Raw genomic sequence first — 288358 nt, 5'->3', positions numbered from 1 at the left:
CAGCAAGTTTGAGGATGAATGATCTTAGATTATATTCAATATAATCCCTTTTTACATAATTGTTTCTGTTATGACAATGAATAAAGCATCTGCTTGTTTAATTCTCAACCACATTTAGATTCCTTGAGGGAGAGGAACAATGTGTTATATATGCTTCTCTTGTATCTGCTGCAGAGTTCAGCATCCTTCTTGATTTATCATAGGCAATGAACACTTGGGGAGCTAATTAAGTCAAATATAAGTAGATGACTTTGACAGTTCAGTAACAATTCTTGGAAACCTGAGGCATACATGCATTTCTTAATATTCCTTAGAAAATGCTCATTAAGTGAAAGACGACCAGAAATGTACCTGCTAACTTCCAACTCTTCAACACGTCACATTGTGATGTCAGTGAGGGCTTAAAGGGAATATGGTGGTTGGCTGATTTCACATCCTCCTGTTACCTTCCTCTTCCATTGGCTCATAATAAGTTGGTGATTGTCCAGCAATTGCATAATACAGCATGACACGTGTGTCTGTCAGTGAAGAGGAAATGGTATGGAGTAGCAACTTTAGTGTCGTTATTCTGAAGGGCAACATTAGTTAAGGCAAAGAGCAGCAATGTATACTTTTGGAAGTCTATGCTTTGCAAAAGCCATTTTGGACATGATATAGCAGGTAGGAATATTTTCTGTCCTTGCATATGACTCTGCAGGGGTTCCAGCTCCATCCTTCAGGAAGTAGAAAGTTCTTTGGAAATGAGTTCCTTCACCAAATGTTTCACCAAAAAACTTAGGCGCATTTCTGAAAGCTTCCTTGAAGCACCTCTGGATTTATGAAGGAGGCACTGTTTGCTAAGACCACACATGTTTTATTGCTTTCAGCACAAGTAAAATGAAAAATGTTGGAAAATTTGTATACATGCTTACCAATATGTGGTGCTTTAGAAATTACAAATAATATTTCTTGTATTGGCAAGATAGAAACTATGTATCTTTTAATATAATACTATTTTTGGCTTCTGGAGTTAAGTCATTTGAATTTCCTGTGGGAAATCATAGAGTCAGGTTTACCATGACAGTTTAAAATCTGCTACACACTAATGGAAATAACTTGGTAACTCACGGCAAGTACAAACAGATATGAAGCAGCTGCTATATGCCAGGCACTGTGGCCCTGGGAAACAAAGATAAGCAAGACACAAATCCTGCCCTTAAAACTCAGTCTAGACAATGTCAGTGTTTAATTCTGTTGGGAAAGGCCAAGTCGTCACCTTCTTTCTTCTTTTTCTTTCTTTCTTCCTTCCTCTTTCCTTCCTCCTACCTTCCTCCCCCTTTTCTTCTCCTCCTCCTTCTTCTTCTTTTCCTTTCTCCTCCTCCTCCTCTTCCGCCTCTTCTTCTTCCTTCTTCGCCATGTCTGTTACAGCAACTGGCATTTCCATTCCTACTGCAGCTACCTAAGACTTAGTTCCTAATAATGTTATGCCTGGATTGTTGTGATCCTTCCCTAATGAATTCTTTTTTACTTACCGTCTTTTCCTGGGCTTTCTTTTAATCTAGCCAGCTGGTCTATCCTGCACTTTGTCACCATATTAATCTTCTTAAAATGTAATTTTAGTTCTTTCACTTCCTACTCAAAAGCCATCAACAACAAACCCTGCTTTTTATTTCCACTAAATCTCTGTCCACTTTTCCCACCTTGCCTCTGCTACTCTTCATGAACCCTACATTCTAGCCAGACTGGTCTTATTCATCAACACCTGAGTATGTCTCTTGCATTCCCACTTCTGCTCTTGTGTTGTCAGTTGTCCTCCTACCCACCTTTGTCTTGCCCATCTAAATCCTGTGTCCCACATGGATAAGTGCAGGTCTTTATGAGGCTTTCTTTGATATCCAAAGCCCACAATTACATATTCCCTACTTAATGCCTTTGGAATCCATTATCTATACCAATTATTTGATTTGGGCATTTGCTACTTTATATTTCAACATAGGTCATAAACTCTTTAAAGATCAGGGCATCTTAAACCTCTTTATTCCCCCTACATTACCTAACACAGCACATTGTACTTTAGTACCGCCTTACATCATACTAAAACTGGAAGACAATAATTAGAAATAATTTAATCCACCTCTTTGATCTGATAACATCCATATTATTTATTGGCTGTAGCACTATCTCCCTGACACAGACCTAGGCCGGGGTATTGTTATCCTGGAGTTAGTATTTCATTTTCTCTTTCTTTTCTCAATTCAGCAAATAATTATTCTGTAGGTATTGTTTGTACAGCGTGATGCTGGGAATTCACCATCCCTTCTCTTAATGTTGATCCTGGATACAGGGGCATAGGAGGAAAAACTGGAAAGTGAGGAAGTTCATCTTGAGAGAAGACCCTGCCTACCTGCACTACTATGACCCTGCTGGGGTAAGGTCTTGTGGTTCATAAATCCATTCAAATAAATAAATCCACTGCATTTATAATCTGGGCTTCCTATTCCCCTCTCTACTCTGTTGATATCCCCTTTTTCTCTTGACTGGCCCACTTTTTTTTCTCCCATTCTCCTCTACCTTTTTCTATCCCCTTTCAATGCAAAGATCTGAGATCTTGGGCCTCTGAGGTCAGTATAAGCTTAGGGATGGAACAAAATATCACTATATTATAATTTATTTGGTCAACTCAACATATTTTTTCCCCAATCTGATATTTTCAGGGGAATTAAATCAGTCCATGGTTTAATATGCATAAAGGTGATAATTCCTCATCCAGGTCAACTTGGATGAGGATATTGTTTAAGTCTGGCAATTTGGGCTGTTGATTGTCAAAGAGGACTTTTTCCACCATAAAATGAACCACTTTTAAAGCATGAAGACAACTCTGGGTAGGGTGCTCACCCTCTGCTTGCAGCACTGGGCTATTTGACTTCCCCTGGGTGGTTATATTGCTGCATCAGGTGCATGGGACCAAAGATCTCTGGAAACATGTAGCTCTTTTTTAGTGGGATACAGTGACCTCAGTGTCTCCACCTCTCCTGTCACTTTTCTCCAGATTGAAGTCCAGATCGTCTTGCATTTTCTCATTGAGGCTCCTGGCCCCACTGAAGCAGGGTGTGGAGGATCTGGAAGGACCCTAGATCTGTCAGCAGTTTTTCTTTAATCTCCTTCTGCTCTTACTTATTTTGGGGGGCCCTGATCTATATTAGAGTGAGTCTGGCTTTTTCACCAAGAGGATGAGGTCTATCTATACTCTGTATTTTGGAAACATAATGAACAACTCCTTTCTTCTTTAGGCAGAAGATCCCCTGGGAGCAATTCACTTGAGAGGCTGTGTGGTGACTTCAGTGGAGAGCAACTCAAATGGTAAGATGAATTTCTGTGTGAGAGAGGTGTGTCTGCTCAGACTCCCCTCCCACACCTGGACATCCTGGGCCAACATTAATCAATCAATCAATTAATCAGGATAAGCAGGAATGGGCCAGGCATGGTGGCTCACACCTGTAATCCCGGCACTTTGGGAGGCCGAGGAGGGCAGATCACTTGTGATCAGGAATTCGAGACCAGCCTGGCTAACGTGGTGAAACCCCATCTCTACTAAAAATACAAAAATTAGCTGGGCGTGGTGGCACATGCCTGTGAATCATTTGAGCTTAGCAAGTTGCAGTGAGCTGAGATTGTGCTACTGCACTCCAGCCTGGGTGACAGAGAAATACTCCGTCTCAAAAAAAAAAAAAAAAAAAAAAAAAAAAGCAGGAATGAATTTACTGTCTGAAAACCTTGGAGAAACCAGAGTTATTTTTTGTCTCCCAACTGCTGTCCAGGCTCTCCAGGCCTTGGGGAGTTGGATGGCTTTGTGGATGCCTCAAGCAAGTCCCTGAGCAATGCTGGGAAAACTCCATCACTTCACAATGGCTTAGAAGAAGAGCAGTGAGGGGGTTGCACTAGAGGACCCCAGACCACAAGGCTATGATTTGGTGCATGGAATAACCACGTGGGTGTAGTTTGACTTCTCAGGTGCTGAGGACAAATTGTATCTCTGGGGTGATGTGGTTTTGACATCCCAAACCCTGGTTTTGTCCTGACATTTTGGTTTGTAGTATGATAAAGGCTGACAGGAAAACATCATAACTGCAAATGCCTAGAGTTTTACTGTGCCTGAATTTGCCCACCTCCACTCCCACCACCTAGAATTATACTTTGGTTTTAGGGCAGGGAGCATGCTGGTTCTTTATTTGATTTGTGATGTTTTAAGTCTTGTCACAGTATTGGCCAGGTTATTGCCTTTTAGTCTTCAGCAGAACTCTGACTTAGCGCTTGATGAAAAACAGTTCAGGCTATAACTTGTGGTACTGTTGGTAGGTCTGGCTTTGTGTATGTATATAAACATATATATATATACACACACACACATCTATATTATAAATATAAATATATAAATATATATTATAAATACAAATCTATATTAACAGAAAGACAGATAGGTAGATATCAGGAGCAACCCTTGATTTATATTATGAGCAGAGGGAAGGTACCCATTAGAAACTATTAGAGGTTACTCATTAAACGCTGTTGCTATACAAAGGTGAGAAAATTAGTTTGCCTGTAAACTATGAAAGAAAATGTTTCTCCTTAAGTGTTTTACCTATTTCTTAAAAATATATATACACACACAGTCATACTATGTATCTACTCTATCAATACTATGTGTGTAACTGTGCAATGAATTTTTCTATAATCATACCTTGTTTGTATGTTTGAAAGCCACATAGTCAATTTCCTTAGAACACGAAGAAAACAGAGATTTCATGGCTTGCAGAGGAGGGTGGACCAAGTGGTCTTTCTGATGCCTGTGCATGCTGCCATTTGCCTTCTCTTTCCCCAGGCAGGAAGAGTGAGGAAGAGAACCTTTTTGAGATCATCACAGCAGATGAAGTGCACTATTTCTTGCAAGCAGCCACCCCCAAGGAGCGCACAGAGTGGATCAAAGCCATCCAGATGGCCTCCCGAACTGGGAAGTAAAGACACTCCTGCATTCCTCCTCCCCTCCTGAGGGAAGCCCATGGACAAGCTCAGTCCAGGACCTGTCCACTTCTGTGACAAATCAACGGGAAACAGCCCAGGGGTGGGAAGTTTTCATTTGCAGGGGGGTCTGAATGTAACTCACCATGTGGTGTGCAAGGTTCCCCTGCATTGTATTGCTCACTGCAGCCCGGCTGCCCCTATCCATGACCCCCAAGCAGATATAACAAGCTGTGCAGCCTCAGTAGGCTGCTTGCCCTCTCCAGGCCTCAGGGCCTCTTCTGGAAAATGAAGAAATTCAACTAGTAGATTCCTGAGGTCCCCCCAGCTTAAAAAAAAAAATCTGCCCCGTGATTCTAACACTCGCAGTAGTGATAGTGTATCTAGTTGTTCTGCTGGTGTCCTTCCTTGGCTAAGTCTTGGCCTTCATTTATCTTCAAATGTACCAAAACCTGAGCCAACGCCTCCCTGTGAAACTGTTGCTGATCTGTAGTACAGTACCAGGAAGAAACCTCTTTTGTTCTCTTTAGCCATCCTCTACTTGCTCTTGGCCTTGAGATCGTGTAACAAAATGAAGGAGGGCTCTCTTCTTTCTTCCTCATCCTACTCAAAAACTTCCCGAGAGCAGTGGTGGTTTTGAGGGTTTTGACTTCTATTACTTTTCGCAGCCTGGAAAGTTGTGTCTTCTGGGAAAGAGACCCGGGGAGGCCAGGAGTAGCTGAGGGTCCTTTCTGTGCCCTTAAACCCCTCAGAGGAGCCCTATTCCACTCTGGTTTGAGGCTGATCTGAGAGGGTCTCCCTTTGTTCCTTTCTGGAGCATTTCTCTAACGTTTATTACAATTAGGAGGGGGACCCCACATCTGTGAGATTCTGTTTCATTTGAGGTTTACAGAAAAAAAAAAAAGTGGCCAGATGGGTTCCCCCCATGGGTGAGAGGCCTGGGCAACTGCCTGGTGAATGTGTCTGCCGGCAGCTGCAGCAAGTGGAGGAGCTGAACTACTGGCCAGCTCATTGGATGATAGGTTAATACAACAACTGCACTGTAAGGACTCAGAGCCACACAGAACTTCTGAGAGGGGCTGTTAGCATTGCGCAGCATCTTCAGTTCTCCAGTAAATGATATTGTGTTCGTGCCTCAGCTTTAAGCACAAGTAGCAGCAGCTCCTGCTTGAGTTCTGAGGGCATCATGGCCCTATGATTAACCAGAGTGATCTAACCTAGACTAAAATTGGGAACTTATTTGCAATTTTTGACCCTGACCACTAACTAGAGATTCTTCTCCAAAATTGAGAAAGACAGCACCCATTGAAGCAGATATGTGTGTGAAAGTATATTTTTCAATTCCAGATTTTTAATTTTAAGGCCCCAGGAAAGAAAGGAGAGTAGAACATTTTTCTTCATTTTATCAAATCCTCTCTTGCCCTCCCTCAATTCCCCTGTAACATTCCTGAGGCTGTTCCCACTCCCAGATGGTTTTATCAATAGCCTAGAGGTAAAGAACTGTCTTTTTCTCTGATTCTTTAATAAATTATCTATAGAATATGCACAAGTTTTTCTACACTCAGTGTTAAAGTATTTATTAATGGGAAGTCAACTTAATGTTCTGAAATAAATATATGACTCTGTTTAATGAATTTTTGGTGTGATGACTCTGTTTTTCCTCCTATTGATAACTCTCCCCTCTGGCCAGGCACGGTGGCTCATGCCTGTAATCCCAATATTTGAGAGGCCAAGGCGGGTGGATCACTTGAGGTCAGGAGTTCGAGATCAGCCTGGCCAACATGGTGAAACACTGTCTCTACTAAAAAAAAACAAAACAAACAAACAAACAAATAACTCCCCTTTCTTACAACTCAGTTTTATTTACTAAGGGTAACACTATCTTTTATTTTTCATCATCTCAATAGCTTTATTATTTTTTAAAATTATTATACATTAAGTTCTGGGGTACATGTGCACAACATGCAGGTTTGTTACATAGGTACACATGTGACTTGTTGGTTTGCTGTACCCATCAACTTGTCATTTACATTAGGTATTTCTCCTGATGCTATCCCTCCCCCAGTCTGCCACCCCCTAACAGGCCCCAGTGTGTGATTTTCTCCTCCCCGTGTCCATGTGTTCTCATTGTTTAACTCCCACTTATGAGTGAGAACATGAGGCGTTTGGTTTTCTCTTCTTGTGTTAGTTTGCTGAGAATGATGGTTTGCAGCGAATGATGGTTTGCAGCTCAATCCATGTTCCTGCAAAGGACATGAACTCATCCTTTTTTATGGCTGCGTAGTATTCTATGGTGTATATGTGCCACATTTTCTTTATCCAGTCTATCATTGATGGGGATTTGGGTTGGTTCCAACACTTTGCTATTGTGAAGAGTGCTGCAATAAACATATGTGTGCATGTGTCTTTATAGTAGAATTATTTATAATTCATTGGGTATATACCCAGTCATAAGATTGCTTTGTCAAATGGTATTTCTAGTTCTAGATCCATGAGGAATCACCACACTGTCTTCCACAGTGGGTGAACTAATTTACACTCCCACCAACAGTGTAAAAGCATTCCTATTTCTCCACATCCTCTCCAGCATCTGTTGTTTCCTGACTTTTTAATGATCAACATTCTAACTGGGGTGAGATGGTATCACATTGTGGTTTTGATTTGTGTTTCTCTAATGACCAGTGATGATGAGCATTTTTTCATAAGTTTGTTGGCTGCATAAATGTCTTCTTTTGAAAAGTGTCTGTTCATATCCTTCACCCATTTTTTGATGGGGTTGTTGGTTTTTTTTCTTGTAAATTTGTTTACGTTCTTTGTAGATTTTGGATATTAGCCCTTTGTCAGATAGATAGATTGCAAAAATTTTCTCCCAATCTGTAGGTTGCCTGTTCACTCTGATGAGAGTTTCTTTTGCTGTGCAGAAGCTCCTTAGTTTAATTAGATCCCATTTGTCTATTTTGGCTTCTGTTGCCATTGCTTTTGGTGTTTTAGTCATGAAGTCTTAGCCCATGCCTATGTCCTGAATGGTATTGCCTAGGTTTTCTTCTAGGGTTTTTATGGTTTTATGTCTTACGTTTAAGTGTTTAATCCATCTTGAGTTAATTTTTGTATAAGATGTAAGGAAGGGATCCAGTTTCAGCTTTTTGCCTATGGCTAGTCAGTTTGCCCAGCACCATTTATAAAATAGGGAATCGTTTTCCCATTGCTTGTTTTTGTCAGGTTTGTCAAAGATCAGATGGTTGTAGATGTGTGGCATTATTTCTGAGGCCTCTATTCTGTTCCATTGGTCTATATATCTGCTTTAGTAACAGTATCATGCTCTTTTGGTTACTGTAGCCTTTTAGCATAGTTTGAAGTCAGGTAGTGTGATGCCTCCAGCTTTGTTCTTTTTGCTTAGGATTGTCTTGGCTATGCAGGCTCTTTTTTGGTTCCATATGAAATTTAAAGTAGTTTTTCCAATTCTGTGAAGAAAGTTGGTGGTAGCTTGATGGGGATAGCACTGAATCTATAAATTACTTTGGGCAGTATGGCCATTTTCATGATATCGATTCCTCCTATCCATGAGCATGGAATGTTCTTCCATTTGTTTGTGTCCTCTGTTATTTCCTCGAGCAGTGGTTTGTAGTTCTCCTTGAAGAGGTCCTTTACATCCCTTGTAAGGTGTATTCCTAGGTGTTTCATTCACTTTGTAGACTTTGTGAATGGGAGTTCACTCATGATTTGACTCTCCATTTGTCTGTTATTGGTGTATAGGAATGCTTGTGACTTTTGCACATTGATTTTGTATCCTGAGACTTTGCTGAAGTTGCTTATCAGCTTAAGGAGATTTTGGGCTGAGACTATGGGGTTTTCTAAATATACAATCATGTCATCTGCTAACAGAGACAATTTGACTTCCTCTCTTCCTATTTGAATACCCTTTATTTCTTTCTCTTGCCCGATTGCCCTGGCCAGATCTTCCAACACTATGTTGAATCGGAGTGGTGAGAGAGGGCATCCTTGTCTTTGCTGGTTTTCAAAGGGAAATCTTCCAGCTTTTGTCCATTCAGTAAGATACTGGCTGTGGGTTTGTCATAAATAGCTCTTGTTATTTCGAGATGTGTTCCTTCAATACCTAGTTTATTGAGGGTTTTTAGCATGAAGGCTGTTGAATTTTATCAAAAGCCTTTTCTGCATCTATTGAGATAATTATGTGGTTTTTGTCATTGGTTCTGTTTATGTGATGGATTATGTTAATTGATTTGCGTATATTGAACCAGCCTTGCATCTCAGGGACAAAGCCAACCTGATCGTGGTGGATGAGCTTTTTGATGTGCTGCTGGATTCAGTTTGCCAGTATTTTTTTTTGAGGATTTTCGAATTGATGTTCATCAGGAACATTGGCCTAAAATTTTTGTTTTTTGTTGTGTCTCTGCCAGGTTTTGGTATCAGGATGATGCTGGCCTCATGAAATGAGTTAGGGAGGATTCCCTCTTTTTCTATTGATTGGAATAGTTTCAGAAGGAATGGTACCAGCTCCTCTTTGTACATCTGGTAGAATTTGGCTGTGAATCCATCTGGTCCTAGACTTTTTTTGGTTGGTAGGCTATTAATTATTGCCTCAATTACACAACCTGTTATTGGTCTATTCAGAGATTTGACTTCTTCCTGGTTTAGTCTTGGGAGGGTGTATTGGTCCAGGAATTTATCCATTTCTTCTAGATTTTCTAGTTTATTTGCATAGAGGTGTGTATAGTATTCTCTGATTGTAGTCTGTATTTCTGTGGGATCAGTGGTGATATCCCCTTTATCATGTTTATTGCATCTATTTGATTCTTCTCTCTTTTCTTCTTTATTAGTCTGGCTAGTGGTCTATCTATTTTGTTGATCTTTTCAAAAAATCAGGTCCTGGATTCACTGATGTTTTGAAGGGTTCTTTGTGTCTCTATCTCCTTCAGTTCTGCTCTGATCTTAGTTATTTCTTGCCTTCTGCTAGCTTTTAAATTTGTTTGTTGTTGCTTCTCTAGTTCTTTTAATTGTGATGTTAGGGTGTCAATTTTAGATCTTTCCTGATTACTCTTGTGGGCATTTAGTGCTATCAATTTTCCTCTAAACACTGCTTTAGCTGTGTCCCAGAGATGTTGATACATTGTGACTTTGTTCTCATTGGTTTCAAATAACTTATTTATTTCTGCCTTCATTTTATTTTTTACCCAGTAGTCATGCAGGAGCAGATTGCTCAGTTTCCATGTAGTTGTGTGGTTTTGAGTGAGTTTCTTAATCCTGAGTTCTAATTTGATTGCACTATGGTCTGAGCAACTGTTTGTTATCATTTCCATTCTTTTGCATTTGCTGAGGAGTGTTTTCCTTCCAATTATGTGGTCAATTTTAGAATAAGTGTGATGTGGTGCTGAGAAGAACGTATATTCTGCTAATTTGGGGTAGAGAGTTCTGTAGATGTCTATTAGGTCTGCTTGGTCCAAAGCTGAGTTCAAGTCCTGGATATCCTTAGTAATTTTCTGTCTCATTGATCTGTCTAATACTGACAATGGGATGTTAAGATCTCCCACTATTATTGTGTGGGAGTCTAAGTCTCTTTGTAGGTCTCTAAGAACTTGCTTTATGAATCTGGGTGCTCCTGTATTGGGTGCATATATATTTAGGATAGTTAGCTCTTCTTGTTGCATTGATCCCTTTACCATTATATAATGCCCTTCTTTTTCTCTTTTGATCTTTGTTGGTTTAAAGTCTGTTTTATCAGGGACTGGGATTGCAGCCTCTGCTTTTTTTTTTTTTCTTTCCATTTGCTTGGTAAATCTTCCTGCATCTCTTTCTTTTGAGCGTATGTGTGTCTTTGCAGGTGAGATGGGTCTCCTGAATACAGCACATTGATGGGTCTTGACTCTTTATCCAATTTGCCAGTCTGTGTCTTTTAATTGGGGGCATTTAGCCCATTTACATTTAAGGTTAATATTGTTATGTGTGAATTTGATCCTGTCATTATGATCTTAGCTGATTATTTTGCCTGTTAGTTGATGCAGTTTCTTCATAGCATTGATGGCCTTTATAATTTGGCATGTTTTTGCAGTGGCTGGTACCAGTTGTTCCTTTCCATGTTTAGTCCTTCCTTCAGGAGCTCTTGTAAGGCAAACCTGGTGGTGACAAAATCTCTCCGCATTTGCTTGTCTGTAAAGGCTTTTATTTCTCCTTCACTTATGAAGCTTAGTTTGGATGGACGTGAAATTCTGGGTTGAAAATTCTTTTCTTTAAGAATGTTGAATATTGGCCCCCACTCTCTTCTGGCTTGCAGGGTTTCTGCAGAGAGATCAGCTGTTAGTCTGATGGGCCTCCTCTTGTGGGTAACCCGACCTTTCTCTCTGGCTGCCCTTAACATTTTTTCCTTCATTTCAACTTTTGTGAATCTGATGATTAGGTTCCTTGGGGTTGCTCTTCTCAAGGAATATCTTTGTGGTGTTCTCTGTATTTCCGGAATTTGAATGTTGGCCTGCCTTGCTAGGTTAGGGAAGTTCTCCTGAATAATATCCTGAAGAATGTTTTTCCAACTTGGTTCTATTTACCCCATCAGTTTCAGGTACACAAATCAAACGTTGATTTGGTCTTTTCACATAGTCCCATATTTCTTGGAGGCTTTGTTCATTCTTTTTCACTCTTTCTTCTCTAATTTTGTCTTCTCACTTTATTTCATTAAGCTGGTTTTCAATCACTGATATCCTTTCTTCCTCTTGATCGATTCAGCTATTGATACTTGTGTATGCTTCACAAAGTTCTTGTGCTGTGTTTTTCAGCCTTATCAGTTCATTTATGTTCTTCTCTAAACTGGTTATTCTAGTTAGCAATTTGTCTAACCTTTTTTCAAGGTTCTTAGCTTCCTTGCATTGGGTTAGAACATGCTCCTGTAGCTCAGATGAGTTTGTTATTATCCACCTTGTGAAGCCCACTTCTGTCAATTCGTCAAACTCATTATGCATCCTATTTTTTTCCCTTGCTGGCGAGGATTTGTGATCCTTTGGAGGAGAAGAGACATTCTGGTTTTTGGAATTTTCACCTTTCTGTGCTTGTTTCTCCCCATCTTTGTGGTTTTATCTACCTTTGGTTTTTGATGGTGACCTATGGATAGTGTGGATGTCCTTTTTGTTGATGTTGATGTTATTCCTTTCTGTTTGTTAGTTTTCCTTCTAACAGTCAGGCCTCTCAGCTGCAGGTCTGTTGGAGTTTGCTGGAGGTCCACTCCTGACCTTTTTTGCCTGAGTACCACCAGCGGAGGCTGCAGAACTGCAAATATTGCTGTCTGATCCTTCCTCTGGAAGTTTGTCCCAGAGGGGCACCCACCAGATGCCAGCCAGAGCTCTCCTGTATGAGGTGTCTGTTGGCCCCTGTGGAAGGTGTCTTCCAGTCAGGCTACATGAGTGTCAGGGATCCACTTGAAGAGGCAGTCTGCCCATTATCAGAGCTCAAATGCTGTGCTGGGAGAACCACTGCTCTCTTCAGAGCTGTCAGGCAGGGATATTTAGGTCTGCTGAAGCAGTGCCCACAGCTGCCCCTTCCCTCAGCTGCTCTGTCCCAGGGAGATGGGGGTTTTATCTGTAAGTCCTTGACTGGGGCCTTTGGCTTTTGCTGAGAGATGTGCTGCCCACAGAGGTGGAACCTAGAGAGGCAGTCAGCCTTGCTGAGCTGTGGTGAACTCCACCCAGTTCAAACTTCCCAGCAGCTTTGTTTACATTGTGAGCATAAAACCGCCTACTCAAGCCTCAGCAATGGCCGACACCCCTCTCCCTGCCAAGCTCCAGCTTCCTAGGTTGGTCTCAGACTGCTGCGCTAGCAGCGAGAATTTCAAGCCAATGGATCTTAGCTTGCTGGCTCCATGGGCATGGGACCCACAGAGCCAGGCACTGGAGGGAATCTCCTGTTCAATTTTCAGTTGTGAAGACCTTGGGAAAAGTGCAATATCTGGGCAGGAGTGTACCATTCCTCCCAGTACAATCTCTCATGGCTTCCCTTGGCTAGGAAAGAGAAATCTCCCAACTCCTTGCATTTCCTGGGTGAGGCGATGCCCCACCCAGCTTCAGCTCACCCTCCATGGGCTGCACCCACTGTCCAACCAGTCCCAATGAGATGAACAAGTTACCTCAGTTGGAAATACAGGAATCACTAGTCTTCTGTGTCGATCTCGCTGGGAGCTGCAGACCGGAGCTGTTCCTATTCAGCCATCTTGCCAGAAATCCCTGCTTTTTAAAACAAAATCTATTCTAAGGGATAATAAAAATATAGGAAAAGCATACCTTTACTTTCTTAAGAAAGTAGGCTTAAGAAATAGGAAGATTTATGGACAGTCTGCATCACTGATTTTTAATTTACAAGATCTTGATTACAATGGTTAGGCAAAAAAAAATCCAATAAAGATATAAAAACTACTTACATTAGGGGAAAAGAAGTTTCCTACTGAACGGCTGCCATGTATGGTTGAGCAGAATGTACACCACTGTGTAAGTCCAGAGGGCACTATTCACATTGTAACCTAGGTAACTGTTGTCCCTTGGGGCTTGCATTACACAATTTGCATATCAGTACACAGTAGCCTGATGACTAATCAAAGAATCATTAAGGCTTCCTAACATGGGCAATTGATTCTTCCTGATAGAATGAAAGAACCTTGAAAAAAGGTTAGATGAATTGCTAGCTAGAATAACCAGTTTAGAGAAGAACATAAATGACATGATGGAGCTGAAAAACACAGCACAAGAACTTTGTGAAGCATACACAAGTATCAATAGCCAAATTGATCAAGCAGAAGAAAGGATAGCAGAGATTAAAGATAAAATTAATGAAATAAAGTGTGAAGACAAGATTAGGGAGAAAAGAATGGAAAGGAATGAATAAATCCTCCAAGAAATATGGGACTATGTGAAAAGACCAAACCTATGTTTGATTGGTGTACCTGGAAGTGACAGGGAGAATGGAACCATATTGGAAAACACTCTTCAGGATATTATCCAGGACAACTTCCCCAACCTAGCAAGACAGGCCAACATTCAAATTCAGGAAATACAGAGACCTCCACAAAGATACTCCTTGAGAAGAGCAACCCCAAGACATACAATCGTCAGATTGACCAAGGTTGAAATGAAGGAAAAAATGTTAAGGGCAGCCAGAGAGGAAGGTCAGGTTACCCACAAACGGAAGCCCATCAAACTAACAGCTGATCTCTCTGCAGAAACCCTGCAAGCCAGAAGAGAGTGGGGGCCAATATTCGGCATTCTTAAAGAAAAGAATTTTCAACCCAGAATTTCATGTCCAGCCAAACTAAGTTTCATAAGAGAAGAAGAAATAAAATCCTTTACAGGCAAGCAAATGCTTAGAGATCTTGTCACCACCAGGCCTGCCTTACAAGAGCTCCTGAAGGAAGCACTATGTAAACATGGAAAGGAACAACTGGTACCAGCCACTGCAAAAACATGCCAAATTGTAAAGGTCATCAATGCTATGAAGAAACTGCATAAATAACAGGCAAAATAATCAGCTAGCATCATAATGACAGGATCAAATTCACACATAACAATATTAACCTTAAATGTAAATGGGCTAAATGCTCCCAATTAAAAGACACAGACTGGCAAATTGGATAAAGAGTCAAGACCCATCAATGTGCTGTATTCAGGAGACCCATCTCACCTGCAAAGACACACATACGCTCAAAAGAAAGAGATGCAGGAAGATTTACCAAGCAAATGGAAAGAAAAAAAAAAAAGCAGAGGCTGCAATCCCAGTCCCTGATAAAACAGACTTTAAACCAACAAAGATCAAAAGAGAAAAAGAAGGGCATTATATAATGGTAAAGGGATCAATGCAACAAGAAGAGCTAACTATCCTAAATATATATGCACCCAATACAGGAGCACCCAGACTCATAGAGCAAGTTCTTAGAGACCTACAAAGAGACTTAGACTCCCACACAATAATAGTGGGAGATCTTAACATCCCATTGTCAGTATTAGACAGATCAATGAGACAGAAAATTACTAAGGATATCCAGGACTTGAACTCAGCTTTGGACCAAGCAGACCTAATAGACATCTACAGAACTCTCTACCCCAAATTAGCAGAATATACGTTCTTCTCAGCACCACATCACACTTATTCTAAAATTGACCACATAATTGGAAGGAAAACACTCCTCAGCAAATGCAAAAGAATGGAAATGATAACAAACAGTTGCTCAGACCACAGTGCAATCAAATTAGAACTCAGGATTAAGAAACTCACTCAAAACCACACAACTACATGGAAACTGAGCAATCTGCTCCTGCATGACTACTGGGTAATAACAAAATGAAGGCAGAAATAAGTTATTTGAAACCAATGAGAACAAAGTCACAATGTATCAACATCTCTGGGACACAGCTAAAGCAGTGTTTAGAGGAAAATTGATAGCACTAAATGCCCACAAGAGTAATCAGGAAAGATCTAAAATTGACACCCTAACATCACAATTAAAAGAACTAGAGAAGCAACAGCAAACAAATTTAAAAGCTAGCAGAAGGCAAGAAATAACTAAGATCAGAGCAGAACTGAAGGAGATAGAGACAGTGAATCCAGGACCTGATTTTTTGAAAAGATCAACAAAATAGATAGACCACTAGCCAGACTAATAAAGAAGAAAAGAGGGAAGAATCAAATAGACGCAATAAAAAATGGTAAAGGGGATATCACCACTGATCCCACAGAAATACAAACTACAATCGGAGAATACTGTGTACACCTCTATGCAAATAAACTAGAAAATCTAGAAGAAATGGATAAATTCCTGGACCAATACACCCTCCCAAGACTAAACCAGGAAGAAGTCAAATCTCTGAATAGACCAATAACAGGTTGTGTAATTGAGGCAACAATTAATAGCCTACCAACCAAAAAAAGTCTAGGACCAGATGGATTCACAGCCGAATTCTACCAGATGTACAAAGAGGAGCTGGTACCATTCCTTCTGAAACTATTCCAATCAATAGAAAAAGAGGGAATCCTCCCTAACTCATTTCATGAGGCCAGCATCATCCTGATACCAAAACCTGGCAGAGACACAACAAAAAACAAAAATTTTAGGCCAGTATCCCTGATGAACATCAATTCAAAAATCCTCAAAAAAAAAAAAAACAAAACTGGCAAACTGAATCCAGCAGCACATCAAAAATCTTATCCACCATGATCAAGTTGGCTTTATCCCTGGGATGCAAGGCTGGTTCAACATATGCAAATAAATAAATGTAATCCATCACATAAACAGAACCAATGACAAAAACCACATAATTATCTCAATAGATGCATAAAAGGCCTTTGATAAAATTCAACAGCCCTTCATGCTAAAAACCCTCAACAAACTAGGTATTGAAGGAACATATCTCAAAATAGTAAGAGCCATTTATGACAAACCCACAGCCCATATCATACTAAATGAGCAAAAGATAAAAGCATTGCCTTTGAAAACCAGCACAAGACAAGGATGCCCTCTCTCACCACTCCGATTCAACATAGTACTGGAAGATCTGGCCAGAGAAATCAGGCCAGAGAAAGAAATAAAGGGTATTCAAATAGGAAGAGAGGAAGTCAAATTGTCTCTGTTAGCAGATGACATGATTGTATATTTAGAAAACCCCATAGTCTCAGCCCAAAATCTCCTTAAGCTGATAAGCGACTTCAGCAAAGTCTCAGGATACAAAATTAGTGTGCAAAAATCACAAGCATTCCTATATACCAATAGTAGACAGAGAGTCAAATCTTGAGTGAACTCCCATTCACAATGTCTACAAAGAGAATAAAATACCTAGGAATACAACTTACAAGGGATGGGAAGGACCTCTTCAAAGAGAACTACAAACCACTGCTAAAGAAAATAACAGAGGACACAAACAAATGGAAAAACATTCCATGCTCAAGGATAGGAAGAATCAATATTGTGAAAAATGACCATACTGCCCAAAGTAATTTATAGATTCAATGCTATGCCCATCAAGCTAATATCGACTTTCTTCACAGAATTAGAAACACCTACTTTAAATTTCATATGGAACCAAAAAAGAGCCTGTATAGCCAAGAAAATCCTAAGCAAAAAGAACAAAGCTGGAGGCATCATGCTACCTGACTTCATACTATACTACAAGGCTACAGTAACCAAAACACCATGGTACTGGTACTAAACAGATATATATATATACCAATGCAACAGAATAGAGGCCTCAGAAATAACACCACACATCTACAGCCATCTGATCTTTGACAAACCTGATTAAAACAAGCAATGGGGAAATGATTCCCTATTTAATAAATGGTATTGGGAAAACTGACTAGCCATATGCAGAAAGCTGAAACTGGATCCCTTCCTTACAACTTATACAAAAATTAACTCAAGATGGTTATACAAAAATTAACTCAAGATGGATTAAAGACTTAAACGTAAGACATAAAACCATAAAATCCCTAGAAGAAAGCCTAGGCAATATCATTCAGGACATAGGAAAAGACCTCATGACTAAAACACCAAAAGCAATGGCAACAAAAGCCAAAATAGACAAATGGGATCTAGTTAAACTAAAGAACTTCTACACAGCAAAAGAAACTATCAACGGAGTGAACAGGAAACCTACAGAATGGGAGAAAATTTTTGCAATCTATCAATCTGACAAAGGGCTAATATCCAGAATCTACAAAGCACTTATACAAATTTGGAAGAAAAAACCCAACAACTTTATCGAAAGTGGGTGAAAGATATGAAAAGACACTTCTCATAAGAAGACATTTATGTGGCCAACAAACATGAAAAAAAGCTCATCATCACTGGTCATTAGAGAAACACAAATCAAAACCACAATGTGATACCATCTCACACCAGTTAGAGTGGCAATCATTAAAAAGTCAGGAAACAACAGATGCTGGAGAGGATGTGGAGAAATAGGAATGCTTTTACACTGTTAGTGGAAGTATAAATTAGTTCAACCATTGTGGAAGACAGTGTGGCAATTCCTCAAGGATCTAGAACTAGAAATACCATTTGACCCAGCAATCTTATTACTGTGCATATACTCAAAGGATTATAAATCATTCTACTATAAAGACACATGCTAATGTATGTTTATTGCAGCACTATTCACAATAGCAAAGACTTGGAACCAACCCAAATCCCCATCAATGATAGACTGGATAAAGAAAATGTGGCACATATGCATCATGGAATACTATGCAACCTTTAAAAAAGGATAAGTTCATGTCCTTTGCAGGGACATGGATGAAGCTGGAAACCATCATTCTCAGCAAACACAGGAAGAGAAAACCAAACACATGTTCTCACTCATAAGTGGGAGTTGAACAATGAGAACACATGGACACAGGGAGGGGAACATCACACACCACAGCCTGTTGGGGGGTTGGGGGCTAGGGGAGGGACAGCATTAGGAGAAATACCTAATGTAGTTGACGGGCTGATGGGTGCAGCAAACCACCGTGGCACTTGTATCACTTGTATACCTATGTAACAAACCTGCACGTTCTGCACATGTATCCCAGAACTTTAAGTATAATAATAAAAAAAAGAAAATACATTACTGATTTAAGGAGAGATATTAAGCTTCTATTGTAGATACACACAGAAATATACACACATACAGTGGCTAAAATTCTACCTGTAGAGAACGGTTTCCAAAAGCAGAATGAGGAACTTCCTTGGGTTAAAATAGCAACAGTGAGCCAGGCAAGGTGGTATATGCTTGTCAGCTACTTGAGAGACTGAGATAGGAGGATCCCTTGAGACCAGAAGTTCAAGGCTGTAGTATGCAATCATCATGCCTATGAATAGTTACTGCACTCCAGCCTGTGGAACATGGTGAGACCCCATCTCTAAAAAACAAACAGACAAACAAAACCCCAGTCTCTTCGTGTTTGTTTGTAGCAAGCTAAACAGAGGGTCATCATCATTTCTTTTGGATGCTGTGTGAAGCCTGATATAGACAATCCTCATCAGCCTTAGGGTAAAAAGAAAATCACTAAAGTAATTACTTAATATTTTGGATTCCATTGTGGGTTCTGCTTTAAATAAGGAATTTCAGAACTGCAAGGTGTATTGGGAGATGTCATAGAGGAAAGCGTAGAAGGAAGAGAAAGAAAGTTATGAGGAAGTTAATTTAGCTTCTTTAAAAAAAATAAACAGTGTGAAATTATAGCCCTCAGTGGTTTTGGCTTAGTTTCAGGGTAAAGGGAAGGTAAAATTTAGCTGTCACTGAGGGAGAAAAAAGAGGATGGGAGGAGAGTTTTTCTAACACCACATTTGCTATTTAATTTGAGCTGCAGTAAGTTTCAAGGGGAAGATGCACAGGGCTGTTAATGGGAGGTCAAGAGATAGAGTGGGAAAGGCAGTGGTCTTGGAGCCTGGAGCCTCAGTTTGAATTCCTGGTTTTACTGCATTTGTGACATATCTTGAGTATCAGTTTCTTTGTCTCTAAAATGAAAATAGTATTCTTCTCATAGGCTTGTTGTTAGGACTAAATGAAATAACACCTGTAAGTCACCTGAAATGGGTGGCACTCCACAAGTTGTAGTTTCCTTTCCTCTGACCCCTCTGCTGTAGAAGGTACTCATGGCAATCTACACTCTGTAGTACTGGCTTTCAACTTTTGGTCTATGTCAGAATTGCCTGTGGAATTTTTTTCATGGAACTTATGCCTGAGGCCCAACTTTAGGAATTCTGATTTCCTAAGCGTGCGGTAGGGTCTATATACTTGCACTGCTGCTTTTTAAAAAAATGATCGGTAATTTCTACCAAAATTAAAGTTAAAAACTACTGATAAATTGCTTGACTCTCCACTGCTCACAGTTCAGACACTGATGCAATAGCCTAGCATTTAAGGGCCTTCACAAACTGGCCCTGACTTCCCTTTCCAGAAGGATTTCCCCTCTGCTCTCCTTTCACTCCAGACATACTGGCCTCTTGTTGGTTCTTGGAGGATTGTCAGCTTTTGCAACCTTGTCTTGCCTATATAACCCCATGGCCTAGAACATTCTCTGCTCCAGCTCTCTGTTTCTCTTCTTCTTCTTTTTTCTTGAAGGCTTAGCCCTCCCTGTTATTCATTGTACTTTTCCCCACTTCCAGGATAGACCCTCTGCCACAGAATATCTCTACTATCTATTTGCACCAGGCATTTACAGATAGTCACATACTGTGTTGGATGTTTTAGGGTTGGTGTTTTTTGGGGTCAGAAAAGTATTCATGCTTCATAATTTTTTCAATCCTTTCTAATGCTTAACATGGTGCTTGTGCATAGTGGGTACATTATCAATAGCTGATGGAATGAAGTAATTACTGTTATCATGAGGAGGCTCCTTATACACGAATACCTTGTTTTACTGCATGTTGCTTTATTGTGCTCCTCAGATATTGCTTTTTTGTTTTTTTTTTTGTTTTGTTTTTTGTTTTTTTGTTTGTTTTTTTTTTTTTTTTACAAATTATAGGTTTCTGGCAACCCTGCATGGAGTAAGTCTATTGGCACCATTTTTCCAACAGGATGCACTCACTTTGTGTCTCTGTGGCACATTTTGGTAATTCCTGCAATATTTCAAACTTTTTCATGCTTATTATATCTGTTATGGTGATCTGTGATCAGTAATCTTTGAGGTTACTATTGTCATTGTTTTGGGACACTATGAACCATGCCCATCTAAGTCCACAAACTTAGTAAATATCTGTTGACTGTTCCACTGATTGGCTGTTTCCCCATCTCTCTCCCTTTCCTTAGGCCTCACTATTCTCTGAAACACAACAATATTGAAATTAGGCCAATTAATAACTCTACAATGGCCTCGAAGTGTTCAAGTGAAAGGAAGAGTCGCACATCTGTCACTTAAAGTCAAAAGCTAGAGATGATTACTCTTAGTGAGGAAGGCGTGCTGACAGCTGAGACAGGCTGAAAGCTAGGACTTGTGTGCCAGACAGTTAGCCAAGTTGTGAATTCAGAGGAGAAGTTTCTGGAGGAAATTAAAAGTGTAACTTTAGTGAGCACATTAATGGTAAGAAAGTGAAGCAGCCTTATTGCTGCTATGGAGAAAGTTTTAGTGGCCTGGATAGAAAATCAGGCCCTGCATGGTGGCTCGCACCTGTAATCCCAGCATTTTGGGAGGCCAAGGTGGGCAGATCGCCTGAGCTCAGGAGTTTGAGACCAGTCTGGGCAACATGGTGAAACCCAAATAAAAAAAATACAAAAAATTAGCCGGCTGTGGTGGCATGAGCCTGTGGTCCTAGCTGCTTGGAAGGCTGAGGTGGGAGGATCTCTTCAGCCTGGGAGGTCAAAGCTGCAGTGAGCCAAGCTTGTGCCACTGCACTCCAGCCTGGGTGACAGAGGGAGACCCTGTCTCAAAAAAGAAAATCAAACCAGTCATGATATTCCCTTAAGCTAAAGCCTAATCCAGAGCAAGGCCCTCAACATTGGGGCAAGACTCTCCACCAGCAAAAAGATTGTGACTCACTGAAGGCTCAGATGATTGTTAGTATTTTTTAGCAATAAAGCACTTTTAAATGAAGGTTCGTACATTGTTTTCCTAGACATAATGCTATTGCATACTTCATAGACTACAGTGTAGTGTAAACATAACTTTTATATGCACTGGGAAACCAAAAAAATTGTGTGACTCCCTTTACTGTGATATTTCAGTGGTTGGAACTGAATCTGTGATATCTCCAGGGTATCCTGTGTATTGATGTGAGTTTAGGAAGATCACTGCAGCTGTAATAGCAAATCTGTCCTGTCTGCTACCACCAGCCTACATACTTTATGTTAACTGAGTTAACTTTCATAACAACCTCAGGTTTTACCATATTGTTCCCATTTTACAGATGAGGATATTGTGGCACAGAGAGGTGAGGTGACTTGTCCAAGGTCACACAGCTAGGAATTGACAGAGTCAGTGTTCTAGCCCATTCTGGCTGATCCCAGAGTTCACGCTTTTAATTCTCATTTTAAAATTCCCCTTCATGATATCAGCAAGAGTTTAGTTAGTGCTCACTGTGAGTGCCAGGGCCTTGCTCTATGGCATAGAAATTTCTCACTTAATTTGCACAACAATCACGTGAGGCAGCTTCATTCACGTTTTACACGTGAAGAAAATGAGGTTCATCAGCTTGCTCAAAAGCCCTAGGCCAGTAGTGGAAAGAGATTCAAATCCAGGTCCACCTGGCTTCTGAATCCATGCACTTAAGCACTTGGCTCTGTTGTGGGTCTATTTAGTTCCTACCACCTTTTGGCTAGCTATCTTGTTGCCATGGGAACCCCTGGCTTATTGTGCCCACCACTCATGTCCTATCAGCTGCAGCAACATTTCCCGTTAGGCCACAGCCAGCCATGACATTGTGTCCTAGGCTTTTCTTTGTTTAAAGGAAAACCTCTATGGTCAGATACAGCCATGCAAGTAGCTCTGCCCTGCTGATACTGGTTTTGAGGCTTCTGGGGATTTTATTCTCTAACATCATGTCACAAAACATTTTCCTGATAGCATGCATGTGTCTATTTATATATACATACTTGTGCATGTGTGAATGTACTTAAAACTTTTTAAGCCTAAGTCTGTGATGATAAGCACTGGGTTTATGCCCTTTGAAGAATAGCTTGATAGTTTCTTGAAAAGCTAAACACACACCATTCACTCCACTCATAGATATACATCCAAGAGAAAAAACTGCTGTGTGATCAAAAGCCATGTTTTGTCAATAATATGAAAACAAAGAACATAATAAAAAAGAGGGGTGCTTTACCAAATATATATGAATGGCAAATAAATATGTGAACAGATGTTCATTGTCATTAGTCTTTAGGGAAATGCAGATTAAACCTATAATGAGATACTACTGCATATTTATTAGAATGTCCAAAATTATAAGGACTGACAACTCCAAGTGTTGATAAGAGTGTGGAGGAATTGAAACTCTCATACACTGCTGGTGGAAAAGTAAAATGGTACAACCACTTTGGAGAACAGCTTGACAGTTTCTTAAAAAGCTAAAGACACAGCATTTACTCCACTTCTAGATATATATCCAAGAGAAATGAATGCCTATGTCCACACAAAACTTGTACATTAATGTTCATTGCAGCTTTCTTTGTGATTGTCAAAACAGGAAACAACCTAAATATCAAACAAAAGGTTAACAGAGAAACAAATTATGTATATTCATACAATGGTATACTTCTCAGCAATAAAAATAAATGAACTATTGCTATGTGCAACATGGACGAATCTCAAAATAAGTATGTTAAGTGAAAAAGGCCAGATAAAAATGAGTACATTCTGTGTATCTTTGATAAAAGTTTCTAGAAAATGCAAATAGTCTATAATAACAGAAAACAGATCAGTGGTTGCCTGGGTGTTACAGGATTCCTTTGGTGCTGCTTTGCCAGCCAGAAATCTCTGTGGCTGCTTTTGCCTCTGCCCAGGCCTTGCTTGGGCCCACTGGGCTCGCTCTGCCTGCTTAGCCCGGCAGGCTGGGCTCAGCTCATGCCCTGGCTGGGATCCTGCACCCACTGTGACTCCGCGATCAGCCTGCGGCTGAATAGGGTGTGCCACAAGCGACTTCCACCTTGGACACTAGAATCTAGACAAGGGGAACGTGGTGGTGCCCGAAAACTTGGAGATGGCAGCAATCGTGGAGCCCCAAACGGTGTTACAGCTCTTGCTCGGGGAGTCCCAAGGTCTGAACCCCTAAGAGATGTTGCAGCTCTTCACTCCCCTAGCTTGGCAAGTGGGAGCATGTCACAGCTCTCTTTCTCCTACAGTCTGGCGAGCAGGTGTGTGTGTTACAAACCCTTTTATTCCCACTGCCTGCAGCTCAGTGGGCAGAAGGGCGGGTTACAGCTCATTCATTCCTGTCACCTGCAGCTAGGTGAACAGGAGGGTTAGAGCCCATTTGTTCCCACTACCTGCAGCTTGAGGAATGGGAGGGTGCAGCACCAGCAGCTTTTTTCACTCCTGCCATTCAGCAGGTTCTGGGTTCTTGTCGCACAACCAAGAAGAATGAGGTACATGGACACTGGAGAGTGAGTAAGGCGGAGAAGAATTTTATCGAGTGACAGAAGGAAAGCTCTCAGTTGCGAGGAGATCCTGAGTGGGTAGCTGTCTGTGTGGCTGAGTCTGGGGTTTTTATGGCCTTAGAATGGGAGAATGCAAGCTGATTGGTCCATGGGTGGTCTTCGGAAAAAGCACCATTTGATTGGTTAAAAAGCATCATCCAGAAGGAACCAATCAAGAGAGATAGGGTAAGATGGGGATAGGAGGTCTCACTCCTCACTCCGGTCATGGACTCTATCTGGAACAGGCAGCTCGGTTTTTCAGACTTTAGGCCGTCTTTGGCTTGATGGTTGGGTTTCACTGGGGACCTGTCCCTGTTTGCCTAGGAATTTGTCTGTCTCCTATTGCTATCATGAAGATGAGGGGAGGGCAAAGAGGAATAATTGGTGGAAGGAATTACAAAGGGAAAATAAAATTTTTGAGAGGAATGGATTTGTCCATATATCTTGATTGCGGTAATGGTTTTTACAGGTAGATACATATATCAAAACTTGCCAAATTGTATACTTTAAATATACGCAGTTTACTGTATGTCAGTTATATCCCAGTAAGGCCATGCTTTGCACATAGAAGGCTGTGAATCCAGAGTTTGGCAGACACAGCACCCTGAAGTGTGAATAGCTGCCCAGGACTTTCTTTGCTGAGTTCCCCTGATCTCAGCACTCTTCAGGGGCTGGCCCAGGAGAAGTCAACAGGATTTAAAGCACCGTCCCTCATTTCTGGTGAGGGGAGCAGCATCTGAGGGCAGCAAGATCCTCTGTCAGCAGAGGGAATCTCAGGCAGCTTCACTCCAGTTCTTATGATGGCAGGAGGCTGGCCTTACAGCTTTAGAAAGGTTGTCAAGCTAAAGACTTAATATTAGGAGGGTGCCTGATTAATACTCAAAGAGTGAGAACTCTCAGCCTGAACTTCGCATCCCCAAAGCGTTGTGGTGTATCCAAATTTCACTCGTGCAGGGAAGGAGGAGGAAATGGGGGAATGTGGAAGGGAGTGAGGTGTGTCTGAGCAGAGTCAAGACATCACCAGGAAGTTGTTTTCCTAAACACCCCCAACCCCAAATCTCTCACATTGACCTGCTTTGTTGTAACTTGCCTCTTTTCTTTTAAAAATGAAACATAGATGAAAATTCCTATTATTTTGGAGTTCTGATCAGTGGGGTTTTTCTTGGTTAAAAGTTTCTTGTAATTGGAGAAGTTCTCTCTGAATGACAGCTCAGAGGAAATAGAGTTTCTGAAGTGTGCAAACCCATAAAGCCAAGCAGCTTCCCAAACAAGACCAGAGTGACACAGAGGTGGTGAGCCTAGAAGTGGAGCACTCACACTGAGACAGAAGAACTGTTTGCTTTGTGTTCAGACAAGGAGCATGTAGAAGACACTAACAGAGGATCATCTGCTGGAGATGAATAATTTTAAATGATTCTGAATTTTTCTACCACTTCTACAGAAGGGTATAATATCTCATAATCTGTAGACAGGTTAAATACCAGACCTGCTTCATTAGTTCCTAACTAACCTCTCTGAGCCTCGTATATGCATGTGTGATATGAGCATATTGATACTTAGCTTGCACTGTTGATGTGAGGATTAAATAAGATAATGTAAATAAAATGACACTAATGTGGATGTTCAATATATCGTAGTTTAACAAGATGTTAAAATGAGATTCTTTTTGTCTCTATTCAGCTGAAGCTCTCAAAAGAACCAGAACCAAATAGTAGGTGGTAAGTACTCCCACATCAAAGCAATGTGGGACTTGCAAAGGGATGGCCAAAAGCCAGTTCTGCAACTCTTAGCTCTTCTCCCATCTGGAAGATCTAAAAAGGCTGAAGAACCTGGAGAGGCTAGCTGGAAATTAGAGAAATAGTTCCTTTGGGGAAAACAGCTGCAGTGCAATGGAATTTTTCTTTCCCCTCCATGGGGGTGGGGGGAGGGTGTTTCCCTTTACCCCAAGCAGACTGTGAGGTGCTTCAAGAAGGCTCTGACCTTGACCTGTGTCAGTTGGAATCTGTGTAGCCCAGAGGCTGGTGGCAGATCATGCCTGGAAACAGCCTAAAGGCCAGAGGCTGTGGCTGACTGGTGCCCTGGTGGCAGAGGAAATGGCTGCACTGGAATCAGCCTGTGCTCCTGTATTGCCAGGGTAAAGGATGCCTGAGTGAAGGCTTCCCATTGCAGACAAGCAGGATAAGGCCCTGTGGGTCTGGTGAGAATCCTGCCAAAGAGGACCTCCAGAACAGCAGGGGTATGATCTCAACAAAGGGGATGACCACCCGATTCTCAGAGGCTGAAAGAGAAAATGTAGGCAGCCAGCCACAGGAACACAGGTGGCCTGCCTCATGGGAAGTGCATCAGAATGCTGCTGGGGTGAGGGTGGGGGTGAGGGGTAGAAGAAATGTTTCTAAGTCCTCCTCCAAAAGGCAGGTTTGAACATCTACAAGCTGACAGGAGACCAATACTAGATTAGATTGGAACCAAGAAAGGATGACCTTTCCTGCCCCTGGCTCCCATTTGCCCCCACCCTACCTTATTTCTAGAAGAGCTGAAGGAAGCAGGGACAGGCACAGGACAGGGAAATAGAGAAGACCTCGCCACATCAGCCACCCTGCCCACTACAGGCTCCTCCAGCCTCGCAGTCCCGACTTGAAAAAGGCAGACTCCTCAACCCTAAATGAGATTCAGAGTATTGGATGGAATGTTATATTTTAATTACTGAGTCGAGATGGTTTTGTGACTCAAAGTGGCTGGAAGTCTTTTTATTCTCTAAGAGAGATGGGGAATATGATAGAACCTGCCTGAGAGTCCATGCTGGGGTGGGGAAAGAACTGATTTAAATGGGTTATGGAAGGAAAAAAATTAAAGGCTTATTGTGATGGCCTCCTAGGAGCCTGGCTTATTCAACATAATTGTTACAGTAGCTATTGTTATAGGGAGATATTATTCACAAAGAAAAACGTGGCAGTCTTGAAGTTTTGCTCACTGTATAATCCCAGCTCTCTGTCTTCCAGGGACATGGTAGGGCTGTACTTCCCAGCCCCTGGGTTTGGGAAGTACAGTCAGTTCATTGTTGAGCATTTCATTGTGGTGTAAGATCTTCTGGAGCTCTCTTTTCTCTGTCGATGTACAGACCCACCCTACAGCCACTGTGTGGCCACATGTAGCCACTGAGCACTTGTAAGTGGCTAGTCCAAATTGAGATGTGCTATAAGTGAAAAGGACATACCGGATTTCGAAGACTTAGTACAAAAAAATGCATGTAAAATATCTCATCAATAATTTTTGTGTTTTATAACTTGTTGACAAGATGCTATTTTGAATATAGTGGGTTAAATTAAAAATATTATTGAAATTAATTTTATGTGCTTCTTTTTACAGTTTAAAATATGGCTATTAGAAAATTTAGAGTCACACAGGTGGCTCACATTTGTGGCTTGCATTACGTTTTTATTGGATGATATGGTTCCTGACAGTTGTTCCCTTTTCAGTCTGCATGGTTCCTAAAGTAAGGCTGTCAAAAACATGGGTAGATACCACAGACAACCGACGATGGATGCATAATGGAGCAAGAATAAGTGTTTGCTGTTTTAAAGCACTGGGGCTTGAGGTTGCTTGTTATTGCATCATGCATACCCTAGCTATCTCAGCTGATTTAGCAGGGAGGAGAAAGGAAGCAGAAGTGAACTCACTCACCATCCTATCCTCTGGAATCTCCACAAATATCTATTTTTCTTCTTTAGACCCCTCATCTCCATGCCCAACAACTGGAAACATCAGAATCTTTTTAGAATTTTCCTCATCCTCTGTACTGGACTCTGGTTGAGTAGTAATTCAGGAGAATGGCAAATCTAATATCACCATGTGGGTTTTCCTTTGTCATCAATGTCTGGACACACAAGGGAGATAACTTTCTGCTTGTCTTGTTTTTGGGTACCAATGAGGCCATTGTAAGGCCAGAAGACTCACTGCCTTAGTTTGGCCATGTGTTTCCTGTTACAGTGAGTGATGCAGTTGGATAAAGCAGACACACTCTTTCTGTTGTGCCTCCTTTCCCATTTCCTGCAAAGTTGTAAGCTCCTGGGATTGCCACAGCAGATGTAACTTCATTTGAGGAGATTTGAACTTGTTCATATTTTCTTGACAACATTCATAGGGAGTTTTCCTTTGATTCTTAAGCAAACAGTGTTTCAATAGGGGAATAATGCACATTTGAAGATACTAGGGATGGCAGCATCTAACCTCTATCTTGCTGCTTAAGGAATTTAGTATAAACAGTCACTTTTGTAGTCTTCTGACTCTGAAAAATCTTTGGTGAATGGTTATGGATAGAATTGGCTGGATTGGAGTCCTTGGTTGCATTTAAGACTTGGTGATTGGCAATCAGTAGAGTTTCCTACTGTTATTAACCAGTTGTGTGCTCTTGGGCAAGTCTTTTTCCCTTTGGGCCTCTCCATGGCATATTCACATTAGAGTTTTCTAAGCTCATTCTGACCACATTGTGGAGGCTGTTTGGAGCTAGGCATCACTGGGAGAATAATGGCAGTCACACCTGTTATCATAGAGGTGACTAGGTTTGAATCACAGCAGGGAAGGTAAGGCAGGTGGGAGTTAAGTTCAATTGGTAGCTCCACAAATATTTAGAGGTTCCACCCTATGTCGGAACTGCGCTAAGATGGGAGGTAACCGAGACTTACTCTCTTGCCCTCAAGAACCCCTCCTTCTTGGAGAGAGAAGAGCTCCTAAGTTAATGATTTCGGCATCCCCTGGTTGCTCAGTGCTATGATGGGCAGATAAGTAGGGACAAATGGACTGTTCAGAGAGGGGTTCCTAGAAATGATGGTAACAGAGCACAGCTTTAAAGGACAAACAGGATGAAAAAGCTAAGAGATTCGAAAGCCACCTAAGAGGAAGAACCAGCAAGACAGGAAAGATTCTAAGATGATTGCCAGTTTAGGCCTTAGTGACCTGGGTGATGGTCATTTCATTGATGAGTATAGCAAATACAAATGAACAACTTTGTTAGGGGAAAGAATGATGCATTTAGATAGGGAAATACAGAATTGAAAGTTCCAGTTAGGAATCCAGGAGTGAATGCCCAGTAGCAGTTAGAGATCTACAGGACTGGAGCAAAGGAGAAAGGTCACAATGGAGTTTTACACTAAGGAGTCATTTCTGTGGGTATGAAGTGGTAAGAATGGGTGAAAATGCCCAGGGAGAACAAGAGCCCATGCATTCATTCTCTCATGCGTTCAGTATATATTGAGAGTCCACTGTGTGGTGATTGAAGAAATGTGAGAGCAACCTGGTAGAGTGCATTCCTTAAAGACAAGCAGGAGTGTAGACTCTTCTTTCAAGAAACCTGATTGTGCAGGGAAAGAATCAAATAAAGTGATAATTAGTTGGAAAAGGAGACCAAGGGAGAACCGCACAGATGATCACTGTGATGGAATTATACCTTCACATCTAGAAAATACCCTAAAAAGTAAGAAACATTCTGGAGTTGAAAATTTCATTGAATTTTTAATCTACACTTGAGAAAAACTTTTCTGTCAATGAGAGAAAAAATAACTTAAACATTTTCAGTTGATCATACACATAACTGTTAATATTGTTAAAATTTGCAGTGATTTAATCATATTTATTTATTTATATATTTATTTTTTAAGACAGAGTCTTGCTTTGTCGCCAGGCTGGAGTGCAGTGGCACGATCTCGGCTCACTGCAAGCTCCGTCTCCCAGGTTCAAGTGATTCTCCTGCCTCAGCCTCCCGAGCAGCTGGGACTACAGGCACCTGCAACCATGCCCAGCTAATTTTTGTATTTTTAGAGAGATGGGGTTTCACCATGTTGGCCAGGATGGTCTTGATCTCTCGACCACATGATCTGCCCGCCTTGGCCTCCCAAAGCACTGGGATTACAGGCATGAGCCACTGTGCCCGGCCCATCATATTTATTATTGTAATTGTTCACTTCTATCTTTTATCTGATTCTTCTTCTCTGCAAATGGATTTAGAAGATTTATGTGTCAAAAGAAATTGATAGAACAAATGTTAATTGAACATCTCCTGAGCTGGATGTGTTACACAGGTGCAGAAAAGTGAAGACTCAATCCTGCCCTCTGGGGCTTAGCATCTGTTGAGAAAGATTAATGCCACTGAACCACATAGATGATCACTGTGATGGTATTATATCTTCACTTCTGGAAAATACCCTAAAAAGTAAGAAAGTGGAAATGTTGAGGAAAGTCCAGAAAACTGGCTTTAGGTACTATTTGTGTTGAATGAATAACTAAAGAACCTGAGTGTTGCCTTTTTTCCTTGTAGGCAATGGGGAGCCATTTATTAAAGGGGGCCTGGATGTAGCTAGCTTGGAGGAAGGTGTATTAGTTCGTTCTCATGCTGCTGTAAAGAACTTCCCAAGACTGGGTAATTTATAAAGAAAAGAAGTTTAAAAGTTCTGCAGGGCTAGATAGGCCTCAGGAAACTTACAATCATGGCAGTAGCGGGGGTGGGGGCAGGGGGGGAGGGAAACACATCCTTCTTCACCTGGTAGCAGGAAGGAGAAGAGTGAGAGCCAAGCAAAGGGGGAAGCCCCTTATAAAACCATTAGCTCTCATGAGAACTTACTATCATGAGAGCAGCATGGGGGAAACTGCCCCCATGATTCAATTACCTCTCACCAGATCCCTCCTATGACACGTGAGGATTATGGGAACTACAATTCAAGATGAGATTTGGGTGGGGACCCAGCCAAACCATATCAGAAGGTGACTCCAGAGATGGGGAAATTAATTAGTGGACGACTGTAGTATATCTCTATGGGAGGTGAGAAGAGTGTCGGTAGTAGAAAGAACGATGAACAGAACCATTTCAAAGGAAGAATCTACAGATTGCAATGAGTAAGATGGTGGGAGTTAAGAGGTGTTTTCCATTCTTTGGGAAGAGCAGTTCCCTAAGAGAAAAAGGAAAGTCATAGCATGAGGACGGATTTGGAACATGAGTTTGAAGGTAAGGGGACAGAGTCAGGATGCAGAGACTGACTTAGACTCATGAGCAAAGAAGTAACAGCTGAAGTCCTAGGAGATGCGTTCACCAAAAACGAATATGTAGAATTGAGAAATTGATATAGGACACCTGAGAAGACTCATGAGTGGAGATCAGGAGTAGAAAGATGAGCAAGCAAAAGGGTTGGTAAAGATTTGGTCTGCGGAAGAAGTGACTCAGAAGCCTAGGGAGAGGAGAGATTCTTCAAGAAAAGGGAAGTGGTCAACAATGTCAAATTCACAAAGGTTAAGGTGGCTGAGATCTTAAAAAAGATGGTTTGTTTTGGTCATTAAAGTGCCGTGGTGACCTTCAGGGCAGAAGTTTCAAAAGAATGGTGAAGGGAGAAGTTACACTACAGAGAAAATGGGGAACAACGGTGAAAAAAAGAAAGCAATGGTCATAGATTATTCATTTCAGAAGTTTGCTGCAGTGAATTACCTAGTGGAGAACTGGCTTGTAGCTACCAGGAGTAATAGGTTAACTCATTAATTTACTTGTTCAAGAGGCCTGTATTTATTAGATCCCACTAGGTGCTTGTTCACTGCTAGGTGAGTAAGGCAGGCAAGATCACCACTATTATGGAGTTTGCATTCTAGTGTGAGAGAGATAGTCTGTAAATGATGAAGACAATTGCAGATATTAAAAGTGCTATGATGAAAATGAAACATGGCACACAATGAGCACATTCCAGTCTATACAAAGAGAAAGTGCATAGATTGAGCACAGTATATCTGGTGCTTGATAAACTATGGGGAAAGTGGTAGAAGACATCAGAGAAGCAGAGAAGGAGTTTGTGTTTTACTCTAAGTGCAAGGGGATGCTATAAGTAGATTTTAAACAGAGAAGTAACATGATTAGATTTACAACTTCTAAACTCGCTTAGGCTGCTTTGTGAAGAATGGACTGTATAGGGCAAGAGTTGAAGTTGGAAATATGATGGGAAGATGCTGAATAATTCATTCAAGGAATAAATGTGGTTTAGATCCAGTTGGTACACCGCAAATAGCGACAAGGGGTCAGCTTTGGACTATATTGTGGTGGTAGAAACATCAACAGGATGTGCAAAATGATGTTGAAGGGGTAGGGTCTAAGAAGAAAGCCAAATGAAGGATGACTCCTAGGTTTTTGGTCTGAGTGAAAGCTAGGACCATTTCCTGAGTTGGGAAGATAGGGGGAGGTGCAGGGGTGTGGCGTGGCAGGGTGAGAAGAATCAGGGGCTTCATTTTGCTTGTGTGTGATGTGCCTGAGTCATCTAAGTAGTGGTGGGGCTCAGAGAAGTGGGAAGAACCAGGTGAAAGGTGTTTCTCTTAGTGGAGAACTGAACATTTGTAGGTTGAAGATAGAGGACAGGAATTTGCTAAAGATGGGAAGAGAAGAAGAAAATGAGGAAGGAGCATTTGGGAGGAGGTAGAGGAGGTGGAGGAGGTGGAGGAGGTGAAGAAGGATTGAGCCAATGGCCCAGACAGTGGATTGACTATGGAAAGCAGGGAGGACACACTGATGTGAACAAGGAAGTAGAGATGGATGTAGAAATAGAGTTCCATAGAGGTTGAGAGGAAGAAAGAGGACACAGCTTGTGTCAAATGGCCCCTGACATGGCTCTAAATTAAAATAAAAAATGAGGTCATATGTTGAGGGAGATTTGGGTGACAAGACTTGCTGGGAGCTTGAGAAGAGAGGAGATTTGGAACAGACATGTGGGGCCCCTCAGCTGAGAATTGAGAGCATTTATCTCTATGCAGTGCAGAGGTAGAAAAGCCCTTGACCATCAGAAGTCCTTAGTGATCTGAAGACAAGAATGAGGAAGTCAGTGGGAATGGCCTCGGTGCCAGGGGCCAGTGTGGAGTCTCTAGCAGCAGGTTAAGGGTGTGTCGGTAGATTAGGTTAAGGATATGTGTGGGATACCCTCCAGGGAGTGTGGGATACCCTCCAGGGAGTGTGGGATACCCTCCAGAGGCTGGAGGAGCCAGGGGGCTTTAGCATACTGAGTGGGGTTGAGGGGTTGGACTTCTGGCATAGGCAAAATGCTGGGTGTCTTTGCCGTAACACAGGGGTGTGAAAGTGCTGCTAAAAGCGTCACCCACAGACCACCAGCAGCAGCATCCCCTGGGAGTCTACTAGTAATGCAGGAGCTGAAACAAAGAGGGCATTTTAGCCAGATTCCTGGATGATGTCATATGTATATAGTTTAGGATATGCTGCTCTAAGGAATGAGGCTTTAAAAGGTTAAATGCTTTTTATTTCATCTGTTTTGAGGCAGTGTCTCACTTTGTCACCCAGGCTGGAGTGCAGTGGTGTGATCTTGGCTCACTGCAGCCTCCATGTCCCAGGCTCAACCAATCCTCCCACCTCAGCTTCCTGAGTAGCTGGGACTACAAGTGTGTACCATCACGCCCAGCTAATTTTTGTGTTTTTTTGCAGAGACAGGGATTTTGCCATGTTGGCCAGGCTGGTCTCAAATGTCTGAGTTCAAGCTATCCTCCTGCCTCAGTCTCCCAAAGTGCTGGGATTATAGGCATGAGCCACTGCACCCGGCCTTAAATGCTTTTTGAAGTAAAAAACTGACCAGAAGATCTTTCTTGTAGATTAATTTGATATATTTTACTTTTTAATATATCTTTATCTTTTTCTGATTTTAAAAAACCTTGCACACTTGTTTTAGAAGTAGAAACTAAGGACATGTATAAAAAAGAGACTAACGTTCAGTCCCATTCTTAGGGTCTGTTATGATACTAGAAGGAACAGAATAATGGCTGTGGGTGTCTCCCAGAGGTCTCATCTCTTCCAGGGAGTTATCACTGAGAGGCAGTTTAATAGCAGAGCAGCTCCTTCCTGGTTAGGTGACCTTCAGCCAGTTACTTAACACAGCCTCCATTTTTTTATCAGTAAAATGGGCATGTGAATAATAGTACATAGGGTTAATATAAGGATTACATTACATTCAATCCTTATGAAAATTTACATATTCAAAATCCTATGTGAAAATTTACATATTTCAATTATGTAAATACCTTAGGGCTGTTCCTGGTTCATAATGAAAGCTCAAAAAATGTTAAAATTGCATATTAGGACTGTACCAGGGTGAGAAATCACTAAATTAAGCAAACTTTTAACACAGTGGAAGGTTTGCTCCCGCTTGGAGGTCTTTGGGCCACTTCAGGTATAGACTATTGTCTTCAGGGTACTCACCATTCATGACGGTTCGGGAGGAGAACCCTGGAGGACTGAGGAAACAAGATGCACCCCTCATCTGAGGTTGCTCATCAGGAAAGAAAGCTGAGGCCTAGGCAAAGGGTGACAAGATGTGGAGACTGTGATTTGAGATGAGAAGCAACAGGGTTAAAGCCGGGGTACTGGAATGGAACGCAGGGTTCTCCGAGGGGCCTCTCATACATTTTACTTGGTGTTATACCTTTTCTCTTTGTTACATAAGTTCACAGCACCAATATGATTGCTGTTGCAATAACACAGCTGCAAATAAAAACCATAAAAACCCAGAAAAAACATCTGAGCTTCCCCTAACTGTCCTTGAATAGGGGTTAACCAATTTGGAAATCCCCGCTTCTGGTTGCAGCATATCCGCAAGTTTAAATAAACATTGATGAAACACTATGTTAAGAGTTCAGCATAACCATGAGTAAGGTTATATAAAATGTTCAATATGTCACGTGGCACCTGTAGGGTAGAAATTGTACATTATTTCTAATGCATTTAGTAACTAAGTCCTTTTTGAAAGTTCTTGTAACTGCAGGCTCTGCTTGAACAATAGCAATACTATATCTATGTGTGAGAGAATGATAACATTCCCTGGTCTGGTCTTGTTTCTTTAATATCATCTGCCTTCCCTGGCAGATGTTTCCTAGAATTTAATAAGATAACAACCGTTTACAGAATATGTAGTCTAGGTCAGGAACTTGGTTAAGTACTTTTCAAGAATTGTTTTATTTCACCCTCACCCTATCCCTTTGAGATAGTTCCTTTTGTTATCACCATTTTACAGATGATGACACTGAGGCTCAAAAAGGTGAAGTAAATTGGCCAGGGTGACACAACTAGGTAGGATAGCAGAGATGGGATTCAAACCCAGAGTTTGCATTTTTAATCAGTGCTGTTTTCTGTCCTTCCTACTCATACTCTTCCCAGGAGTATCATTCTAACCTATTGCTGCATTTAGCATGCACGGTACCAGGAATTCTCCAGCCTTCTGGGTTGCCCTTTGCTTTGGCATCCAAATAAAGTAACTCCAGTCTTGTACAACTTTCTGTGGGAAAGCTGATGACCTCACCAATTTTCCCCCAAATTCTCGAGAGTAGAGGAGAGAACTTATATTATTTTATCTGTTCTCATTCTAAATTCTTCCTCTTGTATTAGTTCTCATCACCTACCAGATGACATAAAGCAGTTACTGTAATTCTCTGCATACAGCTTCACCCTGCACTTGCACATAGCTCTTCTTCCGTTCTTCTAAACATCACTCCTCCAAAGGTATGAAGTGGTCAGCTGGTTTCTCTGGAAAGCAGCTGAGACAGAAGTAAGTGGAGGAGGTTTGATGAGAAGGGGAAGGAGTAATCCCATGAGAGATAAAAAAAGGAAGGAAGCAGAATTTGGGTAGGAAAATCCTTCGGACTGCAATGCAAATCTGACACCAGGGTTGGCCTTGAAAGCAAAGGGCAGTCTTTCCTACAGACAGAATTTGAGTGGGACACCTGGTGATAATATGTGTATGGACTCATACACAGTGATGAATGGCCTGTGCAGTTGTTCAGGGGCCTTTAAGGAAAAGACTGTAAGTTCAGAGACAGGAAGTCTAGTTAACTTTTAAAATGAACTCTATGCTAAATTCCAGAGATATCCAATCTTTCGGCTTCCCTGGGCCATAATGGAAGATCAAGAATTGTCCTGGACCACACATAAAATACAAGAACACTAACAATAGCTGATGAGCTAAAAAAAATCACAAAAACCTCTCAGTGTTCTAAGAAAGCTTATGAATTTGTGTTGGGTCACATTCAAAGCAATCCTGGGCCATATACAGCCCACAGGCCATGGGTTGGACAAGCTTGATATACTCCTCTAGCTTTGGCTCAACTAAATTCAAAATTCCTTTCTTCTTGCAATAAAACCTGGCACTTGATAAGAAAAACATTGGCTTTCGTAACTATTATCTCTAAAGTTGACATCAATTTTTTTGCGGCTGAGTTCTTCACTATTCTCTGAAGGGGCTAAGGGAGTAAGAAAGATTGCCAGGAATAAAAAGTACCTCTGACTTCTTTTAAATTACTATCTTGCAGGAATTAATTATATGATTTTAATTATGTGAAGTTTAAATTCAGGCAAAATTAATCAACGTTTATAAAAGTCAGAATAGAGATTACTTTTGGAGGCTGTGATATTGTGATACATGAAGAATATAAGAAACATGTATTAGGTCTCCATCCCCATTTCCTGGCACATAGCTCCTAAACACTTGTAAAATCCTGGATGATAAAGGCAAGAGGAATGTCTTTTGTTATTTATATTAATTATTGTATATTATTTCATCATATGTGAGTTTGTTTTCATGAAGTGACTCTTGGAGGCTGGTGGTTATCAGAGGAATCACATGGTTGATTACAGGGTTGGAACTTTCAGCACTCCCTCCCTCCCCCAACCTCTGGAGAGGGGAGAAGGGCTGGAGATTGAGCTCAGTCACCAGTGGCTCATGATTTAGTCCAGGGTTCCCCAACCCCCAGGCTGTGGACCAGTACCAGTCTATGGCCTGTTAGGAATGGGACTGCAAAGCAGGAGGTGAGCAGTGGGTGAGCAAGGATTCCCGCCTGAGCTCCACCTCCTGTCAGATCAGCAGCAGCATTAGATTCTTGTAGGAGTGTGAATCCTGTTGTGAACCGAGTATGCAAGGGATCTAGGTTGCGTCGTCCTTATGAGAATTGAATGATAAATGTAATGTGCTTGAATCGTCCTGAAACCACACCCCCCATCTGTGGAAAAATTGTCTTCCATGAAACTGGTCCCTGGTGCCAAAAAGGTTGGGGACCACTAATTAGTCAATCATGCCTACCGAATAGAAACTCCATAAAACCCCTGACTGACAGGACTTGGAGGACTTCAGGATTGGTGGAAACACGGACCTGCTGGGAGGGTGCAGCATGCGGAGCAGGACGGAACCTGTCAGCTCCACCCTCATACTTTGTCCTGTGTATCTCTTCATCTGGCTGGTCTTAAGTGGTATCCTTTAAAATAAACTGCTAATTGTAAGTAAAGCACTTTCTTGAGTCCTGTGAGCCATTCTAGCAAATTATCAAACCTAAAGAGAAGGTCATGGCAACCCCCAATGGATAGCTAGTTAGCCAGATGGACAGGTCACAATTTGGGACTACTGACTGGTGTCTAAATTTGGTTTCAGCCTTGCGAGGCTGAGTCCTCAACCTATGGGGTCTGCACTAACTCTGGGTAGTTAGTGTCATGAGTGAATTGTAGGACACCCACTTGGTATCTGGAGAGTTGGAGAATTGCTTAATGTGAGGTAAACTCCACACATTTGGTGTGAGAAGTATTTTGAATGTATGAATTTTTCTTTCCTTTTAGGGGTGCGGTGTACAAATTGGGTAGTTGCAGGAGGGAATCATAGGCTGCTGCTGGGATGTGCTATGACTTGATCTATGAATTAGCTACACTCAATTAATATGTGGAAGACAACTCTTCAAGCTGTACACTTAAGATGAGTGTACTTTTTGCATTTAATTGTATATTCTTTCTATAAAAATTATTGTATGAGTTTCCTATTGTTGTAACAAGTAACCACAAATTTAGAAGCTTAAAACAACACAAATTTATTATCTCACAGCTCTGGAGGTTATAAGTCTGAAATGGGTCTCGAGATGTTGGGAGGGCTGCATTCCTTGATGGAGGCTGTAATTTTCTAATTTTACTATTCACTTATCTTTCAACAGATGCTCAGTGATTGTCAGCCACTAAAAGCCTCTAATTACAACCTATCTGCACTTCTAATTCCACCCTATTCTCCCCATGCAGGTAGATGACTAGGTTAGGCTTTTATTTTCAAGAAGGCTAAAGAATAAGGTACATTCAGCTTGTTAAAGGCATATTCAACTTATTGATACTATCCTGTTGCCTATACATTTACAGACATTCATGTGACTATCATTATTATTAGAGAGAATGTTCTAATCATTCTCTCTCTATAAAGGTGTTTTCTCAGGGCCCACTGTATGGTTAGAAATTGGAAAAGACCTTCCAGTTTCCTTCACAGATGATTCTCCTCACATTCTCTCCATTTGCTTTTTTAATATATTTTTTGAGACAGGGTCTTACAATGTTACCCAGTCTGGAATTCAGTGGCATGATCAAGTCTCACTGCAGCCTCAACCTTCTGGGTTCAAGCAATTCTCTCACCTCAGCCTCCCAAATATCTGGAATTACAGGCCTCTCGATATATTGTCCAGGCTGGTCTTGAACTCCTGGGCTCAAGTGATTCTCCCATTTCGTCCTCCCAAAGTGTTGAGATTACAGGTGTGAGCCACTGTGCCTGGCCTTCATTCAAATTTGCCTGTGTATTTTTTTATTCTTGACAAATGAGTCAGCAAAGTTGCAAATGTCCCCTTATTTGACTTGGTTCAGTGTTTCAATGTCATTCCAAAACAAAGGTGCCAGGGATGCTGTTCCAAAGTCTGTGGTCTCTATGTGTATGGAAGCACTAGTGAGGGCATGCTATTTCTCTTTCTACTCAATCCACACACTGGGATGATGGCTACAAATGCTCACTGTGTTATGGGATCCTCGTGGTGTTGCTTCGCCTGCTGGAAACCTCTGTGGCCAGTGGTGCCTTTGCCCGAGTTTTGCTCTGGCCTGCTGGGCTTGTTCCACCCAGTTGGCCCAGCAGGCTGCACTCAGCTCATGCTACTGGCCTGGATCCCATGCCTGCCAAGGGCAAGCCAGGCGTGGAGTAATGAAGGGTGTGTGAGTAAGCGTGGGGTCTAGCCACCGCACATAGCTGGGCATGCCAGCTGCTGCTGTGGGGCGAGCAACTCCAGGTGCTGGTGTGGGCGCTGGCTCCCTGCAAGGCTGCATCTGGACTAGGTGCACCACAAGCAGCTTCCATAGCTGGCACTGACAAATGCTCTGGGGCCTGGAAGCTTGCAGACTCCAGAAGCTGCAGGGCTCCAAAGAGGGAGTCACAGCCCTGGCTCAGGGAACACCCAGGCCTGGGCTCCCCAAAGGGCCGCAGCTCTTCTCTCCCTCTTTTTGCCTGCAATGTGGCGAGCAGGAGCATGTTTCAGCCCTGTTTGTGTTATAGCTCTTTTAGCCCTGCCATTCAGTGGGTCCCGAGTTCTTGTCCTATGTCCAGGAAGAATGAGGTATGCAGGCAAGTGGAGGGTGAGCGAGATGAAGCGGAGTTTTATTAAGCAATAGAACAGCTCAGAGGAGAACCATAGTAGATAGCTCCTCTCTGTAGCCAGGGTGTCACAATGACTGTTCAGCTCTCGCAGAGAGGGTAGCTCCCCTCTGCAGTCAGGTAAATTCGAGGAGTGTTCAGCTCTCAGCAGAGAGGGTAGGTCTTCTCTGCAGGCAGGTCATCCTGTCACCTCTTCAGTTCTCAGCACAGAGGTAGCACCTCTCTGCAGGCAGGTCATCCTGTTGTCTCTGCAGCTGTCAGCAGAGAGGAGGCCCTGGAGTGGGTGAATCTTCTCTTCAGGCAGGTCATCTTGTCATCTCTTCAGCTCTCAGCACAGAGGTAGTGTCTCTCTGCAGGCAGGTTGTCCTGCCATCTCTGCAGCTCTCAGCAGAGAGGAGGCCCTGGAGTGGGTGAATCTTCTCTTCAGGCAGGTCATCTTGTCATCTCTTCAGCTCTCAGCACAGAGGTAGTGTCTCTCTGCAGGCAGGTTGTCCTGCCATCTCTGCAGCTCTCAGCAGAGAGGAGGCCCTGGAGTAGGTGGATCCTCTCTGTAGGCAGGTCATCCCTTCATCTGTCTGTCTTCTCCCCATCATCTCTCCATCCTCTCTTTGACTCTGGCTGAGTCTGGTGTTTTTATAGGTCTCAGAGAGGAGGAAGTGTGTGCTGATTGGTCCATGGGCAGCCATTGGCAGGCCCAAGGAAAAGCACCACAAGTTCTCCCTTGGGTCCTCAGGACTGGCGGCCCAGCCCCCAGGCTTCAGGCCCTCCCCGGCTTGAAAGTGGGGCTTCACCAGGTACCCACCCACTTCTACCCAGGAGCCTGTCTGCCTCCTGCCACTGTTCGTGGCGCTCAGGCTTTTCATGCCAAGGGGCACCTGCAGGCCAGCACTGGGCTTTCTTCAGCCCCCCACTCAGCCTCCCTCCTGTGTTTGTCAATGCCCTAAGTCCAGACGGGGCCGAGGCAGCAGGGGGCTGGCATGTCAGTGCTTCCCCGAGTGTGTGCACACCTGGCTGGACTGTGACAGCACCTGAGCTTGGCTCTGCCTTTGCTCCAAGATTGGAGCAGGTGCTGGCAGCAGGGAGAAGCCAGGCAGTGGAAGCAGGCATTTCCTGTCCTGCAGGGGAAGGGGGCATGCCTTCTCAGGCCTCTGAGAGTGCAGAGATGCTTGGATCTGCAGCCACAGCTTGGGCAGCTGCCGCTGTGCCTGGGATGGTGGGGCTCCTGCCTGCTTCTGGCTCCTGAGGGCACAGGGGTGCCCTGGTTGCTGCTGCAGCTTGGGTGGCTGCAGTTGCCTCTGGGGTGCTCTGCCCTGCCAACTCGGAAAGGGCGGGGCTCTTGCTTGTTCCCAGCTCCTGTGTGCTCCATGGAGTGCACAGTCCTGGCCACGCCTCCTTCCTACATTTTCCGTGTAGCAGCAGTGGATGAGGTGCAGGTGGGGCAGCGACCCCAGCCAACTCCTGCACAAATGAACCCAATGCTCCAGGGGCAGCCCTGTGAGTCCCAGCTGTGCCTGTGGCTGGGTGCTCATGGTTTCCTGGGATGCAGCAGGGAGCAAGGCTGAGGCCCTGGTGGAGACTACAGGCCTGGGACTGGGTCCTGCCCAGCTGTGCAAGAGTGGGGTTGGTACAGTTGGCCGTCTTGGGGACACAGGGCACAAGGGCCCACTGCTGCCACTGCTGCCACTGCTGCCCCTGTAGCCACTCCTGATGCCACCACTGGCATCTCCCCGCTGCAGGCAGCATGATGGCAGCAACCCCTCCAGAAGTCCCACCGCCACCATCAATTGGTTGACTGCCTTGCATACTTTCTCTTACAAAGCCAGGTTTTTAAAAGCTGAAATTTCTAAAATCAATAAAAGTGTTAGTTGAAAAGCGAAGTCTCAAAATTACATATACACATAGTTTATTAAATAGTTAATATAGGCAAATTAAGATTTAAAATGGAATAAAATTTAAAGTAATATGTAGGCATTAGTACTGTGTGATTCTTGTATTAATCTGTGTGCAAACAAATGCTTATATAGCATATACTTTTTAATTCATTCAAAATGAAGTTAAACACGTTAGAAAGAGTTGTTACTACAGGGTATTCAAAAATGGGAAAGTATCTACCCTAGAACTTTGTTTTTTTACTTTTTTTTTCAAGAGTAGAGACAGGGTTTCACCATGTTGCTCAGGCTGGTCTCAAACTCCTGGGCTCAAGCCATTCTCCCACGTCAGCCTCCCAAAGTGCTGGGATTACATGAGCCACCATGCCTGGCCTAACCTACAACTTTGAAAAGAATGCTCTTAGGTAGCCATTTACCTCCTGTTAGATAAAAGGGCTGGGGAGAGTGTTTGCAAGACGTTTGTTCTTCAGATTCTAAAAATATGTCCTTTAGTCAAGGTTGGGGTATTCACTCTTCTTGGAAGATTAATAATTACGCTGTATCTAGTTACCATACAAATATTCTGATCAGCTGTTTTTATTCATTGCATTCAATTAATTGATATGCATTCAAAATACTTATTGATTAATCACTACATGCCAGGCAATGTTTTAGTTGCTGACCTCCTTGAGCTGATATTCTTACCAAATAGCTTTATCTATTTATGATGTTTATCACATTATAAATATGTCATAATGATATTATGACATTAATATGTGAGATAATAGGAATAGAGTCAAGGGTCAGTGGCCAGTGGTGTTCTCTTGGCAAGGCTAGACAGGGAAGTCCTTGCTAATAAAATGGCACTGGAGCAGAAACCTAAAGGAAGAGAATGAGCCATGTTGACATCTGGGGAAAAAGCATGCTAGACAGAGGAAACTGCAAGTGCACGGCCCTGAGGCATGAGTATGCCTGAGGAGCATCAAGATCAGTATGGCAAAAGCACAGTGGGCATGGGAGATGGGGAGAAAAGGGGCCTGAGGGTGAGATGAAAGCAGCAGTGGAGTGGTGGAGTAGTGCGCCATCAGAGCCAATTGGCCTAATGATTCCATCCTTTGACCTATGAGCAGCACTTGACGTCATTAGTCCCTCCCTTCCTCCTTGCAGCATTTCACTTTACTTCCTAGTTTCCCTCTGTCTCACTTGTCAGTCCCTTTGCTGGCTTCATCTCTGGAGATAGAGTGACTCAGGGCTCAGTCCTTGGACCTATTTTTATCTACTTAATCCTGTGTTTCAAGAAGTCTCAAACTTTTTAATATAAACCAATGAAAATGATGATTCTCCTGCAATGATTGGTGTTATTGCTGGATATGTTATAAAATTTAAATTCAAAACCAAAATATTTTGTAAGAATATAATGCATCTGAGTGTTACAGTTACCAGGAATGATCTCTCCTTAAAATAAAACATGAAGAGCACTATGAATGTATCACTATAAACAAAATATGGCCCCATTGCTTAATCCCTACACAGTTCTATGCACTCCTTAATCAATTGGCTAAACAAGTCGTAGCAGCAGTTGACTTAGTCCTGCCAAATGTTGAAGAGATTTTTTGAAATGTCAATTTTAAAAACATCCAATGTTTTTAAAACCTCCCTTGGACAACCAGGAAGATTGGATGAAAGACTTGGTTTTTTGATTGACATTGTAACTCATCACATTTTGACCATACCCTTTCATGGGTATTCATAAGTGGTTATATAAACACGTTGTGTAATCCACTCATTCCTAGTGAAATTGTTTCTTGAGGGAAATCAACTGGCAAATAATTTGACCCATTTTGCTACACTGAAGTCAGTTTCCAAAAATAGAAATCATGGTATGAAGTACATTTGTGAGGCTGAGGAGTAAATTTCAAAAAATTATCTGATTTCAAACTTTATGAAAATGAGTTAAGACTATTCTTTTTACCATCTAACTTAATACTGACAGTGTGGAAAAATTGCTATAAGAAGTTACTAAACAGTTGTTAAAGGAGATCACAAAAAAGAAGCAAAGTTATTTTAGAAGAGAAGAATTTTATAAATATCTTAAGAGTGGTTAGCCTAGATATGAAAATCATTGTGCAAAGATTGTATCCATATTTGGAAGTACCTATACTTATTATCAGCTGTTTTCACTATGTATAAAAATAAATCTCTCTCCTACGTAAAGGATTGAAGGCTCAACTCTGTGTTGTAAACTGAATAAGAAACACAAGACCTGACAGTGATAGCTTGGTGAGGAAGAAAATGTGTGAGGTTTTAGCTTCAAATAGAAGAAATAACAAGTTTAAAAAAGACAATGTCATTTAACAGGGAAGCATTTCTGTGTCTTTCCAGGTACACGACAATCACCCTTAGCCTTGGGAGAGATTCGGATCTGTTACAGAAGCCACGTGAGAGTGAGAGGAAGATAATATTCCAACTCTGACATTCTTTAAGCTTGACAGCAAGGCTTACAATCCAGTCACTGGTGGGAGGGAAAGGGTTTCCTGTTTTCAGAACTGGAAATTCAGATGGTGGAGCTCATGTAAAGAAGATGCTCCAGCTGGGATGCCAGGTGATGAGGCCAGAAGGGGGTGGTGGTGACAGAAACCTGCCCCTCCTTGTTCTGGTGCTGTGGGAAAATCAGGGAGAGAGAATCAGGAGGGACAGAAAAAACCTTAGGCCAATCCAATAACAATGTGTCGTGCTCAAGCCTCTGAGCCATGGTGTGGAGAGTGGGAAGCTAGATAACTTGGAGACAGAGTGGCTTTCCCTGCTTACAGTTTGAGATTCTGGAGGAGACGAGGCTCCATGTCAATGTAGGGTGAACCAGCCCAGCCAAGACAGCTGCTGGGTGTGACCAGGAAGAGAGTAGCTCTGATTTAAACTCCAAGCCTCTTTGTTTCAGATTGAAAGGCAGAGGGTTTATCATTGCCCCTGCCATTGGGAGGAGTGGGTTGCCCCACAGCAGACATTGGAGGGAGACCGACTGGCTCTGTGGGACTACATGGACTTGGAAGAGATTTGGGTCAATAGCCAGGCAATAGCTAAGGGTAGGCCTGATTAGCATGAGATGCCAGTCCCTCCCACGCCCTGTCCCCCTCCCCCAACACTTACTGTTTTGTAGAGAAGAGGCCATGCGTGCATCACCTGAAAGGCAGGAGTAGATGCCAGCAGAAAGCCCAGGGACACCATCAGCCAATTATACTCCAGCAGACGTAACACCAGATACTGTGCTGCTTGGGATAGCAATGATGGAAGAATGGATGTTATATGACTTCTCCTGGCTCAAAGTCACTTGAGCATTTTCCTCAAAAATCTGATATTTAATCATTGTTATTGGATTGGCCTAAGGTTTGAAATGGATTGAATATTAAATATTTTTCCCTTGCTGAAACCCAAAGGTTGGGGTCTTGGGGGAAACACCTGCTCTCTTATATCAGTTTTAAAAAGAAACAACACTTTTCTGTATGTATATAGGTTGTGTAAAAAAAATAATCCTTGGCTGGGTGTGGTGGCTCACACCTGTAATCCCAGCACTTTGGGGGGCTGAGGTGGGCAGATCACCTGAGGTCAGAAGTTCGAGACCAGCCTGACCAACATGGTGAAATCCTGTCTCTACTAAAAAAAAAAAAAAAAAGAAGAAAAAAAAAAAACAAAATTAGCAGGGCATGGTGGTGCATAACTGTAATCCCAGCTACTTGGGAGGTTGTGGCAGGAGAATCAATCACTTGAACCCAGGAGATGGAGGTTGCAGTGAGCTGAGATCACGCCATTGCACTCCAGCCTGGGCAACAAGAGCAAAACTGCGTCAAAACAAACAAAACAAAAAAACCGCAACCTCTCGCAGCATTCAGGATAACTAAATATTTAATTTTTCAATCTGTGTTCCATTTCATTGGCAAAATAAAATTTGCTATGTTATATAAATATGTGTGAGATTATGTGCTCGTGCCATAGTTCCATAAAAATAAGGCAAGTCTGGTTATGCCTTTCGTCAGGTGATTTTTCTTTCATCGAGTCTGTTTTATTCCTGTTTGTCACTGCCTTGGCCTCTGGAGGCATTTGGGGTTTATGCATTTCTGCATTTAAGGAAATCAAATACCTCGTCAGGAACTCCTTGACGTTGTGAAGGGAATAAGAAGGGAGGAGAGCAAAGAAAATTCACACACAAAACTCACCCAACAAAATGATTTTTTAGTAATTTCAAAGAAAATGGACATGAATCCAGTAAAAAAAAAAAAAAAAGCATAGAAGTAGGCTTGTAAAGAATGGGTCTGCCACATTCTATGGCAGTTTGTAGGACAGAAAAACACCATATAGTTCCTCATAAAAGAAAGCCTGAGCTACATTAGGGGGGCTTCTTTATCTTTCCTTTCTCTTATTTTCCATCCTTGCTTCCGTCAATAAATGTGTGCTGGGTTCAGTGCTAGACACTGGGATTTCACAAGGAACGAGACAGGAGTGATGGCACCTCACAGTATTTAGTCACTAGGGAAGGAGAAACAGAGAAAAGCCAGTAAAGACATACATAAAGTAAAATAATTTCAAAGTGCACTAAGTCCTCCCTACAAGGGAAACAGGATGTTGAAATGAGACAACGGGAGCTTGGGAGGGCGGTCAGGGGAGGAGTCTGCTTTGGATATAGCAGGCAAGGAAAGTCTTGCTGAGGAACTGATACAGGAGCTGAGACTTGAACATAGGTGATCAACTTGTCCCAGTTTGATCAGGACTTTCTTGGTTTTAAAACGAAAAGTCCTGCATCCCCGGAGTCCCTTGAGTCCCAGGCAAACCGGGATGGTTGGTCACCCTACTTGAAAGATGAGAAAGAACCAACATTACACAGAGTAGGGGAGCAAGTACCCCAGAAAGAGGGACTCATATGTACGAAGGTTTAGGGGTGAGAGACAGCTTGGCATGGCCAAGGAACCAAAGGATTGGTGTAAGGGAGGAGGCCAAAGGAACGTGCTGAGGTGGAAGAGACAGGTGGGGACCATGCCACATGTGGAGGCTCCAGTAAATATCTCTGGTTTTATTTGAGACACATTGAGAAACCATTGACAGTTTTCATGTAGGGAGTGACATGATCACATTGGATGCTATTTGGAGAATAGATAGAAGGAATCAAGATTAGAAGCAATGTTGGGATGATATGGTAGTAGTCCAGGTGAGAAGTGAAATTGATGAGGTAGAATGCACAGAACTTGCGTGGATGTCTCATGGGTTTCTGGTTCAAGCAGTGGAATTCACAGTTTAAAGCAATGGAGAAAATTGGAGGAAGAAGAGGTAATTTCTGCCCAATCTCCACCCCTTCTATAGATGAGTTATACATCGGAGACCACAGGTTTTTAGAAGATGTAATTCTTTACAAAGAGACATTCATTCTAGTATTTCAAATTGCTGCCTGCATAAGTAGGAAGCTTCGGGCCCTGGGAAGGGGTTGTCATTCCTCAGTCTCTGACACAGCCCAGTTACTTATTTTTGGAGAAAAACACTGAATATGATGAATGATTTTCTAAGCAGTCAGAAAGATAAATGCAGAGATGGCTAGAAGGAAAAAAGTGTCCAATGTTCCATGTGTGTACATTCACCACAGCTGTGTTACTTCTAGATCATAAACTCTGCCCAGCGCTACAGCTTGAGAGTTAAAAAAAAAAAAGAATAAAATATTTTTAAAGGTACTCTGGGCAAAAGAGAACACATTTAAAAAGAAAAATGTGAACAAAAATTTAAAAGAATAAAAAAGGAACTATAAGTAAAAAGATTGAGGCAAGAATTATTCAGAAATTAAAGTAATAGATTTGGTTAAAAATAAAAAAGATCAAAAGAGCTATAACTAAAAAATTAAAGTAACAGATTAAGGTAGAAAATTATGGTAAAATTTAGAAAAAGATTAAAAGGATAAAATATACAGTGTAAAGTCAAGAATAGACCACGTGAAAAGTAAAAATGCTAGACCCATAAGATTTAGAAAGGTAAAATCACGACAAACCTAAAATAAGCTGAAGGATAAACAGAACAAAAATAGAGAGGTGACAGAAGACTAAAGGAGGAATTACATACAATCAAAATGTTAAAACTTGCTAAAATTTAACTCTAAATCCCCAAGCATTTATGGAATAAAGGTCTGGAAAAATAAGCTCCCATTACTTAAGAAGAAACAAAGCTGACAAGCCACATGACTTACTAAGAGCAGCCTCTGAGCCTACACAACCCTCATGGGTTGGGGGCTCCAGCTGGGTTTCTTGAGGGCAGTGCAGGGGGTCCTGAATTGCCAGGGTATGTGTATTAGTCTGTTCTCATGCTGCTGATAAAGACATACCCTAGACTGGGTAATTTATACAGGAAAATGCATGTAATGGACTTATAGTTCCACGTGGTTGGGGAGGCCTCACAGACCTGGTGGAAGGCAAGGAGGAGCAAGTCACATCTTATGTGGACGGCGGCAGGTAAAAAGAGAGCTTGTGCAGGGCAACTCCCATTTTTAAAACTATCAGCTCTCCTAAGGCCTATTCACTATTATGAGAACAGCATGGGGAAGACCTGCCCCCATAATTCAATCATCTGTCACTGTGTCCCTCCGACAACATGTGGGAATTATGGGAGCTACAAGATGAGATTTGGGTGGGGATACAGAGCCAAACCAGATCAGCGCATGACCTCTGAGGTATCTGTTTAATGCCAACAGCAAGCCTGCTGGTCAACAGCAAGCAGAGCTCATATCTGCTATGTCAACAGCAATTCCAAGGAAGGGAATTCCTCCAAAGGTTGTTGGCAGGATAGCTTCTGTATAGTAAGCACTCAACTATTATTGTTATCTATGGACATTAATCTTGAGTGTTGACTTTTGAATCAAAAATACATTGTACTTTGGGCGGGGTCAGGAAAGTAGAATCCAAAAGTAAGTCATATTGAGATAAAATTATACACCATACTTGGGTACATTTTACTTTCCATTTTGAGGTGTGGATACTCTGTGTGTGTGTGTGTGTGTGTGTGTGTGTGTGTGTGTGTACTAAAGCACATAATCCAGGAGATGAATTTCAAAATTTCCATGTGATAGGTTTATTTTTAAATGAAATGAAATTTTGGATGTGAATTTTGGTTACTTTGCTCAACTCCCCAAGGCCTCTGGCTCATTCTTTCTGCCTATGCGAGTTTTCAGAGGGAAAGAATAAAAACATAATCTTAGAAATGTTCTCATCCCCAGGTGAACTCCTTTTACAGTCTTTTTACACAAGAGACTAGAATTTATTCACAATGTTAATAAAAGGATGAGAAATGTCTTTACACTTAACCCAAACTCAGAGCTCATATCTGCTATGTCAACAGAATATACTCACACCTACAGCTTGGTTTCACAGAGCTACGGAGTCAGTGGAAATGCCAGGCTGAAGTTTTGGAGAACAAATCCGTATGAAATAATATCCCCGTGGCAAAATATAGACACAGAATAATGACTTGGGCCTTTGTGGATAAAATACACAAAAGCTGAATTTAAGTGTTCTTAATTGGATCTTTGAAGGTTAAGATAGAAACCTAGGGGGTGGCCTGCTGGCCAGGCCAGGTCTGAAGGGTGAAGTGGGAAGAGAAGTCTCTTCATTGGAGTATTATGTTCCCTAATATCTTATATTTCTAGCAGAAGAGGCTTTTTGTCATTTTGGGGCTATACTCTATGTTCTCTCTGGGGAAACACCCTACTCCATTTTCAGTCCAACCCTCCCACCTGGTTTGGGCAGGACTAGTTTCAGTTCTGTCATTTGCAACTAAAAGGGTACAGACAAATTCTGACTTTTGAGGTTTTGGAATCAGCCAACAGGGCTGCAATGGGGAACTAGCTGCTCCCACTCAAGCGCTTTGACTGGGCTTTAATAGAAATATTGCGCCCTCTGCTGGCAGAGAATTAGCATTGACCAGATCTCAAGGACGATGTGACAGAAAGCATTTTAGAGCCAGTCCTGGAGTCAAGGTCTTTCTCCTCCATATGCAAGCTGTTTTGCTTTGCTTAAGTAATGTTACTTCTATAAGTCTGCATTTTTGTATCTTAAAAATATTAATGTTAGAAACTACCTTTCAAGACTCTTTGATGAGCACATAAATGGCCATGTGAAAAGTACTTCATCGTTGAAAGATACTATTATAAGACAGTTTTGGCGAAGAAAGTCAGACTGTTTATCAAGTTTTTTCATGGTTCTAAAATATGATATTCAATGTTATTGGTTCTCTGGAGCCGAGAAAACATACATACATTGTATCAACTGAAGAAACTATTGTTATAGAATGTAGAGTACTAATATTAGTAAAGTTCTTAGAAATTTTCAGGTGAGAAATGTATAACAAATCAGGTATGCCAAAAAGTCCCTTTATAAAATTTAATATACATTTCCAGTAGAAGTATTAGATAAAATAGACATTAATGGGTTTTCCTTTAACATGATTTTATATATGTATGAGAGACAGAGACACAGGAGAGATGGAGGGAGAGAGAGAGAAAGAGAAAGAGAATATTATAATGGAGTAATACTAGAATACTAGAAACATTCCCACTAAGGTAAGAAACAAGGTAAAAATGTCTGCCATCTCCATTACTATTTAACATCATATTGGAGACATTAGTCAGTATACTAGTTAAAAAATTGGGGCATAAGATTTGGAAAAGTAGTTAAACTCTCTCCATTTGCAGTTGATATGACAGTATATCTGGAAAACCCAATAGAATAAATGATGACACTAAATGAACAAAAGACCTCAGTAAGTTAGCAGGCTACAAAATGAGTGTACAAAAATCACACGTGTGTGTGAGTGTAAATGTGTGTGTATGTAAATGATAGCTAGTTAGAAGATAAAAGAAGAAAAAATTCAATTTGCAATAATGACAAAAATATAAAATACTTGAAAGTAAACTTAAGAGGTAATGTGTAAAATCCATATGAGGAAAAGTTTAAAACATTCCTAAAAGACAAATGGAAATATTTCTTGGTCTTGGATAAGATAACTTGACATCATGATGAAATAAATTATCTCTAATTTAATACCACCCTAATAAAATTGCAATATGTAGTTTTCCTGGGACTACAGAAATTGATTCCAAAGTTCATATGGATAAACAAACATATATGCTTAAATACGAAAACCAGTAAAAAAGATCAGTGAAGAGAGAGAACCCTATTAAATATCAATGCACAATAAATATTTTGTATAATTAAAACAGTGTGGTATGAATGGATAGACAGATCTGGAACATAATGGAAAGTTCAGAAATAGAACCAACTAAAAAGAAAATTTTCATATAAATAAGGTGGCATCTCAAATTACAGACAGACTTATTAATAAATGGTGTTAGGACAACTGAACAGTCATTTGAAAACAGATAGCTTTGGATCCTTAACATACATTATACTCCAGGAAAAACTTATATAGAAAGAATGAGCCACATAAGTACTTGAAGAAAACATAAGTGAATTTGTTTGTAATCTTGTGGTGGGAAAAATTTTAAACCCTGTTCATCATCCAGATATAATAGAAAAAAAGCAATAATTTTGACATCAATAAAAAGGACTGGACAGGCGTGGTTCCAGTACGTTGGGAGGCTGAGACAGGAGGATCTCTTGAGCCCAGAAGTTTGAGACCAGTCTGGGCAACAAGGGGAGGCTGTCTACACACACACACACACACACACACACACACAATTATTTGGATATGGTGGTGCAGCGAGCTGGAAAGCTGAGGTGGGAGGATCACTTGAGCCTAGGAGGTCAAAGCTGCAGGGAGCCATGATTGTACCACTGCACTTCAGTCTGGGCAACAGAGCAAGACCCTAACTCTAAAAATATAAATAAAATAAAATGTAAAGAATCTTTGTTAAAAAAAAAAAAAAGCACCACAAGCAAAGTCAAAAGACAAGTGACAAACTGGGAGTAATATAATTGCAACATATGTCATAGATAAAGAACTAAACTCCTCAATTTACAAAACACTCAAAAATTGAGAAACACAAAGATTCATACACACCAAAACCCACCCGTGCCCTTAAACATATAAACCTCATGTTTATGGCAGAGAAATTCGAATTAAATTTACAATGAGGAAGTTCTCTCAACTTTAGTGTATGTTTGGAAAAGCTCATAATAAATTACTGAGAAAAAATTAATATATTTCTCATTTTCAGGTTGGCACACATTCAGAAGCTTGAAAACACATTTTTCTGTGATCAGCTGAGGGAAATTTCAATCTGAGCTGGGTATTAGATGATATGATTATTGGATGAAAGTTAAATTTCTTGGGTGTGATTATGGTTATGCAGGCATGTGTGCATTTCCTTAAGAAATACATGCTATGGCAGGGCGCGGTGGCTCATGCCTGTAATCACAGAATTTTGGGAGGCTGAGGTGGGCGGATTACGAAGTCAGGATATTGAGACCATCCTGGCCAATATGGTGAAACCCCGTCTCTACTAAAAATACAAAAATTAGCTGGGCGTGGTGGCATGTGCCTTAATCCCAGCTACTTGGGAGGCTGAGGCTGGAGAATCACTTTAACCGTGGAGTCGGAGGATCACGCCACTGCACTCCAGCCTGGTGACAGAGCGAGACTCCACCTCAAAAGAAAAAAAAAAAAGAAAGAAATACATGCTATGATATTCTGGGGCAAAATGTCATGAAGTATGCAAACCTACTTTCAAATACATTAGCTCAACAAAAGTGTGTGTGTGGTTTTTTATTTATCTCTCTTATTTCTTTTTTTTTTTACTGTGTCAATAAAAGTTTATTCACAGACATTGAAATTTGAATTTCACGATTTTCATGTCATGAAATATATTTTTAATTTGTTTTCAACGATTTTTAAAATGTAAAAAACATTCGCAGGCCATATATCAGGCAGTGGGCAGGATTCAGCCCACAGGCCAGTTTGCCAACCCTATCTTAAGTGAAGATACCGACAAGACCAACCTTAACTTCTCCTAAAACCAAAATTTTCAAAGCAGACTATTAACAAGAGCATGCCCCGCTCCAGATTTCCCAGCATTGTGAAGGAGGTGAGGCTGCTGGTACAGGAGGACAATGGTCTGGCATGGCCCCTCTGTTCTGAAACCCCTGGTCCCCAGCACAGGGGAGTGGTCCTCAGCTTTGCAGACAGCACTGTTTCCAGATCACTGTTAAAAGGAAAACAAAGGATTCTAAGTCCCCAGCGAAAACCCACACCAAAATCATCACCAGCGTGCACATCTGTTCCCTTGTTGAGATTTAATCACTGAAGAGCAGGTGGAAGCCGTCCTGAACGAATTACCCGATGTACCTAGAAGCCTCTTCCCAAATCAAGCAGTGAGCACCTCACTCATAAACAGTGCACGCACCCAAAGGTTTTGCTTGATGTATTTTGAGACTAGTTTCACGTGTTGCTGCTAAACGTTTCCTGGGAGTTGCAAAAGTTAATCCTTATGGATCGGTGATTGAAATACAGTGACATCCCTGCTGCTCTGCAGTGTGCGCAAAGGTCAAATCAAAATAACAAACACGCACGACGTCTTCGATCACCTTCCTGTAAAACCGGGTTTCTAGCCGGACCCATGTCCTCACAGTTCCTGAATCAAGTTCACCGTCTGTGCAAGCGCCACCTGACAGAGCTCCCTGCGACACTGAAACGCGTTTGGGCACTTCCCACGTGGGAACCACTCGCCAGGGGCAGCTCCTGAGTACAAGGTGCAGTGCTGGGGCTGGGTCAGGCTGAAGCGTTCGTTCTAAGTTTCTTTATTATTATTATTATTATTATTATTATACTTTAAGTTTTAGGGTACATGTGCACAATGTGCAGGTTAGTTACATATGTATACATGTGCGATGCTGGTGCACTGCACCCACTAACTCGTTATCTAGCATTAGGTATATCTCCTAATGCTATCCCTTCCCCCTCCCCCCACCCCACAACAGGCCCCAGAGTGTGATGTTCCCCTTCCTGTGTCCATGTGTTCCCATTGTTAAATTCCCACCTATGAGTGAGAATATGAGGTGTTTGGTTTTTTGTTCTTGTGATAGTTTACTGAGAATGATGATTTCCAGTTTCATCCATGTCCCTACAAAGGACATGAACTCATCATTTTTTATGGCTGCATAGTATTCCATGGTGTATATGTGCCACATTTTCTTAATCCAGTCTATCATTGTTGGACATTTGGGTTGGTTCCAAGTCTTTGCTATTGTGAATAATGCCACAATAAACATACGTGTGCATGTGTCTTTATAGCAGCATGATTTATAGTCTTTGGGTATATACCCAGTAATGGGATGGCTGGGTCAAATGGTATTTCTAGTTCTAGATCCCTGAGGAATCGCCACACTGACTTGCACAATGGTTGAACTAGTTTACAGTCCCATCAACAGTGTAAAAGTGTTCCTATTTCTCCACATCCTCTCCAGCACCTGTTGTTTCCTGACATTTTAATGATTGCCATTCTAACTGGTGTGAGATGGTATCTCATTGTGGTTTTGATTTGCATTTCTCTGACGGCCAGTGATGGTGAGCATTTTTTCATGTGTTTTTTGGCTGCATAAATGTCTTCTTTTGAGAAGTGTCTGTTCATGTCCTTTGCCCACTTTTTGATGGGGTTGTTTGTTTTTTTCTTGTAAATTTGTTTGAGTTCATTGTCGATTCTGGATATTAGCCCTTTGTCAGATGAGTAGGTTGAGAAAATTTTCTCCCATTTTGTAGGTTGCCTGTTCACTCTGATGGTAGTTTCTTTTGCTGTGCAGAAGCTCTTTAGTTTAATGAGATCCCATTTGTCAATTTTGGCTTTTGTTGCCATTGCTTTTGGTGTTTTTAGACATGAAGTCCTTGCCCATGCCTATGTCCTGAATGGTAAAGCCTAGGTTTTCTTCTAGGGTTTTTATGGTTTTAGGTCTAACGTTTAAGTCTTTAATCCATCTTGAATTGATTTTTGTATAAGGTGTAAGGAAGGGATCCAGTTTCAGCTTTCTACATATGGCTAGCCAGTTTTCCCAGCACCATTTATTAAATAGGGAATCCTTTTCCCATTGCTTGTTTTTCTCAGGTTTGTCAAAGATCAGATAGTTGTAGATATGCAAAAATATGGAACACTAAGTTTCAACAGCCTCGTATGGCGAGCAGCTACTGCGGGGCAGCACATCACCTGGACGGTGAGATGGTGGGAACAACAGGAAAGCGTCCCCAGCGTCGGCGATAGATCCTCCTAGAGGAAGCGCGCCAGGCTCCAGAATAGCAGAAAACTGACAGCTGCCACCACTGCAGGTTCACACGCTGCCTTCAACGTGAAGGTAAAGTGCTTCCACTCCACCCGTCTGGCTTCCCTTCAACCAGAAAGGAGCACAGGCACCAGGCAAGAGCCTGTGCCCAGCAACACAGAATGTTCTAGAGCCCAGGAGACAGTCCCGTTCTCTGAGCTGAGCTGGTCGCACCTGATGTCACCTTTTCCTTTTTTTTTGAGACGGAGTCTGGCTCTGTCACCCAGGCTGGAGTGCAGTGGCGCGATCTCGGCTCACTGCAAGCTCCGCCTCCCGGGTTCACGCCATTCTCCTGCCTCAGCCTCTTGAGCAGCTGGGACTACAGGCGCCCGCCACCACGCCCGGCTAATTTTTTGTATTTTTTTTAGTAGAGACGGGGTTTAACCGTGTTAGCCAGGATGGTCTCAATGTCCTGACCTCGTGATCTGCCCGCCTCGGCCTCCCAAAGTGCTGGGATTACAGGCATGAGCCAAAACGCCCGGCCACCTTTTCCTTTTTGAAGGGAGATGCCAGGATGCAGGGGGAACAAGTGAAAACTACTTTTCCTGTTTCGAGGGTGTGGGGCACCACCGACAGCCAAGATCGGCAACGCCAGGCTGACTCCCCCGGCCTTATCTTCTTGGCCTGCCCATTGGCCCAGGTGGGGGACTCAACTGCCCTGCTGCTTCTTCAGCTGCTGCTGCAGTCTCTCCTCTTTCTTCTTCAGGTAGAAGGTTATGTTGTCAAAGTTGGCCTTGTAGAGACTGCTAAAGCTGGGGTTCACGCAGGCAGAGCCTTCCAGCATGGCCCAGTTCCCACAAAGAACACTGGAGACTTTCTTTAACATGGCACTTTCAGGAACAGACTGCCACTGGCCACCCACAGGCCTGCAGAGCACCAGTGGAGGGGGGCTTCCAGGCAGTCCTGGAGCACCGACAGCCCCTCAAAAGCTACATCCCACACTCGATGCTGGAATGACAGCTGCTGCCTGTACACCAGCTTCTGTCTACCGGCGTGAAACTGGAAGATGTATCCCACAGCAATGCAGGTGCTCAGAAGCACCACCCGGTTCTCCTGGCACCAGAACACAATCCTGGACGCGGCAAACCTCTGGGGGGACCTGGAGGTCTGCGGACTCTTGGAGACTGTGGAGGTGACAGCAGTGCAGTTGGCGGCCGCTTCTGTACTCCCAGAGCCTCAGGGTGCAGTCCCCGGAGGAGGATGGAAGCAACTCAGGCTGAGTGGGCAACATGGAGATGTAGTTCACAAACTCTGTGTGCCCGAGGCAGGAGGACTCAATGCTGCGGGGCATGGCGGCCCTGCTGACCTGGATCTTCTCGTCCCGGTCCGCAGTGAGGACGAAGTGGTCATCAGGATGCACAGCCTCGTCTAATAGCATGGACAGAAAGGTGCCGCAGCTCCAGTCGGCAGCATCCGTGTGGCTCCAGCACCGAAGAGGAGACGTCTCCAGACTTGTCAGCCACCAAGACCTTCTCTTCGGAGGCTGTGAAGGTCAGGTCCGTACACCTCCTTGTCATGGTCCTGACACTCAGACATTGCCATGGTTTTGTACAGAAAAGAATCAGACACTTACTGTCATCGGTTAAAGCAAAACAGCTGCCAGACTTGGAGAAGGTGGACCGAGAATTGCACCGCTCCCCTGAACCAAGGTCGGCTCGTCCTCCCCTTTATTTTCTTGTGACTTGTTTTCAAGCACTGCAGTCATAGATGAAGAGGCTGTCATCGTCACTGCTTGCAGTGGAGGTGGTCTGGAACCGGCTGCTCCCCTGCACCACCAGCTTCTGCCCGCACAACGCCAGCCCCGCAGAGTCTGCCTTGTGCCTACCCGCCTCGCTGCCATGCATATTTCCCCACCCAGCACATTTTTAACTTATTTCAATAGTTTTGGGGGAACAGGTGGGTTTTGGTTACATGGATAAGTTCTTTAGTGGTAATTACTGAGATTTTGGAGCACCCAATCATCTGAGCAGTGTATGGTGAACCCAATGTGTAGCCTTTTATCTCTTGCCCACACTTTCCCATTCCCCTCGGGTCCCCAAAGTCCATTATATTATTCTTTGAGTCTTCATAGCTTAAGCTCCCCCTCATAAGACAGAACATACAATGTTTGGTTTTCCATTCTTGAGTTATTTCACCCAGAATAATGGTCTCCGACTCCATCCAGGATCCAGGATGCTCCAAATGCCATTATTTTGTTCCTTTGTATGGCTGAGTAGTATTCCATGGTGTGGATATATATATACCATGTAATATATATATACCATTTAATATATATACACCCCAGTTTTTTATATATTATATAGAATATATTCTATATATTCTATATAATATATATTTTATAATATATATTATTTATACATTTTTATATACGTATATTATTTATATATTTATATATAATTTATATAATTTATGTATAATTTATATATAATTTATATAAATTATATATATAATTTATATAATTTATATATATAATTCATGTATAATTTATATAATTTATATATAATTTATATTATATATATAACTTGTATATAATTTATATATATAGTTTATATATATAATTTGTATATAATTTATATAATTTATATATATAATTTATATTATATATAACTTGTATATAATTTATATATATAATTTATATATAATTTATATATATAATTTATATAATTTATATATATAATTTATATATATAATTTATATATAATTTATATATATAATTTATATAATTTATATATATAATTTATATATTTATAATTTATATATAATTTATATATAATTTATATATTTATAATTTATATATTTATATAATTTATATATAATTATTTATATATTTATATAATTTATATATTTATATAATTTATATATAATTATTTATATATTTATATAATTTATATATAATTATTTATATATTTATATATAATTATATATAATTATATATTTATATATAATTATATATAATTATATATAATTATATATTTATATATAATTATATATAATTGTATATTTATATATAATTTATATATTATTTATATATTTATATATAATTTATATATTTATATATTTATATATAATTTATATATATTTATATATAATTTATAAATAAAATATATAATATATATTATAATAGATAAAATATATACTATATATTATATATGTTTTATATTATATTTAATATTATATATATAATTTTTTATCATATATAATATACATTATATATATAATTTTATATCTATATATATAATATATATTATATATAATATATTATATATATAAAATATAATATATTATATATATAAAATATAATATATTATATATTATATAAAATATAATATATTATATATTATATAAAATATAATATATTATATATTATATAAAATATATATTATATATAAAATATATAAAATATATATTATATATAATATATAAAATATATAAAATATATATTATATATAATATATAAATATATATTATATATAATATGTATAAAATATATATTTATATATTATATATAAAATATATATTATATTATATATTATATATTGTATAATATATTATATATTATATATAATACATAATATATATTATATATAATATATAATATATATTATATAATATATATTATATAATATATAATATATATTATATAATATATAATATATAATATGTATAATATTATATAATATATAATATATAATATACAATATATATGTAATATATAATATATAATATAATATATATTATATATATTATATATTATATAATATATATAATATATATTATATTATATATTATATATTATATATTATATATTATATAATATATATAATATATATTATATATTATATATTATATAATATATATAATATATATTATATATATTATATATATTATATAATATATAATATATATTATATATTATATATATTATATATAATATATATTATATATTATATATTATATATATAAATATACATATTATAGATATATATTCTTTATCCACTCTTCTTGGTTGATGGACATTTAGATGTTTTTTTAAAATGTAGTATAAACCAGTAGTTCCTAACAGGAGGGATTTTCCCCCAGGAGACATTTGGCAATGTCTGGAGACATTTTTGGTTGCCAGCACTTGGGAAGTGGTGCTACTGCCATCTAATGAATAGAGGCCAGGGATGCTGCTAAACATTCTACAGTGTATACGACAGCACCCCTGCCCCTCCCCCAAACAAAGAATTATCCAGCCCAGAATGTTAATAGTGATAAAGTTTAGGGACCTGGTGTAGACAGAGATAAAGCAAACGTGGTTAAAGTTAACAATTGGTTAATCTAGTTGATGATGCCATATTCTAGACTTTGAAATTTTCTGTAAGAGTGAAAACTTTCAAAATAAAACATTTAGGGAGAAAGCACGTTTAAAAATATATAATCAAAGTCTGAGAGAGAAAAAAAAAAGTTGAACTGATGAAAAAAGTAGGCCATACACAGGAAAACAATGGTAAAAGCAGTCCTTTTTATTTTCTTCACTAACCAATGAGAATAAAGACAGGAAATCGTGCTCAATCTACTTGTTAGGCAACAAAAAACACAACCACCGCAATAAGTGGGGGAGATTCTCACGTGTGATTTTTAGAAAGCTTCTTTTATGGTTTTACATATTTTCTATCAGGCTTTCATTGTGTGACAAATGGACTGTATAATTTTGTCATATTAAAAGTAAATCAAAATGAGCAAACTGGGAAACCAGCAGCTGGGTTTTTTTCCCCTACAAGGCACAGAAGACCCATAGCAGAAAACTAGGCCTCAGAAAATGATTATTAAAAATTTCTTTTGGGCCAGAACAGTGGTTCATGCTTGTAATTCCAGCACTTTGGGAGGTTGAGGTGAGAGGATTGCTTGAGCTCAGGAGTTTGAGGCCAGCCTGGGCAACATAGTGAGACCCAGTCTCTAAAAATAAATAACTAAATTAATTAATTAAGAAAAATTTTTTTTCTTGACCAGTTAATGTTTATGATAATACAGTATGATTGGTGTGGTACTTGTAAAACTGCAGTTTTATCTTTTTTTATTTCCATCCGGCCCTGACTGGGTAAGGACAAGGAGGTATTGGAAAATGCAAACGGGTTCATGAAAAAAGTCAGTTTTACTTGTGGTAGAACTGAATATAAGGTTGTCAAGGTTTTATTAGAAACCCAACCTGCATGCCTTGTTTATTATCTTCTTCTGTCTCAGCTGTTCTTTATAGTTTTTACTCTTTCTTCCTTTTCCAGCATTATTTTATTGTGTAGAGTAATACTAGAATGGGTTGGTTTTTTTTGGTAATACATTCCGCTGTATTTTCCATGCCCAGTAATTCTTATTTCTCTGCAGCTCTCTGCCTGGAAAGACAGGCATCCAGTGCTTTGTGGGTCTGGTAGGTACAGCCGAGAATAAAGAAGTCAGAACTCAGCTTTGAATTTCAAAAGACTCTTTTCAAGCATAGAAGACTCAGAAGTCTTAACTGCTAGGCTTTCAACTGAGAAATGAAAATAAAATCCAAAGGTCCCCCCTGCAACTGACTAAAAGGACTCCCCTCTTGGCTAAGGAGATCCTAGAGAAATCTTAAAAGCTGAATTCCCAGCCATGATGGATTGGGAGGTCAGACATGTCCTGTTATACTCCCTCCCTTGCTACTTGCCATTATACTTCCATTCCTAAGTGTTAAACAGAAACAGGCCCTTTCTGAAGACTTGCCGGACTCTTCTTCCTTTTTGCAGTTTGACACAACAACTGACCATCATTCCTTCCTGATAAGAGGCCACTAACCATGGACTGGTTCTGGCCGGTTTACAGAAGCTGCACACAGGATGCTTCTGTGTCCTCTGTTTCAGCTTTTGACGTATAGAGCCTAATTTTAATACATTTAAATGTTAAGTTTCCACCCTAAAGTGAACATAGGATGTAGGTAACATACATGTTAGCTTACTATGCATGAGTGCACTCCCCTTTTGTGAATATTCATAGCTCCTCCTATAGCCTGTTAAATGTATATACTTAGCTGACCCTTTCAGCCTAAATTCCTGTCTTACCCTTCCCTCCCTAGAAGTACCTGCTTCTGGTTTCTGCCAGAAGCTACCCTTCCCAGGCTGTGGGATGGCCAGCCTGCAGGCTGCAACCCTTGATAAGAAACAAAGCTCTCCTTTCCACATTCATGAACCTCGTGATTCTTCAGTTGGCACAACAAAATGATAGAGGCACTTGAGGAGGAAAAAGGTCTTTTTAATTCCAAATTATTCCCTTTAGAGAATCTAGAACAGTATTTATTAAATGAACTACCAGATATAGGAAGGAAGAAAAAGATAGGATATGAATGAAGTGCAGTACAGCATTCCCACCCCAAAAGGGATTGAGAAGTTTGCCAGTTGGCGTGAAGAAGAGAATCCAAGAAGAGTAAAGGAGGGTTACATGAGGCATTTCCAAGAGGTCCTACCTCCACCTTCCTCCAGTGTTGAAAGCCACAAACACATTTGATGATTTCGTGACAGAACGGACTTCTGCTGTATGTTCCACCTGGAAACGGTGGGACAAATAGGACATGCTATTTGTTTTAGGTGTGTGTCAATCACAGTAGAGTGGAAATGGGGTATGCTGTAGAGTGTTTAGGCAGAGTGGGCCTGAGAGGAGATTGAGTTACCCTACAATATCACCACTTGGTCAACTCCTATTTCTTTTCCGTGAGCAGTGTGGAATTGGGAGGGGAATGAGACACACTATAAAATTTAATCTTGCCCATTAAAAGTACAGTCATCCCTTGGTATCTGCCAAAATTTGCAGATGCTCAAGTCCCTTATATAAAATTGTGCAATATTTGCACACAACCTGTGCACATCTTTCCATATACTTTAAATCATTTCTAAATTACTTATAATACTAATGCAATGTAAATGCTATGTAGTTATTATACTGTATTGCTTTTTATATTATTTTTTATTGTTGTATTTCCATTTGTTTTTATTTTTCCTGGTATTTTTGACCCGTGGTTGCATATGTGGATGCAGAACACATGGGTTCAGAGGGACAACCATACTCCAGTCATTTCCACATTAACTCAGGCTCAGCACGTTACTCAGTCTTTCAGGGTTAGAGCTGCCAGAGAAAATACAAGATGCTCAGTTAAATTTAAATTTCAGATAAAAATGAATTTGTTTTAGTATAAGTGTGTTCTTTGCAAACATTGGGGACATATACCAAAAAACAATTTGCTATTTATCTGAAACTCAAGTATTTTATTTGCTAAATCTGGCAACTCTACTTGGAGTTGCTCCCTCTTTTTTCCCTTCCTCCTTTTTCCTGACATCCATGCGGAAAGGCGGCTGAAGTAACAGCAAGGCATCGGGGCAAGGCCCTAGGCCTGCATGCTTCTTTCCATTCCTAACAACCTTCCACTTTCCACCAATCCTCTCCTCTCACTGCACTCTTGGTTACTGTAATTTGCAGTCAGTTTTCTTAGCACAATCAGGGATTGAGGTATAGGAGTCTTCCTTCAGCTGACTCTGGCCCACCTCAATTTGCACTGTGGCTACTGTTACTCTAAAGACTCTGCAGCAACCTCTATTTGGCTCCTGGTTTAAGCTCTCAATCCCATGGCTTCGGCTTTGAGGCTCCTTTGCTGTGTTCTCAGCTACTTCTACAGCTATCTCATGGGGTGGGGGGAACTCACGCAGATATCCCATGTCCCACTAAGCAGAGGGAAATTTAAGAGCTACCTTTCTCTCTCCGTCCCTTTTGGACATCCCATATGAACATATTGAAACTTCTTATGCTGTTTCAATCTCTAAATCCTTTTTTGTTTTTTTCTTTTTGTGCTTCAATGTTGGTATTGTTCTATTGTTCTATTTTCCAGTAGATAAATGCTTTTTCACTGTTATAATCTGCTATTAAGCCTATGCATAAATTTCTGTTGTTGTATTTTTCAATTCTATAATTTCCATTTAGTTCTCTAGTTTTCTGGTAAACATCTTCATATTAATCTGTTTTCTTCATCTTTTCATCCATCTGCCTGGATTTTAAAATCATAGCTATTTAAAAATTCTTGCCTGCAAACTCCAGTAACTAAATCCCTGTGACTTTGTTTCTATGTTCTTCCACCCCTCCCAACCCGTGACTTCCAATCATTTAGTTCTGTCTTTTAGGATGCTTGATAATGTTTTAAGTGCAGACATTGTATATGAAAAATGTAGAGGCTCCAGATGACGTCATCTTCCTATAGAGTGAATTCACCTTACCCTCCGTTAGGCAGCGGGGTTTGCTCACCTCAATCAAATAGGCGATTTACCTGAATTGAGGCTGGAGCCCATTGTACAGAGCCCACCAAAGATTTCAACTGAGAACCTGAGTTGTTTACCTTCCCTCTACTGGGTCCTCAACTGTAATCATTGTGTCCTCAGTAGTGTGAGACTGGGCAAAATCTCCTTTGCTTCTAAGAGGTTCTCTGCTTAGCTTCTTAGCTTACAGTCCCTCAGAGCTTCAGAATTCGGTAAATGTCTTGAGGAGAAAACTAGCCATATGTCCGATAATGTCTATAAAGCACTTAGCATAGAGTTGGCCATAGGGGAGTACTCTAGAAATGGGTTGTTGAAAAAAACAAACATTGGCTATATGAAAAAATGGGTCTTTTGGTGAAGAGACTTGGTGATTACCACCTCAACCAAATGATCAGACTTAACCATCTTGTATAGTAGAACAATCAGACATTATGTGCTTCTTATGTGATGTAATGAGAAGAATATTTCATCACTTGCAGTATAATTACTATGTAGTATAATTGCCAAATATGTTTTACTGAATCTTTTTTTTTTTTTTTTTTTTTTTTTTTGAGACAGGGTCTCACTCTGTCTTGCAGGCTAGAGTGCAGTGTTGCAATCACAGCTCACTACAGCCTTGGCCTCCTGGGCTCAAACAATCCTCCCACCTCAGCCTCCCAGGTAGCTGGTATTACAGGCGCCCACCACCATGCCCAGTCAATTTATTTTTAAAATTTTTTGTAGAAATGGCATCTTGCTACATTGCCTGGGCTGGTCTTAAACTCCTGGGCGCAAGTGATCCTCCCACCTCGGCCTCCCAAAGTATTGGGATTATAGGTGTAAGTCACCATGCCTGCCCTCTGAATCAAATTATGAAGACAGAATCAGATAAATCAACTACAGAATATTCTATAAGATAACCAGTCTCAAGCCTGTAATCCCAGAACTTTGGGAGGCCGAGGCGGGTGGATTGTGAGGTCAGGAGTTTGAGACCAGCCTGGCCAACATGGTGAAACCCTGTCTCTACTAAAAATACAAAAATTAGTCAGGCCTGGTGGCGCGTGCCTGTAGTCCCAGCTACTAGGAAGGCTAAGGCAGGAGAATTGCTTGAACCTGAGAGGCGGAGGTTGCAGTGAGCTGAGATTGCGCTACTGCACTCCAGCCTGGGTGACAGAACGAGACTCTGTCTCAAAAGAAAAAAAATTAGTCAATATCCTAAACAATAAAACCAAAGCCAGGGGACACTTCTGGTTAAAAGAGAGCAAAGTGACAAAAAACTCAGATGCATGTATAAATATTTTCTTGTAGCCTAAATTGAAAAAAAGAATCTATAAAAGATATTCTGGGGGCCACTGGGGAATTTAAATATGGATTGTAAATTACATGATATTATTGAATTAATATAAGAATTTTTAGATGTGATAATGATATTGCATGTAGGAGTGTATTTTTAGGAGATACATGCTGAAGTATTTAGGGGTGAAGTATCATCATGTCTGCAACTTCTTTTCAATGTTTCAGCAAAGATGAATAAATAAATAAAACAAACATAGAAACATGTTAACAACTTGTATTTCTAGGTGGATGGTGTACAAAATAGTGATTTGTCATATATTTTTACTTTTCTGTGGGTTTGAAATTTTTCCAGTGAAAAACTTGGAGGGACATTCTTGGCTCTTTCATCTAAGTTATTCATTCTAAGTTTCTGAAGTCATTTGATAAACATTTATTGAGTACCTACTATGTATGACACATTCTTGTAAGTGCTGGGAAGTGGTGATGAAATAGATGGAAAACATCATTCTCTTTCAGTTTCCTCATCCATAAAATGGATATAGAGTAAGCATACATCGTGTAAGCACAATGCTTGGTACAAGAAGGCATTCAATTAATGTCGGCTGTTATAATTAATCAGCTTCGTCCATTGTTGATCTGATTTCATCAATTTGATGTTTTTGGTCTTAAACTCTAAATAAAAATGTGTGATCTTCCATCTTATGTATTCTTCCCAACCCATTTCCTTAAGTTGCTACTCATCTTACTTTCATTAATATTACTAGGGCATTTGAAGTCTTGGAGAGAAGACATGATATAAAGTCAAAGCAAAGATGAAGTTAAAGTGGTCAGGGGTATGTTACATTTTTCTTTTCTTCTGACACAGGGCCTCACTCTGTCACCCAGGCTGGAGTGCAGTGGTGCGATCACAACTCACTGCAGCCTCAGTCTCCCAAGCTCAAGCAATTCTCATACCTTAGCCTCCTGAGTAGCTTGGACTACAGGTATGCACCACCACACCTGGCTGATTTTTAAAATTTTTAGTACAGACAAGGTCTCACTATGTTGCCCAGGCTGGTCTCGAACTCCTGAGCTAAAGCAATCTGTCGGCCTCAGCCTCCCAAAGTGTTAGGATTACAGGTGTGAGCCATCGCACCCAGCCATAGTTTTAAAATTAGGTTTGTACATATGCAAGTATCCTCAGGTCGAAAGTTTATATTCACAGAGATTTTATTGATGATTATGTTCTGGTCTAAGATTGGGTTATAAACCAGAAGAAGCTAAAAAAAAAAGGTTTCTAAATTTATTTTTCTAAATACTAGATCTTAAACTGATTTAAAACACTCAAAATTCCTTAATACTCTTCCCCAAGAATCTTGCTTCTTGTACACAGGGTGCACACTTAACATGTTATTTTATCTATGAGTAAGAACATTCCTTCCTTCCATGCTGCTCCACCCACTCATGTTTTCAGATGCTAATGGCTTGGCCTGATAAATGCATTGTTCATTCTAAGCCCATACCATAAATTTATCACTAAGTTCCAAAGGTTTCCTTTCAGTGTAGACCTTGATCATAGCACATAATTTGTTAAATAGTTATTTTAGTGCAATAGCACTAAAAAAATCGAAGTTAATGTTCATTCACATAATTTGCAAAGCTAATACTTAAAACTGATGGGAGTAATTCAATAATTCAAAATAATAAGTGATATTTTTGAGGTTAAGTTTATTTTCAAGAGTTCAAAAAAATAAAACAAAACATTTTTATTTTCCTATTTCCCTCTTACAGGTTTGGAGAAGACTGGAACAATTATTCATACATTTGTATTACTATCAAGCATCCCACATACCTTAAGGATTGTATACTGCATTTTGATACAATCTTCTTCACTAACAATATAGTAAATTATTTTTATACATTCTGTGTAGGATTAAAATAAATAACTATAGAAATAATTTAACAAATCTTTATAGAGCACCTAGTGTGTGCCAGGTTTTGAAGACACAAAAATAAATAAAAAATGGTCCCTGCCATTAAGAAGTTCACAGTGTAAAGGGGCAAACACACAAATAAAATAGACAATTTAATGTCATATGACAGTTTTGAGAGAGGTCTATACAAAGAACTACAAGAACATTTAAAAAGTCACTTAATCCAGAACAGTAGTAGTTATGGATTGTTTCCAGGCCAAGATGATAAGTTTTACAATAGATTTTTGCCAATAAAAGAATCAATGGTGGGGATTACTCCAGGTATATCAAACAGCCTGTGCAAAGGCAGAGAAGTGAGAAAATTTTTATGAAATAGTTTTGTAAGACTGAACGGAAAGATATAGGGTGGGACAGTGGTGAGAGAACAGGCTGGAGAGGTAGGCCAGACCACATCATTAAAGGCCCTATGGGCTTTAGTGGGGAATTTTGATTTCTACCTGTATGCAGTCAGGAGTTTAAGTTAGGGGTGACGTGCTAAATTTGGGGTTTAACAAAGACTACACTGCTAACAGTAAAAGGAAGGAACTGGAGGCAGCAACACCAGTAAGAGGTTATTTTAGAAATCCCAACGTCAAATAAGGACAAGAATTAAGTAATGAGGCAGAGATAAAGATGGGGAAGAGGTGAATTACTTAGATATTTGGATGATAAAATCAAGTAAGAATTGACTCGACTGGACTTGGAGAATGATGGAGAAAAGTAAAATATGGTGATTTTCTAACAGGACACGCCATTCACTGAGATAGGAACTGGAGGAAGAACTACTTTTATGAGATGGTAAGTTTTGATTCAGGTGCTTATATATAAACTATCTTTGGATATATCAAATATTATATATATATATACTTATACTATCTTTGGATAAAAATCCAAAAGATAATAGCATATGTATTTCTGGAGCATCTCATGGAGATCTGATGTTGGGACACGGACATGGACGGCATTAGCACCAACAATGGTAGCTGACACAGGAGTTGTAGATGGGATCACCAAGGATGTTAGAGTATAGAGATGAGATGACAACAGGTGGAACTTTCGGGGAACACTAACATGTAATGAGTAGGTGAAGGAAAGCGAGTCTTTGGAGGAAACTGAGAAGACGGGTTAGAGTAGGGAAAGAAAAGTCCAACAGACTATAGTTCCAACCCATGGAGGAGAGAGTTTTAAGAAGTACTTATGTGTGTCAGTGTGAGTGTGTATGTGTGTCAAATATATTAACAAGTAGAATGCATCCAATGGATTTAGAAATTAAGTCACTTGTAATTTGGATACCAACAGTTTCAACCATATGGAGTGATGGCCATATTATAGCAGATTAAGACTGACTGGTGAGGAAGTCAGAGTGAAATCTAAGATGTTAATGTAAGCCACAAATAATACATATTTGAAAAATGGGCAACGAAACCACATCAGGTGGGGGTCCCAGTATGATGGTGAAACTCAATTTGAATTAATTTAGGTAAGCAGATAAGGAATGGCTGGGACCAGGGTCTGGAATATAATCAGGCCTCTTTCCCTGCAATTGTTCTTTCCCCTGGTGGCTCCACATTCTGTTACTTAAGATCTGTTTTCTTTGTGTGGCAGGGAACAGTTTCATCAGCAAAGAGGAAAGGGCTTCTTTCTTCCAACTTATGAAAAGCGGGGATTGGGTCCTGTTTCCATCCTTGGACTAAACATGGAGGCTGGGAAAAACAGGATAATGTAAAAAAAAAAAAAAAAACCCAGCTGGGTGCGGTGGCTCATGACTATAATCCCAGCACTTTGGGAGGCTGAGGTGGGTAGATCACAAGGTCAGGAGGCCAAGATGGTGAAACCCCGTTTCTACTAAAAATACAAAAATTAGCTGGGCATGGTGGCGGGCGCCTATAATCCTGGCTGCTCGGGAGGCTGACACAGAGAGTTGCTTGAACCTGGGAGGTGGAGGTTGCAGTGGGCCAAGATCATGCCACTGCACTCCAGCCTGGGTGACAGAGCGAGACTTCATCTCAAAAAACAAAACAAAAAAACAAAAACAAAAAACTGCCCCCCACCCCGGCCAAAAAAACCACACACATGGTTGGAAGTGAGAAGGGTGAGTCTCCCTAATTAGGATAACTTCTATTAACAGATGATGATGATAGATTGTAAGGGGGCTGGACAAAAATAATAAACATCCATTACCAAAAAACAGCTAAAAATATATGTGTACATTTACTATTGTACACAGATGCTATTCAGCAAAATGCTTATAGCTTTAATTTTTCCCATACTTTGAAAATTTCCAAGTGCTTTCTTATCTTTTATGAAATAAAATTAGTAGAATACCTTTCTTTCTTCTTTTTTTTTTTTTTGAGACGAAGTTTCACTCTTGTTGCCCAGGCTGGAGCGCAGTGGCATGATCTCTGCTCACTGCAACCTCTGCCTCCCAGGTTCAAGCGATTCTCCTGCCTCAGCCTCCCAAGTAGCTGGGATTACAGGCACCTGCCACCACGCCCGGCTAATTTTTGTATATTTAGTAGAGACAGGGTTTCACCATGTTGACCAGGCTGGTCTTGAACTTCTGACCTGAGGTGATCCACCCACCTTGGCCTCCCAAAGTGCTGGGATTACAGGCGTGAGCCATGGCGCACAGCCCCTTTCTTTTGTTAAGAGTAAATGGGCAGAAGAGAATGTTGTTGGGTCTAGAAATTATACTCTATGATCATCAGTGGAATTGGAGAGAAGACATAAAAGAGACAGGCTATCAGTCTTCAAATATCTGGCAATCATAGACAGGAAGGACTGAATCAGCCTGGTTCTAGAGGGTGGAAGTGGGGCTAGAAGGCAAACGTTACAGAGAGGTGGTCTTCAGTTCAAGCCTAGACTACAACTGGACTGTTCTGTGACATAACAGAGATGCTATTAGTAGAAGTACAGGATTTCAGCTTGGGCTGGCTGACTGACAGTGTTCCTATTGAGAAAATTACTGAATAGTCCTGGACACTTGACTGCCTGATTTTCAAGGACTCTTCCAACTCTAAGAAGATAGTAGGAGACAATTAATTATCTACTGCTTGATTCAACATACAGAATTTGCATATAGTGGGGCATCTTTCTAATATTTGCCTATTTGTTAAATATTGGTTTCCTGGATTCTTATATTTAATGCTATAGAGAACAGTTTTTAAGAAGAAAACCCCACACTAACTAAAGCAGTTTGTAGACACTTTTTTACTATGGTGGTAACCACAGATTCAGAATAAACAATTTGTTATAGTGAGTAGCATATAATCTGTTTTTATGAAAAAAGAGAAACAAAAGTTTTTAAAAGTTAAAATAAAGGTTCCTAAAAAGTTATAAACTTTAACAAAGACAAGTGTTAAGGATTCTTTAGAATAATAGTTTTCTTTTTAATATGGAGAAAACAAAAAGGAGCTTAAAGTCCTTTGTCTTGCTATCTAAGAATAGCACACTAGATGGTGCTATAAGGCTGTCAGAAAGAGAGTTTTACCAGGCTAGTGGGGCATTCTGATGGTAGTGTTGTGGAAACTTTCCACTTACTTTCAGCTCCTGAGAGCCGTTCCAGGTTTATATAAAAGTAATGGGAATCTCAATTGGACAAACTTTAGCCCTGAGATGACATTAACTTAAAACTAAACCACAGGCTTAACACATTAAAAATAGTTTCACTATTTGACATTTCAATCTGATTCCACTGAAATAGAAATGTTAAAGTCATTAAAATGTCAATGTATTAATTTAAATGTATTGCTATTAATTTCACTTAGCTAGTCTTCCCATGAGCCTAGTTATAATCACCACTTAATGAATCTTTAAGTCAGTTTAAAGTGGCTTCCTGAAATTTTGAATTATCATTAAGCTGAACATACAAATCACTCTTTCATTTAGTATTGCAAATATATTAACACAAATACATGAAACATTGTATTTAGAAATCACTCTATCAGTATATTATTTCTTATAAAAATAACATTTCATGATTTTTTCACATTACAATAAAACCAGAAAAATTTTACTAAAGTGCAAAACAAAAATAAAGCTTTACTTTTATAATATTTCCTTTTCATTTTCTTTTAAAAAGGTGAACAACAAAATGAACGAATAAAGATATCGCTTTTGCAACCTAAGAGTCATTTAAGTTTTAAACTTTCAAAGACCTGAGATTTGTGATTTTTTTTTTCCCCCTTATCTTTCCAGTTCTGCTTCTAGAATTTCCCCCCATGTATCTGCATCCATTGGGTACATGATTTTTTCTGGTAGGCTAATGGGAGAACAAATGTTGCTGTATCTGCCACTTAGCCATTCGTGTTTCACTTTACTCTTCTGGTAATTCCTCAGCAGTATCACCTGAAAGAGGTAAATCACCGTTAAAAAAGACTGTAGTAGGTGGTTGGCTAGTGAATGTGTTTAAAGCAAGAGAAGCAGATTGACAGGGCTGAAAAAAAGAGTAAGTATTTACATTTATATATACGTACATTAATAAATGTATGTGTCTGTGTACGTGTGTGTATGTATATGTGTATTTATACGGAGTGGCATAAGGTGAAAAGAAGGAGCTAATTCCCTTCTGGTTAACGCAGGAAAATTCCCGAATTTAGAATTTAAAAAATGCAAAAGGATAAATGAAAGATAGTGTGGAAACAGTGTGGTTAGCAGGAAAAGACTAATAACTTTAACTCATTTCCAAGAGTCAACACACTGTCTTATTCTGCATATGTAATTCTGTCTCCTCCAAGCAGAAGTTAGAATTGGCGCAAACCTGCTATCATAACGCTGTCAACAACACTGCAGATCGCAAAGATTAAACTTACCCTCCAGGAATAACCACTTTCTAGATCATCATCTATTTCTCTTCGGCACACAGCTCTTACAGTCATGCAGTGAGGTTTCCATAAAGAGTCACTGTTTCTTATTGTGTCATTCCAGCTCCTGCATGTCAATGAAGCCCTGCACAGACTCCGAATGTCCAGCTGACTGAAAATTTTAAAAGTGATTTCTGCAGGCAGCAGTTCAAAAAAGTTGTTTTGACTCTCATTTTTTTCCTTCTCAGCATCCACAGAGTTCGCTTCTGTGTGAGAAACTCTTGAATTATTGTTTCTCTTGGAGTTTTTATGCATAGCTTAATGTTTTAAGTTATCCTCATATGTAACCTAAAAGGCAAAATTTAAACATGCTCAGTCTCCAAATAGGAGTATAAATCCTACTTTAAGTCAGATGCTTTTTGGGTATAATTTAAGAACTCTTTCTTGACTTTAGCTTCTCAATCTGTAAAATGCGCCAATGCTGCCGCTCTCCTGAAAGTTCTTGCAAGGATTAACAGTGACAGTGGGTAAAATATCTAGTCTTGCTACATCTGAATTGCACATGGGAGGCACCCAACATGTTAGTTTCACTCTCACCCAGGCTGGAGTGCAGCTGTGTCATAACAGCTCACTGCAGCCTCAAACTCCAGCCTCAAGCGATTCTCTTGACTCAGCGTACCCCGCCCCCCTTTAAGAAAAAAAAAGAAAAAAAAAAACCAGAAAACCAAAAACTGTTTTACGGAGAAATGGTTCTTGCTATGTTGTCCAGGCTGGTCTTGAACTCTTGTCCTCAAGCAATCCTTCTGCCTCAGCCTCCCAGAGTGCTGGGATGACAGGTATGAGCCACCATACCCGGTACTTTTGTACCTTTGAAAATGTGTATGAGTCAATCCTATGAAACTCCTGAATACTTGTTGTACGTGGGAACTGATGCCTCATCATTAATTTGCAATTTGTGACTTAATCATAAACTTGCTGGACTTCTAGTTGTTTATATAAGAATTTTATCTACTTGTATCCAATAGGTAGGTAGGTGCTTACATTTGACACAACTACTATCTGAAATGGACACGAAGATGAGATCTGGATTATGAAACAAAGTCTCAAATATTCAACTCAGTCATAAAAGTAGTGTTTCAGAAATGGCCCCTTGAAGCTATCCTACATGCATAATTACAAGCTAAGGATAATAGTCACTGAAGACATCAAGCAACAGTGAGTGACAACTGTAAACAATGTTTAGAACTCAGCTAGGTACAGTATGTGACTATTTGAAGCCCAGATTTAAAGCTCAATTTCAGCTAATTTACCTAAGGTGAATGGTGTAGGCTTCTCAAATCAGTTGAAAGCATGACTGGGTACATCACCATCCTTGAGTTACTTTTGTATATAAAGACAGCTTGTATTCACTTAAAATCAGTTTATTCCATTTTGCACTTCCTTTTATAATGGGGGTTGGTTGTGCAAGAGGAGAGGTTTGAGGTACAGCTAAATACTTCTTTTAACTCAGCTGAACACAAATCTCTTTTCTAGATGAGCTACTCAGCTATGTTTCCGGACTTGCCAAGACCACGGTGGCTCCCATTCATGATCCAGATTAGCTGTGGTGGCTGGAACTGCGGTCTGTGTTCAACAGAGGTCTTCTTCTTGAGGGTTTGGGGAAGTAAGAAAGCAAACGTAAAAACGGGTGAGTCAAGAGCAAGTTTTTGCCATGCACCTTGGCCCCTCCCACCACCAATACAAACCAAAGCCAAATCACAACGTTCTTGAAAAGAATCTCACATTAGGAAAACGTTACAGTGCATTTAAACGTTACAGTGTGTTTATCCACTTCTCCCAGGATCTTACTGGGAGAATAAAATGCCTCCCCTTGTGGAATTCCTGTAACGGGAATGAAGGCTTTTGAATTTCACAGCAGGGGATGCCTTGGCGAGTTTCTAAAATCCCACTAGGAATCTTTCTTCTACGTCCAGGTTCGCCTGGATGCCTGCAAACGACCCCTCTTCTGCCCTTTCTCCTTTATGAACTGAGCTTTCCTGAATTCTCTCTCAAGTGAAGTAAAAGCTCGTCCCCCTTTCAACTATCACTCGGAGGGATAGATCGGCGGCAGCGCAGTCGGAGGAGCGGGGAGCCCCACTCCGTCCAAATCTCGCAGGTCAGGGCTAATCACCCCACGTCCCGTCTGAGCCACCCTCCTTGTGTCCCGCGCGGGTTGCAGCTGCTGGAACCCAAGAACACAGGGCACTGACAAGTGACAACAACCGTCAGCGTTGACTGTCACTGCGGCTCCAGGCCGCGGAGGGAAGGCTGAGCTTGCGTCCGGGCCGCGTCCCCGGGAGCGCAGACACCTAAGCCAAAGGGAACGGAAAACCTTTCTACCTACTAGGCCGCGGTGGCTTCTCCTCCCGCGATTTAAATCCTCCGGAATTCCAATCCTTCCCCATAGCTCTTCGCATCCCGCCCACCTGAGTCCCGCCCTGCTCAGAACTCGCGCAGGCGCCGAGAGGGGCGCGCAGTGCCTTTGGGGATTGGTAGTTTTTTCCAGGGCGTCTCCGCTCGGGAAAGGAAGTGAAAAAAGGCACCAGGACTACAAGGCCCGGCGTCCTCCAAGATGGGAGGGAGGTGAAAAGGGTGTTGGGGAATAAGCCGGGGTTTTTAAACAGTAGTTTTGAGGCGGCGTGACTGGGGAATCCCCGGTTGCGTCATTAGTAGGCGTGGAGGGGCGGGACTCGTGAAGCTGCGCTGGGGCCGGGCTCTGGGAGGACCGGCGCAGCCGCGCGGAGCCTTTGAGGCCCTCCCTCGGTGTTTTTTCCCAGGGCGTGGGCTTGCCCCGCGCGTGTCTGTGGAGGGCGGAAACAGCGGAGGGGCCGGTCTCCTGGCGAAGGGGCCTAATCCTTGCCCGCCATGTCCGGGGGCTTCGAGCTGCAGCCGCGGGACGGCGGTCGCCGGGTGGCCCTGGCGCCTGGGGAGACGGTGATCGGCCGCGGGCCGCTGCTGGGAGTAAGTGTGGGCGGGGGCTTAGCGGACCCCGAGAGCCGTGGAGTTCCTCGCCGGCTCCTGAAGACCGGCCCTAGTCCTGGCCGGTTTCCCCACCGCGCTGGTCCGCCGGTCCGGATTTTAGAAGTTTGGGGCCGCAGGTTTTTCAGTTACCTTTAAGCCAATTCACAAACATTTCTTTATGTTGCTTTTAAAACACTGTATTACCATTATTATCTTATCCAGGGATTGGCAAACTAGTGCCTGGGGGCCAAATCCAGCCTATGTTTGTATGGCCCCATGAACTAAGAATGATTCTTAAATTCTAAAATGTAAAATGTAAACAAAAAACCTACTAATTTTTCAGGGGGAATAGTTGCTCCAAGGGTTGAGGGTATTGCGGCTTGTCTTGTAAAGCCTAAAATATTTACAGTAGTGTCTGGTCCTTTACAGAAAAGTTTGCCAAACTGTGATATTACGTCTTCTAGGCTAATTTCTTTTAAGCTTTGGTCTCCTTTGCAGAGCTGTGTGGACCTTATTTATTTATATTATTTATTATTTCCAGTAAAATGAGTAGCTAACCCTTCATAAGTAATGTGTATAGCGTTCGTGTCATTGGTCTAAGGAGACATTACCTATACCAACATCTTTAACTGTCTCAAGACCGTATCAGTTAGGTATTTTTATTATCCTCATTGTTCAGATGAGAAAATTGAGCCATACACACATTATTTAAAGTCCATACATAAGCTTTTGGACACATAATGCCACAAAGCTAAATATTCTCTACCTTCTTTGGGAGAGGTTTAGGAATAAGAACATTTGCATATTGCATTCTGGAATTCTATAGATCTCTTAAGTACATCTAGTTTTCTATTTTGTTCTTTAACATTCAACATTTCTTGTTTGGTGCTCACTGTGTAGAACATTTTGCAGATTCTAGCACTGTGGGGCATACAAAGATGAATGGAACATGGGTCCCTACCCTTTAGGAGTTTTCTCTTGGGACTGGGGAGACACCTGTGTCAGTGAGCTAACACCAAGGAGTAAGGAGTGTGTACTGTTGTCCTGGTTAACTTCCAGAGTCTAAATGGAACCATTGGTACTTGCCTTAGGTCCCTTCTGGGAGCAGGGAAAGGAGTGGTAGTTTCAGATTGTATTATGGAAGCTGGTCCTAAAGGGGTGTGTGTGTGTGTGTGTGTGTTGTGTGTTGTGTACATGCACATGTGCATGTGGTAAGGTTATTGAGGAAGTAGATATTCAATTGCTGTTCATTTTTTTACTGCACAAGTGATTATTTAAAAGTTTAACATTATTTCTATTTTTTTCGTCGTTTATTGGCCTATACAAACACTGGAAGGAACTGTCTGGAGGCTTTATTTTTCTTTTAAATTCGTAGGTTAGAAACTTAAGAGTATGTGCTTAATCTAGTAATCATATATCTGGTGACTAACGAGTTTTGACTTGCTTAAGAAATTGTCACCAGTATAGTACTGTGGGTCTGGTTAAAAGGTGGATGAATTTTAGGGCCGTGGTTTAGAAACATGGCAACAGATTGCAGACCCTTTCATTATTTGTAGCTTGTTCTTTGTGTTGTCGACTTGCTAATGTGAGATGAGCCTATTTGGTATCTGTTTTTAAAAATGGTAAGGAGTGAAAGCTGGGCAATTACCTGGTCAAGATTTTGCTTTTCCTTTTGAAATAACATTCAGGGATGAGATTCTCTTGCCAAGATTGGCGTGTATTGGAAGTGGTTATGAATGACATCCTAAGTGTGTTAAAGGAAAAATTTGGAGAACAAACAAATCGCCTTGTAGTTTTTTCGATTTTGGAGCTGACAGATGCAACTCGATTCTTCTCTGCAGTGGTTAAAACACAACATAAGGGCTCCTGTTTCCAACAACAGCAATTCCAGTGAGATTTATTTTTGTATTGTGAGAGAGCGAAGACTGAGTTCTAAGTGGAAAACTCAGTAAGTTCATTGTAAATTGGTATCGGAAACGATTAATATAAATAAGGATGATTTTGAACTTTCTTAATTGGGCATGTTTTTCTGAGACAAGCTTCACAAACCTTGATGGCCACACAAACATAAAAGTTCATAATCTCACTGTGTAAAATAGTCTTGGTAGTAAAACAGTTTGACAATGAGAATGGTTTTGTATTTTTATGGTGGTAGGAAAACACGACAGAGAAACCTGTCACAGAGAACAAAGGACAATGAAATTTAATCTTTCTTGTTCCCTTTGCTTTCATGTGAGTCATCAGAGAACCCCTGGTCTTTGTTTACTAGATTTTGATTCTGCTCCATGATTGGCATCAGTTAGAAGGTTTTACAGCAGGATTAATCTTCAGAGAACTTGAGTTAAAACAGCCAATCCAAAAGATTACATATTGTGTGATTCCATTTATATAACATCATTGAAATTGCGAAATTGCAAAATTTCAAAAATGGAGAACAGATTAGTGGTTGCCAAAGGTTAAAAAATTAGGCAGCAGGGCAGAAGGGAATGGATATGGCTATAAAATAGCAACATGAGGGATATTTGTGGTGATAGAAATGTGCTTTGTCTGGACTGTGTCAGTATCAATATCTTAGGTTGATATATTGTACTATAGTTTTGTAAGATGTTACCATTGGGGGAAACTGGATAAATGGTACAAGAGATATTTCTATATTATATCTTTCTACTACATGTGAATCTACCATTATCTTAACAAATTTAATTTAAAAGGGTTTTACAGTACGACATGTCAAGCACTGTTAGGCCAAAGTATTTGCTTTATGGGTTTTAATTAAAGCTGTTACACTCTTAAATGAAATCTACTATTTCTGATTTCAGATTTTTCTTATTTTGTTTTGACAGCAGGGATTATATGACACATTTCTTTATGATGTATTTTCCTCCTAGGAAACAAGATAGCAAAAGATATCTAGTGATACTTTCTCAATGTAGATGTAATTAAATTGACTGCTTTGATTAAAAGGAGAAGAGTCCTCAGTTGGGGGAACAGGGAAGGTCATAGGCTTCAGTTCAGGTGGCATCAGTTCACCACTTCTAAGAATGTTGTAAATGTTCTACAAAGTTTACACAAAGTAACCATCCCCTGACCTGGCAGCTCTATACTTTAACTGCTTGTTGCAGAATCCTGGCTGTCCTGGAATGCTGTTCCTACCTGCTCCAACATAGGTTTCTTCCCTTACGTTTCTTTTATTTCTAGATTTGCCCTTCCCTCATTTTATTATTTAGCCTACAACCAGTGCCTAGCACACAGTAGGCCTTTAACACATGATTTCTTCCTTCCATTTCGGTATCTCAGCCTCTCATTCACTCTACCCTCAAAAAGAGCCTAATTGTGACTTAGATATAAAAAAGGGTTATCATTGTGTTTTGAAGTGAATTTAAATATAGTAAAGATGCAGTCCTACCAACTGCTAAATCTTAAGGAGTAGCATTCATAATGAATTAAGTTTTAACATTTTTCCTGCTTTGTTGATTGATAATTCGCTAAATTCAGGAAATAGTTGATAAATATATACTATGGTTGGATGGGAGGGAGTATAGGAGAAATAAAGGTGAATGAGAAACAAGTCTTTGCTCTCAAGAAACTTATAGTTTTGTAGGTTTGAGAGACAAATAAACAAGTATTAGTAACTAAACAAGGCTACAACCTCACATGGGGACTGGAGCCAGGCTGACACTTGGAGTAAGCGAAGTGGGAGGGAAGAAGAAAAACAACACAGGGACAGTGATAAATGACAACAGTTCTGCCTCAGTGTTGGGAAGGCCACAAGGAGAGGGTCTCTATGCAATCCCTGCTACTTTCCCCTATTCCCACTTGGTAACGGTGTCATATTGTTTTTTTAAGAATAGTAAGAAATTTGAATTTTTAGATATAATCCCTGATTTTTAAAAGGTCACATTTTTATTAAAAGTTTTGGTTAAATACCATGAGTCTGTTGATGAAGAGTTAAATTCTATAAAATATTTCAAGAGATTTATTCTGAGCCAAATATGAGTGACCATGGCCCGTGACACAGCCCTCAGGAGGTCCTGAGAGCATGTTCCCAAGGTGGTCAGGGTACAGCTTGGTTTTTATATATTTAAGGGAGGCATGAGACATCAATCAAATACATTTAAGAAATACATTGGTTTGGTTCAGAAAGGCAGGACAACCCAAAGCAGGGGCTTCCAGGCTATAGGTAAATTTAAACATTTTCTGGTTGACAATTAGTTGAGTTTATCTCAAGACCTAAGATCAAAGGAAATGTTCAGGTTAAGATAAAGGATTGTGGAAACGAAGTTTTATTTTGCAGAGCTCTCAGATAGCCGACTTCAGAGATAGCAGGTTGTAAAATGTTTCTTATGAGACCTGAAAGAGTGTCTGGCTCTTAATTGATTATCTCCTGGATCTGGAAAGGAAGGAAGGAAAACAGGGGAAAGGGAATTCTCTATAGAATGTGGGTTTTTCCCACAAGAGACTTTGCAGGACAATTCCAAGGTATGGCAAAGAAATATATTTTAGGGTAAAACATTTTGATTTTCTTCCTTGTTATGCCTGAGTCAGACTGGAAAGTAAGTCATGTTATACAGGGTTAAATAAAACTCATCTCATGAGAATTTATGGTTTGTAGGGCATGACTCCCCAGACCCCTTAGAAAGGAATTTGGGCAAGATAAAAAAAAAAAAAAAATCAGAGCTTAGTCCTCAAGCTAGACAGAATGATGTCACAGGGAGGTATAAGAAGGAACCTGAAGTTAAGAGGTGGGATCAGGGAAAAAACTTCATGAACTTGGTGGCATGTTGAGTTTGACTGTGGTGTGTTGGGACAGTTAGAATTTTGGTAGGTAGAGTGGGTGGTGTAAGGAAGGGCTTGCGTGGTTTAAGGCTCTAAGATATGGTGTGTTGGATAATTGGGTAGGTGTTGACCAGGCTTGTGGGATGATCACATTATGTCAATGATCCCGTTTAACTTTTACAAACATTGTTTTTTAATATATTAGTTTTTAAAATAGACTTTATTTTATGGAGGAGTTTTAGGTTCACAGCAAAACTGAGTGGAAAGTACAGAGAGTTCCCATATACTCTCTGCCCTCTTACATGTACAGCTTCCCCGACTATTAACAGTCTACACAGTATGGTATGTTTGTTGCAATTGATGAATCCACATTGACATGTCATTATCACCCAAAGTTCATAGTTTACACTGGGGTTAACTCTTGGTATTGTACATCCTATGGGTTTTGACAAATGTATAATGACATTTATCTACCATTGCAGTATAACACAGAATTGTTCCACTGCCCTAAAATTTTCCATGCTCTGCCTATTCATCCCCCAGAGGCTCCCCGGGACCCCTGGCAACTACTGAACTCTTTTACTTTCTCCATGGTTTTGCCTTTTTCAGAATGTCATAGAGTTGGAGTCATACAGTACATAACCTTTTCAGGTTTCACTTAGTAATATGTATTTAAGGTTCCTCCAAGTCTTTTCATGGCTTGATAGCTCATTTCTTTTTAGTGATGAATAATATTCCATTGTCGGTTTATCCATTCACCTACTAAAGGTCATCTTGGTTGCTTTCAAGTTTTAGTGATCATGGATAATACAACTACAAACATTTGGGTGCAGATTTTTGTGTGAACATAGGTCTTCAACTCATTTAGGTAGATATTAAGGAGCACAGTTGCTGGATTGGATAGTAAAGTTGTATAGTAATAGTATGTTTAGTGTTGTAAGACACCGCCAAACTGTCTTCCAGAGTGGCTGTACTATTTGCATTCCCACCAGCAATGAATGACAGTTCTTGTCACTGGACATCCTTATCAACATTTGGTGTTATCAGTGTTTTAAATTTTGATCATTCTAATAGATGTGAGGTAAATCACTTTTCGTATGTATATTTTGAGTGGACAAAAATACAGCAGTCAACACAGAAGACTCCTGTGATTGAATATGTCGTTATTTCTCCCTACCAACAAGCAAGCGGTCACTTTTACAGCAGACATCAACTAGGTGTCCTCTAATTCAATTTAATTCTGACTCCATCTATCTGGAGATAGCATCAGCTCCCACATGTTGAGGGCTCAGTTCCCAAGATTTCCCCCCACTTCTGATGGCAATTGCAAGCCCCAAGTTGTTTTACCTGTGCTTCTGAACCACTGGATGTAAACCAGGGATCCCATGGCCCTTTCCTTGGGCTCTATTAATTTGCTAGAGCAGCTCCTAGAACTGGTTTGTTATAAGGGATATGACAAAGGATACAGATGAGGAGATGCATAGGGTAAGCTATGGGAAGGGATACTGAGCTTCCATGCTCTCATCAAGTGTGCCACCCTCCAGAAACCTCTACATGTTCACCTGTTTGGAAGCTTTCGTAACCCTGTCCCCTTTGGGTTTTTATGGAGTCATCGTTATTTAGTCATGATTGATTAAACCATTGGCCATTAGTGATCAGCTAACCTTTAGCCCCTCTCCTCTCCCTAGAGGAGGCTGGGGCTTGGGGCTGAAAGTCCCAATTCTCTAATTATACCTTGGTCTTTCCAGTGACTGGCTCCCACCCTGAAGCTATCTAGGGGCTGCTAGGTGTCACTTAACTCATTAGCATACAAAAAGACATCACTTGGGAGATTCTGAGGATTTTAGTGGTTATGCCAGGCAACAGGGACAAAGACTATATTTTACAATTATATATATCTTCCCCTGAATTAATGCCTTCGAATTTTCATCCTCCATTTAATACTTACCATGAGTATGCTACCTTCTCACATGTCTTCATACTTTTGTATGAGTTCCTTTCTTTGGTAATTTGGTTCTGTAGGTAGTGTCTGTATTTTTTTGAGATGGAGTTTTGTTCTTGTTGCCCAGGCTGGAGTTCAATGGTGCGATCTTGGCTCACCACAACCTCTGCCTTCTGGGTTCAAGAGATTCTCCTGCCTCAGCCTCCTGAGTAGCTGAAATTATAGGCGTGTGCCACCACAACCGGCTAATTTTGTATTTTTAGTAGAGACAGGGTTTCTCTATGTTGATCAGGCTGGTCTCGAACTCCTGACCTTAGGTGATCTGCCTGCCTCAGCCTCCCAAAGTGTTGAGATTACAGGCGTGAGCCTCCGCGCCTGGGTGGTATCTGTATTTTTTAAAAGCTCTGAAGATGATTGTATTGCAAAGCCAGAGTTAGAAACTACTTCTAGACACACTAAGTAGAGTACTTGGCACAGAATAGGTCTTTAAGAAATGTCTGCTGAACCGAACTGAATAAACAAAATAACTACTTAGACACATTAATTTTCCGAAGTCCCAAGTGGTGCTTTAAACCCATTTTTGTCTTCTTAAGCTTTCCTTATGTCTTTACTTACTATGTTGCCTCTGTCATCATATATTAATGATGAGGATGATGTTCTCACACTTGTGCAGCATTCACTATGTAAGCAGTATTGCAAGCCAAACAGGTTGGATGAGTTGAAATTTCAGTGACATCATGATAGTCAGCACAATTTCATCATATTGGCTAACAATTCACCAGCCTTGAATTAGAGCTCAAAAAGCATTGGATTTGCTTTTTAAAATCTAGAGTGATGCATATTAATCAGTATTGTGAATTAGGTGTTTGTGAGGTTGCCTGATAACCTACCATTTACACCATTATTCTTATGGGAAAGCATATTCACAAGTTCCAAAGAACATTTCACATCAAATATATTAACCTTTTAAAGAGAACTTGATTTCTGAATTGAAGTGTTCATGGAGATCTCTGGGCAAAATCAAGTCTATTTCTTCATAATTGCCCCTTCTTAACATCAGAAGTTGGACTTTGTACATTCCAAATACGATAATGTCAAACATCTTATATCAACTACTTTTGCTCTGTTGAAGAATAAGACCGACCTCTTATCAAATATTATGGCAGAGTCTCAGCATAGGTGACTGAGCTCTGGAATGCATGCTGGACTTGGCACTGGGAAGATATCTAGATAAGAAAATTTTATGATTTGTAGATTTCTTTATAGTAACCAGTCTGGATTAAGTTTAAGTCATATATATATATATATATATATATATATATTTTACTTACCCTCTGCTCCACAAAAGTAGAAGGAAATAATCTAATGAAATTATGTCTAAAATAGATCCCATGCTTTTTTTTTTTTTTAGGTTTATGCATTTCACCATAATACTGGCTCAAATCCTATACTAGATGACTTTCTGTTTTTCTCTACCATGAAAATTTGAATTTGTCTAGTTTTGTCTGTTGTTGATACAGCAAACTAGATAATCTTTTGGGAAAGCACTGTAAATTGTGAAGTATTGTGTAAAGTAATGTTTTTTGTATGTATTATGCTCTTTCCCAATTTTGCAAGATTATATACTCAATGTAGAAAATGTAGGACTTTCGCCTGTAATCCCAGCACTTTGGGAGGCTGAGGCGGGCAGATCACCTGAGGTCAGGAGTTTGAGACCAGCCAGATCAACATGGTGAAACCCTGTCTGTACCAAAAATACAAACATTAGCCGGCTGTGGTGGTACACACCTGTAATCCCAGCTACTTGGGAGATGGAGGCAGGAAAATCGTTTGAACCTGGGAGGCAGAGATTGCAATGAGCCGAGATTGTGCCATTGCACTCCAGCCTGGGCAACAGAGTGAGACTCAAAAAAAAAAAAAAAGAAAAGTAGGAATTTCACCAAAATCAAGTAAGCAGGAAGACAAAATAAGCACTTCGAAGTCAATTACCAAGAGATAAGTACTGTAAACATTCAATGTAGTTCTTTCATGTGTTTAATCTGTGTACATAGGTATATATATTTTATTCAGTGTATATATTGTGCAATAGTTACCACTGATTTTTAATTAATATTATACTATAAATTTTGTTATTAATATTCTGAATAGTATTTTCAGTGCAACCTTCCAGTGGCTTACTGTCACACTTAAAACCCAAAGTCCTAATGGGTATGAGGTTTCCTTTTGGAGTGATGAATACATCCTGGAAATAGAAGTGATGGTTGCACAATTTTGTGAATACAGTTAACCCTGAACAACATGGGTTTTGAACAGCATAGGTCCACTTCTATGCAGATTCAACAAGTATATTGGAAAAGTTTTTGGGAGATTTGTGACAATTTGAAAAACCTCACAAACTCTATATTTAAAAAACATTGAAAAATTAAAAAGATATGTCATGAATAAATGAAATATATGTAGGTAGTAGTCTATTTTATCATTTACTACCATAAAATATACTCAAATCTATTATAAAAAGGTAAAATTTATCAAAACATACACACACAAACACAGAGTGTACATAGTGCCATTTGCAGTTGAGAGATATGTAGACAAATGTAAAGCATAAAATTCACTGTAATACATACTGTACTTCTGTAATAATTTCTAGCCACTTCTTGTTGCTGTTTTGGTGAGCTTTACTGTTGCAGGTATCTGCTTATGACAAAGTGTGATGCCTCAGCATGAGCAGTTCAACTCTCCAGTAAATTGTATATCATAATAAAAACAGATCTCAGCTGGGTGTGGTGGCTCATGCCTGTAATCCTAGCACTTTGGGAGGCCGAGGTGGGAGGACTGCTTGAGCCTGGAGTTCAAGATCAGCCTGGACAACATAATGGGACTCCATCTCTACAAAAAGTAAATTAAAAAAAAAATTAGCTAGGCATGGTGGTACATGCCTGTAATCCCAGCTACTCAGAGGCGGAGGTGGGAACCTCACTTGAGCCTGGGAGATTGAGGCAGCAGTGAGCCATGACTGCACCATTATACTCCAGCCTGAGTGACAGAGTGAGACCCTGTCTTTATTAGTCTGTTCTCACACTGCTAATAAAGACATAACCAAAACTGGGTAATTTATGAAGGAAAGAAGCTTAATAGACTCACAGTTCCACATGGCTGGGGAGGCCTCATAATCATGGTGGAAGGCGAATGAGGCGCAAAGTCAAACGTCTTACATGGCATCAGGCAAGAGAGCTTGTGCAGGGGAACTCCCATTTATAAAACCATCAGATCTCGTGAGACTCATTTACTACCCTGAGAACAGTATGGGAGAAACCACCCCATGATTCAGTTATCTCTACCTAGTCCCACCCTTGACATGTGGGATTGTTACAATAGAAGGTGAGATTTGGGTGGGGACACAGCCAAACTATACTATATCACTCTTAAAAAAAAAAAAAAGGTGATCTCTCATGAGTCTTGTATTTTTTTATTGTGTTTAGTGCAATACCGTAAACCTTGATTAACACACCATGGGACCATGGGACCTATGTGAAATACCACTAGTGATGCTGGAAGTTCTCCCAAAAAGCAGAGAAAAATAATGGCAGGAAAAAAAAAAAAGAAAAATCACAAGAAAAAGTTGAATTCCTTGATATATACAGTAGATTAAGGTCTGCAGCTGTGTTGCCTGCCATTTCAAAATAAATGAATACAGCATATGGACGATTGTAAAAAAAGGAAAAGGAAATTCATGAAGCTTTCACTTCAGCTATGCCAGCAGGTGGGAAAACCTTGTGCTTTTTGTAAAACACCTTTTTATCTTGTATTGAAAATGCAATTTTTATGTGGATACAGGCTTGCTATAAGAAAAACATACCTATAGACTCTAATATGATTCAAGAAAAAGCAAAGCCATTATGTGACAACTTAAAGCAAAAGGAGGGTAAAAGATCTAAAGCTGGAGAATTTAATGCCAACAAAGAATGGTTTAATAATTTTAAAAAGATGTTTGGCTTTTAAAATGTCAGGGTAACAGAAAATGCAGTTTCTGCTGCCCAAGCAGCAGCAGATGAATTCCCAGATGTCATTAAGATAATCATCGAGGAGAAAGGATGTCTGTCTGAATAGGTTTTTTAATGTAGATCAAAGTGCCCTACTCTGGAAAAAAAAAATGCCACAAAGGACAGTTATTAGTAAGGAAGAGAAGTGAGCACTGGGATTTAAGGCAGGAAAGGATAGCCAGTTCTACTGTTTTGTGCAAATGCAGTTGGGTTTATGATTAGTACTGCCCTTATCTACAAAGGTGCTAACCCCTGAGCCTTGGAGGGAAAAGATAACCACCAGCTGCCATTCTTTTGGTTGTACAAAGAGAAGGTGTAGACATGAAAATCCTTTTTCTGAATTGGTTCTGTCAATGCTTTGTCCCTGAAGTCAGGAAGTACCTTGCCAGTAAGAGACTGCCTTTTAGAATTCTTTTGAACAATGCCTCTGGCCACCCAGAGCCCCATGAGTTGAGTAACGAAGGTGCTGAAGTGGTCTACTTTCTCCCAAACACAGCATCTCTAATTCAGCCACTAGATGAGGGAATCATAAGGACTTTTAAGGCTCATTGTACACACTACTCTATGGAAAAGATTGTCAGTGTTATGGAAGAGAACCTCCCTAGAGAGAACATCACGAGTCCCGAAGGATTACACCATTGAAGACACCATTGTTGTTACAGAAAAAGTCATGAAAGCCATCAAGCCTGAAGCAGTAAATGCCTGCTGAAGGAAACTGTCCAGATGATATGCATGACTTCACCGGGTTTACGACAAAGCCAATCAAATAAATTATGAAAGAGATTGTGGATATGGCCAAAAAGTCAGGGGTGAAGGATTTCAAGGTATAGATATTGGAGAAATTCAAGAGCTAATAAACACTAATTAACACAAGACAACTTGATGGAGATGAATGCTTCTGAACCAGTGCCAGCAATGAGGAAGACATGTAGAAGCAGCAGTGCCAGTTACCACACTGACACTAAACACTCTGGCAGAAGGGTTACGTTTATTCAAGACTGCTTTTCTTTTACAACATGGACCTTTCTATGATACAGACCCTGAAACTAAACAATTGGTGGAATAGGATTGGAACTGTATAAAAACTTTTTTTTTAAAGAAATGGAAAGCAAAAAAGTTAGGCAAGTTATCATGTATTTTCATAAAGTTACGCCAAGTATGTCTGCCTTTCTTGCCTTCCCTTCTACCTCCTTTACCTTTTACACCTTTGCCACCCTGAGATAGCATGAGCAGCTCCTCCTATTCCTCCTCCTCCTCCTCAGCCTACTCAAGGTGAAGACAATGAAGATGAAGACCTATATGATGATCCACTTCCATTTAATGAATAGTACATATATTTTCTCTTCCTTATGATTTTCTTAATAACATTCTCTTTTCTCTAGCTTATTTTATTATAAGAATGTACTGTAAAATACATATAACATGCAAAATATGTGTTAATCAATCGTTTATAATTGATTAAGGCTTCCAGTCAACAGTAGGCTATTGGTAGTTAAGTTTTGGGGGAGTCAAGTTTGGTTCCCCTAACCCCCATATTGTTAAAGTATCCTGTAAGTTTATTGAATTTGTTTATCAGTTTTAAGTGTTCTTTTGGTGGAGTCTTTAGGTTTTTCTAGATGTAAGATCATGTTATCTACAAGCAGGGATGATTCAACTTCCTCCTTTCCATTTAGATGCCCTTTCTTTTTTTTTCCTTTTATTTTTTTGAGACGGAGTTTCACTCTGCCACCCAGGCTGGAGTGCGGTGGCATGATCTCGGCTCACTGCAACCTCCGTCTCCCAGGTTCAAGCAATTCTCTGCCTCAGCCTCCCGAGTAGCTGGGATTACAGGCGCCCACCACCACGTGCAGCTAATTTTTGTATTTTTTGTGGAGATGAGGTTTCACCATCTTGGCCAGGCTGGTCTTGAACTCCTGACCTTGTGATCCACCCGCCTTGGCCTCCCAAAGTACTGGGATTACAGATGTGAGCTACCATGCCCGGCTGTTTTTTTTTTTCTTACCTAATTGCTCTGGCTAGGACTAATAGTACTATATTTAATAAGAGTGGTAATAGTGGGGCATCCTTAGCTTGTTCCAATTCTTAGAAGAAAAGGTTTCATCTTTTCCCCTTTCTGTATGATGTTAGCTGTGGGTTTGTCATATATGCCCTTTATTGTGTTGAGGTATGTTTCTTCTATATCTGATTTGTTGTGTGTTTATCATGAAGGGATGCTGAATTATATCAAATATTTTTTCTGAATCTCTTGAGATCATATGGTTTTTCTCCTTAATTCTGTTGATGTGATATATCACATTTATTGATTTGTGTATGTTTGAACCATTGTTGCATTGCTGGGATAAATTTCACTTGATCATGGTGTATAATCTTTTTAATGTGTTCTTGGATTCAGTTTGCTAGTATTTTTTTGAGGATTTTTGAATCTATATGTTCATCAGGGATGTTGACTTGTAATTTTCTTTTTGTTTGTGTGTCCTTGTCTGGTTTTGGTTTCAGGGTAATACTGGCTTCATGTAATGAACTTGTAATAGTTCCTTTCCCTTTAATTTTTTGGAATAGGTTGAGAAGAATTGGTATTAGTCTTTTTTAAAAGTTTGGTAGAATTCAGCAGTGAAGCCTTGTAGTAATTCCTTTAAGTATTTCTTGTAGGGCTTGTTGAGTGGTGATGGAATTCCCTTAGTTTTTGCTTGTTTGGGAAAACTTATTTCTAAAGGATAGCTTTACTGGGTATCATCTGGGCTGGCAGGTTTTTTTTGTTTTGTTTTGTTTTGTTTTTGTTTGTTTGTTTGTTTGTTTTTCCTTTCAGCACTAAACATATCATGCCATTTTCTCAGCCTGTAAGGTTTCTGCTGAGAAATCTGCTGTTAGTCTAATGGGCATTCCCTTTTATGTGACTTGATGATTTTTTCTTGTTGTTTGCAGAATTTTCTCATTGTCTTTGACTTTTGAAAATTTGACTACAAGTGCCTTGGAGAGGAACTTTTTGGGCTGAATTTATTTGAGAACTTCTGCGCTTCCTGCATCTGGATATCCTTCTGTCTCTCAAGGCTTGGGAGGTTTTCAGCTATTATTTCATTAAATAGGTTTTCTATGCATTTTCCATATTTTCTTTTCCTGGAATTCTCATAATGTGAATATTTGTTCGCTTAATGTTGTCCCATAAATTCAATCGGTTTTCTTCATTCTAGTATATACTTTTTTCTTTTCTTTGGGTTATTTCAGAAGACTTGTCTTTAAGTTCGGAAATTCTTCTGCTTGATATAGTCTGGTGAAGGCTTGATTTTATTTTTTATTTTATTCTCTGAATTCCTCAGCTGTAAGATTTCTGTTTGGTTATTTTTTTATGATGTTTCTCTCTGTTGAATTTCTCATTTAGATGATGAATTATTTTTCTGATTTTGGTAAATTGGGTTATCTGCATTCTCTTCTATCTTGTTGACTTTCTTAAAGTTATTTTGAATTCTTTTTCTGGCATTTTATAAATTTCTTTTTTTTTGTGGAGTCTGCTATTGGAGAATTAATGTGTTCCTTTGGGGGCGTTATGTTTTTTTCATGTTTCTTATGTCCCTATATTGATATCTGCTCATCTGGTGGAATAGTTGCCTCTTCTAATTTTATGTAGTAGCTTTCACAGGGAAAGACCTATTCCTTTAGATGGGTCTTATGGTGTCTGACAGGTAGAGTACATTGGCTTAGGTTCTGAGTGAGCACAGTGGTATGGTCTCTGTGCAGTTTCATCAGCTGTAACCCATATTAGTGATGTTTGCAAGTGCCTCAGTGGCCTGGGCTGTGGAAGTGTGTGGTGGTGGTGGTGGTGTGACTTTACCAGAGATGGGCTTGCCAGGCTGGTTGTTAGGCCAGGGGTATGCATGTACACATAGTGAGTCAGCTGGCTTGGAGACTGGGTCACTGAGGGCAGGGCTGCTAGGCTGCTTCTCAGGCTGAGGGTGCTGGTGTGCAGAGACCTCAGGGACTGGCTCTCTGGGCTGTTTATCAGACTTAGGGCGCAGACATGTTGTGGTTTGGCTGCTTAGGGTCTGGCTTACTGAGGAAAGAGCCACCAGGCTGTTTATCCAGCTAGGAGTGCAGGTGTGGGACAGTTTGGCTGGCTTGTGGAGTATGTCCGCCTAGGGTGGTTCCACCAGACTGTTTCCTCATTTGGGGGTATGGACACACAATGATTAGGCCAGTTTGGTGGCATGCCCACTGGGGGTGGTCTGCTGTTTCTCTGGCTGGGGTGTGAGCTCACAGTGGTTTGGCTAGCTTGGGGAAGTGCGTACCAGGGGTGGGCTGCTATGCTGTTTCTGCAGCTGGAGGTGCAGGCATGTGGTGTTTTGGCCAGCCTGGGGTTGACTTCCCCACTATGCAGTACCAGAGTCATGACTGTCCCTGGGCCCAGGCTCTCAGTAACTGGAGCCATTGCATTACAGTCCTTCATGTGGTCTTTATGGAATGATGGTAGAGCCTTAAAGCTAGAGAGACACAGTGGCTATTGGCCCCCCGAGCAGGACGCCCTCCAGCAGTGGCTCTGGTTTCAAGAAGATGCTATGCTGTAGCAGCTTAGGTCATGCAAGGGTGGGGAGTGCATAACACGAGCTCCTACTGTGGAGTAATGTAGCTTTGTAAATTCCAGGTAGCTCTCCAAACAGCTCAAGGCTTGTAAGGACTGTGGGATTCTCCTGTAGTAAGGACTGCAAGTTTCTGTGGTTGGGGCCCTGTGCTTACCATTACCCCATAAGAAGTCCCTCCTGGCTCTCAGCCAGTCTCCCTGGGGAGATGGGACAGCAGAGGCAGGGTGCCTTGCACCTCTTTTCATCCTGCTTTTGTGCTCCACAGGGATCTTGCCACTCTCTTGCTGCACTTCAGTGCTTTCCCTCAGACAATCCAGTTGAATTGTAGTTGTTGATTCTGTGTTTGGGTCCCTTTTTAGGGGGCAGGGGCACGCATTGGGCACCTCTAGTCAGCCATCTTTCTGATTTTATTCATACAAGATAATTTTTATAAAATTAAAGTAAAAAGTATTATATAATTATCTTAACCTTTCCTGTGTAATATAGTTTATACTGAAAAACGAATAATTTGTACTATAATATACATCCTGTGTACTATGTTTGTACTATAATAATATCCTGTGTAATACAGTTTATACTAAAAAACAATTTGTAGTATAGTTTATACTGAAAAACGAACTATTTTGTTCTTATATGTACAGGAACCAAGTTACATGAGAACATTGAATTAATGCGATATATTATACCTGTCTATGATGTTCAGAAACTTCTCTAGAAAAGCATTTTACAAAAAATTAACTTGTGTTGTCTATATTATATGTAGACAAAAAATGAAATGAAAGGTACCACCCTATTCTATTTCAAGATCCAGTAGCTTTTCTGCTTTTACTTTATTCAGGGTTGTTTCTTTCGTTTTTAGAATTTTGAGAATTGCAGTCAAACAGACAGATCACAGACTTTGATACAAAATATCTAAGTATTTCTGCTCGTCACATAAGAAAATCTCCATTTTGTTTGACTTCAATAAATACCGAAAATAAGTATTTGGTAGCAAACAGATCATAAACAGTGCTTTTATGTTTTCATGTGTTTATCTTTTCTTCTGGTATAATCTTCATATCTTAAAACTAGAGAAGGGACCTGTATGTATATTATAGTAGATGAAGTATTCTATTAATATTTAAAACCAGAAAGTCAAATATAAGGGATCCACATGGTATCACTACAAAAGTGGTATAAGAATAGAGAGACCTGTTCACATTCAAGAAACAATGTTAAGAATTCAGTTTAGGGCTGGGCACGGTGGCTCACACCTGTAAGCCCAGCACTTTGGGAGGCCGAGGTGGGTGGATCATTCAAGGTCAGGAATTTGAGACCAGCCTGACCAACATGTTGAAACCCTGTCTCTACTAAATGTAAAAAAAAAAATTAGCCGGGCATGGTGGCGCATGCCTGTAATCCCAGCTACTCGGGAGGCTGAGGCAGGAGAATAGCTTGAACCTGGGAGGCAGAGTTTACAGTGAGCCTAGATTGTGCTGTTACACTGCAGCCTGGGCAACAGAGCGAAGCTTAGTCTGAAAAAAAAAAAAAAAAGTTTAAGGCCAGGCACAGTGACTCATGCCTGTAATCCCAGCACCTTGGGAGGCCCAGGTGGGCAGATCACTTGGAGCCAGGAGTTTGAGACCAGCCTGGCCAAAATGGCAAAATCCGATCTTTAAAAAAATAAATAAATATAAAAATTGTTAGAGGAATGTGTATTAATCACAGTTGCTTTTGACTACAAGTCACAGAAATTTGACAAACAGCAATTTAATCAAATAAGGCATTGATTTTTCTTCTGTAATATGCCTGTGTGTGTGTGCGCACATTTTTTTCTTTCTCCTGAACACAGTTGAAAGTACATACATGCATTATGGCAGTTCATCACTAAATATGTCAACATGTGTCACCTAAGAACAAGGACATTTCTATATAGCTATATTCTGTTATTATATTCTAGAAATGTGTAACTGCCATAAATTTTAATATCCCATACTCAGTTTTGTACATTGTTTTCAATAATGTACTTTTTGCATTTTTTTAAAAAAATCAGGATCCAGTTAAATTTTTTTAAATTTAATCTAGAATGGTTTTCTTGCCTTTTGTCTTTAATGATATCAGTGCTTCTGTGAGTCCAGGCCAGTTATTCCTAGAGTGTCCCACAATTTTTGTTTTTCTGATTGTTTGCACATAATTTGATTCACATTAAACATTTTTGGTGAAAATATTAAGTAGGTGATGTTTATTCAGAGTACCACATTAGGAAGCACATCTATCAGTTTGTCCTGCTGTGGTGATGTGGTAAGTGTAATCACCTTGGTAAGGTGGTATCTGACAGATTTCGCAGTTAGTCTACCATTTCCTTTGTCAGTAATCTGTGGAGTGACACTGAGACTTCATGAGTATTTATTCCCAACAGACCTTTTTCTTGTTGGGAAATAAACATCCTTTTATCCGTTCCTAACTTAATTTTTACATTGATAGTTAGAAAATAGTGATTTTTCTGGTTCTACCATTTTTTCTGCTTTAGCTGGCATTCTTTTATAAAGAAATGCATCTCTCCCAGCCTTACCCTCTGATAATACTGGAATACAGCACACTGAATCACAAAATAATCCATGATTCATATGGAATCTTTTTTATTATCTCTTTTTTTTTTTTTTTTTTTTTTTGAGACAGGGTCTCACCCTGTCGCCCAGGCTGGAGTGCAGTGGCGCGATCATGGCTCACTGCAACCTTGACCTCCTGGGCTCAAGCAATCTTCCTACCTCAGCCTCCCAAGTATTAATATTTGGGACTATAGGCACATGCCACCCTGTCCAACTAATTTTTTACTTTATGTAGATTTGTATGGAATCATGGATTATTTTGGGATTCAATTTGCTGTATTCCAGTATTATCACTATTTTGATGCTCGAATTGTTCTAAATTTGGTCAATCGGAGTTTTTTTGCACTGGTTTCTCTGTCCTTCTGACATGCACCCATCAATTTTTGAGCATTTCTTTGTCCTCTGGCACAAGAAGATATCCTAGGTCCACATTATACTTTTTGTGCTTCAGACCTGGGATATGACATTTCTCAAAAGAGCTCTGGTTTCTTTTAGTGGGGAATGGTATTTTGAAGGCAAAATCTATACTATTGGATTTATTTTTTTCTTCCAAGTGTCCTCCTTCTCCCTGAGAAGTGGTGCCTTTTCTGAGCTTGCTGTACCTGGTTCCACATATTTTTATGCCTCTCTTTTGGATTCTCTATTAGCTTGGCCTCTGCAATGTTGGATCTGAAATGTGTTTTTAGTATTTCCCAGTAAAAGTGTGACTTAATTTTTTTTGGGAGTGATACCTATGCTTCAGCACCCCTAGATTCCCACTCCCTCTCTCCTCTTTTTCTGTCATTTGCCACCTGATTTTCTCTGCTTCAGCATGGGTTCTGGGGCTTGATCTTCTGAAACTAGCATTTCTCCTCTCTCTTACATGTAAGTTAAAGTTTTTAGTAATCTCCATCTCCTAGTTTTGCATTACATATGGGATGGGATATGGGTAGTTTTATTTGCTCTATTTGTTGATTTCTTTGAAGAATATGTGTTGTGATTAGAATTTAGGTGACTATAATTATTCTATAAAAATTGGAATTCTTCAGTTTAACTATTTTTATGGCTTTCTAAGATGTGAAATATCTGACTTTCAGTTGAAGTTTTAATTTAAACTTGGTGACTCTTGGTAATCAGTAAGTAAACTTGGGCAAGCCTTCAGTATATTTTGAAGTAATTTATGCCATTTGTCCTACCCTAAGTGGCCTCTAACCAGTGTATTCTTTTTGAGTCCTTGGGTTTCTTTGCTTTTTAGTAGCCTTTCTCTTTCCACTTGCAGACCAACATCAGTCATTTTCTCCTGTTGTCAGTGTGCTGTCTACTAAATCCTATCCACTTTACGAATAGAGAATTAAGAATTTGGATGACATATCTTGTTAGACTTAGGTATGCCATTAGATAAGCAGGACCAAATGAAAGCCTGAGGGCCTCTTGGAGCTTTATTTAGGATCTGAATCTCCTCTGAATGTCTATTTGGTTATTAAATAGCCATTTCTGCCTTATTTCCAGTTCTTTACTGTGTTCTAGTTTGACAGTTAAACTGGGTAAATCATCTTAAAAACTGAGGTTTTGCTTTAGGTTTCATGTAATGATATTGAGGGATGCAATACAACGTTAAGAGCATGAATGGTTCTGGAATCTGATTCCTTAGGTTCAGATCCTGGCCCTACTACTTATTGGTTGTGTAACTGAGTAGTTGCTTAAACTCTCTGTACTTCCATTTTCTCACCTATGAAGTGAAGTATAATAATAGTATCTTCACAGATTTTGTGAAGACTGAAAAAGATGATACATGACAAGTCTAGAATGGTGCTTTGGTGTTGATGATTGTTATTACAGTTGATATATTAATTAATAAATAATAAAAATGTGTTGGATATTCACTCTGTATAAGGAGCAGTGATAGGCTGTTAAATAAAGCAGATCATCAGATCTTTAGGATAATCTGTTTGTCACTTGCTCCCCACCCCTCTCCATATATCAATCCTGAAATTAAAATGTTTTAATGATAATTTATTAAACCTTTATGCTTCCCATTGAGAAAGTGCAAATGGTTATTTTATCGTGTATTCACTATTTAGGGGTTTACTTTAAAAGGAACACTATAAATGTCTGAGTGATGTTAATTTCAAAGATTGTTTATAGCATTCTTTTTGTATTCGATAAAGACACATAGCTTATAATGAAATTACACTGTTGTGGAGTTATGTGTCCACTAGAGGTCACATTATACTTTTATATTACTTAAAATGTCTTTTATCTTTGTAGTGTCAGTGAAGCTTACTTCAAAGAAAGACAGAGGTAGGAAAAGTTCATTTATTGCTTCCTGAAAAAATACAGTTTATAAAAGGAAAGAAAGAAATTTAGGATGGACTGTTAAAGGAACCAGCTTTATATGCCATAGTTTTATATTTGATAGCTTATTACTCTGTTGGTTAGAAAATTGGTTCGTAGTATGGAAGTAACAATGAGATTTTGGTACCCAAGTCAGAAATAGGAACTGCTTACTCTCAGCCACAGAATAATGTGCATTTTTTGAAATTACTTTTGAATGATTACATGTAGGTATAGTCATGTATAAATGTGTTCTACATTTATTATCTTTTTTTTTTTTTTTTTTTTTGAGGCAGGGTCTCACCGTGTCCCCCAGGCTGGCGTGCAGTGGCACGATCATGGCTCACTGCAACCTTGACCTCCTGGGTTCAAGCAACCTTCATACCTCAGCCTCCCAAGTATTAATATTTGGGACTATAGGCACATGCCACTCTGTCCAGCTAATTTTTTACTTTATGTAGAGATGGAGGTCTCACTGTGTTGCCCAGGCTAGTCTTGAATTCCTGGGCTCAAGCAGTCTTCCCACTTCAGCCTCCCAAAGTGCTGGGATTGCAGCCACCACACCCTGCCTATTACCTATTTTTATTAAAAGGAGTGTGGATTTGGAGTGCTGCCTACTTGGAGAGTGACCTACCCAAGTTACCTAAATTCTCTGGACTTTCAATTTCTATGTAAAGTGTTAATAATAGCTATGGCAATGTTATGTTGAATCACAACATTTAAGTGAAAGTTCTGTGCAAATGATGCAATGAGTCATCAGATAACTGCTGTTGTTTTTAGCCTACTAAGGTACAATCTGATATACCTAATGCTAAATGATGAGTTATTGGGTACAGCACACCAGCATGGCACATGTATACATATGTAACTAACCTGCACATTGTGCACATGTACCCTAAAACTTAAAGTATAATAAAAAAAAAAGGTACAATCTGGGAAAAAGAAAGGAATCTTTAAATTTTTAGCCTCTTTTTTCCTGAAACAATAGATTATTAGTTTGTACTTACTTCTTGGATAGCCATTGTGGCTAACAATAGATTGTGAAAAATTCATTCATGTGATAACTCATTCCGATGCTTGATATTACTGTCTATATGTTACAGCCTTAAGTGTGGAACAGCTATCTGGTTAAAAAAATGAATACTGACTCCTGGCAGTTTCACATTTTTTGTGGAACTAATAGGTTTAATTGAGTTTATGTGTTGGTATGGTCTATTTTTTACTGATAATTTTGGTCCCTATGCGGATAATGCCAACATTCAAGTGCTAAATATCAAGGTTACCAAGAGATGGGTCAAGTAGTTACGGTGTTATTGAAGTTGGTGCTTAACATGTTTTCATTATCTATCAATCAACCACAAATAAAAAAGGCAATCTTAACTATTGTATTTACAGTGAAAAGGGAAAGCTTTGATTGGCACTGTCAGCATTTAAAATGCAAACAATTTTTGAACTTTGGTATGTGGAAATGATTGTGAGCATAAGTAGAACACTGTTGGCTCAAAATAGGAAGCAAATAGATATTTTTAAAAAATGCCAATTTCTTTCTTACTGAAAATGTTTGGTTTTCACTATTCCCCTTCTTGCCTTCCTGAACTCTTAACTGCTGCTGATGGCCCCAGAGTTTGCACGCAGTTCTGCCTAATCTGGGTCTCTTTGACCCCAAAGCCTATAGTCAGACCCTTTTACACTTACCAGATCCTTGAGCATGGGATCTCTTCCTTTTAAAACCTTTATCATCATGACATACTATATGTTTCTTGTATTTGAAATGTTTTCTGGTAAGTACATATTATATACAGACTTTTCCTATTTTATGAATTTTCTTGGTAAGAATCCCCAGTAGATGTCTGTCATGAATGGAAACTATCATGCAAGGTTTTGGGATCCGTTAGATTCTAGGCTTGAGGCTCTGTTGTTGACTCTTCCATGACTTTGGGCAGGTTTTTTTAATCTCTGAGTTTCATTATTTGTTAAATGAGGACAATCATTTCAATATACAGTTGTCGAATGAATGATATATTTCATATCAAGTCTACTGATTTCAGAAACATCGCCAAGGGTTTTGTTTGCCTTTTTTGTTTTGTTGCTTTTTAAGGAGGTGGCTGTTCTTAATCTTTTAATTTTTTTACTGTATAGATAACAGACAAGAGAGTATCCAGAAGACATGCCATTCTTGAGGTGGCAGGTGGTCAGCTGCGAATCAAACCGGTAAATATGTTATTAATGATTCATTTTAACTTTCGTCTCTTACCCTTTCAGTTTCCAAGCAGAGGTGCCTATTTTCTAAGGTTATGGGAATAGGGAATTAATGTCAGAATATACCCTTCTCATTGCCAGAAAATAATTAGGAGATAAAGATCTGAACTGTGAGGAAAACTACATATTTTCTCATAGGACAATGCCACATTTACCTAAATAGAATTTCAATGAAAGATGACTGCCAGTTCATGTATATATTATGATTTGGTTTAAAATTGAATACTCCAAATAATATCTAATAAGAAAGCCCATAACTATTAATGGTTGGTTTTTTAAGCTGGGGTAGTGACCAAAGTAACTTAAATGTTATGGGGTTATACTTTAACATATTCTGTATCACTCTGTATAGAGTTGAATATTTCTAAAACTTAGACTTTGTTCAACTTCGAGGTTTGAAAAATGATTTTAATTTGAAAGTTTTTGTTGAGGGCTCGATTTTAATTGCTTGCTTTATAGTTTACTGCTGTGAAATCACTGATGATATGCAGGGACAGCCAGTTCCCAAGAATATACAATGTGATTATTCCTTTTCATTTGCAGAGTCTATTGTGTAAGAGAATGAAATACGTACATGAGGGTCCATTTATTTTAGACTAGATCGTATGGTGGTAAAATTTCATGGAATTCATTAATTTATAACTTTTTTAAACCAATTTGTATTTTCATATTTTATATACAACTGCCTGTTAAATCATTAGTTCTTTCTTTTACACAGATAGTACTTGCTTTTATTATCCTATGTTTAACTGTTTCCAAATTTGGAAAGCATCTTTTTAATTTTAGTACTTGGAAATTTTTTGAATAAGAATTATTCAATGTATTCACCTTATCTCAACCTTGAATAAATAATCTTTAAAAGAGTTTATGTCTCATCTTCATTCTGCATTATCTTAGTGTCTTGAAAAAGTGTTAATATCTGAAGTCAACACTCCTTTAGGAGCCACTGTATTTACCATTAGATATTCATCTCTGTATCCTCTCCAGCTATCTTATTCTTCTGAGATGACATACTGGATCATAAGGTCCTTGAGTATAGGAACTCTGACTAATCTTTGTATCCCTAGTGTTTAGCATAGTGCCTAAGACATAGTAGGTATTTAATTAATATTTGTTGAATGCATGAGTAAACGCTGTGGTGAGAACTATCTATGGCATATCTAGGAGTGGGAACATGGTAGATTTTTACAAAAGTATGTTATTCTCTAGTGCCCAATTTCTAATACCCTGCCAATGAACTACCATGGCCTAAAATAAGTTTTTTTGTTGTTACTAAAGCACATTAAAGGAAAGAATAGAGGGATCTTGAAATATAGAAATGATAATTTTTATTTATATAGATTTAGGGAGTGCAGTGCAGTTTTGTTACATGGTTATATTGTGAAATGGTGAAGTCTGAGCTTTTAGTGTAACTGTCACCTGAATAGTGTACATTGTACCCATTAGGTAATTTCTCAACCCTGTCCCACTTCTCACACTACCACCCTTCTGAGTCTCCAGTGTCTGCTCTGCCACTGTGTCCATGTCAGCACATTTATTTTGTGGACAAATTAACCAGTGGAATTGTGGACAACTCAATAGATATCAGATTTTCTCTTTACACTCTTTATTTACTCAATGATAAGAAGAAACCCTTCTTATAACAAAATTGACATGGCATTAAATTTTTTTATATCAAAAATAGATGATTAGAAAACTGTCATATTTACTAATGCATGAATATTTTAAACATTTACATTTTTTCTCAGTGTTAATCAAGGACATTTATATTTTAAAATGTTTTATAAATTGGCTTTAATAAAGGTGCTTAGTTGGAGTTGTGTCTATACTTGGCTGAAAATTATTCAGATATATTTTGTACTTTTGTGGCTATTCAAAAGAGTACTAATAAGGCCGGGCACGGTGGCTCACATCTGTAATCCCAGCACTTTGGGAGGCCGGGGCGGGTGGATCACGAGGTCAGGAGATCGAGACCATCCTGGCTAACACGGTGAAACCCCGTCTCTACTAAAAATACAAAAAATTAGCCGGGCGCGGTGGTGGGCGCCTGTAGTCCCAGCTACTCTGGAGGCTGAGGCAGGAGAATGGCGTGAACCTGGGAGGCGGAGCTTGCAGTGAGCCGAGATTGCGCCACTGCACTCCAGCCTGGGCGACAGAACGAGACTCCGCCTCAAAAAACAAAAAAACAAGAGTACTAATAATGTAAAATAAATATGCCCAAATTAAAGGTGATTTTATTAGTTGAAAATCTTACCTTGAGTTAAATTTTATCCAGTATGTACTGAGCCAAATTTCTATGTGGGATTTTAGCAGTGTTCAGTTATAAAAAGTCTCCTTTTTAAAATACTCTTCACTTTTACTGGGTCTTTAATTAGATGATACGCAGATCATAAAACCACTATGTATGACATTAACAGGTGTCTTTTGAGCACAAAACTGTAGTAGAAATAATACTAGAAGCTAGAGCAAAAATTCCTCATGACCACTAGATATAAAACTAAAATTTGGAATGATTTATTTAAGTTATACCTCTGTTTATGATCTTTTAAATATTATTTAGTGTAATTTTGTAAACTTTCCCATAAATGTGATGTTTAGACATGGGAGAAAGGTAGATCTTTTTTATCCTTTTTCGAGTACCTTTTTTTGACAACTTAGAATGTCATAGCCTTCTGGAGAACGTCTGATCTTAAATACTCAGCAAATTCTAGAATGGGAATGAGAGCCCAGGTTCTTTGAACTCTGTAGTATTTTGTTGTTGTTATGTTTCTGAAGTCAGGATTCTCTTGGCATTGGGTGTCTTGTCTTTAAAAAAATTTCTTCAAGTTACAACTAATTGATGATCTGTCTTAACAAGAAGTTTTAGTGCCTTCAGTTGAATAATATTTTAGAACTGAAAGCAACCTTAGATTTGGACTTATGTATGTGGAAATTTGATTGGGCCAGGGCTAGCATTGCGTATCAGTGGGGAAGAGGAGTTTTTATCAGTAAATGGTACTGGGACAGTTATCTGTTTGGAAAAAAAAATTAGATCCCTGCTGCAGACCCAAAAATCTACTCCAGGTAGATTAAATGTGAGAGTCAAACTATAAAACTTTTAGAATATAATACAGGGAAAAACCCTTATGACTTTAGAGTAGGGAAGGGTTTTTAAACAGGATATAAAAAGCATGAACCATAAAAACAGTTGGTAAAAGCCAATGAAATTAAAATAAGAAACTTCGTTTATCAAAAGACACTATAATGAAAATGATAACTACAACAGGGAGAAGATATTTGAAACACATGTAATTGGCACATGTAATTACATTCATGCATTGACATAAAGAAATACCTGAGACTGGGTAATTTATAAAGAAAAGAGATTTAGGCTGTGTGCCATGGCTCACACCTGTAATCCCAACAATTTGAGAGGTGAAGGCGGGCAGATCACTTAAGGTCAGAAGTTCAAGACCAGCCTGGCCAACATGGTGAAACCCTGTCTCTACTTAAAATACAAAAATTAGCCAGGCGTGGCCAGGCGCGGTGGCTCACGCCTGTAATCCCAGCACTTTGGGAGGCTGAGGCGGGTGGATCACGAGGTCAGGAGATCAAGACCATCCTGGCTAACATGGTGAAACCCCGTCTCTACTAAAAATACAAGAAATTAGCCAGGCGTGGTGGCGGGTGCCTGTAGTCCCAGCTACTCAGGAGGCTGAGACAGGAGAATGGCATGAACCCAGGAGGTGGAGCTTGCAGTGAGCTGAGACCACGCCACTGCGCTCTAGCCTGGGTGACAGAGTGAGACTCCGTCCCAAAAGAGAAAAAAAAAAAAATTAGCCAGGCGTGGTGGTGGGTGTCTGTAATCTCAGTTACTCGAGAGGCCGAGGCAGGAGAATTGCTTGAACCCCAGGGGGACAGAGATAGCAGTGAGCTGAGATCGCACCACCGTACTCCAGCCTAGGAGACAGAGTGAGACCCCGTCTCAAAAAAAAAAAAAAAAAAAAAGAAAAGAAAAGAAAAAAGATTTAATTGGCTCATGGGCAGGCTTTATAGGAAGCATGGTGCCATCATCTGCTAGGTTTTTGGTGAAGCCTTAGGGAACTTTCAATCATGGCAGAAGGCAAAGGGGAAATAGGCATGTCACATGTTGAAAGCAGGAGCAAGGGAGAGGGAGTGAGGGGAAGGTGCCACTTTTTTTTTTCTTCAACTTTTAAGTTCAGGGATACACGTACAGGGTGTGCAGGTTTATTACCTAGGTGAATGTGTGCCATGGTGGTTTACTGCACAGATTATTCCATTATCCAGCTATTAAGCCCAGCATCCATTAGCTATTCTTCCTGATGTTCTCCTTCCTCCCACCCTCCACTCTTTAGTAGGCCCCATTGTGTGTTGTTTCCCACTCTGTGTACATGTGTTCTCATCATTTATCACCTCCCACTTATAAATGAGAACATGCAGTGTTTGGTTTTCTGTTCCTGCATTAATTTGCTGAGGATAATGGCTTCCAACTCCATCCATGTCCCTTCAAAGGACGTGATCTTGTTCCTTTTTATGGCTGCAGAGTATTCCATGGTATATATATACCACATTTTCTTTTTCCAGTCTATCATTGATGGGCATTTAGGTTGACTCCATGTCTTTGCTAAGCCACACACTTTTAAATTACTAAGTCTCACGAGAACTCATGCACTATTTGGAAGATAGCACCAAGCCATGAGGTATCCCCACCCCCATGATTAAAACACTTCCCACCAGGCCCCACCTCCAGCATTTGTGGATTACAATTCAACATGAGTTTCAGGTGGGGACAAGTACCCAAGCTATATAATTCTTCCCCTGACCTGTCCCAAATCTGTCCTTTTCACATTGCAAGATACAATCATGCCTTCCCAATAATTCTCCAAAGTCTTAACTCATTCCAGCATTACCTGAGAAGTCCAAAGTCTCACCTGAGACAAGGCAAGTCTCTTCTATTTATGAGCCTGTAAAATCAAAAGTTATTTACTTCTAAGAAACAATGGGGGTATAGGCATTGGGTAGACATCCCTGTTTCAAAACAAAGGGTCTGTAGGCCCAACACAAGTTCAAAACCCATTAGGGCAGTCAGTAAGTCTCAAAGCTCCAAAGTAATCTTTGACTCTCTGTCCATATCCTGGGCACACTGATGCAAAGGGTGGGCTCCCAAGACCTTTGGCAGCTCCACCCCTCTGGCTTTGGAGGGTATATCCTCTGAGGCTGCTCTCACAGGCTGGAGTTGGTAGATCTACTATGTTTGGGTCTGGAGGATGGTGGCCCTCTTCTCACAGGTCTACTAGGCAGTGTCCCAAGTGGGGACTCTGTGTGGGACCTCCCACCCCACATTTATTCTCTGCACTGCCGTAGTAGAAGTTCTCTTGTAAGGGATTTGCCGCTGCAGCAGGCTTCTGCCTGGATACCCAGGCTTTTCCATGCATCCTCTGAAATCTAGGTGGAGGCTGCCAAGAATCCACCACTCTTGCACTCTGTGCACCCACAGGCTTAACACTGTGTGAGAGCTGACAAGGCTTATGGCTTGCATCCTCCAAAATGGCAGCTCAAGCTGTATGTGGGGTCCTTTGAGCCATGGCTGGAGCCAGAGCAGTGGGAATATGGATAGCACTGTCCCAATGCCATGCAGGGCAGCAGGGCCCTGGGACTAACCCATGAGATCATTCTTCTCTCTTAGGCCTCTGGGCCTGTGATAAGAGGGGCTGCCATGAAGGTCTCTGAAATGCATTTGAGGCCTTTTCTCCATTGTCTTGGATATTAGAACTTGTTTTTTTGTTTGTTTGTTTGTTTTTTGTTTTTTGAGTTGGAGTCTTGCTCTGTCACCCAAGCTGGAGTGTAGTGGCGTGATTTCAGCTCACTGCAACCTCCACCTCCTGGGTTCAAGCAGTTCTCCTGCCTCAGCCTCCCAAGTAGCTGGGACTACAGGCGTGTGTCACCACGCCCAGCTAATTTTTTTTGTATTTTTAGTGGAGATGGGGTTTTGCCATGTTAGCCAGCCTGGTCTTAAGCTCCTGACCTCAGGTGATTCACCCGCCTCAGCCTCCCAAAGTACTGGGATTTACAGGTATGAGCCACTGTGCCCAGCCTGACTTTTTTTTTAGTTGTGCACATATCTCTCTAGCAAGTGGTTGCTTCACAGCCTGCTTGAATCCTTCTCCTGAAAAAGCTTTTTATTTCTCTGCCCCATGGCTAGGGTACAAATTTATCTAGCTTTTGCACTCTGCTTCCTATTTGAATATGTGTTGCAACTTTAAGTCATTTCTTTGCTTATGCGTTTGAGTGCAGGTTGTTAGAAGCAGCCAGGCCACTTCTTGAACACTTTGCTGCTTAGAGGTTTCCTCTACCAGATTCCCTAAATCATCATTCTTTAGGTCAGACTTCCATAGATCCCTAGGGTGTGAACCAAATGCAGCCAAGCTCTCTGCTAAGACATAACATACTTGACCTTTGCTCTAGTTCCCAATAAGTTCCTCATTTCCATCTGAGACCTCCTTAGACTGGACTTCATTGTCCATATCACTATCAGCATTTTGGTCACAAATTTGCTGATCATTTGGTCATTTAACCAATCTCTAAGAAATTCCAAACTTTCTCTCATCTTCCTGTCTTCTTCTCAGCCTTCCAAACTTTTCTAACTGCTGCCTGTTAGGGAGTTCTGAAGTCACTTCCACACTTTTAGATATCTTCATAGCAATGTCCCAATTCCAGTACCAATTTTCTGTATTAGGCCATTCTTGTGTTGCTATAAAGAAATACCTGAGACTGGGTAATTTATAAAAAGAGGTTTAATTGGCTCACAGTTTTGCAGGCTTTACATGAAGCATGGTGCCTGCATCTGCTTGGTTTCTGGGGAGGCCTCAGGAAGCTTACAATCATGGAAAAAGGCAAAAGGGAAACCAGCACATCACATGTTGAAAGCAGAGCAAGTGAGAGAGAATGGGAGGGTGATATGGTTTGGATTTGTGTCCCTGCCCAAATCTCGTGTCGAACTGTAATCTCCAGTGTTGGAGGAGTGGCCTGGTGGGAGGTGATTGGATCATGGTGGTATTGGATTTCCCCCTTGCTGTTCTCATGATAGTGAGTTCTCACGATATCTGGTTGTTTAAAAGTTTGTAGCACCTCCCCCTTCTCTCTCTTTCTCCTGCTCCAGCAATATAGGATTTGCCTGCTTCCCCTTTGCCTTCCACCATGATTGAAAGTTTCCTGAGGCCTCCCTAGCCATGCTGTCTGTACAGGCTACAGAACTGTGGGTCAATTAAACCTTTTTTTTTTTTTTAATAAATTACCCAGTCTTAGGTGAAAACAGACTAATACAGTGTGGGAGGTGCCCACTCTGTATTAGTTAAATGACCAGAGCTCATGAGAACTCATTATCTTTAAGACGGCACCAAGCCATGAGGCATCTGCCCCTATAATCCAAGCACCTCCTGCCAGGCCCCACTTCCAGCATTGTGGATTGCAATTCACCATGAGATTTGGGCAGTGACAAATATCCAAACTATATCAGGAGTGCTGTCCAAAACATATGGCAGATGCCTTTAATCAATGAGAAAAAAATAAAAAATCCAGTAGAAAAATGGACTGAAGACTTGAGATGCACATTAGAAACCAGACTAGCTAATAACCATATTTATATTAATATAGTTTAATAAAATGCCCATTATCTTGAAATAGATTGATGTATTTATTCAGCAGCTTATTGTAGCTGCACTGTCTACAAGGTGCAATTTAAAGACATTTAGAGAATTTCTAACACTGATTTTAATTGTTAATGGAAGTTTAAAGATCTTGAAAATCAGAATGAGATGGACAAGTGACTTCTAGTTCATTCATTTTATCTTAATGTTTGTTAAATATCACTTATTCTCTGTTCCCTGATCAGTCACAAATTCTTTGATCTACTAAAGCAAGTTATCTATACAAGTGTAATAAAATGTCAAGAGGGAAATTTTAGTTAAAAATCTTTGTAAAATTACATAAATGAATATAGCAAATGTTTTGTTGTGATGACCCCTTCTGTATACTGCATGCCCCAAATTATATTTAAGTGATTAAATGTTTTTCTGCTTTTCTTTAACTTGGAAATCCAAACTTACCACCAAATAAAAAAATAGCTTTGACAAGGAGAGTTGAATGCTATTAGGGCAATTACTAATTTGTACTTTTAAATTGGATGACTTTCTGCCTTTTTTCCCTCTAATATTTCTCCTACAAAAAATGCTGTAGCTCTCCAGCAGTTCTAGGAAATAGTGCATGAGGAGATGATGCTAGCTCATGAGGAGATGATGTTAGCTTTTTTATATTTCATCTAAATTTAATCTACAGCCTAGTATCAGCAGGGAGAAAAGACATTACAAAGGCAAACTGATGATGATGATCTTTGTAAATGACTGTATTACCAGTGATTGGTTATGCCCTCAGGGTGAATCCATAGCTGTCAGTGCTTTTATTTCATTTTAATAAAATCTTACTCACTTGGGATCGTGGATGATTGAGGCAGTAGCTCTATAAGTTGCAGTTTTTCTTTTTTGCCTTTTATTATTTATTGACCCTCAAAATGTACGTCTTTGGGTGGTTGTGTTTTTTTATTGCACAAAGTTCCCGAATTGAGATTGCTTTTCTTCTCATGAAATTAAAATTGTACTTGTGAAATATCTGGAAAATCCTATAATAATAGCCTTTCCTCAACTTATTTTGTTAAAAAAAAAAGCTTTCCAAATTAAACAAACAAACAAAACACTGAAAATAAGGTGCTTTTTGGGGGTATACATCTATCATTCTTTAATATTTAATGATAACTCTAAGAGAAAGCTATAGGAAATTGATTTGTATTTTAGTTTCATTTTTTGCAGGGATAATGCATCGTTTGCACCACTTCTAAAGTTATAACATGATCTGTTGAAGTTTTAATTTATAATCTCATGAATTTGTTAAAAGGCATACACCAACAATGTCTCTCATGTAGGTAGTTATATCTTTTAATCATGGTGAGGTTGGGTTTGCCAATATTTTGTCTGCCCTTGTTTGCTTTTAGAATCAAAGTTAAACTTATCTCATTGAAGCAGTTGGGAATCCTTAACCCTTTTGTGATATCAAGAAAAGTTTGAATATTCAGAAAAATCTTTAAATCCACTGGGGTCTTGTTTTGGGAGGGATTGAAAAGATTTTTAATTATTGATTGTACTTTTGAAATATTACAGGTCCAATTCAATCTCCTTTCTCTAATAATTAAATACTCTCAAGCCAGGTGCAGTGGCTCACACTTGTAATCCCAGCACTTTGGGAGGCCAAGGCAGGTGGATCACTTGAGGCCAGGAGTTTGAGACCAGCCTGGCCAATGTGGTGAAACACCATCTCTACTAAAAACACAAAAATTAGCCAGTTGTGGTGGCGGGCGCCTGTAGTCCCAGCTACTCAGGGGGCTGTGGCACGAGAATTGCTTGAACCTGGAGGCAGAGGTTGTAGTGAGTAGAGATCATGCCACTGCACTCAAGCCTGGGTAACAGAGCAAGACTCTGTCTCAAAAAAAGAAAAAAATAATAAATACTTTCAAACAGGCTGCACATACATACACGTAAACATACTTTAAAAAAATCTGTTTGGTGTTATTAGGTAATTGTCTCTTTTGGCCATATTTACAAATGTATTCCTATAAAGTATTTACAGTATTCTGTTATTTTTCAAAGCTTTTATTTTTTATGTAATTATGCCATTGTTTTCATTCCTAATTTTTTGTGTGTAATCTTCCTTTTTGTTTATTAATATTGTTAGGTTTTTGTATACTTTGTAACTTTTTAAAAGCTACTTTTTGGACTTCATGTACGTGTAGCATTTTAGTTGGAGTATATGTAGTTTGACATTGATTTTTTAACTTATTCAGTGAGTAATATGAATTTAGGTTTACGTTAGAGGATCAAACATTAGACTTGAGTGTCATTTTTACTCTTCATTTTGGAATCTCCTGTATGAACAGTTTTAGGAAAAGGAAAAGATGATCATGGACCATACTCATGGGTTCACTTTCTTTGTGGCTGGATTTGCTGACTGCCAATATTTAACCAACTATAATTTAAATATTAAGTGCTTTCCGCTGAGGAAAACATACTCAAACAGAATATTGCGTTATCTTTGGGTTTGTGATGCTTTTGTAAAGAAATGTAGTTTCCTTAAGTATTTTACCTTTTCCACTCTTACAATGTTATGCCTTTGTATTTAACATCCTAGCCTTTGTAAGTTTGGGACCATGTCAGTATTTAACATTGTTTAGAGACTCATCTGAAGTTTTAACATGCTCATGAATGAAAAGAACATGGTCTTAGCCTATAATCAGAAGCAAGCCTCACTTAAAGAATATTCAGAGTTCAGACCAAAGCTATGTGGATTCCTGTTCTGACTCTTGCTTCTCCTGTTAGTTCAACATTCCTGACTCTGATGACCATGACATACTCAAGGAAAGGGAGCCTTCGCCCAAAAGGGTGAGGAATACAGGGCACGATTCCCAAGTTCAGCAGCGGACACAAGCTCAGAGCCTGTCAGTTTGTCATGTGCTTGTTGCACTCAAAAGCTCAACCTGCCAAGAGCCAGAGGACAGCTTTGAGAGAGAGAAATTAGGAGTGGCTGTTAGCATGGTGAAAGATTTCTAAACATTGTTTAAATTGTAACTTGAATTTAAAAATCAAACATTCACTACTCTTTTTAGGAATACAATATTGCATAAATCACACTGCATCTCCATTCTTATGCAATCTTGTATATAGTTTGACTAATAAAATAATGGCCGACCAAATTTGTGTCATCTCTGTTTTAAATTTCTACCTCTGCTCTTTATCTTCAAGTTTTATTTTACTGCTTTCTTGTAACACAGATTTAAAGGATAGAAATATGATGTATGGCCAGATTCTTATGAAATTGAATGGTCAGAACTAGGAGGATTATATTCATTATAGCTTCAAAGATGTGTCTTTTTTGTGGTTGTTATTGCTCAGCATATGTCCATTCCCAGGGTGGTAATTACTTTGCTGTGATGTCTCCGGAAAAAGTCTCATTTAAACTGATGAAATAGATAGAAGGAAGGGTAATAGAGATAGGTGCTCTCTATAAGATTGTACTTAAAAAAAAAAAAACCACCAAAGATCTGCATTATGTAGATTGCTTTGTCATATCCTAAAGCTTATTTGTTTTAAAAACCCAGTGATGTTATGACAAAATGCCTATTTGACTTATGGAAAGAGCCAATTTTAGCTTGAATCTAGTTAGAATTTTTAAGGCACCTCATAATAGGTCCTTTTTGTTTTTTGAAGCAACTCTTGTTATCTTTGCTAACATGGAAATAGTGGCAAACATAATATAAAACAGTGGATATTGTAATAGTTCTAACTTTGAGATCTGTTTACTACTTTGATTTGAATGTGGATGGTCTTGATAGTGGGAGTTTCATTTAAACAAATAAGACAATTCCTCTTTCAGGAGGTAGAAAGAAAGCTGTGTTGTTTGCTTGAGAGATTTGATTAGAATCTTCCTTCCTATATGTCTTATTCATTTTGTGCTGCAATAACAGAATACCTGAGGCTGGGTAATTTATAATGAACAGACATTTATTTGGCTCACCATTCTGGAAGCTGGGAAGTCTAAAATGCCAGGGCCGCATCTGGTGAGAGCCTTTTTGCTGCATCATAACGTGGTGGAAGGCATTACATGGAGAGAGACCATGCATGAGAGAGTGAGCAAGAGAGGGCCAAACTTGCATTTATTACAGACCCACTCGCGAGATAACAAAGTTGCTCCCGAGATAATGAATCCACTCTTGTGATAATGTCATTAATCCATTCATGAGGACATTTCCCTTATGACCTACATGTTAAAGGTCCTACTTGTCAACACTGTTGCCTTAGGGTTGGAGTTTCCAACACATGGACTTTGGGGGACACATTCAAACCATAGCATTGTAGTTTCTTATTTTTTAATTGTAATAAGAAATTAGTAGGAGAAAATAAATGGTAAAGAAACTAGCCATTGTCAGGAAATTAGTGCATTTCGGATATGGAAGTTGGGGGACTCAGTTTCTCCATACTAAGAATTATTTTTCATATTTCTTCTTGTGATGTCTAGTTGTCTCTATTAAGCAAAATAGAAGACTCTTTTAACCAGTTAGTTGATAACTTTGCTTTTTTCCTTTGAGTCCTGGAGAAATGGGAGGTATACCATAGCTTCTTTTCTCTTTTATATATAAATAATAATTATGGTACTTATAAGAGTTAGATTTATTAAACTTTTAAGTCTAAGTTTATGCTTAAATTTTTTGATACCAAAATTGTGAATTCATATTTAATTGTATTTTTGTTGTAATTTTGAGTTACAACATTATTGTATTATATTCTTTTTAAAATTTAATTATATTCTTTTTTAATTTGTTAGATACACACAAATCCATGTTTTTACCAGTCTTCAGAGAAGAGTCAGCTCTTACCATTGAAGCCAAATCTATGGTGCTATTTGAATCCTGGAGACAGCTTTTCTTTGTTAGTTGACAAATACATTTTCCGCGTTCTCTCTATACCCTCTGAAGTGGAAATGCAATGTACCTTAAGGTAAGTGCTTGATGAAATGAGAGTAAGAATGTTATTTTTAATCTAATTCCTCAGCCATCACAAATCCTTCGGTAGGAACCAGTAGAAACCATTAAACTGGAGATAGAGTAGGTGTGTAATGTGTGTGTATGCATGTGTGTGTGCATGCCTTTGCATGTGTGTGTGTTTTGTGCACATGCATGTGTGTATCTGTTTCTAGAAAACATTTGACTTTGGAAACTTACTATGCGTTGATAGCAGTTGCTCCCACAGGTGGTGTCTTTTACCATTGTATTCAGAATGTATTTTCTATCTAACAGTATTCAATATAGTTAATTTGAAATTGACTACCTTTTCCTCATTTTTTTAGCTTTTTGAATTTTATTAAGGTATTAACTTCTGACTTACACTTGTCTAACTCCTCTTTCTTATAAAAATAGCAGAAAATATAGAACAGAGAAACTGAGGAAATGAGGTATTAGAATAAATATACTGATGTCTGGCTTACAGTTAAAATTCATACACTAGTTTTTTTAGTCAGAAGATTATTTGGCTTCATTTCAGCTTTTAAATTATAGAATGGATAAACTAGACTTATAGAAGTAGATGGACAGAATTATGCAGAGTATGTTCTCTGATAGCAATAGTATTAAGTCAGAAATCATTAACAATAAAATAGCTACACAAATATACAAATATTTTGAAATTAAATAACACATTTCTAAATTACCCTTGGGTCAAAGAGAAGTCATAGGGAAATTGGAAAACATTTTGAACAGAGTGATACTGAAAACAGCATAAAAATTTGTGAGATGCAGCTAAATTAGCCCTTAGGGGGAAGTTTTTAGTCGAATGCCTGTATTAGAAGAGAAGAAATCTGTAAAACCAGTGATCTGTGCTTCTACTTTAGGAGGATAGACAAAAAGCAAATTAATCCCAAAGAAAATAGAAAAAAAGAAAGTAAGAACTAGAAGTCAGTGAAATAGAAAATGGCCAAAATAAAATCAGTAAAGCTATGGGCTGGTTTGGTGAAAAGATTAATAAAATTGGTGAAACTGTAGTAAGGCTTACTGAGAAAAAAGTGAGAAAACACAAATTATCAATATCAACAGTAGAAGAGGGGATATCATTACTGATACTACAGACCTTAGAAGAATAATGAGGAAATATTACGTAAAACTTTATGCCAATAAATTTGGCAGTTAAAATGAATGGGTACATTTCTTAAAAAAACAAAACTGATGCAGGAAAAATGGAAATCTGATGAATTCTATATTCATTTTAAAAATTGAATTCATAATTTAAGTATTTCCCATAAGGATCTTCACTAATGAATTCTATTAAACTTAGAAGGAAGAAATAATGCCAATATTATTCTTTTTTCTCAAAAAATAAAAGAGGATATACTTCCCAACTCATTTTATGAAGCTTCTGTAATTTAGAAACTAAAATCAGACAAGATTTTACAAAAAACCCTCAAAACTACAGACCAATATTCCTCATAATAAAGTATTTACAAATCAAATCCAGCAATATGTAAAAAGGATAATACTCTATTACCAAGTGGGGCTTGTCCAAGGGATACAAGGTTAGTTTATCGTATAAAAATCGAAGCAATTCACCATAACAGACTAAAGAACTATCATTTTAATAGATGCTCAAAAATAATTTTGACAAAATTCAACACCTCTTCATGATTTTTAAAAGTTTTGAGAAAACAAGAAAAAGAAGGAAACTTTTTTCCTACAAAAAACCTATTAGTGAAATGTTGAAAGTTCTTCCCCTAAGATTGGGAATACAACAAAGATAAAATATATCAGATTTGAAAGGAAGAAGTAAAACTGTGTTTATTTGCAGATGACATGATTTGTGTTTAGAAAATCCTTAGTAATCTACCAAAAAGAAAAGCAAGTCACAAAAGTGTCTGTTATATGATTACATTTATATTAAGTTCTGTAATAAGTAAACTAATCTGTTAAATAGAAATGTAATCAATGGTTGTTTCCAAGGGGATTGACTAGTAAGCTACAAAGGAGCTTTTTGTTTGGCTTTGTTTTAGCTTTAAACAAATATGGACATATTCTGTGTCTTGTTAAGGGTGCAGATTATGTGGGTGTACGCATTTGTCAAAACTAATCAAATTTCACACTTCAGATATGTGCATTTCATATATAAATTATATCTAAAAATGCTTAAATGTAAGTGGAAAAAAATGTCAGGAAGTTGCTTTTTCGTTAAATGAAATTCGTTAACCATTGCTTACTACTTTAAAGTACATGTCTTTTTCTCTTATCGTACATGTATGAAGCGTGCTATTTAAACTAGCTGTTGAAATGAGACATGTAAAGAACTGATTTTTTTTGTTACAATAAACTTTCATAATAGAATTACATACTTTTTTCAAAAATTAGGAAAATGTGCATCCTTATGAAACACAATATGGTCATTGCCTGATAACTTATTGAAGCTATTATATGTCTATTTAAATTTCATTTATATTGATTCAAATTAGCTTATTCCCTTAGTGTGAAAGACCAGTGTCTTTAGGGCTAGTGTCACACTTTAAATGTATCAGGTTATGGGATTAGTGAATTTTGAATTTTTTCGTATTGATGAAACTGAAAATAAACCCACTTTCACAGCACTGTACTTTTCTCAGGCTATTTAAACCTTGGGTTCTGTCATTTGCTAGAAGGGCTCACAGAACTCAGGAACAGTTTACTTACTAGATTACGGATTTATTACAAGTGCTATATTACAGGATACAAATTAACAGCCAGATGAGAAGATACATAGGGTGAGGTCTGGAAGGATCCCCAGCACAGGAGCTTCTGTTCCAGTAGAGTGTTGGGGTACACCACTCTCCCAGCACATGGACATGTTCTTGTTCACCAACCTGGAAGTCCTCTGAACTTTGTCTTTTTGGGTTTTTATGGAGGCTTCATTACAAAGGCGTGATTGAGTAAATCATTGGCCAGTGTGATTAAGTCAATCTCCAGCCCCTTTTCCCTCCCTGGTGGTGAGGCTGGGAGTTCCTACCCTCTAATCATGATTGGTTTTCCTAACAACCAGCCCTTCATCTTTAGAGGCTTTCCAAAAGTCACCTCGTTAACATACATTCAGGTGTGGTTGAAAGGGGCATATTGTGAATAACAAAAGACGCTCCTTTCACCTGTTTCAGAGCTCTAGCCAGGAACCAGAAGTGAAGACCAAAATATGTATTTCTTACTATATCACACCATCACAGGCACATTCTTGTGGTTTCTGCCATTAGCTAGGTCCTGTAGCTTCTTAGTGAATATTTAGTTTCCTGTTGAAGCAAGGACAGTACTTCTGTAGTCAGGTAATGATGAGTTAACCCTGGTTATTAGACTAGAAGCCATGAGGGGAGGTGGCGGCAGATCTTGAATTCCAGTATCATCATGAGAGATGTCTACCCGGGGGAGGCAGCTGCCTGATTTCCAGAGAGGGAGAGTCCACTGTCTGCTAGCAAGGGGAAGTGGGCTATGTATTAGATAGGAAGCATTGAAATACACTTCTAGACGTTTCTTGATATCGTTGGGGTTTTCCTGTTTTTGAACTAGCTCTGTTTTGCAGGGTCAACCACATAAAAACACTGCTTACTGTTGTACAAGCTTTACATGTATGAACTTTTTATTCTCCATAATAATCTCTATGAGGACTAGGTATTGTTAATATCCCTATATGACAGATGAAGAAATTGGGACACAGAAGGTTTAAGACTTGCCCAAGGTCACAGCTTAATACATGGCAGAGGTGGGATCCAAACTCAAGCCAGCTGTTTCCAGAGTTGATGCTCTTACTAACTACCCTCTGCTGTATGAGAATGTTTACTATAGCACTCATTTGAATTGTGAAAACACCTGCAGAAAGGCTAAATAAATTTGGTGTAGTCCTATAACTATATGAAAGAGAATGAACTAAGAGAGAGCTCAGGTTAAAACATGGATAAATCTCCCCACCATAATGTTGAGGGAAAAAACCCAAAAATGTTATAAACATATAAAACATACATAATTTCTATAAAATAATGGATGCATACATACAAATAATGAAAGTATAAAGACATGCATAGGAATAATAAACATCAAATTCAGGCTAATGTTTACTTTTGGAGAAGGAATGGGAGGGAAGGAGCAAGATTGAGGCTGGGCATGGAGAGGGCTTGAATTGTATTTGTAATTAATCTGGAGCAAATATGAGAAAATGTTTCTATCGGGGTGGTAGATACACAAGTATTTATATTCATAGATATGTAGATAGACTACATATATTCTCTATATATTTTTGCATGTTGAAATATTTAAGACATTAAAAAAAAATAGAAAAAAGCTTATAGGCTTTGTAGAAGTTGTTAGGACTCCTTTGCCATAATTCTTTTCTTCCAGCCAGTTTGAATTTAAGAAAGGGATCTGAACCACAAACCAACCATAGAAGAGCTTGTCATTTCTTTAGGTTTTCCTTTTACTCACATTAAAATGTGTTTTATATAGTATTTAGATTCTGTATAATTAGTCCTACTCATTACCTACTTTGAAGGAACATTTAAGTCTATAGATGTCAGTTCTAGTTTGTTCATTTTTCACTCTTTTCTCTACATATGTGTCTATGAAATTATTCTGCCAGGAGTACCAAAACTCATGCTTTTTTGAGAAGTCAAAGAGAAAACCAAATAAGAAGAAGAATACTTGGTTTTATATTTTAGTAAATTAAATTATAGCACATTTCACTTAGAAGCACTAATATTAATTCTTCCTCCCCAATAGTGGGTGCTTAATAAGTGTTGGTTTTTTGAATGCATTAATGAAATATCTGAGGATATTAAACTGAGTGATAATGTGATAAGTATAACATTTTGTTTTCATAGCTGAATTTCATTGCTGATGAGGAAGTATGACATTTTCACTCTAGGGAGATTATTTATTTTCAGACACGTATGAGGCAAGTAAAGTAAATCCTTTGTTATACTGAATTACTTTTTTTTCAAATTGTTGAAAATCTAAGTATGTAGATTCCATATAAATAACTACTAATTTTAATCATTGATATTGAAGAAACAATAAAATGGTGATGAAAATGTCATGATAGTATGATAATATGCAAGTTTCAAATTCATTTATAATTATTTAAAATGTAGTTTTAGATCCAGCTCATTCATAATAGTAGCATATTTTATATTAAAGATATGAAAATACATAACATATTTAAACAAAATTTGGAATATATTTGAAAGACTTAAGAATAACTTAATTGCCAAAACAATCTTAGAAAAAAAGAAAAGAGTTGGAGGGTTCACACTTCTTGATTTCAAAACCTACTATGAAGCTACAGTAATCGGGACAGTCCTGGTGTAAAGAAAGACATATAGATCAAGGAAATAGAATTGAGGGTCCAGAAGTAAACCCCTACATTTAGGGTCAGTTGGTTTTTGACAAAGGTGTCAAGACAATTAAGTGGGGGAAAGAATGGTCTTTTCAACAAATGATGCTGGGGCAATTGAATATCCACATGCAAAAGAATGAAGTTAGTCTCCTGCTGCACACCATATAAAAATTAACTTACAATGGATCAGAAGTCTAAATATAAGCACTAAAACTACAAAACTCTTAGAAAAAAACAGGTGTAAATCTTTGTGACCTTGCATTAGGCAATGTTTATAACACCAGAAACACAAGCAAACAAAGAAAAAGTAGATAAATGGGACTTCATTACACTTAAAAGTTCTGTGCTTCTAAGGACACAGTTAAGAAAGTGAAAAGATTTAGTGCCATCCCCATCAAGCTACCAATGACTTTCTTCACAGAACTGGAAAAAACTACTTTAAAGTTCATAAGGAAACAAAAAAGAGCCCACATTGCCAAGACAATCCTAAGCAAAAAGAACAAAGCTGGAGGCATCGTGCTACCTGACTTCAAACTATACTACAAGCCTACAGTAACAAAAACAGCGTGGTACTGGTACCAAAACAGAGGTATAGACCAATGGAACAGAACAGAGCCCTCAGAAATAACACCACACATCTACAACCATCTGATCTTTGACAAACCTGACAAAAACAAGAAATGGGGAAAGGATTCCCTATTTAATAAATGGTGCTGGGAAAACTGGCTAGCCATATGTAGAAAGCTGAAACTGGATCCTTTCCTTACACCTTATACAAAAATTAATTCAAGATGGATTAAAGACTTAAATGTTAGACCTAAAACTATAAAAACCCTAGAAGAAAACCTAGGCAATACCGTTCAGGACATAGGCATAAGCGAGGACTTCATGTCTAAAACACCAAAAGCAATGGTAACAAAAGCCAAAATTGACAAATGGGATTTCATTAAACTAAAGAGCTTCTGCACAGCAAAAGAAACTACCATCAGAGTGAGCAGGCAGCCTACAGAATGGGAGAAAATTTTTGCAATCTGCTCATCTGACAAAGGGCTAATATCCAGAATCTACAAAGAACTCAATCAAATTTATAAGAAAAAAACAACCCCATCAAAAAGTGGGTGAAAGATATGAACAGACACTTCTCAAAAGAAGATATTTATGCAGCCAATAGACACATGAAAAAATGCTCATCATCACTGGCCATCAGAGAAATGCAAATCAAAACCACAATGAGATACCATCTCACACCAGTTAGAATGGTGATCATTAAAAAGTCAGGAAACAACAGGTGCTAGAGAGGGTGTGGAGAAATAGGAACACTTTTACACTGTTGGTGGGACTGTAAACTAGTTCAACCACTGTGGAAGTCAATGTGGCAATTCCTCAGGGATCTAGAACTAGAAATACCATTTGACCCAGCCATCCCATTACTGGGTATATACCCAAAGGAATATAACTCATGCTGCTGTAAACACACATGCACACGTATGTTTATTGCAGCACTATTCACAATAGCAAAGACTTGGAACCAACCCAAATGTCCATCAATGATAGACTGGGTTAAGAAAATGTGGCACATATACACCATGGAATACTATGCAGCCATAAAAAAGGATGAGTTCATGTCCTTTGTAGGGACATGGATGAAGCTGGAAACCATCATTCTCAGCAAACTATCGCAAGGACAAAAAACCAAACACTGCATGTTCTCACTCAAAGGTGGGAATTGAACAATGAGAATACTTGGACACAGGAAGGGGAACATCACACACCGGGGCCTGTTGTGGAGTGGGGGGAGGGGGGAGGGATAGCATTAGGAGATACACCTAATGTAAATGACGAGTTAATGGGTGCAGCACACCAACATGGCACATGTATACATATGTAACAAACCTGCATGTTGCTCACACGTACCCTAGAACTTAAGGTATAATAAAAAAAATAAAAAAAATAAAATACAAAAAAAGAAAGTGAAAAGACAACCACAGAATGAGAAAATATTTGTAAATCACATATAACAGACTTATATTCAGAATATCTAAAGAATTCTCAACAATGCAAAGGCAAACAACCCAATTTTAAAATGCGTAACTGATTTGAATAGACATTTTTCCAAAGAAGGTGTACAGGTGGTCAGTAGAACATGAAAAAATGTTCAACATCACTAGTCACAGGGAAATGCAAATTAAAACCGCAATGAGATACCACTTTACATCTACTAGGAAAGCTATAATCAAAAATATAATAACAACTGTTGGTGAGGTTGTGAAGAAACTGAACTATTATTCATTGTGGTGGGATTATAAAATGGTATAGCCTCTTTGGAACATATTCTGGCAGTTCCTCAAAAGTTTAAACATGGAATTACTGTGTGGCTCAGCATTTCCACTCCTGTGTATATACCCAAAAGAATTGAAAACCTGTGTCCACATGAAAACTTGTACATAGATGTTCACAGCAGCATTATTCATAATAGCCAAAAAGTGGAAATAACTCAGCTGTCCAGCGACTGTTGAATAGATAAACAAGTATTGTATAGTCATACAGTAGAATATTATTTGGCCATAAAGAGGAATGAAATATTTACATATGCTACAACACAGGTGAATCTTGAAACATTATGCTAAGTAAAAAAGCTAGACACGAAAGACCACATACTGTATTTCATTTATATGAAATATGTAGAAAATGTGATCTATGGAGACAGAAGGTATATTAATGGTTGCCAGGAACAGGAGGAAGAGGCAATAGGAAGAGATTGCTAATGCATATGGAATTTCTTTTTGAGGTGTTGAATATGTTCTAAAATTAGATATTGGTGATAGTTGCACAACTCTGTTAACATACTAATAACCACTGGATAGTACACTTTAACAGGATGAATGTTATGACTATATGGATTATTTTTCAATAAAGCAGTTATAAAAAAGGATACCTTTTTTATTACCTTTACTAGATTACATTTAACTTTCCAAGTTTTAATTTTTTATTTAAAATATTCTGTAATGATGCTTTATAAATCCTGTGATAGTTGATTACTCATAGATGTATTTGAAGATAAAATAAAAATATATATCACAGTGACAGTGTTTTATATTTAAATAAATGTGTAGTAGAATAATTTGTACTTGTACTTTTTGAATAAAATGTTAAATAGAATTTTGTTCTGAGATTTTTTTTGTTACATTTATTGTGGGTAACTATTAATAAAAATTACATATGGACTATAGAGTGTATATGAATTCATCTCAGACTTATGCCACAATAGAAAATAAACTAGAAATGGAATTGATGATGTTACTTAATTCCTAATACTATAAATTGTGAAAAATCATCAAACTACTCTTGAATGTTTCTTAATATTTTTCATGTTAAATATTAAGAAAACTTGAAAAAAATTATAATTTGGAAGTACACCTGTAACCTATGAGTAAAACAGGTCTGGGTATTGTAGTGGAGTGAACTTTCATAGCTAGGACAATCAGACATTTCCAAGATATGTCTCCAGCACCTGGCACAGTGTTTGACACACAGTAGAAGTTTTAAAAATATTGATTGAATGAACAAAAAATGTGATGCTGCATAGTAATTTACTCTAAGTGAATTTTCTCTTTTGGCTGATTCTTGCCATTGACATTGAAGGCTGCCTTTGAAGGAGATTATTCCCTGTATAAGAAATACTAAAATGAACAAACAAAACAAGCGGTTAATTAGACTTTTCTCAGCTAGACACACTTCTAAAATCTTATATCTTTAGTTTTTAAAAATTCACGTTTAATGAGGACAATTTACACACAGTAGAGTTCATCCCTTTTAAATGTGCAATTCAATGCACTAAAAATGATAATATAGTCATTTAAAATACTACTAGAGTGAGATATAGAACATTTCCATTTCCCCAGATGTTCTCTCCTGGCTCTTTGTAGTCTGTCCCTTCACTCCATCCCCAATCCCTGGCAACCATTAATATGATTTCTGTCCCTGTAACTTTACCTTTCAGGATGCCATATAAATGGAGTAATACAATATACCTTTTGTGTTTGGCTTCTTTCACTTAGCAAAATGCCTTTGGGATTCATCTATATTCTTGCACACATCAGTAGTTCATTCCTTGTTATTTCTGAGTAGTATTTCATCTATAGTTTCAAATTTTCGAAAAGACAAATTCGTTGGATCATGTCTATGCATACATAAGTATTAATAACCCAACAACTTTGGATGACCTTACTGCATATTGCAGGAGTATGAGGTAATTGGTTCTGCTGGCATGTCCCACATGTGACCATGGATGTTCCTGTTCCAGAACATTTAGCTTGCAGCTATACTACAAGTTTGGGGATATTTCATAAGTAGCTCTTTAATACTTCCCTGAACTTCAGTAGCAGTTATGTGTCAACTTAAACTCAGGATTTTATTTATTTTTTCTCCAAACGTCTAACTAGCTTAGCTGATGCCCTTGCGGTTTACATTATCTCTCTAGAGGCTGGGTGGTGATCTTAATTTTTGTGGACCATCTGGACAAATATTAAATAAAGAGCTCTTAAGCCTTGACAGAAATGGCTGCCACACATCTCAAAAATAATTGTGGTTTCTAGGCCCATGATTGGGAAAGATTGATGTATTTTATGGCAATACAGCAGGTAGGAAATAAAGAACATATTCTAGTCTATATATTTTATTCTAGTATACTATAATCTGCTTTTTTTGTTTTTGCTAAGTCTGAGTAAAGGGACATAACTTAGATGTAGTTCTAAGGCAGCAGAAGTGTGTTAAATTTAAAATTAAAGACCAGTTTCTATTTTATCTTATAGAAACAGTCAAGTGCTTGATGAAGATAATATATTGAATGAAACACCAAAATCCCCCGTGATTAATTTACCTCAAGTGCTTGATGAAGATAATATATTGAATGAAACACCAAAATCCCCCGTGATTAATTTACCTCATGAGACTACTGGTGCCTCACAACTGGAAGGAAGCACAGAAATAGCCAAGACCCAGATGACTCCCACAAATAGTGTGGTGAGAAATTTGATATCTCATCCATTTATAACATGTTCTTCAAGTTATTATGAAGGCAGAAAAGACAACTGAAATTAGGTCTATTATGACAATATTGCCAGCATTTATCTACTTTTGCTGATTTTAAGTTAAGCTCTAGAGAATATGGCAGTAATCCAACAGTTAAACTAATAGAAATAATTTCTTTGTTCAAGAAATTTTATGAACTCAGTCTACAGTTGCATATGGGTATTTTAATGGTAGTATTCTGCAAAGCAAATATTTTGCAAATTCATTCAAGATGTGTGATTATTTTTGGTAATTTATAGGTGTCTTTTTAGTCTTTCCTAGGTGAAAATAGAGACTGCAGTAAGCAGCAGCCAATCCTTGCCGAGAGGAAAAGAATCCTTCCAGCTTGGATGTTAGCAGAACATTTAAGTGATCAAAACCTTTCAGTACCAGCAATCAGTGGAGGTAGGTTTTTTTTCTACTAATGCTGACTTTAAAGAAAACATTAAACAGAATTTGAAAGCTTTTCTGAAGAAAAACTATAAACTAGTTCTATAGAGATAGAGGTTGTGTAAGTGTATAGCTTAGCCTAGTTTTTTTAGTTGTGAACATGAAGTCTAAAACATAGGCTATTACTTTATGCCATTTATCAAATACCACCCTAATTTTTTTTCATTTAACAAGTGCTATTATATGCTAGAATTATATTAATAAAGACTTCCAAACAAACCTCTTGGTGCTATGTCTAGGATAAAAGGCCAGCACAATAAGAGTGTTTAATTTGATTTTTAAAAATGCCAGACGAATTGATATACTTTCAAGTTTACTGATTCTTTTTTCTGCCATCTCTAATTTGCTGTTAAGTCTATCTAGTGAATTATTCATTTTAGTTATTGTACTGTTCAGTTCTGGAATTCCTCTTTGGTTCTTTTTTGTAAGTTTATGTTTCTCCGATGAGATTCCCCATTTATTCAATCATTTGGTGTATTTTTCTATAAGTCTTTGATCATATTTATAATAGCTGCGTTAAAGTCTGCATCTACGTACAACTTTGCCATTTCAGACTTAGTTTTTATTGACTGCTTGTTTTCTTTTATGGGGTCACATTTTCCTGTGTATTCTGTGCCTAGTGATTTTCTATTGATATTGGATATCATGGATGATACATTGTAGAGGCTCTTGATTTTGTTATGTTCCTCTGAAGAAGTATTTTTGTTCTGATAGCAATTAATTTGGCTGGATTCAGAGCCTACCCTGTTTCCCCTGTTATGTATGGCAGCTGCAGTCTCTAGGTAGTTCTTTCACTTTCCAGCTGCTGCGTTTTTCTCTGGGTCCTTGGGCCCCATACAAATGTAGTTTAGGAGTCAGCCAAGAATTTGGGTCAAGTTTTTATGTAGGTTTTTGCTCTTGCCCCTTCTGTGGCTGCCTTCCCTCCAGGATTTTATCACTCACCTCTGCCTGTTCTCCTAGCCTCAAACTCTCTGCTCTGACCATTTAAACCAGTAAGGTTGCAGCTTTCTGCCACGTGTGACTTGGAGAAGGCCTTCAGGAAAAAAGTCACAAGTTCACAAACTTTATAGGTTATAGTTAATTTTCAGCCTTGACACTTCTCCAACTCTGCCTCTTTGGTCAATCTCCAGTGCCTACAGATAGTTTAAAAAATATTTTTTCCTGAATTTACAATGATTTTATTTGCAGTAATTACTTTAGTTATGCTATTTTGCCATTTTACCTTGAACATTGTTTTTTAAAAATTAACAGCACAAATGAATACACATTTTAGTTGGAAAATTACTACTCAGTGCTTTGTGTATTCTGCACAGTGGTCATAGAAGTCTTCTAAAGTTTTGGATCACATATATTATGTACAGAATATATCTTATTTAATGGTAGTTTGGATTATACTAGGATCAAAGTGTTCTCATGGGAAAAGTGCACTATATGTGTTAAGGGGCATGTGGTTTAATCTGGAGAATTTTCCAATCTAAGCCTAAGAATTTTACAGTAAGTTATTCTACAGTTGTTTTCAGTTCTTCCCACCCCCACAGTTACTTCATGTGTAATATATATATATATATATATATATATATATATATATATATATATATATATAGGCAATAACATCTGTGTATGTGTTGATCCTCAATTTGTAGGAAGGAAATGGGGAATCGTAGTGGGGAGGGGCAGTCACTTTCCCTCAGGAGAATAGTTTCTCTGATAAAAGAGAGACTTAACTTGACCAAAAATTGGACCAATGTGAGCTGGTCCCTGCAAACAACTCCTTTTCTTTCAGAATTGTTTTGTACTGCAACTGCTTCTGTGCTACTGCTTATAATAATAAATAGTTCAACATGTATTTCATTTCAAATACGTTTTCTTTCCCTTGGTAGATGTCCCACATAAAATATGAAACACGTTTTTGGGCATTTCTCTTTGAAAATACGAATGAGAGTAATTTGACATTGGTCTGGAATATCGCATGTGTACAATGTATTTAAAATGCTAAAGCTTCAAAATAAGATAGAAGAGTCTTTGGATTCAGGTAATTTTTTTATAAACTAAGACCGTGGGAGAAGTACTTTATAAGAACAAGATTAGGTTACTTAATTCCTTTAAAGACAGTTTAGTACTTTAAAACAGTTTAGTACCTGAATCCTGCTAATTAAAAGTTAAAACAATTAGACTTATTCTGTGGTGCTGTTATTTTTTTAAAAATTGTTTTGTTTGTTTAAGTAATAAATGATGGGGATCAATAGGCCAATATGAGAGATTTTTAAAAATTAATTCGCAGGATGAATTTTGGTTTATTCAGACGTGAGTAACTTTCCTATGTCTTTTGCAGCTTTAGCACCATAACTGTGGTTATTGGTCTTTATGTAGATTATCTGAAACTAACTTGATATTTTGGAACCTTTGGAATCCTTAGGAACAGGACAAATAACATTAATTCATGTTATTTGACTTATCCAAGATCATATAATAAATGCCAGAGCTGTAACTGAGACCTAGCTCTGACTAACTTTAAAGCCCATGTACTAAGGCATATCACTGTATAGCTGCCTAAATTTACTCTTTATGTGTTTGGTTTTTGTTTGCCTTTTTTGATCTGCCCTTGCGATCTCTCCTGGATCATCTCTCAGTTTAACTCTTTAATCCTTTATATGTAGGGGAATTTTTGCTGTTGTCAGGCTTTTTCATTTTTCAGCCAATACAGTTTATTATTATTATCATCATTATTATATATATATTTTTTATTTCAACAGGTTTTTGTGAAACAGGTGGTGTTTGGTTACATGGATAAGTTCTTTAGTGATGATTTCTGAGATTTTGGTGCACCCATTACCCGAGCAGTGTACACTGTAACCAGTGTGTAATCTTTTATCCCTCACTCCCCGACCCTTCCTCCCAAGCCCGCAAAGTCTGTGGCATCATTCTCATGCCTTTGCATCCTTATACCTTAGCTCCCACTTGTAAATGAGAACATACAATGTTTGGTTTTTCATTCCTGAGTTACTTTACTTAGAATAATGGTCTCCAGTTCCATCCAGGTTGCTGCAAGTGCCATTATTTCATTCCTTTTTATGGGTGAGTAGTATTCCATGGTGTATCTGTATATATATAGAGAGAACAAATCTGGAGGCATCACATTTTATATATATAATATATATAATTATATATAATGTTATATATAATATATATCATATATAAAATATATATAATATATAACATAATATATATTATATATAATATAATATATAATAATATAATATAATAATATAATTATATATAATAATATGTTAATATATAATATATAATAATATATGTTAATATATAATATATAATATATGTTAATATATTATATGTTATTAATATATAATATACTAATGTATAATATGTTATTGATATATAACATATTAATATATAATGTTATTGATCTATAATATATTAATATATAATAATGTTATTGATCTATAATATATTAATATATATTATTGATATATAATATATCAATATATTAATATATGTTATTACTATATAATATATTAATATATGTCATTACTATATAATATATTAATATATGTCATTACTGTATAATATATTAATATGTTATTACTGTATAATATATTAATATATGTTATTACTGTATAATATATTCATGTATCAATATGTTATTACTGTATAATATATTCATATATCAACATATGTTATTACTGTATAATATATTCATATATCAACATGTTATTACTATATATTAATATATCTATATATGTTATTACTATATATTAATATATCAATATATGTTATTACTATCTGTTAATATATCAATATATGTATTACTGTCTATTAATATATCAATATGTTGTACTATATAATATATTAATGTATCAATATATGTTAATAACATATATCAATATATCACTAATATATGTAATTAACATGTAACAATATATCACTAATATGTTATTAACATGTAACAATAATATATCACTAATATATGTTAATATATAACAGTAATATATCACTAATATCTAATGTTAATATATAACAGTAATATATCACTAATATGTGTTAATATATAACAGTAATATATCACTAATATGTGTTAATATATAGCAGTAATATATCACTAATATGTGTTAATATATAGCAGTAATATCACTAATATGTGTTAATATATAGCAGTAATATATCACTAATATGTGTTAATATATAGCAGTAATATATCACTAATATGTGTTAATATATAGCAGTAATATATCACTAATATGTGTTAATATATAACCGTAATATATCACTAATATGTGTTAATATATAGCAGTAATATATCACTAATATGTGTTAATATATAACAGTAATATATCACTAATATGTGTTAATATATAACCGTAATATATCACTAATATGTGTTAATATATAACAGTAATATATCACTAATATATATTAATATATAAGTAATATATCATTTATATATCATTAGTGTATAATATATTATTTATATATAAATATATAATATATCATATATATTAATATATAATAATATATCATTAATATGTATTACTAATATATAATATCAATATATAATATATTATCAATATATATTATTAATATATAATAATATATCATGAATATATAATAATATATCAATAATATTTCATGAATATATAATAATATATCAATAGTATATCATAAATATATACTATATCAATAGTATATCATGAATATATAATAATATATCATTAATATATCATGAATATATAATAAATCATTAATATATCATGCTATATAATAATATATCATTAATATATCATGAATATATAATAATATATCATTAATATATAATAAAATAATAATATATCATCATTAATATGTAATAAAATAATATAGCATTAATATTAATGTATTATATAATATTAATAATATATAATAATATGTTATTAATATATAATAATATATTATTAATATATAATATATATTATTAATATAGAATAATATAATATATAATATATAAAACATAATATATATAATTTGACATTTTATATATATATAAAGACTTGACCAAAAATTGGACCAATGTGACATATATAAATATATATTATTTGTAATATATAAATATATGATATATATTTATTATATAATATATTATATATAATATATATCATTTATATATAATATATTATATGTATATTATATATATAAAATGTCAAATTACTCTCATTTGTATTTTCAAAGTGAAGTGCCCAAAAACATGATTCATATTTTAAGTGGTACATCTACCAAGTGAAAGAAAATGTATTTGAAATGAAATACATGTTGAACTATTATAAGCAGTAGCAAAGAAGCAGTTGCAGTACAAAACAATTCTGAAAGAAAAGGAGTTGTTTGCAGGGACCAGTTCACATTGGTTCAATTTTTGGTCAAGTTAAGTCTTTCTTTTATCAGAGAAATTATTCTCCTGAGGGAAAGTGTCTGCCCCTCCCCACTACGATTCCCCATTTCCTTCCTGCAAATTGAGGATCAACACATACGGAGATGTTATTGACAAAAAAAAAATTACACATGAAGTTATATATATATCAGTTTCTTTATCCACTCATTGACTGATGGGCATTTGGGCTGGTTCCATGTTTTTGCAATTGCGAATTGTGCTGCTATAAACATGTATGTGTAGGTATCTTTTTCATGTAATGACTTCTTTTCTTCTGGGTAGTCAGCCAGTAGTGGGTTGCTAGATCAAATGGTAGATCTACTTTTAGTTGTTTAAGGAATCTCCACACTGTTTTCTGTAGTGGTTGTTCTATTTTACATTCCCACCAGCAGTGTAAAAGTGTTCCCTTTTCACCACATCCACACCAACATCTATTATGTTTTTGATTTTTAAATTATGGCCGTTCTTGTAAGAGTAAGGTGATAATGCACTGTGGTTTTGATTTACATTTCCCTAATAATTAATGATGTTGATCTTTTTTCATATGTTTGTTGTCCATTTGTATATCTTCTTGTGAGAATTGTTTATTCATGTCCTTAGCCCACTTTTTGATGGGATTATTTGCTTTTTTCTTGCTGATTTGTTTTTTCTTGTAGATTCTGGATATTAGTCCTTTGTCAGATGCATAGTTTGCGAAGATTTTCTCCCACTCTGTGTGTTGTCTGTTTACTCTGCTGATTATTTCTTTTGCGTGCAGAAGTTTTTAGTTTAATTAAGTCCCATCTATTTATCTTTGTTTTTATTGCATTTGCTTTTGGGTTCTTGGTCATGAAGTCTTTTCCTAAGCCAATTTCTAGAAGGGTTTTTGTGATGTTATCTTCTAGAATTTTTATGGTTTCAGGTCTTAGATTTAAGTCTTTAATCCATACTGAGTTGATTTTTGTATAAGGTGAGGATCCAGTTTCATTCTTTTACATGTGGCTTGCAAATTATCCCAGCACCATTTGTTGAATAGGGTGTCCTTTCCCTACTTTATATTTCTGTTTGCTGTGTCAAAGCTCAGTTGGCTGTAAGTATTTGGCTTTATTTCTGGGTTCTTTATTCTGTTCCATTGGTCTGTGTGCCTGTTTTTATACCAGTACCATGCTATTTTGCTAGCTGTAGCCTTGTAGTACAGTTTGAAGTCGGGTAATGTGATGCCTCCGGATTTGTTTCTTTTGCTTAGTATTGCTTTGGCTAGACTGGTTTTGGGCTGTCTTTTGGTTTCATATGAATTTTGGGATTGTTTTTTCTAGTCCTGTGAAGAATGATGGTGGTATTTTGATGAGAATTTCATTGAATTTGTAGATTACTTTTGGCAGTATGTTCATTTTCACAATGTTGATTCTACCGATCCATAAGCATGTGATATGTTCCCATTTGTTTGTGTCATCTATGATTTCTTTCAGCAGTGTTTTGTAGTTTTCCTTGTAGAGGTCTTTTACCTCCTTGGTTAGGTATATTCCTGTTTTGTTTTTTGTTTTTGTTTTGTTTGTTTGTTTTTTTCAGCTATTGTAAAGGGTTGAGTTCTTGATTTGATTCTCAGCTTGGTAACTGTTGGTGTATAGCAGTGCTACAGATTTGTGTACACTGGTTTTGTATCCTGAAACTTTGCTGAGTTCATTTATCAGTTCTAGGAGTTGTTTGGATGCATCTCTTGGGTTTTCTAGGTATATGATTATATCGTTGGCAAATGGTGACAGTTTGACTCATTGACTCTTTATTGATTTGGATGCCCTTTATTTTTTCGCTTGTCTGATTACTCTGGCTAGGACTTCCAGTGCTATGATGAATAGAAGTGTTGAAAGTGGACAGCCAATATAGTTCTAATTTATTTTATTTTTTATGTCTCAGGTACTAGTTCTTGGATGTTGTCATGAGTTTCTTAGGCCTGGGCTAAATTCTTTTAAATGTCCATTAGTGATGGAGAAGTAAATATATTTAGGCAAAGGCTTTCAGAGTCTCCTCTTTCTTGATCTCCAGTTATCTCTGTTCTTTCAGCCTTCCAGGCCACAAGACTAATCATAACTCTTAGGTTAGGATACTCCTGGTAGATTGAAAAAGGAGGTTTTATATTTTCACTGGTATCATGCTATTCTATAGAGCTCTTCTTCCTGCATCTTCTAAGCTACCAATGTGAAGTTGTAAAAAGTGGCACATGCTGATGAAGATTGAACTAGTCCCCATACTGTTTGGTTTGCATTTAATTTTGTACTGTGAATATTTTCACCATGGCAATTTGATGCAGATTATAAATATTGAGCATTTACACATTATTTTAATTGGACTACAGTTCAAAATGTACTTACATTTATGTAAAGTGCTAGTTATTCTGTTTACTTTGTTTCCAGCAACTTTTCCAAGTTATTTAATTTTAGTAGTTTTTGAACCTTATATTTTCTAGCTGTAGAATCATGTTATCTATGGAATTAGGATAATTTTGGCTCTTCTGATCTATCTACTGCTTTCTTTTCTTGTCTTATTTGCTGAACCCTATAAACTTTAAATAAAAATGGTTAAAATTGGTCTGTTCTTATTCCTGATTTTAATAGGAATTCTCTTAATATTTTAGTATTTTAAGGTTGGTATTAGATTCTGATAAATAGTCATATCATGTTTAGTATGGTTCATTTTATTTTTACTATTTTTTCAGGAATAACTTGAATTATTTAAAAATGTTTTGGTATAGAAATAGTTTTGCATTTTCATGTGTTAATGTAAGTAATGATATTGGTAGATATCCTAATGTAATATACTATGCTTGTGTTCCTGGAATAAGTTCAATCTTATGATACCTTTTTATTTTTATACTCTGTTAGATTAAATTTGCTAATATTTGGTTTAGGACATCTCTTATCTATATTATGGTTAGTCCGTATTTTTCTTTATGTATGCCTTCTATGTGAGATTTTCATGTTAGAGCACTGAATTATTTCCATATATGGTCAGGGACAATTTGAATAATTGAAAAATTATGTTTCTTCATGGAACTCTCCTGATCTGGGCCTGATGCCTGCTTTTAGTAGTTGATAGTTCTGGCAGAGGAATAGGTAAGTTAGACCAGGAAAAAAAAGAAGAATGAAACACCCAGAAACAGATAAGAAAAATACGTTTAATTTATAAACACATATCAGTTCAAACTGATGGAGAAAGGATATATTATTCAATAAATGATGTTGAGAAAATTGGCTTTCCATTTTGAAGAAAATAATGTTAAAGTACTACTTTATACCATATTCAGAAACAAATTTCTATTGAATTAATAGTCTTAATATAAAAATTAAAACAAGGCATTTGAAGAAAGTATGGGAAAAATATTTTGATTATGCCTGTACACTCTCTTAAGATGATAGGGAACCTGGAATCCTAAGGGAAAAACTGGTAGATTTACCTAAATAAAAAGGAAAAATACTTCTATGCAAAGACACTGTAAATAAAGTCAGAGGCAAATAATAGCCTTCCAAACAATGTACTGAGATATATTATCTACCACACTTATAAAAGAAGGTTTTTAAAAAATTGTCTACTTAGTAACAAAAAAGATAAAACTCAGTGGAAATTTTGGGCATTATGTGTGACATACTACAGAATAATAAATACACATAGTAAATATTACGACTTTACTATCAGGTAGGAAAATGTAAATTGAAAATAACTAGTTACCATTTTTTGTTCATTAACTTATCAACATTTAAACAATTGATAATATCCACTGTTGGCAGAAAGGAGTATTATCGAACATTACTTGTGGAGGTATAAATTAGTATAGCCTTTCAAAGTCACTTGAAGTGTCTTTTAAATTTTTAAATATACAATACGCTTTGATCCAGAAATTGCAATCCTAGGTATTTAAACCACAGAAATAATATTTGTACTTTTAGTCCTGTATATGTTTATGCATATGTATTTGTAAATATATTTGCTTAAACATAGGAAAAATTGAGAAATATACGCATGCAATAGTTAATATAGCTGTTTGGGAGTAGTTCCTCTAGAAGGTAAGATTGGATGGATGTATTTTTAATGATACATATATATATATAATTGAGCTATCGTTCATGTAGTATTAGTATAACAGCTCATATAAGTGCCATTGGTAATAGTTAAAATCAAGCTGTTTTGTATTAATAGTTAATTTCTTTTATATTTCTATCATTTAACTTTAAATAAAAATGGTCAAACCTATTTTGGATTTCAGAAGAATATTTGCTATACCAGATATAAAGACTGTTGTCAGCCATTTTAAGCTATTCATTTTTTATATACTCTTTGTGAAGAGCATTTTAATAATATCAAAATGGCTTCTCATGCAGAAAAAAAAAATTAGCTCTAGTCCCTAGAGGTGGTTGATAGTAAAGAATTTGGAGTTTTGAAAAACTGAGTATTTTAAATATATATATTTTTTAATTTTAGAATTTAGGGTACACGTGTGACACTTGGAATATATAAACTACCATTTGTGTAGAGGCTGTGTCTTGTTTAATTTACTATAGTTCTTAGCATAATCAGCAATACCACTAGTTCAGTATGTCACTTGGTTTAATTCATAACTGTTACAGCATTTGGTCATTTGTTGTACCAAGCTACTCAGTCCTATTAAGTCCTGTTTATGACAGTTTCCAAAAATGATATGAACTATTTTCTAATTTAGATTCATGATGAATATTTAAATAATTTAGTTAAAGTTTAGTTATTAGAATAGTTTATGCCTAAGTTTGATAATATGGACAGTATTCCATTGGCATTTCTTTCCTGAACTTAATGAGGGAATGTTATTTCAGGCTACTTGAATGTCCTTTAGAACTGGACTAAGCAAACTACAGCCCATGGGCCAAATTAGGCCCACTGCCTGTTTTTGTAAAGAAAGTTTTATTGGAACATGGCCATGGTCAGCCATATATGCATTGTCTGTGACTGCTTTCATGTTACAAAGGCAGAGTTGAGTAGTAGTGACAGACACTGTATGGCCCACAGAGTTTAATCTGTTTACTCTCTGGCTTTTTGCAGAAAAAGTTTGCTAATCCCTGCTTTAGAACATGGAATAATGACTACAGATTGCTTTATATACCTATATCCTGGCTCTTAAGGGAATCTTTGGACAAATTGTTTATGTTCAAACTTCATTTAGTCAGAAATATTTATTGAGCATCAGTTTTGTGCTAGGCACAGTTGAAGGTACTGGAGACAAGGGAGGAACAATGAACAAGGCATGTAAAGTTTCTGCCTTCATGAAGACATCACTCTCAAGTAGAGGAGAAGGACAATTTGCCATGGACAATTATGAATTTGTTAACAAAATATGATAGTGTCTTAGGTTTGCCAACTGCATTGAACTTTGGGTATTTTATGGGATACAATGTCCATTGTTATTGAGATTTATTTACTTTATCAGCAAAGTCTGTAGAAGTCAGTCTCCTGTTTGGGTTATTTTGGGTTTGCCTGTAATCCCAGCACTTTGGGAGGCTGAGACAGGCGGATCACCTGAGGTGAGGAGTTCGAGACTAGCCTTGCCAACATGGTGAAACCCTGTCTCTACTAAAAATACAAAATTTAACCAGGCGTGGAACAGTGCACACCTGTAATCTCAGCTACTTGGGAGGCTGAGGCAGGAGAACTGCTTGAACCAGGGAGGCAAAGGTTGCAGTGAGCCGAGATCGTGCCACTGCACTCCAGCCTGGGTGACAGAGCAAGACTCTGTCTCATTAAAAAAAAAAAAAAAAAAAAAAAAATTAGCTTAAGTTTAATTCCTCACTGTGGATGTTAGGGTTTAATAAGTAGTATATGTAAAGTTCATTGGATAGCTATAAGTCAGATTTTCTGTTAGAGAAATTCAATTCTACAGTTAAAAAAATAACATGTATCAGGTACTCTGCTAGATAGTTTACATATCTTACTTCATTTACTTTTCCTAATAATTCCATGAATTATAATTCCCATTATCCAGATGATGAAACCAAAGTTCAGAAACGTGCGATGAAATAGTTAAGGGATGGAGCCTCCATTGGCATCTCAGCCTGGTAGAATGCAGGGCTGGAGCTCTTGGCCATTTTGCTGCTTAATGCTTTCTGAGATTTGCACATAAGTGTTTCCAAGTTAGCATTACTATAAATTGACCTTTAATCTTACTTGCCCTTTTATCCTTTTTATTTTCTTTCTTTCTTTTTTTTTTTAAGACAGAGGCTCGCTCTGTCACCCAGACTGGAGTGCAGTGGTGTGATCTCGGCTCACTGCAACCTCCACCTCCTGGGTTCAAGTGATTCTTATGCCTCTGCTTCCTAAGTAGCTGGGACTGCAGGTGCACACCACCACACCTGCCTATCTTTTGTATTTTCAGTAGAGACCGGGTTTCACCATGTTGGCCAGGCTGGTCTCGAATCCTTTTTCTTTTTTCTTTTTTTGATATGGATTATTGACATTTGAAGATACAGAAGATAATTTTCTTCTTTTTCTTTATGTGTTTAAGGTAATGTAATCCAGGGAAGTGGAAAAGAAGAAATCTGCAAAGATAAAACCCAGCTAAACACAACCCAGCAAGGAAGAAGGCAATTAATTTCATCAGGAAGTTCAGAAAATACATCAGCAGAACAAGACACAGGAGAAAAGTGCAAAAATACTGATCAGAAAGAGTCTACCATTTCATCCAAGGTGATTTTAAAAAATTCATTATTTGATTGTTTTTTTGTTAGGTGTTTTAGATAGAAATTAATCATATGCTATATAAAGAGAAATCAAAACTGCCTTTTATTGTTGAGTTTATGAAGACAAAACTAGCCCAATTTTTTCAGACTTACTGAAACTAATCTTTAATATAGTATTTGTTGAAAAGTTAGAAATTTTAGGAAGCGGCTAACTATGGCGACCGCCACGGAGCAGTGGGTTCTGGTGGAGATGGTACAGGTGCTTTACGAGGCTTCTGCTTACCATCTTATTTTGGAAGGGATTCTGATACTCTGGATAATCAGACTTCTTTTCTCTAAGACTTACAAATTACAGGAACGATCTGATCTTACAGTTAAGGAAAAAGAAGAACTGATTGAAGAGTGGCAACCAGAACCTCTTGTTTCTCCTGTCCCAAAAGACCATCCTGCTCTCAACTACAACATCGTTTCAGGACGGAGTCTTGCTGTGTCACCAGGCTGGAGTGCAGTGGTGCGATCTCGGCTCACTGCAACCTCCACCTCCTGGGTTCAAGCCATTTTCCTGCCTCAGCCTCCCGAGTAGCTGGGACTACAGGCACAAGCTACCATGCCCGCCTAATTTTTGTATTTTCAGTAGAGACGGAGTTTCACCATGTTGGCCGGAATGATCTCGATCTCCTTTTTTTTTAATTAAAAAGTAAACTTTAATGTCGAAAATGCAAACTTGGGGAAGGCAGAAAGATCACACACAAGGCTGTCACTTCACACTTGGAAGGTTGCGCGGTAGCCGGGCAGAGACGCTCCTCACTTCCCAGATGGTGAGGGGGCCGGGCAGAGGCGCTTCTCACTTCCCAGATGGTGCAGGCAGAGATGCTCCTCAGGTCTCAATCTCTTGACCTCCTGATCCGCCCACCTGGGCCTCCCAAAGTGCTGGATTACAGGCGTGGGCCACCACGCCTGCCCTGCTGTCTCTTCTTTCTCCTCCTAAGCAGCTGTCTTAGTCTCCTGAATTTTGATGTTCTACTTAACACCCTCATGTTCTTACGCATGTTGCCCTGCTGGAGGCGTCCTTCTCTTTGGGAAGCCTGACCCACCAACAGTGCCTCAGGAGATAGACATGGAAGCTTAGCAGGTGGGGGCCTCTCATCTCTCTCCCACCTCAGTTGCAGGGGAGGGGTCGGTTGCAGCTGCAGCGGTGGCCCCGACAGTTTTCTTTTGCGGGACCTGTGGCCGGCAGCTCTGGGTGGAGAAGACCTACTTGATCCGAGAGCTGCAGGATCCTTGGGCTGCATGTCCTCCCCCACTGTCAGCAAGCCTGGAGAGCTGGGCAGGTGGTCTTTACCCAGCACCTTCAAGGCCACCTTCTCTGGCCACAGGGAGCAGCCCGGAACTGGGGCAGGGAGCACTGTTGGAAGTGGGTCAGGCTTCCCAAAGGGAAGGATGCCTCCAGCAGGGCTGTGTGAACTGGCAACTCCATGGCCCTTGGAGTAGAAACTCACTGCATGCACCTGGGCCTTGTCAGTCTGGTTGTTTTCTGTCAAGCTCTTGAGGTGGACATTTCCCTCCAAGGGCCTGGGATTGTACCAGGAGGAAGTGAGGTTTCCCTGAGTCTCCAGGGGCCTAGAGGTGGAGGCTGCTTCCCCATTGCTACAGGGGCCCCTTTTATTGTCCTCCTGCTCCTGGGTCTCTACCTGGTCTTTCACCTCCGTTGCTTCTTTGGGCTCTTCTGCCCTCACCTCCGTTTTCAGGAGCCTGGCTGGGATCACCTGCTCATCTAATGAAGGAAGTTGAAGGTTAAACTTGCCTCTGAGACGAGGGATCCTCACGGGGCTGAGGTATCCAAACATCCTGGAGTTGCGAGCAGACAGCACGGGTTTCTTCCTTGAGGGGGGGCTCCAGACCACAGGAGGCAGGACCCTCTGTGGGGTGCCCATGTTCCGAGGGATAAGACACAGCCTCACAGGGGCGCCGTCACACCTGACTGGAAAATAAGGCCCAAGATGTCGCTGACGGTTGAAGAGGAGTGGGAAACGGCCCCAGATTCCCGGGGCAGGCACAGGTGCAGGAGCTGCGGGGTGAGCCCGGCCAGCTGGGAAGGCCTCACGGACAAGACGAGCAGGTTGCTGATGGCATGGCCAGGACCTGCGGCGGAACCAGGAACAAAATACACTTAGTGAGTTGCCCATTTTGAGCGAGTTGTGCACAGACGAAACTAAGGGTCAGAAGTGGAGAGGATACTCCTAAGTCACCCACTTCTCTGTGGCTGGGTGCACACTGGGCATCTGGGAGTTTATGACATCACCATGGGGCTGGTGACAGAGCCAGGGTGTGGAGGAATGCTTAGGAGCCCAGCGAGGGTGCCTGCAAGAGGAGTCAGAGGGCAAAGGGTGAGACCCTTCCACTGGTCCAGCTGGACTCTAGCCTCAGGGACGTCCTGCTCCTGGGGGCAGGTGCGTGGCCCTGGATGGGCCCCCCGTGGGGCTGTTGGGGGTGCGGGGCTGATCCGCCAGAGCCCTTCCGCCTGGCGCCTGGCCCAGGTGCTGGCTGGCACCCAGTGGCCCTGTCTTGGCTGGCCCCGTCCCCCGGGTTACAGGGCCAGAACCTGGAAGCAGAGCGCAGGACCAGCCAGATCCCACCAGGCTCCCTCGGGGCCTCTCCAGTGCCTCTGTGCCGCCTGGAGCCAGGCCCGCCTTCTCCATGGCTGCCGTGGCCTCAAGGGCCACCAGCCTCGCTCCGCAGGTTTCCAAAGAGAGGACGCGGTGCCCTGACCTGACTGGATGCGCCTCTTACCACATGCCTCCCTGGCAGGCAGGGTCTCCACTTTTTACAAATTTGCCTGAGACCATTCCTCAGGTCATTCAGGTGGTCATGGCCCAGCCAGGCTTTGAACCCGGGCTGTGCGATTCCACAGCTGGCACTGTGGCCTGTGTGCCTCATGATCATGGATACAGCATCTATTCTTATTTTTTCCTGTCGTCCTGGGGTACTTAGCACCGTGGCATATCTGTAATAAGCACATGCACACCTCGAAGGAGGTCTTCACTTCAACATACAAGTTGACCATGGCATGCTCTGGGCTCTAGTCCTCTACAAAGATGTAGGGCAGGAACTACCAGTTGTCAGCACAGCACCATCCCACATTGCTCTTCTAATGGAGCCTTTCACCCCAGATGTTCTTTCTCGTCTGATGGGAAGGATCCAAGTATGTAAAGATTATGTTCTAGATCAGCTTTGGTCTGTCCTAAAAGAAATTTGCCAGTGGATTATTCCATATGGATAAAAGTCAGTTTCTCTGGTCTCCCTGGAATGTGTCTAGAAAGCAAATACATTATTTACAAGTTCATAGTAGATCAATGTATTGGATTAAAATATGATAAACATAATTTGGTCATTGTGAGCATGCCAGCTTGGTCAACTATTCACTGCACATGATACCCTAAATATAACTCTAGGTTTTCTTATGCCCAAGAGGGGGACATACTCTTGGGTGTCTGGACTAGGGAAACATGTATGAAAAACCATTTGGCCACTCTACATCTTGTTATTGGAGAATTGAAACCATCTATATTCAAAGATATTATTAAAAGGCAAGAAGTTAAAAAAAAAATTTTCAGACTGGAAAAAAAAGGGAGGACCGACCACTTGACTCTGGTCATAGTTTGGCACCTCCATTCTGAAAACCTGATTTCTCTTATTCCATTGGTTGTTCTCAGATTGCATTTAACCACCATTTTCTTGCTAAGTGTGATGAGAAAAACAAATTGATGGGATAGTTCTTAAGAGCCTGTTGTAGGATCACTTCTGGGCTGACAGTATTTCTAGACCTTCTTTCCTCTTTCAATTTTTGCTAACTCACTAGGATGGTTTGGCTGAAATACGCATTCTGTAACACTGGGTACTTAAAGAAAATGAGGACTATTTATTGGAAGTACTTAAAAAGAGAGAGAAAGATAGAGATGGCCCCAGGACAGAAAGTTCAGGCATGCTTCCTCTCTAGCGAGAGGTAGCTTATGATGACAGTTTTCATGATCCTTGTAGTCCCATGGCTGAGCTCTGTGGATCCCTGTCTTAGTCTCAGGTAAAACCAAAGGAAGAAGATTGGTCATGGAAGACTGTGCACCGAAATGATTGAAATGCCAACATCTACCTTAGAGGTTAGTCTTCGAATATATTCTCCTCACTCCTACCCTCTCTCCCAGAGAGAGGAACCAGCTTCTCACTGGAGCCTGTCTTCCAGCTACAGAAGTGGGGCCTGGTCACTATACACTCAGTTCCTTTGCTTTACTTATGGAGGCAAGCTTAATAAATGAAAGCAAAATGTTTTCTGGCTCACATATATTTTCCATAAAACTTATTAAAACAAAATTTGTTTTGTATAAACTTTGAGCCCTCATATACTCTATTCTCTGAACTCTGAACATGTCAATTGACGTTGCCTTTTTTCAAGAGAAATTATTGTGTTCAGAAGAAAATCTGTAGTATACGTGTTTTCCTCTGTTTATCCCAACCCATAAGGTTTGATAATCACAAGAAAAACTTTGAGAAACATCTTAATTGATAGATTATAGAGAGGAGCAGATCCAAGATATTCAAGCTATTTGTGAGGTTTTGATGACATCAAGGGAGTATTACAACCAGGTCCGAGGAATGCCCAAGTTCTATTTGGCCAGTTGCTTTTCCTTCCCTTCCTTGTGAGGAAGATTTACCTCTTCTAGCACAGGAAAAATAAGGCTTAATTTTTCATGATCCTTTATGCAGGGCTCTCTGGTAAAGCTGAGCCAGAGAATATGACTTAGACTGAAAATCCCAGCAGAGCCTTTCCAGACCCCACCCTCCATCCCTGGCCAGTTTGAGTCTGAACACTGAACCTTTAGAACAGCTAGTCCTAAAGGGATAGCTGTAGTGCAGAGCAGGTGAGAGAGAAAACAAGAGGCTAGGCTCACCTATCTAGTCTAATGGCAGGAGGTTGCCAGCTACAAAAAACTAACAACAGTTTGGCCAGGCCTACATTTGGATCAATGTACTTGGAAAGAATTACATTCTCTTAGGGAAAAGTAGGAGAAGCAGTGGAGAGAAGGGACAAAAATCACTTATGCCCAGCTAGACGTTGTTTCTGAGATTCTGATTCATTTGGTGTGTGGAACCTGTGCATCAGTGGTATCTTAACTCTCCCAATTTTAGTGTCCCTTCAAAATTAAGAGCTACCGTTGTGTCATCATTGAACACCTCAGAGGAAATTGAGGCCCAAGGTCACATTGTTAGGAACCTTGGCTTCAAATGTAGGTATTTTCATTTTGGGTATAATGAATTTTTCTACCATACATATTAGACTATGTAAAGAGTTTTGTGACTCTAGTAACTTCTCTTCATAAGACAGTTGTCAGAAATAGTCTATATTTTTCATCAGTTCTTGTATGTCTTTCTACAACTCCTTCCCAGTTATGTGACTTTCTAATTTAGATGTGAAAATGAGGGTACTTGAACTGATTAACTTTAGTGAAAAGGATGGTTGCCATGGTTTGAGTGTTTTTATCTCCTCTAAAGATTTATGTTGAAACTTAATCCTCAGAGCAACAGTATTGGGAGGTGGGCCTAATGGGAGGCTGTTTAGGTTATGAGGGCTCTTTGCTCATGAATGGATAATGCTGCTATAAAAAGGGCTTGTGAAGCTGGATGCGGTGACATGCACCTGTAGTCCCAGCTACTTGGGAGGCTGAAGCAGGAGGATTGCTTAAGCCCAGGAGTTTAAGGCCAGCCTGGGTGACATAAGGAGACCTCATCTCTGAAAAAAAGGTCGGGGCCTTGGCTTGTAGAAGTGGGTTTACACTCTTTCACTCTTCTGCCATATAAGGGCACAGCATTCATCCTCTCATGCCCTTCCACCTTCCCTCATGTAAGAATGCAGTAAGGAGCCTCACACCAGATGCTGGTGCCTTGATCTTGGACTTCCCAGACCCCACAACTGTGAGATAATAAATTTCTGTTCTTTATAAATTTCCAAGTTTGTGATATTCTGTTATCACAGCTACAAAACAGACTATGTATTTCCTTTATAATCTATATTATATTATAATCTAATGAGAACTCTTGCAAATGACAGAAGGAAGCCTAACTGAAACAACATAAGTGAAAATAGTGTGGTAAAGTGTTTTAACTGTCTATTGCTGTGAAACAAGCTACCCCAACTCTTAGTGGCTTAACACAACATGATCATGTCAGTGATTATGATTATGTTCTGTCCTATAATTGTGTGGGTTGGCTGGGGTCAGCTGGGCAATTCTTTTATGACGTGTTTTTGGTGTCACCTGGGCTTCATTCAGCTGAAAACTCAGCTGAAGATGAAGTATCTGTGATAGCTTTACTCATGTGAATGGTGTGTCAGCAAAGGTTGATGGAATGGCTGGGGGCTAGCTGGGCCCACCTCCCTCCCTGTACCATGAAGTAGCCTAGACTGAGCATCTTCACCTGACATCTGGGCCCCAAGAGAGTGATGTCAAAGCTGTTAGATCTTTTAAGGCCTAGAACTGGAATTGTAATTTTTGCTGAATTCTTTTGGTCGGAGCAAGTTACCAGGTCTCACAGGGTGAAGACAGCAGTGCGACCAGTTCATAGAGAAGGGCCCTTGAAATGTTTTCAATCACAGAGGTAATCCTGGCAGCTCACTAGAGGAGAGATTGGAAAAGAACAAGACAAAAGACTTGGAGGTAAGGGAAGAGATTGTGGCATTAACAAAGTGAAGAAATAGAGAATCTAAACTAGGGCAGTGACTTTAAGGATGGTAAGAAGTATTGGATTATAAAAGTATTCAGGAATAAAATTGTAGGACTTCTTGCTTGGATCTGGGGAGAGAGGGCAAGAAGGAGTAAAAAGCTTCTAAATTTCTGGCTAGCATGAATAGATGAAATATGTTGGCAGAAACTATGGCAGAGAACACAGAGGCAGAATGTCAGTTTTGACATTTAGAGTTTGAGGAGCATAGAACATTGAGAAAGAAATGTCTGGCTATATGAGTTTGAAGCTCAGGAGTGAAGTTTGGGCTAGAGGTTAGGAGTTTTTAGTCTTTAGCGTTAGTCAGTGTTAATGGGATTGAGACAGGACTTTTAAGGTAATTTGTCACCACAGACATTCTTGCCAGGAGCAGTTTGGAAACAGCAATAAATTACTTGATTGAAATTGTTCTAGGTGGAAGTTCTTTATCTTGTCCCTTCTAGTACATTAACACTCAGATGGTTGAGGGGCAGGGGAAGGGCTTGTTTGAGAAGTTAACCGGCCATTTTAATAGCCTTAATAATACATTCCCACCACCTCCAAACACCCAGGTCACCCTCTACCAGCTCCATGCTCTTCCGTCCCTCAGGTCTCTAACATGTATATTTACATTGTAGGGGATTTGGCCACTCTATCATGAGTCGCCAGCCTTCCACATTTAGTCATGCCCATTTTCAACTAATGTAAGAAATAAGCAATGTGGGATGCTTAGGAAATACAGAGCTGTCTGCCTTTCTCCTACTTCTTCCAAGTACAGAACAATTTCCATCTTTCCTGTTCCCTCACTCGTCAGTTCAGTGACTTACTCTAGCTCCTGAGCTTTGTAATTGGCACAGTGCAAATTTATGTCTCAGCAAACTTACAAATTACTGCATGTAATGGATTTTGGGGTCATTTATAAATAATTTAAACCATGAATGTTAAATTCTTGAATGCCAAGGGTGTACTATAAATCAATATTTCATGGAGTTCCATAAAGAGCATTATGATTTCCAGCTTTTGTGCCTCTTAAAATATATTTGAGAACCCCTGAACCATAATATTGATATCTGGGACTTTAACATTCCTTTCTCTTTTAGAATAAGTTAACATGTTAAACCTACTCCTTGTGAGGATTTAAAAATAAAACAAACTCTTCTCTAATTCATGGAAGTAGATGGAGTTGAAATATGATACTATGGATTTTATTATATTTCATTTTCGTTGGTTTATTTTTTATTTTTAAATGGCAACATAATAGATGCTTATTGTCAAAAATGGAAGTATCAGAAGCATTTGAAGTAAATAATGAAAACTTCCATTTGCCTCATCCTTCGATCTCATTGCCTTACTAATTTTTTGGTTTGTATCCTAACTCTTTTCATTTGGATTTACACAGATGAATGCGCACATAGATATATAAGGAATTTTTTTTAAAAGCTAAATGGCACCAAGTATGGATATTATTCTTGTTCAGTTAAAAAACATCTTTAGGTGTGTCATTATTATTTTAATGTCTGCATAGTATTTCATAGTAAGAATATAATTAATTTATTTAACCACTTCCCTAGCTGTGCTCTTTTTTTTTTTTAATGTGATAAGATGTTGAGTGGGATTGTTTCCTTGTCCCAGAACTGCTGCTAAGGCTCAAAGCTGGGAATAGAAGTACTAATAAAGTATCCCATGTTAAGGGGCCCTCAGCAGTAAGAAACAGCCCTTTCCCTTTATGGTTTATTGAAAGGTATGAAAAGTGATTGCCATCCCAACCCCCTAGGCTTGATACAAAGGGAATTGAGAGGCCGAAAGGTTTTAAGGTTAAGGGAAGTGCAGTGTTTATGGGGGAAATTATTTCTTCCTTTTCTAAAATCAAGAGAAGAGGGGCATTCTAAGATAATTACTTGTGGAGCTTGGAAATGCCAGCAGGAACAAGAGATACATTTTATTGAACATCTGTTAGCCAGTGGATTTGCTGATCTGCTCCACTGCTACCTGAAAAAGGAAAAAGAAAACTGGGGAGAACTGACCCAGGGGGTACTGCCAAGTAGGGAGGTAGGTTAGGATTGCCCAATTCTCACTCGAGAGTTCCAGTTGCTGGTACAGACCAGTTGGTCCTGGAGTTGGGGGGTTGAGATTGGGGTGTACTTGTGCAGCGTGGGAGCAAAGAGCATATGTTTTAGAGAGACATGACATGAATGTTGCCAGTGTAGCCCAAGGATTGCTTTCCCCATAGGTTATCTGTTACTATACAAGAACCATGATAAGATCTAGGTTCCTTTTTTCAAGGCAGTTAGTCAGTTTGGGTAGCATTTTAATGCACTGTTTCTTAAAAAATGAAATATCTTCTTAAGAAATTTAAGCTATTGAATATTAGGTCATGTAAAACCAGCTTTTTTTCAGATGGCATCCAGCATACATGAGTCTTTAGTTATAAGTGGAAGCAAACATTGATGTGTATCTGGTATGTTATCACATCCTAGAAATGGTTACCAGGAGAACTGGGGTATATCTGAGCATTGTTTCTACTCCACGGGAAGTATAAGTAATTAAGAGGTCATTTTTAACAGAATAAGACCAGGCTTATTGTTTGTGCTGTTGGTAAGTATAAATTATAAAGGTTCTGCAATGCTAATGAGAGTATTTATTTGGTTCAAAGCACCTTCAGTTTGGTTAAACTCAGAACTTTATTAAGACAAATTTAAAGGAATCCTATCTTTTTCCAAGTTGGTCAGAACATAGCTTTATGCAAAATTTTCTGTGGGGGCAAAACAGTTTTCTCATTCAGCTATGGTAAAATCATGATTACATTTAGAGGGCAGAAATAAAGTATTGCAGTAGCTTATAAGAAATTATAAGGGGCTAGGCACGGTGTCTCATGCCTGTAATCCCAATACTTTGAGAAGCCAGGGCAGGCAGATCACCTGAGGTCAGGAGTTCGAGACCAGCTTGGCCAACAGTGAAACCCCGTCTCTACTAAAAATACAAAAATTAGCTGGGCATGGTAGCATGTGCCTGTAATCCCAGCTACTCGGGAGGCTGAGATGGGAGAATCACTTGAACCTGGGAGGCGGAGGTTGCAGTGAGCAGATATCGTGCCACCACACTCCAGGTTGGGAGACAGAGCAAGACTCCATCTCAAAAAAAAAAAAAAAAAAAAGAGAAATTATAAGGACCGTGCATGTTAAGAACATGACTCATTGTTGAACAGTGACATTTAAGAGAAGTTAAAGATTCAAATGAAAGCAAATGTCTTCTCTTATATTTTATTTGTATTTTCTGGTTATTTTTCACTGAATGTTTGACATGATTGTAAAGGTTTGATACAACTGTAAATTTCTTTTCTTTCCTTTTTTTTTTTCTTTGAGATGGAGTCTTGTTCTTGTTGCCCAGGCTGGAGTGCAATGGTGCAATCTCAGCTCACTGCAACCTCTGCCTCTCAGGTTCAAGCGATTCTCCTGCCTCAGCCTCCCAAATAGCTGGGATTACAGGCACACACCACCATGCTCAACTAATTTTTTGTATTTTTTAGTAAAGACGGGGTTTCACCTTGTTGGCCAGGCTGGTCTCAAACTCCTGACCTCAGGTGATCCACCCGCCTCAGGCTTCCAAAGTGTTGGGATTACAGGCCTGAGCCACTGTGCCTGGCCAAATTTCTTTTCAAAAAACTAAAAATTTTTTAAGTTATTAAACTAAGTACATAGAAAATAGTGGCATTTAATAACTTTAAAATGTGAATCTTGAAGTTTTAAGTTTACATTTTGCATGGATCTTGTAGTTTTGTGCTGTTATGCTCATATCTTTTAAAAAATGTTTCATTTATTTCTGATGTTTTTCATATTTGTTTTACAGGAAATGCCACAATCATATTCTGCAATCACATTAAGTAATACAGAGATGAATAATATTAAGACTAATGCACAGAGAAACAAACTTCCAATAGAGGAACTTGGTAAAGTTTCTAAACATAAAATTGCCACTAAAAGAACACCACATAAAGAAGATGAGGCAATGAGCTGTTCTGAAAATTGTTCGAGTGCCCAGGGCGAGTCATTTCAGGATGAGTCTCAAGGGTCTCATTCTGAGTCCAGCTCTAATCCCTCCAATCCTGAAACTTTGCATGCAAAGGCAACTGATTCAGTTCTACAAGGTTCTGAAGGAAACAAGGTCAAGAGGACATCCTGCATGTATGGGGCAAACTGCTATAGGTAAAATGAAATTACAGTAACATTTAATTCCATTATTTTGATAGTGTGTAGCTATGTAGATACATGCTACAGTGTATTAAAAACCTAATAAAACCCACTGGCCTAAAGGTTAGGGGCTTTATCGTGTTTCTACTATTTGTACTTCCTCAGTATATTTTCTAGAAAATCCTTTTAAGGCTTTTAAGATACAGTGGGAGAATTAAATGTTTTATATATAGACATGCTGACTAATGTGAGGATCTGAATACTGGGGAATCCAGACATGAAAACTGAATCCCCCAGATCTAAATACCTGTTATTTAGTCTTTTCTTAAATATTAGAGAGATGGCTTCCTACAGAGTTGTTGTCTACAATATAACTATAATTTTAAGTTGTATTTAGGTGTCTTTTCTTTATATTTTTCTAATGGTGCTTTGAATCATCATGGTACCCTGTAAAACAACTGAATATAATAATCCTGGATTGATGGGTTGCTCCTTTACTTGCTTCATTTATTTACACTGCCCTATATACTCTAATTTCTTATTTTGAGAATTCAAATTATAATCTCTTAGTTTTAGGCTATACTTTCATCCATAGTGTTTATAGTAACATGTTTATAATTACATAACCCTATTTCAGAAAGATTTCTTGCCATTCCAACTTGCCAAACCAAATATCCTAGCAATCCTTTCCAGTAGTTTGTCTTCTGTGTCAATAAGACACTAGTCAGCATGTGTACATATAAAACATTCAGTTCCCCCCACTGTATCTTAAAAGCCTATAGCAGGATTTTCTAGAAGATAGATATCTTTATTGCAATAGTATATTTTAACATATTCTGTTAATTTCACATTCATATTCTCTTTAAAATGTATTGCCATTTTAGCACTTGAATAACTCATATTTTTAAATTTGAATAGTTCTGATTTATGCTTTTTGAAACATTTTTGTATATATGCAATGGCTTTAGTTCCACATCTGGACCATAATGTAAAAACTTGCAGAATAGAAGTATATATACCTTCTGTTACATTGGATTGTATTAGTTTGCCAGGGCTGCCATAACAAAATACCAGATTGGGTGCTTAAACAACAAAAATGTATTTTCCCATAGTTCTGGAGGCTGGAAGCCCTAGATCATGGTGTCAGCAAGTTTGTTTTCTCCTGAGACCTCTTTTCTTGGCTTGCAGACTGCCACTTTCTCACTGTGTCCTCACATAGCCTGTTCTCTGTACATGTGCCTTCCTGGTCTCTTTTCCACATCTTGTAAGGACACCAGTTATATTAGGTTGGGCCCCACCCTTATGACCTTGTTTAACCTTAATCATCTTTTTAAAGCCCCTGTCTCCAAATTAGTCACACTGGAAATTAGGGCTTCAACATATGAATTTTGGGAGGTGGGGAACAATTCACTTCATAACACAATTTAAAAGAGAAAATTCATAATGGTCATCTCAATAGAGAAAAGTCATATGATAAAATTCAACATCCCATTTATGAAAAAAATTCTTAATTATATAAGAATAGAAAAGACTTCTTCAGTTTAATCAGAATATCTACAGAAACCAACAGCTAACTTCATACTTAATGGTGAAAGATTAGAGTTTCTTCCATGATGCTGGGAACTAACCAGTATGTCTGCTATCACCACTCCTATTCAACATTGCAGTAGAGATCATAGCCAGTACACTAAGGCAAAAAAAAAGAAATAACTAATGTAGAGTAGAAAGGAAAAAATAAAACTGTAATTATTTACAGGTGACATGATTGTATAATTTTGAAAATTCAGAATCTTTTTCTTATTATACTCTGAGTTCTGGGATACATGTGCAGAACGTGCAAGTTTGTTATGTAGGTATACATGTGCCATGGTTTTCTGCACCCATCAACCCATCATCTAGGTTTTAAGCCCCACATGCATTATGTATTTCTCCTAATGCTATCCCTCCCCTTGCCCCCACCCCCCAACAGGCACCAGTATGTGATGTTCCCCTCCCTGTGTCCATGTGTTCTCATTGTTCAACTCCCACTTATGAGTGAGAACATGCAGTGTTTGGTTTCCTGTTCTTGTGTTAGTTGGCTGAGAATGATGGTTTCTAGCTTCATCCATGTCCCTGCAAAGGACATGAACTCATTGTTTTTTATGGCTGCATAGTATTTCATGGTGTATATGTGCCACATTTTCTTTATCCAATGTATCATTGATGGGCATTTGGGTTGGTTCCAAGTCTTTGCTATTGTGAATAGTGCTGCCATAAACATACATTAGCATGCGTCTTTATAGTAGAATAATTTATAATCCTTTAGGTATATACCCAGTAATGGGATTGCTGGGTCAAAAGATATTTCTTGTTCTAGGTCCTTGTGGAATTGTCACGCTATCTTCCACAATGGTTGAACTAATTTACATTCCCACCAACAGTGTAAAAGTGTTCCTATTTCTCCACATCCTCTCTAGCACCTGTTGCAAGAATCAATATTGTAAAGATATACATTTCCTCAAAATCGCTCTGTAAGTTTAAAGCAGTCTTTATCAAAATCCCAATAGGGTGTATGTGCATGCGTGTGTGTGTGTGTGTATGTGTGTGTATGTGTGTAAGTTGACAAACTGACTTTATAGAGGAATAGCAAAGGACATAGAACTCTGAATACAATCTTCAAGTGCAAACTTGAAAGACTTACATGACCAGATAGAAAGCCTTATTATAAAGCTACCATATATAATGCAGTTTAATATTGGTGCAAGGATAAACAGTAATCAGTGCAAGAGATTAAAGAGTTCAAAACCAAACCTACATGTCTGTGTTTATGACAAAGGTACCACTGAAGATCTATGGGTTAAGAATGAACTTTCAATGAGTGGTGTTTGGTAATTGGATATTCATATGAAAAGATAATGAATCTTAACTCCTGCCTTATACCTATCACAAAATAAATCTCAGATAGATTTTTGTAAAACATATAAAGTACAGGTAGCAGAGGATAACATAGAATATATTCATGACATTAGGCAAAGATTTCTTAAGCATGTTATAAAATGAAGTAATCATAATCATGTTATCCAGTTGATCAGTTGGACAAAATTAAAATTAAAATTACCCTTTATGTTATATTTAAATATAATATTAGAAGGGTGAAAAGGCAAGGCACAAAGTAGATGAGGATATTTGTTATACATATGTCAAAGAACTTGTATCAAAAATAAATAACTAGCAACCAATAAGAAAATGACAACTCAGTTAAGAAAAAAAAATGAGCAAAAGGCATTGCACAAAACAGAACAGTGAAATGGCCAGTAAGCATACAAGAAAGGTTTAATGCTTGTTAGTCATGTAGGGAAACACATTTTAAAAGATAATACTACAGATCAGTGGTTGTCAAACTTTTAAAAGTGCCAGACAGTAAATATTTTTGGCTTCTTGGGCCGTACAGTCTTTGTTGCCACTGCTTAATTATGCTGTCATAGTGTGCAAGCAGCCATAGACAGCACAGGCAGTGAAGATGTTCATACTATTCAAGGTGATCTACAGAATTAATGCAATCTCTATCAAAATCCTGATGGTTTTTTTTTGGCAGAAATAGAAAAAATTATTCTAAAATCATGTGGGATCTCAAGTAGCCAAAACAATCTTGAAGATGATCAAAGTTGGAGGTCTCACACTTCCTGATTTTAAAATGTATTACAAAGCCACAGTAATCCAAACAGTGTGGTACTGGCATAAAGACAGACATATAGACAAATGGAATAGACTACAGAGCCTATAAATAAATCCTCATATATATGGTTAAATAATTTTCAACAATGGTCTTAAGACAAATCAAAGAGGAAAGGACATTTTTTTCAATAAAGAGTGCTCAGAAAACTGCATATTCACATGCAAAAGAGTGAAGTTGGATGCTTGCCTTACACCTGTTTTCAAAATATAACTTAAAATGGATCAAATAATCTGAACATATAAAACTATAAACATCTAAAACTATAAGACTCTTAGAAGAAAATGGGGGAGAAGCTTCATGACATTGGATTTGACAAAGATTTCTTGGATATGACACCAAAGCACTGACAACAAAAGCAAAAATAGAAAAATTGGAGTTTTAAAAGTTAAAAACTTCTGTACATGAAAGAACAAAATTAACACAGAGTGAAATGACAACCTATGGAATGGGATAAAATATTTGCAAATTATATATCTGATAAGGATTAATGTCTAGAATACATAAAGAACTATAACTAAACAACCAAAAAACAAATTACCCAATTTGAAATTGGGGAAAGAACTTAAATAGATATTTCTCTAAAGATAATATACAAATGACCAACAAGCATATTAAAAGATGCTCAATATCACTAAACATTAGGGAAATGCAGACCGTAACCACATTGAGATATCACCTCACACCTATTAGGGTGGCTACTTTCAAAAACAAGATGAAAAACAAGTAACAATTGTTGATGGGGATGTGGAAAAATTGGAACCTTTGTGCATTGTTGGTGGGAGTGTAAATTGGTGTAGCCACTGTGGGAAACAGTATGGTAGTTCCTCAAAAAAATTAAAGATAGAATTACCATATTATATAGCAATTCCACTTTTGGGTATATATCCATAAGAATTGAAAGCAGAATCTCAAAGAGTTCATAGCAGCACTATATTCACAATACCTAGGAGGTAGAAGGAACCCACATGTCCATCAATTATTGAAGGAATAAAGAAAATTTGGTATATACATATGATGGAATATTATTCAGCCTTAAAAGGAAGGGAAATTCTGACACATGCTCGTATGTGTATGAACCCTGAGGACATTATGCTAAGTGAAATAAACCAGTCACAAAAAGATAAATACTTCATAATTCTACTTGTAGGAGGTATCTAGAGTAGTTAGATTCATAAAAACAGAAATTAGAATGGCAGTTACCAGTGGCTGTGGGGAGAAACAGAAATCAGAATGGTGGATTCCGGGGAGGACAGGAGGAGCTGGGAAGTTGTTGTTTAACGGGTATAGAGTTTTCAGTTGCGCAAGTTGAAAAAATTCTAGGGATTGGTTGCACAACAATGTGAATATACTTAACATTACTGAACTGTGCACATAGAAATTGTTAAGATGATAAATTTTATGTTACGTATATATTCTTAGCACAGTTTAAAAAAAGCAGTAGGCCAGATTTGGCCTGCTGTTCATTGTTTGCCACTCTCTGCTATAAATACTGCCACGTGAAAAAACAAAAAAGAAACCTAACAGTGCTAAATGTTGGTGAGGTTGTTGAAAAACTGGAACTCTGATAACCTTCTACTGGGGGTGAAAATTAATACAGTCATTTTGGAAATTTGGCAATATTTATAAAACCTGAGCATATACATACCCTGTGACCATTCTTAACTATATCCCCAGGAAAATGCATATAGATGTGCATCAGAAGGCTTATACTAGAATGCTCATTGCAGTATTACTTATAGAAGTCAATACCTGAAATGAACCCAAAAGTTTATCAGTAGTAAAACGGATAAATTATAATACCATCATCCAATGGATGATGCTATTACTACATGGTATTGAAAACGTACTTATTGCTACATGTAACAACATGAATTAATCATATAAATATAAAAGGGCTGGTTCAAAGAAGTACATACTAGTATATATTTTCATTTAAGTTCAAAGGCAGACAATGCTGATCTGTTGTTTTATAATATCACTTCTTAAAGTATGATCCAGAGATCCCTGGATGTCCCCAGAACACGTATAAGAAATCTGTTAAGTCAATTGTATTTTCTTTTTTTTTTTTTCTGAGATGGAGTCTTGCTCTGTCACCCAGGCTGGAGTGCAGTGGCACAATCTTGGCTCACTGCAACCTCTGCCTCCTGGGTTCAAGCAGTTCTCCTGCCTCAGCCTCCTGAGTAGCTGGGATTACAGATGTGCGCCACCAAGCCCGGCTAGTTGTATTTTTAGTAGAGATGGGGTTTCACCATGTTGGCCAGGCTGGTCTTGAACTCCTGACTTCAAGTGATCTGCTCTCCTTGGCCTCCCAAAGTGCTAGGATTACAGGTGTGAGCCACCACACCTGACCCAAAAGTATTTTCATAATAATGTGACTTTTTGTGAATGCCTTTTTTTACTGTCATTCACTCTCTCACAAGTGTACAGTGGAGTTTCCCAGTGGCTACAAGTTATGTGTTGTTGTTAATGATTGAATGCAGAAACAGGCATGAGAAGCCAAATGCCTTCTCTAAAGTAGAGATTAAATGAATTTCCATAGTATAAAACAATAATTTTTCTTGGAAGTTAATAATTATTTATGTTAAGACATGTTATTATGATAGTATGTAAAGGATTTATTATTGTTCTATTTAAGTCAATAAATGCACTTTTTCAATTTCTCATTTATAATTTCTAATAGGGTAAATATCCTATATAAACAAAAGCTCTCTGGAGTTTTAATCTTTTTTTTAGTGTAAGAGTCTTGAGACCGAAAAGCTTGAAAAACACTTTTAGAAGTTAGGATAGTTACCTTTGCGTAGTAAATGGATTTAGTGATTGAAGAGGGCACATGGGACCTTTCTAGGATGTTGGAAATGTTCTGTTTTTTTATCTTAGCAGAGGGTACAATATATGTGCTCATTTTATTAAAAGTTTTGAAAAACTATATATGTTTATGATATTTATGTTATATGCTTACATACATATGTGTCATATATATAGTAATGTTTGCAAGTTGTCTATTGATATCATGGCTCATCACATGACACCAGAAATGTAGTATGTTACTGTGAGAGTCCTGTACTGAGTTGATGTCATCAACTTTATGTCATCAATTTAGCATGTTGATGTAATCTGCGCTTATGTCATCGATGTAGCATGTTGGTTTATGTTCAAGGATAGCCAGATGTGGATTGTCTGGTTTCCTGCTATATCCACTAAAAATCTAGAATATCCTATTTTTTTTTTCTGACAGTATATTTGTCGCCCTCCTAGGAAGAATCCTGTTCATTTTCAACATTTTAGCCATCCTGGTGATAGTGATTATGGAAGTGTACAAATCGTGGGCCAAGATGAGACTGATGACCGGCCTGAATGTCCCTATGGACCATCCTGTTATAGGTATAGAAACTGAAATGTTTGGCTGCACTCCTTTTCTTTCTTATCTCTGTTACTTATCTAGGAGAAACTGACAGCAGCTTGTTATCTCAAGCCTTTTAATTTTCATTTTTAAACTTCTGTAGATTACAGGTTTTCATGTTGGTAATAGGTAGGATTATATTTCTTTTAGCTAATTCTGAATTACTGAAGTTACACATCTACGAGTGCCTGAAATTTTTCCTTATTTCCAACTTTCTGTAATGCAAATTAGATCACTTAAAAGCTGTTGATGCTACCCCAACATACACTTAATTCACTCTATATGTCCTAGGTGTGACATATAAATCTATTTGGGATGTTATCTCTGCATCCCTCTGCTTCCTCAACTTTTACTACTCCACTATTCTTGCCAACACAGAAAGTCCAATCCTAAAGGAAGAGTAAGAATACTTCTCTCAGTTTTCATGGCATCTTGTCCTTGTCTGTATCATGCACAGAGTAGGATTTATCTCATGAGATTATGTTTGTTTCTTTATCAGAACATCTTTTCCTACAGGCAGCAAGTATCTTGACAGCAAGGACTCTCATCTTTGTATCTTGCAACTTTGCTTAATAAATGAATGAACTTGAAATGAAACAAACTACCAAAGAAAGAAGTAGTGATTTCAGCTTTAGAGAGCTTTAATTCCAGACAGCCACCTTTCTTAGATAATTTTAAATACAGATTGCTGAACCTACTGGGCTATTTGAAGTTGTTTCTATTTCTGTGATTGTGGTTTTCAAGGCAAAGTAAGTTTCTAGGACCAGAAAGGAGAATGACTTATACTCTTTTTGAAAGGTAAGTGTTCATTATAATCAACTTTACCAATAAACTTGAAAATTTTTGGAGAAATTAACAAATTCCTAGAAAACTACAACTTTAAGAAACAGATACAATCAAGAATTGAGTTAATATAAGAGAAATTGAATACATAATTTAAAGCTTTCCACAAAGAAGTGATAGATCTGTTTGGTTTTAATGGCAGGTTCTAACAAACATTTAAAGAAGAAGCACTTCATTTTTACACAAACTACTCCAGAGAAAGTAAAAGAGGGTGTATTTCCCAATTCATGATGTGAGACCAGCACAAGTTTGATACCAAAACCCGGCAAGAATAATACAAGAATGAAAAATTATAGGATAAGCTTACTTTTGAACATAGTTGTAAATATCCTGAGGGGAGAAAAGTTATGAGAATCAAGTGATAAATAAAAAGGAAAATATAATATGACCAAATGGGGTCTATCTAAGGAATGCATGTTTTAATGTTAAAAAATAAATTCATTTACCATGTCATCAGAATAAGTAGAAAAGCCGTCTCCATAGATGATTGGAAAGAAAAAAACCTGACAAACCAAAATCAGCATTCATTTATGAAAAAAACTTGTTATAAAGTAAGAATAGAAGGGAACTTCTTTAATATCAAAAAGAATATCTACAAAAAATTTATAGCAAATATTATACTTAAAATATTAAAAATTTCCTTTCTGAAATCAGAACGGAGATAAGAATGCCTGTTATTACCACTTCAGTTCATCATTATGTGGCGATTCAAGACAGTATACTAAGACAAGAAAAGGAAAATGGATAAGGATTGCCAAGGAAGAAATAAAACTTTGTGTTAACAGATGGTATTATTGTATATGCAGTAAATACAAAGTGGCCCACTGATGAGTTATAAATGTAGTAAGTCCTTAGGATGCTTACTGGATACAAAAATCAATATATAAAATCAATTGTATTTGTATATTCCAGCATTAACCGGTAAGAAAATAAAATTTTTTTAAGATTATAACATCAAAAAGTAAAGAGTCCTTAGGAATAAATATAAAAGGCGTAGAAACCTCTAGGAAGAAAAGTATAAAACTTTAAATGTAAAAATGAAAAAATGTTTTTCAGAAAGACCTAAATAATTATGAAGATCAAAATGTTCATGATTGAATTATTCAGTAGTGTCAAAATACCAGTTTTCCTCAAATGGATTTGTATACAAACTGATTCAAAATCATATTAGCTTTTATAAAGAAATTTACAATGTGATTCTAAAATGTATATGGATTACAAAGGATAAAAATAGCCATGACAATCGTACATAATGAAGAATAGGTGGCAGGATGTGTTATACTTTATAGTTACTAAAGCAGTGTGGTATGGGCACAAAGATAAAGTAACATGACCAGAACAGAATGGTACTTCAAAATAGGCTTATATATGTAAGGTGACATATTTATGAAAAGGGACATTGCAGGTATTGAGAAAAATGAATTTTTTCAATTAATTATAAGGGGATAAGTAGATATTCATCTGAAGAAAAAATAAAATTTGACCCTTATATCACACCAGTCAAAAACTGAATTCCAGATGACTCATAGTACTAAATGTAAAAAACAAAATAATATAGCTTTATTTTTTTTTGTTTGTAAATTACCCAGTCTCAGGTATATCTTTATTAGCAATGTGAGAACAAACTAATATGCCATCTAAATTTATTGTAATTACTTATTTTACAACTATAAATGAAGTCAGGATTCAGGAATTACACTTACTTATTTACAGTTAAATCTCCAATATCTAACAGACTGCTGACTTACATTAGATAGATGTTCAAGAAATCTTTGTTGAATAAAAAATGGATCCAGAGACTAAAATGGAATCAACTGTGCCTTTTGTTCCACTTTACTGTTTAAGAAGGCAGGTAAGTTTAGATAACTCAAAACATTACTGACAAAACTCTGCAGTCATCTGAACAAATAACTTCCAGATGAATTGGTGACTTCTCTAACGTAATTAAAAATAATATAGCTTTAAAAATAAATATAAGGGAATTGTTTCATGATCTCAGAGCAGGGATTATTTTCTAAAACAAGAAACAAAAAATAACTAAAATGGAAAACATTTAATTATTTGACTACATTGAAAGTAAGGTGTTTTTAATCCATCAGTACACAACATTAAGAGAATAAAAACAAAGCACAGAGTAAGAAAAAATATATTTGCAACCCACATAATTGACAGTAGCATATATCTAGAACACATGAAAAAATATTTTAAATTGCTATTGCTTTTTGCTTGGTAACATACATAGCCTTTTTGCCCAAAAGGAAATCCAAATATTAAACACATATGAAAAATTACTCAGTGTCATTAGTAATCAGGGACATTGGACACACATGCACACACACATAAACATATAACCTTGAAGTAACTGTTTTCTCCTATTTATTCATTCAACAAATTCTTTTCCAAAGAATCATCAAATGCCAAGTGTTGATGAAACAGTTTTGAGATGTACTTGTAGAACAAACATACTTTTATATATTTATTTATAATTTTGGAACAAAGCCACCTTTCATAGCTCATGTTGTATATAATTCGTGGGACTGTGGTGATATGCCTTTTCATTTGTTAAAAAAAAACTTTTGTAATGGAGAATTTTATCCATAAACACAAGTGGAGAGAATGTAGAATAAGTTCTAGTGAAATCCATCACCTAGTTTGTGCAGCTATCGACTCATGATCAATATTGTTTCATCAACCCCCAAACCACTTGCTACCCCATCCCTGTATTATTTTGAAGCAAATACCTAACCCCATATCTTTTCATCCCATTTTATCTATGAGTATCTTAGGGTGTATCTCTAAAAATAAGCTCTAAAAACCTACCACAACACTGTTATTAAATAAATCTTTAATATTATTCAATATCCTGTCAAGTATCTACATTTCCCTATAGTGTCATTTTTTTAACAGTTTATCTGAATCAGGATCTGCTTAAGTTCTATATGGCAAAAGATGGCCATGTCTCTTAATTTATTTAATCAATAGGTTTCTCTTCATTTTTTCCTTGCTATATATTTGTTGAAGAAAGCTAATCATTTGTTCTGAAGAGGATTCCATCATTTGCATTTTGTTGATTGTATTTTCAGGATGTCATTAATCACATTATCCTGTATTTCCTAATAATTTATAGTTTGAACTAGAGGGTTGATCAGATATCAGTTCTAAAAATTGTGAAAGTTGCCTGGTCCTTTGAATATTATTTCCCTCTTAGTCTCTAAAATGTTTTTACCTAAAAGTCTACTTTGATATTTATAAATGTTTGAGAATTGCTCTAATATCTATTATAATTATCATTATTGATTTATAATTTAATTCCATGTGGTTATATAGCACACACTTTGGAAATTAAATCTTTGGAAATTTATTGAGATTTGTTTTGGCCCAGCATATGGGTGACTTTTATTGAACATATGGTGTGCACTTACATGTGTATTCTCTAGTTGCTGGAAGTAAGGTTTTATAAATGTCGATTTGGTCAAATGGTTATAGTGTTGTTCAGATTTTTTTATATATTTGCTTGTTGATTTTTTTTCCTGTGGTGGTTCTACTAGTTACTGAGAGAGGAATATTAAAACCTTCACTATGATTATAGGTTTGTTTATTTCTCTGCTTAATTCTGTCAATTTTTCGTAGTACTCCAGCTGTAAATTTGTCCTCAGTGAAAAAGTCATAAAAGTGGGAAATTTACTCAGAGCTGTATCTTTCTTCCACATGTTGACTCTCCAGTTTCTGTTTGCTTTTGGTAGCTATCCACTACCTTCCGATTATTGTTTTTAATATTTTTTCCAGAGTGTAATTGTAACCTGTTGGAGTGTTGGTCCGATATAATCTACTCTGTCATTATTGAAAGTGGAATCCTTGTTTTGTCTAATATAATATAACTACCCAAGGTTATGTGGTTAGTGTTTGTGTAATATCTTTTTTAATCCTTTTAGTTTCAACTTGTGTTCTTATATTTAAAACATGTCTTTTATAAAGAGCATATAGTTGCTTCATTGGTTTTTATTTTTAATCCAGTCTGATAGTATCTGTGTTTTAGGTGGAATACTTAGTCCATTTACATTTTTTTTGAGATGGAGTTTTACTCTCTTGTCTAGGCTGGAGTGCAGTGGCACAATCTCGGCTCTCTGCAATCTCCACCTTCCAGGTTCAGGCAATTCTCCTGCCTCAGCCTCCTGAGTAGCTGGGATTATAGGCACCCACCACCACGCCCGGCTAATTTTTGTATTTTTAGTAGAGACGGGGTTTCACTGTGTTGGCCAGGCTGGTCTCGAACTTCTGATCTCAAGTGATCTGCCCACCTCAGCCTCCCAAAGTGCTGGGATTACATGCGTGAGCCACCACACCAACCCCATTTACATTTAATACTATTAGTGATATATTTTAATTTTTACTTTTTTGTATTTGTTTTCTATTTATCCTACATATTCTTTGTTTTTTATTCTCCTCTTTTTGACTTATTTTGGATTAAATGTTTTTCATTCTGTTTTTTTCTCCTCTGTTAATTTTTCAATAGCCACACTTTATTTCCATAGGCATCTGTGACTTATTACAATCTACCTTACTGTTGGTGCTTTTGCCATTTCCCAAACAGTGCAAGAACCTTACATCACTTTAATTTCATTTACTTCCTCTTTTGTCTTTTTAAACCATTGTTATCATATAGTTATACCTCTGTACATTAACTCACAAGACATTGTAATTATTGTTTAAAAATTGTTTTAAGCATCAACATTCCCTTTATTTACATATTTATTATTTTGAGTGCCCTTTACTTCTTCCTAAACGTCTATCCTTTCATCTGGGATCCTTTTCTTTTAGTTTTAAAAACTTCTTTGGGTTTTTCTTATAGTGAAGATCTACTAAAAAGAAATTCTTTACATTTTTGTGTGTCTGAAAGTGTTCTTATTTTAAATTTTTAAAGGCTATTTTCACTACATATGTAATTCTAGCTTAGCATACCTTTTCTTTTATCATTTATGTCGTGCCATAGACTCTTGCATCCATAGTTTCTCTTGAAACTCAGTTGTCTATATTATTATTGCCATTATATTTTTAAATCAGTGTGCCTCTTCTTTCACCACTCTTAAGATTTTTATCTTTGCCTTTAGTTTTTAACAGTTTAACTGATGTGCTTAGGTGTATTTTTCTTTGTATTCCATCCTATTTGGGGGTTCACTGAGCTTTTTTGCAAGTTAATGCCTTTTATTAGTTTGAGGAGACTGCTTGGCTATTATCAGGTATTGTGTCTACTCTATCTTTTCTCTCTTTCTTGTACTCCAACTAAACATATATTAAACCCTTTGACCATGTCCCACATGTTTCTTCTAGTCTGCTGTTAAGCCCATTCAAAGAGTTCCTAATTTCAGATACTGTATTTTCCAGTTCTAGGATGTTTAATTCTTCTTCTTCTTTTTTTTTTTTTTTTTTTGGCCAATTCTAATTTTGGTGAAACTATCCATTTTTAATTCATTTTCCCCAATTTTCTACTCTTTTTTAAAAAACATATTAATCTTAGTTATTTTAATGTTCTTATTTATGAACCAACATTTCTGCTTCTGCTTCTTTTTTTTTTCTTGATTGTTGGGTCGTATTTTTCTGCCTGTTTGTGTCTAGCAACACTTTATTGCAATTCTAACATATTTTAATGAAAAGAACTATAGATACCCTAGATGTTGTCTTCCATCAGTAAGGATACCACCTCTACTTGGCAGGTAGGGGCTAGTCATCTCTATCCAGTCGGAAATTTAGACAGATAGTAGCTAGTTTGGAGTTTTATTAAAACTCAGTACACTTTTGTTTTATTTCTGCTTGTTTGGCATGGCTTTTCCCGACTTTTATGTGAGAGGCAAGTCTGTATTCTTAGCTATAAAACTTTCCTTTGGCGATTTTGAGCTTAGCCTATTAGTCTACTACCCATGCATCTTAAATTTTGGTTCATTTCTTGAGGGGAGGCTAGTTATGTTTGTTGCAGATACCTTCCCTCCAGTGTGACTTTGTCTCTGAAACACGACTTGAGCTGGATATTTCACGTCGCCTTTTTTGAAATTTCAGACCCAGACCCTCAGCCTGTCACACCTCTCAGGGAACTCAACAAATATTTCTTGGGAAAAATCAGCTTTGTGTTTGGGGCTCCATTTGTTTCTAGATGGTCATGACAACTCTATGAGAGCTCTTTCTTTGAATAGTTTCTCCACTTGGTTTAAACCTTATCCTTAACCAATACCAAGAATTGACAAATGTCTTCAGGGAAGAAAGCAGCCTGTGATTGTCAGCTTACAAAGGAAGGACTGTCATTATTAAATCTCTGGAATTTTAGATAATCTAAAATTTTCATTGCTCTCACAATTCTGTCATAAAAGTGATTTTTACAGCCTATCAGGCTTTTTTTCCTGTTGTTAAAAGAGTATTATCCTACCATGAGGTCCTACATTCTTTTCAGAAGCAAAATAAAAATAATGCCTATTCTTCAGAAGAATAAAAACAAAATACAAAGCCTTGCTTAGGGTAGTAATGTCAAAAATTGCTGTCTTCTTGTCATCAGTCTTTTTAAAATAGGTCAGAGAAGGGGCTAGTCAAGAGAAACAACTCCAAAACCAATTGGCTTACATGTGCTAATAAAAACTTTCATGTCTGTAGATATGTGTAGATGTATACGTATAGATATGGTGCTTTCTTCATCTACTGAACTGCTTTGTGTCCTGATTCTGGTTGCAGATAAAAACTTACATTTTTTTCTCTTGTTAATTTTAATTACAGTTCAGAGAGACTTTTAGAGAATGTTAGATATGATCGATTACTCTGCCTACTGCTTTAAAAATAAGGGGATGTAAACTAAGAGAGATTAAATGAGCTGTGTAAGACCCCAAAGCTGGTGAGATAAAACCAAATCTCTTCCCTCCTCGAGACCAGAATTTCTCCATGGCATTGCCTGACTCCACGACTGTTAGTCATGGCTTTCTCAAGTATCACTGGGGGGTTGTCTTTTCAGCCAAATGTCAAAATAATATTTTGGAGTTTTAAAAATAATATTTGGAGTTTTCAAAGTACCTCTAGATAAGGAACTTTGAAGAAATCATAAATTTTCCAGGTCAGCAAAATAATAGAAATCCTTACAAACTGTCTGTTGTCACATGATCATTATTGAGCAAAAAACATACCTAATAGATTTATTTTGTTTCATTGCTGAAACTAAACCAATGTTTAGTTTAGTTATATTATAATCAGTTTACTCTTTTAAAAATATTGATTTGTGAGAGTATATTATTTTTGAGAGTATATTTGTGAAGTATATTATTTTTATTAGCTATATACTGTTTAGTGCTAGAAAATATGCCCAGTGTATCAGAATTATAAAATGTACTAATTTAGTTTGCTTAAAAGTGAGTTTTCATGCATATGCATGCTAGATTTTTCCTGTAGCCACAGAAGAAAATATTGAAGTTCCACAGATCATAAAATAAGCCATCAAAATGAGCAATAAATGATTATATTTAGAAAAATGGAAAGATATGTATTCCAAAAGTAGAGTTGTGATAAGCCTGTTTTCCATGACAGATGACATATTTGGAAGAGAGATGAAATTCATGAGCTACAACATGTTTACTTGCTTTTTTATCTTTAAAAATTTGCCTTCACAAAACAGTGTAAGAATTATTCTGAAGTAAAAACAATTATTCTCTTAAGTGTAATGCTAGGTTGATTTCTTATTGTGTTATTATTTTGCTTCCCAGTCCTACCTTTTAATCACTGGAATGTGTGCAAGTCAGTTTCCTTTTTTATACACCTAGATGATCTCAGATGTTGTATGCCATGTTAGATAATCTTACTATTATACTACATATCAATGCCTACATTTATATGGTAGTATATTGTATTTCCAAGTATTGTCTTATAGGTTGAAAGTTTTATCACTGTAGAGCAAGTATGTAAACATAAAAACTGTACGTATATGGGTATATATTTCATTTGTAGCCATTCCATCCCATGAGTAAAATGAGAAAAAAATAAGATATGGATCATATATGTAAATGTATACCATAGTAAAAATAAAGATTTCCACAGCCCTGCTAATATAGCAGGTTGGTCTTCAGAAAAGGATCTGTAATTATTAAATTTTACTTGTACTACTTATACTACAGGCATTGTTAACATTTTCTATGACTTGTTATACTTTTTAAAATCTAACAAAATTAAATTCAACATGAAAAAATGGTAATTTGAAAGAACTATTTGGTGTTTTCATTTGAAGTATCTTGCCTGATGGGAATTGAGTTGAATTTGTGGATTACTTTGACAGTGTGATCATTTTTACAATATTGATTCTACCTATCCATGAACACGGGATGTGTTTCCATTTGTTTGTGTCGTCTATGATTTCTTTCAGCAGTGTTTTGTAGTTTTCCTTGTAGAGGAAACCACCTCCTTGGTTAGGTATATTCCTAAGTTGTTTTTTTTTTTTGCAGCTATTATAATAGGGGTTGAGTTCTTGATTTGATTCTCAGCTTGATTGCTGTTGGTGTATAGAAGAGCTACTGATTTGTGTACATTGATTTTATATCCGGAAACTTTGGTGAATTCTTTTATCAGTTCTAGGAGCTTTCTGGAGGAATCTTTAGGGTTTTAGAAAAAAAAATCCTAAAATTCATATGAAACTAAAACAAGACTAAGCAAAAAGAGCAAATCTGGAGGCATCACATTACCTGATTTCAAACTATGTGATAAGGCCATAGTCACCAAAACAGCATGGTACTGGCATAAAGATAGGCACATAGACCAATGGAACAGAATAGAGAGCCCAGAAAAAAACCCCTAATACTTACAGCCAACTGATCTTCAACAAAGATGTTTATGTTTATAAAGTGGGGAAAGGATACCCTATTCAACAAATGGTGCATGAATAATTGGCAAGCCACATGTAGGAAAATGAAACTGGACCCTTATCTCTCACCTTATACAAAAATCAACTCAAGATGGATCAAGGACTTAAATCTAAGACCGGAAACTGTAAAAATTATAGAAGACAAAACTGGAAAAACCCTTCTAGACATTGGCTTAGGCAAGGATTTCATAACCAAAAACCTAAAAGCAAGTGCAATAATAACAAAGATAAATAGCTGGGCCTTAATTAAACTAAAGAGCTTTTACACAGCAAAAGCAACAGTCAGCAGAGTAAACAGACAACCCACAGAGTGGGTGAAAATCTTCACAATTTGTACATCTGACAAAGGACTAATATCCAGAATCTACAATGAATTCAAACAAATTAGCAAGAAAAAACAAACAATCCCATCAAAAAGTAGGCTAAGGACATGAATAGACAATTTTCAAAAGAGGATATATAAATGGCCAACAAACATGAAAAAATGCTCAATATCACTAGTGATCAGGGAAATGCTAATTAAAATGCTAATGATCAGGGAAATGCTAATCAAAATCCTAATCAAAACCACAATGCAGTACCACCCTGCGCCTGCAAGAATGGCCATAATCAAAAAATGAAAAAATAATAGATGTTGGTGTGGATGTGGTGAACAGGGAACACTTCTACACTGCTGGTGGGAATGTAAACTAATACAACCACTATGGAAAACAGTGTGGAGATTCCTTAAACAACTAAAAGTAGAACTATCATTTGATCCAGCAATCCCACTACTGGGTATCTACCCAGAGGAAATGAAGTCGTCATATGAAAAAGATACTTGCACGCGCATGTTTATAGCAGCACAATTTGCAATGGCAAAAACATGGAACCAACACAAATGTGCATCAATAAACGAGTGGATAAAGAGTGCAAAGAAAGTATGATGGAATACTACTCAACTGTAAGAAGGAATGAATTAATGGCACTCACAGTGACCTGGATGAGATTGGAGACTATTATTCTAAGTGAAGTATCTCAGGAATGGAAAACCAAACATGGTATGTTCTCACTCATATGTGGGAGCTAAGCTGTGAGGATGCAAAGGCATAAGAAAGAAAGATACAATGGGCTTTGGGAACTTGGGGAGAAAGTGGGAAGGGTGTGAGGGATAAAAGACCACAAATTGGGTGCAGTGTATGCTGCTCGGGTGATGGGTGCACCAAAATCTCACAAATCACCACTAAAGAACCTACTCATGTAACCAAATACCACCTGTTCCCCAATAACCTATGGAAATAAAAAAAATTTAACAAAAAAAAGTATCTTGCCTGTCAACTAATTTATTCTTTTTGTGCTGTCCACTGCTGTTTATCAGAAGACTCACTCAGTTTAATGGATTTCATTAGTTTAAGGCATTTGTCTGAATTAGAACATTGGATACTTAATGTCCAGTGATTGCTGTTCGTCCCTCTGACTCATTCAGTTCCTCTGATGAATAATAGGATTTTATGCAGTGTGTATTCCTGTTCTTACTTGTTGAATTAAGCACTTATCTTAGAATATAAACACACTGATATGAATGGAGTCTATTTTCAACCAACTTGGTGTAAGAATGTAAAGTCACAATCATGTACCTTGCCTTGGATTATAAAACCTTAGGCTACCATGTGTCATGCAGATGAAAATGTTGGTGTCTTGATGTCTTTCAGAAGCTAGTGTCCTATATTTTTAAATTATAATGTCTTCTGAGAGGGAAGGCCTTCGGAGGTGTGTCAGTTATCAACTATAAGTGCTCTCAGTGTAATACTGAATCTGCAACATGGCCTGTGTAGTGTGACAGAACACAATGTTTTACCACAAGCACAATTCCATTTTCTCAAGACATATATGTGATGGTGAGTAAATCAATAATTTTTTGTTTGCTGATCCTGATATGATCTAAAATTTTTTGCTAGTTCCTCTTTTATTTTTGAAAAGTGTTCCAAGTTGTCGTAATGTTATCTTAATTGACAGAAAGTACAATCTGTCCCTGGTATCTGCAGGGGATTGGTTCCAGGACCCCAGGGCATACCAAAATCTGGGGATGCTCAAGTCCCTTATGTACAATAGTATAGTATTTGCATATATCCTACACACATCCTTCCATGCACTTTAAATCATCTCTAGATTCCTTAAAATACCTAATAAAATGTAAATACTATGTAATTGTTATTGTACTGTACTGTTTAGGGAACTATGACAAGAAACAAAAGTCTGTACATGTTCAGTAAGGATTCAATCATTGTAGGCCTAACTACGTTTTCAATCTGCAGTTGGTTGAATCTGCAGGTGCTGAATCCAGCTATGAGGGCTGACTATATCTGCAGATGTACACTTCAAGCTGCAAGATAATGATTTTTAGAAACCACTTGACAAAAAACAAGAATGTGTGTTGTTTAGTATAAATCCAGATTATATTTCATGAAGCAAAAATAAATCTTCATAAGGAGACCTCTAGTTATCAGGTGGTTAAGATTTTCAGAATCAGTCTTGTGATGCTATCAATCTATTTGTAGTTAAGAATAGTCAAAGTTGGCTGGACGTGGTGGCTCACACCTGTAATCCCAGCACTGTGGGAGGCCGAGGTGGGTGGATCACCTGAGGTCAGGAGTTCAAGACCAGCCTGTCCAACATGGTGAAACCCCATCTCTACTAAAAACACAAAAATTAGTTGGTGTGGTGATGCAAACCTGTAGTCCCAGCTACTAGGGAGGCTGAGGAAGGAGAATCACTTGAACCCGGGAGGTGGAGGTTACAGGGAGCTGAGATTGCACCACTGCACTCCAGCCTGGGCGACAGAATGAGACTCCATCTGAAAAAAAAAAAATAGTCAAAGTTGATAGCACCTTAATCCATTTTTATAGGTTCTGCATATATAGAAAGTAATTTATCATCATTTGCCATGCTTACAGTTCTTTAATTGTACATAAGAATATGATCTTGGAAAAAAACTATCTTAAATATTAATCACTTGCTACATAGTTTTACATAAGACTCCGCTATAATTTTTTTAAACTTCATTTAGAAATTACAGTAACAACATCAATTATATTCATGTAGCTTTGACAAAATTTACTGGAATGTCTTCCGTGGTTTTGTTTTTCTTTTTCATTTAATGTGCATTAATTTTCATAATAATAAATTTGTTCTTCTTTGTTATATTTACTGTTAATTACACATATATAAAAATTTTCAGAGTTATTTTGGCATACACAGTAAATTGTAGTAATTATCAGGTAACAAAGTGAGTACTTTTTACTATTTTATGCTGGTTTACTTGTTTTTTATTTAATAAAGACCATATTTAAACATTTTCCTTTTTCTTCTAAATTTTGAAACCTAGATATTTGATAATATGGGATTTATGGTTTTGCTTCAGGTTTTAAAATACATATTGAATTTCAAAAATGCAAGATAAACCATTTTGTTTTGATAGGACAAAAATATAGTATGTTCATTTCTCCACTGGGTAAATATTGAGCATCTAAAATGTTCTAGTCACTGATCTAGGAGCTTATGTAAAACAGTTCTGTTTTTTTTCTCTTCAGCTTTTATTTTGATTTCTGGGGTACATGTGCAGGATGCACAGGTTTGTTACATAGGTAAACATTTGCCATGATGGTTTGCTGCACAGATCAACCCGTCACCTAGGTATTAAGCCCAGCATCCATTAGCTATTCTTCCTGATGCTCTCCCTCTGCCTACGCCCCCACCACCCACCACCCACCACCCACCACCGACAGGACCCAGTGTGTGTTGTTCCCCCCAGTGTGTCCATGTGTTCTCATTGTTCAGCTCCCACTTGTAAGTGAGAACATATGGTGTTTGGTTTTCAAACAGTTCTTCAGGTTCATTTACAATCATGGTGTTAAGTTAGCAAATCTTTGGAAGTAAATAAAACTGAAAACTATTATTCTGTTGTTGCTACCAGTGTCTAGTTAATCTTTAGGTACTTCTTTATGACAAAGTGATAAAGTGTTTTTAAATTAGCAGACTTAGGTTCTAGTTATGGTTATGCTAATTCTGTAGCATGACTTTGCATCAGCTAGTTGATTTTCCTGGGTTTCAGTTTCTTGTGAAAACATGAAAAATACAGAGCTGGATTGCTTGTGCTCTGGGGGGTCTCGATTCACTGTGAAGAGATCTAGAGCAGAGAGCAGTGTCTTCATATTCATAAAGTTAGCGCAGTTATGTGCCTGCTACCCTTCCTTAGCCTTCTTTTCTGTCTCCTCTTTTTCTTCCCTACTTGTAAATATTGCAGAGCCACAGGGCTCAGTTCTCAGATCTCTTCCTTTCTGTTCTTATTTCTTAGGTGAGCTAATTCAATTTAATGGTTCAGATTCATATGTTTAAATGCTTCCACTTTGTGTAATAGGTAGATCAAACTTACCACCTCTAAGTCAGAACTCTTGATTTTTATCATGAAAACAACTCTTTCCCAAGTGTTCTTTACCTCTGTAAATGACTCCACCATTCACATAGTATTCAGGTGCTTCACCAAGAAGCACCTTTGACTCTTCTCTTTCCTTCACATCATTCATTCAGTCTATCAGCAGTCCTTGCCATTCCAACCTTTAAAATATATTAGGAACCTGCTCATTTCTTAGGTCCTCTACCTTTGCCCTCTACCACCCCAGTCATAACCACCATCCTCTCTTGCCTGGAATACTGCAGTAGTTTCCCGATATCCCTGTTTTCTCTTTTGTCCTCATGTAGTTCATTCTCCTCATAGCAACTGGAGCAATTCTTTAAAGATAAGTCGTTTCATGGTATCTTCTTACTCATAACTTTCCAGTGGCTTCCTATAACAAACTGTCATGGCTTACAAGTTCTCTGACTTCATTTCCTACTATTTTCGTTTTTACTCATACCCCTTGAAGTGTATCAATCTTCATTATGTTTTTGTGTTTTACCCAATATCCTAGCTTGTTTTCACATCAGGGCCTCAGCAAATATAAAGACATTTGCTATTTCCTCTTCCTGAAGTGTTCTTCCTTCAGCTATGTGTGTGATATACCTCCTCAGAAATGCTGTCTCTGACCTCTCTACCTGTATGTTCAGTCACTCTCTATATCCTTCTCTTTATTTTTCTTCATGGCAATCACTTCCTGAAATTATAAATATATATTTGTTTCCTGTCTTATCCACCAGCATATAAACCCCATGAAAGCAGAAACTCTCTGCTTGTTTACTACTGACTGAGTCTCTGGAACCTAGAACAGTGCTTGGCATATAGTAGGTATTCAGTGAATTTTTATTGATAGGCAGTTTGAGTGAAATGGATGGCAATAGGATTGTTTTATTTATTTCTATTTAAACATTGTTTGTAGGAGCATCATCAGGAAATATTAGAAAGGGTCAAATTTTCCATTGGTTTATTATAATTATAACTTTGATTTATAACAAAGTTTTATAACAAAGATTTATAACTTTGTCATAATGGAAAAATTTATAAACTACTATGTTCCTTATAGTATTTAAATAAGCTATTACCTAAACTTTTTGTTACTTATGCACCTACATCATTAAAATCAGGATAATGTTTTTGAAAATACATATTTTAAAATACAGCAGCTCACAAAAATCTGATGTGGTTATGGTTATATAGCTTTATGTTTAGATCTCAAACTGTTAATAATTAACAATGAAAAAAACAAAAAGGACTTTGAGACCGGCTGAGTTACAGAAAATGCCATTTGAGAAAAAGGTTGATGTAAATCTTTTATGAATGAGCTCTGATTAAGTAATCCTCTTCATTGTTAGGAAAAAGATCTGGTGGAATTTGGCATTGCCATTGAAAGTTATTTCAAATGCTCATATTCCCCCAAAGAGTTGTACAGAGTTGCCATTTAGCTTTGACTTAGAGTTACATGCAAAAGGTATTTTGCCTTGTTATGAAATAACTGACTTTCGAAAATGGAATATGCATAGACAGATGTTAGAAAATATTATATAAATGTGTGAGATATGACAGGGAAAATATTCAGCAGGAATTTTATATATTATTGAAGGAAAAATTCAGCTATTTAATATTAATTGACAGTGACTTTTACCAGCACGCAGGATTTCTAGCCATTGTTGAATATCCTAAAGTAAAATTGATTTTTATGTCTATCTGAATAACTGATATCTCTAAAATGCTTAATAGCATGCAGATTTTTATACACACTACTTTAACCCTTGGAACAATCTTATGTGAGGTAGACAGTGTTATCCCTCCTTTTCAGATGAGGAAAGAGAGTTGGTTCAAAGGGGTTGCTGTAACTTGTACAACCAATAAACAGTGGAGTTTTAATTAGGCTCAGCTCTCCTGATCTTGAAATCTGAGCCCCTTTCACAACATAATGCTAGTGATCCAAAGTTTAAATTGCCAGATGAGAACAGGCCCAAGACACTGTGGCATCTACATCTTCAGCATTTGTGGAGGACTCTTGGTGTTTCTGGTTGAACTGAGTGATTGATTGACTAGAGCTAAGTGTCTTACAATGTGGAGCAGTCTGTATCTCAGGAATCTGATTGCAATAGAGTCTGATTAATATGAGTGTCATATTTTCATTGTTTCCTGAGGAAGTATTATGCGTTGTTAATGGCAGGAAATTCTGACATATTTTAGTCTTGGGTTTGTGTAAGAAGATTTAATGAATACTTTGATTATTAACTTTAAAGGTGTGAGTGCAGAGCAATTTCAGCACATTGACAGTATCTTTAACCTGATGAGAATAGCCATTCCCTGGAATATATCCCACAGAAAAACTGTTTTTCAAAGGGTAGATTTCTGAAAATCATTGGAATCTATAGATTAGGGTTTACTAAAAATAAAAAATTATAAGTGTTAGCATTAACTCGAGAAAGTTTTAGTCCAGAAATTATTAGAAACTGTTTTTTGTACTCCAACCAATGAGAATTTTAAACTTCTGGTTTGTGTTGCAAATGATGGAATCCATGTAAGTGTCCATCAGTGGATGAAGGGGTAAAGAAAATGTGGTATATATACACAATGGAATACAATTCAGCCTTAAAAAAGATGGAAATGATATCGTTTGTGATAAGGTAGATGAACCTAGAGAACCTTATGTTAAGGGAAATATGCCAGGCACAGAAAGGCAAATACCACATGGTATCACTTATATGTGGAATCTAAGAACTTCCCACTCATAGAAGCAGAACAGTGGTTACTAGAGGCTGGAAGGAGGGGTGGGTTGGAGAGGTATTGGTCAAAGGATACAAAACTCATTTTGAAAACTTATGTGTAAGCTTAATTTAAAACATGTTTTTGAAGGAAAAAGGTTGATTATATTCTAGTAGATGGACTGATCTGTGAAAAATATAATTGAAAACCAGCTGGAGAGAGATACTTTTTTAGGTGCTATGAAAGATATTAAAAAGTTTAAGAAAAATCTCATGCCCTCCAGCCGCTGATTTGACAGATGATAGAGATAATGCATACATGTGCAAGTGTGTGTTTGTATGTGTGCTGAAAATTTAGATGACAGGACAAGAAATGACATGGTAGGTACCAAGTGGTAAATATAGACAATATATTCTGGAGCTATTTCCCAGTGATTATCAAAATTACTTTCATGAAAGCGATATGATTTGAACTTAGGTAGTAGTATAGAGTTAGAAGAATATACTTGGCAAAAAAGCTATGAACAAGTTCATAAAAATGGGGAAGAATCACAAAGTACTCCCCTAGAGTAGAAACAAAAGATTGAGTTGCTAATAATTGGCACTGAGATTATGAAGGACCTTGAAGGAAAAGATAATTTAAGAATGTAGCTTTCGAAGACTCAATTTAGCATTTAAATTTTTATGTAAACCAAACATATCTAAAATTTGTTTTTGAGTGTGTGATTTTGTGTGTGATAAACTATCTTTTCTGTTTGGGCTCATTTTCTTGTTAAAGTCCATCTATTCTGTGAGTTCTGTTTACCATCAAAGAGAATAAATATCCCAACAGCAAATTTTTGAGCCTGTCATAGATATTCTTTTCTTTCATTTTCAGTGAAATAGCTGGCAAAGTTTTATCGATATTATTTCTTTTGCTTTAGGTTGGAAGTTCAGTGTCCAGTTGAAAAACACCAACTCAGCTAGTTTCTTCTGGTCTGCATTACAGTATTTTACCTGTCTTTTTATGAAAAGAGCACGTTCTAGGAAAGGATGGAAGATTCTCAAAGAAACAACTTTCCCCTTCTAAGGCAGATGAAAACCTGTACATGTACCTAACATTTTTTCCCCTTTTTAAAATATAAAATTTCACATTACATTTTCTGCTCTTCCTTTTTGGAATAATTAAATGTAACACTTCTTTCATAGTTATTTGCTCATTTATTCTGAAATGACTTGCCTTTTCCTAAGTAGGATGTGAGGTTGGTGGATGCAGATGGTGCATGCGAGTGCAACTCGGAATGTTTTCCAGGATAATAGAGAATGAGGAACTACCTTCTGAAACTTTAAGTTGAACCCCACTCCCCCACTTTGTGATACTCTGTCTTCACTTTCTCTTCTTAAAAAGTTACTCTCCTTTTTAATCTTTCTAGCCTGACAACTGATGCCAGCAGTTGTTTAATCGGTATTTGGTGCTTAAACCATACTTGAGTCTCTAACTCCTTAGGTTTCATTACTGTACTTTATTTAAAAAGCCTGACATTTAGTTACTTGAGCATTTCTAAAGCAGCTTTTGAAGTAGCAAACAATTAAGACCATATTCAACTTTTCAATGATCCTACTTAACTGTTAAGGGCAAAGCAGGAAAAGAGAACTGCTTGGTACCTGAAGCAAACATATATTAAAAGAAGGAGGAAAAGCCTTAATCTCAAATGATTATAGATAGATAATAACAGTAAGACACCCATATAGAATGTTAACACTTGAAAAATCTTGATGAAGATATATGGAATTTCAGTGTACTAGTCTTGCCTGCTTTTTAAAGTAGGTATGAAATTTTTTCAAAATAAAATTTACTGAAAATCTCAAATGACTAGTAACCATTTTTTCTAAAGTAAAGATGAAAAATATCTTTGGTATTAATGTTCCCCATTTTTATCTTTCTCCGTTCCTGATGCCCAGCATTAATTATACTTTAATAAAGACTGAATTTAATTAAGTCAGTGACCTGCACCAGCATGGTCAGTAGGAAAGATCTTCCCACAAATCATCACCATAGCTTTGTTCATTTGCAGCTGTCTTCATCACAACTAAGTTGTACAGCTTATTTTATTTTCAAGTTTAAATTTCTTTTTCATCAAAAGGTCAAATTTGGGTTAATTATGCTAAACACACAATCTTGTATAGAATCTTTTTTCCAGTTTTCAAAGCTGTTGAATTAGGACCTTAATTAACTGTGGAGTTACACTTTTGCACTGTGTTTAATGCTTGCATTGTAGGAAAAGTTACCAGAAAGAAGAGAGATTAGGGATGAGTGTCACACTGACACAAGGCCTGGCATGTAATAAGTATTCTGTGACTGTTTCTTGAGCTAATAATGAAGGGATCAAAGGCTAACATTATTTATTTACCACCTACCAAGCCCTTAGATCAAAGACTTATTTTGCATTATCTCATGAATCCTCACAACAGCTTCTTGTGAGTATGGGTTCTGTTGTTATCTCCCTTTTACATGTGGGGAAACTGAAGCTCAGACAGCGTGCAGGGAGGTGGCTGAGTCAGGATTCCAATGGGGTCTTTCTGACTATAGTCACTAACCTCATACTTTCAATCATAGCATTTCTACCTATAGAATGTTTACTTCGTTTGAGAGTCACTTCATAAGAAAGAGGGTGTTTGGTTGTGGTTTGAGAAGGATTAATTGTAATTAATTTTGGCTGAGGAGAGAGGATCACTCTTTTCTTGGTTTTTGAATTAAAACTGTTGTCCAGTATGATAGCCACTAGCCACATGTGGCTATTTACATTTAAATATGAATTAACTAAATACAATTTAAAATTCATTTTCTCAGCTTTGTTACCCATATTTCAAGTGCTCAACAGTCACATACAGTTAGTGGCTTTATTGGACAACACAGAGCAAATTTCCCTCATCGCAAAAAGTTCTGTTGGATAGCATTACAAAGATTCCAGGGTTATCAGTTGAAACTCCTGAAAGTAACACTAGTTAAAACCTATCTCGGAAAATAGATTTCATGATTGTCACAGCTCTCAAAAGCAATAACACTCTATTTTTCTTGGTATTATCAAGTAATTTAAATTTATGTATTTATAATTACTTCCTATTGCCCAACAAATTATGATGGAGGGACAGGAAATTAGGATGGGCTCAATGACCCCATACCTGCAGTCCTAGCTGTACTCAAGAGACTGAGGTGGGAGGATCACCTGAGCTCAGGAGTTTGAGGCTGCAGTGAGCTATGATTGTGCCCTGCACTCTAGCCTGGATAACAGAGTGAGACCTGTCTCTAAGACAGATGGATTGATGGATGGATGGATAGTTAGATAGACAGATAGATAGATAGATAGATAGATAGATACATACATACATACATACATACATAGATAAAAGAAGTTAATATTTGGAGCAAATATAGTAGGCAGTGCTGGAAACAAGAAGACAAATATTTTTCAAGCAGATGGTTCTGTGTTGTTAGAAATTATTTATTTTACTTTGTTTACCAATATCACAATAGTATTGAAGGCACAGAGGAAAAAATACAATATTTTTAAAGTATAATTTTTATTATGAAATATTTTAAACACTATACTTTTTTAAATGGTGAAAAAGCAGTTGGATACATTTTTTTACAATAGACTCATAAAGGAATTTATAAGTGGAAAATTTAATCACCTGATTATTTCAGAGATATTTTAAGAATGTAGTCCATAATTTTGCCTGGACGTCTGTCTTAATATGTTCGTTACCCAAGTTGGAAAGCACAAACCTGGGGGTGAACTTCATCTCCTTAGGCTCACATTGCTCATCTGTCACCTGGAGGAGGCAAGTATCTGCTCTGAGATCATTCCTAGTACATATTTACATCCTATGACTCATAGACTAGGTTCGGGGCTAGAGATCCACTTCCTGAGACTGGCCATTTTTCTCCACTGCAGTAGATGTGGAATTATAAAGTTGAATGGGAGGATTTATAGAAAAATTTAAAGTCATATTTTACCTGTTATATACTTTTTAAAAATTGCCTTACTTGCCCTATTGAAAGAAAGAAGATGAAGAACGAATGTTATTTAGCCTGAGAAAGAGAAGATTTAAGGCTTGACTTAGTTCCTGTGCCCTAAAAGATATATTATAAGGAGTATTTCCTATCTTCACAGAAGATGTTCTTATGTTTCAGTGAAGAAAGTGCTTCTTTAATGTCTACCTTGCTCCTGCCCCCAGACTCTGTCTCCTTAGGGGCAAGAATGTGTATCTGGTTAAATATTTTATCCTCAGTGCCTGCTTAGAGCCGGAATATAGTGAAACATTCAGCCAATACTTGCTGAATGAACAAATGAACATTTGTCATGTAAAAATAATCACTCCTGACACAGGTATATTCGAAAGTTGTCACCTCAGCACATATCTGTTGTTAGTGTACCCCAGCTGTGCTTTGTCAGTTCCCTAAGAAAGGGGTAGCAGTCAGTTTGGTCATGATGAATCTGTTGCCTTGGATTTTACTGCTGGGATATTTGGAGAATGTCTTGTGCATATAGGGTACCCAAACATTTGTTTAACTAACAAAATAATAGAAGGGATCGTAAGTACGTATAATCAAAAATAGATCTTCAAACACTTTTTGTTTGATTCCAGAATATGTTTTTTTTTGTTTGACTTCAGAATATGTTATCTGAATTTATCAACAAAATTAACTTTTGTGTTTTTTCATAACAAGTGATTGGTGTTCTTTTGAAAGAATACTGTTTTCTTTAGATTCAAGAAGAGCCTTAGAATTTTTTAATACTGTAGGCACATACGTACTTAATACATATTTGATATTTGTGTCATGAGTTTTGGATTCTATTTTATATTTGTATATACGTGTACATGACAGTTTAAAAATATGATATATTATGGAGATATATATTTTGTCTTTTCCCTCTTTCTAGAGTATAAGTTCTTGAGGTAAGAACTTTGTCTTCTTCATCACTCTATCTTTGCATCTAGAAATGTGCCTGGCATGGAGTAGGCACACAGGAAATATTGTAATTAAACAACAAATGCTTTTTCATAAGAGGCCTATTGGGTCCTAAGTTTATTTGTAAGTTAGTCAGTGTTCTAGTTTAGTGTAAATAGTCATCAACTTTTAGTAATTGGAAGACTAGCTCTTATTTTTGCATTCTTCTTTCAGGAAGAATCCCCAGCACAAGATAGAATATAGACATAATACGCTTGCAGGTAAGTAATTTTACTTCAGAAAATTCAAAATGAAACCTTTAAATGATTTTCCTATTAAACCTAGTTTCCAGTTATTATGAAAATATTTTAAAATCTCTGCTTCTGTGAATTTGTTGAATTGCTGATTTTAATGATTTTTCTTATATTAAAAAAAAAACACAACTGTGACCCTTTTGTATGTATAGCAAATGCTTTCCCCATTGTCCACAATATATATTTGCCTTGTATCTCTTAGGATTCTTTTGTTTGCAAGTACCTGAAAGCAAAATCTCAAACTGGCCTAAATGATAATTGACTTCTATAACTAAAACGTCCAGAGCTAGGGCTGGATTTAGATAAGCTATATTGCTTTGGCTCATTAATAATGTCAATAGTGTCCCCAAAGACCCAGTTTTTTCCTTCATTCTGTCTTTAGAGGGGTCATTATCATCCTAAGGCTGGCTCCTCTTCCAATGAGGGACTTTACGTGTCCTTATTCAGCTGGGACGATAATCACCCGTAAAGAACACAAACAACTTTGACCCTCATGATTCCTAGGAAAAATCAGAAAATTCACTTTTTATTACTGGATTAGATCACAGTCTTAACCTTGATCCAATCACCATGGCCACTGATTAGTTTGTACCGCTCCTGAAACCAGAATGGAGTCACCTTCATCAGAACCATAGCCATCTCCAATAAAAGCTAGAGCTTTGAGGAAGGGAGGAGGGGGAGAAACACCAGAGAAGCAACCATCAAATGTCCTTCTGTCCTACTTACCTCAATCTGTTTTACCTTCTGTTTGTTATGCTTCTAAACTGTATTTTTCTTCTTTAATAAAATCTGGCTTTTTCATATCATTCATGTAATACAGAGGCTGATTCAGCACATAATATTTCTGCTCACAGAATGAGAAAATAAAATGCATACTATCCAGGCTGCACTCACTTGCATTTATATGTGCATACAAACAGCTGACTTGTAATCAAGTAAGTGATGAAAGTAAATGATTTCACTATAAGGGAATTCCATTTGACATTTCTTATTGAAACACACTTTAGTGCTTTAGTACTCCAGACGTAAAAATATTCCCTTTATCTGAGCTAACATAGTATGGAGGTTACATGTTATATATTATACTTTCTTTACTGTGGTCATATCTCATGGTGTGGCAGTTATGGTAGTTTAGTAAAGTCTTCCTTTCTAGCAATAATGTAATTGTATTTGATTAAAAGTATATATTGTTGACAAATAATAGCATTGTCCCATGCAAGAGCATTTGACACATTTATATAACTTTATAGAAATAGGAAATATTTATCTAAAAACTATGACTATACATCATATAGCATAGTTAAAAATATCTGAATTTTTGTTGAAAAATTTCTTGAAATTATCGAAGTATTTTTTGAATGAAGAACATATTTTAGGACAATTAACTTTTTAAAGGAAAACTTTATTGAAAAGCATTTTTAATAGAAGTATAGATATTTTAAAGGAATAAGTTTAAGGCTATAGGTTTAGTCTTATATTTTTAATGTACTTTCCAAAGTTGCTATGTGGCAATATGGTCAGAACATCTCTTACCCTACAAAATCTAAAAATTGGGGATTTTGAGTATTTCAAATATTAAATGTTGAGGTATTGTATTTTTCTGATTTAGAGATATCTAATACAGAATTCGAACATACTTGTTTTTCTTGTATCCCAAATCATTAAAATTTAACAGTACCCCCAAATGTTAATCTCAGCTATGTATTGATTCATTTACTCACACATTCACATATTCCTTTGTTGAATGTCTTCCATGTGAGCAAAGCTACAGAGAGATGAGAGCCGGCTCGTAATTGTGGTTATGGGAACCAGCTCTGGATCTCCCCACTTGCTGTGAGATGCTCTGAAATCTCCAGGGAAAGGGAGGGAGTACTTTCTGCTGGGGATTATCAGGTAGACTTGATATGAGAATTTTAAGTAAAAGTTGGCCTTTAAGATGGTAGGATTTCAATCACCTTTGTTTCTTTGCTGTGTGGGAGGTTGGTATAGGACATCACAGGCAAAGTGAGAAATAGATCAATCAAAGACATCAAGGTAGAAGTGTTGTAGTTGGAGTTAGCAAGTGGATCGTTTTAATTGATGTGGAAAGTCTCTATAGCTACTGTGGATGATGCTGAAAGGGTGTATTGAAGCTAGATTATGGAAGCTCTCAACAGCCAGACCAAAGACATGGGCACTTTGGCAAATAGTGATGAGCCAATATTTTACCAAAATCAAGTTGGTGATAAACAGTTTGAATTAGAGAAGGGGAAGCCTGGAGATTAGTTAGGTAGAATAAAGGGTTAGAACTAGGGCGGCCATCATGAACATGGAGAGGTTGGATTGGATACAAGAGGGATTTTTGAAGGATGAATCAAGAGGATTTACCAACTAATCAGTTGGCTGTGATATGGGGATGAGGTAAATGAAGTCAGGATGACTCAGGATTATAGTACACATTATCAGGAGACTGGGGAAGACACATGATAGAGAATAGGGCGAACTGGGGAGTTTTGTTGTTTTTGCTTTCATTTAAACATGTTGAATTTGAGGTGGGGGTATCATAAGAACATATATAACAAGATAATACAATTATTAATATAGTGCCAACATTAAAATAACTACATTAAACTCTTACTCTTTAATTTCTGATTTGTAATACCCCTAAAACACTTTCATCTATAGGGTTCTTCTATACATGTAACAGTTTATATAGTGCATTCTGTTTCTTGTAGGTTGGACTCCTGTCATTTGTTACGTTTCTTGTATATATAATTGGTTTAAAATTTTATTTAAGTCTCCACACTTTTTCAAGTGCTACAATTTTTGCACAAGTTATTCAATGCAAAAGTAACCAGTACCAGGAAGATTTTGTTTTATTCTTTTTTTTTAATATATATATGTTTTTATTATACTTTAAGTTCCAGGGTACATGTGCACAGCGTGCGGGTTTGTTACATATGTATACATGTGCCATGTTGGTGTGCTGCACCCATTAACTCATCATTTACATTAGGTATATCTCCTAATGCTATCCCTCCCCCACTCCCCCGACCCCACAACAGGCCCCAGTGTGTGATGTTCCCCTTCCCATGTCCAGGTGTTCTCATTGTTCAGTTCCCACCTATAAGTGAGAACATGTGGTGTTTGGTTTTTTGTCCTTGGCGATAGTTTGCTGAGAATGTTGGTTTCCAGCTTCATCCATGTCCCTGCAAAGGACATGAACTCATCCTTTTTTATGGCTGCATAGTATTCCATGGTGTATATGTGCCACATTTTCTTAATCCAGTCTATCATTGTTGGACATTTGGGTTAGTTCCAAGTCTTTGCTATTGTGAGTAGTGCCGCAGTAAACATATACGTGTGCATGTGTCTTTATAGCAGCATGACTTATATTCCTTTGGGTATATACCCAGTAATGGGATGGCTGGGTCAAATGGTATTGCTAGTTCTAGATCCCTGAGGAATCGCCACACTGTCTTCCACAATGGTTGAACTAGTTTACAGTCCCACCAACAGTGTAAAAGTGTTCTTGTTTCTCCATATCCTCTCCAGCACCTGTTGTTTCCTGACTTTTTAATGCTTGCCATTCTAACTGGTGTGAGATGATATCTCACTGTGGTTTTGATTTGCATTTCTCTGATGGCCAGTGATGATGAGCATTTTTTCATGTGTCTGTTGGCTGCATAAATGTCTTCTTTTGAGAAGTGTCTGTTCATATCCTTCACCCACTTTTTGATGGGGTTGTTTTTTTTTCTTGTACATTTCTTTGAGTTCTTTGTAGATTCTGGATATTAGCCCTTTGTCAGATGAGTAGATTGCAAAAATTTTTTCCAATTCTATAGGTTGCCTGTTCACTCTGATGGTAGTTTCTTTTGCTGTGCAGAAGCTCTTTAGTTTAATTAGATCCCATTTGTCAATTTTGGCTTTTGTTGCCATTGCTTTTGGTGTTTTAGACATGAAGTCCTTGCTTATGCCTATGTCCTGAATGGTATTGCCTAGGTTTTCTTCTAGGGTTTTTATGGTTTTAAGTCTAACATTTAAGTCTTTAATCCATCTTGAATTAATTTTTGTATAAGGTGTAAGGAAGGGATCCAGTTTCAGCTTTCTACATATGGCTAGCCAGTTTTCCCAGCACCATTTATTAAATAGGGAATCCTTTCCCCATTTCTTGTTTTTGTCAGGTTTGTCAAAGATCAGATAGTTGTAGATGTGTGGTGTTATTTCTGAGGGCTCTTCTGTTCCATTGGTCTATATCTCTGTTTTGGTACCAGTACCATGCTGTTTTTGTTACTGTAGGCTTGTAGTATAGTTTGAAGTCAGGTAGCGTGATGCCTCCAGCTTTGTTCTTTTGGCTTGGGATTGACTTGGCAATGCAGGCTCTTTTTTGTTCCATATGAACTTTAAAGTAGTTTTTCCCAATTCTGAAGAATTGTATTCTTTTTTAGCTGCCTCACCTGTTGACAACATTTAAAGGAAATTATCATCAATATTTTATCTAATTATTGGGGTCCTCCTTTCTGGCCTCTATTATTATGTGATATGTATTATTCTAGGTGATTGATACCATTTGTGAAAGTTTAGAATGTTCCACTGATAACTACTTTAACGTTTCTCTATTTCTACAATTGTATACATGTATGTGCTTATATATACTTTTTTATTCAGAAGTTGAAACTAAAAGATCCAGAAAGAAAACTATTAAGGAGGCTTAGTGGGATTTACATGAAATTCTGTAAACTGCTGCTTAATGTGTGGAAAGCTAAGAGAATATGGAATATGAGAAAGCCTGATGCAATGGAATTATAAAAAGAAATGAACTTTATATATAATAAAGTAGATCAGAAATATACAAAATAAAATATGAATACCAACTAGTTGCTTAGTGCATTTAAAAAAAATAGTCTTTAATAGTAAAATGAAGCATTATTAAAAATGTTTGTTCTTGTAGATATAGTAAATTTTCATCTTTAGGAATATTGAGGCAAAATATTTATTTACTTAATAAAAATTAACATCCTAATTAGTGCTAAGATTTAATAGAAAGTAAAAGAAAAGAAAACATGAAGAATCATCAATGTTAAGCTATTAATCTGCTGTGAAGCACCTGTCATCTTAGATCTAACACCAAAAAACTTTGGTAAAAATCTGCAGTTTGGCTGGGTGTGGTGGCTCATGCCTATAATCCCAGCACTCTGGGAGGCCAAGGCAGGAGGATCGCTTGAGCCCAGGAGTTCATGACCAGCCTGGGCAACAGAGTGAGACCACATCTCTACAAAAAATAAAAAAAATTAACCAGTTGTGGTGATGGGCACACCTGTGTTCCCAGCTACTTGGGAGACTGAGGTGGGAGTATCACTTGAGCCCAGGATGTCAAAAATGCAGTAAGCCGTGATTGTGTCACTGCACTCTACCCTGGGCAACAGAGCAACACCCTGTCTCAACAAAACAAAACGAAACACTGCAATTTGAAAAGATTTTTCTCCATGCAAAATCAACATTTCTTCTGGCATGTATGTCACACAGTATACTCTACAGTAGTTTGAAAACTTAGTTCTTGGGATAAGAACTAATGGTGAAATTTTAAATTGTAAAAGAAATATCAGAAAAACATTTAGAATTGTCATTCTCATATTACAAATTCCTCTGCATATATAAAAAAATCAGAAATTACCACATTCTAATCCCATATAGTAAATAATATGTTGTTTTAAACATGTTAAAGAGTTTATTATTTTTTCTAAAAGTTATTTTTCATCACCATGGTAGTTCAGCATTACCCATCAGTGTTTACAAACCAGTGACAGCTTATTTCTCCAGTGCTGGCTTCAAGTAGTCAAGCTGTCAATCCCTGTCCACATTTCATTTTACTTCACTGATTTGTAGAAAAAATAAAGGTTCCTATTGTGGCCCTAAAATTAGAACTCTGGAGTTAGAAATATCTTTGTGATCATTTAATGTTTGATGTGTAGTTTAAAAATTAATTTCTGGCCAGGCACAGTGGCTCACACCTGTAATCCTAGCACTTTGGGGGGCCGAGGGGGGTGGATCACCTGAGGTCAGGAGTTCAAGACCAGCCTGACCAAAATGGTGGAACCCCATCTCTACTAAAAATACAAAAAGTAGCTGGGCGTGGTGGCGGGGGCCTGTAATCCCAGCTCCTCAGGAGGCTGAGGCAGGAGAATCATTTGAACTCAGGAGACAGAGGTTGCAGTGAGCCGAGATTGTGCCATTGCACTCCAGCCTGGACAACAAAGCGAGACCTTGTCTCAAAAAAAAAAAAAAAAATGTAATTTCCATTAGGTTAAGTGACTTGTTCGTTGTCATGAGTTCATTTATAACGCAGATAGTTGGACTTCTAACCCCTGGTCTAGTCCTCTTTCTCTTAAACTGTGCTATTTTAAAGAGTCTTTTTGTTGGGTAAGATGTGAATGCACATTATCACATAACATGTCCTAATGATATCTCAATAAGACAGTTTCCTTTCAGATTCAGAAATCACTTAACAGCTTTACAATAAAAACAGATAAAAAGCCGGAACAACTTCAGGTTCTCGTAGACAATCAAATGAGAGCAGCAGTAACTAGCAGGAAGAAATTTATAAGCATTCTAGGCAAAAATAGAGAAAAGACTTATTTCTTTCAAGTTTACCTGGACTTAGAAGTGTTAACCCAAATTAAAAAAAAAAAAGAAGAAGCTTTCTAAGATAAATTTACTTGGGAACATTGTAATGAGAATACGTGTGTTATTGTAAAAATCAGTATTCAGAGTATTTTCCAGGTAAGTAAAGTTTAATTTTTTTTTTTTGGCCCAGTTACACTGAAAGGCAGAATTGGATATTTCTCTAAAAACACCTTCAGACTCTACTAGCAATTTTTTAAAAAGGAAAGTCATCTAGGTAGCATTTGTTTTATATAATATTTAAAGTTATTAATTGAATTTTCCACAGTATAATCTATTAAATAATTGGTCCCACAAAGATAAGCACATGTCAGCATTTACAACCCTGTTATGAAGGATCTGTGTGACACCACTAACAGGACACAGAGCTGATTCTAGAGCTGACTTTGTGCTCATGTCATGACTTGGCTCTTCAAGTGTTTTCACTTAAAGTATAAAAGTACCTGTTCATGTGAGTTAAGGTGGATTACATTTGGCTACTAGCCACGTTGAATTCTGTTACAGATGGTTTTGTTAGATTCTGGACTTCCTGTAAGAACATGAATGTGTAAAGGTAAACATAAAATGTAAGTGATGACAGATATAAACTTTTTTCTGAGTAAACAAAATTCTTCCGATTAATGTGGTCTTACTGCCTCAACAAATGAGGCTTCTTAATAAGTTGCTAAATATTTCCAGGGTTCACTGAGGCTTCATTTAGCAGAATTAAAGTCTTTTATGTAATTCATTATATTGACTGGCAGGCTAGTGATCAAAAGTGTAGGCTAAAATAAGAGTTTCTGTAAAACTAAAGATGTTCAGTAGTTGATTTGCAAATGGTTCATTTATTCATTCATTGATATATTCAACAAATATATTTATTAAGTGCTCCCACATGTTAAGCGCTGTTGTCTGAGCTAAGGACACAGTAGAAACAAAGCCCTGCTCTTGCAGAATTGTACACAGATGGGCAATGGACACATAAGCAATTATTTGATGTCATGTGTTGATAATTAGAAGAAAAATAAGCTGTGTAGGAGGACAGAATAGCAAGGGTGTGTACATGGTATGGGGAATGCCATGTCAGATAGGATGGTAAAAGAAGCACTCTGATAATTTGACATTGGAGCCAAAGCTTGGAGGAGGGAGCAAGCCAGGTGATTATCTAAGGAAGAATATGCCAGGCGTTGGGAATCATGAATTTAAAATCCCTGGTGATGACCATGCTTGGACTGTTCTAGGAATAGCAAAGAGCAAATAGAATTGGAACAGTGTGAGTAAACAGAATGGCATAGGATGAGATCAGAAAACTACCAGTAGGCTCGTTGAGTAGAGTCTTCAAAGCTGAGACCTGTAAATAAAGACTTTAGATTTTATTTAGAGTGAGACAGAAAGCTATTAGAAGGTTTTCTGACTTTTTTTGTGTGAAGAATAGACTAGAATGGAAGCAAGAGAGCCAGTTAGGAGGATATTGTATTCAGGAAGAAAATGATAGTATTGGGGCCAGGGCATTAGAGTGGATGTGATGAGAAGTGGTGGATTTACTTTGCAGGTAAAGCTAACAGGATCTCTTGAGGTATTAGATGTTGGGTTCTTGGTGAGGGATATTAAAGGATGACTACAAGATTTCTTGCTAAAACAACTAGATGGTTGGATGATTAGAGAAGTCATATATTCAAGACTGATAAATAGAATGACCAGATCTGGGTAAAGCAACTAAAGAGTTATGTTCTGGAAATGTTATATTCCAGGTGCCTGTAAGTCATCCAAGTACAGATAATGCTTAAGTATCCAGATAAATGAGTCTGGAATTCAGGGCAGTAGGTCAGGGCTTAAGATGTGAATTTGGGAATTTAGGACATAAGACTGGATGGAATCATCTAAGGAGTGAGTTAGAGAAGAGGTTCCAGCTCTAAAATTTAGAGATTAGGATGATGAGGAAAATCCAGCAAAGAAAACTGAGAGGGAGCAGCCAATGAAGTGAGCAGAGAACCTGGAGTTGTTTCACCTTTATATCTGTTTTTCTTGTAAAGCTGGTAAGTGATTCCTGAATCTGAAAGGAAACTGTTTATTGAGATATCATTAGGACATGTTATGTGATAATGTGCATTCACATCTTAGAAAAAAAAGTTATGTGTATAAGGTATTTCCAAGAGGAAAATAGACAAAAATAGAGATATTGATGTTCTTTCCTTCTCATTCCCTTTCCCGACTGCAAACTGCCTTCCAATTTTTAAAAAATGCATTTTATTATTTTAAAAATATGGGTAACTGAGATTAGACATAAAACATGCCCTCAAGATGTTTACAGGAGCTGTATATACAGATATATGTAATGCAAGATTTTCCTTAAGGAACTGGTGAGCTGCCTACTGTAATGAGAATTGGGCAAGTTATTATATTGCCTTTTTAGCCTTGGCTACCAAGAATCTTGGGGATAAATTTGATGCTCTATTTTTAATAATTGTGTTAAAAATTGAGGTTATCATATGTGTATTCTGCTTTTTATGTTTTTGGTTTCTACCTTTATTAGCATTTTATTATTATAAGCTGTCTCAAATCCCTTCTGGAATGAGTACTGATATTAAGAAAAATATAAATATATTGGGCTATAAGGGTTAAAAGGACAGATACATTACTTCCTTTGTCATTTTTCTCATTTTTCCCAATTCATTGACTTTATTTTTAAAATTATAACTATATGTTGCATGTGAACATTTTAGAAAGATGTTAACCAAAGTGTATACTAAAGTACAGACATTAATGTTTTTAACCTATACATTTGCTGTTCATTAGGGACTGTCCTCTGCCATTCAGATTTCTAGATAAAATCTTCCTAATTGTTTCTTAAATGTTCCACACTGTCCTAGAGTCTTTCACTGCTTTATTTTAAAGCAACTCTGTAGCTTACTGTGGAAAGAGTAAGATCAGGAAAGAAATGAATTTGGAGACAGAAGAATTCTAGTATTATAGTATTACTTAGAAATCTGTAAATTCTAATGTCTATTATTATGGCAATCCTAGTCTTATTGAAACATGAACTGTAAGAATATCTTAGACCTATAAAACTAAACTTTCCAAAGTATCTAAGCTCACACCCTGATGTGTCAGCAAGCTTTTGCTAGGTTTGCTGTGATAACAAACATTTCTAAATTTCAGTGCCTTATAACAATAAATACACTTATTTAAGTGTATTTCTCCTTATTGCAGCTGTGAATTGGCTGTGGCCTTGTGCCATGTGTATTCTCATCCTGGAATCCAGGCTGAGGGATCAGCCTCTATCTGGGACATGCTGTTCTTGTGGCAGAGGGGAAATGGCAATAGCAGAACCAGAGAAAGAGTCTTAAAGCATCCTTTTGGAAGAGACAGACACTATTTCCACTCACATTTCTTTGGGCAATCACTGAGAAGTGAGGAAGTATAATCATATCACAGGAAGGGGCAGTGAATAATTGGGACAAAAATACAGTCTACCACATGGGAAGATGGGATGTTGTGAATATGATTATGAGATTAAGGAACCATTATTGTTAATCTCATGGGTCATTTTAGTTTCAGGAGCCTCATGGTAGGAAAAGTTAGAATAATAAATAACAAAGCATCATTTTAGTGCCATTTCCAGAAATTTGTAGTGGTAAGCTATGCATTAATAAAATTAATCCTCTGGATGCAGAAAGACATTTTATAGGTAGATGTCTGTCATCCCAGGTTGAGTGGTGATTGATGTGTTGTGTACCAATCTTCTGTTTTGCAGTGAGAAATGTTTTAGATGAAGATAATGATAATGTTGGGCAACCCAATGAGTATGACCTGAACGACAGCTTTCTAGATGATGAGGAAGAAGACTATGAGCCAACAGATGAAGATTCTGACTGGGAACCAGGAAAGGAAGATGAAGAGAAGGAAGATGTGGAAGAGCTTTTGAAAGAAGCAAAAAGGTTTATGAAAAGAAAATAGTAACTAACTTCTGTAGTCATATCTGCCTTACATTTACTTTTTCTTTGTGGGAAAACATTTATGAACTAAGGAGGTACTTAAGTGACAGTTATTTTCCTTCTTTTGATAGTTAATGACTTTTACTACTGGCTCTTTACAAATGAGACATTGAAACGTCAGCCTTCAGTATAATAGATGGAATTTTTTGTTGCCTTGCCTTTTCTTTCCTACTTAAAGCATCTGGAAATAGGAAGACAGAGAAGGTAGAGTAAAAATGGATATTTTTTATATACTTTGTATATTGGTAATAAAAAGTAAAAGCCATAGGTTGCATAAAACTCTGGTCTTTTTAAATTTTTTTCCAAAGATTATGGAGTACTCTGCAAGTATAACCAGGCAAATTACATGAAAACATGCCTCTTTTCATTGTTACTGAGGTAATTCTGTAAGCAGAACCAGGCTTTAAAAAATGCAGCCATTACATAATGGCGTTTTTTTTCTAGTACCTTAGATGTGAGCTTTGCAATTTCACTTACTACTTTTATCCTTCAAAACTTGGGAAGATTGGTTCCAAATGGGTACTGAAAATAGATTCAACTAGGCTGTAGAAGAGAAATGTTCACCATGTAGGGAATGTTATTTTGTGTTCCACATCTGCAATTTACTGTATGTTTGAATTTAAAAGTAAAAAAACTCAAAAAACTTGACCTTTTTTTTCAAACTAAAGTCCTAGCTGATTGTTTTAACTCTCAATGTGCTGTCTTTATAGTAAGAATAGAGAAATGACATAACTTTCTCAAATGGCATTAGTTTTGCCTTAGTTTTTTTGACCTCAGATGAAAGTAGCAAGTTGTTTGCCAGTTGAAAGTTCAAGATTCTGGCCTCCCATATCAAGAAGAAACCACTTATTCTCCAGTTTTATGAAGTATCTTTCTGTATTTCTGTTCTAAAACTACTTTAAGCCCTATAATGCTCTTCATATTACGTGACTTTGAATTGTTAAAATGTAGTTTAGAATCTTTAATAACAGTTGGGTTGTGTACACAGAGCAGGAGATATTTATTGAAATCATAAATCACTAAGCCAAAAGAATCTTTGTTAAATGCTATTATTTTCTACTCTAAAGGAACCTAAAAATTTATATCTTAAAAGATCAAAACATATTTATAATAATATTTTCTCATTGCTTTAAAATATATCTCCCAGTAATTATACAATATTTAATATTTACTTAAACTGGAACAAGAATAAGATAAACATTTCTCTAGACTATAACCTATTATTCTGATTTTTATCTCTTATTGTTATTTGGGAACTATTTTTCCCCTTATAATGTCCCTTTAGCCTTGGTAGTATAACAAATCTACGAATGTAATATTTAACTTATTCTCATCCCTGCCACTAACTTAATCCTTGAAGTGTTACATAATCTACTCCTAGGTATATACCCAAAGGAATTGAAAACATTTCCACATAAAAACTGTACACAATGTCAATAGAAGCATTATTCTTAACAGCCAAAAAGTATAAACACCCAAATGTCTATCAACTGATGAATGGATAAGCAAAACGTGGTATATCTGTGCAATGGAATATTATTTGGTCATAAAAAGGAATAAAGTACTGATACATGCTACAAGATAGATGAACCTCGAAGGCAAGTAAAAGAAGCCAGACACAAAAGGCCACATACTGTATGAACTCATTTATATGAAATTTCCAAAATAGGCAAATCCATAAAGACAGAAAGCAAATTTGTGGTTGCCAGGGACTTGGGGAGGAAGAATGGGGAGTGACTGCTAATGAGTACAGGATTTCCTTTTGAGTGATAAAAATGTTCTAAGATTAGATGGCAGTGATGGTTGCACAACTCTGTAAATATATTACAAACAATGCATTGTACACTTTCAAAGGGTAGATTTCATTGCACATGAACTATATATTTCAATAAATCTGTCACAAAAAAGTAATGCAAAGGGTAATACCAGTCTTTTAGAAGGAAAAAAATATTTAATATCAAAGGATATTCTTCGTAGTAATGTAATAGTTCATGGTAGCTGCTTTTAACGATACAGTTTTAATGCAACTTTCATAATCATCCTGAAGACACTTTTGAGTATAACTATTGTATAAATAAATGTATAGCTTAATTGACTGAAGTGTAAGGAAAATGAAAGTGTAATTGGACTGTGTTTAGATCTGTGTTTTCCAAAACAGAGGGAAAACCGGTAACATTAGGCTGTCAGTGGTCTCAAGAGCACCATTAACAAAGCTTGATTTTTTAAATTAATTGCTGTTCTATACAGTGGATAAGAGCCAATTCTCCCTGTCATGGTGTTCCTGGAACTGAAACTATATCCCAGCCTCCTCTGTCATGGTAAAAATTATCATATATACATTTCTCACCTATGTGCCTAATTTTAAAAGCAAATATTTTTTGGCTAAACTTTTGAGGGGGGATGGGTTTTCTAGGACCCTGGGAAACTGGAGACCTGAAGAGTTTTGGGGGACACTTGAACACTGACTTTGGTGTTTTCCGCTGGTTGAGGATGGCCCTATTGATACTGAGTTTCTAGAACTAGAGGATCCTAAACATTCATTGTAATGAAAGCAGATAGATTGTGAGCATAATTATTCCAGAATGTTGATGTAAAGCTGAGAGTAAATGGGTAGTTTCTTACAACTAATTGTTCAGTGTCACCAGCACACCTCACTGAGGGGGAAACTGTCCGCCAGCACGCTGCATCCAGCTCTGCTCTGTGAGACCACCTCATTCCCATTCAGTCTCTTTGTTGGCCAGGAGTCCATAATGATGTGTGCATGTGGGGGAGGGGGATCTTTTCCTGCCAATCTACAAACCTAGCCTACAAAGCTTCACCTCTACAATATGTACTGAAAGTAAAGTGATAAAGAATAATTATGATTGAGATTATTATTGGCCACCCTAATATAATGTACATAATAAACTTTATCATCATAAACAACCACAGTTATACTCTGTTGTGCCCAAGATACTGTCTTAGGTGTCAGCAATTCAAAGAATAACATAGAGTCCCTATTTTCAATGTGCTTACTCTCTATTCTGGACAATAGGATATTTATTCATTCAGTGACAGTGACTACTAAATACTATGAAAGATACAAAAAAGAAAAAGAAATGGTGTCTACAGTAAAAGATTTTACAAAGGCAATGAGGCAAGCATTCAAATAACATAGTGGATAGAATGGGACCAGTCAGAGAAGGAGAAGCTAGAGTGTAACAGAAATACCCCTCTGGCTGTATACTGAAGTATATACAGTCTCAGTCATGAGAAAATCTTGGTGTGATTGAGTTGCAGGATGAACTAACAGATTTTTTTATGGAACAAAATTTTTACTTGAAAGAATGACTGGCAGACATTATGATTATTCAAACTTGAGTATTTGGCAGATGTTTTATCAAACATGAACTAAATGAGCCCTGTTTTCAAGGAAAACAACCAACAGTATTTGCTGTAATGCTGAAATTTGAGCTTTTAAGCAAAAATCAGAATTTTGGAAGAACTTGAATTCATCACCATTAGCTTGATAGCTTTTCAAAACTCTAAAAACTATTATGATGATATTGTAGGTGATATGATATAATAAAATGTATCAATATTTGGAAGATCTGCAAAACTTAGTGAGCCAACATTTTCCACATAACCAGTGTATGATGTTATAAAACCAGGCATGGGTAAGAGATCCAGTCAAAGTGTAAGATGAAGCAATGGACTTAATGTAACAGAGTCTGTTAAGTTCATTAATATGGTTTCAGATTCCATATTTCAACTAATCTTCCAGAAACTGCCATTTGTCTATTTTTGTGACATCAAGAAGAATATCCACCATTACCTGAAAAGCCTATTAAAATACTCCTTCCTTTTCAACTACATATCTGTGTAAGGCCTGGTTTTCTCCATGTACTTCAAGCAAAACAACATAGGAGAGCAGATACAGGAATCTACCTGTCTTCTAGAGAAGACAGACTTTAAAGAGATTTGCAAAAATGTAAAACAATGCCATTCATCTGACTAAATTCTTTAAAATATATAATAATTTTTTATAAAATACATGTATCCATGTGTAATGGGTTTACTCTTCTTTTTAAGTGAATTACTAAATATTTTAAAAATTTCTCAATTATAATCTCCAGTATGGTAACTGTCTACAAATACGACCCTAATAAACAAAAGCTTTTTGGGTTTCTCAGTAATTTTTAAGAGTGAAAAGACTCCTGAGGCTGAAAATTTTGAGAACCACTCCAGTAGGTCACTGTGCCATTCAGTTAGACTAGTTATGCTAGGATAACCCCAAAATCTCAGTGTCTTAACACAAGGAACATTTTCTTATGCCAAGATTTTCTGTGTTGGGTGACCCTCTAGGGCACTGTCTTCCATGTAGCAACTCAGCATTCCAGCATTTTAGAGTCTCTGCCTTCTTGCAGTTGTATCATCTGGATCGTGAGACCTTCTTAATCATGACTGCAAGGGAATACAGAAAGTAGAGGGTTATAGTGTAATTAAAGGCTTCAGGCTGAAGTGACATCACTCCTGTTTGCAGCTCATTGGCCAGAAGTAATTACATGGCTTTAACCACTAGAAGGGGCTTGGGAAGTACAGTCTTATGGATGTCCAGAAAAGACTAGAAACAGAGTGAACACTAGTAATGTCTACCACAGTCACCAAAGGAGTAAGTGGTAAAAGAGAGTTGAGGACAAGATATTTAGTGTCATAATTTAAGGGACAGGAAGATAGATAAAAAGATTCTTCAGAGGAATTAGAAGAAGAGGAATGTTAGGAACTTTCTGTGTCACGGGAGCTGAAAGTAGAATGAATATTAAGAAGGAAGAAGTAGTTAATATTGTCAGTTGCTATAGAATGGTTACACACCTAAGAACTGAGATTAGATTTAGCTTCCTACTTCACTGAGATAATTGAAGCTATTCAATGAGAACTTTTACAAACTCTCACCTGCATCTACCCACCTACCAGCTATTCTCAAATTCTTTATCTTCTCCCCCGGTATTATAGATAAATTGTTTATTATTTTATTTAAAATCATTTCCCTAGATCCAGGCATCTCTTACGTGCTTAAGGACATTACACTGGTAATTCCTCCCCCTCTCCCATCTCATCAGTTTTTTCCTATGTACTGATTCATTCCCATCACCATGTAAACTTAATAATATTTCTTCCATCTTAAAGAGAGACAAAAAAACTTTCCTTAATTCACTCCCCACAACAGCTTTACTACCCTATTTATCTTCTCCCCTTAACAGGAAAATTCGTCAAAAGTGTTGTCTATACTTGCTGTCACCAGTGCCCATCCTTTAAGTCCTTAAAATTGTAACAGAAAAACATCAAAAGAACTAACATAACTAATTCCATTTTCGTTTAAGGGACCTTTACCCATTGCTACACATAGGCTAGGATAATTTCAGAGCACTGAGATTAAATGTGAAAACAGGAGTCATGTAGTTTTTGAAACTAATTCTGTGATTATTGAGGAAGTATGTAAACAATTATGTTTTATTGAAGATTTATAGGTGCATTGTGACCTGACCAAGCACAAAGAAGTTCCCAAAGCCCTTGGACTCTTACTGGTGCCCACATATTTGTACTCATTGGTCACTTCTTGGTCCCAACCCCCTCCTCTTCCTTTTGCCCTTAACATAAAAGCAGCCTGAAATTTGTTCTGATTTAAGATGGTACTTTAGGACGTTAGTCGGCCATCTTCTCGGTTTACTGGCTTTCCAAAATTAAGTTGCCTTCCTTGCTCCAACTCCTTATCTCCCTACTTATTGGCTGTTGTGCGATGAGCAGGATGAGCCTGAACTTGGTTACAAAATCAAGCCTTTCCCACCACCTTTTCCACTGAAACTGCTTTTGTCAGGTGCATCAGTGATTTCCACTCTCCTGAATCCTATGGTCATTTCTCAGCCCTCATCCTTCTCAATCTTTCCTCAACATTTGAAACAAAAGGTCACTTCCACCTCCTTGGAACATTTCCTTCACTTGACTTCCAGGAAATTAGAATGTCTTGAGTTTTCTACCCACCTTACTCCCAGTGTTCTTTGCTTGGTATTTCTTTTTTCCATGAACACTTAAAGTGTTCCAGCGCAAAGTCCTTGGTCCTAGGTTCCTTTTCCTCTCTACATTCATTTCCTTGGTGATTTTATGCAATCTTGTGGCTCTTTTCCATATGCTGAAAACTCCTAAATTTGTATCTCAAGGAAAGACCTCTTCCCTAAGCTCCAGGCCTTTATATATCCAACTGCCTACCCAACATTTCCACTTGACTGTAGGATAAACACCTCAAACTTCACATGTTTAATACTGAATTCTAATTGTCCTTCTGAAACTTCTTTGCCCTTGCTCAGGCCACAAAACCTTAAGAATATTTATTCTTCAGTCCCACTTCCTTCAACAATCAGCAAAATCTTGTTGATTCTACTTTCAAAATATATCCAGAATCTGACTATATTTCTGCACTTCAACTGCTATCAACTTGGGCTCCCTGCTCCAACCTTTGGTCTCCTATAAGTTTATTCAGAGCACAGCAGTCAGAGTAATCCTATTACAGCTTAAGTCAAATCATATTACACCCTTGTCCCAAACCCTCCAGTGGTCTCCAGTCTCACTCAGACCAAAGCCAGAGTCTTTATTATGTCCTTTATTATCTCCCCAACCTCACCTACTACAATTTTTCACTTTCTCTGATCCAGCTGGATTAGCCTCCTTATTTTTTCTCACATACGTTCCTGACTTCAGGTCTACGGCCTGGCTGTTCATTCTGCCTCGAATGCTCTTTCCCAAGATAATCACATGGATCAGACCATCACCTCCTTCAAGAGTTGTTCCCCTTGAGGGAAATGTCTAAGGCCTTACTTGGTCACCCTATTTGACATTTCTGCTTCCTCCACTCCATCCCCACATATACACTTCTGATCTCTTATACCTAGCTCTATTTTTTTCATAATATGTATTTCTCAAAATACTGTGTAATTTACCTCTGTTCGTTTTTCTTTCTCACTTTGCTAGAATGTAAACTTCATCAAGACAAGGGTATTTGTCCATTGTTTTCAGTGCCAAATTTCCAGTGTTAAGAACAGTGCCTAGAACATAACTGGCGCTCAATACATACTTGTTGAATGGATAAATGACTCTTTGGACATGAGTGATGATGACCAAAAGAGTAGCATGGGAGAAGCAAGATGTCAGGGTGTTCAGGAAGAAATGGTGGAGAAGAGATAAATAGATTGCAATCACTCTAGGGAAGTGTAGAGATGATAAAATCAGTAGAGGTTTGTTTTGTGTGGCATTGTTTTTATGGTGGGAACACACAGCATGTTTTATAGTCAGAAAGAAGGAATCTGCAGAGAGATTACAATGTTGTGAAAGTTAAGGAATGGGTCCTTGTACTTCTGTTAGCATTTTTGTATTAGTTAAATTTATTAATACAGTGATCCTTAACCTAGCTGTGCATCAGAATCCCCTATGAATTTCTTTAAAAAACAATAGGTGCTGGGTTCCATGAGAGACCTACTGGGTCAGAATCTCTCAGATGGGGCACTAGTATTAGTATTAAAATACACACACACACACACACACACACACAGCTTTCTGGTTCATGGATAAGATGCTGTTGAAGGACAGCTTTGGAAGGCAGGCAGTATAAGCCCACTTCTATATATCTCTAATGAGGAGTTCAGTCCAGGCCCAACAATGAAAAGCAAGCAGAGTTTGTGACGCCTCAAAAGAAAATTAATCATTCTGAAGTTTGGGATTAATCTGTGCGACTTTCATTTTTCATAAAGCATAAAAGATGGAAAGTCAAGAATAGAAGTAGCCAATATTCTTTGAAACCATAAAATTATACACACAGTAATTCTATCAGTGACACACATTATTCTTGAGATTTTAACCTTCATTAGCTGTGAGTTTAGCGGCTCACATTGGTGCTAACTACACTGTCAGGAAACTTCCTTGTTTGTGCCATGGGTGTCATTTTGTCTGTGGAGCCCACAGTGGAAACCTCCTATGGTGTAATGAAATTAGAAACGAACAACCAAAGGACAGGAAAAATAAATCTAATGGATGTGATATTTTAATCCATCCTTCTGAATAGATTAAAATCATATCTCTGGAAAAAAAGGCATCAGGTTGAACTTGTAAGCTGTTTAAAAATAAGCAACAATTAGAGTATTATGTTACTATTATGTAGCAAGTAATATATTTGAAGAAAAATAATATTGTCTTACATGTAAAAGAAAAAAGATTAATAATAAATCAACTAAGTATTTTAGAGCTAGACAAAAGCAGAGCATCCGAATTAGCCAAGGATAGGATAGAATTAGTAAAATCTTTAGATAAAAGACTAAAAAAGGAAAACCCAACAGACTTGATCAATAAGAGAAAAAATAGAGACAACTCTTAGCAAAAAAAAAAAAAAGACAAACATTAAAAATAAAAAGGGTTAGAACTACAAATATGGATGTTTTAAAATTTTGTAAGAGAGTATGTACAACTTCATGTCAATTTGTAAATGTAGATGAATGTATGACTTTCTAAAAAAAATAACTTTCCAAAGTGTACTTTATAAGACATTAAAAAGGGTGAACAGATTAATAGCCACAGAGGAAATGGAAAGTATTCACGTTTCTACTCGTAGGATAGTACCAAACATTGGGAATTACAAATGAATTATATCAAACTTTTTTTCAGCAAATAATTTCCCGCATCTTCATTCTTCATCTTCTCACCCTCTTCTGGACAACTCCTGACATTCTGTGATATTCAGCATTCACCATAAACATTGCATGATTCAGTTCTCCTTGATATCTTGGTGCTTGGACTCTTCACTGTTGGCATCATTAGGTCAGCAGGTGAACACTCAGGATTGTTTCTCTTCTGTTAGTAGAGCACCAAAAGGTAAGAAGCCAGGAGGCTTTCTCCTCATGGTTCTCATCACTGGATAAGAAATGTGGGTTGAAGAACTTGAGCTAATTAGGACTCCAGACAACCTCTGCCCCCCTTACCTCAGTGCTTAAGTGGGAGGTCCAGAATCTTCCTAATTGTGTTAGTGCTAGCTTAAGGAAATTATATCATTGTAATTCATCTCTTTTATTTTGAAAGAGAAATTTGTTGTTCCAAAACTGAGATTAAGCAAACTGTGTGTCCAGCACCCTTAATTCCATGCTGATAAAAGTCAGTTTCCTTTGACAATGTTGATTACTAAGAGCTAACTGACAGAAGATAAAATCGTGTTGCTTGCTAGGTCTAATTAATAGCCACAGATCAATCTGCCTGTTATTTTATTCTTAGATATAGCACTTGTTATTTTTAATTAATGGTTGACATCTCAAAATGGCATTAGTCATCCATACCTAAATATTAACACATGCCTCCTGCTAAGGAGATGTCCGTTTTTTGACTTAGCAGGCTTACTGGCCTGTGAAATAAACAGCTGTCTGGAATTAGCAGTCTGGATGTTTATGTAGATATTCCCTAAGGAAGGATACATGTTTGTTTTCCCCAAACTTTTTTTCAAACTAGCAGACTGACTATTGTCCTCCTAAACCAATAAAAGTCATTAGCACTTCACCTTAGAAGTGTTAACAAAATAGTGAGATCAAGCCTGTTGGAGTGACAGTGTCGAGTTAATGACATTCCCTGCATCTCTCAACACGACATTACACCAACAGGAGCCACCATTGGTTCATTTTATTCTTTTTAATTTAATTATTATTATTTTTTAAGACAGGGTCTGGCTCTGTCACCTAAGCCAGAGTGCAATGGTACAATCACCATTGACTGCAGTCTCAAATTCCTGGGCTCAAGCAATCCTCCTGCCTCAGCTTCCCAAGCAGCTGGGACTACAGGCATGCACCACCATGTCCAGGTAATTAAAAAAAAAATTTTTTTTTTTTTGTAGACGTGGGGTTTCCCTGTGTTGCCTAGACTGGTCTCAAACTCCTGGGATTAAGGGATCCTGCCCCCTTGGCCTCCCAAAGTACTGGGATTACAGGCATGAGCCATCGCACCCCACCTACTTGGTTCATTTTAAAGAAGAACATTTGTGCTTCCCTTGGTGGAGACCCTGGGGAGCTGCCTCACTGGCTGATTCGTTCTCTGGGGACAGTGCCGGCGCACAGAAGAGAGCCTCCAGGGGCCACGGCCCAGGCACATGACCTTACCCTTCTGACCTCAGCAACTGGTTTGGGGTGACCCCTTAACGCTAGCAGGGCCAGTCGGGTGCTTTTTCTAGGGTTTTTTTTTTTTTTTTTGAGTAGATAAGGACAGGGACAAGGAGCGCCTCGTATCGGAGGCGCTCTCTACCACAGCACTCTGGAGAGCAGGTCCCCAAGCCTCCATTGCTGAGGCCTCAGAGCTGTCTGGTTCTCTGGCTGGTTAACTCTTCCTTTCATCAAACGACCCCAGCAGCTCTTCATATTTTCCTTAAGCTAGTCAGTCCTGTCTGTTACATACAGCATAAGGAGAAACAAACCAACTTTTAGTTATTACACTAGAGTTTAAATTAAGATTAAGCTATGTAATGAACACTATGGTTGTCAATTAAGCAAATTTTGGTCATTGCTTGTTATGATCTTTCTTTTCCTTTCTCCAAAAGTTAGTAAGTAAGGAGTCAGGCTGACATAGAAATGTTGCAAAGTTAATGTTTGTCTTTTAAAAGTTTGACAATGCTGTAACATGAAATTCTGGCATTTTGCCAAGTAATGAGTCTTATTTTGTTACACAGGTGCTATGTAAATGCATCCTGACTAAAAAAAATGTTCTTCACATTTTCGGGGGGAATAAAAAAATGTTCTTCAGATCTTTGGACCACAGAGTGCAAAGTGTTGCACCAACATATATTAGCTTATTATTAGAGAGTTAAGTATAGCTTTAAACTGCAGCAGCTGGGAATGGAGTTTTAGGTTTAACGCACATTATAGGTAAAGAAATAACAACACCAAAGCTGGGAGGCAGAGCAAGGGCCACACAGGTCATACCGCCTGGCAGGCTGAGGAGCGCCTTTGCCTTTCCTCAAGGTTGTCCTTGGCAGCTCCTACAGCATTAGAGGGACAGATGAGGCAGAGCGGCCTGGGACCTTCCCAGGGACTGGAGGCAGGACGCACTGCCTGCCCACCACTTCCTACACTGGCTCCATCAGGAGAAACAGGGCTGAAGACAAGGTTGGAGGTAACTTTGCAGAAGAGAAGCCACAGGCAGAACTCTCAGAACATGGGGTAGAAGCAGGCTGGGTGCAGCGGCTTACACCTGTAATTCCAGCATTTTGGGAGGCTGAGGCGGGTGGATCACTTGAGGTCAGGAGTTCAAGACCAGCCTGTTCACCAACATGGCAAAATCCCGTCTCTAGTAAAAATACAAAAGTTATCTGGGTGTGGTGGTGCCCGCTTTAATCCCAGCTATTTGGGAAGCTGAGACAGAAGGATCACTTGAACCCAAAAGATGGAAGTTGCCATGAGCAGAGAAGATTGTGCTACTTCACTCCATCTTGAGCAACAGAGCAAGACCCCGATTCAAAAAAAAAAAAAGAACAGGCAGTAGAAGCAGAGAGGGGCAACCTTTGTCCTGGTCAGTGGGGTGGGGGTGTCAGCTGAACACTCAGGAGCCTCATATCTTTGTGTGACCTCTCACACTCTAACATCATCTTCTAAGTCACTGAATGGCTCCCAATGCTGCAAAGGAAGGAAAGCAAACAATTGGTATTTGGGAGCTCTGGGCAATAGGGGACAGCTCAGCTCCAGCCTGTTTGAATTTGTTAACTCATTTTCAGCACAGGACATGATCTGTGCCTTTGTGATCTGTGACCATTAAACACCAATGCTACGAAGTTGTACTGGCCTATGTAACTCCTAGCATCCACTCATTTGTTCAACAAATAAATACTTATTGAGCTCCCACTTAGTGCCAAGCTCTGCTCCAGGCCCTGGGGTGACAGAAATCCAGGCCATCCAGGAACTTCCTTCTAGTGTATGAATTTGTTCCACGACATCACACTACTTGATTTGTTCAAACCAAGATCTAAAGTCATGTTTGTGGGAGGATGGTTGGTTGTCTTTCTGCTGCCTGGCAACTTTTGTTTTTCAACACTGCCATGTACACAAATGCATTAACTAATCTCTTGGGCAAGGATCCAAGACTCAGAATAGCAAAGTTGGGCTTTTGTGGGGTAAACAGCCCAAAGACAGGCAGAAATGAAGTTCTCAAGCAGATGAGACAAATGAGCATGGAAGACAAGGCTAGTGTTCTCTATACGCAGGGGCCAGCTCTTCTCTTGTCTTCTTTCTTGACCTGTCGACAGCCTGATAATACCTGGAGCTGAACTTGGGAGTCAGCTCAGAGCTGTGTAGGCTACAAAAGACTCCGTTAGCTCCTCCTTACTTAAGATGTATTTCTCTTAAATAGCTAATTGCAAAGTGTCTGATACTCATTTTATTTTTTCTTTTCCATCATCCTCAATTTTAAAACACGTTCAGGGAAAGATCACAATTCTTAAAGAATTCCACCTTCCCTCTCAGGAAGAGCTAATTGAGGACTGGAAGTTGGATGGGTTTGGGTAGCACTAGGCTGAGAGTTCCAGCCAGAATACAAGCTCGAAACTTTGGCCTCCAATAGATAAGGTGGTTTACATTATTTCTCCCATTTGCTTTAATTTCCAGAATCCGAAGTATTTCCTTCTTCTACAACAACAGTTTTAGTACTGTGAAAGGCAATGCAATTTACCATTAAATGCCAGTGGAAATGCCATGTCATTACCCAGTATGGTGCAGTGCTTCATGACCTTCAGTTCTGATGAGTAAACTTTGCAAGATAGGCAAATAAGTATGTCAACACGTGCCGGCATCTTCCTATGCCTACAAACACTCTGCTGCTCTGTGGATTTACATTCCTGCCTCATTCCATTAAGGAACCAAGGCAGCTTACAGAAATACACAAGATGAAAAAGAAATAGATGGAGAATTGAACACAAAAGCAGAATAGAAAGCTTAAGCCAGGGATGAAGTTAATTCACAAGAATGTACAGAAAAGCATAGCTCATATACTGGTTTATAGAGGAGCAAATCCAGCTCTCAGTCTTCCCAAACAAGGGGGAAAGTCAGTTGTAAAATTCACAGGGTCCATAAATTTTAAAATAATAATATGCTTTATTTGGGGAAAGCATCGTTTTAATTGGTAGAGAGAAAATAAAATTAACTGTAGCCCATGCCTACAGCATACCAAGGAGACAGAGAATGCTGTGAACTTCAGTTTATATGTAACAGGCAATGAATACATGAGGCCACCAGACTCAGCTTCTGAGCCCAAGTCAGACCTGATACTCAATGGAGGTGACGTGGAAAAGAGAGTGCAGCCAGGTCCCACCGAGGGGCAGATCACAGATAACTTCCATCAGAGTTCGCCCAAAGAAGGAGCTGACTCCACCCTTGCCAAAAATGTTAACCTGAATCTAATTAAGCCTTTAAACCTAACTCCCAGGATACATGTAAAAATGGTAAAAAGTAGCAAGTTGAAGAGGCAAGGGGATTTACCCTCGCTCTCCTAACAATGGCCCCCAACCCTCATATCTTACCATGAGGAAGGGAGTTTTATGTTGGAGGAGGCTGGAACTGGGGCAAGGCTGGATACTGCTGTACTGGAGGTTCCTGTCACCCATGTGAGATAAGCTTGGGTGACACATTGCTCACCTCAGTGTAGCTCTTTGGGTAACAGAGTCTCTTGAGTGTCCACCAACAGAGAGACTTTCTCTTAAGTGAGCCCCAGATTCCCAGTGCCCAGACTCCTGAGAGTGGGTTCTGTTCTGGCCTATAAAAGAAATTAGGAAATTGGAGATGGAAGAAAGGGAAGGAATTAGGGGATTGTCCAGAGGTCAAGAGATGTCATTCTCCTGTAAAGTATCCTCAACAGATTTCAGTTGCCAACAGCAATCTTTCCCAAATGGAATTCTGATTCTATAGATATTTATAGGTGAGGCTTAAAAGGGTACCATGATGAAATTAATTTTGAAATGCGGAATTAAATGGGTTTGTTGCTTTGAGACTTGACATAGCCTTGCATAAGCAAATGTGTCCTGTGAGTCTTTAAAACTGGGTTTATATATCTACTGTTTCTAAAACTTATATAACCATGAATTTTTTTCTGGGGCATTCTGAAAATTCTGAAATATTCATTCACTCATTCATTCAACACATACTTGTTGAGCAGCTGGAACTGCCACAGACATTGTTCTTGGCATAGAAGATGCAGAGATGAATGAGACAACATTCTTTCCCAAATGGAGTTTATAGTATAACGAGATAACAGGAAATACACCAACAAAATAGAGACTACGATAGGTGTAATAAGTGCTATAGAAATAAAGCAGGGGAAAAGCATAGAGAATGGTGGGGTGGGAGCTTGCGGTAGGTGTGAGGGGTGGTGGCTGTTTTAGATCCGTGGTCAGGAAAGGCCTCCCTGAGGAGTGATATGTGAATACAGACCTGAGTGAACAAGGCAGTGGCCAGGAGAAGGTGTAGGAAGAGAGTATACCAAACGGAGCTGACAAGTACAAAGGCCACGGGCAGGAAGGAGCCTGGGGAGTTCCAGAAACAGCAGGAAAACTAGAGTGCTTATGGTAGAAGGATCAAGGTGGAGAGGAGGGGTGGGAGTGGGCTTCCTCTGGTAGAAGTAGGCAGGAGCCAGATTGTGTAGGGCTAGATCATGGGAATGTTCAGAGAAGAGGTGAGCATTTAGGGGATTTTGCAAATGACAGGCTGTGAGTTACAAAGGGCAAGAGTTTAGGGTTGTGAAGGAGTGAGAAACTGAGTCATATTTGTATACCTGTTGAACACACAGGTATAAGATAATAGATGAGGAATAAGTGAACTGGCATCTTGGATTCTGGTGGTGACTGAAGCAAACAGGGGTGACAGCATGTTGGGATAAGTTGTGATACAGGGTACTGAGCTCTCATTGCAGCTTCCAACCTGGATTTGTCCGTGGGCAGCCAAGGCTTGTGGCATCCTGAAGGCAGGGAAGAGGAAGTATTACCAAGGACATCTAGAGCTCTTCAGGGCTCCCTAACTTCTAGCTGACAGCCCTGTCTCAATAGGGAAGAAGTGGTCATGTTAGAAGTGTCACCGATGGTCTACTTTTCTTGAGGGAATGGGCTGTGTTCTCTTTTTCTCACATAATACCTAGCCCAGTGCTATATACATGTCTGATTATCTGTAAATATTTGTTCTACTAAACTAAATGTATATCTTATGACTTTGAGAAAATGAATATTCTAGAAGAGAAAGTGAGTTACAGTATAGCCAACAAAATCCAAGCCCATGTCAGCTGAATAATAAATCCATACATGGGAAGCATAAACATTTCTATCATAACCATTAATAGCACTCAAATTATTAAAAAGCTTAAAAAGAACTCCAAGTGGAAATGATGAAGATTGTACATGCATGTTAATGAAATGTGTCATTACATATGCTGATATGTGTCTAAAGGAGAGATAGAAACTTAAAAATAAGACTTTCTTTGGTGTTAAGTATACATTTGCATCTTTGTTTTCCGTTTTTAGTTATATCATTTTAATTTAATTCAATATAATTTAAAAATCATTTTTTCTTTATGGCCATCGTTATCCTGAAAAAAATTAAAGGCTATTGAAAATGTAATTAATCATGACCTTTAGGTAGTCTCCTGAATTGATGAACTTTTCTATATTGCTCATTAACCCCGTGTCAGACATTAAGCCCTGATGGTATTTCTGTACCATCATGGTCACTGGAAAATATGTATTGGAAGAAAGTAGTAAAGATATCATAATCATTTAATTTTCCTGCTGGAAGAAGCTTTAGAATTCATTGAGAAGCAATGTAGACCGTAGACGAATGTTGACTATAATTTGAGTCAATGATGAATTCCTTCCTCTATTATAAACCCATGTGTAAACATGGATTTTTCATCAAAAAATTCATCAGTAGCTAGTCCTTAACTCAATCTTAAGGAAACTTTGATGTATAAAAATCATAGAATATTTAAATTTTATAACATGCTTTAAATTCTATTTTGGAAAAACCAGAGAAAACAGACAAGCAGAAAGAACAATATAAAAATCACTCATAACCACTCATAGCCACCACCACCTTCAGACCATTACTAGTAACTTCCTTTTTGAGTATCCTATTCCTGTTTCGCAACTGGTAAATTAAAGATTCAAGAGTTTATGTGAATTCACCAAAGTTACAGAGGAAAAATTAGTTGCAGTGGTTGTTCTAGAGGCAATGGCAGGTGTTTGAGGCCTCTTCCTCATTCACTCTGTATCAATCCAAGTACTCCCTTCCTTCCCATCTACCAATCTTGGTTTCTACCCACACACCCCTATAATTTTTGAAGCCGCTGCTAGTTGGTAGTGGCGGATTCAGGGGATAGAACCAGTTCTTCTGTCTGGACCAGTCACTCTCATGCCTAAACTTATAAGCAAAATGAATTGCCATTGGTATCTCATGTTTTGATCTTGCTTCAGGGCACTACTTTAGAATGTGGACAGTTAATGCAAATTAATACAGTTATCAGCCCTACTGAAATCCATCGAATCTTAGTAAACTAAGGTCTTGTTTGCTAGATTTGCTATTTAAAAAAGAAAAAAGATACAGTAAGGGAATAAAATAGATGCCAACTTGGCATTATTCTTTCAGTGATAAATAAAATATTCTGACAGAGGAGTTCCTGATTAAAGATGCAAGGACCCTGTCATGCTAACTGCAGCTGATTTCCTGCCTTGAAATGTCTTCCTGCTTGTGTCACTGCCAGTGACTGACAGCTGGCTTAATAATTAAATTCAAGCAATGTTTGCTTTTCTTGACCTTTACTGGGAAACAAATTTTCAAGCTCTGGACATGAGTAGAGTGTTTTAATTTGGGGAGAATAATATGTTTGCATCATTTCCAGCAACCTGTGTCTGTGATTACCTGTGTTATTTTACATTCCACTTCACAGCGGACTTCTAGAGGGTGGCTGGTAGTTGAAGTCACTCGGTAATTAATATCCAGCTTTGGCTCCCTGCACATGTTTCACCCAAAAGAGGGCATTTTTGTTTCTGGTAGACTTAATAAGGGCTCTGGCAGCCCACTGTTCTCAAGTGTATCCAAAGCCAATTTATTTTGAACATCTAGGTTTTTCATAGTCTGTTAAGGTCTTTAGTCATTCCTACTTATAAGAACAAATCATTTTCTCCAGTTGTAACCTTGATTTACTTGCCTTTCTTTACTTACGTGCTTTTTGTTTTGTTTTCTTTTTGTTTTCGTATATGCTCTCCATCGCCCTCTACCGGGGCAGACAGGGTGGTGTAGCAGCAAAGAGCTCCCAGACCTGGGTGAGCTTCAGATTTTTATCTGGAAAATGGGGATAACACACCCATCTTGTAGAAGTGTTGAAAGGATGAGGAGAAAATATGTATGTAATGTGTCCATCAAGTGCTTAGCACATGATGTGGTGGCACTAGATACATGTAACTGCAGCTGTTATTTTCTTTTTCTCTTTTTTTCCAAGTTATCAGCATTTATTTATTTTTATTTATCAACTTCTATTTTCAGTTCCAGGGTACATGTGCGGGATATGCAGGTTTGTTACATAGGTAAACGTGTGCCATGGTGGTTTGCTGCACAGATCAACCCATCACCTAGGTATTAAGCCCAGCACCCATTAGCTGTTCTTCCTGATGCTCTCCCTCTTGACAGGCCTCAGCCTGTGTCGTTCCCCACCCACCCCATGTGTCCATGTGTTCTCATCATTTCAGCTCCTACTTATAAGTGAGAACATGTGGTGTTTGGTTTCTGTTCCTGCATTAGTTTGCTGAGGATAACAGCTTCCAGCTCCATCCATGTCCCTGCAAAGAACATGATCTCATTCTTTTTTATGGCTGCATAGTATTCCGTGGTGTATATATACCACATTTTCTTTATCCAGTCTATCATTGATGGGCATTTGGGTTGATTCCATGTCTTTGCTACTGTGAGTAATGCAGCTGTTATTTTCTTGTGTATCCAAAGTCCTCTTTGTGACCTTTCTTTCCCTTACTTTGTGGGCTCTGCAGGTTGCCCTCTTCTTTGAAATCCCAGCACCCTTTTCTCAAATCTTTCAAAGAGAATCAATTGCTTGGGAGAAAATTTCCCTTCCTTATCAGGATCAGTTTGGCTATTGCAGAACATGCTGGGGTTCTTTCTTTGTCTGGTTGGTACCTAGCTTGGATTTTCTCCAGTCCTCCCATGTTAGTGGAGGGTGTAGCCTTCAAGAATACAGCTGCCTATGGGAGGCAGCCTCATCTTTAAATGAAATTTCTGAGTCTAAGGACAAGTAAGGATGAGCCTATGTTTAGCCTATGTTTAGGGATGTCCAGATATGTTATGTACAGTGAGGGTGACTATAATTCAACACCACATTGGAACACTTCTGAAAATGAAAGAGAACACTAAAATCTTTTAAAATGCTTTTAAAATACTTATTTATTAAACAACAAAATTTTTTTTGTATTAGCAGACCTGCAAAATAGTTTTATTCAAATCATTTTTCAAAAATGAAATCCTTTTAAAAATATAAATACATCTGTGTCTATAATTAGCCCAAATTTAAAATTTCATTATGTTTTTAAATTTAAAAAAAAATACAAGCAGAATATTTATTCTTCATACATATTCTTGTACTTGGATCAGTTTCTTAACCATATTTGTCTCTAATTCTGTGACAGTAGTATTTTACTAAAGAATGTATTTTTTAAAATATGATCTAATTTTTAACTTTTTCATAAAATTATCTGAAGTCTTGTTCACAGTTGTCATTTATGGTTAATGAATTTGAAATTGTTTATGCCTTCATTTGTTTCTTCTCTGCAGAACATAATATCGTTAATGGAGAAAATACTCTCAGTATAGATATTGAAGTACCCAGTAAGCTTAAAGAAAATTATTCTAAATGGAGGCTATTTCCAAATCTATTTTGTTTTATATTGAAATGAAACAATATGTCAACCCCAACATTTTCAGAGGTACTGTCTTTTACCTGTATTCAGAATATTTTTTCTTAAGAAATGTTTTTACATAACAGACACATCAAATATAAGTTGTCTGTATAAGCTTTTGGAGTCTTTTAGCAGAGTTTCAGATGTTATAAAAATCATAGGCCTATTCGGCTCAAAATAAAGGGATGGAGGAAGATCTACCAAGCAAATGGAAAACAAAAAAAGGCAGGGGTTGCAATCCTAGTCTCTAATAAAACAGACTTTAAACCAACAAAGATCAAAAGAGACAGAGAAGGCCATTACATAATGGTAAAGGGATCAATTCAACAAGAAGAGCTAACTATCCTAAATATATATGCACCCAATACAGGAGCACCCAGATTCATAAAGCAAGTCCTTAGAGACCTACAAAGAGACTTAGACTCCCACACAATAATAATGGGAGACTTTAACATCCCACTGTCAACGTTAGACAGATCAACGAGACAGAAAGTTAACAAGGATATCTAGGAATTAAACTCAGCTCTGCACCAAGCGGACCTAATAGACATCTACAGAACTCTCCACCCCAAATCAACAGAACATACATTCTTCTCAAGACCACACCTCACTTATTCCAAAATTGACCACATAGTTGGAAGTAAAGCTCTCCTCAGCAAATGTAAAAGAACAGAAATTATAACAAACTGTCTCTCTGACCATAGTGCAATCAAACTAGAACTCAGGATGAAAAAACTCACTCAAAACCGCTCAACTACATGGAAACTGAACAACCTGCTCCTGAATGACTACTGGGTACATAATGAAATGAAGGCAGAAATAAAGATGTTCTTTGAAACCAACGAGAACAAAGACACAACATGCCAGAATCTCTGGGACACATTTAAAGCAGTGCTTAGAGGGAAATTTATAGCACTAAATGTCCACAAGAGGAAGCAGGAAAGATCTAAAATTGACACCCTAACACCACAATTAAAAGAACTAGAGAAGCAAGAGCAAACACATTCAAAAGCTAGCAGAAGGCAAGAAATAACTAAGATCAGAGAAGAACTGAAGGAGATAGAGACACAAAAAAACCCTTCAAAAAATCAGTGAATCCAGGAGCTGGTTTTTTGAAAAGATCAACAAAATTGATAGACCACTAGCAAGACTAATAAAGAAGAAAAGAGAGAAGAATCAAATAGACACAATAAAAAATGATAAAGGGGATATCACCACTGATCCCACAGAAATACAGACTACCATCAGAGAATACTATAAACACCTCTACGCAAATAAACTAGAAAATCTAGAAGAAATGGATAAGTTCCTCGACATATACACCCTCCCAAGACTAAACCAGGAAGAAGTTGAATCCTGAATAGACCAATAATAGGCTCTGAAATTGAGGCAATAATTAATAGCTTACCAACCAAAAAAGTCCAGGACGAGATGGATTCACAGCTGAATTCTACCAGAGGTATAAGGTGGAGCTGGTACCATTCCTTCTGAAACTATTCTAATCAATAGAAAAAGAGGGAATCCTCCCTAACTCATTTTATGAGGCCAGCATCATCCTGATACCAAAGCCTGCAGAGACACAACAAAAAAGAGAATTTTAGACCAATATCCCTGATGAATATCGATGGAAAAATTCTCAATAAAATACTGGCAAATCGAATCCAGTAGCACATCCAAAAGCTTATCCACCATGATCAAGTGGGCTTCAGCCCTGGGATGCAAGGCTGGTTCAACATAACAAATCAATAAACGTAATCCAGCATATAAACAGAACCAAAGACAAAAACCACATGATTATCTCAATAGATGCAGAAAAGATGTTGAATTTTGACAAAATTCAACAGCCCTTCACGCTAAAATCTCTCAATAAAATAGGTATTGATGGGATGTATCTAAAAATAATAAGAGCTATTTATAACAAACCCACAGCCAATATCATACTGAATGGGCAAAAACTGGAAGCATTCCCTTTGAAAACTGGCACAAGACAGGGATGCCCTCTCTCACCACTCCTATTCAACATAGTGTTAGAAGTTCTGGCCAGGGCAATCAGGCAGGAGAAAGAAATAAAGGGTATTCAATTAGGAAAAGAGGAAGTCAAATTTTCCCTGTTTGCAGATGACATGATTCTATATCTAGAAAACCCCATTGTCTCAACCCAAAATCTCCTTAAGCTGATAAGCAACTTCAGCAAAGTCTCAGGATACAAGATCAATGTGCAAGAATCACAAGCATTTTTATATACAAATAACAGACAAACAGAGAGCCAAATCATGAGTGAACTCCCATTCACAATTGCTTCAAAGAGAATAAAATACCTAGGAATCCAACTTACAAGGGATGTGAAGGACCTCTTCAAGGAGAACTACAAACCACTGCACAACAAAATAAAAGAGGACACAAACAAATGGAAGAACATTCCATGCTCATGGATAGGAAGAATCAATATCATGAAAATGGCCATACTGCCCAAGGTAATTTGTAGATTCAGTGCCATCCCCATCAGGCTACCAATGACTTTCTTCACAGAATTGGAAAAAACAACTTTAAAGTTCATATGGAACCAACAAAGAGCCTGCATTGCCAAGTCAATCCTAAGCCAAAAGAACAAAGCTGGAGGCATCACACTACCTGACTTCAAACTATAATACAAGGCTACAGTAACCAAAACAGCATGGTACTCTTACCAAAACAGAGATATAGACCAATGGAACAGAACAGAGCCCTCAGAAATAATACCACACATCTACAACTATCTGATCTTTGACAAACCTGACAAAAACAAGAAATGGGGAAAGGATTCCCTGTTTAACAAATGGTGCTGGGAAAAACTGGATCCCTTCCTTACACCTTATACAAAAATAAATTCAAGATGGATTAAAGACTTAAATGTTAGACCTAAAACCATAAAAACCCTAGAAGAAAACCTAGGCAATACCATTCAGGACATAGGCATGGGCAAGAACTTCATGACTAAAACACCAAAAGCAATGGCAACAAAAGCCAAAATTGACGAATAGGATCTAATTAAACTAAAGGGCTTCTGCACAGCAAAAGAAACAACCATCAGAGTGAACAGGCAACCTACAGAATGGGAGAAAATTTTTGCAATCTACTCATCTGACAAAGGGCTAATATCCAGAATCTACAAAGAACTCAAAGAAATTTACAAGAAAAAAACAACCCCATCAAAAAGTGGGCGAAGGATATGAACAGACACTTCTCAAAAGAAGACATTTATGCAGCCAACAGACACATGAAAAACTGCTCATCATCACTGGCCATCAGAGAAATGCAAATCAACACCACAATGAGATATCATCTCACACCAGTTAGAATGGTGATCGTTAAAAAGTCAGGAAACAACAGATGCTGGAGAGGATGTGGAGAAACAGGAACACTTTTACACTGTTGGTGGGACTGTAAACTAGTTCAACCACTGTGGAAGACAGTGTGGCGATTCCTCAGGGATCTAGAACTAGAAATACCATTTGACCCAGCCATCCCATTACTAGGTATATACCCAAAGGAATATAACTCATGCTGCTATAAACACACATGCACAAGTATGTTTATTGCAGCACTACTCACAATAGCAAAGACTTGGAACTAACCCAAATGTCCAACAATGACAGACTGGATTAAGAAAATGTGGCACGTGTACACCATGGAATACTATGCAGCCATAAAAAATGATGAGTTCATGTCCTTTGTAGGGACATGGATGAAGCTGGAAACCATCATTCTCAGCAAACTGTCGCAAGGACAAAAAACCAAACACCGCATGTTCTCACTCATAGGTGGGAATTGAACAGTGAGAATACTTGGATGCAGGAAGGGGAACATCACACACTGGGACCTGTTGTAGGGTTGGGGGAGTGGGGAGGGATAGCATTAGGAGATATACCTAATGTAAATGACGAGTTAATGGGTGCAGCACACCAACATAGCACATGTATACATATGTAACAAACCTGCACATTGTGCACATGTACCCTAGAACTTAAAGTATAATTAAAAAAAAAAAAATATATATATATATAAATCATAGGCCCATTCAATTTCATTTCATTCCAGCACAGGGTATACAATTATCTAATTATAAGTAGGAGCTCCATCAGAAAATTCTTTTCTCAGGAACCAAAAAGCTATAAGACATACATAAAACAATTAACAAAATAGCAGTAGTAAATTCTTCCCTGTCCATAATTATATTAAATGTAAGTGGTTAAACTCTCCAACCAAAATACATAGATTGGCTGAATGAATAACAAACCATGATTCTACTATATGCTCTCTCACTTTAGAGACAAAAAGGACTCACTTTAGATTTAAGGACATGCATAGGTTGAAATTAAACACACGGAAAAAATATTCCTTGCAAACTGTAACCAAAAGTGTTGGAATAGCATACTACTACTATCACACAGAATAGACTTTAAGTCAAAGACTGTTACAAGAGAGAAAAAGAACATTGTTAATGATAAAAAGATTAATTTACCAAGAGGATATAACAATTATAAATATATATGCACCAACATCAGAGCTCCTAAATATACAAAATAAACACTGAAAGAATTGAAAGGAGAAATAGATCTACAATAATAGGAAACTTCAATACCTCAATTTCAGTAATGGAGAGAACAGCTTATAAAAGATCAATAAGCAAACTAAAGGACATGAACAATACACTATAGACCTATTGGTACTGACAGACATATATAGACCATCAACCCACAGGAATAAGATACACATTTTTCTCAGGTGCGCATTCTCCACAACAGACCATGTTAGTCCACAAAATAAGTCTTAACAAATTTAAGAAAATTTAAATCATACAAAGTATCTTTTCCAATTACAATGGAATGAAATTAGAAATGAATAGCAAAGGACAAAACTTCAGCTTAACTAAGAAAAAAACGAGAGAAGACCCAACTAAAATAAAAAATAAAACAGGAGCCATTACAGCCAATTTTACAACAATAAGGATTATAAGATAATACTGTAAACACTTGTACATTAACAAATTTGGTAACCTAGAAGAAATGAATAATTTCCTAGAAGCACACAGCCTACCAAGACTGAATCATGAAGAAACAGAAATTGTGAACCGATTCATAACTAGTGAAGGGGATTGAGTCAGTAATAAAAAACCTGCCAACAAAGAAAATCCCAGGACCAGATGGCTTCACTGGTGAATTCTACCAAATATTTAAAGAAGAATTGACACCAGTCCTCCTCAATCTCTTCCAATATATCAAAGAGGAGGGGCCACTTCCAAACTCATTTTGATACCAAAGCCAGACAAAGACACTACAAGAAAAGAAAATTACAGCCTAAGATCCCTGTTGAAGACTGATGCAGAAAAAGCATTTGACAAAATTCAATACCCTTTAATGAACAAAACACTCAACAAAATAGGAACAGAAGAAAACTACCTCAATATATAAAGGTCATAAATGAAAACCACACAGCTAACATACTCAGTGGTGAAAGACCAAAAGCTTTTCCTCTAAGAACAGGAACAAAATAAAAATACTTGTTTTTAGTACTTCTGTAACATAGTACTGGAAGTCCTAGCTGGAGTAATCAGGCAAGTTTTTTAAAAAGCATCAAAATTGGAAAGGAAGAAGAAGTAAAATTATCTCTGTTTACTGTCAACATGATCTTACATGTAGAAAACCCTAAAGATGCCACAAAAACTATTAGAACTAATAAGTTCAGCAAAGTTGTGGGATGTAAAATCAACACACAAAAATCAGTTGTATTTCTGTACACTAACAATACACAATCTGAAAACAAAATTAAGAAAACAATTCCATTTACAATAGCATCAAAAAGAATAAAATATTTAAGAATAAAGTTGAAGTAAAAGACTTACACACTGAAAACTATAAACATTGCTGAGAAAAATTAAAGAGGACAAAAATAAATGGGAAGATATTCTGTGTTCATAGATTAGAAGACTTAATATCACCAAGATGCCAACACTTCCAAAGGGATCTACAAATTTAATGCAATCCTTGTCAAAATATTAATGATATTTTTTGCAGAAATAGAAAAATCCATCCTAAAAGTCATATATTTCAATTCTCAAAGCATCTCAGATAGCCAAAACAATATTGAAAAAGATCAAGGCTGGAGGTTTCACACTTTCTGATTTCAAAACTTATTACAAAGCTATGGTAATCCAAACAGTATGGTACTGGCATAACACAGACATACAGACCAATGTAATAGACTAGAGAGCTCAGAAATAAATTATCATATATATGGTCATATAATTTTTGACAACAGTGTCAAGACAGTTCAGTGGAGAAAGAATAGTTTTTTCAACAAATAGTGCTGGAAAAATGCAAAATAATGAGGTTGGATGCCTACTTCATACCATATTCAGAAATTCACTTAAAATGATTTAAAGAACCTAAACACAAAACCTACAACTATAAAACCCTTAGCAGAAAACATAAGGACAAAACTTCATGCCATTAGATTTGGGAATAATTTCTTGAATATGACACCAAAGCACAAGCCACAAAAGTGAAAATAGACAAATTGGACTGCATCAAAATAAAAAACTTCTGTGCACGAAAGGATGTAATCAACAGAACACAAAAGCAACCTATAGAATGGTAGAAAATATTTGCAAATATTATATCTGATAAGGGTTTAATATTGAGAATATATAAAGAATGCCTATAACTGAACAACAAAAATACAAATAACCATTCAAAAGTGGGCAACCGACTTGAATAAACATTTTACTAAAGAAGATATACAAATGATCAACAAGCATATGAAAAGATGCTCAGAATCACTACTCATTAGGTAAATGCAAATCAAAACCTCATATCTATTAGGATGGCTACTATCAAAACCAAATAAAACAAAATTATAAGCATTGATGAGGATGTGGAAAAATTGGAACTCCTGTGCACTGCTGATAGGAAAGTAAAATGGTACAGCTGCTGTGGAAAACACTATGTTATAAAAAAAAAAAAGTTTCTCAAAAAATTAAAGATGGAATTATTGTATGATTCAACAATACCACTTCTGGGCATATTTCCAAAAGTATTGAAAGCAGGATCTCAAAGAGATATTTGTACACTCATGTTTATAGTGTCACTATTCATTATAGTCAAGAAGTGGAAGCAGCTCATGTTCACTGACAGATGATTGGATAAACAACGTGTCATATACATTCGATGGAATATTATTCAGCCTCAAAACAAAAGGAATTCTGACACATGCTGCAGCATAAATAACCCTTGAAGACATCATGCTGTGTAAAATAAGCCAGTTACAAAGCGATTGCATGATTCTACTTATATGAGGTAGCTTGAGTAGTCAAATTAAAAAAGAATAGTGATTTCAGAGGCTGAGGCTAGTGGGAAAATGGGGAGTTGTTTAATGAATATGGAATTTCAATTTTGCAAGATGAAAAAGATCTGGAGATTAGATGCAAAACAATTTGAAAATACTTAACATAACTGAGGCTGTACACTTAAACATTGTTAAGATGGCAAATTTTATTTTATGTGTTTTTTCCACAGTTAAAAAAATAAAAAGGCTCTTCTCACAGGTAGAGATATTCCAAAGCATTATCAGAGTTAAAGCTCTCATTTAATTTTTCCATTTCTCCAGATTTGAAAGAAATAAATGTCAACATTTCTGTTTAGGAGCTTTGTTTTCAATAATTGTAATTTTCTAAACATTTCAAAAAATTTTTTTGATGATAATTTATTCAATAAGTCCTTTATTGGTGGGTATGTCAGATGCTTCTAGTCTTTATTAAAAATAATTCCACAAATGTAACCTCATACATGTATTATTTCATAATTATGGAAGCATACCTTCGGGGTAAATTTCTAGATGTGGGATTGCTAGGTAAAGGGGAAAATATAATTTCACTCTGTATTGCCAAATTGCCCTCCTTGGGACTTGTGCCATGTTGCAAAAAGTTTCGAAATTTAAGTTGTTTTGGTGTTATAGTCATTGAATAATTAGACTTTAAATTGTTTATGCTCAAAATGCAATCAGAATTTAGAGGAAGTATTAAAAATTCTAATACATTTCTGAGACAAGTTGATTTATGAAGTAGTTTTTCAAAGGCACGAACATTTCTAGAATCTGATTAATAACAGAAAGCAAAGAGAAAAAGTACTGGATGCCAACCTAAAGAGTTTCTTTTTAACTGAATGCCTGATGCCAACCTAAAGAGTTTTTTTTAACTGAATGATATTATCAATGTAAAGATGTTGTATTTATGTTATTCTGTGTATATATGTAATATTTATAAATGGTGCCAACTGTGGCTTCCATTTGTTTTTTAGAATATTGCAAATTTGATCATAATTATGAATTTGTGTGCAGAAACTAATTTTGTATGTTTCTGCTCCATAAGTTTCTTAACTTAATAAGAACATTGCTTTTACCATAATACTATGCTTCATTAAAATTTAGATGGACACACAAAATAAGTACTTCTATTTTCAGCGTTGAACTTATTACTTGGATTTATAATAGCATTTACAATAATTTCAAATGTTTTCCTTTGCTAGAATAAACTTCCAAAAACTACTATAATTCTGAATGTTGAAAAAGAAAAGATTAAACCTTTGTTGGAATCAGCTCAGCTGAATTTCATTTGGACTTATTTGAGGACACCAATATAAAATGTTTATATATAATTTTTCTTTTATAAATGGAGCCAATACATTACTAGCTATTGCTTTATTTTTTGCACACACCAAAAAACTTTCAATTAAAACAGAGTTTAATTAACTTAAAAGAATGGTTGATCTAAATGAAAAGTCATACATCAGGGAGTAATAAGTAAATGCATCTTCTACCATTGGAAGTGGCAAATTGGACACAGTCTTCTTAAAATAACTTCTGTCTCCTGTAGTCGATTCTGATGCTTTTCCAGCAGATTTGTATCTTCTTGTTTTCATGTGGTCAGTGATGTCACTGTGGCCCCCATTTCAATTATCATCAACTTCCCTAACTTACTTGGAACATTTTGCAGGCCACAGCATGGGCCATGTCACAACTGGCTGGTTTATTAAGTAGTCACCATAAACACTAACACTCAATACTTCTACCCTCACCGGAAGACCTGAGGCATTTGATAAACCTCAAGTCTAGTTATCTCTTACAGCTTAACCTATTTACATTGCTTTCTAGGCAGACATGTAGGTTTGAAACTCCTGGTTATAAAATGTTTTATGGCATCCAGACTTGTTAAGGTGAATATTTGTTTCTAGTCTTTTGGGTTTCTCTAGGTGATTTGAAATACCTCTAATATGCATCCACTTACTTTCTCAAGTACCTGAAATGAAAGCAAAGTGATGCTCCCCTTCCTGCTGTGGAAGTTAAAAGTACTAAATGACAGCATAGAATTTGGACCTACATTTGTGTAGCGTTGATAAGACCAAACACCAGGTCCTAGGGGCGAAGAAAAAGACAGTTTGAGAGAGAAAGTGGGAAACGGGGGGCCATCACGAGTGTGTGGAGGCTGCAAAGGCCCTGAGCTCTGGGAGCTCATGCTATTTATTGGTGCTCAAAGAAAGAAACAAGTGGTGAGGATGTGGGGATTGAAAGGAAATGGTGTATCAAGTGAATGAGAAATATATGGCTGCTTGAGATAATGGGAGTGCTAGAAGCAAGGAGCCAGAAAGTCTAGCAGACATGCAAGCCCTGCCTCAGTTTCTCTCCCAGCACTGTTTTCTCCCAACGTGCCCTTTTCTCTTTTTTATAAAATCGCCACAGCTATCATTATTACTAGCATAAGGTGGCCTTTTTTAAAAAAATTAATTGAGCAAGGCAATTGCAGGCTGTGTAGCCCTTAATTGCTGGTTGGTGATCCAGCTTCATTTTTCTTAGCCCTTATTCAAAATGGAGTCACTCTGGTTTGAATGCTTCCCACATATCTCCCCTTTCCCTTTTACAACCTAGGGGTTGCAGAAGGATGAAAGTCTGTCTTCTGTAACTTCTTCATGCTGAATAGGGGCGATGATACTCCTGCCTACCTATTAGGGTCTGTTGTATTCAGGGTAGAGAGGAGTTCAGTCAGAAAGCATTGGTCCGTTAAGCATCTACAGGTAAAACCCTGGTGCTCCAGCAGTTTCTCAGCATGGCTTGTACTGGGGGAACCTGGTCCATGGTTGGGATCCATGGGTGCTTCCAGTCTCCTGTTCCATGGTTGTACACATCTTGAGGGTACCTACATGGTTTGCTCATCTCCTGCAAAAACACAAGCATACCCTCACCCCCACGTTAGTAAATCTACTGAAACAGAAGCAAAAACTTTTGTGGCTGTAGCTGGGAGGCATGCCATTGCTGAAGCATTTGTAACTCAGCTTCTGCCTCTTTGGTTAATTACCACAGGGTAAAACTTACTGTTGATAATGAGAAGCAGGCCTCTTCTAACAGAAGGCACAGAGAAAACAAACTGAAGCTTATTCTTAAAGATTAACTTAAGAATACATTTGTCAAATTTAATAAGGAATTCTATTCGAATTTTTAATGGGAATGAATTAAATGTACAATTTAATGTGGGAAGTGCTAATATATTTACAAAATTTAATCTCAACCAGGTGTCCTGACCCCTTCCATCTACTCAGTTCTTTTTTCATGTCCATTTTCATTATAGTGTTCTTGTCTTGCACATTTCTTGTTACTCTTATTTTTAAGTACTTTATAATTATTTTTACCTTTGTGAATGAAACATTTTCTGATTAGTTATTGCTATTGCTATGAATAAGAAAACAACTTAATTTTCCTATGCTGATCTTTTATTGGGCCATTAAATAAGCTGCCTTAATAGTTTTAATATGCATTTCAATATATTCTTAGAGACTTTCTTTTTTTGTAATTTCAGCTTTTATTTTAGATTCAGGGGTATGTGGGTGGATTTGTCAATTGGTGTGTTGTGTGATGCTGAGGTCTGAGGTGTGAATGATCCTGTCACTCATGTACTGAGCTGGGTATAATATGTAGTTTTTCAACCTTTGCTCCCTTCCCTCTCTCCCTCTACTAGTAGTCCATAGTGTCTGTTGTTTTGTCAATGTGGATCCAATGTTTAGGTACCACTTATAAATGAGAACATGTGGTATTTGTTTTTTTGTTTCTGTGTTAATTCGCTTAGGATATGGCCTCCAGCTATATCCATGTTCCTGTAAAAGATATTATGTCATTCTTTTTATTGTTGTGTATATTTCATGGTGTATAGAAATAAATATGTACCACATTTTCTTTATCAAATCCACTGTTTATGGGCAACAAGGCTGATTCCATGTCTTTGCTATTGTGAATAGTGCTGCAATGAACACACAAGTGTATGTGTATTTTTGGTATAATGATTTATTTTCCTTTGTGTATATACCCAGTAATGGGACTGCTGGGTTGAATAGTAGTTCTGTTTTAAGTTCTTCAAGAAATCTTCAAACTGCTTTCCACAGCTACTGAACTAATTTACATTCCCACCAACAGTATATAAATGTTCCTTTTCTCCACAACCTCACCAGCATCTGTTGTTTTTTGACTTTTTAATAATAGGCCTTCTGACTGGTGTGAGATGGTATCTTGTTGTTGTTTCAATTTGCATGTGTCAGATGATTAGTAATGATGAGCATTTAAAAATATATTTATTGGCCACTTGTATTGAGAAGTGATTATTCATGTCTTTCGCACATTTTTAAATGGGGTTGTTTTATTTGTTTTTTGCTTGTTGAATTGTTAAATTTCCTTATAGATTCTGGATATTCCACCTTTGTCAGATGATAGTTTGCAAATATTTTCTCCCATTATGTAGGTTGTCTATTTGCTCTGTTGATAGTTTCTTTTGCTTTACAGAAACTGTTTAGTTTAACTGTCAGTTTTTTGTTTTGTTGCAACTGCTTTTGAGGACTTAGTCATAAATTCCTTTCCAAGGCCCATGTTCAGAATGGTATTTCATAGGTTTTCTTCCAGAATTTTTATAGTTCGAGGTCTTATGCTTAAATCATTAATTCATCTTCAGTTTATTTTTGTATATGGTGAAAGGTAAATGTCCAGTTTCATTCTTCTGCATATGGCTAGCTAGGTATCCCAGCACTATTTGTTGAATGGGAAGTCATTTTCCCATTGTTTATTTTTGTCAGTTTGTCAAAGATTAGATGGCTGTAGGTAAGTAGCTTTATGACTGGGTTCTCTATTCCAAATTTGAGATCGTTCTAACTTCTTGATGTAAGCATTTAGCACTATAAACTTCTCTCTTAACACTGTTTTTGTTTTCGTTGCATTCCAGATATTTTGGTAGTTTATGTGGCTATTTTGTACCAGCACCATGCTGTTTTGGTTTCTGTAGCCTTATATACTTTGAAGTTGGGTAATGTGATGCTTTCAGCTTTGTTCTTTTTGTTTAGGATTATCTTGGCTATTGAGGATCTTTTTTGGTTCCATATGAATTTTAGATAGTTTTTTCTAATTCTGTGAAAAATAACATTGGCAGTTTGATAGGAATAGCATTGACTCTGTAGATTGCTTTGTGCAGTTGGACCATTTTAATGATATTCTTTCAATCCATGAGCATGGAATGTCTTTCCATTTGATAGTGTCATCTGTGATTTCTTTCAGCAGTGTTTTGGATTTCTCCTTGTAGATATATTTTATCTCCTTGGTTAGGTGTATTTCTAAGTATTTTATTTTTGGGTGGCTATTGTAAATGAGATTGTATTCTTTATTTGGCTCTCAGCTTGAACATTATTGGTGTCTAGAAATGCTAATGCCTGTTGAAATTGATTTTGTAGCCTGAAACTTTACTGAGGTCATTTATCAGTTCTAGGAGCCTTTTGGTGGAATCTTTAGAGTTTTCTAGGTATAGAATCGTATCATCAGCAAAGAGACATATTTTGACTTCTTTTTCTATTTGGATGCTTTTTATTTCTTTCTCTTGTCTTATTGCTCTAGCTAGGACTTCTATTACTATGTTGAATAGGAGTGGTGAGAGAGGGGAGGCTTGTCTTCTTCCTGTTCTTAAGGGGAATACATTCAGCTTTTGCCCATCCAGTATGATGTTGGCAGTGGGTTAATCATAGATGGCTCTAATTATTTTGAGATAAGTTCCTTTGATGCCTAGTCTGTTGAGCATTCTTATTATGAAGGGATGTTGGATTTTATCAAAAACTTTTCCCTGCATCTATTGAGATAATCATATGGTTTTTGTTTTTAATTTTCTTTTTTTCTTTTTTTTTTTTTTGAGACAGAGTCTCGCTCTGTCACCCAGACTGGAGTGCAGTGGTGCAATCTCAGCTCACTGCAAGCTCTGCCTCCTGGGTTCACGCCATTCTCCTGCCTCAGCCTCCCGAGTAGCTGGGACTACAGGCACCTGCCACCATGCCCAGCTAATGTTTTTGTATTTTTAGTAGAGACACGGTTTCACTGGAGTGGTGAATCCCAGGCACATGTATAATGAAAACATTCCTCAGGTGATTCTGATGCAAAACTCATTAAAAATCACATTTCTAGAGGTAACAAAATAAACCCTCAGGAACACTCTTGGTCCTGTAGGGAAGTCAAAGATGGCTTCCATCCACTCTTCTTGGTTCTTTGGCTGAGCTGTGAATTAAATTGACATAACACAGATTCACAGGGAAAAAGGTATACAAATTCATTATGTGCAGAGGCGGGGGCACAGTGGGGCAGAGGCATCACATGAAAGAAAAAAGAATACCCAAAACTCAGTGGGATCTGGAAGCTTATATACCCTCTTCAGTGGGGTGAGGGGATGTAGGCAGCTTAGAGTGGAGTAAATGAGTTTTGAGGAAGGTGAATGGGCCATCAGAAGTGTAGTTGCAGTCTGTGACCAAGTTTGTCTATGCATGGTTTGCCAACCCCAGTCTCCTCTGCTGTGATATGAGCCAGTCTTCCCTGGTTGATGACAACTGAGTTCCTTCTGGGGGATCTCTCTGTAGGCCGATAAGGAAAGCAGATAGAGGGAGCCTAGAGACAGCCCCTCCCTGCATTTGCTGTTCTCCAAGTACCCTCAGTTTGAAGTAATCAGCATATGAAAGTGGCATATTTTGAGATGGCATTTCCTGCTCTCAGGTAATAAAAGTTGTTTTTGAGCATCCCTCTTCCTGATACAGGTACTTTATTAATGTAGATTTCCTTTATAGATGTAAATTTATTTTGCAATAGAACAGCTTTTCAAGGACTCCTATGACTGCAGTTTCTCAGAATAACCAGTTTGAAATATGTCAAAGAAGTATATTTTCAGGGGCATATTCTGGTCTCCTATAGTCATATTTTGGGGTGTTGTGTCTTAAGTCCCAGCAGTTCCCCATAACAAAGCTGAGAATTGGGATGCCACATTCAGTCCTGTTTTTAATCCTGTTCTTCACATTCCTGCTTCATTTACCTCACCAAAATGGAAAGGGTAAAAGTTTCAAATTCTAGAACCATGAGTTCAGATTCTGGCTCTGCTGTTTACTACCTTTGTGACTATGGGATATTACTCTCTCTCTTTAGTATACACTGGAGCTAATGAGAGAATTGTGTTAATCCATTAATCCATTTTGCATTGCTATAAAGGAATGCCTGAGACTGGGTAATTAATAAAGAAAAGTAGTTTATTTGGCTCATCGTTCTGTGGGCTGTGCAAGCATGGCACCAGCATCTGCTCGGCTTCTGGTGAGGCCTCAGGAAGCTTTCACTCATTGCAGAGAGTGGAGGGGGAGCAAAGGTGTCACATGGTGAGAGAGAGGGGGGCGGGAAATGCCAGCCTCCCTTAAAATACCATTCCTGCTTGAGCTAATAGAATGAGAACTCCCCATTAGTGCAGGGAGGGCACCAAGCCATTCATGAGGGATCTGCCCTCATGACCCAAACACCTCCCACTAGGCCCCACCTCCAACACTGGGGATCACATTTCAACATGAGATTTGGAAGGGATAAGCATCCAAACTGTATCAAGGATCTACCTCTTAAAGTTGTGGTGAGTATGAAATGAATGATGTACATACGGTGCCAGCACATGGCAGGTGCTCAGTAACATTTGCTCCCTTCCTTGGCAGGGAATGGTGTCTGGACCCAGAGAATAACTGGATCTTCAAGGAAGGAAGAGAAATCTTTAGAAGAACATGGATTTTCCCCACTGGTAGTTAGTTGTCTCTTCCATATCCAGAAATAACTTGAACACGTTAGACAGGGCCACTGTGCGTAGGTAAATTTTGACTATCTGTTGTCTGGCTCAGTGAAAAACATTTAATGTTAACTGTTTTTAAAATCTGAAAAGCCTATGGGGCAGAGGGTGTAACAATGACTGATTAAGATTATGTTAATAGAAACAGATCCCGATGAAGTCCCCAAGAGAGGGTTCTTGGATCTCACACAAGAAAGAATTTGAGGCGAATCCATACAGTAAAGTGAAAGCAAGTTTATTGAGAAGGTAGAGGAATAAAAGAATGGTGGCTGGGCACAGTGGCTCATGCCTGAAATCCCAGCACTTTGGGAGACCAAGGTGGGCAGATCTCCTGAGGCCAGGAGTTCAGGACCAGCCTGGCCAACATGGTGAAACTCTGTCTCCACTAAAAATACAAAAAATTAGTTTTGGTGGGTGCCTATAATCCTCTGTACTTGGGAGGCTGAGGCACAAGAATCTCTTGAACCCGGGAGGTGGAGGCTGCAGTGAGCTGAGATCGTGCCACTGCACTCCAGCCTGGGCAAAAGAGTGAGACTTCATTTCCCCTCCCCGCCACCAAAAAAAAAAAAAAGAGAGAGCTTGAGCTAGACTGTCTAAGATGCAGTCATCTAAGTGGCATTACCAGGGCTTCTAAGTGAAGGCAGATACTTCTTGATTATATGCTAAAAAATGGTGGTTTCTTGAGTTTTCTGGGAAAGGGGTGGGAAATTTCCAGAACTGAGGGTTCCTCCCTTTTTTAGACCATGTAGGGTAACTTCCTGATATTGCCATGGCGTTTGTAAATTGTCATGGTGCTGGTAGAAGTGTCTTTTAGCATGCTAACGCGTTATAATTAGTGTATAATAAGCCATGAGGATGACCAGAGATCACTCTCATCGTCATCTTAGTTCTAGTGGGTTTTGGCTGGCTTCTTTTCTGCAACCTGTTTTATTGGTAAGGTCTTTATGACCTGTATCTTGTGCGACCTCCTATTTCATCCTGTGACTTAGAATGCCTAACCTCCTGGAAATACAGCCCAGTAGGTCTCAGCTTTCTTTTACCCAGCCTCTATACAAGATGGAGTCACTCTGGTTTAAATGCCTCTGACAATTACATAGGGTTGTGTTTTTAATCCACGAGCTACTCTTGCTGGAGCTTTTTCTGCTGATTACTCAAATTGCTGACCTTTGAGCTGGATCTCACTCCTTTCCTTAAAGGTTCCACAGGGCAGGACTTTGTGTCCCATAAAAATACTAGGCAGCCTGGTCATGCTCTGTAACCAAAACGCCTACCCCAGGCTCTGGACAGGATTTGGCATGTGTGATAGAACCTAAATGTTCATTATCTGAGAAGACCACAGGAAAGGAAATAACAAATGGTTCAACATGTTAATTTTGTCTTTTTCTTTTATTTATTTATTTTTGATTGTTTTCTTTTTATTTATTTATTTATTATTATTATACTTTAAGTTTTAGGGTACATGTGCACAATCTGCAGATTAGTTACATATGTATACATGTGCCACGCTGGTGCGCTGCACCCACCAACTCGTCATCTAGCATTAGGTAAATCTCCCAGTGCTATCCCTCCCCCCTCCCCCCACCCCAAAACAGACCCCAGAGTGTGATGTTCCCCTTCCTGTGTCCATGTGTTCCCATTGTTCAATTCCCACCTATGAGTGAGAATATGCAGTGTTTGGTTTTTTGTTCTTGCGATAGTTCACTGAGAATGATGATTTCCAATTTCATCCATGTCCCTACAAAGGACATGAACTCATCCTTTTTTATGGCTGCATAGTATTCCATGGTGTATATGTGCCACATTTTCTTAATCCAGTCTATCATTGTTGGACATTTGGGTTGGTTCCAAGTCTTTGCTATTGTGAATAATGCCGCAATAAACATACATGTGCATGTGTCTTTATAGCAGCATGATTTATACTCCTTTGGGTATATACTCAGTAATGGGATGGCTGGGTCAAATGGTATTTCTAGTTCTAGATCCCTGAGGAATCGCCACACTGACTTGCACAATGGTTGAACTAGTTTACAGTCTCACCAACAGTGTAAAAGTGTTCCTATTTCTCCACATCCTCTCCAGCACCTGTTGTTTCCTGACTTTTTAATGATTGCCATTCTAACTGGTGTGAGATGGTATCTCATTGTGGTTTTGATTTGCATTTCTCTGATGGCCAGTGATAGTGAGCACTTTTTCATGTGTTTTTTGGCCGCATAAATGTCTTCTTTTGAGAAGTGTCTGTTCATGTCCTTCACCCACTTTTTGATGGGGTTGTTTGTTTTTTTCTTGTAAATTTGTTTGAGTTCATTGTCGATTCTGGATATTAGCCCTTTGTCAGATGAGTAGGTTGCGAAAATTTTCTCCCATTTTGTAGGTTGCCTGTTCACTCTGATGGTAGTTTGTTTTGCTGTGCAGAAGCTCTTTAGTTTAATTAGATCCCATTTGTCAATTTTGGCTTGGGTTGCCATTGCTTTTCGTGTTTTAGACATGAAGTCCTTGCCCATGCCTATGTCCTGAATGGTAATGCCTAGGTTTTCTTCTAGGGTTTTTATGGTTTTAGGTCTAACGTTTAAGTCTTTGATCCATCTTGAATTGATTTTTGTATAAGGTGTAAGGAAGGGATCCAGTTTCAGCTTTCTACATATGGCTAGCCAGTTTTCCCAGCACCATTTATTAAATAGGGAATCCTTTCCCCATTGCTTGTTTTTGTCAGATTTGTCAAAGATCAGATAGTTGTAGATACACGGTGTTATTTCTGAGGGCTCTGTTCTGTTCCATTGATCTATATCTCTGTTTTGGTACCAGTACCATGCTGTTTTGGTTACTGTAGCCTTGTAGTATAGTTTGAAGTCAGGTAGTGTGATGCCTCCAGCTTTATTCTTTTGGCTTAGGATTGACTTGGCGATGCAGGCTCTTTTTTGGTTCCATATGAACTTTGAAGTAGTTTTTTCCAATTCTGTGAAGAAAGTCATTGGTAGCTTGATGGGGATGGCATTGAATCTGTAAATTACCTTGGGCAGTATGGCCATTTTCATGATATTGATTCTTCCTATCCATGAGCATGGAATGTTCTTCCATTTGTTTGTATCCTCTTTTATTTCCTTCAGCAGTGGTTTGTAGTTCTCCTTGAAGAGGTCCTTCACATCGCTTGTAAGTTGGATTCCTAGGTATTTTATTCTCTTTGAAGCAATTGTGAATGGGAGTTCACTCATGATTTGGCTCTCTGTTTGTTTGTTGTTGGTGTATAAGAATGCTTGTGATTTTTGTACATTGATTTTGTATCCTGAGACTTTGCTGAAGTTGCTTATCAGCTTAAGGAGATTTTGGGCTGAGACAATGGGGTTTTCTAGATATACAATCATGTCGTCTGCAAACAGGGACAATTTGACTTCCTCTTTTCCTAATTGAATACCCTTTATTTCCTTCTCCTGCCTAATTGCCCTGGCCAGAACTTCCAACACTATGTTGAATAGGAGTGGTGAGAGAGGGCATCCCTGTCTTGTGCCAGTTTTCAAAGGGAATGCTTCCAGTTTTTGCCCATTCAGTATGATGTTGGCTGTGGGTTTGTCATAGATAGCTCTTACGATTTTGAGATATGTCCTATCAATACCTAATTTATTGAGAGTTTTTAGCATGAAGCATTGTTGAATTTTGTCAAAGGCCTTTTCTGCATCTATTGAGATAATCATGTGGTTTTTGTCTGTGATTGTGTTTATATGCTGGATTACATTTATTGATTTGCGTATATTGAACCAGCCTTGCATCCCAGGGTGAAGCCCACTTGATCATGGTGGATAAGCTTTTTGATGTGCTGCTGGATTCAGTTTGCCAGTATTTTATTGAGGATTTTTGCATCAGTGTTCATCAAGGATATTGGTCTAAAATTCTCTTTTGTGGTTGTGTCTCTGCCTGGCTTTGGTATCAGGATGATGCTGGCCTCAGAAAATGAGTTAGGGAGGATTTCCTCTTTTTCTATTGATTGGAATAGTTACAGAAGGAATGGTACCAGTTCCTCCTTGTACCTCTGGTAGAATTCGGCTGTGAATCCATCTGGTCCTGGACTCTTTTTGGTTGGTAAGCTATTGATTATTGCCACAATTTCAGCTCCTGTTATTGGTCTATTCAGAGATGCAACTTCTTCCTGGTTTAGTCTTGGGAGAGTGTATGTGTCGAGGAATTTATCCTTTTCTTCTAGATTTTCTAATTTATTTGCGTAGAGGTGTTTGTAGTATTCTCTGATGGTAGTTTGTATTTCTGTGGGATCGGTGGTGATATCCCCTTTATCATTTTTTATTGCGTCTACTTGATTCTTCTCTCTTTTTTTCTTTATTAGTCTTGCTAGTGGTCTATCTATTTTGTTGATCCTTTCAAAAAACCAGCTCCTGGATTCATTAATTTTTTGAAGAGTTTTTTGTGTCTCTATTTCCTTCAGTTCTGCTCTGATGTTAGTTATTTCTTGCCTTCTGCTAGCTTTTGAATGTGTTTGCTTTTGCTTTTCTAGTTCTTTTAATTGTGATGTTAGGGTGTCAATTTTAGATCTTTCCTGCTTTCTCTTGTGGACATTTAGTGCTATAAATTTCCCTCTACACACGGCTTTGTATGTGTCCCAGAGATTCGGGTATGTTGTGTCTTTGTTCTCGTTGGTTTCAAAGAGCATCTTTATTTCTGCCTTCATTTCGTTATGTACCCAGTAGTCATTCAGGAGCAGGTTGTTCAGTTTCCATGTAGTTGAGCAGTTTTGAGTGAGATTCTTAGTCCTGAGTTCTAGTTTGATTGCACTGTGGTCTGAGAGATAGTTTGTTAAAATTTCTGTTCTTTTACATTTGCTGAGGAGTGCTTTACTTCCAACTATGTGGTCAATTTTGGAATAGGTGTGGTGTGGTGCCAAAAAAAATGTATATTCTGTTGATTTGGGGTGGAGAGTTCTGTAGATGTCTATTAGGTCTGCTTGGTGCAGAGCTGAGTTCAATTCCTGGGTATCCTTGTTGACTTTCTGTCTCGTTGATCTGTCTAATGTTGACAGTGGGGTGTTAAAGTCTCCCATTATTAATGTGTGGGAGTCTAAGTCTCTTTGTAGGTCACTCAGGACTTGCTTTATGAATCTGGGTGCTCCTGTATTGGGTGCATATATATTTAGGATAGTTAGCTCTTCTTGTTGAATTGTTCCCTTTACCATTATGTAATGGCCTTCTTTGTCTCTTTTGATCTTTGTTGGTTTAAAGTCTGTTTTATTAGAGACTAGGATTGCAACCCCTGCCTTTTTTTGTTTTCCATTTGCTTGGTAGATCTTCCTCCATCCTTTTATTTTGAGCCTATGTGTGTCTCTGCACGTGAGATGGGTTTCCTGAATACAGCACACTGATGGGTCTTGACTCTTTATCCAATTTGCCAGTCTGTGTCTTTTAATTGGAGCATTTAGTCCATTTACATTTAAAGTTAATATTGTTATGTGTGAATTTGATCCTTTCATTATGACGTTAGCTGGTTATTTTGCTCATTAGTTCATGCAGTTTCTTCCTAGTCTCAATGGTCTTTACATTTTGGCATGATTTGGCAGTGGCTGTTACCAGTTGTTCCTTTCCATGTTTAGCGCTTCCTTCAGGAGCTCTTTTAGGGCAGACTTGGTGGTGACAAAATCTCTCAGCATTTGCTTGTCTGTAAAGTATTTTATTTCTCCTTCACTTATGAAGCTTAGTTTGGCTGGATATGAAATTCTGGGTTGAAAATTCTTTTCTTTAGGAATGTTGAATATTGGCCCCCACTCTCTTCTGGCTTGTAGAGTTTCTGCCGAGAGATCCGCTGTTAGTCTGATGGGCTTCCCTTTGAGGGTAACCCGACCTTTCCCTCTGGCTGCCCTTAACATTTTTTCCTTCATTTCAACTTTGGTGAATCTGACAATTATGTGTCTTGGAGTTGCTCTTCTCGAGGAGTATCTTTGTGGCGTTCTCTGTATTTCCTGAATCTGAATGTTGGCCTGCCTTGCTAGATTGGGGAAGTTCTCCTGGATAATATCCTGCAGAGTGTTTTCCAACTTGGTTCCATTCTCCCCGTCACTTTCAGGTATGCCAATCAGACGTAGATTTGGTCTTTTCACATAGTCCCATATGTCTTGGAGGGTTTGCTCATTTCTTTTTATTCTTTTTTCTCTAAACTTCCCTTCTCACTTCATTTCATTCACTTCATCTTCCATCGCTGATACCCTTTCTTCCAGTTGATTGCATCAGCTCCTGAGGCTTCTGCATTCTTCACGTAGTTCTCCAGCCTTGGTTTTCAGCTCCATCAGCTCCTTTAAGCACTTCTCTGTATTGGTTATTCTAGTTAAACATTCTTCTAAACTTTTTTCAAAGTTTTCAACTTCTTTGCCTTTGATTTGAATTTCCTCCCATAGCTCGGAGTAATTTGATCATCTGAAGCCTTCTTCTCTCAGCTCGTCGAAGTCATTCTCCCTCCAGCTTTGTTCCGTTGCTGGTGAGGAACTGTGTTCCTTTGGAGGAGGAGAGGCGCTCTGCTTTTTAGAGTTTCCAGTTTTTTTGCTCTGTTTTTTCCCCATCTTTGTGGTTTTATCTACTTTTGGTTTTTGATGATGGTGATGTACAGATGGGTTTTTGGTGTGGATGTCCTTTCTGTTTGTTAGTTTTCCTTCTAACAGACAGGACCCTCAGCTGCAGGTCTGTTGGAGTACCCGGCCATCGTTTTTTTTTCTTTCAGACAGAGTCTTGCTCTGTCGCCCAGGCTGAAGTGCAGTGGCCCGATCTCTGCTCACTGCAACCTCTGCCTCTTGGGTTCAAGCAATTCTCCTGCCTCAGCCCCCCGAGTAGCTGGAATTACAGGCATGTGCCACCATACCCGGCAATTTTTTTTTTGTATTTTTTGTAGAGACGGGGTTTCACCATAGTGGTCAGGCTGGTCTTGAACTCCTGACCTCGTGATCCACCCACCTCGGCCTCCCAAAGTTCTGGGATTACAGGTGTGAACCACCTCACCTGGCCTAATTTCTTCTTTAGCTGGGGAAAAAGAAGTATTTAAAAACACTTGAATTGAATTGAATGGAATTTGGCCCATAGCCAAAGGGCTCTAGCACAGCTATTCCCATCTTTTTTGAGGCAATCAGAATTCAAATACAGTTGGGCCTCCACATTTGTGGGCTCTGCATCCACATCTACATCCAGGGATTCAACTGACTTTTGATTGAAAATAGTTGAGGAAAAAAAAAAGGATTATTTTATCTGTCCTGAAAATGTACAAACTTTTTGTTGTCATTATTCCCTAAATAATACAATATAGCAACTATTTACATAGCATTTACTTTGTATTAGGCATTATAAGCAATCTAGAGATTATTTAAAGTATATGGGAGGATGTGTATAAGTTATATGCAAATACTATACTATTTTATATTGGAGACCTGAGCATCTACAAATTTTGGTGCCTGTGAGGATCCTGGAACCAATGCTCTGTGGATACTGAGATACAACTGTGTAACTCAAGATATAAACCCTTCTTTCCCACAGGAGAAGCAGGACTATAAAGATCTATGAAGATGGTGAATATAGTACTAGGGAATAATTTGTTTCTAAAAACAGCAGCAACATAATCAATAGTCTAGACCAGAAGTGTTTAGTGAGATGTATCCCTAGACTTTTATTTCCTCTTGTGTAAGCTCAGTTTTAATTTTAAGCAAACCAATTTTTCAAATTATGTGGAGGCTTCTGTTTAATCTTTTATTTTGCAATTTAAAAATTGATGTATAAATTCTTAAAAGAAGATATACAAATGGCCAACAGACCTATGAAAAAATGCTCAACATCACTAATGATCAGGGAAATGCTAATCGAAACCACAAGGTGATACCTCCTTACTCCTGCAAGAATGGCCATAATCAAAAAAAATCAAAAAACAGATGTTGGTGTGGATGTGGTGATCAGGGAACACTTCTACACTGCTGGTGGGAATGTAAACTAGTACAACCACTATGGAAAACAGTATGGAGATTCCCTAAAGAATTTAAAAGTAGAATTACCATTTGATCCAGCAATCCCACTACTGAGTATCTACCCAGAGGAAAAGAAGTCATTATACGAAAAAGATACTTGCACACGCATGTTTATAGCAGCACAATTTGCAATTGCAAAATCATGGAACCAACCCAAATGCCCATCAATCGAAGAGTGGATAAAGAAACTGTGGTATATATACTCGATGGAGTACTACTCAGTCATAAAAAGGAATGAATTAATGGCATTTGCAGCGATCTGGATGAGATTGGAGATTATTATTCTAAGCGAAGTAACACAGGACTGGAAAACCAAACATTCTATGTTCTCACTGATATGTGGGAGCTAAGCTATGAGGACACAGTGGCATAAGAATGATGCAATGGACTTTGGGAACTCAGTGGGAGAGGGTGGGAAGGGGATGAGGGATAAAAGACCACAAATTGGGTGCCGTGTATACTACTCAGGTGATGGATTCATCAAAATCTCACAAAGCACCACTAAAGAACTTACTTGTGTAACCAAATACCACCTGTACCCCAATAACCTATTGAATAAATAAATAAATAAAAATAAATTCCAGATGGGAATTCCAGATACTTCTTAAAAATAAAATAAAATAAAATGAAATAAAATTGAAGTATAATCCACATAACATAAAATTAACCACTATAAAATAAACAATTCAGTGGCATTTAGTACACTCACAATGTTATGCAACCACCAATTACATCAAGTTCCAAAACATTTTCATCATCCCATTAAGCAGTGTCTTAGTCATGTTTCACTGCTATAACAAAATACCATAGACTGGGTGACATAAATGACAGACATTTATTTCTCACAGTTCTGGAGACTGGGAAGTTCAAGATCAGGGTGCTGGTGTGGTAAGGTTCTTGCTGAAGGCCCTCTTCCTGGCTTGCAGATGGCTGCCCTCTTGCTGTATGGGAGGAAAAATAATTTTCTTCTCCACCCTTCTGGAGATCTTAGCTGGACTCTGTAAAAAAGATAAATTAACAAGAGAAAAACAAAGTTTAATAACATGTATACCTCCTGTATACTTAGGAGTTGACCCAGAATGATGAGTAAATCTCTCGAGATGATCTCAAAGAGTTGTCTTAGACTTTAGGCCTAAATACCATCATTCTCTGAGATAAAGAAAGAAGAGTGTGTGGGGCTGGGTACAGTGGCTCATGTCTGTAACCTCAACACTTTGGGAGGCTGAGGCTGGAGGACCGCTTGAGCCCGGGAGTTTGAGATCAGCCTGGGCAACACAGGGAGACCCTGTTTCTACAAAAAATTAAAAAATATATTAGCCAGGCTTGGTGGCATATGCTTGTGGTTCCAGCTACTTAGGAGGCTGAGGTGGGAGAATTGCTTGTGCCCAGGAGGTTGAGGCTGCAGTGAGCCATGATCATGCTGCTACACTCCAGCCTGGGTAACAGAATGAGACCTTGTCTCAAAAAAATGAAGGAAGGAAGGAAGGAAATGCCTCATTAAGAGATGGCCAAAAAAGCATCTTAAAACAAGGGTAAAGTTTCTTACACAGATTTAAGTCAATACTTTCTCCATTGATTGAGTCTCTAGTGATTTAGTTTAGTCATATTTTTCCTGATACAGAGAGGGAGATACCCTTACCAATGGAGATTTCCTTTATACATGTAAACTTCTCTTACAAAAGGGTAACTTTTCAGAACTTCTCTTGTGTCTAGTTTATCAAAATAACCAGTCCATATAATCTTATGTCCAAAGTACATATTCTTATCTCCTGCAATCATATTTTGGGATGGCATGTCCTGAACCCCGTATTGCTATGTCTTTATATGGCAAAGGGAAAGCAAATACCGGTCTCTTCCTAATCTTATAGGGACACTAAGCCAATCATAAGGGCCTGCTCTGGACTGAATGTTTGTGTCCCTCCAAAATTCATATGTTGAAACCCCAATTCCTAGTGCGATGGTATTTTGAGGTGGAGGAGGTAATTAGGTTATCAAGGTGCAGCCCTCATGGATGGGATTAATGCCCTTAGAAGAAGAAACACAAGAGAGATGGTCTCTATTTCTATCATGTGAGGATACTATAAGAAGAGAATCATTTGCACCAGATGGCAAATATGCCAGCACCTTTATCTTGGATTTACAACCTCTAGAACGGTTGGTTGTTTAAGCCACTCAGTCTACGTTAATTTGTTTTAGCAGTCCTAGTAATTAAGAAAGGACTACCCTCATGTCCTCCTCTAAACCTCGTTACCTCCTAAAGGACCCATCTCCAAATACCGTCACATAGGGGGCTAAGGCTTCAATATGTGGATTTTGGGGGGACACAGACATTCAATATATGACAAACAGTCATTCCCCATTCTCCCTTACTCCAGCAACCGCCATTTGCTTTTTTGTATCTATGGATTTTCCTACTGGGGATATTTAATAAAAAAGGAATCATACAGTATGCGGCCTTTTGTGAATGTCTTCTTTCACTTAACGTAATGTTTTTAAGGGTTATCCGTGTTTTAGCATGTATCTGCAGTTCATTCTTTTTTATTGCCAAATAATATTCCATTCCTTCATTTCACCTGTTCATCATCAGTCAATAGACATTTTGATGTTTTTGGCTATTGTGAATAATGCAATTATTAATATTCATGTACAAATTAATAAGTGTACATATATTTTAATTCTCTTGGGTATATATGTAAAAATGAAATTTCTGGGTCATATAATTCTATATTTAACTAGTTGAGGAAATGCCAATTTTTTTTCCTTAATGCCAAAATGGCTGCACCATTTTACATTCTTGCCATCACTGTATTATGAAGATTCTAGTTTCTCTACATCCTCATCAATGGTTGTTAGTCTCCTTTTTTTAAAAAAAAAAATAGCTATTCTAGTGCATATAAAGTGGTATCTCATTGAGGTTTTGATTTGCATTTCCCCTGCTTTTTCTTTGTTTAAGTAGGGTCTTGCTCCGTTGCCCAGGCTGGTCTTGAACTACTGGCGTCAAGCAATCATCCTGCCATGGCCTCCCAAAGTGCTGGGATTACAGGCATGAGGCATTGTGCCCACTCTGCATTTCCCGTTGGCTAATGGTGTTAAGTATGTTTGTATGTGATTACTGGCCATTTGTATATCTCCTTTGGAGAAATGTCTATTCCAATCACTTGTGCATTTAAAAATAGGGTTATTTGTCATCTTGTTGTTGAAGAATTCTCTCTATATTTTATTTTACTTTCACTTAAAAAAAATTTTTTTGAGGCAGGGCCTCACTCTATCACCCAGGCTCAAGTACAGTGGCATGATCATAGTTCCCTGCAGCCTCAAAAGGATTGTCCCACCTCAGCTTCCTGAGTAGCCAGGAGTACAGGCACATGCCACCACATACCCAACTAATTTTTAATTTTTTTATAGACATAGGGGCTTGCTATGTTGTCCAGGCTAGTCTGAAACTCCTGGCCTAAGGTGGTCCTTCTGACTTGGTCTCCCAAAATGCTGGGATTACAGGTGTGAGCCACTGTGCCTGGTTCTACATATTTTGGATACTAGACCCCTATTAGATATATGATTTGCAAATGTTTGTTCTCATTCTGTGGGTTGTCTTTTCACTTTCTTGAGATAGTGTCCTTCGGTGCCAAAAGCTTTTAATTTGATAAAGTCCAACCTATGTGTATTTTTTCTTTGGTTGCTTAGATGACTCGCTTTTGCTGCTTGTTGTACGTAGGGCCTTTCCTTTTTAAGTGACTTTTCTGAACGAATTCTGTAATGTCTGTATTCTTTGTCATGTGTGGTAACTGAAGTTTCTGTTCTGTGAGCTTAGTGGTCACCTAATGATTGGACAGAGATTTTCTTAGACACCTGGAACTAAAAATTCTTCCATTTTTTTCTAAGGGCTCTGTGTGTGTTGAGGCATGCCTTCAAAGCTCAGCCTAGCACAGCTTACAACTTTGCCTTGGGCTTCACTTTCTTTTTGTACAGAGTCTCAGGGTCAGCCAAAAGTAAGAGCCTTTTTACATCTTTCTTGAGCATGTGCACAGCTCTGGGCAAGCATGTGGCTTTCTAGATTCCCAGAAATATGTGGAAGTGTTTTAAAGCTTTTCATTCCCCATTCTTTCTTTTCAAGTTTTGAGGTCAGTCTATTGTTTGCCCAACTATTATTCATTGCCTTTGGCAATAATGATTAAAACTTTTGCCTATAATTGTTTTTGACAAATGCCCCCCTGGTTAGCAGCTTTAGCTTTAACAGTGGGTAAGTATTGAGTCATGTAAGATAAAGATAAGGCTTTCAAGCAGTCTTCCAGGAAGTCACCAGATAGGTTACGTAATGACAAATTTTTTGTGAATACAGTTAATCCACTTCCAGTGGTGCTGGGAATATAGGCTATTATTTCCAAGACTACTGCTGGGCCTGGGAGAAGGGCTTGCACTAGGGTAAATTGAAACCCCACAATGCTTGTTGTTCTTACAGTTTTTTTTGTTTTTTTTTTTTTTTTCCCGAGACGGAGTCTCACTCTGTCGCCAGGCTGGAGTGCAGTGGTGCCATCTCAGCTCACTGCAGCCTCCGCCTCCTGGGTTCAAGCGATTCTCCTGCCTCAGCCTTCTGAGTAGCTGGGACTATGCCACATGCCACCATGCCTGGCTAGTTTTTGTATTTTTAGTAGAGACGGGGTTTCACCATGTTAGCCAGGATGGTCTCGATCTCTTGACCTCGTGATCCACCTGCCTTGGCCTCCCAAAGTGCTGGGATTACAGGTGTGAGCCACCACGCCTGGCCCTTACCTAGTTTTTTTTGAATAAGTTCTTATATTACTCAATCTCTGGCTAATTTCCAGAGTTCCAAAAAAGTTAGTTTTGAAAGATTTTGACAGTTTATTTTTTGTTGCTTTCATAGGGGGCAAAACTCCTGAGTTTCTTACTCTGCCATTTTTCCTGATGTTCTATTTAATCTTGAATAATCATACTCACACTGGATTTTTGAGAATGTTCTGCAGTATTTCAAACACTTTCATATCCATCTTCTCATTTTATTCTTATAGTAAACTTTGTAGCTGAGAAGTAAACATCCCTTTTATGGAGGAGAAATGTAAGGTGTCCTGCAGGCAGTTACTCTGTCTTCTGTGTGCCCCAGCTTCTCTATCATATCATCCCATTAATTTAGATTAATTTTTTATAGCTAGACAATAAACTCCAAGACAGAATAGATAATGTTATTGTCTCCTTGAGTCCAAGCACATAGCATAGCTTTTATTCTAGAACAGAGTACATGTTTTGGAATTTAAAAATGAATAAAAAATAAAGTTTAATGTTTAAGACCTCTTTCCTGATGAAATAATTTGTGTCCTGCAGTGTTAGACCTGAAAGTGTCCTCAGGGGCTACATGCGGAGGAAATAGATCACACAGGACTTAGCTTCCTATCTCAATGTTTCAACAGAACCATTCCCCCTTTAGTCAGCTCTCTCCTAATGTTCATTTGACAAATATTAATGGAGCTCCTACTATGAGTCTGGCCTGATAAAAGAAGTTACAAAGAGAAATTAGGAAAGCAGAGACCTTGTCATGGAATTTACATTGATGAGACAGAAAATAAAAATGAAAAAGCATATAATTTCAAGTGGAAATAAATGATAAAAAAATAAAGCAGAACAAGGTAGGAAGGCACTGGGGAACACAAAATGATTTTAGATAGGGTTATCAGAGATGTCCTCTCTGAGGTGATACTTAAGCAAAGATATGAATGAAATGAAGGTCAGGTCATCTGAAGATATGGGGGAAATGTTCCAAGCAGGAGGAGCAGCAGGTGGCAAGACCCTGAGTTGGGAGTGAGGTTAGCATGATTCAGGAATGACAAGACCACAGTGGCAGAGGTGGGATGAACAAGGGCAGAGTGCCATAGGAGAGAGTGGTAGAGATCAACAGGGTGGGGCCATGCTGTATTTTGCAAGTCAGTGCTGCTACGTTAGATTTGTCTTGAACAAATAGTATTTTGGCTAAAGTAAAAGTTTGAAAAGCACAAATTTTATGTTAAAATTTATTATTATATATTTACTTGCTCCTTCCTTCCCTTTCTCCTTGTCTGCCTCCCTCTCACCTTTCCTTCCTTCCTCCCTCCCTTCCTCCCTCCTTCCCTTCCTTCCCTCCCTCCCTCCCTTCTTTCCTTCCTTCCCTCCCTCCCTCCCTTCTGTTCTTTTCTTTCTTTTTATTTATCTTCCCTACCAACAGAGTCTAGATCATGTCTTCTTTACCTGTGATTAACACAGGACCTGGCACATAGAGGGTAATCAAATGATATTTTTCTGAATGAGTGAGAAAATTGAGACCCAGAAAGGCCAAGTAGCATTTTTAAGGCCACCCAGATAGTGACAGAACAAAATCCAGATTTGTGTTTAGCTCATCTTCTGTCACTTTACCACATCAGTTGCATGGAATTAAAAACAGATCCAAAGATTTTATAATTAGTGTATGTGGTTTGTTTTCTGTTACTGACTCCAAGTATAATCTAGTCACACAATCACATGGCTAAGACATTAGTGAAAGACGATTATTGTTTCATTGGGTTAAGGAGAAAGGTTTCCTGGTAATAGTTAGCATCAAAGATATACTGTGTTATAAAGAACCAGAGGGTGTGATTGAGGTAGGATGGAGGAGGGACTGCTCTATTGGTACAGTGTCCTGTATCAGGGAGGGATAGTTTGGTTGCAGTCCTTCCTTAATTAGAGGAGGAGAGATAAGGGGAAAATATCATCAAGAAAATGAAAAGTTTTCAAAGTAGAAAATGCCACATTTTCTACTTTGCAGATGCAAAGGCCAGAAAGCAGACAGAGTCAGAAAGCAAATTGTCTAGAATGACCCACAGTGCTCTGGAGTACTTTAATGTGATTGGCCAAGGCTTGAAGCATCTCTTCTGGCAGCAGCCCAAGAAGTCATCCATGTCTCTATGTGATATGCAGAAAATTCAGGCAGATCCAGAACCTGAAATAGATCTGGAAAGCCAGAACACATGTGCTGAGATTGAGAGTAGCCCCACCTCCCACCCCACAGCTCTGAATCAGTTCCTGCAACAAATCCAAGTACCATTCAAGATGAAGACAAGATAAATTTTTATGGCAGGCAGGACAAGCCAGAGGCCTCAAAGGAAAGTCTCAAAATCAGTAGGGTATACGGCCAGGATATGGCAGCTATCAAGCGGTCAAGCCAACCTAGGTTTTCTTCATCTGTGACTAATGCTCCTACCAGCTCAGCTGTGGTGGAAATAGCTTGTGCTGCTGCTACATGTCAATCAGGAGAGGAGGCAACTGCAGAGTAGATGGAGCATTTGGAAGTAAGCACTCTTGCTCAGATCTCTAGTGCAGTGTCCACCAACACTGATGGCAACATCCACCCAGGTCTCATCGATGGAACACTAGGTGCTCAGTGCACAAAAGCTGCTATTGCTGCCCTGCAAGAGGAGATCCTGAAGCTGACAGAATAGATTGACATTGTACCAACAGCCCAAAGGATGACGTTGACAAGTACCTAATGCTTGCCAATAGTGCAAGCAAGCAACAGGTGGTCCACATCAAACAGGTCTCTGAGAAGAACCTGAAATCTTCCCAAACCATCTTTCATCTGCAAAAACAAGCTTGAGGACTACCGTTGGAAGTTTCAGAAGGTGGAGCAGAATGGGTTCTGTGGCAACCAAAGGACATCTTCAGGAATATGCACCAGGGTCTAAAGCATATGGGAGCAAAGCTGATCGGCTTCAGTGAGAGTGTGGTTAATGGTGTCAAAGTAGGCTTTCTGGCTTCTCCTAGGCCACTCATTCAGTGATAGGGGCTGTGTCTCAAAGCCTAGGGAACTCACTTCATTGATTTGGAACAAATTTAGCAGTGCGGAAGACATCTCTAACCTGGTGTCACAAAGAATCATGCAGTTTTAGAGCTAGAAGGGACCTTAGAGATTATGCCAAAGCTGAATCTGAGGGAAGGTAAGCAAGTTTCACACCATCATACAGATAACAACAAGTAGAAATGTGAACTGTGTACTCTAGCCTTCCATGTTGGGTCCTCTTCATTTAAGTGAATATAGAATGGTGGAATGTAAAATGAGATGTAAATGATCATTCACTGGCAAGCTGAATTGATAAAGCACAGGCTTTAAAATAAGGCCAAGTATTGATCCAATGGACAAAATCTGGACCACTGCTAGTGCTTAATATGTCTCTGTGCAAACTAGAAAAGGATGCCCCTTCTACTAGATGAACTCGGGCCACAGAAATGCTATCTATCAGCATGGCATGAGGCACATGGGCTGAGCTTCAGTCCCCATTCATCTTCCTGTCTGCATTTTGTATGGGCTGCACTCTGCACTGCCTTACCCAGCAGACTGGCAGAATGGGGAGCAGTTTCAGGGAAGCCTTAGCAGACTGGAGGAGAGTGCAGAGTGGTTCATTAGCAAGGAGTTAACTAATTTTCCAATTTCTGTGGCTCCAGGAAAGATCAGTCTGTTCCCCAAATATCTCTCCCACTCACCATCAGGCTACTACAATTCTACCATAGAAGATCAATCCTAAGGCTTATAGCTTGATCACCATAATAAATGAAAAACATCCTTTGTAAAATATCGGGGGAACCCGCCCCCAATATTTCAACTTAGGTTCTTTCTATTTTCTATAAGTGTTGGCTGGCTGAGAAATAAAGAGAAAGAGTACAAAGAGAGGAATTTTACAGCTGGGCCTCCAGGGGTGACATCACATATTGGTAGGACCATGTTGCCCACCTGAGCCTTAAATCCAGCAAGTTTTATTAAGGATTTCAAAAGAGGAGGGGGTGCAAGAACAGGGGGTAGGTCACAAGATCCCACGCTTCAAAGGGCAAAAAGGAGAACAAAGATCACATGCTTCTGAGGAAACAGGACAAAGGCAAATTCAGAACTACTGATAAGGGTCTATGTTCAGCTGTGCACATATTGTCTTGATAAACATCTTAAACAACAGAAAACAGGGCTCGAGAGCAGAGAACTGGTCTGACCTCAAATTTGCCAGGGTGGGGTTTTTTCCCCACCCTAATAAGCCTGAGGGTACTGCAGGAGACCAGGGCATATTTCATTCCTTATCTCAAATGCATAAGACAGACACTCCCAGAGTGGCCGTTTATAGACCTCCCCCCAGGAATGCATTCCTTTCCCAGGGTCTTAATTATTAATATTCCTTGCTAGGAAAAGAATTTAGTGATATCTTCCCTACTTGCACATCCGTTTATAGGCTCTCTGCAAGAAGAAAACTATGGCTCTATTCTGCCCAACCCCGCAGGCAGTCAGACCTTATGGTTGTCTTTCCTTGTTCCCTGAAAATTGCTGTTATTCTGTTTTTTTCCAAGATGCACTGATTTCATATTGTTCAAACACACATGTTTTACAATCAATTTGTACAGTTAACACAATAGTGATCCTGAGGTGAGGTACATTCTCAGCTTATGAAGATAACAGGATTAAGAGATTAAAGTAAAAACAGGCATAAGAAATTATAAAAGTATTAATTTTGGGAACTGATAAATGTCCATATTAAAATGAAATCTTCACAATTTATGTTCCTCTGCCGTGGCTCCAGCTGGTCCCTCCATTCGGGGTCCCTATCTTCCCACAGCAGTAAAACAACTGGTAATAACAAAGTATTAGAGAAGACGAGATGTGGAGTCACAGTTGATAATCTTTAAAAACTGGCAGCAAATCAATATTTACCAGTAGGTAAGAAATTGAGGTATATCCATACAATGGAACACTACATTGAGCAACTAAAAAGAAAGAGGTAAATCCATTATATATGCAATGGTATAAAAAGGATACACATTGATAAGTAAATAAAGCAAACTGCAGAAAATAATATAACATATATATTTATTTAAGACATTGTCTTGCTCTGTCACCCAGGCTGGAGTGCAGTGGTGAGATCAAGGCTCACTGCAGCCCCAACTTCCCAGGCTCAAGCAATCCTCCCACCTTAGCCTTCCAAGTAGCTAGTTTTTATTTTCAGTAGAGACAAGGTCTTGCTATGCTGCCCAGGCTGGTCTCAAGCTCCTGGGCTCAAACAACCATCCGGTCTTGGCTGCCCAAAGTGCTGGTATTGCAGGTGTGAGCCACTGTGCTCAACCTACTTTTTTGTTTAATAGAAGTATATAACATATGTATATACAATCTCCCTGATATATATATATACACACACACACACACACACGAAATCCCCTGATTTGTTCACTTCACTGATGTACAAAATGAGATCACATTCCTTTTACCATTTGGTGTCAATGCCACTGAGCCTGTAAGTCCACCCATTATAAGAACTACTTTCTTGTTTTCACAGTGTCCTCCCAGGAAAACGCCAAGATTCTCCAAGACACAAGACACTTTCGTATCCTAAGCCCTGTTCTGTTTGTTCTTGTGTAGTAAATTGGCAAATTTGGCAGTACAGAAGACATCTCTAAACTGATGTCACAAAGAATCATGTCTGGCCCATACAGAGTATTCTAACTAACCATGTAAGCCACTAGAATGTTAAACTAATGCTCTGGCACTGAGGTGGGTATCTTGAGCATTTGTGACTTTACAGTCTATTATCTGTATTGGTTAAAATATATATGAACATATGCTAATATCACATTAATGAATTCTGTAAAAGGTTATTTTAAGACACTCTGTATTTAGAAAAATACCTATACCAAAACTGCTAATAGTGGAATTAGTAATAAAGGTAAGTGTGAGAAATTTTGTTTTTTATATTTCATATGGTTTGAAATTGTTTTTACAATACATATGACTTTTGTGACTACAGACAAAACTTGAAGACATTGTGTGTGTGTGTGTGTGTGTGAAGCCATTCTTGCATTACTCTAAATAAATACCTGAGACTGGGTAATAAGAAAAGATGTTTAATTGGCTCACAGTTCTGCAGGCTCTATAGGGAACAGAGTGGCATGTGCTCCTAGGGGGACCTCAGGAGCTTCCAATCATGGCAGAAGGCAAAACGGGAGCACTCTGGCACATCACATGGCAAAAGCAGGAGTAAGAGGGAGCGGGGAGATGCCACACAACTTTAAAGCACCAAATCTCGCAAGAACAGCACCAACAGGATGGTGCTAAACCATTCGTGAGAAATTCACCCCTGTGATTCAATTTCCTCCCACTAGGCCCCATTTCCAACATGGGGGATTACAATTTGACATGAGATTTAGAGAGGACACCTATCCAAATTATATCACATTGAAAATATATACATCATGTACTATGCCGAGTTAAACATTACGTGCGCGCACACACACACACATCCTTGTTCATGAAGATAGTATTTGATGCTGTGACAAAGAGAAAGAGAAAGAGAGAAAGCAGGCACAGGTGAGCAGGAGCTCTGGACACACCTGAGCTTGGATAAGATGACAGCATCGACAAGGAAAAAGCTGATGAAAAGGCCAAGGAGTTGAGGGCAAGGTGCTTCCATACAAAGTGGTGTTTTTGTCTTAGCAATTTCAACTCTTTATTCAAACTCTTCTTACTAAGTGGTGGCTTCCATTCTACTTTACATACTTTATAGAAAGTCTTAGTCCTTTTTGTCTCAATATTCCCAGTCCTCTCGTTTTCACAGTGCTCTGTAATTACTGGTTAATAAACATTGAAGGTGGTTTCATTAGGCCAACTGTATTGCTACAGCCTGGCTTTTGGCCAGTAATAAAAGGGGCTTTGGCATGTATTTCACTCCTTCCCAATATACACATGCATGCACACACACACATACACATGCACATGCAACTTGAAAATGATCTGAATGTAAGACAAGTTTTGAAATTTATTCAATACACCACATGAAAGACTAATTACACATTTTAAACTAAAATCTCCTAGGTGTAATTTGAGTTCATCCTTCTCCTGAGCATGTCTCTTTTCAAGTACAGGCGGTCAGCACAGAACTCAGACACTTGACTTGACTTCAAATGATGTCACCTTCTTGGCCCGGTACCTCTGACTGTTTTCCTGGCGGCAGCTCAAACAAATGTCAGGCAGATCTAAAATCAGAAAAGGGGAAAATGGTTGTGTGGAATCAACTGCATCAACCTAGATTTATTACAAAGCAACTCTGGGCAGAATGCAGTAAAGGCTGAAGAATCTGAAAAAGCTCAAGATACTTACAAAGTTACAGTGTTTATTTGAATTCTTAATTCAATTCACTAATCCAGTTTCCATGTTTACAGTTTATGTTCTTGGCTAACTTGATAGACAGAATGGTATCTCATGTTTTTAGGTGGCATTTCTTTGATTACTGGTAAAGATAAGCATTTTAAAATACATTGTATTGTTATTTGTATTTATTTTGTGTTAATTGTCTATTTGTGTATTTTGTGTATTTTGCCCATTGTCTTTTGAGATATGAGTGTTTTCCTTCTTAGAATGTAACATTACTTCGTATATTAAGGATGTTGACCTTTTGTTTGCTATATCCATCATATTTTTTTTGGTTTGACATTTATCTTTTAGTTTTGTTTATGATTTTGCTGACTTCCAAATGTTTGCGTTTTAATGCAGAAATATCTATCAATCTTCTCCTTTGGAATATAATCTATTGCCTTTTTTGTGCATAGTAAAGCCTTCACCACTCTGAAATCAGATAAATGTTTATCAATATTTTCTTTCAGTTTTTGACTTTTTTTTCAATTGCTTATTTCCTTTCCTCCATAGTAAGACCCTTGGATTCCAACTATAGATAATAATAGGAAGTATCATAATTATTTATTTGCTTTATTCAAAAATACATATACAATACTCCTGAAATACAAATATTAATACTATCAATCCCCATATGATTATTGAAAAGTCTGAAATATTTTTGAATATGCCCCCTTCATTATCTCTCAGTTTTTAAATAGTTATTATCTATATTGACATAGTGTAAAGCTGTTACATACTCTACTTTCTGTCTCTCTCTTTTTCAATTTTTATTTTAGATTCAGGGGGTACATGGGCAGGTTTGTTACCTAGGTATTTTGTGTGATGCTGAGGTTTGGAGTATGAATGATCTCATCACCCAGGTACTGAGCATAGTATCCAACAGTTAGTTTTTCAATCCTTGTCCCCCTCTCTCCCTTCCCCTGAGTAGTCCCCCGTGTCTATTGTTGCCATCTTTATAGCCATCAGTATCCAATGTTTAGCTCCCCAGTTTTTGACTTTTGGAATTTAACCCTTTAATCTTTCCATATTGCATTTTGGACTATAGCATGAGAGAAAATCTAAATAAATAATTTTCCCTAAGAGTCGAGTCCTCTATTTATTATTAGTTACTTCATCCTTTTTTCATTTATGAGAGTTAAAGCATTACACAAATAATATAAGTTCATTTTAAAAATCAGAAAATGCAGATAGTTGAAAGGAAGAGAAAAACACTTGCATTTTCTTTCCACTCTGAGTGAATGTTAGCAGTTTGCTTTGTCCCTCCAGACCTTTTCTTCTATGGATACATTTCCCTCCAAATGGAATCATATTGCAATATGGTTTTGCAACCTGATGTTTTTCCATCCCGTAATATATCATGACTATCTTTCCATGCCAATCAATATACCTTTGCAGCACCGTGTCCTAATGAACGTTTCCTTGAGATCTACTATACGTTCAAAAAAGTACACATTTCATAAGTATACAGCAGGGTGAATTTTTACCAGCTGAATACCTCCTTGTCGTGAGCTACCAGATCAAAAAACAGAATATTTTTAGCACCTGAAAAGCCTCCTGAATGGCTCTTTCTAGTCACCTTTCTCTCCCAAGGGTAGCCACTGTCCTCCTATACTGACATTTAATAGCATAGATCCCATTCTTTTAAAAACAATTTTGTAGAGATAGGCTCTCACTCTGTTGCCCAGGCTGGTCTTGAACTCCTGCTCAAGCGATCCTCCCACTTTGGCCTCCCAAGGTTCTGGGATTACAGGCATGAGTCACCCGCCCAGCCTCACAGCCCCATTTTTGATAGCTATGTGGTGTTCCATCACACATATATGTATCATAACATACTTGGTATAAGTTAAACTGTATTCCCCAAAAGACTATGTTGAAATCCTAACCCCTAGTACCTGTGAATGTAACCTTATTTAGAAATAGGGTATTTGCAGATGTAATCGGGTTAAGTTGAGGTCATTAGAGTGGGTCATAATTCAATATGACCCATGTCCTTGTAAGAGAAAGAAGCCATCTGAAGACAGGGGGGATGCAGCTGTACATGGAGGAAGGCCACAGGTGGATGGCACCCCCAGGAGCTAGGAAGAGACAAAGAAGGGTTCTACCCAGAGCTCAGAGGAAGCATGCTTTTGTTGATACCTTGATTTTGAACTTCAGCCTCTAGAAATATGCGAGAATACATTTCTGTTGTGTTAAGTCACTCCATTGTTATGGCAGCTCTAGGAAACTAATACACTATTTAACCCAATTCTGAATGATTTGGGGTTTTTCTAACATTTACAGTCTTATATATGAATACCTCTTTAATTTTTTTACTTAGAAGAAACTGTAAGCATGGACTATCCATATCAAAGAATGATAGTGGGAAATATTACTCAAAAGACAATGGATATGAATCACCAAATTGCTACCTTTAAGTGTTGTACTCTGTGATACAGGTAGTATAGGCTGCTTCTTCTCTAATGCATTCTCCTGCAACTCCAGTCTCACCAGGATTCCCTGGACTGAGGGTACCATGGACCTACACACAGAGATAATTGACTCCTGCTTCCATCTACATAATGCAGAAAATCCCAACCCCTTATCACTGGGAGTCTCTGGGGAGTTTACATCCATGTTTTTAAATAATTCTGTTACATTCTTTCCCTCCTGCCCAACCCCTCAACACATCCCCTTATAAAGACTTTTGGGGGCCTGCTTGCACTACTTTCCCTAAGACTGCACCAAGTCAGTAGCAAAGACCCATCTCATGCCTTCAAAAGCTGTGACCTCAAGGTGCCAGGGCACTGTGGCATTTCACGTGGCCTTCAGTGCATTAAAATCAGGCCATATTTCTCAAGGAGGGGCCTTTCCTTCCCCCTCTGCACCAGAAGCCCCAAGCAGCACTACCTGTGTTCTCCTGTCTCCCAGAGTCCCACTGCCCATGGCCCTGCCACCACTGGACTTAGTCAGGAAGACCAGAATCTGAGGCAGACACCATGTGTGGGCTCTGTCTCTGACCTTCACCTGTCTCCTCAACTGTCTCCATGTAAAATACTCCAGAATGGCGATTCCACTGAGCTATCAGACTTCACGCCCAGGCGTATCCGGATCTTGACACCAGGTACATCTTATATTTACACTCATTATTTCTTATATTTTGATATTAATAGGGCAAATTTCTTCCTACTGCTCTTCTTTTACAAAACATTCTTGTAAGCTATTACCTGTTTATTCTTGTTGATAAACATATGAATAGTTTGCCAACTTCCAAAATAATCCCATGGAAAATGTGTTCGGGGCAGAATTAGGCGAGTGAAACTAATGAAGGAGTTAACATTGTTTAGGTGTTTGGGTTCCCATCAGGAAGGAGGGGCGTGTGTCTGTACCTATCTGAGTCTTCCTTCATACCTCCTCCTTGGGGTGTGGGGAGGTGGAAAGGACCAGCAGAGAGCGGCCCACCGGATCAGCTGAGTGGGCTTTGGGAGACCAGTCAAGCTTACTGGCTCGCACGCTGCAGAGGTAATTGGAAAAGGAAGCAGGATGAGTTCTAAGCCAGCTCTGGCATCTTCCAGGAATCCTTTATTTCTTTCATAGCATTAGATGAGTGTATGCTGGAGAACAAATCTGATGAAAGCAGAAAATAAGCTGATTTAGTAAATTTGTCAGACAGGAGAAACTGTGGCTGGACTCTGGAGCCAAGGATCATGGAAAGGAGGGCAAAGTGAGGACAGGTAGGTATGCATTGTGAGCATGGTGGGCCAGAGGAGTGCAGGGCGGGGGCTGGATTCTTATGGGAGCTCTGAGACTGGGATTCTTATGCGAGCTCTGAAATCTACTGGTACATTGGGCCGGTAGTTTCCCCGTTTGAAAATCTGTTGGCTCCTTTCTCAACATGCATGTTCACCGAATGACCTCTAAGGCCCTCCTTGAATCGAGTTTCTCTGAGGTATTAGAGTTGACACATGCAACAGGACTTGCATGGCTGAAGAAAAGCCCTAAGCCCTAAGATGTTAAAAGTGTCCACGTCTGAACCCAAGGGGCATAATTATAGAATAAAATGATGAAAAAGCGAGAACTCAAAAGGCCTTTGGGATGATTCTTGCCAGTGGAATAGGAAAGAAAAAAATCCAAAGTAGCCCATGGACATCATTTAGAGTGGATGAACCTCTGCAAAGGAAGTACTTCCCAAACCAGTTATTTTGATCACGTGTGGCCAGGACTCCCTGGGATAGCAAATTCTCTCAGATATTATGGATCTCTCTGTGGGCAGGGTGAGGCAAGGCACTTCTGACTCTTGTGCCCACAGAATCTAATCACAGACAAAATTTCCAGGCTTTTGGCATCCTTAGGGCAACAAGTTAAACAATTTTATCAATGGAGTTCCAGATTGTGTGTTTGTGGCGGGGGGGGGCGGGGAGAGAAAGACGGTTTTGCTCTGTCACCCAGGCAGGAGTGCAGTGATGCCATCACAGCTCACAGCAGCCTTGACCTCCCAAGCTCAAGTGATTCTCTTACCTCAGAGTAGCTGGGACTAAAGGCGTGCTCCACCACGCCTTACTAATTTTTGTATTTTTTTTAGAGACAGATCCTACTATGTTGCCTAGGCTGGTCTCAAACTCCTCGGCTCAAGCGAATCTCCTGCTTTGGCCTCCCCAAGGGTTGGATTAGAGGCATGTGCCAGGATCAAATTTTGTTTTCCTTTCTTTAAAAAAAAAAAATGAGTGCCAGATTTTGCTTTAAGCCAAGTTAGCCCTGGTTTAACTCTGTCACAGAGACAAATCATTAAAATTCTAATAGGATTAACTCCTCAGAGGGCCCCAGACAGATGCTTGTTTCTCAGATAGAGGAGGAGGTGGGGAGGGACAGAAAATAACATGCAGTCACCCAAACCGTTCTAATGAGTCCCCAGCAGGGCTTGCAGTGCAGAGAGCCTGACAGACTGCATCCACTCCCATTATTCCACTTCCCCTAAGGAGGTGCTAGGCCAATAAATCACCCCGGTTATGCCCTTCCTGACTCTGTCCCGAGAAGTTATTCACCACCTCCCTACACTGAAGGTCAAACGTATCTTCATTGTGGCTAAATTCATTGTTAGCCTCAACTACCATTTCCTGCCAGATCTTTGAAGTGGAAAAGGAAAATTCTAAGTTCTGTGTGGTAGTCAGCCTCCAAGATGACCTCCATGTTAGCCTCCAGTGGTTCCACCTCTTGGCATTCACACACCTTTATGGCTCCCTTTCCACATTGTACCAGGGTTTGTTTTGTGATGAACAGCATATAGCACACGTAGGAGAGTTTCACTGCCGCATTGTGAAGTCACCCAGGAAACCTAGAGCTATGCCCACATGGTAAGGAACTAAAGTCTCCAGCAATAGCCAGTAAAACACTGAGGCCTGGCAACAACCACATAAGTAAGCTTTGAGGTGCATCCTCCCTCACTTGAACACTCAGATGAGACTGCAGCCCTTGCTGATAGCTTGACTCCAATATCATGACAGACCTAGAGGTTGGGATCACCCAACTCAGCCACTCCCAGATTCTTAACCCTCAGAATCTATGAGATAATATATTTGTTTTAAGTTGCTATGTTTTGGGATGATTTGTTATGCAGTATTAGATAGTGAATGCATTCCGTGATGCCTCATCAATTCTAGAGGCTATCAATTTTATCACAATCATTCATATCAAACCAGTATTGTTTTTTATTTTTGAGTAGAGACAAATGCAGTCAGGAAGACATATGCTACATGGAATGACAAATAAACATTTATGTATCTTGTGCCTAGCTCTGTTGTAAGTTCTTAGATTCTCAAACTCACTTGATAATAAGAATTGCCTGGAGCTGGGTGCAGTGGCTCACACCTGTAATCCCAGCACTTTGGGAGGCCAAGGTGGGAGGGTTGCTTAAAGCCAGGAGTTCGAGACCAGCCTGAGCAACATAATGAGGCCACATCTCTACAAAATAAACCTGAAAAACTTAGCTGGGCATAATGGCATGCATGCAGTCATAGCTACCCTGAAAGGCTGTGGTGGGAGGATGGCTTGAGCCCAGGAGGTTGAGGCTGCAGTGAGCTATGATTGTGCCACTGCACTCCAACCTGGGTGACAGAGTGAGACCCTGACTCTAAAGAAAGAAAATCACTTGGGGTGCTGCTTAAACATTTAGATTTCTAGGCCCCTTCCCTTGGTTTGAAGTGGGACTTAAGAATCAGTAGGTTCAACTACCACTCCAGATAATTCATATAATCAGGCAAGTCTGAAAAACATTGCAGAATAGGATGCAAAAATGAATGAGACATAGCTCCTTCTCAGAAAGAGTGCAAGATGGAAAGCAAATTGGTGCACAAAAGTGCATTTAAAGAGAACCAACAAGACGTAAGGAAGACATGAAAACCATTGGAGGAATTAAGGAGTGCCTCCTGGAAGAAATGACATGTGAGCAAAGTCTCAAGATTAGTTACGACCCCATACGAGGCCAGATATAGAAGGAATCACCAAGGAATAGTAATAGCTGGCATTTCTCAGGTGCCTGCTAGGTGCCAGGCATTGTGCTAAGCATTTAACCCACCGTATTTTATTTAATCCTCACCACAACCTTATGAAGTAGAAGCTATTGTAATTCCTAATTTCAAAAGAGGAAGTCTAGGTTTTGGTTACCACACTGCCCAAGGTGACACCGTTCACATGTGCAGAGCTAGGTAGAAAGGAGGCAGTAGACTCCTTATCTTATACTCTTTCCCACTGTCCTCTTCCACCTTCCAGGTGACATGAGCCTCAGAGATGTGTAACAGCTGTGACATTTTTGCAAATGACAGGAGAAAGTGTCCAGGGAGGTATATGGGCCAGGGGAAGATACTGCATGAAGTACTGGAACTTGGCAGTGATTTCCTAGTGCAAGCTCAACTCATTCATTTTGTAAATGAGGAAAGAGAACCCCAGAGATGGTATATGACTTGCCTAAAGTCATATACATTTTGTACCTTTAGTATATTTTGATAGTGGCAAAATGTACTAAAGATCCAGATCCCAGGCAGCACTCTCTTTCCACTACAGAAAACTGGAGGCCAACATCGTATAGGCCTTTGTGGATGCCTTGCTAAGGAGGTCCGAGCTATACTATAGGAGATACATTCAGTCATGGGCTGCATAATGACGTTTTGATCAAAGATGAACCACATATACGATGGTGGTGCCATAAGATTATAATACCATATTTTTACTGTACCTTTTCTATGTTTAGATATGTTTACCATTATATTACCATTGCCTATAGTATTCAGTATAGTAGCATACTGTTCCAATTTGTAGCCTAGGAGCACTAGGCTATACCGTACAGACTAGGTGTATAGTAGGTTATACCATCTAGGTTTGTGTTAAGTACACTCTATGATAGTCACACAATGAAATTGCCTAATGATGCATTTCTCAGAACATACCCTCATTGTTAAGTGATGCATGGCTGCATATGTAAAATACACATAACATAAAATTCACCATGTTAACTGTTTAAGTTACAATTCAGTGACATTAATGCATTGACAATGTTGTGCAACCATCACCACTATCCATTGCCAGAACTTTTTCATCATCCCAAACGGAAACTCTGAACCCATCAGATAATAATCTCCTATTCCCCCTCCCCCTCATCCCTTGGTAACAATCATTCTACCTTCTGACTTTATGAATTTGCCTATTTTAGGTATCTTATATATGTGGAATCATTCAATATTTGTTTTTTGTGATAGGCTTATTTAACTTAGCATCATGTTTTCAAGATTCACCCATGTTGTAGCGTGTGTCAGTACACCATTCCTTTTTTCCCCATTTTCTCATTGTGGTAAAGTGAAAAAAAATATTTACCATTGTAACAGTTTTTACATATACAGTTCAGTGGTATTAAGTACATTCAGATTGTTGTGCAACCATTACCACTCTCCATCTTCATAATTATTTTCATTTTGCAAAACTGAAACTTTGTACCAATTAAACAATAGCTCCCCATTCCTCCTTCCCCAAGACCTAGGCAACCATCATCCTACTTTTTGTCTCTATGAATTTGACTACTCTAGCTACCTCATGTAAGTGGAATCATATAGTATTTGTCTTTTGTGACTGGCTTATTTCACTTAGCACAATGTCTTCAAGGTATATCCGTGTTGTAGCATGTGTCAGAATTTCATTCCATTTGAAGGCTGAATAATATTCCATTCTGTGTATATACACACACACATACACATGAAGGGGCTTCAAAAATTCGGGGAACATGCATATTATGAAAAAAGTAAGCATGGATTTCAATTTTTGTTTGCACCCAAATAAACTCGTACTCATTTGTTACAACATGTCTGAACAGGATCTAGTTTGAGTCACTAAGAAGGATAAGATATCAGTTTGAAAAGAGCCCCTCTCAGAGGAACATGAATTCTGAAAAATTAAAGCAACGGCAAACATGAAATTTATGGTGAAGCTTGGGTGGAAGAATGGTGAAATCACTGATACTTTACGAAGAGCTTTTTGTGGGCAATGACCCAAAGATATCAGCGGTTTACAAATGGATACTCATTTCAGGAAGGGACGAGAGGATGTTGAAGATGAAGTCTGCAGCAGCAGACCATCCACATAATTTGTGAGAAAAAAAATTAATCTTATTCATGCCCTAATTGAAGAGGACTGATGATTAACAGCATAAACAATAACCAACACCACGGACACCTCAATCAGTTGAACTTACTCATTTCTGACTGGCAGATTAAAGTTGAGCACACTTTCCACTTGATGGGTGCCAAAATTGTTGTGACCAGATCAGCTGTAGACGAGAATAGAGCTTTCCATGGAAATACGAAACAAGTGGGATCAAGATCATGAAAGATTTCTTTGAAGAACTGTAATAACAGAAAAAACAGGGCTTTACAAGTGTGATCCAGAAGACAAAGCACAATCAAAGCAATGGCTACCAAGAGGTGGAAGTGGTCCAGACAAAGCAAAAGCAAACTAATCAAGAGCAAAGGTCATAGCAGTAGTTTTTGGGGGATGCTCACAGTATTTTGCATGTGATTTTCTGTAGAGGGCCAAAGAATGAAATATCTGCTTATTATGAGGGTATTTTGAGAAATTAGCCAAAGCTTTAGCAGAAAAAATGCCTGAAAAAACTCAACCAAAGAGTCCTTCTCCACCATGACAATACTACTGCTCATTCCTCTAATCGAACAAGGGCAATTATTAGCCATCCTTCTTACCATCCTGATTTGGCTCTTTCTGACTTCATTTCCTAATCTTAAAAAGTCTTTAAGGAGCAGCCATTTTTCTTATGTTAATAATGTAAAAAAAAAAAGGCTTCATTGACATGGTTAAGTTCCCAGGACCCATGCCAGGCCTGGTGGCTCATGCTTGTAATCCCAGCATTTTGGGAGGCTGAGGTGAGAGGATTGCTTGAGGCCATGAGTTTGAGACCAGCCTGAGCAACCTAGCCAGACCCTGTGTCAACAAAAAAATGAAAATAAATAAAATAGAAAAATTCCCAGGATCCTTAGTCCTTTAGAGATGGACTAAATGTCTGACATCATTACAAAAGCATCTTGAACGTGATGGAGCTTATGCTGAGAGCTAAAGTTTATGTATTTTTATTTTTATCTTTTAATTCCATTTTCCCACAAACTTTTGGAAGTTCCCATGTGAGTGTATGTGTGTATGTGGAGCATTTTGTTTGTCCCTTCATCATTGATGGACATTTGGATTGTTTCCATGTTTTCGCTATTGTGAATAATGCTGCTATGAACATGGATGTACAAACATGCCTTTGAGACCCTGTGTATTAGTTCATTTGCACGCTGCTGATAAAGACATACTGGAAACTGGGAACAAAAAGAGGTTTAATTGGACTTACAGTTCCACGTGACTGGGGAGGCCTCAGAATCATGGCAGGAGGTGAAAGGCATTTCTTACGTGGTAGCATCAAGAGGAAAATGAGGGAGAAGCAAAAGTGGAAACCCCTGATAAACCCACAGGATCTCATCAGACTTATTCACTATCACGAGAATAGCATGGGAAAAACAGGCTCCCATGATTCAATTACCTTCCCCTGGGTCCCTCCCACAATACGTGGGAATTCTGGGAGATACAATTCAAGTTGAGATTTGGGTGGGGACACAGCCAAACCGTATCACCCTGCTTTTAATTTTTTGGGTTAGACACCCGGAAGTGGAAACACTCGATCATATGGTAATTGTATTTTTTAACTTTTTGAGGAAACCCTATACTGTTTTCTACAGTGGCTTCACCATTTTACTTTCCTACCAACAGTGCACAGGGTTCCAGTTTCTCCACATTCTCACCAACACTTGTTATCATTTCTTTTTACAGCTGGATAATATTCTATTGCATGTATATACTATATGCATTTTGTTAATCCACTTAGCTGATGGACTTTTGGGTTGTTTCTGTCTTTTGGCTACTGTGAATAGTGCTGCCGTGAACATCAGTGTATGTGTGTCCCTGCTTTCAATAGTTTGGGGTTACATACCTTGGAGTGGGATTGCGGGACTATATGCCTCATGTTTTGAGGAATCTATGGGCTTGTAAAGGTAGACTGTGCTCTGTAAGTCAGCGCTGTGCGTCCCAGCCTTCTAAGCAGACATCCCTGGGCGGGGGTCCTTCCTCTCTCCAGTGTGCTACCCCGCCCCCTTGTTTGCTCTCCAGAAAGCACTTCTCTGAGCCTCTTTTACGGAGAGGTAGGGCAGCTGGCAACAAAGATGGCCCTGGTGTCCGTTCAGGCTGGCCCAGGGGACCAGGTTGGGGCCGGCCCCTGAGTGTCCCCTGAGGAGGTGTGTGGGCAGCGGGGGAGGCTCCTCGGTCCTTTGCAAGCTCGCGGCTGAGCGGGGCGGTGTCCGCCCACTCCGACGGCGCTGGGCTGCCAAGGTGAGCCGCCGAAGAGCCCCGTGCCCCGAGGCGGGCACAGCCGCCCCGCATGGGTGCCCCCGGCGCGGGATTGACGCAGAGCCCTGCCCGGAGCCCCAGCGGCCCCGTTCCTGCCCCAGGCGGCCGTTCCGAAGCCTGAGCCGGGCAACGCGCAGCCCGCCTGGCCCGGCTCCCTCCCGCGCGTCCTCGTCGCGAGCGGCCGCTTGGGAGCTCCAGACGCTCCCGCCCAGGGCGATCCCGGCCTCCGCAGCCCAGCTGGCCCCCGACACGCCTCGCCAGGAGCCCGCACCTCGGCGCCTCACGGCCACCGGAGGCGGGGACAGCGAGTCCGGCGCGGGCCGGGCCGGGGGATCTGCAGCGGCGGCGCGAAGGTAACTCCCCCGCCAGAGCCGGGAAAGAGCCCCGAGCAGAGGAGGAAGGGAGCGGGGACCTGCCCTTCGCCTGCCGGCTTCTGGAAGAAGCGTCTCCTGATCCGGCCCCGGAATAAGAAACCCGGACCTTGCCTGCCGGGCTCCGCGATGCCGCAGGTACAGAGCGCGCCCTCCCGGGGAGGATGCTCCAGGGACCCCGCGCTGCACTGGCTGCGGCCGTGGGGTGCGGCGGCTTCTGAGTGAAGAGGGGACTTTGCCAGGGATTCACTCCTGTGCGTTTCTTCAGGAGAGCCAGGCTTCCCCTCCTCTGTCCTTAGGGGAAGCTGCCCAGGCTCCAGGGAGAAAGTTGGGAGCAGGCGGGGGACTTGCCAGCAGGGGTTTGTGAGAGAGGCTTCTAGCGATCGAGAGGTCACCAGGTGGGGATAGGATTGGGGTTCCCCTCTGAACGGTGAGAATAAAGGAGAAAAGACCTCTGGACAATCATCCTTAATCTCGTGACGCCCTCCTCTCCACCGCCGAAGCTTCTATATTCTTTGCTTTTAAACACTACTTTGACCCTTCAGTTAGCATGCTTGTAGGGGTACCCCTCCAGGAGTGGCATGCCTCTGCGACCCACGGGACCTGCAAGGAGTGGGGCCTGTCCCGCCTGGGTTCCAAGCCTGCCCCCCTCCTTCTTTTCAGCTGAGTTCTGCTTCTCCTCCCTGACGGGGCAGAGGGCAAGGGCTGAGCCAGACAGAATTGAGAGCTCGCAGGAAGGAAAAAATCAGGGTAAGGAGTTAGGAAAGAGAGGCAGCAATGGGGCTGAGCCTCACTGGGGCGCAGAGGGACTTTAAACCTGGCCCCAAGAAGACAGGCTCCAGATGTTTTGCCTCGGAGGAATATGGAGAGCAGGCTTTCCTGGGGGTGGGGAGGTGGGGTCCTGGGCATCTTCCTCATCTTCCTTTCCCAGGAAACTCAGGCTTGCATTCTTCCTTCTGTTCTCCTGACATTTGTTTTAGGGTGCTCTCCAGACCTCAGCCCTCCTTCTACGTCCCACTCCCTGGTCTGATGTCTTCAGGGTTTGGGAGGGACTGCAGGGAGAGAGCAGGGGACAGGGGGACTCTGGCTGCCTCCCTGTCCCCACCAGGGCAGCTGACACCCCTCTAGACCCCTCACCCCAGCCCCATTATGTGGTGTGGTGGAGCCCCTGTATCAGGATTTCGCTCCCCTTCCTTGCAGCTGACAGAGGAGGCCTGAGAGCGCAGTAGTAACTCCTTGCAGTTCTAGGGTGTAACACTCTCCTCCAGGGAGCTCCAGGCTGTGCAGACATTATTGATCTCCTGCCTGGCAGAAGTTGAACCTCTGAGTGTTTAAGCTATTTACCTCTGGACAGTCAACCAGCCAAGGAAAAATTTTGCTCTAGCATCCCCATTCTCATCACTTGGTTAGTCACAGGCTGTGACTTTACCCTACAGCCTCTGTCTGGGGACAGGCCTTCATAAATGCTGTTCCCAGCTTCTAGGGTCACAGCAGGTTCTAATGTGGGAACAGGAAGTCCAGCAAATAGTGAGGAAGGTGGCTGCTCTATGGCTCTGTGATTTTAGAGCCATGTTTTGCCAGAAGAGCAAGGAGAGCAGACAGGCTTGTCTGAAAGCCCTCCCTCTTAAATAGCATATAAAGAAATTTCTTTCTCTTCAGCCTCCCCACACTCCCAACTTTTGTCCTTGAGAAAAGGTTCAACACTTCTGAGTCTTCAGTGGAACAGAAATAAACTGAGCCAGTGCTTGATTGTCTCTATAGCAATCCACCCTTCCCTAATTGAGTATGTGGTTTTCATTCATTTTCTCTCATTGGTTCCTTTATTTCCACTCCATCACCCTATGTTCACTCTGGGCAGGGAGCTAATAGGTCTGCTTAGGTTACAGGGTGGTTTTGAATTTGGCCAGCTTTACTGCAACATATAGCCAACTGTTTGTATGTCTTTCAAAGGTTTAGAATGGAGCTCAGATACCATACCCCAAAGATGCTGGCAGAGACATTCTGACTCATTAAGGGAGAGCTGGCTGATAGCAGAGAGGGGTGACATCAGCCTTGCAGACATTGCCCTGGGGAATTCTGAGCAGTGTTGCTCACAGCACCACCTGGCCAGATGGAGACCACCATGGGGTTCATGGATGACAATGCCACCAACACCTCCACCAGCTTCCTTTCTGTGCTCAACCCTCATGGAGCCCATGCCACTTCCTTCCCATTCAACTTCAGCTACGGCGACTATGATATGCCTTTGGATGAAGATGAGGATGTGACCAATTCCAGGACGTTCTTTGCTGCCAAGATTGTCATTGGGATGGCCCTGGTGGGCATCATGCTGGTCTGCGGCATTGGAAACTTCATCTTTATCGCTGCCCTCGTCCGCTACAAGAAACTGCGCAACCTCACCAACCTGCTCATCGCCAACCTGGCCATCTCTGACTTCCTGGTGGCCATTGTCTGCTGCCCATTTGAGATGGACTACTATGTGGTGCGCCAGCTCTCCTGGGAGCACGGCCACGTCCTGTGCACCTCTGTCAACTACCTGCGCACTGTCTCTCTCTATGTCTCCACCAATGCCCTGCTGGCCATCGCCATTGACAGGTGAGTGCAGCAGCAGTGGGGACAACAAAGGCGGTCAGGGAGGAAGGGGCATTGGAATTGCCCCCTCCTGTACTGCAGTTGCAGATTGATGAGAGGTGTCTCTATTCCCCCTAGATGTGGATGCATGGGGGACTCAAAAACTTGCCCATGGACTGACAGTGAGAAGAGTTATCCTTTTCCAGCTTTGTTCAGACAGAAGACAGCAGAGCCCTCTAGAGTTGGGTGATGGGAAGCTTTTGATCTCCCTTGCTATGGATGTTTTCCTAGATATTACACCTTTCAAGGTCTAGAGTAGACAGGTAAGAGGAGATATTGAGGGACACTTTAAGCTCCAGGCAGTTACCTCTTGAGTCAACTTGGAAATCTTGAAGGAGGTTTCTATCTCATCAACACTTCCTCTACTAAAATATGACCTTCTAGCATCATCTGTTTTTAAATAAGATTCAAGGATTTATGACTGGCTGTGGTAAACAGTTCAAGCCTATAATCCCAGCAATTTGGGAGGCCGAGATAGAAGGAGCATTTGAGGCCAGGAGTTCGAGACCAGCATGGGCAACATATCCAGACCTCATCTTTTGAAAAAATTAAAAAATTAGCTGGGCGTGGTGGTGTGTGCCTGTAGTCCCAGCTAGTTGAGAGGCTGAGGCAGGAGGATCACCTGAGCTCAGGAATTCCAGGCTGCAGTGAGCTATGTTCATGCCACTGTGCTCCAGCCTGGGTGACAGAGGGAGACCTTGTCTCTAAAAAATAAATAAATAAATAAAAATAAAAAGATTGAGGGATTTGTTTTGAAAAAAAGGGGAACATATGTTTATTTACTTTTCGTTGTTGCATTAATCACTTTGCACCTTTTAGTCCATTTGCACAGATAGTGCAGAAGACCTGTTTCTGGTGATCGCAAATAAAACCAGGAAGAGCAGCCTCTGCATATCTTTCTTCAACTTAGTCTCTTCCTTTAGTGTAAACTTGTGCTAATGGGCCAGGCTGGTCTTTGTTCCTCGGGGGACAATCTTTGCTAGCTCCTCTGCCCACAGCTGGACTGTCATTACAAAGCACCTGGTTACAGTCTAGAGACAGTTATCCTGAGGATCAAATCAGGCCTCTGTGTACTTGGATCTGAACAGCCTGTCTCTCTCCTTTAACCCAGAGAGCCTGAGGCATACATGCTCTCCCTGTTCTCTGGCCTCAAGGATCTGAGGGGGTTTGACCTGGCCCTCACAGTCAGGACAGTGTTCTAGGGAGGAGCACAGCTAAGAGAGCTTGTTTTCTGAGACCGTAGGCAGGGCGACCAGGGGTGGGATGACCGAAAAGGATAACCTGAGAAAACGGGGTTACCAAGGAGCCTCTGTCTATAAAACCGCTGAGGGGTGGAAACTCTGCCTCCCTTCTCTAGGGAAGGACATCAGGAAGTTAGCAGCTTACATAGCCCTTGGTCTGTCCCCGTAGATCCTTGCAGAGTGCTACTTCTTCTTGGCCAAATTCCCTCCACTGAATCACAGAGCCCTGCAGCTTTTCATTTACCTGGACAAGGACCCCGCATGAAACCACTGAAGGAGCAGGAGGGGAGCAGTCAAGTAGAGTATCTACCTCGTAGGTTCCTTTCAAAGCTGCCAAGGAAGAGCTCCAGGGACTATGTCTCTGAACTTTTTTGAAAGTAGAAGCTGCCACCTTCTCTCTTAACCCATGAACAGGACAAAGCATACAGAGTCATTTCCTGAAGTTTCATACTAGCAAGAAACTACATGTGCTCAGCTACTAAAAGCAGGGTAGGGTGCCTCCTGTGGAGTGGGACCCTACTCCCCGGATGAGATCCATTTTACCACTTGAACTGAGTAACAATGGTAGGAGGAAGTAGCTTCAAGGGGAAACGAAGCCAGGATACACTAAGGGGCATTGGGTTATTTGGAACATGTAAGAGCGATATCTGTGTCAATCAGTCAGTCTCCATCTACTGAACTTCTTCAAGCTTATAACCTCCTTTCATACCAAACAGAGCCTGTCTGAAATACTGCAAGCATTTCTCTTGCAGTGTGAGTTTACACAAAGGAAATTAGATACAATAAGAAAGATGAATTAGAAAAAATGCTTTGCACCGTGGGAGCTGCTATGGTTGAGTGGGGTTATGATTGGAAGCTTGTACCCAGACCTCGAGGAAAGCACCATGTGCCTTCACAGGGCTGCCCAATGGTCTTGGTGGATGAATGGCTGCTCCAATGCCCATTCTTTTATTGATGTTTGTGATCTTTGCTGCAATTATTTTTATTTGTGTGTGTTATTACCATTCTAATTGTGGTCTAGGAATCATTAATTTTTCTCTGGTCTCACGTGTTGTTCAGGATTTGATCAGTTGGGAGCAACTAATTTTTATCTTGGTTTATAACAAATCTACTTAGTTGTAAAAATGTCTTTATTTTTGTTTAATGAAATTTCTGTAGCCATGTTGGCAGTTATTCTGCCTGGGTTTAAGTATCAGCTGTATTGTGTGTTGGGTATTATGTTAGTTATTTGACCTCTCTCTGCCTCAGTTTTCTCGCCTACAAAATGAGGATAAAAAGAAAGCCTATTGTATTGGGTTGCTTTGAGGATTGAATGAAATAAATATATTTAATTTCTTAGAACAATATTCAAAACAGTAAGCAATAAATAAACAGTGGATATGATAATTCTTAAATTAACCCTTATAGGAATGTCTACAACAAAAAAGCAGGTAAAGTAATGAACATTTCTGACACACTAACCTTTTTGCTTTCATTGAAATTATTGTTTTTATGATGTGATTTAAAAAAAATACAAGATTTTTACAAAATGCCAGAACAGAACTATTTATCATCTACCTGCTTGTATTTGTCTATATTATTGGTTCCATTGTTCTCCCAGGCATCTAACCTAGAAGAAAGTCTCCTCTGTCCCGGCTGCTCTCCCTTCTTTACCAGCATTCATTCAACCTCCAGGTCTTGGCAATACCCATTTGTTCATTCAGGGCTGGTATCCTAGTCTCCTCTTGGTCTTCCTGCCTTCAGTGTTTCTTGGATCTGCCCATCTGTCAACGCTACTCCCCTGACAATCCATCCTAAACTTTCATTCATTCATTCATTTAAACAATGCATTTTTATAGAGTAACTGTGATGTGACAGATGCTATTGCAAGCTCTGGAGATATGACAGTGAATAAGACAAAAAAAAACTCCTTGCTTTCCTGGAGCTTATAACCAAAGGATGGAGAGAGATCCAGTCAGGCAAACACAAAAGGAAGGTAATTTCAGAAGCAAGAAATACTCTGAACAAAAGAAGTACACACATAAAATGTCGAAGGTGACTGAGGGTGGGACCTATTCTAGGTGAGTAGTCAAGAGAAGGGTCTCCGAGGAGAGGCCTTTGAACTGGCTTCTGAATGACACAGGGGGAAAGAGCCTGCCTTGGGAAGACAGGGAGCAAGCATCCCAGACAAGGGGGATTGTAAGTGAAAAGGCCCAGAGGCAGGAACAAACCAGATGGGTTCTACAAACAGAGGAACAGAGAGAAGCCTCCATGTGGCCCGAGGGAAGTAAGCAAGGCTGCAGCCAAGTTAATCTTCTATCTTGTACATGTCTCCACTCTCCTGCTTAAAAGACCTCTAATAACTCCATTGTCTACAAAGTATGGCTCAAACTCTTTCACCTGTTCTTCCAAACTTTTATTATCTAGCCCCAGACTGCTTCCCAGTCTCATGGTTAAACATATTTATGTCCTGTTTTCCCAAAAATAGTTGCAATCTTTCTGAGAACTGTCCCCATGGCTTTTTATATATTAAAAATAAATTTTTTTAGAGATGAGATCTTGCTATTCTGCCCAGGCTAGTCTTGAACTAGTCTCAAGTAATTATTGTGCCCCGACCTCCCAAAGTGTTGGGATTACAGGTGTGAGCCACTGTGTCCAGCCAGCTTTTTACATGTCTATTCACCCAGCGCTAGGCACTCAATGAGGGTGAAGTTGCACCAAAATCCTGTTAGGTACTCAGAATTCACAGAGAGTAAAAGGTTATAAAAGAAGTAAGACATGATCACAGCTCTTGGGGGGCTGACCATCTAGAGTTGGGGGTAGGGTGGGACCAGGGAGAACTAACACTTACAAAACAGTTAAAGAATAAGTAAAGGATAAATTTTAAATAAAATTTAGAGAAGGGTGAGATCATTTTGTGCTGGAGTAGTCAGAGGAGGCTTCATGGAGGAGGTGGATTTCTAACTGTCCTTCAACAAATGAAGATCAACAAAGGAGAGGAAAGTTTTCCCAAGAGAGTGGGTAGAACAGTGTGTGGAAAAGCCTAGAGGTGGGAATGCCTGAAGTGAATTTGAGGTACTTTAGAGAGGGATGTCAGGTATGGGTAAGAAACACAAGGACAGTAGAGATCAGAAAGAATAGGATCTATTCCAGAAGGTCTCAACAGCCAGGCAGAGGGAGTCAGACCTGAGGGCAGGAGGAAACTAAAAAAGATCATGAGGCCAGGTGTGGTGGCTCCCGCCTGTAATCCTTGCACTTTGGGAGCCCTAGGCGGGAAGATCCCTTGAGCTCAGGAGTTCAAGATCAGCCTGGGCAACATAGGTAGATCCTGTCTCTACAAAAGAAAAAAAAAAATTTACCAGGCATGGTGGCATGTGCCTGTAGTCCCAGCTACTCAGGAGGCTGGGGTGGGAGGAACCCTTGGGCCCAGGAGATAGAAGCTGCAGTGAGCTGTTATCATGCCACTGCACTCCAGCCAGCCTCGGTGACAGAGCAAGATCCTGTCTTTTAAAAAAAACAAAACAAAACAAAAAAGGATCATGAGAGACCTCTGCCCCAGCCACAGGTATGGGTTTCCTTTTGATGTGGAGACACTAAGATCCCACAGCGTGTGGGGGCTCCAGAGAACTTCTCTTTTACCCAGAATCCTGAGGAAACTGGCCAGAAAAGTACCTGTGAAGAAGCTCTCTTCTTCTGTCTTGATGAAGCTAAGGCCTGAGTAATCTCACCCAACCTTAGGAAGCACAGAAGCCTCCTGGTGAGCTCATTATCAGGGCCACTGGCCTGAGGATCAGGTTGTGTTATCTCTGCCCATCCCATGACTAGCCTAGTAGCTGCTGAGACCACTGTTACCATGATTTGATCTGGGGCTTGGTCCTGGGAACGGAGACAGAGCCCAAATACTTCTTTTCCAGACCATTATTATCACAGTTATTGCCTGGACCGTCTCTTTGTCTAGCAGCCTTTATTCCTTGTTCTCTGGGAACTGTTAGTTCTACATGAATCTGGACCTAAGCCACTGTAGTGGCAGACACACAGGGCAAGCCAAGGGCATACATATAAGCAGAGAAAAGCAGCCACCAGATGTCAGACCCCTTCTTAGAACACCAATAGTTAGAAACCAACTGTGATGGAGAGGAAAGAGGAGAAGGGCTGCTGGGATGCCAGGAAGGCAAGAGGAGGGGGCATCATTTTGCTCTTGGATGAAAAAAGAGGGGGTAAATAGCATTCAGAGAGGCCACTGGATTTGCAGCAAGATGTGGGTCTGAGTCGTTGTTCTGTTGATATCTAGTTGTATGGCTTTTTGGCAGGTTATTTAACTTCCCCAAGCCTCAGTTTTCTCATCTATAGAGTGGATATTGTCACTGTCTTACCTATTTAGTAGGGTTGGAATTATCTAGTGAAAAAGTGGATTTGAAAATGCTCTGTAAATTGTAAACTTCTTTACAAACACAAGCAAACACAGCATTACTAATGCTAGAGTTCTGGAGTTCTGGTCCTAGCATTGACAAAGCTGATGGAAATTCTTGAAATAGTTTTCTGCAATTTGCCTATTTGTAAATATATCAGGAAGGCCTCTTGCACAGCTCATGGCACTAATTCTGCGGATGGAGTTGGGGTGATGTCAGAGAGACCCAGAATGAAATGACTATCTGATAGGTAGTCACAGATTACCCCGAAGATTAGTTTTGATATGTAGAGTTTATCCTATAAAATAGAAAGGAGGAGAGGACTTGCAAATTGAGTGTTTGCCAATAACAGGTAAAGGAAAATTGCTGTGTATACAGAATAGCTCTGGGAAAAAATACATTTTAAAATGCTAGTAATTCCTTGTATATTAATAGCTTACTGTTGCTATGTGCAGTGTCTCATTGGTGCCTCATAGCATCTAGGTGATATTCCCATTTTACAGATGAGGGAAGTGAACCTACAGGGATAAGAAAAATGACTCAGATTCATAGAGCAACTTTCTGGCAAAGCTGGGATTAGATTTGTGGTCTTCTGAGTCTTAGGTCATTGTTCCTTCCCACGTTTATTGAAAACACACTCTGTGTTTGAAGCATCATAAAGGCTTAGGTAGCTACTATCGGGAAAAGGAATAGAATTATGTGGTGAAAATTCTTATAGTGAATAAATATGAAATAGGAAATTTCTTTCTCAGAGTAAGCAGCAGAATGTGGTGGGGTAGACAGACAGCAATGGAGCCAGTGAGAGCAGAATGTCTAAACTCTCCATTTTCATTGAGAGTCAGGGCGAGTTTGAGGCTCTGGTTACATCAGGAGCACCGCGATCTTAATGAAGGGCCCGCACTCGTGCATTGACAATAGCATTGCCAACACCCTGCAGACATTTCCCTTTTTTCCCTCTGGTACTCGGGAGATTGGCTAGAGTGCCAGGGATGGCAGTCGGCCGGGCGTCCAGAGTGGGCGCAACCCATCCTACTTCATTTAACATCTGGGGCTAGAAGAGCTGGAGCCTCACTCCTGTGAACTCTCTGAAGGATGCTCAATAGGCTTGACTGCCCAGGCTGTGGGGGAGGGACAGAAAGAGCAGAAATACAGTCAGGAAAAAAAAAATAAGTAAGAATGAACCTTTCTTCAAATCAAAATTCCAAGGAAGATGACTTCATAGGGATTGGTTTCAAAGAAAACAGAACCGGTTTGGCTTTCCTTCAGGCCCCCTTCACATTTGCTCTGGGCTCTACCTGGAATAAGCTCTGGACACGTGAGACTGTGTTTGTTTCCACTGTTGACCAGTCAATCCCCTCCCACTTCACTCCCCATCTCTCTCCTTCCCCAGCTTCCACCCTCTGCCAGCCACAGGACGTCTTCCAGGAAACCGGAGCTCTCTGCATAAGCTGTGTGCGTTCTCTCTCGGAAAGAGGCTATCAGCTCTCATGCCGCACAATGACTCACATCCCCCCTAGAAAGTGCTCTCTCTTTGTGTTCCTGGACCACTGTGGTAACAGCAATGTGGGTTTTTTTTTTTTTTTTTGAAAGGACAAAAGCAGTATCTTTTTACTGTCTGGTGCTTTGCAGTTAGAAAAAAAAATACATTCACGTATATTCTCAATTGATTTTCACATCAATCCTGTGAGGTAGGGTTAAATGTTTTCTATCAAGGAAGGGTCCTGTGGTCTGTGACCTTGAGAAAGTCACTCATCTCTCACTGCCTTCCTTTTTTCCACCTGAAAATGAGACACATGGCCACATGCTTTTCCTCCTCCTTTGCATGCAAAGCAACAATTTTTAGAATGTAGAATGAAGAAAAACCTTTGCCCACTGTTTCCATTGGAAAGGGCAGATTCTCCCAACTCTTTGAATTATCTTGCCCTTTTAGCTCTAAACTGAGAGGTAATTAGAATGAACAGCCCAAGAACAGGAAGGAGCTGGGAACAGTGCCAGGCTAGAAACCGATGGGAGGAATTATTATATTTAATACTAATTGTTATCATTTTGAGTACATATTAGGCTTAAAACTGTGCCAGGCATAGTGCATACATTATCACATTTAATATTTAACAGCCAACAAAACTTGTGCAGATAAGGAAACTAAGGGTCAGAGCATCAACAAAACTTGGCTGAGGTTGCATAGCTAATTAGAGATGACACTGGGGTTTGCTTCGAGTTGGCCTTTTGCAGAAGCCCATGTACCATTGGGAGTTTCCTCCACACATACCATTTTGTTGCTCCTTAGAATGCTGCAAAATGAAATAGCAGGTTTGCTTGAGCCCAGGAGTTTGAGACTAGCCTGGGCAGCATACGGAGACTCTACCTCTACAAAAAATAAAAATAAAAAATTAGCGCATGTGGTGCATTGCACCTCTAGTCCCAGCTACTTGGGAGGCTGAGGTGGGAGGATTGCTTGGGCCTAGGAGTTCGAGGCTGCAGTGAGCTATGATCATGCCACTGCACTCACTGCACTCCAGCCTGGGTGACAGAGCAAAACCCTGTTTCAAAAAAGAAAAAAAAAAAAAAGATTATCCAGCACTTCTTTCTCACAGTGGCTGCCTCCACTTGTGTTCTTGCCCTAGGTATCTGGCTATTGTCCACCCGCTGAGACCACGGATGAAGTGCCAAACAGCCACTGGCCTGATTGCCTTGGTGTGGACGGTGTCCATCCTGATCGCCATCCCTTCCGCCTACTTCACCACCGAGACGGTCCTCGTCATTGTCAAGAGCCAGGAAAAGATCTTCTGCGGCCAGATCTGGCCTGTGGACCAGCAGCTCTACTACAAGTCCTACTTCCTCTTTATCTTTGGCATCGAATTCGTGGGCCCCGTGGTCACCATGACCCTGTGCTATGCCAGGATCTCCCGGGAGCTCTGGTTCAAGGCGGTCCCTGGATTCCAGACAGAGCAGATCCGCAAGAGGCTGCGCTGCCGCAGGAAGACGGTCCTGGTGCTCATGTGCATCCTCACCGCCTACGTGCTATGCTGGGCGCCCTTCTACGGCTTCACCATCGTGCGCGACTTCTTCCCCACCGTGTTCGTGAAGGAGAAGCACTACCTCACTGCCTTCTACATCGTCGAGTGCATTGCCATGAGCAACAGCATGATCAACACTCTGTGCTTCGTGACCGTCAAGAACGACACCGTCAAGTACTTCAAAAAGATCATGTTGCTCCACTGGAAGGCTTCTTACAATGGCGGTAAGTCCAGTGCAGACCTGGACCTCAAGACAATTGGGATGCCTGCCACCGAAGAGGTGGACTGCATCAGACTAAAATAACCCCCTGGACTTTGCAAAGTTTAAACGCAAAGCAGGGTCCTGTGGACACTGACTAGTGTGCTTGGATGCACATCAACCTGGAACTTTTTGTTTGCTGCAGAGGGTAAGGTAAATGGACCACTCTGTGAGCAATGTTTTCAAGAGCTCAGAGTTTCTAAAATGCATGTGACCAGACACAATCAACAGTGGCATTTGCTGAATGTCTAATTTGCACGCCAGTAGGTACTGGTAAAACCTATATATGTTGATGGCATTTAGTTGGCAAAATGAAATTGGAATTAAACCAAGGAAAATGTGGTGGTGTAAATAGAAATAAGGGAGTTTCCACAAAAGAACTGGAGTAGGTATCTAGGATTGCAATACATGTGTTCGTAGTGTGAGAGTATCTCTGGGCCAGACACTAATCTAGCCCATCTCTGGGAATATTCTTCCACTGGACTTCACGCCTAACATTTGCAAGGCTGGAGCAAGAATATGAAAGAGACTCTAGGCTCCTTCTGCAGCCCTTCTCCTCTCATCTTTCATGGCGAGGGGCCTTGCATGCATGTGCATGGACATCCCAGTATTCATGGCCAAGTTCTGTGCAAACTCTTCCTCCCACACTGCTCTATGGCCACCCTCAGGCCCAGGGCTCTGCACATAGGTGGTAAGGCTCTTCATCAGAAGGACTGGCTTGGCGAAGAAGACACATAGACCCTGGATGCCATTTGGACAGGGAATTATGGGGTTCTGGGTACCTGGAGTAAGTCCAGAGGGGGAAGCCTGGATTCAGGGTAAGCATGTCCCGGGGCTCCATGGACTTTTTGCCTTCAGTGAGAAGGGAGGTGCAAGTGGAGGAGAGTCAGAACAGGAAGGCAAAACTGGAAGCATGCGGGGCTCAGTGCAGCTCAGGTGTGGCAGGGGCTCAGGCTCTCCAGGTACACAGATGATACCATTCCCACCTGTTATTTCATTTGGACCAATTAGGCTTCCCCTTAAGTCCTTCCCTTCCCTCTCACGCCTCCACACTTGTGAAGCATAGAATCTTTGAAAGTGGACACAATACCTCCTGGATGTGGCCTTCATTCATTTTTCTGTTTTCACCAGCTCTCAAATGTGAGTGATGAAGAGTTCCCTCCTAACCAGACAGCATGGTAAGGTATCCTCATCGATATGATTTGAGGGCAAGATATCCTTATTACTGGCACCTGAATCCCATCCTAGTCTTTGTTCCTTTGGATTAAGACTTGCTTTGCTTCTAAAATAGGGGTCCTCTTAGGAGGGATAAGCCACACATTTCTAGTCCTCAGTGTGAATGAAGTCATGTGATCCAGTGGCAGGGGATGCAGGTCAGATGCATCTTCCAGAAGTCTGGGCACCCAGGAAAGAAGGGGACACACAGATGGGTAGTGTCAGACCAAACAATGAGCTTCAGTGACCCCATAGGTTGTTGAAAACTCATCCCACTTTCTAACCTGCCTCCTTTGTTTGATGTTTTGAGTTTTGGAGTTTGGTATTTTGGAGTTGGGAGATCTGAGAGCCAGACTTGACTCTGTCAACTGTGTAGCCCTGGGCAAAGCCTCTCCGAGGGGACAAAGGTAACACCTTTGTCCTTCTGTGATACCTTCTGTGATACCTTCTGACCGAGTGGCTATGAGAAGCCAATGAGACAATACGTGGGAGATGCCTTTAACCACACAAGTTATCCAAAGGATGGACTAGGAACTACGTGTAGTGCGCCTGGACAAGAAAAACCTCTTACTTTGGCTTGTGTATTCAGAAACCTGGCCGTCTCCACTTTTATTTTTCTTTGTGTAAATTATTCCTTTGTGCTTCATAACAGTGCTGTATGCATTATGTGCCTAATAACATGGTTGTGCAAACAAGGTCATGAGATTTGCTGGTAGACGCATAAAGGAAAGGGTGGCTGAGTCTCCGGTTAGAAGATGAGTTTAGGGGTTTGGAAACTCCAGAATCGGAGTATCTTTGTGGTACTGGAAGTGCTGATCATCTTCCCATGCCTGTTCCCAGCCAACTTGAATCTGGGCGATGGAATAGTTGTTTCTCAATCTGTTTTTATTCTCACGAGTGTGTAGGCTACAGCGTGTACTTGTCTTTTTCTTATTTAACTCTAGAGCAGTGCACTTACAAGGTTATTTAAGTGGCACCTGTGTGACATGTTCCCCTCCAAATATAGTCAACTCCTTATTTTGGGCAGCAAAGTTTATTTTGTATAGTTACTTTATTTCCCTGAAAGACACATTACAAAAACCTATTTATTTCTTCCCATTTATCACCCAGTAGACTTACCCTACAATTTAATCAGAATGCTCTTGGAGAGTAAAATTAATTAAAATATTAGCCTAAACCAAAATGCATTGGAAGGCCATTTTTATTTTTTATATAAGATCATATATTGCATTCTAAAATCTGGAAGGTTAGCTTTTATATTAAAAAGTTAAAAATGATACAATTTATTGTCATTATGTTCACCGCTTTCATTAAGAATGCTAAACAAGAGTTGATTGTATTAAACAGGAGCTTTTTATATGCGACAACCAAACCCCACTCTGCTTTTCAGCCTAAAATGTATCAATTTTTCACTCAACTATCTGTATTACTTCCAAATATTAGTGTCTGCTTGTAATTTTATAGTGAATGAGAGTGTTGTGTTGTTATCAAGTGAAATGAAAATACTTGGATATACAGAAAATCATGGAGTGTCATGTCCTGTGAATTCCACCTCCTTTCCTATCCTTTTCCTAGTTACAGTGACATGGTTCTTTGAGTGAACACTAAGTAGTTTCCATGATCGTATGATTTGTGAGATCAGTGCTAACTCATGCTACAAACTTCCCCTCTCCATCCTAAAGAGATTTAACTGATTTATAGATCCGCTTCCTAGAAGTCTGCTCTGGTAAAGCCATTAATACTTTTTAGCCATCTGAGTGCCAAGACTTGAAATTTGAGGACCTGTTTATGTCTATTACATAAGCTAAGGCTAAACCTGAACAGGCTTAATATCCACACATGCAAAGTGAGCAAGAGACAAACCTATGATGTACCGTGCCATGTTCAGATTCATCTAACTAGCTGCCCAGCTGATGGCTTCTCCAAAAACTTGTGGTAAGCCTCACAAAATGACACTTGTGCTATGTGTATCTATTCTGTTCTCTAAATACTTTCAGTATGCAAACAGATAAGTATGTTGTCTTATACGGAAGGATAAAGATGTGATTTTGTAAAATCAAACTGTTTCCATAACTAAAGTATAAGGGCAGATTTACAGTAAAGCTTTTGGAGATTTTTTCTACTGAGTACAATTTAAAAAATAATTGGAATGACACTAAACAAGGCAATGTGGTGATCACTCCAGCAATCCCTGAAGCATGAAACAAGTTCCAGGCTCCTTATGAAAAAGAATGCCAAAGAATTTGCAAGATGATCAGAAAATTATAAATATGAGTCCTATTCTTGAAAAATATATGATATATTTTGGAATATATCCACAAACAATGAGTCCAATTCTCTTTTCTACAGTCGAAGTGAGAATATAAAATTCAAACCACTCATTTCACAGCTGATGAAACTGAAGTCCAGAATGGGGAAGATATTTGTTCATGGTCACACAGCTGGTCACTATGAGAGCCAGGGTTAGACCCCAAGGCTCCTGAAGCTGAGTCCAGGGCTCTTCTACCACAGTGTTCCTGGATGCAGGGAGCATCAGAGTCTTACAAAGGGCAGGATCCTTTTCAAGAATCCTTGAGGTGACTGTTCAACCCCTTTCTGGCCTTCTCTGGAGACCCCTTACTTAAGAAGTTTAGCAGAGACATTCCTAGTTCTTTTGCATGCCAAGTTTAGCTCATTCTACCCCTGGGAACTCACAGCACAGGCATGGAGGCCAGGAGATTTTAAGGAAGAACTGCTAAAAAATGTTTACAGATACCCTTTCTTTACCTTGCCTAGTTGGGTGTTCCTAGGAATCTAAAAGGAATGACACTAGGCCCCTGTTCATGAGAACAGCTGCCCTCCCCAGGAAATCAGAGGAGAGAAATAAAGAAGCCACACTTGGCCGGGCGCGGTGGCTCATGCCTGTAATCCCAGCACTTTGGGAGGCTGAGGTGGGCGGATCACAAGGTCAAGGGATCGAGACCATCCTGGCCAAGATGGTGAAACCCCATCTCTACTAAAAATACAAAAATAGCTGGGCGTGGTGGCACATGCCTGTAATCCCAGCTACTCAGGAGGCTGAGGCAGGAGAATCGCTTGAACCCGGGAGGCCGAGGTTGCAGTGAGCCAAGATCACGCCACTGCACTCCAGCCTGGTGACAGAGCTTGACTCCGTCTCAGAAAAAAAAAAAAAAGAAGAAGCCATACTTGGTTGAACGTCCAGAGGGGTGGGCAGACCCTGTGTGCTCAGAGTTTAGTCACATCAAGGGCCACCTCCTGCCCCTGCTGTTGAGGACAAGAGAGGCTGGGAGGCTTTTGGGAGGAGGTGAGACTTGAGCTGGACAGAAGAAAAAGGTGCAGAGAAGCAAAAGGATGAGTGTTTCACCTGGCAAGAGAAACATTTTCTTTCTTTCCTTTTTTTTTTTTTTTGAGACAAAGTCTCACTCTGTTGCCCAGACTGGAGTGCAGTAGTGCGATCTCTGCTCACTGCAACCTCTGCCTCCTAGGTTCAAGTGATCCTCCTGCCTCAGCCTCCTGAGTAGCTGAGATTACAGGCACCCGCCACCACATCCAACTAACTTTTGTATTTTTAGTAGAAACGGGGTTCCACCATGTTGGCCAGGCTGGTCCTGAACTCCTGACCTCAAGTGATCCACCTGCCTTGGCCTCCCAAAGTGTTGGGATTACAGGCATGAGCCAGCCTGAAATACTTCTTTTATCTGCTTTTGGAGGCTGAAATTGCTCTTCCCTGGAGGGGAGGACCTCTCACACAATGATGGGATTGCTATTCCTGGAAGACGTAGCTCAGAAACTAGAAAACACACAGAGACATAAGAAGGGAATACCAGAGCCTTATCTGAGAGTGGGTTTTGATGGGAGTGAGGCGGTGGGGGGCCAAGGACAGAGAGAAACTGGCTGTATGAAACAGGTCTGTGTGATGGGGTGAGGGAGGCATTTCATAATTAGGAAAAAAAAGAATATGAAGGGAAAGGTTATTGGAAACAAACTTGGCTGACTTTAATACTAACAGCAAGGAGAATCTGCCATGTATTGGGCTGAGCTGAGCATGTTACAGGAATTGTCTCAGTCAGTCCTCGTACCATCCTCTGAGTCAGGGGCAAGTATCACTCCCACTCTACAGATGAGGAAACAGCCTTAAGTCACAGAAGCTGCTCAAGGTCACATAAGCAGTGAATGGTGCGCTGAAATTTGAAGCCCAGTAGTTCAACTCCGGAGCTCAGGCTTTTAATCACTCTGTGCTGCAGCCTTTATATGAAGTGTTTAGCCCTTCTTTAGGCTTTCTAGTAAACCAAATAAACACCTCTCTCCTTAAATCCAATCATTAAGTGATAAATCATCATCTAAATTAACCAGATTTTCTCAAAAACTGAGACTAACACCACTCCCATCTTTATGTTTCCTTCTCTGAGAAGTTTCATTTACCTGTAACAACTGACCCTAATGCAAAGGTCCTTAACTTTTGAGTGTCTTGGGAGCTTCTGGCATCCAGGGAAGTTTACAGCTTCTTCTCAAAATAATGCTTTCAAATTTATTCAATAAAATACCTAAGAATACGGAAGAAATCAATTCTATTAAAATGCAATTCTCAAATTAGTTTAAGTTTGTGGTATAATTATATAAATATTTATATTTCATTTCTTTATATTAAATCTTTAATGTCTTACATAATAAGATTTAGCATCAGGGCTAAAAACTACCATGATTTTGAAGTAGCAATGAATGTAAACGATATTTTGAGACCTCTCTCCAAACTCTAATGAGATGTAAAATATCTCTTGGCGACAGTCTCAGGGACTGCTAATACCAGTGTGGTTGTTGCCCGCTTCATAATGGCAGGAAACGTAAAGTTCAGTTACAGGTTAGTGAGAATAACAAACATTTTTTTTCCCATCCAAGTTCACAGTCCCCTGAACTGGTTTTGAACACCTGCCCCGGGGGAGGCCAAAACACTGGAGTGAGCATTGGGAGAAATGGAGATGGCCGGAAAGAGCAGGCCCACAAATTTAAATGGAATTAAATCAATAGATCTTTACCGGACACTTTTCTTGTAAAGATGCCTCAGTGGGCATTATGGTTCACTGACTTTCTATTTCTCTGCCTTCTCACCGGCCCCAGTTCTGATCTGCATGACAAGGATTCATCCAAGAAGCCAGGGAGGGTTTCTCCTGATAAACTGGAGTTCCAGGACTCTTTCACACAAGTATTTAACAGACATTTCTTGTCCTAGGCTCAGATGTTACAAAGGTGAATGACACGATTCCAGCTTATGTCCCTGAATGATTGCTCTTAAGAAGAGAGGGTATTTTGGTTGCTGGGAAGCACAAAGAAACATCCTGTAAAAGCAGCATTGCAGATTTATTTACCAAGACTATTGCTTTACCCTCTTACTTATTGCTTTTTGTTCTTACATGAATTTTTTTGCTTCTGCTGGCCTCATTTGGATTTTGCTGGCCTTTTCACATATTCTTGAGTAGAGTGATAGACTTATTTTATTTTTATTTTTTCTTGTAGCTTAAGCAATTAAGGGAGTGAGTTTTCCTTTGAGCAGAGTTTTACGTTTGGACATGTAGAGTCTCTTTAGCTCTGACATGGCCCTTTTTATTCCATTATATTTGATATATGTATTGATTAGTTCATACTTTCCATATGCTCTTTATGTATTTAAGAGTTGAAACATTTTCATTTGTTTAGTTTATTATTTCCTTTTGTTTTCCATGATTTTTTTTTCTTCCAGGGTAGACTGTTCATTTTTCTTTCTGTTCCTTTGTGTCTCTCTCTCTCTCATTGTTTGATTTCTTTTCGTTTGTCATAATTCTGCATAGCTTTCCTGTTGTGATTATTTTTATTTTATTCATCTTGGACAGACCCAGCTCTATTCCCCAGTGTGTTGACCAAATCAGGGTGACTGAATTTCCCTTATTCTACTTCCTCTTTATCTGGTTGCTTCCTCTGTTTATAGCTTCAATTAGAGAGTTGGTGCTCCACATTTCATATTGCTGGGGATGGAGGTGAGAGAACTCTTTGTAGCCATGATTGGTGGGCTGTGTCTTCATTGTGTTATTTTTTTAAAAGTTCTATTCTGGAATTCAGTTTTGCTGGCACTGCATATCCCATCCTTGGGGGTGATGCCCAGGGTTTTGGATTATTTTTTCAACTCAGAACTACTGAGCCTTCCATTCCATCAGTGATGATCTGCTCTAGATGAGTTATTCTTAGTTTTATCTGCTTTTTTTTTCCCCCGGTCTACCTCTCTTTCTACTCTCCCACTCATTTGGTGAGAAAATTTGAAGGCTTCTGGGTAGAGTATTTTACTCTTGCTTGTGTAGATCCCCTCTCTACCTTGCTGTATCACCTAGAGACTGACTTTTGGACTACACCATTGAGCAACGTTTCCCTCTAGTTTCTTTCTGGATTAGATCAATGGCAGGCACCAATGGGACATTAGAGGATAAAGCAGAGTGAGGTGAGGATTTGTTCAGTTGAGTCCCAACTTTCCAGATCATGAGGGCTGGCAGCCCCCACCACTACTGGGCAGCTAACAGCTATAGCTGTTGGTCTCTTTGGGTCCTGGTAGCTGTTCCTCCCCTTTGCCCTCAGGCCTAGGGCTGGTGGGCTCCCTTTTTAATGACCTCAGGGCACTCTCTGTCTCTTGTTGGTTCATCTTAGCTCTGGCCATACCATTGCAAACCTGTCTTTTATTAAAGTCTCCCCTCTGTTTCCTAATAGTTCCCTGACTGGTGTAGTGCTGGTCATAGCAGTATACATTGCAGTAGAAGAGGGTGATCTGGAGCTCCCCACGCATGTCTCTTACGAGTCACTCACCCCAGAAAAGCCAAAATCAAGTTCTTGCCTTAGTTTTCTCTTTCAATTTTGCTAAATTAATACCAGCGGGGGTTTCCCGAACACAGGTGGCACCTCGACCCCAGCCAGTGTCCAGGCTCTTTATACCATCACCAGAAGGAATTCAAGGATGAGTCAGAAAATAGTGAAAGTATGGAGATTTATTACAAAGTGAAAAATACACACTTGAGAAAGGGGAGAGCAGGCATACTCAAGAGTTGTGCACGAGGGATTTGAGGCTGCTACCTTTATGGGTTTCTCTAACCACGGGGTGGAATATTCATGAAAACTCCTGGAAAAAGGTGAAGCTTTGTATGAACTGTGGTGCCACCCATTTTTACACCAAATATGGGTGTTCCTGGAACTGTCATGGTGCTGTTGAGTGTGTGATTGAGTATGTTAACAAGCATAAAATGAGGTCCTAAGTGAAACCTAGGTCAAATCCAGCACCATGTTGGGTCCAGTCAGTCTTAGCCAGCTTGGTTCACATCCTGTTTTTCAGGGATTTACCAGCCCCTAGATTCTGTGTCTATTTCAACAGTTTCCTTTTGCCAGTCATGTGAAACTGCTGCCTGGAATTTGCTGTTCTCCTGCAGCCACTCTGTATTATTCCTCTCTCAAAATCATTTTTTCTTTTTAGAAACATTAGCTTTAGGTGGTTATTTTTTCAAACCTTTTCTTGTCTTCTTTCCAGTCAGTGAAAAACAAAATGGCAAATTCTGGCAGTTTCTCCCATTTCTGGTATGTCATTATCCATGGTGGTGGGAAGAAACTTTTAATCCATAAGGGAACCTTTAGTTTGTTCCTCTAAGATGTCTACCTCCCACAACCAGTGTGCTTCCATCACAGTGAGGGGTATTCGCCTGATTTTTTTTCAGCATTTTATCTACTCCCTTTCTTCATGGTGCCACTTTTAAAGGGTGGAGTTGGAACCATTTTCCGTCATATGTGTAAGAGATTGTGCTCCTTCCTTAATTTGAAAACAGCCTTGGATTTTATCTATCACATCTACCTGTCTACCTATATAACTTATTGTTGCTTACTTCATAAGGTTTAATGATATATCTCTCTATATATATTCCCTAGAAAACCATTGTGTGTGCGTGTGTGTGTGTGTGTGTGTGTGTGTGTGTGTGTGTGTATAGAGAAGATAACTACGGGAAGATTAACATGTTGGAAGGATTAGTGGCCAGAAAGAATGGGATCAGACAGACCAATTAGGAGGTAGTAAAAGTACAAAGGAAGACATGAATGGAGTGAAGGTCTTAAAGTGCTACTGGAGAAAAGGAAGGAAGAGTAGGAGGGGATGATGGTGATATTTGGAGGTTGGATGACTGGCAATTCAGGAGCAGGGACTGGCTTAGGAGGCAGATAAGATGTTTATTATTATATATGTTGATTTTGAGGTACTGATAAAATATTTAGATATATCCAGCAAGTGGTTAGAAATATTAATTACAAGTTTAGGAGAAAATTGGAAATTAGAGAGACTTGGCTACCATTCACTTTGAACTATCACAAAGACCAGATCATCAAATTAGACTCACAAATTAGAGCTCTTACTCAGTATCAAACTTCACTAATAATGTCAAGTCTAAAGAAATTAAGAAGTTTGGTAAAGCAGGAATGGTCTGAAGATAATTCATTGTCCCCATAGCTCCTCCTTTCCCACATTCAACATGGTCCTTGACCCAAAACAAATGATGAGGTCTCTAAATGCAATTTTCAGTCACCTCACTAGGTGGGGAATATTTAGGTTATGAAACATTTCCTTTTTTCCCCTTTAAACACAGATTATTATAGGGATTTTGTGACTTTTTAAAAAGCAGTCACGAGTCATGAATCCATAGATTCTAGTTTTATTTTACATAAGTAATCCTGAATAGGGATATTTTGCTAAGTGGATTATCTGTACACAGATAAAGACTCTTGTCATATCAAACCATTAATGTATTTCAGCAGATGGAGTGACCTACAGGTTTCCAAGGAGATTTGGCTGAGCTACCTACCTTCTTACCTTAAGAGAATTCCTCTGGTAATGAATAAAAACTGACCACAGACTAGCCGCCTTAACATAATCTTTCCCTTGCATAAACTCAGTAATTGAAATATTTGGAATGGATAAGAAACTGAGAGGACAGAATCTATAGAGAAAATTAAACTAGCCATTTTACAAATAAAAGGAGAAATAGGAACCAGGAATGGGAAGGGAAAGAGAAAATTCAGATTATTCCAATTAAGAAAGTGAATTTAGTGTGACTGGGAAGTTTAGCTTTAATTTACTTTCCAGTATTCTCTTTTTACTTTGTAAAAGAATCAGAATGTCAAAATACCAATGTTACTTTTCAAAAAATTAAAAAATACAATCCTAAAGTTTATATGGAACCAAAAAAGAGCCCAAACAACCAAAGCAATCCTAAGCAAAAATAACAAAGCTGAAGGCATCATATTATCCAACTTCAAATTATACTGTAACACTATCATAACCCAAAAAGCATGATACTGGTATAAAAAAAGACACATAGATCTATGGAACAGAATCCAGAATCCAGAAATAAACCCAGAGAACCCACATATCTACAGCCAACTGATCTTTGACAAAGTCAACAAAGACATACACTGGGGAAATAACACCCTTTTCAACAAAAGGTACTGGCAAATTGGATTGTGATATGCAGAAGAATGAAATTGGACCCTTATCTCTCACCATATACAAAAATCAACCCAAGATGGATTAAAGACTTAAATGTAAGATCTGATACTAGAAAAATTCTAGAAGAAAATCTAGAGAAAACTCTTCTGGACATTGCTCTAGGCAAAAAAATCATGACTAAGACCTCAAAAGCACAGGCCACAAAACTAAAAATAGACAAATGGGACTTAATTAAACTAAATGCCGTCTGCACAGCCAAAGAAATAATCAGCAGAGAGAACAGACAACCTGCAGAATGAGAGAAAATACTTGCAAACTGTAAATTCAACAGAGGGCTAATATCCAGAATTTACAAAGAACTCAACTCAACAACAACAAAAAACAAATAACCCTATTAAAAAGTGGACAAAAGGTATGGATAGATATTTTTCAAAAGAAGACATAAAAATGGCCAACAAGCATATAAAAAAAAATGCTCAACATTTCTAATCATTGGGGTATTGCAAATAAAAGCCACAATGAGACGTCATCTTATACCAGTCAGAATGGCTGTTATTAAAATGTAAAAAACAAACAGATATTGGTGAGGATGCAGAAAAAAGGAAGCACTTATGTACTGTTACTAGGAATGTAAATTAGTACAACCTCTATGGAAAACAGTATGGAGATTTCTCAAAGAACTACAAATAGAACTATCATTTGCTCTAGCAATCCCACTACTGAGTATCTACCCAATGGAAAAGAAATCACTATATCAAAAAGATACCTGCACTCATGTTTCTCACAGCACTATTCACAATAGTAAAGATATGGAATCAACCTAAGTATTCATCAACAGATGGTTGGAGAAAGAAAATGTAGTACATAGGACTACATTTTCTTCATAGTATGTAGGAAAGTGCTACATAAGAATATTGTTCAGCCATAGAAAAGAATGTAATCATGTCTTTTGCAGCAACATGTTTGAAACTAGAAGCCATTAACTTAAGTAAAATAATTCAGAAATAGAGAGCCAAATACTGCATGTTCTTACTTATAAGTGGGAGCTAAATAATGTGTACACATGGACATACAGTGTGGAATAATAGACACTGGAGACTTGGAAAGATGGGAGGTTGGGAGGGAGATGAGGGATAATAAATGACCTAATATGTCCCGTGTGCATTATTTGAGTGATGGTTACACCAAAAGGCCAGATTTCACCACTACACAATATATCCATGTAGCAAAACTGCACTTGTGTCCCTTAAATTTATACCAAAAAAAGAAATCAAAATTTTACTTCAGAATAAAATTGTATTTCCCAGACTCCCTTGCTGCTAAGAATGATCATGTGACCAAGTGCCTATCAGTAAAACCTAAGAGGAAACTTAAGAAAGTAGAGAACTTGCTTCTCTAAAATGAGAAGTACTTTCTCTTTCCCTTCCAAAATTCTGCTGTTTAAAATGCGATGTAATGGCTGAAGCTCCAGGAGCCATATTGGATAATAAAATTCAGTCTTGCATTGTAGGCATGGTGGTCCAGAGAGCAGAAAAGATAATGGGCCCATGGTAACCTGTGGTGTCCATGCCAACACTGGACTGATTATCTCCCCTTCTCCTAGTGAGATACCAATAAGCTTCCACCTGGTTTAAGTCACTGTCTATGGAATTCTGTTCCTAGTTGCTACCCTAGGAAAAGTACCCTTAACTGGACACCCAGAATAACTCAGTATCAGTTAGCTCTGACTATGTTTTGTCTTCTACATAATCACCATCTTTTCAACAAAGATTGCATTGTCAAACTACATGGATGGGATATCAATATTCTCCAGCATATTAGGACCTTAATAAAAGTAGAATCTAAACATTTTCAGTTTACCACACTTGCGAGGACTTTTTTTTTTAACATGATCTTAAGGTGCATTCTCTTTATCATAGGCAAGTTTTTCTTTTTGAGGATAAGATCTACCTAAATGTTCATTTTGACTACTGTGATGTGGGATATAACAATATATTACACTATTAATTCGAGTTAATCCAGTGTCTCTGTGCACTCTATTAAGTACTTTACAAGCATAATTTTATTTAATCCTTATAACCTTGTGACTGGGTGGTACTAGTGTTCCTGACAGTCACTTGTCCAGTAAGTGGTTAGCCTACAGTTCAGAAGCAGGATGTTTTGGTTTCAGAACATGAGGTCACTAGGCTACACTATTTTTTAGCTTCTAGGGTCTCTTTTATTTTTGCACTTAAAGAGATGAAACCAAGGATTGGAAAGAATACCTCTAAATGACACTGAGATGGAACACCTTATATGGTCTTTCCTTTGACCCTTCTATGTCTACTAACGTGCAGAGGAGTGTTTGAGGACAAAGGCTCATTGTAATGAGAATTAACTCTAAGTGCACAATGTTTCTGAGGTTTTGCCCTTTGCCATGAAGTAAAAAAGCAACAGGTGGGACAGATAAATCCAATGGAGTTGTTAGCTTCCATGCACTGATAATTAGAAAAGACCCCCAAACTGGCCACCAAGATGGGAGTTCTGAGGCTATGGATAGTAGAGAAGCAGGTACCTATGATGCTGTTTCAAAACTGAGCTCTGAAATGTCAATACCAGAAAGCTAAAATGAATAGCTGATTAGGATTAGGCTTGGAGACACTTGGGGTTAAAACAGTTCTCATGAGGCATTAAAATGTAGTCCTATAGCTCTCTGACCTTCTTATTTAAGAAGTGGGCCAACCAAAGTCTTCCATGAATTTCAAGGAAGAACAGTTTGAACATCAATAAACAGTAAACACACTAATGAGCACATTTTGCTTTTTAACAGCATTATAAAAATATGGGACAAAGAAGGTCATCTTCATCTGGACATACACAGAAATATATAGAATCCTTGAATTAGCACAGGCATTAGTGTCATTATTTTTGGAATCTACAAAGAAAAAATATCTAGAGTCTCAAAATGGCAGTTTGCAAAGGAAAGCATACCTCATTCCAGCTGTTAAGACATTTAAAATAACTTTTTTTTTTTGAGATGGAGTCTTGCTCTTGTCACCCAGGCTGGAGTGCAGTGGTGTGATCTCGGCTCACTGCAACCTCCACCTCCCAGGTCCAAGCAATTCTCCTGCCTCAGCCTCCTAAGTAGCTGAGATTACAAGTGCCGACCACCACACCCAGCTAATTTTTGTACTTTTAGTAGAGACGGGGTTTCACCATGTTGGCCAGGCTGCTCTTGAACTCCTGACCTCAGGTGATCCACCCACCTCGGCTTCCCAAAGTGCTGGGATTACAGGCGTGAGCCACCACACCCAATCTAAAAGAACTTTTTGACTGCTAGGAAGAGGTTGGGTCTTCAGATGAAATGTTCTCAGCAGTCAATCAGCGTATCCATGGAGACATGTCACCAAACCAAGTAAGTACACCACCCACCTCAGCCTACCCCGGTAGGGTAGTTAGAGTACAGTGATATTGCATTGCTTAAGTCTTACCTGTCTATAATACAGCAGGAACTTCTGGCATGATCCTCTTTCCAACTATTGCTGAGGCTTCTGAAGGTCTAGGTTTCACACATTCCTTTTTGATCTTTGCCCATCAGTTCAGCCAGTCAGCTCACTCCAGCTGTTGCTGAAGTCTGTGGGCTGTGCCCCTCCACGAGGGGGCTCCCACCACCTGCATGGTGTAGGAGCTTGTCTACCTCTTCCAAAATTCCCCAACATAAGAGAGAGGAGAAAACCCTCCCACCTTCAGTTGAGGACCAGGCTTCGTGCATTTCCTTTGATCAGATTTCCCCATCTTTTATTCACTCATAATGGTTTACTATGAGTGAATCTCTTATTCACTCACAGCAGTTTACTATTCTCAAAATCTGAATATGTTCAGTATTTAATGGGTGGGACACCAGTAGCCCATCTCAGATAGACTTGTGCCCATGCAGCCTAATTCCTTCTTTCATCCAGTGTGAGGTGAGGAGTAGTTGGCCCTAATTCATGGTCTCTATAATGTGATCTTCACTGAGTAAATACTTGGGGAGAAATATACACATACATTTACTAAAAATAAACACTTCTTTTCAAGGATTGCTCACAATCCACATTTGGGGTGTGCCTGTGGTCGGGGAGGGGGTCTTTTCTCACTGCAGGGACACAATCTCACTAAAGATATAGCTAATTACATTATGAAAACCACAATAGTGGTGGTCTCAAGCATCAGCAGTCAGGTAATGAACAATGAGTGAGTATTACATATACATATAAATACACACACAGACACACACACACACACACACACAGAGGCTCCAGTTGCCAACCCTACACTGTTATGCTGAAGATACCTGCCAAGTCCTTCCCTGGGAAACAAGGCATTTTTGGGAAGTGAGGTTATTGTTTAGGGTAAGATGAACTTCTTGTATTACCACTGGATTTCTCCTCATTTGTTTCTCTACATCCCTCTTATAAGTGGGGAATTCATAGGAGCTGACAGTGTAAATGGTCTTCTCAGAAAACCCTCCCTATGGTTTAAAGAAAACCTATCCTACCTCACATTCTGGCATGGAGCTGAGAGAAACCTGCACAGCTGTGAAAGGTAGATCAGCATTGCTGAGCTTCCTCCAAAGAATTCTCTCTAAACCATCAGCCAAGAATCACTTTCTTGGAGAATTCAGCTCTTTGGGGACTGAGAACTCTTTTCCCTTTGCAGTGCCCCAGTAGAAGCATTTTCTTCACGCAGATAACAAGCCTAGGCATCCTGCTGGCTTGTTTACATACTTAATAGAAATGCTGTTTTGCTCCCCATCTGTGCTTGAGGCTTGGCCAGAAAGGAGTCATCTCCGGGACTAAGAGAAGAAATGTCAGAGCATACTGCTTAGCCCAGATACTATGCTTGCAGTTACCCCCTCCAGGGCTCATGGGTGGAACAAAAATGAAACCAGTTTCTTTTAGTTTATACAACCTTTATTATTTTTCAGATTGAAAATTCAGGAATTTTTTAAAACAGCCAGTGAAGTTGGTATCATTGTTTTCACCCAAAATTATTCATGCTACTATGTACCAGTACCATGTAGGTGTTGGGAATTCAGCAAAGAACAAGACAAAGTTTCAGTCCTCATGGAACTTACAGTCTAGATCAATCAATCAAACAAACAAACAAAAAACCAAAAAAGAGTATTTCGTAAACATAATTTCTGATAGTGGTAAGTATTGTGAAAAAAAGGAGAGCCGGGTAAAGGGCCAGGAGGTGACAATTGAAGGAATGAGGCAGAAAGGAATTGAAGGTAGTTTAGATTGAGAGGTCAGGAATAGCTTGGCTTCTTGAACACGGAGACTGTTACCGGAAAGGGGTCCCGAACCAGACCCGAAGAGAGGGTTCTTGAACTTCACACAAGAAAGAATTCAGGGTGAGTCCCTAGAGCAAAGTGAAAGCAAGTTTATTAAGAAAGTAAAGGAATAAGGAATGGCTACTCCATAGGCAGAGCAGTGGCATGGGCTTCTCGACTGAGTATACTTATAGTTATTTCTTGATTATATGCTAAATGAGGGGTGGTTATTCATGAGGTTTCCAGGAAAAGGGGGGTATTTACTGGAACTGAGAATTCCTCTCTTTTTAGACCATAAAGGGGAACTTGCAGACATTGCCGTGGCATTTGTAAACGGTCATGGCGCTGGTGGGACGTCTTTTAGCATGCTAATACATTATAATTAGTGTGTAATGAACTAAGCAGTGAGGATGACCAGAGGTCACTTTCATCACCATCTTGGTTTTGGTAGGTTTTGGCTGGTTTCTTTACTGCATCCTGTTTTACCAGCAGGGGCTTTGTGACCTGTATCTTTGGTTGACCTCCTATTTCATCTTGTGACTAGGAATGCCTAACCTCTTGGGAATGCAGCCCAGTAGGTCTCAGCCTTATTTTACCCAGCCCCTATTCAAGATGGAGTGACTCTGGTTCAAATGCCTCTGACAAGATGAAGAAGCCAGCCCTTCAAATATCTGGGAGAACTTTCCGAGCAGTGAACTTGCAAGTCCAGAGTCCCAAGACAGGGGAAGCTTGGAGAGATGAGGAACAGTAAGAGGCTAGTGTGGCTGGAGTAAGGAGGGCATGAGCGGAGCTGACATTGGAGAGGAGGCCACACAGCAGATCACCCAATCCCTCACAGGTCATGGTAGAGTGTAAATTTTTTTCCTAAATGTGAGTGGAGTTTGACGGAGAGTTTTAAACAAGGAATTGACTCGGCTGTAAATTAGGGTTTAAAATTAAGCACTTGGCCCATTGCCATGAAAATTGCTGGGGAAGGCAGGGGAGTGGGCAAAGTTCGGAAGCTGGGAAACCACCTATGACTGGCTTTAATTTCTGGAAGCCTTCCATTCCATCAAGTTTTTCACTTCAGTTTCTATATTTTTAATTGCTAAGACTCTATTAGTGCTCCAAATATTCAATTTTTATAGCATTCTTTTCTTGTATCTTAGATGCAATTTTTTCTCTTATCTTCCAGGGGATATTATTGTTACTTTGTGAACTTCTCTGTTCTTTGAATTGTCTCTATTGCTAACAAGTGTGTTGTATTTTATTAATTATTATCATTTTCTAGGCTTAGTGGTTAAGGACATAGACACGAGACAGATTGCCAGCTTAGAATAACAGCTTCTCAGCTTACAGTGTGACCTTGGGCAAGTTACTTAATGTCTCCATGCCTCAGTTCCTTCACCTTTTCCATGGATGTAATAATAGTATTTACTTAAATGGTGATTGTGAAGATTAAGTGTGTAAATATACATAAAGTACTTAGAATAGTACCTAGCTCACAGTATATGCTTAATAAGGATTAACCCTTATTTTTTCTATTTGCTTTGGTCTGTCTTTTATATTAGACGCTTTCCTCAAGTTGCCTGGTTATTCTTGACTCTTCCTTCATAGTTAAGAATGAGGCACTGATAGGCTGTCTTGGAGATCTGGGCATAAAGAGAAGGCTTGTTCAGTATAGACATGATACTAGGGTCTGTAGCTGGGCTAGATCTTTTGGGAACAAGATTTATCTTCAATTCTTTTCTCTTGGGCTGGTTATGATTCAGAGAAGGATCTCCTAGTGTGCTTTTTGGGCTTTCTACATTCAGGTTGTAAACTTTAAAGTCAATCCCCTATCTTCTGATGGTACCCCTTCCATCAACTGTGTTTTATGGCCCAAATCTTCAACATCTCTGTTTAATCCTCTTCAAAAAACAGCCTTCTGGTTTTATCTGAATAGGTCAGAGCAGATGTCCAGGTCAGTAATGACGGGAAGAGATCTGGAGTCAAAATTTTTTCCAACAGACTTTCTTTTCATCTCCCTGCTTTCAACCTTGTCTTTACCCTCACTTCCAAAGATGCCAAGTCCTACTAATTCCTGGAACTTTGGAGGGTTCAATGGTTCAAACATGGCTGCTTCTCAGCTTTCCTCACTGATTTTGAGGATTTAGCCTTCTTGGACAACTAAGTTCATTTGCTTTCCAGCTTCTAAATTTCATTACCTTATTTCCATTCCTGCTTTCATTTTCTTTGTTAAAACAATCTCTTTGTAGTCATTTTCATGAGGTTTAGAAAACATTAGAGACTCACGGGAGTCTTTAATCTGTCATGTGTAACTGGAGGCTGGAGGTTCAGCCCCTAATTTTAAAGGTTTGAGGTTTGAGGTCCAGGAAGGCCGCACAGCTGCTTGAAAATAACATGGAGTGGAGATTGGGGTCTTTGATTTGTTGCCAAAAACTTATCCTGCTACTTCACTCTGCCCCTTAGAAGCCTCAGGAGACCTGATTTGATAACGTTGAGCAGGTTTTCTTCTCAATCTCAATGGCCGAGGGCAAAGAGTCTACTCTGGCCCCCAGCCTCGGTAAAGCCCCAGAGAGCAGGTAAAGTTGTGATTCTTCTTTGTCTTTGAGTCCTCACCTATGGAGCCATGGTCTGTACTTGGGGGAGCAACTAGACGTTTTAACTTTCCCTCACAGTGGGCTAATGCCCAAGGGAGGCTCTTCATTCTAATAAGTTCTCATAAAAAGGTAAAATTTTCCTGTATTTTTGAATAACACGATGGATATTTTCTCTCAGGAAAATGCAACTAGGTTATGGGACAACATGCAGAAGATAAAGCAATGTATTGAAATATAGGGAGTGAGTTGGGAGGAAATGGCCTCAATGAGAACCTAACTAGGGCCAGGATCAAATGAAGCCAGTTAAGAGGAGAAGAGGAATGTTAGAGCAGGATGGGCCAGAACAAATTATTTGGAAGGTTTTATCTGCTATAAGCTTTTATAATTTTGGGTTGTGAATATCTTAATTATGAAAGAGAAGACTGCAAGAATATGCGTCAGAAGGCTTAACTCTTCATTTTGTTGCAATTTAGAAGAATATATGACTACAAGACTTGGCATCTTATCAGTTTCTACCTGCCAGCCCAAGTACACCTGGGTGTGACCCTGGCCAGAGCCATTCCTGATACATGATGAGTTGTAAGAAACCAAATCCCCATTGGATCTGGACTTCCATTTCAGCAATTGTCACAGAGCCTCCCTCAAACCCAGGTTACACTCTTGCTACTCAGTCTAGTATTGATGCTCCCACCTAAAAATACCTCAATCAAAACTCTTATGGAACTTTTTTTTCTTTTTCAACTTCTATTTTAGATTCAGAAGGTACATATGCAAATTTGTTGCCTGGGTATATTGTGTGATACTGAAATTCGGGATATGAATAATCCCATCACTCACATAGTAAGCATAGTACCCAACAGTTAGTTTTTCAACCCTTCTTCCCTCTCTTCCCCACTCTAGTCATCTCCAGTTTCTATTGTTTCCATCTTTATGTCCATAAGCACCCAATGTTTAGCTCCCACTTATCAATAAAAACATGCAGTATTTGGTTTTCTGTTCCTGTGTTAATTCATTTATGATAATGACCTCCAGGTGCATCCATGTTGCTGCAGAGGACATGATTTTGTTCTTTTGTATGACTGCATAGTATTTCATGGTGTATATGTACCATATTTTCTTTATCTAGTCCACCATTGATGGGCGCTTAAGTTAATTCCATATATTTGCTATTGTAAATAGTGTTGCAATGAACATACTAGTGCACATGTCTTTCTGGTTGGATGATTTCTTATCTTTTAAATATATACCCTGTAATGGGATTGCTGGGTCGAATAGTAGTTCTATTTTAAGTTCTTTAAGAAATCTCCAAACTGCTTTCCACAGTGGCTGAACTAATTTACATTTCCAACAACAGTGTATAAGCATTCCCTTTTCTTTCAGCCTCACCAACATCTATTATTTTTTGACTTTTTAATAATAGGCATTGTTACTGGTGTGAGATAGTATCTCATTGTGGTTTTGGTTTACATTTCTCTGATGATTAGTGATGACAAGCATGTTTTCATATATTTGTTGGCTGCTTGTATGTCTTCTTTTGAGAAGTGTTTGTTCATGTCTTTTGCCCATTTTTAATGGAGCTGTTTTTGGCTTGTTGATTTTTTTTTTAGTTCTTTACAGATTCTGGATATTAGACCTTTGTCAGATGCATACTTTGTGAATGTTTTCTTCTATTATGTAGGTTGTCTGTTTGCTCTGTTGATAGTCTCCTTTGCTGTGCAGAAGCACTTCAGTTTAATTGTCAGTTTTTGTTTTTCTTGCAACTGCTTTTGAGGACTTAGTCATAAATTATTCCCCAAGGCCCATGTTGAGAATGGCATTTCCTAGGTTTTAGGATTCCTTTTTTTTTTTTTTTTTTAATAAAAAACAGGATCTCACTCTGTCACCCAGGCGGGAGTGCAGTGGCACAATCTTCACTCATTGCAGCCTCAACCTTCCTGGGCTCAGGTGATCCTCCCACCTCAGCCTTCTGAGTAGCTGGGACTACAGTTGCCTGCCACCATGGCTGGCTAATTTTTGTATTTCTTGTAAAGACAGAGATTTGCCATGTTGCCCAGTCCGGTCTTGAACTCTTGGGCTCAAAGGACCTACCCACTTGGCCTCTCAAAGTGCTGGGATTACAGGTGTGAGCCACTGTGCCTGGCCTTATTCTAGGATTATACTAAATCTTTAATCCATCTTGAGTTAATTTTTTTTAATTAATTTATTATTATTATACTTTAAGTTTTAGGGTACATGTGCACAATGTGTAGGTTAGTTACACATGTATACATGTGTCATACTGGTGCACTGCACCCACTAACCCGTCATCTAGCATTAGGTATATCTCCCAATGCTATCCCTCCCCCCTCCCCCCACCCCACAACAGTCCCCAGAATGTGATGTTCCCCTTCTTGTGTCCATGTGTTCTCATTGTTCAATTCCCACCTATAAGTGAGAATATGTGGTATCTGGTTTTTTGTTCTTGCGATAGTTTACTGAGAATGATGATTTCCAATTTCATCCATGTCCCTACAAAGGACATGAACTCATCATTTTTTATGGCTGCATAGTATTCCATGGTGTATATGTGCCATATTTTCTTAATCCAGTCTATCATTGTTGGATATTTGGGTTGGTTCCAAGTTTTTGCTATTGTGAATAATGCCACAATAAACATACATGTGCATGTGTCTTTATAACAGCATGATTTATAGTCCTTTGGGTATATACCCAGTAATGGGATGGCTGGGTCAAATGGCATTTCTAGTTCTAGATCCCTGAGGAATTGCCACATTGACTTCCACAATGGTTGAACTAGTTTACAGTCCCAACAGTGTAAAAGTGTTCCTATTTCTCCACATCCTCTCCAGCACCTGTTGTTTCCTGACTTTTTAATGATTGCCATTCTAACTGGTGTGAGATGGTATCTCATTGTGGTTTTGATTTGCATTTCTGTGATGGCCAGTGATGGTGAGCATTTTTTCATGTGTTTTTTGGCTGCATAAATGTCTTCTTTTGAGAAGTGTCTGTTCATGTCCTTCGCCCACTGTTTGATGGGGTTGTTTGTTTTTTTCTTGCAAATTTGTTTGAGTTCATTGTAGATTCTGGATATTAGCCCTTTGTCAGATGAGTAGGTTGCAAAAATTTTCTCCCATTTTGTAGGTTGCCTGTTCACTCTGATGGTAGTTTCTTTTGTTGTACAGAAGCTCTTTAGTTTAATTAGATCCCATTTGTCAATTTTGGCTTGGGTTGCCATTGCTTTTGGTGTTTTAGACATGAAGTCCTTGCCCATGCCTATGTCCTGAATGGTAATGCCTAGGTTTTCTTCTAGGGTTTTTATGGTTTTAGGTCTAACATTTAAGTCTTTAATCCATCTTGAAATGATTTTTGTATAAGGTGTAAGGAAGGGATCCAGTTTCAGCTTTCTTCATATGGCTAGCCAGTTTTCCCAGCACCATTTATTAAATAGGGAATCCTTTCCCCATTGCTTGTTTTTGTCAGGTTTTTCAAAGATCAGATGGTTGTAGATATGTGACGTTATTTCTGAGGGCTCTGTTCTGTTCCATTGATCTATATCTCTGTTTTGGTACCAGTACCATGCTGTTTTGGTTACTGTAGCCTTGTAGTATAGTTTGAAGTCAGGTAGTGTGATGCCCCCAGCTTTGTTCTTTTGGCTTAGGATTGGCTTGGCGATGCGGGCTCTTTTTTGGTTCCATATGAACTTTCAACCCCTGCCTTTTTTTGTTTTCCATTTGCTTCGTAGATTTTCCTCCATCCTTTTATTTGGAGCCTATGTGTGTCTCTGCACATGAGATGGGTTTCCTGAATACAGCACACTGATGGGTCTTGACTCTTTATCCAATTTGCCAGTCTGTGTCTTTTAATTGGAGCATTTAGTCCATTTACATTTAAAGTTAATATTGTTATGTGTGAATTTGATCCTGTCATTATGATGTTAGCTGGTTATTTTGCTCATTAGTTCATGCAGTTTCTTCCTAGTCTCAATGGTCTTTACATTTTGGCATGATTTTGCAGCGGCTGGTACCAGTTGTTCCTTTCCATGTTTAGCGCTTCCTTCAGGAGCTCTTTTAGGGTAGGCCTGGTGGTGACAAAATCTCTCAGCATTTGCTTGTCTGTAAAGTATTTTATTTCTCCTTCACTTATGAAGCTTAGTTTGGCTGGACATGAAATTCTGGGTTGAAAATTCTTTTCTTTAAGAATGTTGAATATTGGCCCCCACTCTCTTCTGGCTTGTAGAGTTTCTGCCGAGAGATCCGCTGTTAGTCTGATGGGCTTCCCTTTGAGGGTAACCCGACCTTTCCCTCTGGTTGCTCTTAACATTTTTTCCTTCATTTCAACTTTGGTGAATCTGACAATTATGTGTCTTGGAGTTGCTCTTCTCAAGGAGTATCTTTGTGGCGTTCTCTGTATTTCCTGAATCTGAATGTTGGCCTGCCTTGCTAGATTGGGGAAGTTCTCCTGGATAATATCCTGCAGAGTGTTTTCCAACTTGGTTCCATTCTCCCTGTCACTTTCAGGTACACCAATCAGACGTAGATTTGGTCTTTTCACATAGTCCCATATGTCTTGGAGGGTTTGCTCACTTCTTTTTATTCTTTTTCTCTAAACTTCCCTTCTCACTTCATTTTATTCACTTCATCTTCCATTGCTGATACCCTTTCTTCCAGTTGATGGCATCAGCTCCTGAGGCTTCTGCATTCTTCACGTAGTTCTCCAGCCTTGGTTTTCAGCTCCATCAGCTCCTTTAAACACTTCTCTGTATTGGTTATTCTAGTTATACATTCTTCTAAACTTTTTTCAAAGTTTTCAACTTCTTTGCCTTTGGTTTGAATTTCCTCCCATAGTTCGGAGTAATTTGATCGTCTGAAGCCTTCTTCTCTCAGCTCGTCAAAGTCATTCTCCCTCCAGCTTTGTTCCGTTGCTGGTGAGGAGCTGTGTTCCTTTGGAGGAGGAGAGGCGCTCTGCTTTTTAGAGTTTCCAGTTTTTTTGCTCTGTTTTTTCCCCATCTTCGTGGTTTTATCTACTTTTGGTCTTTGATGATGGTGATGTACAGATGGGTTTTTGGTGTGGATGTCCTTTCTGTTTGTTAGTTTTCCTTCTAACAGACAGGACCCTCAGCTGCAGGTCTGTTGGAATACCCTGCCGTGTGAGGTGTCAGTGTGCCCCTGCTGGGGGGTGCCTCCCAGTTAGGCTGCTCGGGGGTCAGGGGTCAGGGACCCACTTGAGGAGGCAGTCTGCCCGTTCTCAGATCTCCAGCTGCGTGCTGGGAGAACCACTGCTCTCTTCAAAGCTGTCAGACAGGGACATTTAAGTCTGCAGCGGTTACTGCTGTCTTTTTGTTTGTCTGTGCCCTGCCCCCAGAGGTGGAGCCTACAGAGGCAGGCAGGCCTCCTTGAGCTGTGGTGGGCTCCACCCAGTTCGAGCTTCCCAGCTGCTTTGTTTACCTAAGCAAGCCTGGGCAATGGCGGGCGCCCCTCCCCCAGCCTCGCTGCGGCCTTGCAGGTTGATCTCAGACTGCTGTGCTAGCAATCAGCGAGGCTCGGTGGGCGTAGAACCCTCCGAGCCAGGTGGGGCAGATAATCTCCTAGTGCGCCGTTTTTTAAGCCCGTCGGAAAAGCGCAGTATTCGGGTGTGAGTGACCCGATTTTCCAGGTGCCGTCTGTCACCACTTTCTTTGACTAGGAAAGGGAACTCCCTGACCCCTTGCGCTTCCCGAGTGAGGCAATGCCTCGCCCTGCTTCGGCTCGCGCACGGTGCGCGCACCCACTGACCTGCGCCCACTGTCTGGCACTCCCTAGTGAGATGAACCCGGTACCTCAGATGGAAATGCAGAAATCACCCGTCTTCTGCCTCGCTCACGCTGGTAGCTGTAGACTGGAGCTGTTCCTATTCGGCCATCTTGGCTCCTCCCCAATTTTTGTATATAGAGAAAGGTAAGGGTCCAGTTTCATTCTTCTGCATATGGCTAGCAAGCTATTCCAGTACTATTTATTGAATAGGGGATACTTTCCCCATTGCTTATTTTGGTCAATTTTGTCGAAGATTTGATGGCTATAGGTGTACAGCTTTATTTCTGCATTCTCTATTTTTCTACAGAAATTTTAGGGTTTATAAAGTGAACATACACAAGCTGGAAAACAATGTAGCAATTATTTAATCTAAACTCTTTGTTTTATAGAAAAGAAAGTTTGGCTCTAGGAATTTGCTGAAGATTGCATAACTAATTGGTAGTAGGGTTTTAGAAAAATTGTATTCCCATTCAGTTAGGGTTGCAGTGTAAGTTCAAAGTTGTTACTTCATGCATTCACTTAACAAATACTTATTACAGGCCCACTATGTGGCAAGCAGTGCTCTAAACACTAGAAGTCTGGTGGGTGGGAAAATCAGAAAAAGCTTTGGCTTCTGGAGTTTATATCCTTGTGGGGATAGACAGGGAATAAACAAATGAATATATACTGTAGAAAATGAAGAAAATGAAGGCCAACAGCAATTGGGGATGACGGTTATTTTAGATTGATGGCTGTTTTAGATTTAGTTTTCTTGAAAGAGGTGGCATGTGAGCAGACACCTCAATAAGGTAAAGGAAAAAGCTGTTGGCATATCTGGGCAGAAAATTCCAGGTTGAAGAAAAAGTGCAAAGGCCCTGAAATGGGAAAAAGACTGGAGTGTTTAAGGAATAGTGAGAAGGCCGGGGTAGGTGGTGCAGAGTGAATAGAATGGAGGAAAATTAGTGATAGAAACTGGGGAGCCAGAAGCCAAATTACACAAGACCATGTAGTCCATGGAAGGACTTTGTATTTTATTCTAAGTGTTTGAGAAGACATAGGGGAATTTCGAGTGGAGGAGTAATCAATACGAAGTGCCTTTAACATGTGCATTCCCCCTATCATGTGTAGAATAGACTGTGGTTGCAGGGGTGGGACAAGGAGGCCAGTTAGGAAGCGCTAGTCCTGGTGAGATATAAATGTGTCCTAGGCAAGTGTATTAGTCTGTTCTCATACTGCTAATAAAGATGTACCAAAGACTGGGTAATTTATAAAGGAAGAGGTTTAATGGACTCACAGTTCCACATGGTTGGGGAGGCCTCACAATCATGGCGGAAGATGAAGGAAGAGCAAAGGAATGTCTTACATGGCAGCAAGCAAAGAGAGCATGTACAGGGGAACTCCTCTTTATGAAACCATCAGATCTCCTGAGACTTATTCACTATTTATAAGAACAGCACCTGAAAGACCTGCCCCACCCCCATGATTCAATTACCTCCCACTGGGTCCCTCCCATGACATGTGGGAATTATAGGAACTACAATTCGAGATGAGATTTGGATGGGGACACAGCCAAACCATATCAGTAAGGTAGTCATATTCAGCTTCGCTTAAAAATTGATGCCATAAATGTAGTTAGGTTTTAATGGAAAGTTCACATTTTTCTAGCAAATCCACAGTCATTAAGATGTTCTTTCCTGCATGTGTGGTGGGCCAGGGGCAGAACACACATGCACAGGTATGTGCCCATATGTGTTTGACAGCCCAAATGGGACATTGGATCTATTTGGGAGGACTATTTCAATGGGAAAAGTGGATGGATTCAGGCTATATTTTGAATTTGAAACTAATAGGACTTTACCAGTATTAAATACAGGAAGACAGAAGAGTTGGGGTGCTTCCAAGGTTTTTCCTGAAAAATGGGGCAAAGAGTGATAACATTTCATGTATTGGGAGTGCTGGGGATAACCAGGCTTTGGGAGAGTAGTAAGATATTCAAAAAGAGTAAGTTTAAGTATTAAGTTAGAATGAAGGAATTGAGAAGGTACTCAGATATACCATTCTGGAAATCTTGAGAAAAACGGGGACTGGAAATCGAGCCATCCATGTCTAGACAATATTTAATGCCATTGGATCACATGAGATTGTCTAGAAGGTACGCATAGAAAGAAGAGATGGCCAGTGATTATGCCCTGGAACACTAGCAAACAGAGGCTGTGTGAAAGAAGAGGATGCATTAAATGTTACCGAGAGGGAAGGAGTTAAGGATTAAACAAATGGGTCCTGTGTACTAACATACACCAGGTTGTTCAGCATACTCCAGGTTGTATGCTGGAAGTGGCACATAAACATTAGTTGATTCATGTATTCATTTATTTAAATACTTATTTAGAGAGAAAAGGTCCCTTCCTTTCCCACATGGAACTTAGTCTTTCATGGTGGAAGGTATGCCACAGCTTAGTAAACAAAAATTCAGAAATCAGAAATTAGTAACACAGAAAACAATAAAAATTAAAATGTGGATGGTCAATGAAACCAGTAAAGTTTGTTCTTTAAAAAGACTTGTAGAAGAGGGAAATCCCTGTCAAAATTGACAAAGGACACAAGAAGAAAAGGCAGGAAAAAAAAATTATGAAAGTACGATATAAGTACAAATAGAGTAGCTATTTTAAAAATCATAAGACATTATCATGAACAACTTTATGCCAATATATTTAAAAAGCTTAAGTATCCAACAACCACAAAATACACATTGATTTTCCAAGATAGATTATAGGCTGGGTCATAAAACAAGTTTTAATAAATATCAAAGAATTGACATTATACAGAGTATGTTCTCTGACAAATGTGATTGGTTATAAATCAATATCAATTGTACAGCTAAAATAATTCTTCAGAGTTTAGAAATTAAGTAGCACATTTAAAAATAACCCAATGATTCAAAGAAGAAATTATAAGGAAAAAATATTTTGAACTGGATGATAATAAAACATAATATATCAGTATTTGTGGGACAGTTCTTAGAAAAAATTTATAGTTTTAAATGCTTATACTTAAAGGAAAATGGTTTAAAATTAATGACCTAAGTTTTCACATGAATACGCCAGAAATGAAAGAAAAAGGTAAATCTAAAGGAAGTAGAAGAAAGTAAATAATAAATATAAAAACAAATTTTAAAATAAAAAGAAGGCTGAAAAATGGACACATTTAAAGTTTGTTCCTTGAAAAGATTAATAAATTGATACATCCTCAGCAAGACAGAGAAGAAAAATACAAATAACCAATACCAGGATTGAAACAAGAGATATCAGTGAAGATTCAATATTTATTAAAAAGAGGGGGTAATATGAATAATTTTATGCTAATAAAATTTAAAATTCAGATAAAATGAATGAATTTCTAGCAAGATACAACTTAACAAACTTACACACACACAAAATGGAAAATCTTAGTAGCTTGCCTTCCTTCCTTCCTTCCTTTCTTTTTTTTTTTTTTCTGAGACAGTGACATTCTCTATTGTCCAAGTTGGAGTGCAGTGGCAAGATCATAGCCCACCACAGCCTTCACCTCTTGGGTTCAAGCAAACGTCCCACCTTAGCCTCCTGAGTAGCTGGGACTAAGGTGTGCACCAACACACCTGGCTAATTTTTAAAATTTTTTTGTAGAGATGCAGTCTCACTATGTTGCCCAAGCCAGTCTTGAACTTCTAGGCTCAAGTGATCTTCCTGCCTCAGCCTTCCAAAATGCTAGGATTACAGGTGTGAACCACTACACCCAGCTGAAAATCTTAATAACTTCATATCTATTTAGAACACTAGGTTTGCAATCAAAACTCTCATTCGCCCCCTCCCTCATAAAAACAACCACCACCAACAGCAGTAACAAAATCTCTGTCTCAAATAGTTTTATGAGGCTAGAATAACATTGATACCAAAACCTGACAAAGATATTACAATGAAAGGAAATTAT

The 288358-nt window shown here is 38.8% G+C and overlaps 5 protein-coding genes, 1 long non-coding RNA gene and 1 pseudogene across 22 annotated transcripts in view; 4 read left to right on the top strand and 3 right to left on the bottom strand.

Moving 5' to 3' along the window:
• PLEK (pleckstrin) overlaps window positions 1-6629 on the top strand; it is a 145926-nt gene extending 139297 nt beyond the window's left edge. For both annotated transcript variants that reach the window (XM_055378895.2, XM_004029345.5), the window contains exons 7-9: window positions 2324-2407; window positions 3270-3339; window positions 4859-6629. In XM_055378895.2, the coding sequence (XP_055234870.2) occupies window positions 2324-2407; window positions 3270-3339; window positions 4859-4995 (291 nt within the window). In that variant the 3' untranslated portion in view covers window positions 4996-6629. The remainder of the gene's footprint in view (window positions 1-2323; window positions 2408-3269; window positions 3340-4858) is intronic.
• A 48510-nt stretch (window positions 6630-55139) lies between these two features.
• LOC101126942 (tRNA (guanine-N(7)-)-methyltransferase non-catalytic subunit WDR4-like) lies at window positions 55140-56527 on the bottom strand (annotated as a pseudogene).
• A 9428-nt stretch (window positions 56528-65955) lies between these two features.
• Window positions 65956-73540, bottom strand: FBXO48 (F-box protein 48). Of its 2 annotated transcripts, none has more exons than XM_031008210.3 (4): window positions 73390-73540; window positions 72317-72652; window positions 71016-71354; window positions 65956-70551 (listed from the first exon to the last, which is right to left on the bottom strand). In XM_031008210.3, exons 3-4 carry the CDS (start codon window positions 71319-71321, stop codon window positions 70390-70392), a joined length of 468 nt encoding a protein of 155 aa, XP_030864070.2. In that variant the 5' UTR covers window positions 71322-71354; window positions 72317-72652; window positions 73390-73540; the 3' UTR covers window positions 65956-70389. The 2 variants fall into 2 exon arrangements, with proteins under 2 accessions (XP_030864070.2, XP_004029395.2); XM_004029346.5 differs by having other exon boundaries at window positions 72317-72649.
• Window positions 73501-237689, top strand: APLF (aprataxin and PNKP like factor). Of its 15 annotated transcripts, XR_010129957.1 has the most exons (14): window positions 73729-74006; window positions 96379-96450; window positions 108922-109094; window positions 119288-119498; window positions 119819-119951; window positions 131915-132096; window positions 142683-143038; window positions 149994-150119; window positions 172176-172222; window positions 182649-182832; window positions 182961-183093; window positions 191575-191781; window positions 192610-192751; window positions 235371-235471. XR_010129957.1 is itself a non-coding variant. In XM_063695832.1 (12 exons), the coding sequence occupies exons 1-12, from the start codon at window positions 73911-73913 to the stop codon at window positions 235489-235491; spliced, it is 1638 nt and encodes a 545-aa protein (XP_063551902.1). In that variant the 5' UTR covers window positions 73727-73910; the 3' UTR covers window positions 235492-237689. The 15 variants fall into 15 exon arrangements, 12 of the variants coding, with proteins under 12 accessions (XP_055234876.2, XP_063551903.1, XP_063551905.1 ...); XR_010129956.1 differs by having other exon boundaries at window positions 182649-183093; XM_063695832.1 differs by lacking the exons at window positions 182961-183093; window positions 191575-191781; window positions 192610-192751 and having other exon boundaries at window positions 73727-74006; window positions 119288-119355; window positions 119419-119498; window positions 235371-237689.
• On the bottom strand, window positions 132588-134346 carry LOC109025589 (putative UPF0607 protein ENSP00000381514). Its single transcript, XM_019020597.4, has one exon. The coding sequence runs from the start codon at window positions 134273-134275 to the stop codon at window positions 133025-133027; it is 1251 nt and encodes a 416-aa protein (XP_018876142.2). The 5' UTR covers window positions 134276-134346; the 3' UTR covers window positions 132588-133024.
• LOC134756786 (uncharacterized) lies at window positions 134520-138758 on the top strand. The gene is made up of 3 exons (XR_010129959.1): window positions 134520-134539; window positions 136162-136243; window positions 138656-138758. It is a non-coding gene; the product is annotated as an uncharacterized lncRNA (long non-coding RNA).
• An 11987-nt stretch (window positions 237690-249676) lies between the features above and the next one.
• Window positions 249677-262772, top strand: PROKR1 (prokineticin receptor 1). Its single transcript, XM_004029348.5, has 2 exons — window positions 249677-251100; window positions 259390-262772. The coding sequence occupies exons 1-2, from the start codon at window positions 250616-250618 to the stop codon at window positions 260084-260086; spliced, it is 1182 nt and encodes a 393-aa protein (XP_004029397.1). The 5' UTR covers window positions 249677-250615; the 3' UTR covers window positions 260087-262772.
• Window positions 262773-288358: the final 25586 nt, after the last annotated feature.

The sequence above is a fragment of the Gorilla gorilla genome, chromosome 12 (assembly GCF_029281585.2).
Source record: "Gorilla gorilla gorilla isolate KB3781 chromosome 12, NHGRI_mGorGor1-v2.1_pri, whole genome shotgun sequence".
NCBI lineage: Eukaryota > Metazoa > Chordata > Mammalia > Primates > Hominidae > Gorilla > Gorilla gorilla.
This window is presented reverse-complemented; position numbering and strand designations above follow the sequence as displayed.

Bases quoted from the DNA above. Each gene is read 5' to 3' on its own strand.
- FBXO48 (XM_031008210.3), bottom strand. From the start codon at position 71,321: ATGCATAAAAACTCCAAGAGAAACAATAATTCAAGAGTTTCTCACACA. The intron at 70,552-71,015 runs GTAAGTTTAATC...TACCTCTTTCAG, and splicing joins AAAGTGGTTATTCCTGGAGG to GTGATACTGCTGAGGAATTA.
- APLF (XM_063695831.1), top strand. From the start codon at position 73,911: ATGTCCGGGGGCTTCGAGCTGCAGCCGCGGGACGGCGGTCGCCGGGTG. The intron at 74,007-96,378 runs GTAAGTGTGGGC...TTTACTGTATAG, and splicing joins GCCGCGGGCCGCTGCTGGGA to ATAACAGACAAGAGAGTATC. The intron at 96,451-108,921 runs GTAAATATGTTA...TTAATTTGTTAG, and splicing joins GTCAGCTGCGAATCAAACCG to ATACACACAAATCCATGTTT.
- PROKR1 (XM_004029348.5), top strand. From the start codon at position 250,616: ATGGAGACCACCATGGGGTTCATGGATGACAATGCCACCAACACCTCC. The intron at 251,101-259,389 runs GTGAGTGCAGCA...TTCTTGCCCTAG, and splicing joins CTGGCCATCGCCATTGACAG to GTATCTGGCTATTGTCCACC.
- LOC109025589 (XM_019020597.4), bottom strand. From the start codon at position 134,275: ATGGGCAACTCACTAAGTGTATTTTGTTCCTGGTTCCGCCGCAGGTCC.